Here is a 270,901-nt window from a genome sequence, read left to right on the forward strand (position 1 = left end):
ACAATATATTCTTGCATGATGAGTTGAATTGATGACATCCGAGTTCCCAACAGATGGGAATGCTGCAACCAACGGTTTCTCGTCTTTCCCCAACACAACGCCATCCATACCTGTAAGTGTCATTACAGACCGTAACATACTGCAACCGGGACACCAGTGCGGCCAATCCCGGGTAACCCTGTCACTCCTCGGATCATGGAGACGGGGATCTCTCCTGCCAGTCGAGACGAGCCTCAACAAAACGCCGGCCGGGCCTGACGTGCTCCGTGGGCTGCGCTACTCTGCGCTGTTGCAGGATACCTAAGGGTCCAATGGCTCAAATTGCTCCGAGCCCTTGCACAGAGCGCGAGATCCATGTCCTGGTCCGGCTCTTGAGGTGGTCTTCGGATTGTGGGGAGAAGAGCCACCTGCATCAAAGAGCGAACGAGAGCACGAAAACGGAGGGCATGCTTGACGCGTGGAAAATTCCGAGCGCCCCGAGGATGGCTGTGAGACAATAACACAGCACACCTCAATACTCACTCATTCACAACCAAAGCTTCCGTGTCTGTTCCTTCGCGACGCCGAGCGCGGAGTCACCAACGGAGCTCGGCTTGACATGTAACGATCGAAAACACCGGGGCCCTCCATATTCCATCTTGCTTAGTCTAGCTGTCACAATCCCGCCGTTCCCGTTGAATCATCAAACATGTGAATGCTTTCTCGGTACGACAGAAGCCTTTTTTTTAAGTTCTTAACCCTCGGGAAAACTCCCCTTCTCAACTCCCTTCCAGGATTCCGCCCCCGTGGGCGTAGGCGCGATGGAGGCGCAACTGCCACGATGCCAGCTCCCTTTAAGAATCCACCTTCCCCATGGGCTGGCCTGGATTGGAAGCCACCACCATCTACATGCTATCTGCCAGTCATCGATGGCCACACCAACCCCAGATGCACCCACCGCCCCTGGAAAAGGAAGGCGTCCGATGACAAGCAGCCACTGAGAGACTATGAGACCTCCAGGTTTTCCCCCGCGACTCCCCGCGATTGGCGGGCTCCCCAAGGTCCCGCCGCCCCTCCCCCCCCTTTCTCACAAACAGAACGGAAGGGTCGATGCTGCAGCCAGACGGCATGGCAAGCATGGTAGATGGCAGTCATGTTCTCCCTTCTACTCCTTCTACTCATGTCCCAACCCGGTTTTGATATTGTTAAGCTCCCTTCAAGAGAGCGAGTCTTGGCCGCCCTCATTGCATTACTGCCAGCGGGGAACGACTGGGGAGAACGCAGCAGGACGAGATTGGGAATGAGATGTGTGTGTGTGTGTGCAATACCCTGCCATGGAGGGAGTGGGGGATGAGGGCACACGAATGCCCCGCATGATGAGCCAGACCCAAGCAAAACCAGGCCATGACAGATCTAGCAGTGAGCGGTGCGGGTGCTCACCGTAACGGTGAAACACGCAGGCTTATGCGATCGAAAGGTGAGAACGTCGGTGTAAGCATCCTCTAACCTTTGGGAGCGAGGTGTGACGTCCATCCCACCAAGTTTAGTCCGCACTGTCACACAACCTCCAAGCACGTGCTCCAACTTTTATCAGCTGGTTCGCGAAATGCTTGGCGATGATGGATGACACCTCTGACCGCGGGGCCCGAACCCCTCCATGGACGACTGTCCACACACGACATCGCCCTCGCATTCCTGGATAATATGCCTTGAATACGGTACCGTACTTATAGTAGGGAACTACGGATTACCAGCGTCCATCAAAGCTCAGGTCAATCGTGATGGCCGGCCAAAGCAGATGGACACCGGGCTCGCATCGGAGCCATCCAATAACCGTGATGGCCTCCCCACGCCGTTCAGACGACCCCTGGGCTCTTCGTTCGGTCCTCGGTCGGGCCAAGACATCCTTCTCTCCAACTTGATGGATCCCCCAGAAGGTTGACCCCATCCTCCTTCTCCAAAGCGGCTCCAAGGCTGGAGCTAATAAAATGTGGGGTCTCTGCATCGCAATCTTCAACGCCAAACTGAAAAGAAAAGGTCTGGTCCGGGAAGAACTTTCTAAAAGTTTTGCTTGTTCGAGCAGTTCGGTTGAAAGTGATAGTACATTAAAAAGAACAGATGAATGTGATCTGCGGTGCCCGTCCATCGTGTCGGCTGCCGCAGGACCGAAGAGACGGTCATCCTTGCAGGACAGATTAGCCGGACGTCCATTATTCCTTACCCGCCTCCAGACCACAGAGCGATGGAGGGACATTGATCGCTGATTATTGATTGATCCCCGGATTGTGGGATGGATAGATGGATAAACGGATTTTCTGGGGCTCCAGGCAATCTGGGGAAGTGAAGCACAATTTGACACCCAAAAGTTTGTCACGTGTAGAGGTCATGTTCACGGATAGACTTGGAAGTGATTAATTACCTGGCATTTGCCTGCTCTCTCCAAGACTCAAGGAGACGACACCTTGGGGAAAGGAGCATTAAATTCGACTGAGCGACAGATTAGTGTTGTAGAAAGGCTGATGTCCTGTCATAGATAGTTTTCTCAGCCGAAACATTCAGAAAACAATGACCGACGTGACTGATCTTTTCATAGACTCATGCACATGAATACATACATTCATTTAAGCCTAGTAAATATCTAGGTACATATACACAAGGGTATAGTTTCAGTAAACTAGCTAGCTAGGCAGGTAGCCATCCTGTTGCTTTTCTTCGCTGCGGGTGTGTCTCTGGATCTCAATGCTAGGTATGAAGAATATTAGAGTGTCGTTGGCTAGGGAGCTAACGATAAGGTAAATACGGGATATAAAAGGGGGGAAAAGGATAAATATATAAAAAAAAATCTCTAAGGTGCAATAACATCAGGGATATCGAAAATTAACTTTACTAAAAAAAAATCAGGTACCAGTCAGAATGAGGAATCAAAAACGCTTCCCAGATATCTCGTCAAAAAACGATAGGGGGAATCAAAAGACAAAAATATCAAAACAAAATCAGACAACCCGTCCATCCTTTCATTCTTCCATCAAACAATTCCACCCATCCATTCATTCCGTCCATCCATCAGTCCATCGCATCAGTCAACGTCAAGTGCATGTGCAAGCTTTGTTCACCACCACCGAGAAAAGAACAGGAAAAGGAAATCCCCGAGAAAAACTGCTTGAACCACGACAACCACCCAGCAGCTGACCCTTCTACTTCCTTTACCAGCCTTTGTCGGTCTTCTTCTTCACTATTCCGGTCCTGTCCCCTTTTCGCGAATCTCACCAATCCATCAAACCAAGGAGGAGGGAATGACTGAGAAGAGGAGGCTTGACTCCAAACCCACCAGGCAACCAACCCCACCAAAACCAGACCCCACACCAAAATGAGCCCCAAAACCGCCAACCCCACTTTTCCACTGCGTAAACCCCTTTTCGAAGAACTGCCCTCCTAAAAGCAGTTCAAGCTTCCCTTCTTCTTCTTCTTTCCAATCGCCTGCATCCTCTCCTCCAGATGCTGCCGGGCGATCTCGGCATCGCGCCTCTTGCGCCGTTCTTCCTCGACCTGCTGCATGCTCCAGCGGTTGCTCTCCTGTTGGCGTTCCCACTGCGTCGCCTTCTCGCGCAGCTCCTTGCACTCCGTCTCGAGCGCCTCGGCGCGCCGCTTCCACATGTCTGTTTCCTGCCGGAGAGCGGCCTGCTGCCGCTCCAGGTCGGTGAGGGCCTCTTCGAGGGTCGCTGTGAGCTGTTTTTCGGCCTTGAGGTGCTTTTCGATGAGGCGGATGCGGGCTTCCTGATCTTCTTGGATCTGGGAGGCGAGAGTAGCGGCTGAGGAGGCCGGGCCGATGTCTTTGCTGGGTGGACGTGGCGTGGGCGAGGTGGTGCCTAAGCCGGAGGCCGTCGCGCCGTTGGGGAGCGGTGGCAGTGGGATAGCTGGCGGCGGGGACGGCAGCGAGGTAACCGACGAGGACTTGCGGACCTTGTTGGGGGAGTCGGCACGGCCGGTTAGAAGAGATTCGTATTTGGCCTGGTTTGCTGTTAGTGTCTGTGATGATTGACTTAGAACTGGTCGAAAACTCACCTGCAGGGCGTTGTAATCCTCCTTGATAGCTTCCAACTCCCTCTCCAGGCGCTGCTTGGCCGCGGTAGCCTCCTGAAGCTGAGCATTCTTCTCCATCTGCAGGGTTGACAGCCGGTTATTCTGGTCAAAATTATTCTGCAACTGCTGCTCGAGCTCTTCAACCACGCGCGAGTTCTTCTCGTTCTTGGCTTCGAGCTCGGCAACCCGCTGCTTGACCATGGCCACCTGGTCAACGAGCTGGTATGGACTCTTCGCCCGTGTCGGCTTGCCCGTGCTGTCGCTCTCAATAATTTCGGCCAGACCCATCCTCACGGTCTCTAGATCCCGCAGAATGGTATCGTTGATATTGCTGAGCTCAACAAACTGCTGTTCCAACTCGGCCCTCTTCTCCTGTTCAGCCACTAGCGCCCGTTGGTCGGCAGCCAACTCCTCAATGCGCTCTGACAACTTCTCAACACTGACCTCAAGGCCCATTGTCCAAGCAACCTGAGTGGCCACCTTCATCAGGTCCTCCCGGGCCTCCGTCAGATCGCTCTCAAGCTGGCGCACGCGGATGGCATGCTCAGCCTTGATCTTGGCGATCTCAGCCTCGTGTTCCTGCTTCGAGGTAGCCATGATCTGCTCGATCTCCTGCTCATGCTTGCTCTGCAACTCATGCAAGCTTTCCTGATGGGCCTTGATGGTCAGCTCGTAGTCAGCAACCTGGGCTTCGAGCTTGGCCACCAGATCCCTGCTGGCCTGGGCCTCGCTTGCGGCGGCATCACGATCAGCAGCCGCAATCTCGAGCAGCTTCTTGGTGGCGGCGTGCTGGGCCTCGGCCTCAGCGACCTTGCCCTGGTTGGTATTGATGAGCTCCTTGTACTCATCAATCTCGTTGCGCAGGAACTCGACCAGCTTCTTGTGCTTCTCTTCGGCTTCCTGGAGTGCCTTCTGGACCAACTCCTCGGGATCCACCTGGGGCGTCTGTTCGACAGCCTTCTGGTTGATTTCAGCCTCGGCCAGCTGCGCCGAGATGGACGCAATCTTGGCCTCGAGGTCGCTGATTGTATCCTTAAGCCGGCCTTCGGCCTCTGTAGCGCTCTGTAGCGCCGCCTTATGGCGCTCCTCCCACTGGACAAGCTCGGTCTCGAGCTCAGCAATACGCTGCTCACGCTTCTCAACCAGAGCGGCCGAGTCAGCAGCAGCAGCCTTAGCGCTAGCCTCAGACTCCTCAGCCTTCTTGAGCGACTCGCGCAGAGAGGCAACCTCAGCCGCCACAGCGGTAGCATCGTCCTTGTCAAAGACATCCTCCTTGGAGGATCCATCCGCGACCTTCTCTTCAGGAGCCTGCTTAGGAGGATCCTCAGCCGCAGGCTCCTTGGCAACATTCTCCTCTGCGACCTCTCTGGCAGCAGCAGCCTCCTCCTTGACCTTCTCCAGCTCATTTCTCATCTGCTCAACCTTCTTCTCCGCCTCCTCAGCAGCCTTCTTCGCCTCACTCTCCTGCTTCTCCGCGGCCTCCTTCATCAGCCTCAAGCTCTCATTCAACTCGGCTACCTTCTCCTCAAGCTCCTTCTCCCTCTTGGCGTGGCTCTCCTGAAGCTCACGGATCCTCTCCTCGCTCTTCTCGAGTTGTTCCCTCAAACCCGAGACCATAGCGTGGTCCAGGTTGAGGCTAGACCGTTCGCGCGTCAGGCCCGAAATGATGGTCATCTTGGTCTCCATCTCCCTCTTCGCCGTCGCGACATCGGCCTCAAGCTCCTGTATGCGCTCCGCCTTGGAGTGCAACTCGTGCATGGCCGCGTTGAGGTTGAGCTCGAAGTTCTGCATGACTTCGGGCTGGTTCTCAAAGTTTTCGGCGGCAATATTGCGCAGTGAGGCGAAGGAGCGGTGTGCACGGTCAATACCAACGATATTCTGGCTCGACTTGCGGCGGATGACAGGGGAGGGCGAGGTCGGGCCACTACTAGCGGCTGCTGCCTGGGCCTGGGCCTTGGCAACCTCAGTCTTGAGCTCTTCGACCATATCCAGCGTCTGCTGGTGCTGCGCCTCGAGCTGCGCATAGCGCTCAGCAAGCTCCTTCTCGGCTGCCTCACGCTCAGCAGCGATGGCCTTGAGACGCTCGAGTTCGGTAGCCAGGATCTCGGCCTGAGTAGCCTCATGTACTGGCAGCGGCGGCGAGGACTTGGGAGGGAGGACAGCAGTCTCGGCATCCGAAGCCGACGTATCGACCGGCGTAGCGGGGGTCTCCATGGCCGAGGAGAGCTCCGACGACAAAGACCTCGACGAGGGCTGGGCACCCTCGCGGGTCTCGTGCGTCCTGGAATCCGACAGGAGCGACGGCGGGCGAGTGTTCTCAGCAACCGACAGGATCGAGTCTCTCGGGCGGGGGGCAGGATGACGAGTCTCGTCAACAACATCCTGCAGCTCAGCAAGCGCACGCAGGGCTTCCTCGTACTTAGCCTGCAGCAGGTCCATCTCGTTGAGCGTGTTCTCGTGTTCGGCACGCAGGTCAAGCAGCTCCTGGGTGACGGACTCGAGCTTGTCAGCCATGAACTTGTTCTGGGCGGCGTTGGCTGAGTAGTCGACGGAGTGACCAGTACGAGACCCGATCGAGGCAGCCTTCTTCCGCCCATGGCCACGGACGGTCGTCGCAGGCGGCGGCGGCGGCGCGACAGCGCCATCCTCCATGTCTTCCTGCTCGCTCTCCGGAATGGTATCTTCGAGCTGGCTGTGGCGGCTGACGTGACTCTGGCTGCGCGAGTGGTGCTCGATGCTTCGGCTGGCAGTACGACGATGGCCGGCGCCGTTGCTCAGACCGGGAGCAGCTGGATCCTCGACGCCATCCTGTTGCTGAATATTGTCGAGTTCGTACAACAACGAGTCGAGCTTTCCAAGGCTACGTTGGCGCTCAACGATCTGCTCAAGACGGTCAATCTCACGCTGCATCAGTTCGGCGTCCTGGTCGGCCTCAGCCAGACGTTCCTCAAGGGTCGAGATGTAGTCCTCGCAGTTGGCCTCGGCCTCACGGGCGCGGGCAACCTCCTTACGAAGCTCGGCAATGATGGCGGCATTGCGTTCGTCAATATCGGTGTAGCCGTCGAGCTTGGCCTCGAGATCGTGCAGGTAGTGCTCGGTACTGGCCTCGCGGTCCATAAGCTTCTGCAGGCGGGCCTGCAGCTGGCTGTTGATCGTCTCAGTATAGGCACAGCGCGTCTCCTTCTCCAGCAGGTTACCCTCGGTGATAGCAAGAGTAGCACGGGTGCTGGCAAGGGAGTGCTCCAACGCCTGGATGGTCTTCTCATACTCGAGGACGACCTGTTCGACAGCCTGGGCGAAGCTGTTGGAGCGGTTGATGCGCTCGTCGGCAGTCTCGGCGCTCTCAGCAAGCTCGCGCTCGGCGACCTCAGCTTCGCGGGCCTTAGCCATCTCGGCGATGAGCTTCGCGTGGCGAGTGCTGAGGGCACGGTAATTTTCCTCGGCGTCCAGCAGGCGGTTCTGCAGCTCGATCTCGCGCTCAGATCTCTCCCCTGGGGCCAGGGTCCCACCCTTGCGCTCTGCGCTTCGGATCTGTTCCCGCAGGAATTCTACCTCAGCCTTGAGCCGGTCGATTATAGCTTGCTTGTCACCACCCTCATCCACTTGCTGGATGCGGGGTTTGCTCTGGATGGCCCGGGCGCGTTGTGCATATTGAACCGTGTTCAGCGTCTCACTCAGATGGAACTCAACTGGGTTCACGCATGCGATCATGTATGTGATAGCGTTGCCGCCCAGTGAATCCTGAAGCAAGCGTGTGAGCTTGGAATCACGGTATGATACGTGGGCACCGGGCTGTCTCGATGACAGCTGCGAGATGACCTTGCCCAAGGCAGCCAGACCGCCGTTGATGGAGATACCCTCCTTGGCGCGTTCACCCTGGGCACCAGTGTTCTTGAGACGCTCGCTACCAGCCAGATCAACAAAGTGCATCTTGCTGTCAATAGTTACTGTTAAATCACCGCCAGTCAGGGCCTCAAGTGGCATAGAATACCGCTTCTCCTGGCCTTCAGTTGACTGGAGCCGATTCTTCTTCTGCATAAGGTTCAAACTAAAGACGGCATGCGAACGTGAGGAGCGGGCGTTGACAGCAGTCGCGTCAGTCTGGCGCAAGGTCGAGCCCTGGGCCAGCACAGCCATCAGTTCCTCAACCGAGTTAACCTCGACGTGACGCAAGCCAGTCAGAATAATATTGCCCTTGGTATCCTGGCGGATGCCGACCTGTTCGCGCTCATGCATCGGGATATGCTCGGGGACTAGCAGGTCCCGCAGCTGCTCGTTGTAGATTTCGACATACGAGGCGCGCAGGGTCCAGTTCTTTTCTCGGTTGAGCGTGCCGGGAGGAGTAGAATACCGCGTTGGCGCACGCAACCCCGACATTGAATTTCTGTTGGGATTCCTCTCTTTGGGACCCCATAGTTTCTCGAACAGAACATGCGCAGCACGCGGGATCACGCCTAATGCCCAGTTAGAACCGCATTCTCACTCTTTCTCACTCTTTTTTTTTTTTTCAAGGAGGTCTCACTTACCCATGGAGTCGGGGTTCTCCTGTTCAGCGGGCCCTGCGGTGCCCATAGTATAAGACTTGCCAGCGCCAGACTGGCCATAGGCAAGGATGGATACATTGTAGCCCTCGGTGAAGGCGTTGATCGCGTCTTCGAGATACTCCCATATCCCGGCCTGGTCAACCTCGGGCCCAAAGACACGGTCAAAGACAAAAAGCTTGCGGCCTTGGGGCGACTCGATAGACAGGCTGGTGTTTGAGTGGACCTGAACAACAGGTCGCTGGAAGCGCTGAGGAATAAGTTCATAGCCTGGGTCGGTCGGCTTGAGCGGCGGCCGGACGCGGATAGCTATGCGATGCGAGGCGTGGCAGAGGTCAAGTCAAAGTCACGATGCAGACAAGGTATGCGGCTGTCCGAGACTGGAACAGGTGACACGGAAGAGTGCCGAGAAGTCGACAGCAAGTACTCACCAACTTTGACGGCGGTGCGAGAGTCCTCGTCGGACGCCTTGCTCCCGCCGGGTTCTGCTGCCCAGGCTCATGCGGCTGCTGCTTCGCGGAGCGGAAGTGGGAGCTGGAGCTGGAGCTGGACGGACCATAGCACTCAGTGGGCGTGTGGGCAGACTACTCCCTGGAGAAGCTGGCGGTGAGCTCGCCATGATGGCGGCTTGGGGGAGTGGGCGCTGTGTGCCTTGTTATCGGGGAATCAGGGCGTAGGGACGTCGGGTTTCGTCTCGTTTGAGGCCTGCGGCTTGTGATTGTCGGCGCCTCGTCTCAAGTCTGTCAACCTGACTCGTATGCAGTGTGCCAGAGTGCTGGGAGGGTAATTTCCCGGCGGCAGCGCAGCAACCCGTCCTTGTGGCAATGCGTTGATGCACACACACACACACACACACACACACAAAACACGGCGAACGAACGGTAGTGGGTAGCAACAAGGCTGATCGTGGTAGAGAGGACGACAGCTGGTATGCTGGTATGCTGGTATGCTGGTAGGGACCGTATGGCAGTATGGATGCTGGATGCTGGAAGCTGGGCGCGATGCTGGGCTGATCAGGCGGCACGAACCGAGAGCAGCCGAGCGAACGAGCGAGTGTGGGCGCGAAGCACGAACCACGAGCCAGCAATAACTGACTGCTACCTCACGCTACGAGAAATCGTGCGTTCGTTCTCCCCTATTTTTTCCTAACCCGTACGGTTATCCGACGTCGAACCTTCGATGCGATTTGTGCTCAGGAGCGATTGGATGTGTGTCTGTGATGTACGATGTACGCTGGAATGATTGTATGCTAGCACAGACAGTATACGGAATTCCGGGCGAAAGTCTTGCTTGTCTCCGTATCCGGGCTGTACCTTTTTTCCCTGAATCTCACCCCGCCGGTGTCACGTCTCTACGATCGCCGTCATATGCCTCGAATCGGCCTGCCGTCCACGTAGCAACAGCAGGCGACGATGACCGATCGATCTGGGGCGATGGCGATGGCGATGCGATGGGCAGTCGGCAGCTGCAGTTGCAGATGTTGCAGACGTGCAGTGCTCGTGCTTCTGGAGATTGGCGATGGTCGGTCGGACGGGGTGCAGTGGGAAATGGTCGGTCGCTTTCCTTTCGGGGGGCTGGTCTGGGGAGCTGCCCCTTGTTTATTTGGTCGAGCTAGAGACTTTGCCGACAGGGGTCTGCGCGATGACAAACGTGTCCCTGGACGTTCTTGGGCGATGGGTGAAGAGACCAAGTAGCCAAGCAGCCCGACAGTCCGGAGCAACGAGAGTTGTGATTCGACGCTTGCGATGGGTTGCGATGCTGATTGGGGCGTGATGAGGGGAGAGTGGGTGCCGGAGTCCAGGGGCCGCTACGGGGAGCCCACCAGTCCCTGGACAGTGGGTGCGGTGGACTCTTGGTGGGTGCTACGCTGTGGGTTTGGTGCCAGGCACACGCAGAAACCAACCTTGAAGTTACCTGCACTCAAGGAGGCAGTTCGATCCTTCGTCAACTTTACTTCGATGCAACCATGCTGTCGAGACTGGCATCTTTTTTTTTTTGCCTGCTATAATATACAGGCGGACTACAAGTAGAATGAATGTTTGGTTGAGAGCTTGGAGAAAAGCCTTTTCAGGTAGGTAGTGCAACTGACTGGTAGCACCACTTCAGGTGCGCCATATCTAAGTCACTGGGATTCTGAAGTAATTCTGAGGTCGATGCAAGTGAATCGGCTGCAGTGCAACCAAAGCTAGCGAGTCGAAGAAGCAACACCGACGCTGTGGATGAATGGGGATTGCAATCACTAAAAAGGAATCTGGATGCCTTGGATGGACTGGATGACCCTGTGCTGGATGGCCTGAGGATGTTTGTTTCATCGATCGATGTTTATAGATTTGATGGATTTGCCCCCTCGTTATCATCCAGAATCGAGCAGCTGAGTTGAAACAGGCCCCCCGGTCTCCTGTGGCCAGAAACGCTGGCCGCAGATAGGCGGCATGTCGCCAGGAAACGAAAAAAAAAAAAGGGAAATGCAGCTGAAGAGGAGAGACATTACTGCAAGGTGGAAGCCGTCACAATTGCAGGGTTTGCAGGGCAACGGGCGCAACTTCCATCATGCAACAGCACCCACGGAACCACCCACAGAACCCATCCCGTGCAGCAAACGAGAAGGGTTATGGCCGCACATTGGCCCGAGCGCTGGCCCTCCCCCCATCGTCCCCCCTCTCCCGATGCAGATGTGTGTGTCCAGATGCGGTTAGGCGCCCGGCCCATATGCCTGTGCTTGCCGCTTTTAGGGTATTTCCAAGTTGGGCGCCGGGGGCCAGCCGATTGGTCTTGCGAAGAAAAAAAAAATGAAAATCTGATCAACTCTTTGAAGTCGATCTGAGGTAGAGTCTCGGGGATTTTCATCTGAAGATCTGGAAGAGCGTTTTCGACTCATATCCAACTCTACGGATGCGCCCATCTTTTCCATCCAATCCGGCATAAGTTACGTATTTCATCCAATCTGCGGCATTCGAGACTCGTCGAGTTCCCCTCCCCCGCATGAGACATACCTGTGCTTCCATACCCACGAAGATGTTAACCCAATGGGCATCGAGTTCCTGGCCGAGTGCTCAGTTGTGTTCCATGTTGTGGCGGCCCAAGTTGACACATGCCAGCGTGCAAACGTGCAATGACAGCCAAACCACCAGCTATGTACCCCGCCCTGGGCATGACGACACTGCACTAAACCGCGACCTGGCCATTGAGGTTAAGGTTGATCGGAGGCCGAAACGGCTGAGCGCAACGTTCCAGGCGAAGAGAGCCAGCAAACGTTTGAACCAGCGGAGACTGAGAGTTCCTTCAATTTCCAAAGTCTGGTACGCTATCAGTGCGATATGCGCAGCCAGCACCGTGATGGAGGCCGATGACAATGGCAAGGCCAGTCGACGATGCGCCCTTCTACTGCCAGAGTCCCCACGTCATTAAACTTGGTCTCGGCCGCTGCAGCGACGAGTGCCCCTAGTAGTAGTAGTAGTAGTAGTAGTAGTAGTAGTAGTAGTAGTAGTAGTAGTAGAAGAAGAAGAAGAAGAAGAAGAAGAAGAAGAAGAAGAAGAAGAATCTGTATCTCACGCAGTAGCATGATGTGCAGGATTCATGATCACAGGACCGAACACGGCAAGCAAGCACAGAGTTTCGGTCTGGGTCCTCGTCCGTTAGCAAAGGGCTTCGACGAGCATGCGCCATGACCTCCTCTATGCGGGACATCCTCGGAGGACAGAGTCCGGCAGGATGCTCAGCGTCCACAGCAGCAAGCTGTCCCGACCTCCATCACCACTACTAGCTGGCAGCAATTTCGAGATGTGGCACATGTCCCGTCCTGCAGCGGCTTGACAAAAAGCGACAGTGCTCTCGAGTATGCGCACGAGACATAACATGCTGTAGATGTGCTGTTGGTTTGTCGATTTGTCCACTTTGCCAGTCAGTCAGTCATCCACGATTCCCCTCATCCAGCTTCTCAAAAAAGTTCTCTGCTGCTGCTCCGTACTCCATACTTCCCAAAGGGGATGACGGCCCGCCCTGCAGCAGCAGCAACCCGCCCGACCGTGCGCAACGCTGGCGTCGCTAGCAGCGGCTGAGGAAAAGCGCAGAGACACATCAACAGGACCATTCTGGTCTTTCTCGGCCCCTCTCTGACCCAGACAAGCAGATGAGCGACGAAGCCATCCAGCGCTGATCTTTCGTGATTTTAGGGCAGGCCAGCGAGTGGGAGCTCGGAAGAGGCCTAGGAGCCCCACGTGGCGATGGGGAAGGCTTGAAACATGAAGTGCAGATTGACGCTTGATCCGCCCTTCCGGGGTGTGTTTCGCGGCTAGTCAGCCAGGCAGAACGCTGGAGCCCTCGCTGGAATGTTGGAGGAGCCGGCGCAGTTGGCGATCCGGTTGGAAACAAGCAACGATCGTGCCGTGATGTGACGCTCATTGATGATTGGAGGAAAAGCAACGGTAGTAGCCCACTTTTCGCATGACATCGGTTGCGGATGTGAGCCCCACTCGTGTTGATCACGTGAGTAGGCGAAGCAGTCGCGCTGGGCGTCGCGTCTGTTCGCGTTTGCTGTAGTGTACTGTGTAGCGATCCCCGGTACCCCTCTGAGACTGCCTTCCTGTTGCGTTCGGCTTGTGGGGTGGAAATCCATCTGTGTCACCATCATCAATTGACTCGCAAGAGTCGAGACCAAGACCATCGATGACAATTGACGACGCCATTCCGACTCGTTTCTCGGGATAACAGACACCGAGAAGGAATCTCTCCTGCCGATACAGATTACAGATCACCAGTTACAGCCACAATGCCTGAAGTGATCTCCCTCCTTTCTGACTCCGAGTCTGAATCAAGACCGCCGCCTCGCGCAAGAGCACGGCAACGTTCACGACCCACATCGCCCACGCGCAACACCAGCAGCCGATCGGTAGCCGTTGACCATGATGACTTCTTTAAATGGGATGAAGCTATCATCCCCCAGTCAAGCTTCGCAGCCCCCCTGCGCACCACGACCGAGGAACCTGCCAGAAAGAGACGCCGCCTCAGTCCTATCGAGCCAAGTAGCCCCCTAAGCCCGATCCTCCCGCCTGCGCCAGAATCGAGGGCTTCATCACTTTCTCCGCCTCGAAAACAGAGGGGGCAAAAATTGAAGGAAGTCGACTGGGGAAAGAGTTCGGTTCAGGTTAGCGGATGGAAGACGTCCAATGGACCCGACTCGCAATTTAGTAATTTCAGCTACGACGACTTGGGCTTATTGGATAGCGATGAGATTATTCCGAGTTCGGTCCCCTTGGCCAAGGAGAAGGGGAAGGGAAAAGAAAAAGAAGTTGTGCCGGCGGAGGGACCGGCTAAAAAGCGAGATCCGATTGTGATCGATGAGATCGATGACATTGACTTTTTTGACGACATGCCCGGGCCTTCACGTCGACGAGAGTTGCCTAAGCCGACGGTAGCAGCATGGGATCCGATTTCGAGCTCTGCCCCTCCTTCTACATTTCACTCTCGTCCAGGCAGTCCGTCCCGCGGGCCTAGTAAGGTGCGATCTGTGGTCATTACCATCGATGATGATTCGGACGATTGTCAAGCTTCCAAGAATTCAAGGCCTATCGATGTTGATGATATCGATGATGTCGATATCGACGACGACGGAGACGACGACAACAGCGACGATGATTTCCCCGACCTCATAGATTTGGCTTCCAGACCGCTCCCCATATTCGCATCCTCCACTAAACCCGACTCGTACAGCTGCAGCTCTTCCTCAAAACCCCTCCCCCAGTCCAAACCTAAGTCCAAGTCCGGTAGCGAGCCCAAAAAGACTGCCCAGGAGAGGGCCCGGGAGCGTGAGGAGAAGGCCAGAGAGAGGGAAGAAAGGACCAAAGAACGTGAAGCCAAACGTAAGCACAAGCTCCAGGAGAAGGAGCGCGCGAAAGAACAAAAGGCCCGTGAGAAAGCCCTCGCCGAAGCCAACAAGATGCGCACCGACAAGAAGCTGTCCACGCCAGAGATGATTGTCGATCTACCGTTATCGCTCGACGAAGCCGTTCGGGTGCAAGCCGAAACCTTACTGCGCGATCTGGGGGTTTTCTGCACGACATGGAACAGCCCCGTTGAGAACGTCGTGCGCTGGCGGAGGAAAGTCAAGGCGAATTACAACGAAGAATTAGGGTTGTGGGAGCCGGTCCCAGAGAGGATCGAAAAAGAGGGTTTCGCGATGGTGATAATGACGGCGCAGAGGTATGTCGACATCGTCCTTGGCGATAGCGACGACCCAACCGTATTCGACTCAACTGGCATCGACGCCCACGTCACGCGCATGCGCTCCGCCTTCCCAGGCGACACCCTCATCTACATGATCGAGGGCCTCAACCTCTGGCTCCGCAAGAACCGCACCGCGCGCAACAGACAGTTCGTTTCAGCTGTCCGCTCTGGCCTCGATAATAACCTCGATAACAACCCATCCGAACCCCCTCCTTCAACCCAATCCCGCCGCCGCAAACAAAACCCTTCCCCCCAAAGCTACATAGACGAAAATGTCATCTCTTACTCCCTCCTGCACCTCCAAATCCACCACAGCCCCAACCTACAAATCCACCACACCACCCTCCCACTCGATACCGCTCGCTGGATCGCCATATTCACCCAGCACATCAGCACCGTGCCCTACCGCCGACAGCGCGACGCCTACCTCGACTCAGCTGCTTCCTTCTGCATGGACAGCGGGCAGGTCCGGACGGCGGACAGCCCGCGCGAGATCTATGTGCGCATGCTGCAGGAGATTGGGAGGGTTACCGCGCCGATTGCGTACGGCATTGCCGAGGAGTATCCGAGCGTGAGGAAGTTGGTTAAGGGACTGGAAGAGAAGGGGCCGTTGGCATTGGAGAAAGTGAGGAGGTGTGTAGGCCGGATGGGGGGCAGGGGGGATCGGGTGGTTGGGCCGGCGGTTAGTCGGAGGATGTGGAAGATCTTTTTGGGAAGGGATGAGACTAGTATGGATATTTAAAGGGACTGTTGTCGTGATGGTTGATTTGGTTCTATTGATGTGAGGATGCGCAGTTGTGGTGATTGCTGGATGTAAGGGCTGTCGGATACATAGACACACAGTATTCTACTATAGACTTTATGGAATTAGGCGAATGTATCTGCTCCCATCTAGCTCGCCAAACCCTTGCCCATCAGAGAAGCAGGTTCATGAGCCAAAAAAAAAAAAAACAAAAATAATCATAATCATAGCCATTACCATTACCCTATCTACTTCCCCTACCCATCATCCTCATTCTCTCCTCGATACGTTTTAGGTATCAGGGAGATTACTCCCCTTTCCCCATAAGCACCTCTAACCCCCCAACACAGGCCTGCACGACTTCGGCAGTCCTACTCCGTTTCGCACAATCCACAAGCACCTGTACCGCTCCCCCCTTTACCATGGCATCCCTCGCAGCCTTGCCCACATCCCCCTCAGCAGTGACCATATTCCCCACAATCACCGCTCCGCGATGCCGCAATCCCTCATCATCCTGCTCACGGCACAGGCCCAATATAATGTCGACTCCCCTGGGATGGGCGATGACAGTCTTGACCACAAATTCGAATTGCGTCAGCGCAGCCATCGCTCCTCCCGCCGCAGAGCGGGCCTTGGGATCCTCTGCGTCGCAGAGAGCAAGCATCACCTTCACCCTATTCGCGCATTTCACGGCGTTTTTCTCCTCGTCTGCAAACAGTTCATGAGCTTGCTCTGGCGCTTGCACAATGTTACACACGAGCTCGGCGGCTGCAGTCGAGACGCGGGAATTGCTGTTAAAGAGCAGTTCCTCGATCTTGTCCCATGCCGCACGGACGATAGTGCGGCGCGTATCGTGGTCGGTTGAGGCGAGGTTCGTCAGGGCCAGGAGGGACTCGAAGGTTGGGAGCAGGTCGCGTGTGTCCGAGCTGTCGTCAGGAGTAAGTAGGGTCGTGAGGGGGCGTACGGCAGATGTCTGGGAGACGGGCCGCGAGCCGCCGAAGACGAGGGCCGGGTTGATAGAGATGAGGATGCGCGCTAGGGCTTGAGCAGCTGTGCGGCGGGCGAGGGCTTCCTTCTCAGGGAGGGCAGACCAGGAGGACAGAAGCACGCGCACGGCTCCCTGCTGGGCGAGTTGGCCGCGCAGGGACTGAGTTACGGAGATGGAATGGAGAATGGAGATAATAAGGGTCAGTGAGGCAACAGAGGACTCTTTGCTGTGGATAGCCAGCACGGGGGTGATGCCAGCTTCGAAAACACGCTTGCAACGTGCCGCAACGTGGGCGTCATCCATGAGGGAATCCGGCTGCAACTTGCCGGCTGCATCGGCGTAGGCCTTGAGCTGGCGCAGCTTCTCCTGCTCTTCAGTCTCGCGGGGGAGGTATCGAGTCAGGTTGACGAAAATGCTGAGCGCGCCATAGGCAAGAGGGGATTTGGGAGGGGCCTTCTCGAGCGTCCTGACCAGTCTTTTCAGGGTCTCTTTGTCCTGGGAGAGCTCTTCCTTGACCTTAGACTGCAGAGAGGCGTATGCCAGGCCCTCGACCGACACTTGGGCATGATCCGGATCGTCGACGAGCATCTTGCTGAACCTCTTGGACAAGTCCTCGATGCTGGTTTCGGCTTGCTGGACCCTAGGTTCATCGTTTTCGTCACTGCCCTTGTCGCCAGGTTTCTTAGGAGCAGGTTGCTTGGGAACGGCCTTGAAAGCACAGAGGAACACCATCAGCATCAGCAATCAGGCTTCGTGCCGGACGAAGAAGGCTGATCGTGGCTCACCCTGAGCTTGGCCAAGACCACGGCGGCCAGGTTCTGGACGTGTTGCGAATGGCGGCGCATGTACAACGAACCCTCGTGGTTATTAACGTCAGGGTCTCCGGTGTGCTGCGCCGAGCACACGACTTCGTCGGGATCTTGGTCGACGATCTCTTCGAGCCAGTCGATGCAGTACCTCTCAACAGCCTCACGGCAGGCGGCATGCATGCAGGCGGCGTTGAGCATCTCGAGACAGGCGGTCTCGACCTTGCGGCTCTTGAACTTACGCCGCATCAGCGGGCCTAAGCTAGGCAGAAAGCCCTCGGTCAGGAAGAGCTCGGACGTCAGGTCGGGGACGACGGGGAACATGGCGGTAGCCACGCAAAATGCCACGATGTAGTCATCGTAGGTGCTGCGGCGGATGCGGGCAAGAAAGAATTCGGAGAGCATCTTGCGGCCGTGGTCTCCGGCGGCGTTGAGGAAGGCTGACGTGCAGAGCGTGGCATGGGCACGCACCGTCTCGGCCTGGCGCATGTCCAGGTAACCCAGGATGGTGTCAAGACAGTCGGCGTCGATGACGGCCACGATGCTCTGCTCGCCTTTCTTGACAGCGTCGGGGTCATCGTTGAGCAGGCCCGTCAGCGTGTCCAGGCTAGCTACCGTCTCCTCATCCTCCTTGCCGCCCTCCATCAGGCGGGCGAACAACAGGAGTGTCTTGTCCTGCCGGCTGAGATCGTCGAAGGGGGGCTGGTCTGTGGACGACATCTTGGAGGGAAGCAGAATCGAGTTTCCTGGATATGAGTATGGAAGAGTTGAGCAGGAGCTAAGTCGACTACACAATCAACGCTCTCATGGCCGACCAACCCATGAGCTAAGCTGGGGAAGGAAAAAAAATGGGTCGACAGTTGACAGTTGACCAGAGCGACCGACCCAGACAAATATTAATTCGCTGACAACGCAGGCGTGGTCCTACCCTACTACCTCGCCTTATTGCCTCGCTTGTTTGATCAACTCCCAAGTCTTGAAGTTGTGTGGATAAGAGAACCGTAGCGTAACAGTAACAGGAGAGCGATAAGGTGACCTCTGCCCAGTCAGGCGGCAGTGCCCCGCCATCACATGGATGGAACCTTCGATACTTGCTCCCCCCCCCCCCCACTTGTGTCATCTGGCAGCCTGTCAAGGACGTGATTCTGTCTGGAGGCCGTAATTACAGGCAATACGATGTTACGTACAAGAACCCAAATAGGCGACGAAGCTGCCCACGTATGAGGGCGGCTCCACGCAAACTTGTCTGATAGAACTTGAAAAACTGCCATTCTATTGTCATTCAAAACTTATTTCAGTGTCAACTTCGCTCTTGTTTTGGAAACATCATACATTGTTATGAGGATTGGTGCTTCTCTTTTTCCCAAGATCCTTGTATTGTTACTCTGTACACAAAAATACAAAACTCACAAAGAGCATGCGGAGGACAGCCGAGTTCAAGTGGGGCTTTGTCCGGCTGCAGGGCTGGGTGGGGCGACTCGACATTGACAGGGGCCTTGGCTTTCGCGACAACGCGTTCGACCTTTGACCCTCTCAACCGCGAAGCATCCGGTCCGCCATCCATTGAGATTGCCATCCAGGTTCATGACAAGCGACAGTGCTTCCGAGCCTGCTGATGCGCATCCTCCTCGAAGCGGCGGCTGAAGCGGCATTGCATTGGGCCTGATTGACTGACTGCAGCCAATGCTCTCGGGTTGAGAGACGCCCGTCGACTTTTTTGTCTTTTTTTTTTTTTCAAGTCCCTGCCGACGTCAATCGTCCATCACCCCACCCTCCTCCACCCAGCGCTATTGACCGTATGAAGTGAGCGCCAAAGTACACTGCCACCATGAGCGCCCAGGACGCCGTCGACGCCTCGGAGCACTACGAGGTGTGGAACACGGACGACATCCCGTCGCTGCGCACCATCATCATCGACACGAACCCCCGCGCCTGGGCCGCCCTCGCCGACGTGCTGCCACTGTCCAAGGCTATTGCCAACATTCTCATTTTTGTCAACGCCCACTTAGCCTTCAGTAATTCAAATCAGGTCGCCATCATCGCGTCACATACCAACCGCGCCGTCTGGCTGTACCCTCAGCCCCCCGAGCCGCTGCCGTCCGGTTCGTCGTCCCACGATGCCGCTGCTCGCAAGAGCGCCACCATCGGCAAGTACCCCCAGTTCGCCCAGATCGAGAAGTCCCTGCTGTCATCCATCCGCGCTCTCATGGACGACACAACCCCCTCCGACCTCGATACCACCACGACCCAGATCTCCGGGGCCTTGACTCTCGCCCTCGCTCACATTAACAAGACTGCCCTCTCCCTGACCGCCTCCAACACCGCTGCTGCGGCTGTCGCAACGGGGCATTCTCTCACAGCTGGCAGTGCAGCCAGCGTAGCCGCCAAAGCAGCCAGCACCTCGACCAGCGCCGGCCTGGCCGGCCTACACGCGCGCATCCTCATCATTTCAGTCAGCGACAGCTCCGCAGCGCAGTACATCCCCACGATGAACGCCGTCTTCGCCGCAGCTCACGCCCGCATCGCCATTGACACGCTCGCACTCCGCGGAAGCGCTACGTTTCTCGAGCAGGCAAGTTTCATCACGCGCGGCACCTTCATCCGCGCCGCTGAGCCTCGTGGCTTGCTGCAGTACCTCATGTTCGGCTTTGGCAGCGGTAGTGCGCCATCGAACCCTGCTGCAGCGGCCGCTGCCGCGGAGAAGTCGACAATTGGGGGTCCCAAGCCATCAGGTGCCGCTGCTGCCCAGCCTGCTGCTGGCACAACGAAGCCTGGTGCAGCTGGCAAGCTACCCCCCGGGGCGGCAGTCACGGATCTGTTGATGACTCCCAGCGCCGAGGCAGTCGACTTCCGGGCAGCCTGCTTCTGTCACCGGAATGTGGTTGATACAGGGTTTGTGTGTTCTGTGTGTCTCAGCATTTTTTGTGAGGTGCCTCCGGGGGGCGAATGCATGACATGCGGGACGAAACTGGCGTTGGGGGATTACGGAAAGATGCCGGCTGCTGCAGTGGAGGCTGTTGCTAAGCTGATTCAAGCTAAGGCTGGGGCAGAAAACGGGGCGACGTCGCCTTCGGCGAGGAAGGAGAAACGGAAGGCTGGGACTAATGGGGAGATCTAGGGTATGTAGATGCCTGTGTGTTTGTTGTTGTTTTGGTTGTTGTTGGGGGGGAAGGGAAGGGGGGGAAGGGTTGGGTCATGCACATATGCTAATGTGTTAATTGGTTTGAGTTGGGATTTCCATCCTCACGGCGTTGTGGAAGGGGGGTTCGAGTTTGGGTGTCGGCGTTTCGGAAAGGGAAAATACAGGATTGTATTCTGTCCCTACGTTGAAAGAGGCCTCAAATCATTAGAAGGCTGTAACCTATCTAGGTTGATTAGAATTTTTGCACGGATCTAGCAACCCAGGGCTTGGTCTAGAGGCTTGAAGGGGCCATGAGAACATATTCTTCTGATATCAAACCTGAGCAGTTACATTGAGTCCTGTCAATATCGCGAGACCTTGCCTTTTGCGCTTTATTCTCTCTACCCTGAGCCAACCGATACCTTTCGTCATTATTTCTGAATCAACTATGTCCATCCATACCAAGTCTCAAAATCCCTTATTTTGCCAAGATTGATCCAAAAATTACGCTCTTCCATCAAACCCAAACCTCCGGTCAAGTTTTAACAAGAAACAATCTCTACTACCACTCTGGCTCCCCTCGGCCTAGCTCAGCTGCCTCGAACTCACAGCTCCCGATGCCTATGACTCAGGCTGCTTATCCTTCCCTTCCTGTTGCTTTTCCTTGGCCTTGTCCTCACTCTCTCCCTGACCAATGGCCTTTGGTAGCTGATGGAGCTGGTGCATCAGATTATGCCTGGCTTCTGCAACGGTCTGTTTTGTTGGGGAGCGAATCTATTAGCAAGTATGTTTTGAAATGATAGCTTGGCAGGTTGTGAAGACCCGGGGGAGGGGGCATTACAATTCCTATGTCAGTTGCGTACTGCAGCAACTTTTCACTGTCGACAAGGGTCTTGCCTGCTTGATCCTTTTTCGACTTTTCGCGGTAGTCTATGGCAGCTCTGAGGCCAAACCTGGGAGTTGCAATCGTCAGATCAATAGATTCTCTTAAGAAGAGGGACGCGTATCCCATGACAAGAAATAAAACGGCAAACCATATATTCACAGATAGGCCTGCTTCTTCCATATGATCCAATCACTTGGAACTGTACTTGAACATGAACAGAAAGAACCGATAAGAACTTACTTTCCACATCTGCCCCTAGTCGGCTCCTTATTCCCGTCTCTCTCAGCCCCAGCCATTTCGCCCTCGCGGTATGGGTCGCGGCCACGGGATTGGATCTCACGATCCTCCTCTGTGAAGCCCACATTATCATTGTGCATGCCCGCGGGCGTGTTGAGAAACATCGACATGGCTGCTGGCTTGCTTGGTCTCTCGAGTTAAAGCACACCTTGTCTTGGTTGTCAATGCTCACGGTTGTGGTGGAGCGTGAGTGTAGGCCGTTTATTCAAGGGGTTGTCGCAGAAGCAGATAGTCGATTCAAATTACGTGGATAAAGGTTGAGTGTTTGAGTGATTATGTTGGTCAAGAAGGCGTGGCAGAATCTTAACTTATATGCCTTTTCTGAGACTGGACAAGATGTTTGTGTCTTGATATGGCGAGGTGAGAGTCGAAGTCAGGTGGACCCTTTTTTTACTCCGACCAATTGAAGGTGACAGGCACCTGTGAGAAATGGACTAAGGAATTCCAAATCACATCGGATCGATCAGCTGGGATTAAATAGCAAAATCCATCACTCAGCTGGGAATGGCAGCTGATGTGCCCTTCATGTGCTTCTCGAGTTCGAGAACCCTTTCCTTTATGTCCCACAACTTCCCCGGCAGGCAACACAAGGCTTCACACAAGACAAGTCGCTGGCCGACTTGGGAAGGTGGGGCACCTGACCCAAACGTGTTCCCTGAAGGCAGGAAGGCACCTCCACCGAAGTATTAAGGGGCTGAAGAAAGATGCAAAGAAGCTACAGCGCCAGCGCCGTAGTGGTGCCGCAGCCCATGAGAGACACAGCCTGGCTGTTTCTGCGAGCTTCTTTCGCAGGTTTTGCTGCGTGCCCAGCAAAGCTACCTAACAGCGATCGGTCCGGGGTTAAGTAAGCTGCGGGCCGATGCAGAAAGAGCAGGCCCCATTGCTGCGCAGTGGCGTTTAGAGGGGGGCGCCATCACTGATTTACTCGTATGGAAACAGGAAAGCTTGCGAGTAAGCGTCAGAACACCCCGTTCCATGGCTGCGAACTCTTCCGTGGAGTCTATGAAACGGGCAGATCTATCATATTCCTGCTTGAAGGCTGTGAGGGTCGAGGCTGCTTGGCGCGCATGTATTTCAGCTCGTCTCAGTCACTGACCTACCTGGGAATCACCAGCTTGGACGACGGCTTACAAACTAGTAGGCCATTTCACGAAGCCCAGGGACAAAGAGCACTCGGACCCATCTTGCCCCGACGCCAATTTTCGTGCGTAGAGATCTTCCCTTAGGGTCCAGACCCCCAACGGGCCACCGCATGCGCTTAGCTCTAGCGAACCACAGACCAGTGACGGAGCCACCAACGTGCAGAAACGCACTAATACGTCCACTGGAAACCACAGGTTTTCTTTTCCTTTTTTTTTTCCACAGAATGGCAAATAGATAGTACACTATCGCGATAGGGCAATATCCAGCCCGGCATTCGGCCGGAGACCAGTCAGCCGGATCTAAAATCCGAACCTCCCCGACTAACACGCTCTTCTTGATCATCATCACCAACCAGAGGGGTGAAACCATCCATTCCCTATCACACCTTGATCAGTCCCATCTCCAACCAGAAAAAACGCCATCCACCCTCCCTCCTGAATCACAACCATATCCCCCGTTCCCGTTGCTCGTTCATCCCACCATCCCCTCAAATTCCCACGCTTGGCCTCTTCATCCCCATGAATCTCTCCCTTCTTACAACAGTCTCATTTCTCAACTTTCCACGCTCAAAGCCTTAACCCCCACCAGCCTCTTCCCCTTCGCAACCGTCACAACCCAATAGTAAACCCTGACATGGTCCTTCACGACTCGATATACCCGCACGTCGCTGCCCTCACCAGCTTCACGCACAGCATCGACAATCTCGGTGTACTGCCCAGTACTGTCCCATTCGACCGGGTCAAGGATCTGAATCTCTGCTTCGGTAGGTGCCGGGTGTCCGATCAGTCGGGCAAAAGTCTCTGTTAATGTATCAGCGCTGTCAGCGAAATGACTGTATTTCTCTTCCTTTCCCAACCAGCCAGCTCTCTTATCGCCCCCCTTCAATCGAAGGGCAGCCCCACGAAAAAAAAATCCCCGCCAGATACTTAGCTAGGTAGGCGAGCAGAAAAACAGGGAAAAAAGGGTAAAAAACTTACCCTCATCCGGCAACACCTCCTCCTCCCCCTCCAACGCCAACCCAACAAGCTCAAACGGCTCATCCGTCTCACTCACATAGCACAATCCCTTCTCCTCTGCTTGCTGACAGGCGCTCACCAAACACTCGGGCACCTCCACCCCCTCCTGCGTAGCATGAAACACTTCCTCACGTGTCGCATCCGTCTTCTGCGGGGGCTTAGCAGCCAAAGGCTCGTTCGCCTTGTTGAGGAAGGCAAGGTAGTCCTCGTCGGAGGCCATCTTTGTAGATGTAGTGAACTGCGCTCTGCTGCTGTTGAGTTGTGTCTGTGTTATGGAGGTCGTAATAGTGAGAGGTGTGAGGGAAGAGAAGCCGCGCCGTTGGGTTGATGTTGTTCGCGCACTGCTCGGGAAGCTGGTAGAGCTGGACAGAACCAGGCCGAACGTCGCAGGCGACTGTAGGTTTTGCAAGCGAGAGACGGTATTAACCCTGAAAATTGAGCCGTTGAGGGTGTCTGTGAAAACCCCACGCGGACTCGCTTCGACCGAGCGCTGAAGGCAACTGCGTAGACTCGCGGCCATGGTGAAAGGCTGAATCAAAAGGCTGCATGCAGGTTGGCTGACCGATGATGTAACACACAAGGTCTGACTGGACGGTTGCCAAGTTCTTTGGAAGCCCCCACCTCAACCCCACAACAACCAGACCCCACAAAACGGGTTCCAGAAAGAAAAAAGAGGTCAACTACACAGAATACTTGTATTAGAAACTTACCTACAAAAACACCGACGCCTCAGGGACAACAGTACGTATAATCACGGCATAAGAGCAGTCAATGGCAATTGGTTCTTCATTTTCCCATTCCTCTCACGGATCTCAACTACCTGGAAATGCTAAGAAGAATTCCGAAATACCCCGACCTAAGAGCGAGAAAACCCAGACACCAATGCCATTGCAAAACCGAGAAAAAGCACAAAGGAACTGACAGCAGCTTAAGCGCTGGTCTGCAGGTCCTTCTTGAGGGTACCCATGAACTGCTTCTTCTCGGCCGCGGTCTGGAAGGCACCGTGGCCGAACTCGGACGAAGTATCGATCCACTTGAGCTCGACCTTTTCGAGGGCCTTGCGAGAGGTGTGGGTGAAAAGAGACTTGCGGAGAGTCATGATCCTCTTCTTAACACCAGGGACAGAACCCTTGATCATGACGTAGTCGTTGTTGACCTCGCCGTAGCGAACGAAGCCACCCATGCTGTTGGACGTCAGTATGTACTAGCCTCTCTTGAGGGGGAGATGAGAACATACGGGGTAATCTTCTTCTTGGTGAGATCGGTCTCGGTCGAGGCGTTGGCCTCGTCGTCGCCCTTGCCGATGCGGTAGATCTTGTGGTTGACCGAGGTACGGTGGTGGTAACCCATCTGACCAGCACGGGCAACAGTCCATTGGACGTGGGACGGGTGCCAGGCACCAATGCAAGCAACCTTGCGGAGACCCTTGTGAGTCTTGCGGGGCAGCTTCTTGGTACCCCAGCGAGCGGTGACACCAACGAAGCCGTGACCCTTGGTGACGGCAATGACGTCGATCATCTCGTCCTTCTCGAAGATGGTATCGATCGTGACAGGCTTCTCGAACAGGCTGCGGCCAAACTCGACCTTGTCGGCGACAGAGCCACCGTTGATTTGGATCTCCATGAGGTGGGCCTTCTTCTGCTTGAGAGGAGTCTTGCGGATCTGGGTGTGCGCCAGGACGCGGACAACGGTGCAGTACTTCTTGATACGCTCCAGCTCGCGGGTGATGGAGGCACCGTTGTTCTCGGCGTACTTCTTGGCGTACTTGGTAAATGCCTTCTTCTTGCTCTTGTACCAGTTCTTGTAGAAGCGGCGCTTGACCTCGTCCGACAGATGCTCAGCCCAGACAGTGGTCAGGGAGCGGAGGCCACGAGGGGTCTCGATATACTATTTCGCAAGTGCGTTAGACGGTATGTTCTTGGCCATCGGCGGCTAGAGAGCAATCACTTACCCCGACCAGACCCACAACCACCATCTATTTGCAAAATAGATGTTAGCCATTGACACAATAAGAGCCAAGCGGGCTGAGTTGTGCGTACAGGTGGGCAGTCAATGATTGTCACAGCCTCAACGACCTCCTTCTTGTGGGCCTTGGCGCCAGGGCGGTCGAGATCGCGGACGATCGTGGTCATGCCGGCCTTGTAGCCCATGGCGGCGGTCAGGTGGACGGGCTTCTTGGGGTCATCCTTAGGGAAGCTGTCATGATACTCGCCGTCAGCTCTGGAACTGCCGTCTTCCAAGTAGATAGAATACTGGTGCAAATGAGGATTTCACTTACGACTTGACCCGGCCACGGTGGCGGGCAGCGCGCTTCCGCGGCAGGAAAGCCAGAGAGCCATGGCGAGGGGCCTCGTACTCTGGTGTTGTCAGTTCCCGTTCGATCTGTGCGAATTCCAGATTTTGTCCTCCGTCGGTCCCAAACGTCCCGCAATCGCTCGAATCTCTTGCTCGAACTCTAAACTCGATTGCATAGAAATGCGATGCGCTGCGTGTGAAGAACCGACGTCGACATGATGGGAGATACTCACTGCGGTGCGACATGGTTGCTGATGTCCGCGGTTGGGCGTGGTTGTATGATGGAAAAAAATCCCCCTGGTCCGGCCACGAAGTTCAGAAAAGAAACTACAAAGAAATTTGGTGGTGTTGAATTTTGTGTGGACTGGAGCCTGTCCAGGGACCAATCGCAGCAGAGCCCTAAACGGCTGGTGGGATTTTCACGTGACACACCCACCCGTAATGCATACCTTCGTTACAGGCCCGTTACGTGAAATATTACCAATGCGTCAGGATTCGGTGCTCGCTTTTTCCAACTCAACGCAGACGGTCCAGGGTCAATCAACGGCACATGAGAGATGATGGTCTCGAAGCCTTCAGGTAACCATTCTGGGTATGCAAATTAGATTAAATTATAATTGGACCCAGTATCGAAGCACTACCTAGCCATTAACACCATAAGGAAAGTGCTAGAGGGAGAGGCTTCGAGCTTTCAAAACATCACAGCATCGCCCAGATAGTTTGTGAACATCTTTGGAGGTATACCTTGGTTTTCATTTTCCCCATGACCACTACCAAAAACCAGATGCCGATATAGCAGACGCCATGAGACGAGCAGGAAGGTCAGAACCCCGGTACCCCCCCCCCCAAACAAAACCCAGAAGGCTTACAGATGCACCAACCGGCAGAGCAAAGTGTAGTAGTAGAAAGGTCTAGGACACAAGACAAAAGGGGAAAATTGTCATCCATTTGTGCGAGCAAAAAGCCAGTGTAAAGCCATTCCATATCGAAATCACATAAAAGCTAAACTTCAGCTTTGTAAGAAGAAGATACGCCGAAACAACCTACAACACAAGAAAACTATCCCATTTGAACCACCAAGCCCCGCTCCATCTCTTTCTGTCCACTTAGTTGCCGTCCGGCTTGTGGGCCATGATGCCATTGATGCTGGTGCTAGCCGAAGACGCACCATTCTTCAACTCGCCCGCTGTAGACGGGCCCGACGACGACGCAGGCGCCGGCCCGGTCTTCTTGTCCTCCTCACCGCTATCATCATAGTCCTCATCGACATCCATCTTGCGCGCGGCCCTCTCAGGCTCATTGGTCATTGGAGGGAGCGAAGCAGGCGGGTGCTCAATCCGTCTCTCCTCGGGGCCGCTAGTTGGGTACTCCTTCTTGACAGGGCCAGGGCCGGCTTGGGCACTCGGGCCGTCATGTATGAGACCCTGCATCTGGGACGGGCCCTGCTGCATGGGAGGGAGGTGAGCAGGTACGGAGTGGGACTGCGGGTGATGGGCAGCATCAGAAGGGTGGTAGCCCTCGTTCGCATGACGCTGCTCATCGGCACGACGCATCTCATCAGCGCGGCGCTGCTCCTCGACCCGGCGAGGGTCCTCGAGACGCCGTTCATCGAAGCGGCGCGCCTCGGACGAATTACGGCGATAAGGCTCCATGCGAGGAGGGGTCGAAGGGCGGCGGTGACGCAGGTCCTCCATACGGGCACGCGATTCCTCCGTCATGGGCTTCTTAACATCCCGCTCATCTTCCCACTCACGCATCCGCTTCGGGCCAACGGAAGGAGGGCGTTGGTCGTGCTCGCGATGGGGAGTTGTATCCGGCGGCGGCATAGCCGACTGCGAAGCGTGAGGAGCGCCTGGCTCAGCACCGTTAGGGCCATTCTGCTCGGGATGCGATTGGTACTGAGGGTACGCCGACTTAGGAGATGGCATACGGTTATCATGAATCGCTTGCCTCTCCTGACGAGGGCTGCCAGTGCGGTACGGCATCAGAGGGTTTGGAGCGGAGCCAGCCTGGCTGGACGGTGTGCTTGCCGGGAGGACCGGCGCAGGGGTGTGTCCGCTGTAGTTAGGGTTTCTGACCCGGGATGGGGGCTGCGACGGTGGGGCCTGAGCCTGGGACTGAGCCGGAGTCTGCGCCTGTGCCGGGGGTTGCTGCTGAGCCTGTTGCGGCGGGGGCGGAGGAGGAGCCGCATAGTGAGCCGGTGGAGGAGGGGAAGGGCCCCGCCGAGGCTGCTGCTGCTCCTGCACTCTGTTGGTCTCCGGATATGGCCTCATGTGCTGTTCCGGCTGCGGGCTGGGTTGGCGCTGGCTGGGAGGTTGTTGGCCACGAAAGGAGTCGCGCTCGTAGGGGTTGCGAGGCTGTGGAGGGGGATTCAGGCTCGATACTCTGCTGCTTCCCCAGGTGCTACCCGGGCCTGAGGAGCCGTTAATGGGCGGTTGCTGCGGCTGCGGAGGAGGGGCCGCAGGACCGGAGCCAGTCCACTGCGGAGCCGGGGGGCCAACCGTGCCCGGAGCCTGGTACGCTTGTGGGTGAACATCGGCAGGCACAGGCTGCGGCGGCGGAGCGCCGTTGGCCTGTCCACTACGCAGGAGCTGGAGACGGGTTTTGATGTGCGGATTATTCGGATCGAGCTCGAGCGCACGCTGATACGCGTCGAGCGCATCGGCGATCTGGTTGTTGCAGGACTCGTACAAAGTACCCAGGTCATACCACACCTCCGAGATATCGGGATTGAGCCGGATGGCGCGTGAGTACGCATCCAGGGCATCACGGTACTGGTTGATCTGGTAGTAGAGGACGCCAATAGAGCACCAGAAGGTCGGGTTGCGGCCATCACGGTACACGGCTTGCTGGTAAGCCTCATAGGCCTTAGGGTACTTCTGCAGTTGCATGTAGCACCGGCCCAAGAGATACCAGCTTTGCGCATCAGCCTGGTCTAAGCAAAGTCAGTATCAATACGCTTTGGGGGAGTTGAGAGGGTTAGGAGGAGACATACTGGCTGCGACAGACTTCTCCAGGTACTCAATGGCCCGCTCCTGGGCCTCATACGACGGGCTGGAGTTGTGATACAACCAACCAAGCTGCTGGAGCACCTTAGCATGGTTGGGATTGGTCTCCAGCACACGATGGTACGCGGCCTTGGCGTTTTCGAACTGCGCAACTGTTAGAGCGAGAGCTTAGAGACAGAGCCCAAGTTGACCGGCTACTTACGTCTTTCTGCTGCTCATAGACATGGCCAATCTGGAACCAGATATCCTCCTCAGTAAGCGGCGGCGGAGGGGAATTGACAATGTATTTGAAGCACTGGTCACCGTTAGTAAACAGCTTTGAACATGCGTTGACACCTGTTACTTACGTCAAGCGACTGCTGGTACTTCTGCTGAGTCTTGTAGATGATGCCAAGACGGAAGTAGATTTCGTGGGCCTTGTCAAAATCGGGGGCCATGGCCATGACGTTGGCGAACGCCTCCTCGGCATGGTCCAGAGAACCATACCGATCGTAAAGGATACCGATGCCATACCACAGGCGAGGATCCTAAACAATAGGTGTAAGCATCTTGAAGTGCCAAGTAACATTTACAAGAACTTACCTTTGGGCTTGGTAGATGGACCAACGCGTTCTGGTACGCGTTATAGGCCTGCTGGAGATCGTCCATCATCAAGAAGCAGTGACCTGCGCGAAGGGTTAATACTAGATCCAAACTTAGTCGCTTGATTGTCAACATACCAAGGTTGCCCCAAGCTTCACCGTTCGTCTCGTCCAGCCTAAGAATGGCCTGCAGATACTCAGCTGCCTTTTGGAACTCTTCGCGCGTTCGCAGAACACAGCTGATCGCAGTCATGGCGGGGATAGACTGGGGGTTGTGCCGGAGCGCGCGCTCATAAGCCCCCATGGCATCATCGAGATTGCCCATCAGCTCGGCGAGTTGACCTGGATCAAAGTGTTAACGACCGACGCCATCTGTTCCAAGTAACTGCCAAATCCTACCGATTTGGATCCAGACGCTCTCGTTCAATTGAGCAAGTGTCTGGCGCGCAGCCGAGAAGGACTGCGCCGGCGGAGGACGCGCCGGGCCCAGAGCACCGTGATGCATCGGCATCGGCATTGGCGGAGAAGGATGGTGGTTGGCCATGATGCTCGACATGTACCGATTTTGCAACTAATTGAAAACTCTATCACAAAACCGATGTCTGCAGAAAATCGTCGTTTCGTCGGGAAGTGCTGCCACAGATATGACAGATATGGCTGAAAGTCGCGACGAATGCAGGTGCTGCTCTTAGCGCTGCGACGATGTCTCTTGTTACTTCGCGACGAAACGAGTATGTTTTGAGCGTTTTTCGTCGCGGGTTGCTACGCCCTTTTTTTTGTTGATCGGTGCAGACTTCGTCAAAAAGTGAGCACACTCTTTCGTCGGATGCAAGAGTCGTGATGAATGAATGCCCAACGACCAACGTCAGCTCGCCCGTGCCAACAGGGTTAGGCCACGAACAAGCAGCGACACGCAGGCTCGTGCTGCGCGACAGTGCGGTGATGAAAGAGGGATGGATAGCAAAGGGAGAAAAGGGAGGAAAGAATCGAACAGCTCTGGTTGCTTCGTTGGGCAGGTGAAATGCAGGTGCAGTTGCCCCGAGGTCACCAGAGGGCAAGAGGGAGAGAAGGGAAGAAAGGAGAGAGAAACGGGAGGCAGCAAGAATCCCGGGGAAGAAATCTCGGAATGGGGAGGAGTCGGGCTTTGGGTCGATTGAGAGCGGCTGGCCGTCTGAGGCATGCAAAATACCTTACCCACAAGATGACAGGGATCTGACAATTGTCTTCCCGTTCATGTCTCGCAGAGCTGCCAAGCATTGGCACGAGAGGTCGTCAAAAAGTCCTGGTACATTGTAGCCGCATGGCGAGGACTGCCGAATTGGGATAAGCTCGCTAAAGAGACCGTGCTTAAGCCACATGAGGCAAGAGCTTAATAGGCATGCTCTAAGCCACAGGAGCCTGTAAACAAACGACAAAAGCAAAACTCTCCCAAGCCCTCTACGGATTAAATTTTGGCAGAGTCCAAGCGAAAGTCACAATTACATCTGACAAGATGAGTCGAGCTCAAAGCATTTCTTCATGTTGTCCATGATCGGCCACTTGTCATGGCGTCGAAGATGCACATCCCTCACGTGCCCCTTCTCTGTTATCCATGCAGGCGACGCGAGCCTAGAAAATTGGGGCTGTGGGTTGTGTGAGGATGGACCCATAGTGAGGTCATGCCAGGGGCGGCATGTACCAAGTACCTGATACGGTCCGGTACGCCGTACGGGCCCAGCCTTTTCCAAGGGGAGGGTGTTTCCGGAGCGAGCGGCTACGCCATTTCGTTTTAGCGTGTGGAGGCTGTTGTCCTGTGGGCCTGTGGCGACGCCCGCCCACGGCTTGGTTCCACGGCGCGCCGATGGTCTCCAACCATGCACTCCTTCCCCCCCCCCTCCACATAAGCGCCAAGACTCCAAGACACGCCGGTCCCATCCCACCCTTTCCCGTGGTGGAGCTGTGTGTGGGTGTGTATGTGGGTCCTCACGCCCCCCTGGGCCGGACTAACGCCTGCATCCTGCGGATACCCACTTTTTTCCTGTCCATCACACACCCTGGTGTCTCCACCCCCCAAAATGAGATGGAAATGGGAGAGGTGTGTGGTTCTGTCGACGATGGGGTGTCGGTGTCGGTGTGTTATGATGCGGGGTGGGTCACCGTGGCCTCGTTCGCTCGGAAAATAACGAGATGGGCCCCGAGAGGACAGTCGACCCAAGCTGCGTCCAGTGTTCCCCAAATGGCTCATACCAACGCGGGCACTGCATTGCGCACAGCTACGACGTTAGGTAACAGGCTACATCTGTGCCTTGTTGCAACGATCCGGATTGGATGCGGTATGCAGTGGTTGCGCTGTGTGTTTTTTTTTGTGGTGGTTTGTGGGTGAGGGATGGTGTGGGTGACGACACCGGACCTACTGCTTCTTATTGCTTGCTTCCGACAGCGGGAACGGGCTGGATAGTGGTTTGGTCTGTTGGCACCCGGATCGAAACTGGACGCATGCATCTGCGGGCAGACTGGCTGATTGACTTGGAATTTCCTCACTCATGTGGAATGGAAACGGCAACTTCGGGGCTGTCTACGTAGGTAATCTGCTTCCTGCATTGCCCATCCTTGATTGCCAACCGGCCATCAGAGAAACTCTTTCATCAGATGCTATGGAGACATCAATCCCAGATGCATGGATAAGCTCTGAAGAGACCCCTGATTGAGCTTTGCGTTGGCCCGCTGCTGGCCTAGACCCATCACCCTAGTAATTTAACAGCGGATGGAGGGGTTGCCCGAAACCGAAGGTTACACAGTTTTCTCGACTCCTGTGACGCACTTCGGTTGAGCAAAACTGGATGCCTAACAGGTCCCTTTAAGGAGATAATGTCGTTGTCCGTTGAATAGGCCGCGGTACAGCAGGAGACGTGTCCGGGGCGAAGCGTCATCTTCAGCATAGCGTTCAAGCATACCCCCTCCAGCAGCCAATTTGACGATTGGAGCAGGGAGCATGGGGAGGTAGGGCTGGGATAGAGATTGCACGTTGGGGAGTCTCAGTGAGACGACGCAGCTCAACAGATAAAGAGATATTCCTTCTCACACAATATAAAGTGTGTGTTCTGAAGAACCTGACACTCCACGACAGAAGTTCAGCCCCATAATATATCCAAGCTGATGCACCCGATCGGGTGCACCGCCTGGTCGGTGCGACCAGATCCGTCCGGGTGATCGATCATACAAAGCCCGACAACACAGAGCGAAACACAACGCTGTTTGCCACTCTAAGATGATGCTAGCACAGCACCGCGTAGGCACACAGAGCACGGAAACACCAAGAGGCCGTAACGACTGGTGGAAGCAAGGACAAGAGTGACGCCGTTTTCTCCGGCAATTCAATCTCCTCAGGGTCTCTCAGGCGTACACAACTCAACCTCCTCCACTGTATGTCGTGCGAGCTCGGCCCGTGTGACGGGATAAGACAGACGTCGGGGACAGCGAGGGCTTGGGTGCCAAGGCACTTGCAACATTCGGCACCAATCTATTACCCGCATATTATTCCATCTGGGCTTGTTTTACCACAGCATATAACCCGGCGGTATATATAGTGAGGGTTCGGTATATAAATGAACATACCAGTCTGTCGTACTTACATATATACATATTCCTCGCCTTCTTTCCGAGGGTGCACTCGCTATCGGTGTTGTAAAACCTCTCCTGACCCTGCTGCTGTTTGGATCTGGCCAAGTGCGACGTCAGACAGCTCAGCAGACTGCTGCTGAAATTTAAGATGAGAGAGGCGACAGAAACCAAGCGGTCCGAAAAGATTCAACCTGTGCCCTGAAAAAAAGGTTCCCTGCGCAAGCCATCGCATGGGAAAGGTAAGCACCACGCATATGGCCTATGAGAAAACGCATGTTTACCGTCCTTTTCCCACATCAGGCATCCAGCGCCGCTTATTAAAGAGAAAAAAAACATTCCTCTCCACGCGATTCGTCCACTCAAGGTGATGGTGGCGCTCGATAAGAAATTTCCAAAGTCTAACCAATCACTGGCAATGACCTAGTCCTGGGAACAGTCGGTAACACACAGCCAAGTGGACGGGCGAGCACCTCACTCCCAAGAGAGCACCGGACAATATCATTCATGATCGATCTGAGTCACATGAAATCATGCAATCAGCGAGATACCACGGACACAGTGGCATTGCACATTATCGGCGGAGATGGCTGAGCTAGGGTAGGTTTCGGGTCGGGTGGTGATCTACCGGCGATCTCCCCTTTGCCCTGACTGTCCTGCTCGAGCTTGGCTCGGCTGAAGCGAGAGGCCAAGGAAAAAGGTCCTTGTTTGTCGACAGGGAGGGGAAAGCAACCAGCGGCGATGAGGCTTCTGCAAGCGACGCAGCTCTGCAGGATGGCTTGTCTTTTTTGTTTGGTTGTGTGGCAGCCAGTAGAATGCATGACGCTGCGCTCACTGCTGCCATTTTCCAATTTTTGTTCGCCTGCACCTGCAAGTGGCCTTTGCTCGAGGGGCTCGATGCAACGCTGTTGGTCTGGCTCCAAAACTGGTGGGTAAGACGGGAGAGAGCTGGGGCAACCGACTGGGAAAACTGTCTGCTGGGGCTGGTAGGTTTCGAGCCGTGAGTGGGTCCCCTGGCTGGGTTCCATTTCCAGACGTACCCGTCTGCTGTTGGTAAGATCTGGAAGATGCCCCGGCATCATCTGGCGGACAAGGGTTCTGCGACGGGTCCCTATAGTCACGTGAATTATCACGTGAATGTGAAATACCGGAGATCGGCCGTCCGCACCCACAGACCGCTGGAATCACCGTGCATCATTTCTTCGCAACTGCAGGCCGCACAAGCGACAACCGTGGTTGCATGATGGCACATTGCCGCAGCATGCCAGCAGCTTGTCTGGCTCTTGGCTGCTTGGCGCTTGGCGGACCGTTCGCTCACTGTTCCCTGCACCGGCCTGCGCGGTTTCTTTTCTTCTCTGGGGCCCCTGTGGAACCCTGCATCCTTGAGAGGACCTTCCACTTCTCCGCCAACCGACTGTCCACCCAGCAAATCACCAGCATCCATCAGGCTCAGCCAATAATCAGCGGGACCGGCCCAGTTTTTGATCTCCACGTGTGTCGTCGTCTGGTGCAGAGAGGACGACGCCCACCCATTCTTCCTGAGCATATGGTGAACGATGAGCAAACGATAAGTATCAGTTGGCTCGTCGCCCACACTTCTCCGTGCTGTGGCCCCCAGTTCTTGTCCTTTACTCCGATCGACCGTCGGACAGGCAAAGATCGTCCTTCTAACGTGACCCGATCCTTGGCGGCGGCACAGCAAGATTGTCAACGAGTGCCAAGGTTCTCTCAGCCGCCGTTGGAAATGAACTGTTTGTTGCCAACTCAAAACAGAACACTCCTCCATCTCACGGGCCATTTTGGCCAGTTCATCCCCCCCATTTTCAGTCCATCCATCTTTAGCCATCTTAGCGGCATCCCGTCTTGGTAATCCGAGCCAATTTCTTGTCATGTTGTTCTGCTAATGATCACACACGCCCGCATTGTGGGTATAGTGGACGTCGATAGGGTTTGGCTGCAGGCATGCGCAGCCCAGTGCCCCCAACGGCAGCCATCTCAGAACGGGAGGGCGCGCTTGCGTGTTGACGGTTGGTTGGCGTGGAACGCCCGCCGAGCCCGGCCTTGTCCAGCAGGGCAGTACGTTAAGGGTTAGGCTTTGTGTCTTGCTTGGAGTTCGCATGGGAATGCCAAGAAATTGCCCAGAAGGCTTAATCAGCCCCCTGCCGGCCCGCGGCGTGCGGCAGGCCTGGCAACAGATTGGCACAGGAACCAAACAAGTGAAGACAGTGAAAGTCTCCGGACCCCAGCACAAACCTACGCAAAACGCTCAGGCGTTCCAGACGATCCAGCCGAGTGCCCTCACATCCTGTTGGCTTCCAATGCCACCTCGTTGGTCCCCACCCCGAGATGCGACTGCCCACGGCATCCCTTGCGCATCGTCGCAGACAAAGTCTGGATGATTCTGCGACCACCGCGTCGATTTTGTTCATGATGAATGCCATAACAATCTTTATATAACAGCCACGCACATCAAACACCCCCAAACCACGGGAGCGCTTCGTTTCATAGCCTGACTGCCGCTTCGCTTGTATGCAGCTGGCCCATGATGCTTCTACGAGCATATCTCTCTCCTTCATCCCACAGAATGTTTGGTCAGCATGGAAGCTTGGGCCCTACAAAAGGGACGATTTGCGATCCGCAGCGCTTCGTAAGAGCACTGATATTGGTATTCTGAGGGTAAGCAAGTGTGTAGGTCGTGATCGAATAGTTTTAGCAGTTGTTGGTGGTGGGCAGCAGCAGCAGCATCGGCATACGTAGAAGCAGCCAATCTCAGACAAGCTGCAACGGACCTTTTCCCGGCTACATGGGCCCGACGGAAATGGCTGGTGAAACGGAGGATTTGGAGCACTAGATCGTCTGCCATCCCAGGTCCTTTGATTTTGTTGCGGGCCATTGCCTATTTTTGATTTACCTTCCTTGCTACACCTCGGCTAAGCTCGGTGAGTTTGGAGATAAATCAGTTTTTTGTGCTTTATAGCTCGAAGGGATTGGCCTATTGTAGACGACATTTGCCCTTCTTCCTCTATAACGGAGAGCCTGAGCAGCTTAAGATATGTCTTAGTTACGAGAGCACAAACCGAAGTTCTTGAGAACAAGGGGAGAGTAAGGATGGCTGTGTCAATTTCAGCTCGGATGCCGTGTGACTCGATCATACTTCAAGACAGAGTCCACGTATTCGAACATTCGGCTTCTTTGAGCTTTCTTCTGCCGGCAAGCGTAACCGGCATATATGTGTTCATATATGACACTGTGGGCTTATTATCAGCCATAGGCCGAAAGCCACATTACTCTCCGAAACTTCCTTCACAGCTGATGTTGTACATAGGTCCTATAACTACAATTGCTCACCCTATTGGTCTATCAAAGATTGACTGACCTCGAAGGCAGCTCAGAGCGAAACTTCGACTCAAACGATAACTTCCAAGTGCATCTCAAGGCCTCGTGACTATGTGTGTCCTTGTGGGAAACAAGATTTAACCTTGTCATTCTCTAATATATTTTGGTTTTGTTAATTGCCCGAAGATCAGCAAAAACAAGTATATGTACCGCTAGTGCTCTCCTGGATATATAGGGTCTATTAGTTCCCACAATCGAACTAAGATTTTAGCGTGTTGAACTCCACACAGAGGTTAAGAGGCGCATCACCGCTTGCTTGTGCATCGTTCTATCGCAACTCGACTTCTCTACTTCTAAAATGAAAGTGGTCCTATACCACTTGCTCATCCCCAGACACATACCTCGTCTGTCCCGGAGGTTTAAATGTCAGAGTATTGATATCACATTTTCAACCCAGCGTCGCAGAAAGTCTTGTCATCTTCGCGCATCCGATACTGACCTCGAAGTTTCTATCGGTAGCCACAAATATCAACGTTTCCATGTTAAATCAATACACAATCACTCCTTCATCCATTACTACCTAGCAGGGCATCTATCATCCCATTACCATTCCACAACGATCTCTCTTCTATCCTCACCCCTGGTTAAATTAAATCTCCGACGGTTATGTGTGCTAACAACCACATATCGTTCACCGATGGCGATGTCGATACCCCTCTTTGCGAGGGCTTATACGAGAACCGCAGAGACTCCGAAGCAAGATCACTGCATCGCAGTCCCAACTTCCCCTCGTCAATCCATTTTCCAACTTAGCTTGCGCGCTCACATGCCTAAAGGGTTGACCCTCAGAAGTGAAGGTGTCGTCACCTTGCGTGACTCTAGGACAGCGGACCCAGAGTGCCATATCTGCCTTGACTTTCTGAGTACCACCTACTTCAGCTAGTGAGATCAAAGGACAGGGTGAGGCAAGTTGTCACCAAATGACAGTCCCCAACCTAATCAGTCAGTAGAATAGTTCTGGTTAGATTTGATTGCTTGCGCATACGACGCTAATAGTTGTGCCATAAATAATTTTTTTTTCGAAGAACGCCAAAAAGATCCCGTGCATGCGTCTCTAAAGGCCTATCCTGCTCTTGATCTTCCTCGACAAATTCTATTTCCCTTTACGAGCGGTCGTCAGGGTTATAATTCGTCTGACCCAGCAGGGTCGCATTCCCAGCCGCCTGCGTAGTCATGGGTTGCGTAACCGGCTGTGGTTGGCTGTGGACGGTCGGTCCGGCGGCGGTCGGCACAGGAGGGGAAACGGCATGGGGCACGGGAGCGCTCTGAGCACGAGCGGCGGCGTTGGCAGTGGCGGCATGCAGGCGTTGGTCGAGGGCGCGCAAAGCAAGGGCACGACGGCGCTCAGCCTCGGCGCGGACACTACCGGGAGTGGCTCGGTGGCCGAAACGGTGGTCGCCGCGGGCGGCAGCAATGTCAGCGGCGCTGAAGGGCACGCAGATGCGCATAGCGACCAAGAGGTTGAAGACGTGGGTCGAGATGGTCGCGACGATGGGACGCACCGGGCCCGGAAAGAACTCGGCGATGGCAAAGGTTTCGCTGGCGTCGCCGCGGAGAGAGCTTGGCTGGGAAGTGTCCAGGTCTGGGAAGGCGACCTTGTAGAAGCGCAGGTAGGTCCAGCTCACGAAGAAACCGTAGATGGCGAGGAAGAAGGAAGCAATTGAGAGCATGGGGGTCATGCAAAGTAGCGTTACAACGCCGATGTAGAGCAGCGGGAAACGTGGCACGCGCAGGGAGAGCAGGCCCCGGAAGAGCGTCACGGTGTGAGCTGGGAGGAGCTGGCTAAAGGCGACGAGGAAAGAGATTTGAAGAGGGATGGTGCCAGCAATGACCAGGAGACTGTAGAGAAGCACAAGTTAGACCGAAATAAAACCGTAGGAGCGAATATCAAGACATCTGGACACGTGTGAGTACGTACGTCCATTGCTCGTTGCGGGTCAGGGCAAAGAAGAAGATGGAGGTAGCGAAGCACAGGGCGTTGGGGATCAGCGAAGCGATGACGAGGAACTTGGCGAACTCGCGAGATGACCAGGCGCGTTCCAGGTAACGGCCGCCATGGTAGAGGGTGAGGCAGGCGATAGATAGGGTGAAGATGTTGCTCTCGACGAAGGTCGTTGTCAGGAAGGTCCAGGGGTAGCTGAGCGAGAGCTGGGGGATCAGGTTGAGATAGGGGATGACGATATCGGAGTGAGCGGTCCACTGGCGATAGCGGATGGCGGCGCTCAGTACTGACTGCAGGCCGAGCACAATCAGCACGATGCGCGTCACCGGCGGGAGGTTTATTCGCGGGGGCATGGCGACGGCGGCTCGGGCTGGCAGCAGCAGGGGGCGAGCTGGCGTTGGTTGGGTCCGCAGTTAGGAGTCGAAAGTCGGCCTGGATTTTGGTGTGAGTTTTCTTGTCTGTTCTGCGAGAGAGGGCGACCGCGACGGTCCTGTCCTGTCTCCCCTATCGTCGAGTCGGCTGCAGTGCAGGGTTGTGCAGTTGCAGTTGCGATGGCTGCCAGACGGTCAGGTTTGGCAGTGGCACTGGACCGACAGATCGCTGATGGATCACTGATCATGTATCACGGGTCGCGGTTACCCTGCCGTCCCGTTTTTTTTTGCGCTCGGGCCAGCTGCCAGGTGCCAAGGGCAGGACACAGGGTTCGCAGGGCTCTATGCTGGGGTTTGTCTGGGCCGAGGCCAGCACAGATCTTGGTGGGCCCCGTTGCTGCCTCACAAGCACGGCGCAAAACTCAGAATTCAAGTGCCCAATCCGTGGCGCTGGTTGCCGCAGGCGGGACTCGCAGAAGCCCATGGACCACATGGCATTACTGGAGCACAGGCCGGCGTCCGAGTTCCATACAGTTTCCCGAGCTGCCAGCAGATCCCGATTTTCGATCGCCGGCTAAGATTCTTCGATTGGAATCGAAAGAAAAAGGAACACATCCTTCCTTCCAACCAAAAAAAATTGAGAATTGGAGTATTCAAATACAGCAAACACATAAGTCATCCCAGAGTCACAATTCACTGGACCCCATTGGTCGGCTCTCAGTGAAATTATTTGATGGTTGTGCACGATTCCCGTGAATAGCAGCCGGCATCGAGCCCCAATAGATCACCTCAAGGCTCGGCCCGACTTGTACTGTTTCCGTTGCACTTGTGAATGCTCCCAGATTTTCCCGAAGGCGTCAGACCATATATCCCCAACAAGTCTCTGGCCTGGTAGCAATCGATATGCGGTCGTAGCCGAAGTCCAAATGGGCGGATGTCTGGTCGATGGCTTCCTCTTGGTGTTTGGTTCCTAATGAAAAACAAAGAGGCTCCTCCAAGTGCAGGCTAGATCAGAAGTGGCTTGGCAGCTCAACATTCTTGGGTGTTCTGCAGCCGCGTCCTTGACCCTTGATAAAACAATGCACCTCAGCTCGATGAAGACAAAGGCCTATGTATGGACATTTGATGCAACAGCGGCAGAAGACCTGCTGCGGTATCGTTGATAATAAGGTATTTACAGTTACCTAACTGTGTTTTCAAGTAACCTTTTTCCCGGCACAGGGCTGCTCTCCCATTACTGGATGGTTGCACGAGACACAGTACCACGGTGGTCAGCATCCCCCGATGTTTGAGATGGAAAGAATGACACCTGTGTTCCACAACAGATCGGCTTTTTGCCCCTCCACTTGCCCACAGCAGTTGCGCGTTGCGCGTTGCGCTAACCCAGAACGCTAATGTGTGCACCACACCCATCCAAGCATAGCTCTTGCTCTCGGCCCATCTCAAAGCTCAGCACCAAACCATCGCACTCTTGCAGGACTATGGATAACTCGGCAGCTTTCTACCAGCAGCCATGAGAAGCTGTCAACCCAGAGCGGATAACGTCTGTCCCAGCACAAGCCTTGCCCGCCGGATCGGAGCATCGTGGATGATGGATGCGAAGCTGCAAGTTCTCTGCCGGAGTGTCGCGTGGAGGATCAGCCACACACTGTTGGACTTTGGCGTACTGAACATGGAGCCAAGAATGCGGGCCCCCCATCAGCCCCGGATGTGTCCGCATCGGTTATGTCACAGTAACATACAGCCAAAACGGCTGCGCTACGGGACACGCTGCCAGTTTGCTGAGATGCAAGCCCGCTATTTGTTTCAACGCCAATTGTTTGTTTGCAAGCCAATGGCTCAACGTGTTTTGATGTGCTAATGAGCTCTTGATCACAACAAGCCGACCTTGTCTGCTGCGGGATTGGTTGGGTTGCGTCACCGCGACGGTGTAATTACCGTAATTTACTTCCAAATGGCGTGCAGGACTGGGCTTGCCTGCACAAACGAGGGCTGGCAATCTGGGACCGGTGACCCACCAGGGTCAATAGATGGATCTCCTGGGCTGAACGTGACACAAGCACAATTTCGCGCAGTGCCCAACGACAGCTGTCAATTTCGGCCAGCAGCAAGCCGTTGCAAGCGTGGCAATCGAGACACTTGCGATGAGAGATGCCCAGGATGGGAGGCTGTGGATGCAAATGCGGACATCTCGGGATGGAAGTGGGCAGCGAAAGAGCAGTAGTGTTTGTGTTGTGCTGGACAGTGGTTGTGAAAGAGTCGGCTTGGCTGTGAGGGTGTTGCTCTGATAGGCTTAGCGTCCGAGCTTCTGTTTTAGTTGCCCGCCTAAACAAGCCGCAGGCCCCAGGGACAATGGCAACAGCGCCAAACCCACACTGGGCCCGTGGCCCGTGGGTGTGGCCCGTGGGCCGAACTCTGCATCTCGAACTCTGGCGCCTTTTCATCTCTGCAACACCGACCGACCAACAAACTTCCCCAGACAGCCCAGAATCCAGATCGCCGGTCCCGAACGTCAACGAAACGCCAAAGCATTTAATCTGCAATCTTCCACCATCCCATTTGACGGCGCGCCTGTCATTGTCGACATCGCCGCACCAACCACACTGCCGGATTCCATCACCACCCTCACCTCTCACTCTCACCTTCGCTGCTCAGCTGCTACGCTTCGTTTCCCGCAACTGCCGGCGTCGGCGCCACAAACCCCGCCAGCAACCATGAAGGAATTGCTCGACACCGATCGGGTGAATTTTCTCGTCTGGAGGTGTGTGCCTCGTGATTCTCTCCTGCCGTCTCTACGCCCGGCCTTCGTGTCTGCGGTGCGCCGGGATGACGCGCCGTTGAAGTGCTAACATTTGAGCCTGCTGCTCGCTTTCTAGGTATCTCCTCGAGTCAAGTATGTGTATCTAGTTTGCGGCTCGCAACTTTGGGCACGTGCAGCCTCAGTGCTGTGTTTTTGCTGCCCCTACCAAGGCTTGGGGAGCAAGGTGAGACGGGCTGACTGACCATCACAGATTACCGCGAGACGGCCGCCAAGCTGCAGAAGGAATGGAGGGTCCACCAGCCTCACAGGCAGTTTGACTTTGCGCCACATGTCAATACCTATGCTCTGGTGTCGCTGTTGAACAAAGGCCTGATCTATGAGGACTACCAAAGGCAATTTGCCGCGGAACAGGTACGATAATGGTCCCTTTTCTCGTTTTCCCCAATTTTTTCCAAGACTCCACGCGCACAGCTCCGACGAGCCGCCCTCGCTTTTTCTCCGCATGGAGCTGGTGATCTTCCATTGCTGCCGGGATAGCACCCGGCGTGAAGTAGATGGGAAGGCGGATGTGCGTCTGAGGGGCCGATGAGCTGGCAGGATGGGGGGCCTGAGAGCCTTGGGGGCAGTCCTCGTGGCGCTAATTGCCGGGGTAAGTCCGCTAACATTTTGCTCACAGGCTCGTCTTGCGGCACCAGGAACCGAAATACCAGAGCCACGGGGCGTGTTTGGGCCGTTAAAATATCACACCGACCAGCCTGTGGACGAGGATGAGGAGGACGATGAAGAATCAGAGCCCGAACCGGAACCCGAAGAGATTGAGAACCCACGGAAGCGCCTGGTTGACCGGCCGCATCACGATTTGTCGCAAGGGTCCCCCGCCAAGAGGAAGCGGCTTAGTAACGGCTACGACAATGGGGCAGCAGCCGATTCGGCCACGACGCCCATGGATGTCGACCATCCGGCAGAAAGCAATGGCCACGCATATCCATCGCCGCTCGAGGGAGAGCAACCTGAATCACCACTTGCGCGCACTGAAGGCCCGTCACGGGGCACGCAGGTCGAAAAGGTGCGCGATCTGACGCATGGGACCGTGTTTTTGCGCCTGTCCAGCGATGAATCGACAGAGCCCAGCGACAACCCTATCGTGCTTCTCAGCGAGTGGAACCCTCGGGATCCATCCGTCTTGGCGACTGCCGGCACAGATGCGCTAGCCCGCATTTGGACCTTGCCTAAGACCTCCATAAGTGGGTCTGCCCCAGATACCATTTCCGATGAGATAGCCAACAATCACGTGACCACACCTACCCGCACATCGGCAGCATCCATCAACATTGTCGAGGAGGACCTGCCCAAGAATGCGACTATCTCGGCCATGGCCTGGAGCGCTAGTGGCGAGTTTCTGGCCACTGGCGCAGAGCTCGGCAGCAAGTCGCGCGTGAGCATCTGGACAGCAAGCGGTACCCGTGTTCAGGGATTCGACGGCCTGGACTCGCCTATCACTAACCTATGCTGGAGCCCGAATAACAACTATTTGCTCGCCATCAGTCCGGATGTTAGCAACGGCCCTGAGAACACGGGCACGCTAATCCACGTGTCGTCGCCCTCCACTCCCAACTCTATGTCTCATGTTCTGGAGCACGACCTGCGTGCCGACAGCCTCGATGCTGCTTGGATCAGCGAGACCGAGTTTATCCTCTGCGGCGGTAACCTCCTGGTTTCGTTCCGCTGCACGGAGCAGGGGATTGTCCCAATGAAGGAGTTTGCTACGGGCAAGGACGAACGCTTCAGCCTGGTCCAATTTGACTGCCGTTCCAAATTGGTTGCTACTGCTAGCGACAAGGGCACTGTCGATGTAAGTTGAATTCACGAAAGAGCAGGTGACAGTTTGTGTGGTACTGACACTTCTCAGATCTGGGACGAGAGCGGAAAGCGCCGCACATTTCCTGCCCACGATGGCCCCATCACCAGCCTCAAGTGGCAGCCTTTGCAGTCTGAGCCGACTGAAGACGAGAGGCTGTTGGTCACCGGCGGCGAAGACGGCTCTATTATGGTCTGGAACGTGCGCGGAACAGACACCAAACCCAAGTTCGCCATCACTATGCCGCCCCCTCTGGCTGTCAACAATTTGTCGTTGAGCCCGGATGGGCAGTTCATTGCCGTTGCGACGCACGACAGGGTCCTTGTTTGGCAGATAGATGACCATGTGTTGCCGAAGGCTACGTGGGAGCCTCAGCCGGGCTGGCAGAGCCCGAATGCCAATGGAGATACCGAGGATGGTATCCCGTGCTTGGATTGGGATATGGAGGGGAACAGGCTGGTTTATGGGCTGGACAACCGCGTAAGTGATATCAGCATGACTTCAAGTGTGACGGGTAGTTGCTAACTGAATCATTTAGCTTGCCATCATTAACTTTCGGTAAAGATCTACTGATTCATGAATCCAATCGTGGTGCACTCCGGTCCGGACTACCCCCGAGAATACCAACACAAGTATCCCTTTGACATCTTCATTCCTTTCCGGAATGGATGAGTTATTGGAGGTTGCTCCCACGGTTACGAGCGATTGCGATCAAGAAGGGCTCCTCTTAGAGTCCCGAATCGGTCATCGCCCTGTTCGTTCTGATTGGGCTCTGTCACCCATCGAACGCTACCCAGTTGCTTTGAAAGTGGGCCTCAGGGCCATTCATACCGTTATTTGAGTATCAGTATATCAATAGGAGAACTCGAGGATTGACTACGACAACAGAATGAACGGTGCGATGAGCTGGGAATGCTTGTCGCAAGGTCTCTCTCTGCTGCTGTTCTGGATAAAGAGGAACAAGGGAGAGCTGTCATGTCGCACAGGCGGGTCCTAAACGAAAGCGACAACTTTGAGATATCACAAAAATGGTGAACAAATCTGGCTTCCTCGGCCTGAAGCTGGATGATTGGAGGTTGATAAACAACGGAACATGGAATGGATGGATGGATGGACGGATGGTTGAATTCGGTGGGGAACTACTGTGGGGCGGCGATTTGTGTTCTAACATCTCGTCTTGTTTTCTTTGGAATGAAACAATAAATGGATGGGTTATTTACCTTCCAGAATATAACGAGTGGCTCAGGGGTCTTAGATTCTGGAATGGAATGGACTTGGACTTTTGGGAGAGACGGCGATGGCGGCGGCGACAGGAGATTCTTATATGACTGGGGACAAGGTGAAATAAAAGGGTTGATATCAATCTTTGATCTGGCCGTTACGTACGGAGTACCTACCTCGTTTGACTTTCGGTTATTTACAGTAGCATGCTTCAACATGGAGTCTCGTTTGATACCATTCGCAAGCTTAAGACATTATTTGATTGAGATTCCCTTCCCTCATAACCCTTACATACATGTCTCAATGATCATGTATCCAACAAAGTATTGCTCGTATCATATCTCTCCCCTGGGTATGGTATTAATGAAGCAGAACATGAAGCAAAACTCTATCCGTGGTATCGAGTTCTTTCACCCACCCATACATTCTTGATTCACTTGTCCTTTTTTTTTTTTTTTTGCTTTCCCAAACCAGAGCGCCGTATCGTCGATGAAATGAATGATATAAGAAAATCAGACCAATTTCAGCAAATGGTGCTTAAAAAAACTCCCCTTCTTCGCCTGAAAATACCAGACTCTTAATTGTCCAGTTTAAACACTGCTGAACTGTTCCTTAAACGGCCCTCTCCGCCCGATTGCCATCAATATTTGGTACCGAGGCATCCACTGCCCTCTCGATCACATCCTTCTCATTCGTCACTTCATCATGTGTTTCAGTCGCAGTGCTAGACTCGCTGCTGGCCGTCCCGGGCGGCATCTCTCCTTGTGGAGGCCTGGGAGGAAAAGTCGGGGCATACGAGCTTTTCGCACGAATCTTATGCCCATAGTAATAAAACACAATTGGAATTGGCACCAGGGCAGCCGCCACACAACCCAGTAGTGTTGATGCCCACTGAATGCCCATGCCCTCGAACATGAAGCGCGAAAAGAGCGGAAACCCGGCGCCGGCCAGCGAGCGCAGAAATGTGTTGCCCGCGATGGCGGACGCCGCGAACATGAGGTAGGAATCGACCAGGTAATTGAGGGCCTGCAGGAAGATGGAGGCGAGGCCAAAGCCAGACAGCAGACCCGACAGCGCGGGCACAATCCAGTGGATATCCTTGCGGTAACCGGACCAGCCAAACCAAAAGAGACCGCCCGCGAAAGCGACGCCGCCGGCGATGACGGAGGGGAGGCGCCACTCGGGAACGGGCACACCGTTATTGGCGGCCAGCTTGCGCTGGTACCAGGGCTGTTGGAGGAGGACAGAGAAACCGGCGAGAATCTGGCCGGTGACCATGCCGAAGAAGGTCAGACCGGATTCACCGGCGTTGAAGCCGTGCACGCCCTGGAAGACGAAGGGGTAGGCGGTCAGGAAGAGATAGAGCAGGCCGTAGATGAAAGCCATGTAGATGGAGAGGAGGGTGACGATGGGCTCGCAGAAGAGGAGGCGCATGGGACGCGAGAAGTTCTTCGTGATGAGCTCGCGCACGTCGATCTCAATTTCTTCTTGCTTGGCGTGGATGCCCCAGTTGAGGGTGCGCCGGCGGAGCTCTGCAGCCTTTTGAACGAGGATCTGGGGTGGGTAGGTTTCGCGCAGGAAGAGCAGGTCGAGCACGAAGGCCAGGAAGCCCATGAAGGAGACGATGTACGAGGTCCAGCGCCAGCCAAGGTAGGACTCAACGATGAAGCCACCGACGAAGGGTGCTAGCATGGGGCCTGTGAACACGGTCATGGAGAAGACAGTAATGGCGATGCCGCGCGTGCGGTTGTCGAACATGTCAGAGAAGACGGCGGCGACGACGGCCAGAGGGCAGGCGCCGAAGAAGCCGCTGAAGAAGCGGGTGATGAGGACGGTCTGTAGGTCCTTGGCGACGGCATTGGAAATGTTGAAGATGGAGAAGCCAAACATGGAGATGATGAGGGGCAGACGTCGGCCCTTCAGCTCGGAGAGGGGAGCCCAGAAGGTCGGGCCTGTGGCGAAGCCCAGGACGTAGAAGGAGACGCCGAGAAGGGAGACGTCGGACGAGACATGGAACTCCTTGCCGACAGCACGGGTTGCGGAAGAGAAGATACTGGAGCCGAAGGCGGCAGTCATGGTGGTGAAACCGAGGATGGCAGCGGTGAACATCCTGATGAACAAAGAGCCCAGTCAGCATTCTGTCTGTCTACCCCCGAGTTCAGGGCCTAGCTTCGCAGAAGGGCAGTCACGTACTTCTTTCTCAAGGGCCAATTCTGTGCATGGAGCGGGTCATCAGGCCCATCAAACTCTACAACATAGTCCTCCTGGTTCGGCAGTGGTGGCGGGTATGGCTTGCCAGCGCCGAAGGCGGGAAGCGGAGTGTCCCACTTCTTCGGCCGGGAGCCGTCGCGGCCGACAGTGGCACTGTGCTGGCTCCGGGCGGTCTGGATGCGGCTCAGCTCGGTTTGGTGGCGCTCCAGGTCTCTCTGAGTCGGGACGCGGCTCATACGAGACCCGATGGCGGAGGCGGCGTGATGATGGGAGCATTCGGACGACGAGGAGGACACGGACGACGCTGTGGCCACCCGTTCGATCTCCTCGCTCCGGCGCTCTGGGTATGTATTGCTGGCGCGCCCGTGGCGTTCGGCCCCGAGGGCGGGGTCGACAATGTCGTGGACCATTGGTTTGTTCTCTCCTCCTTGCTTGGTATGTGCTAGTGAAGTCTTGGGTTACGATTCTTGTATCTACCCACTGGTTTGTTCAGGGGCGAGTGAGCAACAGGGCACACGGCACAGCTGGCAATTATGGGAGCGAGCGAGCGGTGCAACACGTCTTGACAAGCAGGCAGATAGACAGTTAAAAGAAGTCTCCGGGGATGGAGATCGGTTATAGAGAAAGGATCCCGGCCAGTCCCGTGCACAGATGGTCGGCGATGGTGTAGGTGGTGATGATGATGGGGATAGTTATGGGAGATGGAGATCAAACCCAAACTTTGCCTCTCTTCAGGAAAGGGCCCCTCTATTATAAACCAACGATGGATTTACATAACCTACCACAGTTGTCCCGTTTCCCTATCGGACAGGTTCTGTCGCCGCGATGGATGCCGGATTCCCAGCTGGCCCCAGCAAGAACAAGCGAGTGAACCCCAACGACTCCTCGGCCCGGCCTCGGCCTTCGCGCTTCGATGGTGGGAACTGTGGGCTTTGAAGTGGGAACTGGCTCGTGTCCCTGCTGACCAATGCACTTCCCCGTGTCGTATCAGTTGACGGTGGCGACGGTATCCCTTCCAGCCAGCAGTCCAGTCAGAGCAAAAGACTCCAGCAGACCCAACAGCACTGCAACGGGCTGCAACGGGCTCCAGCCGGGTCGGCATTGATTCTCCCGGCAGCCGTTCTAGCATCGATCAGTGTCACTCTTCCTCCTTATCGATCGCCGAAGCGAGATGCCGCAGCAGGAAGGCCAGTGATGCTGGCGTCGGCGATAACGCTGATCTTCCCTATCTCATCCCATCTTTTCCCCAAATTTTCCCTCCTGTCTCCAATAGTTCATCTGGTGTTCTCCCGTCTCGTCCCCTTTCCCCTCCATAAAATGAGATCTGCCTTAAATCCCGGCCTGCTGGTTCTGGGCCGTACATCAGCGTGGCTCTGCTGCAAAATTACGTCAAATTCCTCAATTCCACAGCAAGGTTTCATCCAATCAGAGCCTAAAAACGCCACCTCATGGCCGGCAGCGGCTGGTCCCGCAGGACATGAAGCCCCATCGGCCACATGCGGCGGCGCCATCTGCCCTTGCCGCTTGGGCCTTGCTGACTCCTTTAGGCTCCCGCTGGCCCTGGCTGGCCCTGTTCCAGCTTGCGCCGTCATTGCGGTGGGACTTGCTAAGCTGCTGTCATGGGAAATTTTTTTTTTTCAAAAAAATTTTTTTGCTCCGTGTCAAGAGGGTCTCTAAGGGCGGAAAGAAAAAACAAAACCTGGCGGCCTGCTGCTGTCACTGTCTTAAGGCAAATAAGCCGAGAGTTGCCGCTGCTGGCCGACGGTAACCTTCAAGGTCCTCATCAGCCCTACAGAGGACATGGAAGCACCGTCGAAGCTATCGAAGCTATCAAAGCTATCGAACCATGTTGCCTTTTTTTGCACCCGACCTCAGTTCCCACTCGCCATGTGTGCAGAATTATTATCCAATTAGGTGCCTAGAAGATCTGTGGAACACAAGAGATACAAACCTAAAGAAGCTTAACCTCACCCGGTGTATCCGCTCCTTCATCGATGAATCATGAACCTTCTGGACTCGGCCCACAAGACAAAACCTAAACCGCAAACCGATGACTGACAGACCACATCGACCTCTACACGGTCCATTCGTGGGGGCAAGGCTCACCTCACGCCCCAGTTGTCGTCCTCCAGCAGCGCGGCCGCCTCTTCCAGACTGAGCCCAGCTGTCTCGGGATACAGCCTGTAGATCAGCCAGTACCCGCCGGCACAGATAGCCGCGTAGAGCACGAAGGTCCACGACGGCGTCAGCGCCTCCATTAGTAGCAAGAAGGTCAGGCCGATGACAAAGTTGGCGCCCCAGTTTGTGGCCGTGGCAATGCCGCTGCCCAGAGACCGCACGTTGAGCGCAAACAGCTCGCTCTGCATCCACGGCACGTTTCCCAAGCCCATGGCGTACCCGGCCACATACATCATGATGGCGAAGACGATGGTCACGGCCGCCGTCTGGTTGCTCGGCCCGTCGCTGGTGCTGGGTTCTGTCAGGAAGACTTGTGAGATGTCGATGAAGGCGAAGCCCCATGCGGCGAGCAGCAGCCCGACTACCATCAGGGGCACCGTCCATAGCAGGATTCTTCTCCGTCCGACCCGGTCGATCAGGAACAGCGCAGCCACAGTGAAGATGAAGTTGGTGACAGCCACAACCAACGAGGTGAGTGTTGGGACCGGGAATCCGAGCATCGCGAAGATGGTTGCAGAAAAGTACATGAGTGAGTTCTATAGAGCAAGATATTAGCAGTCTCGGGCCTGCATGTCGGGGTCACATGCAGTGTGTAGAGGGGAAGAGGGTTACTTACGAAGCCGCAAAGCTGCTGCAGGCCCTGCAGCAAGCAAGCGATGGCCAACGCTCTGCGATTTCTTTTCACTCTCAGCAGCTCTCCGAGTAGCTCAACCCATCCGGCAGTATCGTCCCCTCTGCCAGGACCGCCTCGTATTGTCCGCAGCCTCCTTGCTTCCCGCTCTTCCCTAACTTCAATCTCGATCGCCTTCACAATCGCATCCACTTCTTTCCCATCATCTCCACCAAGCACTTTGGCCACCACCCTCCTAGCCTGCTCAGCCTTCCCAACCATCACCAGCCAGCGCGGCGTCTCCGGCATCCAGACCATAATCACAGCCTGGAACACCGCCGGCACGGCGCCCAGTCCAACCATCCAGCGCCAAGCAGTGTCCTCCCCACCATACTCGCCTAGGAGCCAACCAATGACATACGCCGCGACCTGGCCCAGCGTGACGAAAATTACGTTCATCGTCACCAATTGGCCGCGGATCGCTGCCGGAGCCAGCTCGGCCAGGTACAGCGGGGTGACGGCGCTGGCAGCACCGACGCCCATGCCAACCACGGACCGGCCGAAGGTCATGGCAAACACGGAGTGACTGGCGGCCTGGATCAAAGCGCCCAGGATGAAGACGGCATCGGCGAGGAGGATGACCTGGCGCCGGCCCATGCGGTCAGCCATCACTGAGGTGAAGGGTGTGATGAGCAGGGCGAAGAGGGACGTCGATGACGTGATGATCGACTTGTCGAGGGGTGTGAGCGGCTCGGGCGAGAGAGAGGTGCCGAGGGAGACGAGGGTCGAGGAGATGACGCCTGTGTCGTCTGTATGGTTGGAAGGAATAGATTAGAGTTTGGAGTGTGCGAGGGGAAGGAGATAAGAGACCTACACCCAAAGAGCAAGCCTGAAATCCCAGCTGAGAAGGTCAGGAGCCAGATGTAGAGTGACGACGAGAAAGTGACGGGCTTGCTCGGGACATGGCTATCGTCATAGTCTGGATCGTGATGATGACTGCTGCTGCTGCGGTTGTTCGAGCTAATATTAAGCTCGTCGTCTTGGAAACGGCCGTCCGCAAGCGGGGAGCGTGATCGCCGGATCAGTGGCTCTTCTGCACTGCTCATCTTCGTATTCCTGTTATTCCTCGTCGTCGACTCGCTGCTGAAGCCTTTGATAATGCTGTTGTCGCTGGTGCTGCCAGAGTCATCACAGAAGCTGTCGTCGTTTCCACTCTCTCATGTTCCCAGCGCTGCTCTGGGCAGGTAGACTTTGGCGGTCAGTCGGGCCCGGCAGCTTGGGACGATTCGAAGCTGAAGGGATGCTTGTTGACCTGGATGCTGGAAAGCTGGAAGTGAGTAGAACCTCGACGGCGGGCGCCCGCTGGAAGCTGGGAAATGAATCGAAGCCCCTGTTCGGATCGGAGCCGCTGGTCCCGCTTCTGACTGGCCGTTGAGGTGTCCGTGTGACCCTGGACCCCTGACCGCCAAGACTAGAGGTGCCAAGCCTCAACGCACCAAGACCCGAGGTACTGACAGTCTACAGGGTTAGGGTTATGGGGCCAGGACCGGGGCAGGTTGGCCTTGGCGCCCACATGCTGCCAAGAGGATCACCGCGGCAGCAGAATCTGCAGGGGTCCAGGCCAACAGCCTCAATTGGGTGTGGTGCTCAGACCAGGAGATGTTTCATCAAAGCCCCCGCCGTCATCACTTCACAAGCACTTGGGGACAGCTTTTAAGGTCGTCTCGCTGTCACCTCCGAAGCTTTCGAGTTCAATGAACACGACCAGCTGATGAACAGCTGACTTCTGCTGTCTTCCCATCTGCGATGCGGTAGACAAACCGTGGTCGATCTTGTCTACAGACTTCATCAATCTTTCTCCAATTTCTATCTTCCTAGGAGCCTGCTTTCAATCTTAAACTTAATCTAATACTGCGTCTCACGCTTGACGTCGTCGGTCGAGTCCTCGAACCCCTCTCACACAATGGACCCTCGTCCGATTCCTCCCCAGCGCGACTCGTGGTTTGCGCCGCTCTCGATTGACCTTCTCGTCAAGGTCCTCAAGACTACTTTCTTCCATCCCTTCGTGGCATGGATTATCCCGTTATGCTTCCGCGCCCAAAACCTGCCATGGGACGCGCCCAAAACGCTGGCCGCGATTGTCTGGGCTTCTTTCATTAGCCTGTGCTGGGTGGCCAATGTCGTCAACCAGCGGATCGCCTATGGACTGCCGCGTGAGGTTGACCTGAGTGAAGAAGTCATCGTCATCACCGGCGGGGCCAGCGGGCTGGGCCTGCTGATTGCTGAAGTGTATGGCATGCGCGGAGCTACTGTCGCCGTGCTGGACGTCGAGGAGATGGAGAATGGTGAGGCTAGGGGCGTCACTTACTATAAGTGTGATGTGACAGACAAGGAGCAAGTCGCCAAGGTCGCTGCGCAGATTGAGCGTGATGTAGGTTTCATAGAGCATTTACTCTCTTGGGCAAATCACTAACACATTATTCAGCTCGGCACTCCCACAGTCCTGATCAACAACGCCGCCATCGTGATTGGCAAGTCCCTGCTGTCTATGAGCTTCGACGAGGTCGAGAAGTCACTCTTCACCAACCTCATCAGCCACTTCTACACGCTCAAGACCTTCCTCCCCGCGCTGGCACGCAACGAGAACGGCGGCACGATCGTAACCATCTCCTCAGTCATTGGCCACCTGGGCGCCGCGCGCTTGACCGACTACGCCGCTGCCAAGGCCGGCATCACTGCGCTGCACAAATCTTTGACCGCCGAGCTGGCACAGACGCATCCCAACATCCGCACCGTGCTGGTGACCCCTGGCCAGCTGAGCACGCCACTTTTCTACGGAGTGCAGACTCCCAATGCGTTCCTGGCTCCTGTCGTCGAGCCGGTCGATGTGGCCAAGGAGATCATTGCTGCCATCGATGGTGGGCGCAGCGCCAGCGTTAGTATGCCGCTGTACGCGCGGTGGGTTGATTGGTATAATGTGCTGCCAGCGAGCCTGCAGAGGATTGCAAGAAGGTTGTCGGGTATTGATACGGCTATGAAGACATTTGTGGGGAGGAATGGATTTAAGTTGCAAAAGGAGAAGAAGGAGGTGGCTATCCAGGCATTTTGAGCTGCGCTGGCGTGGCGCTTGAACATGTGTTCATATGGTTTGAACCTAAACTTGAAATACATCGTTAGCTAAGAATATCCTTCAACATGGCACGCTCTGTCTGTTTCCGTTTTGTATAAATTGTAACTGATAACACATCAAGGCGTCCTTTACCCTATCCTCCAAATTTTCATCAACTGCCCTTTTAAACCCTAACCCTACTATAGGTGTCCGCTGCCTTCTTCCTGCATAGGTATGGATTCCTTACAGCTAATGTACTTATCGCAGTACGGATATATTGATGTACAATGCTAAGGAGATGGTTTGGTGCATATTGTGTTATTTCAAAGTAGCAAGGAATTCCTGCTTGCTTTTCTGGAAGACTATGTTCCGCTCGCAGACTGTTATGCACTCGTGTCACGTCCCATTAGACGGACCAAGGTTTTGGGCCAGTCACTCGGGGTATAGCTGATGCTTACCACCAAAACAACGGGATTTTGCTAAGAAAAATCGAACCCGTACTTCAGAAAACGTTGAATGCATTCGGAAAATCTCGACGTAAATCTCGCGCTTTTGGAAGTATACGCAAAAGGCACAAGTTGGGAGTATATCCTCTTGTTGATAGACAACCATAGCTCTTATTATGCCAAGGAATTCCTGTAAATTTGCTACAATAATTATATTGTTTCTTGGGATCTTTTATTAAACTCAAGGTTCTTTTTTCAGATGCTTAAGCATTATCATATGAAAACGCTTGACTTCTCGAGTCGCAACGCTATCACCAATATTACAAAGCTCGAGTTCCTAGGTATATTGAGGAGGTACTCCGCGATTCATTCAAGGAGTCGAATGATCATCTTGGCCTTTGAAAAATCAGCGTTTTATCCTTGCGATCCTCTTGTTGTGTTTCAGCCCTTTCATGAAACAACAAACTCAACACACAGCCTCCCCTGCACCAGAGGTACCTACCACTCTACCATTGCCAATCCCGGTTACTCTCAGGAAGATGAAAAAAGCTACCCAAAGTAATCTATGAGCAACTTATAGATGATACTCTAGATAATCAGTTCGCGTATAACATTAACCGGGTTGTCAGGGGGTTACTAGCTATTGCCACCGAATTAAAACGACAAAATGTGATTAAGCCGTACCAAACTTGCCAAGGAACAACATCGCAAACGGAGGGCTGCAAATAACTACCCTCTTCAGACCAGTGGGCTTCTTGAAGTCTGGCAAGCCGTTCTATGATACAGAGAGGATGAGAATACCTTGGAAAAGGCAAGGCGTGGGGTGGGGCGGGCTGAAAAGGAGAAAAAAAACAAGGTCAGGAAGGGTTGGGAGGACTCTGCAAGGCTTACCAGGCGATTGTGAATAGAAGGAAGATCAGGTCCAGCCGAGGTTGTGTATCGAGACTGTTAAAACTATTGCGTAAAAGGATTTAAAAGTAGGGAAGTCAAAACGTTTAAGTAGTTGCTTTGGTAGCATAGTTGTTTTGGCAGTCAGCGCCAGCTATAACCCGGGCAGCTGGTCACGACCCCGGTCGGTATAATGGAGCGTGGCACGGATATCCAGCAGTCTTTAACTGGATATCAAAAATGACACAAACTCTCAAATCTTCAGCCGTCACAGCCAACGCAGCCGACAACTGCAAAATATACAGCTTCACAAAAAGATATGAAGCTTTCCCACATGTTCAGCACAGCGACTAAGCCAGATATGCCTTAGACACAGCGGCAGTATAGATTCGAGGGCGGCGGCCTAAAGGCAGAGCGCATGGGCGGAAAGACAGCCAGGCGGAAGGTGACAACGTCAATCGAGCAAGCAGGGACTGTCAGCTAGAGTTAATCTGCAAGGTTTGCTGGTGGCCCGCGCCAAAGTACCATGCAGCCATTAACAAAGTATACCGTGGCACGTATATGCTTAGTTGTCCACCTGGTTAAGGTACGGATCGTTTGTCGGTCTGCTCGCCGGTTCAAACGGCGGCATTGGCGGCAGTCGCGGAAGGAGTGGCAAGGGGACGGCATACCTAAGGTAAATAGGACCTCGCTTAAATCAAAGGATGTGTGCGACAAAGCCCGCTGCAAGCCGGATTAGCACTTGTTTAGAGGTTCTCTGGTTTTGCTGAGACAGGACCGGTCTTCTGCAAAATCTTCTGGACAAGCTGTGGGCCAGATCGTAGTGCAGAGAGAAGAATCTTTGCATCTGGTGATCGTGCTTTGTGTTTCGTTTTCTGATTTCTTAATACGATGGCTGCCCCGGCTTAGGAGTTAAATATATCCGCCATGCCAACAATTGCTTACCTGTTTTCACCTCCAGACCATATAACTTCACCACCTCGCTTGTCGTCCATCGATCTCCATTATCGTAGTTGTGTTTGTGTGTGCCTGCCGTCTCGAGAGCCTCCATGGATGAGTCAAACGACCAGCCGCTCATCGTTCCGGGACTTCTCCCGGCCTCCAACTGGTCTCTGGTATGTTTTTTGATGCAGCTGTTTGTCAAAGTTCTCTTTTCAGAGGACAATCATGTTTCTCTTGTAGATGCCAGTGGAGGGCGATGATGAGTCGGACACCCAATTGGTGTCAAGCATAAGCAATGCCAGCAGCACAACCTCAGTAAGAGCATCTGGAATATCGGAAACTGTTCGGCCGGACGTACCATCACGAGCTGGGAGGTGCTGAGGCTTGGACGTCAATAGAGGACAAACACAAGGAGAGCATGGAGCTGACGTAAGTAAGCCCCTTGGCTGACAACTTTGCAAGTTGTACAGAGACGTTTGCTATGTCTTCTCCCCTCCTGCGGGAGGTCACAAGTCCTAGTAATGATTAGTGATAACCAACATCCTTCGAAAGCCATTGTCATCTCCTCCTGGCCATGGACAGTAAACTTTTTCTTCGTTGAATACGGATAAGCCCAAGAAGGCTGTCGACATTGGCACGGGGACAGATTATTGGGCTATGTAAATTCCCCTGAATGAACCAAGATCGTAAGCTTGTCTTGATATCAGACTGAACAAGATTGCCACGATAACAGCGACTTTCACCGACCAGTTCCCGCACATCAATGTTGCAGAAACGGACGTTACCCCTGTCCAGTCAAGCTAGACACCTCCGAGCCTGACCTCAAGATCGACGATGCACACCAGGACTTCGCCTGCCTTAATAGCTCGTTTGACTGTCTACATCCGGGATTTTTACGGGCCCAACCGCGACTGGAAAAAGCTATGTCAAAACGTCTACCGCATCCTGAAATTCGGCGGCTGGTTCGAACACCATGAATACTCAGGCTCGTGGTATAGAGGTACGGGTGGTATCCCGATAATTCGCCGATCGCCCAGGTACTGAAGGTCTTCCATGCCGCGGACAGAGAAGTCTGGCAGGACCATCTTGGTGCATGTGCGCGATATTCAGAGAAATATGATGCAGGAAACGGGCTTTGTTGACATGTTCCACAGAGATATTGGGATCCCTCTAGGCACTTGGTCTAAGGGTAAACGGTAAAACAAATGGTCATCCTCTATGTCAAAGCTAGTTCTTGTAACCTTGAAGGTAAGCCATATTTTTATCGCGCAGAAGACAGCCAATGGGAAGCATCAATCCTCATGTGTCAATACGTGGTCCTTGGCAGGATGAGTGGCGCAGATGAACCGTTATGAGTGGCGTCACTTGGACTGTAGGCTGGCTACGGGTTACCATTCTAGGTTATACCATATGTTCCCTCGTTAATATGAAGTGGTTAGAGGAAGAGGCCAGGGCATTGATTGCCCATGCCCGTGCACATTTCCGGAAACCTGGCGTCAACCCTTACTACATCCGCCGCATTGTCTGCGGCAGAAAGCTTGTGCTTGAGAAGTCAAGTTCCTAGGCATGGAGTACTTGGAATGTATGTGACTACTCCTCGCTAGATGGAGTCTGATGGCTTCAATGTACCCTACCTGCTTATAGTAGATACCTCACCGTATACATAACTTCGCGTCTTTCTCATGTTTTACCGGTGAAGTGTATGGAGGGTAATTGTAGACACGCCCAGCTCTAGCATCATGCAATTAGGGGCTTGCGGTAGGGCGCAACGCGGGGTTAGCCTAGGACTGTAACTCCAGTCCCGCCAGGGCGGATGAGTGGGGTTGAGATTCTGCAGCGGTGCAGCCACCATCATCTCTTCAACCATAGCTTGGGATCAGATGCCATCGACCGGGACGGGAACCCGCGATAAGCCCTGTAAGTGCCGGACGCGGGGGTTCCGAGGAGGAAGGGGGGGCGATCGCCAAAAATTCGGAGATTCACCGGAGAGATTTGTCTGGAGGCGAGGTCAGCATCGATGACGATCACAGTAATGAGGGAGTGCCAGCTGCATAAACAACCCACTCGTCTCCCGAGATGGGCAGAATCATGATGCCGAGCAGCAGGAACAAGAGCAGAACGTTTGGTGGGTGTGATATTCATGTGAATATTATGTTGGATGGGTGTTGACGCCTCGACGTCGCCGCCTCCCATGGCCAACAAACACTCTCATCGTTAGCGGCTGCTAGTGTCGATGTCTGGCATGTTTTCCTTGATGACAGTCAGTGTCCGTCGCGAGGAGCAAGCTTGCGATAGGCAAGCCGTCCCGACAACCCTTCTGCATCTCGCTCGCAGTTTTGGTCGCAGCCGCGGCGTGGGGTTGCCCTCCCAGGTCCCTGGCAATCCATCCTCGTAGCCAAGTTGCCAAGAAGTTCTTTATCGCCGCAGCCGTCCCGGTGCGCCGTTCAGTGTGGGGTTCCCACACTTTTCCCCAACGTCTACCCCCACGTTTTTTACCGCTTTGGCTGCCCGCGGCTCGCTGGAGCCCCTGCTGATTCCCTCTTTGACCGAACCACTATGGCCTCTCCCAGTCTCCAGGCTGACTGACCGGCTTTAAAACGAGCCCGCTGGTCGGTCCCAAGCCACGCATTTCGTGCATGCACGGCGTTGATTGACACGCCCTGATAGCGGACTGTTCGGCTCTCTTATCTCTGCACGTCCCTGGGCCAATCAGACTCGGATCCATCATCACTCGTCAGTATGAAATGCCTCTGATATCAGCTCATCAAACAGGCATGCAAGATCCTGCTCGCTTCTGTTGGGAGAAAGAAATCAATATGAGATAATCGCACTGCCCGCGTCTTGATGATCACTTCCCATTTCTTTCACTTCAACTGCTCGTAGACTTTGGCCATGGTGCTAGTATGTCACTGTTGAGACTGCAAGCTTGGTACCGAGCCGCAGATCTCGTCGAAGCCATTGTTGATTCAGGATATTGAAAGTGGTGATATCTTTGGGAGAATTGGCATTCTCTAAGTCAAATTTTATATCAGAAATTACTTTTTCTTCTCGAAATTGTTCGGCAGGACCAGTATTGACCAGCACCTTCCACGACAGTCATTACTTGATATCTCGCGTCTGCATTCCTCCATCCGAACTTTCATCCGAACCACATTTGCTCTTTCCTAACGCCAGGCGCGACATTTCCGCTCTACGCGGTACCCGTGAAAACGCGAGCTCGAATTTTGTGAGATTGCTCAAATAAATCAGAAGCACGCCCTGTGGTTTCAAAGGCAGTCTCTTCGCAACCGCCACGTTTCTCACCTTCCTCCTGCCATCTACACATGTACGAGAACCATCATCTCTTGGGGTCCTTCGGCTTGAACTGCTGACATCTAAAAAGCTACAATATAGCGACAGCATTGATCATAATGCCACCCGCAACGCCTGCTCCCACATTCTGGGACAGTGACACCATCGAGCGGACGGTGACCCGCGAGTTCGTCTGCAGTCACCTCATACCAGAGGAAATTGCAAAGCTCGACCAGACGCCCAGTTTCGGCGACGGCCTGACTGACCTCACCTACTGGGAGTGGATCAATCAGAAGGCCAAGCGTTTCTTCCTTATCCTGGTGGACCTCGACCTGCCAGATCAGATTTTTGGTCTTATAGACGATTCATGGGAGGACGAGGACCTGCCTATCCCGCGCGATCAGGTTGAACGTCTGGCACTAAAGGCCTCGAAAGATGAGGCGACCGAATGGAAATTTTATCTTCGCCAGTATCGCTATCTCATGAGACCCCTGAATGAGGGCGAGCACCTCAACTACGATGACGACGAGATCGTCCCAGTCTACTTCGCCGACAAGAAGCACATGGGTGTTCAGTCACAGCCTCTGACCAAGGTCGTGCTCCCGAACCATCCAGGTGCTATCTTTTCCCGCGCGAAGGTGACCCTTGGCCCCGGAAGGATGAGCGAAGAAGAGTTCATGTGCGAAGTCGAGAACCTCAAGGCCCTTCAGCACGACCATCTTCTGTCGTACTGGGCGTCTTACATCCACAGAGGATGCGGCTATGTGATCTTCCGACAAGCCGCTGAGTACAGCTTAAAGTCGCTTTTCACCGCGACACCAAGCTGCTTCAAGAAACTGGAAAAGAAGGACCGCCGGCAGACTGTCATGAACTGGATTTTCTGTCTAGTCGACACAATCTGCTTCTTGCACAATCGTGGACTCGTCCATGGCAATATCAAGCCGTCTACCGTCATGTTCACCGAGGATAATCAAGTCTTCCTCTGCGACTACAACCATTTCCTGACTCAGTTACTCAGCGGCCAGCTAGAAAGCGATGCCAACTCTTTTGACAAGGAAGTGTATGACTATTCTGCGCCAGAAATGTGGCTCAGTTCCCTCCCATCTTCCCCGATGTCCTTCCGTTCTGCCAAGGGCCGCCCAACCCCACAAGCTGCCGACATCTTTTCTCTGGGCTGCATCATCCTTGAGCTGCTGAGCTTTCTGGCCAAGAAGCACGGCAAGCCGTTCGCCACTCATCGTGCGGCCAAGAATAAAATGGGCAGCCGCGGTGCTGCCGTACCGGACTCGTCATTCCACAAGAATCTTGGCCAGGTTGAGAGCTGGATGAACCAGCTAGCCCATGACCTCGCTAAGAAAGATGACCCAACTTTTAAGGGTGTTCCGATGATGCTACATGTCGTCGAGGACATGCTTTCCTACTACCCTGCCGAACGGCCGCTCGCCAACGAGGTCCAGACCAGGACATATCAGATTGTGACCAACTGGTGTGGTATCACTGAGCCGCACTGCGTCCATAAGTATGGCGAGTGGGAGCATACTTTCAGCAGTCTCAGCCTGGGCTCATCATACACGGGCAGCAAAAGTACAATCTCGACCGCTCGGAGCAGCCGGCCCTCCTCCGGGGGCAACCTGAGTAGTGGGGCTAGTAGCTTAAGCAGCAGCTACATTCAACCTGGTGATGAGTATATGCGTGGCGCAGTCAGGGATATTCCTGAAGGCAAGGCTGTGCCGCGCAAGTTTGCGGACGAGAAACAGAACCATTGGAAGGCTCAGGGGCATTCTTTCTGGGATCTGTCTTATGTCCAGCCTGTTTGAAGGCTATCCGTCGTGATGGACAACGCAACTTAGCTTTCTCAAGGCAAGAGATGGACGGCCTATTCTGCGCCAGTAACCAGACGTCGATACGGCATAGGAATTGCGCGAGTGCCAGTCTCTGCCAGTGTGTTATTGATGTATCTGGGTTACACCTTGTAGGGTTCAGGATGCTGGACTCGGGGACATACCATGGATGGGCAGATCTCCGTTTTACGATCCACATTCTCTGACGACCAATACGATACATCACTCACTCCAGCACGTCGGCCACTCCGGCCACTACACTCTTTCTTTCTTCGACGACCACTATGACATCATTACTTCAGGCTCCCGCCGTTTGAGGTATCGTTAACTAAGGACGTCGAAAAACTCTTGAAGCGAGCCCGGAATACGATTCCCGGCAGGCCTATGTCTATAACGATTGATTCGCTCGACTGAGATTTAGCCTCAAGACTGAGGCATGTCACTCACTCCCGTCTGAATTGAACCGGGTCAATTTTCCTTTGTGTTATTAAGGTTATATCAATGGCTCTTACCTCGGGTTGTGACCAACCTACACAATATGTTGTCTCTTTTTCTGGCAAGACATCCATATCCGAAACGCGGCATTGCCACAAGGTTTCCAGCGGAAATATTCTTCTGGATATGTATTATTCTCATGTTCTATAGGCAGACAAAGAACCTCTAGGTCATGAATGAAGGCCAAACCCCCTGGTACTCTCTTGAGACAGAAAAGAAGGCCAACGCATCTCGTAGACAACGTGGGGTTGTACATAGATTACCAAAAATGGAAATCACCAATATACCAAACAGCCATGTGGTCAGATCTTGGCAACTGTGCTCTTCTGATTTAATCAACATTCTTTACTGTCAAGCCATCTTGAACTTGTTACGCAAAGCTTCCACACTCATAGTGCACAATAAGTATGTACCCCCTGTTTCTCTTTCCCCTCACTGCGTTGTTCCAGTTTGCGTAAGATGTCTGGTACTTGCCCACACTCACTCTTCCTGTGATGAGCAGTGACCCTTCCCCTCTTGGCGAAGAGTCCCAGTGGGCATATAGCTCAAATTCCGGATCCAGCAACTATAGCTCCAGCTCTGGTTCAGGCTATAGGCCTAGCTCAAGTTCAAATTCCAGCTCTAGCACTGGCTCAAGTGCTGTTTCTGCCTCTGGCTTTTCCTCAGGCTCATTCACCCCTTTCACTAAAAGCGGTTACTCTTCCCTAGTCTAGTGGCAGCACGAAGTGATGCAAAAAAGTGGCAAATATGATATTGGTGTGATGAATGTGTGCTGAAGTGCAAGTGAGATGGTGGGTTGATGTTTAGAGAGACTCGAGAAAGACTTCAGGTGAAGCTTCCACAAGCCTTGAGGGAGCGAAACCTTGTTGGCTGACTTTGGGAATACGTCGTCAAATGTTTAATAGTAAGTATTTTGGTAAATGGAAGATCAGTATGTCTTGAGTTTGACCTCTATCACCCAGAACTCAGCTCATGTTCCAGGTTTCAAGCAAAGAAAAGCGCAAATCAACTCTCCTCGTGTCAACCAAGCATTGCGGACTTGGTTATATATTTAACCCTAACCCTATGTTTGGCAAACAATGCGCAGCCAACAGTGATCTCTTATCCACGCACTCCATCAGCTGTTTGTGCATTGGATGCCAGTGCGCTGTATAGCGCACTCGATTATGGTGAGATGAAACACGTCGCTAGCTTGCTTCTAACAGGGCATGCATCAGCACTCATCGGGCACACCAGACTCAGGCATCATGCATGCTGCATCGAATGTGTCTACAGCACTCAGCAAAAGCAGGGAATCTTCTCTTGAATCCTCGCAGAGTTCCATGGCTTTCTGTCATCGCTGCAGAGGGAATGGTGCCATTTCCTGATCTTGCCCATCCATCGTCCATCGGCATCCAGTTCCGCTGTGCCCACTTCATTGGTTCCGCAGCCCTTGATGAACGTGCCCAGATGGATCGTGGTATGGAAGGTGGTGAAGTGAGGGGGAGGGGTGGTGAACACGAGGGCGGCTCAAACAGCCTCCAGCAGTTTCCCCCGCTGCTGGGTTTACATGGCTAACAGCCGGTTGGGGGGCCAGACAGACCTATTTTTCATCACAACAATGCTACAACCGTTTGCATGTCCACGGGCTGGCCCGTCCATCCATCTGGGTGTCTTGTCAAACCAAGATCTTCGATGTAGGCGGCCGTTCTGCTTGTGGGTGGGTTCCTCGGCGGTGGCATTGGTGCCCTCGCAGCAGCAGAACTGGAACCGCAGGAGCAGTGGGGTTTTTTCCGAAGAGCTCCACCGCTATGTCGCAGCCTGCTTAGTACCTACGTACATACAATGCAGGAAAGTGGGTCTGGAGCGGGCTGCCGACAGACCGGCAGGGGTTCGATAAGGTTGGGGGTTGGGGCTTATCGCGCCAGAGAAAAAGCGAAAATCAGGGAATGGAATGCCGTCAGCGGAAGATCGCGATGTTGCGGAAGCTGTTCGCTTGAATCCTGTGGTTCGACTCGGGCAGTTGCTTTCTCATTTCTACCATCGTAGCATCGTGCGGATTACTTTGGATAGAAAAAACTTCCTCTGCTCTACCTATTTACCCTGCCTACACCATACTCCTAATATCTAATTGTCCTTTTGTTTCTCGCGCTGCATGACGCCATTGTATTCAGTCGTCGACACAGCCTGACCGCTTGCAAACTGTCGCGTCCCGCTCGTCTTTTCACAGCCGCAAAGGAAGAGACTTGTGCGAATACACCCGTGCCGTTGACCATTGGTCGTTGATAAGGCAATTCGCATTTGCTGCAAGCGATAACAGATCAAGAGACAGCAGCAGTGCGCGCATCGGTCATCGGGTCGCATCACGTCACTTGCAAAAAAGGATCTGGGGTCCTTATCGTCGTTTTTGCTGCGATTCCTTTAGATTTACAACAAGACTCGCCAGCATACGTGCATCAATCTTGGCGTTAAGCGCGTGCGTGCAGCCCCCGACAGCAACAGCAACAGCGGTAGTAACGACTGCAGCAACTGCTCGGCCAGCCTTGTAGCTGTCCGTCCTCGACCTATTTGCGGCCGGCAATTTTCAAAAAGCCTAAAGCGGTTCCTAAAGGCGCTCAATTGAGGCGCTGCAGCACGGCTCTGCGGCACGTCTGACGCGTGCCAGTTACACCGCACGCCTGCCTCGCTGCGCTTCAAGCAGTCCTCGGTGCTATTTCCGCCTCTCACAGAAATATTCCGTTGCGGTCGCACACACACATAACCTCCACACTCTTATCTCGCCTTGTGCTTTCACTTTCATCTTCACTCAGTTACCCGCGGCTTCATACATTGCTCTCATACATAATACCTACTGTTCTCGGCCTTGTATTCGACAACCTTAAAATTCATCAGCTGTCGGGTTACAAATCGGCTAAGAGCCTTTAACTACCTGCTTAACATAGCACCTCTTTAACCTCACTGCTCTCTTGGCTCATGAGGGAGTAACATATCTGAGATTCGATCCAGATTTCAAATTTCAAGATGAGGCTTTCTTGGCTTTTACCTATCTTGCTCAACGTTGGGCCAAGCCGGATCACTCCGGCCGATGGCAAGGATGTCCATCGTGGTTATGGTTAGTATCCTCACCCAGTATCCAGCGATTCACTTTGTTGCTCGGATTCTAACAGTACAGTTACAGATTGGCTTCCGCCCATTACCGCCTACAGACCCGAGCCCATTGCGATTCAGGTTGCTATTCCCCTAACTGCAAACCCCATCATCGTCGAGTCCATCCTCGACTCATTCGACTCAAAAGTCAGCATTACTGACCCCATTGCATGACCCCACTCACGAAAGCAGACCAACTGACTGATGTACATGCAGGCTCGACTATCATTGGTTACGCCAGATGTGATAGCGTCACCCCCCGAGGCAGTGCCGGTGCCCAAGACTCGCGTCCTTGGGAAAGAAGCGCTGGACCAGTTGAGTCCCGACACCTTACTGGTACCCCAGCATCATCACCATCACCAAGATGAAGAGCAGGCACAGGCGCCGACGCCCAGCCAAGACCCCTCAAGCAGCGCCAATGAGCCGAAAGCCCCCATGCCGGCGAGCAAAGCCCTCATGAACATGAGTGCCGGACTCGCCTGCGTCTTGGTGGTGTTTTCTTTCTTATGATACTGCCCTTAGTTGACTTGTTCAGATCACTTATCTTGCTTGGCTTCTTGTTTTTGTTCCTGTCATTCCCTCATGTCGGTTACGAAGTGATACCCTTCTTTTTGTGCTTTTATGACGATCCCGCTTGAGTCGGGGATGGCAATGACGGCGATGATGACAGGCTACATATAATATTTTGAGTATTCGTCTTCATACGCTCTTTTAAGAATCAGCATCGGCCGGCACGGCATATGGTTTGGGCACAACATGCGACGCTACGATACAGGCTTGCAGCAATGGAGGTGTCAGGGTCATGAAACTTGGTGCTACTTTTTGTGTTGTTGATTGCTTTATGGTTTTACGGCATACCCACGATCGTTCGACACGACACTCGCTACCAGACTGGATTCGCAGGGCGACCGACTGCCGGCTGACGAACCGATTTGACGACGTCCTACCACCATAACATGCCTGGGCTTCGGTCCCAGTAACATTACGGCACCTTGTTGGTATATATCTGGACGCTCTCGACAGGGAGAGGCTGTCTGTCTGTTCGGAAAACGTGGAGCAGGTGTTCCACAAGTGTCTTTAACACGGGCCCGCTAGCCTTCAGCGGGACAGTCGGGGGGTAATGATCGGATATGGGAGAAGCATGTGTACGGATTACGTGTAATTGATAATGTGCATTGCATTCATCCGCATAATGGGATGAGCAGGCCCCCGGATCGGACTACTTACATGCTTCGCTGTACATAGATAATTGAGGGGGAACTGCACAAGGTGTAAGGCATTTATTTACCTTAGTGTACTGAGTACATATATAATAATCCTTTCGGGAAAACATCCCTTGATTTCACACCTTCGCAATGGTGTGTCGAGCCTGAGTAAGTAAGGGCGCCATAACATCTACCCGTTTCGCAACTCATCAAACCAAGTCCCATCTCCCTATCTCTCATCACGGCACCGGTATATATGACGACACAACCGTTAAGACCATTGCAATCGCCCCTTCTCACACCACAGCAAGAAAAGACTACCTTGTCTTGCATCGCCGCACCCGCCCGGTCTTGCGCCGGCTCTGTCTTGTCCCATATCTGTCGAAACCAACCTTTTTGCCGATGTACTTGCTTCCATTCCACCCTGAAACAATTATTTGCTGGGTCAAACGAGTCAAAAGCTCCTGTTTTCAGGATGGCTCTTACCCCGTTAGTGCTGCTGGTGCTGGAGGTTCTGCTCTCGGTAGCAGTTCTCTTGTGCTATTCCTCTCTTCCAGCTCCAGCAGCAGCTTCAATGTCCTCTTACGAAAACTCCATGCCCCTTCCCATGTCCAAACCTTCCTCCTTCCCCTCGTCCACAACCCAGCACGCACACCCTTCCATGCAGCCCCCACCAAAACCATCCCCATCCACCAAATAGGCAGACACACACCCTCCAATACGAACTCCACACTCTTTGACTCCCTCCAAGCCCCGCAGAACCCGCAGAACATGAAAGATAAACCAACACCAGATCCAACCCCCACCCCATCAACACCAGCCCCATCCCAACACTCCGTTCAACACCAACCTGGGCGTGTTACAATTCCATATTGCGAAGTCTACCACAAAGGATGGGTGCGCTTTGCCACGCAGGTAGGTCTCGCAGATCAGGAATGCAGTAACAAGGCGGTGGGATGGGTCGTGTGCTGAAAGGCGAGGAGACAGGTTTGAATGTCGCGAGGGGGGAGAAAACGGATGCGACGGGATGGGGATGAGGATGAGAGAGATTGGGGATGGGAGTGGTCGGTGCTGATGTAGTGAGATACGATGTAGGTGAGTTAAGCGCGGAAGGGGGGGGGATGCGGATGGATGCTTTTGGCCCCCGGGGGTAGAGGGGGTTAGTATATTGTGTGGTTTTATGAGAAGGGGCGGCTTGGGAAGAGAAGTTGAGACATACATGCATTTTTGGTCTCGGGAGCGTTTTGAGTCCTCTGAAGAGGAGGGCGTAGCGACCGGGGGTGCTGACATCGTTGTCGTCAATGATGATGCCGATGGAGAAAAGGACGAGATCGGCCCCTTGGTACCAAAGCCCCCCTTCGTCACAATCCGCTTTCTCTCCTTCTCACCAGATCCCATCTCCATAATATAGCAATGACCTTACTCGTCCTCGAGCTGCGTGACATCTTCTGGCTATACCAGATAACCTCTACAGCTGCTGCTCTTGGAGCTGACTTTCCCTCCGTACGCGCTGATACTGATTCTTCTCTTGCACTTACTGGCCTAGATTATCCGGATCTCAGGGCGGCAACAAAACCTTTCACCTCAACAACAAGTTGCTCCAGCGCTGAAATATAGTCTTAGTACCAGAGGAAGAATTGCAGGGACTCTGCTTTGAACTTGATGTGTAAGAGGTAGGACATGAAGTCCTCTAAGGAGCATGGCTTTGGGAGGGAAAGTTAGTATAATGTCGAGAGAGCGAATTAGGTATGTCGGGAATTACTGAACCTGCGTAATTCTTGATGACGCGCTCGAAGGACAACTCGGGAGGGATGCACGGATGCTCTTGATTGTAGTCGGGGGTGAGGAGGCTGGGGGTTTAAAAGTCCACCCTTTTGGGAGTGTGAGTTGTGATCTCCCGCAAATGCTTCTCAAAGATGAGTTTTGGGGTTATTCTAATGATCATAGAAGCAAGTTAGCACAGAAATTGGAGAAGTGACATTGAGGGGACGGGTATGATAAAACGAGATGATAGTCACAAAGTGAAAAAGGTGGGCGACAGATATGACCAATTCAAGACCTATGGTCTCCTCTACCTGTACCAGCATGAGATGTTACAATTAAGCGAATTACTATTCCAAACAGACATCATAACTTGGGGGTTGTAAGATTATGGGCTACTATATCAGGCAACTGGTCCTTGAACCACATCTGTATCGGAATCTCTTCACCTACTCGCATGCCCAAAAACAGCTATGACATCTCCCCTCAATCGTGAGTCGATCAAGAGGCTACCGAGATCTCGTAACTATTATTTCTAGCGTAGGCAAGCGATCTAGTGACATCCGCATAGCCCGACGAGCTGATCATGTATGCCGCCACGACTCACAGCTTATTCAAAGGCGGGGGCGAGTTCTTCATCTCTTTATCCAACTCTATGGCTCTCTCCTTTTGTGTCGGGCGGTATGCGGGCTTGGGCCGATACTCTAGGCCAGAGGATGTAAGAGCAAGCAACGGCAAGTAGCGGGTTCTATGGTTGGCAATGTGTTTCAGATCTTGCCACATCATATAGTTCGCAGATATGGGCATTGTATTCTAGGATTGGGATCTGACGCAGACAGCAGTAGTAGAATGTGGCAGGAGTTCATGTGAACCGGAGTAGACAAGAATAGAAGAAACGTAATCGGCTGCTAGATCTTAGCCGGAGGGAGTGACTAGCTTGTAGTGTTTCCATGAGGTAAAGGCTATTGATAGCTTGAGGGTAATCAGTCAGTGAGTCAACAAATAGATCTTCACAACCTAGCTGTTATCCCATCAACACTGTCATCGTCACCTCCGATATGATCCAATGCGAGACGATAGCTCCAGCTCGACCGGGGGGCTTGATATGAGGCTCTCCGCAACTGCAACCTCATCTGAACCTCCCAAGGATCCAAGCATTCTGAGAAGAAGCGAACCGCGGCCGTCCCCCTAAAATTTTGTGTTCATCACGCACATTTAGCCTGTGAATCACTGAGCCTCAGACAAGGCAGATCACAGACAGTTTGCGTACTCCATAAGCATGGCATTCCCGGATTGTTCACAATTGCATGATCAGACCGAAAACAATGTTTCCATGAAAGATGTCCAAGGCCTTGAAAACTACCTAAGCACACTATGACAGACTCAGATATCGATAAACCAAGCATCCCAAATATCTCAGATTCTCATCTTGACAGCCAAAGAAGCCTGAGATTTATTTGTGAACTAGTATGCTCCATTTCGGTGTCCCATCTCGCAAGCAGCTTTCATTGTAGCTCAAACTTCAGGTTTCCTGCCCCAAACAACCCGCCGAGGGATATAGGGATTCAGTCCAGGCTTGCGGAAGTGGGCACGCAAGTGGGCGATCATGGCTCTTGCCTCCTCTTCTTTCCAACCCATAATTGCCGTGTAGACATAGATGGTATAACCTGAAAAGACTTAGTGTTAGAGTCCCCATGAACACGACAGCTACATGAACATACCTTCAAGGTCCCCAAGGAGAGCCTCGTTCATCAGCAGGCCAACCTGTTTTTGTTGCGGGTCCGTAGGCCAGTCACCCAAGGGACACTTCAGATACTTTTCTTGGAGGTCGACAAATCCAGCTGCCTCCATAGCTGGCTTTTGGAGACAGTCATCAACTGTCCGGAAGGTTCGACCAATTTTCTCTCCCGCACTCGTGAAGAGCTGGATTAGCTGACCGATTGGGCTGTGGGGGGGGATTTCCTGGGTATCACTCTTCCATTCAAGAGCGACCTCATGGTGCTCAAGCCATCCACCGGGCTTAAGGCAGCGATATGCCTGACGATAGAACTTCTCCCAGTCGCGGATACAACCATTCAAGAACCGGACATAAACAAAGTCGAATGTATTATCAGGCCAGGTCCATTCTTGATTTGCGTCATCAAGCTCGAACGTTAGATTCGGGGGGGTCCATGTGGGCTGGATCGGTGTGATATCTGTCCCTGTAACTTCAACGTGGGGGTATTGATCCGCAAAATCCCTGAATAGCACAATGGATTAGCTTTGAACCTCCGATAGCTATCGCTGATGAAGCTCATCTTACATTGCCCAAATGCCTGTGCCGGTGCCAATGTCGACCACTCGCTTGATCTTATCTGTGTCTAAAGGGCTGTAAAATAATTTGTTGTCTTGGAGTAAGAGGACGATATAATGGCTGACGTTGAAATTAGCATGTTCTGTTCCAGATCCTACATAATATTACATATTTTCTGATCTTCTTAAGTGCTGCTTACCCAAGCTCCATACATTCCCTGTGTTTTTCATCATTCGGAATCCAAGACTCAGCATCGCCGTACTCGTGATGATAGGTTCGACCGAAGAGCTTTCGGTACTGTAGGATACTTTCACGGAGAGATGTGGTACTGCTGACCATGCTCTGGCTCCGCAGTGACTTGTCATCATCATCAGGGTTGTCGACTGGGAGCTGATGTTGGGGACATTGTTAGCATCCAGCCATAATTCAACCGTATCTGGTGCAGCGACCTCGGATAGCACGTATCGGAATTCCTACCGATTGCCAGTGGGAAGCTGGAAGAATACCAGCTCCCATCACCTTTGTGTCCTCTGTGGTATTTTGTGCGCCTGACATGTCGAAGGAAGCAGAATGGCTGGAAGTGCCTAAGGAGTAATAGAGTGGTGAAGGACTGTTAAGATCAACCCCAGTGCCGATTGAAAGAAAGAAGAAGCAAAGGCTAGCAAATGAAGGGGGATTTGGATCTAAATAGCTTTAAAGCATCAGTCAACCCGGGCATGACCATATACATATGTGGGTCAGTGATCCAGGATGCAGTCTGCATGAAGCCCAAAACAGTACCATTGCGGGACGATAGAACAGCGAGCTGCAGCATACTGATACGGTGGTGAGTTGGTCATGAAATGGCAGCTGGTAGCACTCAGCGGGGAAGTCCCCTGCAATGCAAAATCTCAAACAAGATTATAAGTGGTGCAACCAAACAGAGGGCTGTCCACTAGCCGCATTATCTATGCCTATGTACTAACCTAACCTGGTTGCCACATGAGATGTGAATGGAAACAGCTCAGAACTTAGACAGTGCCATCTGTCGCTCTGTGTAGCATCCCTTAACGAGTGCACATCGAAGAATTCTCTGCGTTGGCGGGGACTACCGAATTCTCTTCATCCTACTCATTACCTCTCAACAAACGTTCTTATTGCCGCCTTGGTTTCACACCAACCTATCAACTATGTATCACTTACTCTCTTTCAACTCGATACCTGCTTCATGTCCTTACTCTCCTATACCACCTCCTTGATCTCCCACAGTTAGCTGGCATAGTCCCTTGATTATTCGGTGTCTTCGCCAACAACTTAGCGTAAATCCCGGCGAATGGTCTTGCACCCCATGGTAACCTGGTTGCCATACCAGGACATGAGTGCCCACGCATTTTTGAAAGTCAAAGACTTCTTTTGTCACTACCTGTTTTTATGCGGCTCTTAAAATCCGACACCGTTAGGTATGTTTGCCCTATCTGCTACTGGTTTCATCCTTTGACAATGAGCTTGAAACATTGAATGTCCTTTGCAGTGGCTTGCATGATGCTTGCGAGGCTGTCTCGTTTCCTTTTCCTCAAGCTCCCTCCCGCTAGAAATTGCTTTGAGCTTCATTCAGGTTTCTTGGCCCAGACAACCTTGCGGGGGACCCAAGCCTGCAGGCCAGGCCTCTTAAAATGTGAGCGGATATGCGCTGTTAAGGCCCGAGCTCCCTCCTCTGCCCAGCCATTAATAGCCGTGAAGACGTACATTGTGTATCCTGGGAGCAACAAGGTTAGTATCCCATACGATATCACCAAGTATAGGCCCAACCACTAGGTCCGGTACTCACCTTCCAAATCCTCAAGCAATGCCTCCCCCAGAATAATACCCACTTGCTTCATTGTCGCATCCTCCATCCATGCACCATGCGGCACGTGTATATCCCTCTCCCCCAGCTCCACAAAGCCTGTCTCTTTCATGTACTTCGTCTGCAGCCCATCATCTACGATTCTGAAGGTCCTCCCTGTCTTCTCCCCCGCCTCTGTAAACAACTGCACCATCTGGCCAATCGGGCTCTCCGGTGTGATCCCGCCGGGGTTCTCGCTTTGCCAACTGATGCCAATTTCGAAATGCTCAAGCCACCCGCCGGGCTTAAGGCAACGGAAGGCCTCGCGGTAAAAGTGTCCCCAGTCGAGGATGCACCCGGTCAAGAAACGCACGTAGATGAAATCGAAGGTGTTGTCGGGCCAGGACCAGTCCTGGTTAGCATCCTCTATTTCGAAGCGGACATTCGGAGGAGATCAAGAGGGCTGGATAGGTGTGATGTCTGTGCCAACTACATCAGCGGAGGGGTATTGGTCAGCAAAGTCACTTAAGAAAGGGGTTAGCTTTTGGAGAAACAACTATGAAGTTTTGTTGAGACTAGAAAAGAGGCTTACATTGCCCAGTGACCTGTGCCGGTACCAAGATCAAGGACTTTGAGAGACTTGTTCGTGTCTAACGGCGCTAAGAAGAGCTTGCTATCGGTCATTAAGATAGCAGCATAGTGACTGAGCAAGCGAAACAGGTTAGGTACCGTATGAGACGCTTTCTCGATATCTCGTGGCAACCAGTCGACATACGCTAGTTCCATGCTTGCAGCATGTTTCTCATCATTTGGGAGCCAAGACTCGGCTTGGCCAAGTTCATGGTGATATGTTCGGCCGAAGAGTTTGCGGTATTCAAGGAGACTCTCACGAAGTGATGTGGTGCTGCTGGCATTGCTTCCGCTTTCGCTCAGGTGGGAATCGGCATCATTGTTGTCATCTACCGGAATCTAATGTATCACAAGATCTTGGTTAGAACCAAATCAAATACGTTTTATGGTTTCGAACCCAGAATGTTTGCGTTTGTAGGACATACCGATCTCCAGTGGGACGCCGGAAGGATGGCGGGACGGTTGGTTGTGCTATTGGGTTGGTTGTTGGAGCCTGACGTTTGTGGAAGTCGAGGATGGCAAACTATGGCGGCTAAGTGTGCTCCCTCTGGAAGTAGATCGACACCGTCTGAGATGTCTGCTAGATGGCTTGCAGCTGGAAATCTAGCCTTGTAACGTGAGGTTGACTGCACAGAGGAAGGAAACGGGACGGCTCTGAGGACATGGTGGAAGAAACGTGAGCCTATAGTCAATACACCTAACCGACCTCATAAAGGGGCAAAACGGTAGAGTTTGGGTCCAGAGCAACGAACTAATCAGGTCCGCTACAGCCCATGCATTGCACTATGTAGTTAGTATTCCCATTGCACATTCAGTCACGATGCAAAAAGCCGAAAACAGTAGCATACCTACAAGTAGTGTAGCATCCAGGTTGCAATAAGCCACAGTGGAGATAAGTTGTCCTAGTAGCCGCCGCAGATCGAACACTGCACTTGGTTCATGTTGGCCATAGGAAAATCTGACGCTGGTAAGCTTTTGCAACATTGTAACTAATTTACATGTACCTAGGCATGACGTGGGTTCTGCATGGCCCTGCAAATCGTAAGATCCCGATCTTGAACTGAGATCAACGACTGGCTGGTTACGAGCCCGGAAAAGAAGCCGGATGCAGTGTGACATGCGGCAGCACAAGTAGCTAAATAGATCCTCTCATCTACACTAGCGATAGAACGCTCTGTTGTTGACTGAGTTCTGTCGAAGACAAATGACGCACGGACACCACACAAAAACCTTTCAGATCAGAGCCTCAATATGCTCCTGAGATGACTCTAACTTTTAGAAATCTCACCTATTGAACACCATGAAGCATTTGGTTGATACGATCGACAACTCACAGTTGGCTGGTACAAACAAAGCTAAGAAGACGATCTCCAAAGAAACATAGATTGTATTTAAATATCATACACAGTACCGACTACTTCTGCACACGGACTGTGACAGACGCCCAGACGCCACCCAATGCGTTCCCCGACTCTGGTGGGACGGCCCGGACCGACCCCGGGATGCTAAGAAATGCTTGGCAGAATATCGTTGAGGCCACGTGCATGACAAGCAGCAACGACAAGGCTTACCGCATAGCCCGTGCTGGGAGCCTTTAATGATTAACTTCTGTTTCAATTTATGTGATATTGTATGTACCCACTAAGACATTTTTTCCCCCGTAATCTACCTCTTAAGACTGAGTGAGTTAAGCATATGAGGTTGAATTATTCATCAGGTTTTGCAGTGCGGCAAGGGACGTGGCGGCTCTGGCAAGGGTCTGCTCACCAGCTACCCCTCGGGGAAAGAACCGGAACGACCCCGGAATTTAGGTATCTCGAGGTAAAACGCAGAGAATTCCTTTGAGAACAATAGGCATCGTCTTTCAGGACATCTGCACACGAGCAATAAACATGCATTAGGTCAGCTTGAAGGGTAGTGCTCCATTATGCCCCCAACCTTACCACTCCATTTTGACCCTCCTCCCACCCTGTGCGACTTTTAACCCAGCCGCCGACCCGATCCCCCCTCCCAGCCTAGACATCACACACAGCGGCTCCTTCTCCAGACTCGACATGCTCGCGAGCGCAAATGACTCTGTATTATGAGCGAAATAGAACCAGCATCCATCGCGGTCCTTTTTGACAGCCATCACACCAATCGCTCCTGCACTCGGTTGGGTACTCACGCCTGGGTGGCCCATGAAGTCATCAATGATGAATGCCTCGAGGATGGCGTGTTCATCCTCCTCCGGAACATCCTTGCCCCCGGGACCGCGACGTGTGCCTTTGTACAGGCGCTCCGCGCAGCGTGACGAGGCGAGCGTCGTTGCTATGTGCTCACCAGTGCCGCTGGTCACGGCCGCGACAGTGGTCCCGAGGGGGTCGCCTGGGTCGGACGGGATGACGGCACTGCCCACACCGACTAGGGCCGCAGGACCGAGACGGCCCCGGTGCTTCATGCCGATGCCACCAGAGGAGGAGCCAGCTGCGATGCGGCCTTGTAGGTCGACTGCGATAGCGCCGACAGTGTCTGTAATGTCGTCCACGTCTGGGGGATGGATAGGGTCATTATCGTCAAAAGCATCGTCTAGCATACCGTCCCAGCCATCGTCGCCTAGGACGGAGCCATCGTGAGCAGAGGGCTGGGAGCGCATGTGCCTGAGAGTGCTTCGGCTAGAGTATGGGAACTGGCCACAGGAGGTAGAATGCGAACCTGTTGGCGTGGCTGGGCTGGGGGCAGCGCTGCCTTCTGGAGAGCTTCGGTAGGGTGAGTCGGGTTGTCCTTCATTCCAAGTACTGGTCAAAACAGCAGCTGCGTGGTTTCGGCGTGGTGTTTGAGCTAGAGAGTCGGCGGCCTTGTCGTAATCATCTGGTGTTGATGCCCGGTAGTCGCCGCTGCGATATCGCCCAGCGTGCGCGGAAAGTCGGGCGTTTCTCTTGGCTTCTGCCCGCCGCAAGTCCTCGCTCCAACGAAGGTAACGGTCCTGCGCGTTCCTCGAGACCAAGAACTCGTTGCGGATAGTGGTTAGACCATGCTCTTCGGCGAACTCCTTGGCTCCCTGGCCGACGAGGATGTTGGGCGGGACTCGTCGAAGTGTTAAAGGTTGGCTGCTCTTCTCCAGGATCAATTTGGCCAAAGAGATTGGATTTTTGACGCCTCCGAAACCAGTTAGATGGAAATCTATCTGACTTTAATGATCAAACATACCGGGAACAGCACCGCACGCGCCGCTTCTGCCCAAGTGGTCGACCACGGTTGCGTCGCATTCGACAATACCATCAATGTTGAGGTTGCTGCCATAACCTGCGTTTGTGATTTCTGTGTCTTCAAGATATCTGATAGCTGCCTCGACGGCTTGCGTAGCGCTGGCACCAGCCCTGAGGAAATTCATGCCCACACGGGCGGCCCTGGAGGTGTCAGCGGTGGTATATGTGCGACTTGACCCCGATACTCACTCGCTGCAGGCCTGGAGGTGCAGTCGTTCGTTTGCGACGCTATGGTAGCCGGCGCCAGCATGAATGAAGATGGCCGCTACGGGCTTCTTCGGTCTGAAAGCTCTGTCGATAGGGCCATCCTCTGAGGGGATGGGGGAAAGCTCTGGGCTAGAGGGCGCGGAAGACATTGCTGCGGACGACGTTAAAAAGCTCGACTGCGTTCGACCAGTACTTTTGATCAAGGCAACGAAGCGAATGACTGGAACTCAGCGTTCGCGAGCATAGGTCTCCACGAGAAGCATGGACAAAAGGCTCTCTCGTTGTGATTGTAACACCAATTGGTTGGGACTTGCTGACTCCAAGAGCAAAGGAGATGCAAGATGCCGCAACAGGACTGCAGAAATGGAGAACAAAATATACAACAAACAATACTCAGCGCCACTTAGGCTCGTTAAGGAATGACTGTAGGTCAAAATGATTATAAATGGTGTTTGCCGAACAGGATACTGGGAAAAAGGACGGCGTGGAGAAAATATTCCAGAAAGTCGGCCAAAAAGCCCAAGGTTCCATCCAAAAGTTGAAGATGCCACAAGCTGAACCAAACCAACGGAGGGCTGTCTTTCTTCACCTAGGAGTCATGGGAGCCCCTGTTTGCCTTTCAAATCTGCGCAAATATCGATACTCATGTCAAGAGCGACAGGTGCGCTCCTCCTGCAGTTCTGACGTTGAGCACTCCGGAAGAGGCGAAGAAAGCTGTTCGGTGGTCAAAGTCTATCTCATCCCAAAGCTTCCCTAACAAAACAGAAACTCAACCCGATTCAGCTCAGCTCAACTTCTGAGAAAGATGCCACACGTCATCAGAAGTTTCGGCAAGATTAGGGGCCCTTTTTCAAGAACTGGTATAGTGGCATTTGCTGCTGCCTGGCGGCTCCTAAACATTAGGCGTCGTCATCAGCAGCCGGAGGAAAGTGTTAGCAGTTGGTGGAGCGCAGAGCTTGTAAGAGAAGTCTTGGCCCAGGTCCCACTCTTGGCACCTCCCGTTTGGGCGTTCACAACGCCAGCTTCCAGCCGCCGTAAAAGTCGGACCCACCGTTCTTGGCACACCGCCGCAGCGTGGCAGCGTGGAGCCGGCGTTGGGGCGCTTGGGGAGCTTCGCGAGCGTGGACGTAATCCCTGGGCTCCAGACCGGACCTCATCAGCTCTCCGCCTGCTTGACGCCAGACAACTTCACCGCGTCGCCCCCTTTGATTCTTCTTCGTTTGCGCCAAAACGACAAGCAGGAGCTGCGCCTAGCAGCACACAACCGCAAACATGGCCCACCAAACCCCCACCGTTGTCATGGACAAGTTCGTGATGCCTTCCCCCCTCCTGTCCCCTGAGCCCCGCTCCCTATTCCCCGAGCCGCCGTTCAGGTGGCCGTGATATCAACCTGTACTGACTGTTTCTAGCGGTACGGGGTATTCCAAGTTAGGTCCGTTTGAACGCGATATCACCTTCCTAACCGTGTCCGACTCCGTCTGACTCCCGCCAGGTTTCGCCGGTAACGATTCTCCGTCGTTCGTCTTCCCGACCGCCATTGCGACCAAGGGTCCGGCCGGCGGCAGTACCACTGGCTCGGGCCGTCCCCCGGTTGCTCAGAAGCCCTCCTTCCTGACCGGCGGTGCCGGCCCTTCGGGCCATCTGTCGGCAAAGCGTGGCACTGAGGATCTCGACTTCTTTATCGGCGACGAGGCCATCGCAGCCGCCTCCGGGCCAGGTATGTGGCCAGCAAGGGACCCGGTACAGTAACAAGCCTGGGAGGAGGGAAATGCTAATGATATCAGGATATGGGTTACACTACCCCATTCGTCATGGTCAAATCGAGAACTGGGTGCGTGATCTGGCTAGATGCTCTGCCCGGCACTTCACCGCTAACTGGCGGACAACAGGACCACATGGAGAGGTTCTGGTCCCACTCCATCTTCAAGTATCTCAGAGTCGAGCCCGAAGACCACTACTTCCTCCTTACTGAGCCGGTTAGATTCCCCCACGACAACACCATGATTCATTTCCCGACACTAACACGTACATAGCCCCTGAATCCTCCGGAGAACCGCGAGAATACCGCCGAGATCTTCTTCGAGTCCTTTAACTGCGCCGGTCTCTATATCGCCGTTCAGGCCGTGCTGGCACTCGCCGCGTCCTGGACATCGCCTAAGGTGACCGACCGCTCGCTGACTGGCACGGTCATCGACTCCGGCGACGGTGTGACGCACGTCATCCCCGTTGCCGAAGGCTACGTGATCGGATCCTCAATTAAGTCGATCCCGATCGCAGGCCGTGACATCACCTACTTCGTGCAGTCTCTGCTGCGCGACCGCGGCGAGCCGGACTCGTCCCTCAAGACGGCCCAAGAAATCAAGGAGAACTACTGCTACGTCTCGCCCAACATCGTCAAGGAGTTCTCCAAGTACGACCGCGACCGCAGCTACTTCCTTAAGCACCCCGTGATCCAGCCGGGAGGGCGCCAGGTTACGGTGGATGTCGGTTACGAGCGCTTCTTGGCTCCGGAGATCTTCTTCAACCCGGAGATCTACTCGTCCGACTTCCTGACCCCGCTCCCCGTTGTCGTCGACCAGGTCATCCAGTCGTCGCCCATCGACGTGCGCCGCGGCCTGTACAAGAACATCGTCCTGTCCGGCGGCAGCACGCTGTACAAAGACTTTGGTCGCCGCCTGCAGCGCGACATCAAGCAGCTGGTAGACGAGCGCATCCGCCAGAGCGAGCTGCGCAGCGGCGGTGCCAAGAGCGGGGGTTTGGAGGTCCAGGTCATCACGCACAAGCGCCAGCGTCATGGTCCATGGTTTGGTGGCAGCTTGCTTGGGCAGACGCCGGAGTTTAGGTCGTATTGTCATACTAAGGCGGAGGTATGTCTCTTGTTATGCTGTTTCCCTCCTGATGCTACGTTGTTTGGATTCTTGCTGACTAGGTGGTACAGTACCAAGAATACGGTCCTGGAATTGTCCGGAGATTTGCCCTGCTGGGTGGTCCCGGTGGTTCTTAAGGGAGGGGTTTCACATGAATTTGGAAGCTTTGCGGGACAGCAGTGGTGGTGTGAGTGTGAACGGCGCGCCTGGTGTTTATGTGGGTATATTTGTGGTAGACAAACGAATGCAGGCAGGGAAAGAAAGCAAGCAGAGTCATCTTTGTTCCATCCATCAAGGGAGAGATGCAGAGTAGTGTGACTGTTGGTCGGGGGTTATCTATGCAGGGGAACTGGACTGTCTACATGCTCCCGGAGTTGTTATGCGTTTTCCCTGGGTCATCTGATGCTATGATTAGGTATGCATCATCTCTGACTGCCCTCCCTGGATATGATGTTGCAGAGGAATGACTACGGCCAAGCACGGGCTTTCCCCGAGCTCTGCCCATGTCTGATGATGTAGACGTAAGCTGCTATGGTAAAGTGAGAAGCCGGTTTGACACTGATCGTTGCAAGCATTAAGTACGTCTTAGGTTGGCATGCACAAGTGTAAGTGGTGCATCAACATACAGGTGAGAATACAGCGGTGTAAGTGACCAAAAGGTTAGCCGATGGCAGTTAAGGGAGTAGTTGTTGCTTCATACCTGGGAGAATTCGTAACCCTTTTACTTATCCATCTCACGGTCTTATTGCTCACGTCCTCATGAGAAAGTTGAAAAGGCAAATCTTAACTTTGTGGGACCACAGAGTTCCTCCATTTACTGTTTGGTATCGAATAGTCGACTTGAAACAGCCGTGAACTGCTCAGCTTGCCTTACGCTTATCCGTGAGGGGCAGGCACTATGCTTTTCAGTCGTTTCTCTGGACGCGAGAGGAATCAATCAACAGCTATCATCATGATAAACCCCATAAACAACAAGACCTTGCCGAGCTACCCCGGATATTCCTCGGATATCTTCGTCCACGGTCGCGGTAGGCATGGTTGCAAAGTGGAAGCCATAGGTATGCTGAGATAAACACGTCCACTTCACGAATCACATTCAGCTGCCACTGGGGCACCTGTCTAGACGATTGGACAGCATTCTCCCTCTCCCCAACTCCACCTCGCTGTAACAGTCACCCATCTGTAAGTAGGAAATTGGACACGTGCTCATGCCTGCTGCTGCAAGTGATGATCTTGCGGACGTGGAGGAGGTAGAAGCGATGTTGTAAGGTTGTAGCCTGTAGGTAACACTGCTTCCTTCGCTCAAGCGGAACTTGAATCTCCAGGTTGGATTCTTAAAGGTCATTGGTGCTGAAGAGCTAAATATTTCGATCATCCAGGGGGCGAGAGTTCCATCTCAAGCTGTACCCCTCACTTCTCGGGTTGGGTATGTTTAATAGACGATATGGAGAACATCTACTTGCATCCCGTCAACTCCTCATGTTGACTGTGCTCGATGAGTTGTTGTTGGGGAATGTTGCCTGACTTTTTCCCCTCTCTTCTCACGGAGCAGCGGATGTCCTGGATTATGCGGCGCAGGCATGTTGAAGCGGATATCCTGGGTACTGGTCTTGTTTGGAACGTTCTCTTCAAGCATGCACGTTGGATCGTAGGTGACGGAGGCCGGGAAAGCCAGATTCCAATCAACTCCCCCCCCCTTTTCGGGAGTCCAGCCCAAACAGGATTCGATTTTGCCCAAGACCCTGGATATTGCTGACAGCTCAATTCCAGATGCCTCGACATAAATTCGACTCAAACATTAACCAATTGATATTACTTGTCCTTCAGAGAGATGCACAACCAACATCACCGAAAGCATCAAATCAACGATCTAACAGTCTAGCACGGGTTTTCTTTGAGGTCGGTCCGAAGACTTTCACAGCTCAGGTGGTTGACAGTTGCCGAGACGCCAAACCCAACCGGGAAGGGTTGTGGAACCCACCATTGGTTGTATGGCGCGTCAAGACTGCAAACCCCTGAGCGCGGGGCTTGACAGTGCCCCACAGGGCGCCAGCTCCACTCTCCGCTGTCCCGGGGGCTACTTCCGAGGAAAGCCATCTTAATGCAGCGTCATCGGTGGTTGATCTGTTTGGGTGTGGACAATGTCAATTTTCGATTTGATCGAGGTTGACTACTTAGGCTAGTTGAAAATCGGTAATTGATAGTGCTTCGAGGGTACTATTACTTCGGGTTTACGAAGTTCTCATGATCAATAACCTCTCCATCCCGTCAGCGCAAGCTGGGGCCGAGCTCAGTCCGCCTGCACCGACGTTACACAGAGCTCCCATCTCAGCCAAACGCAGCTCGTCATCCGGACTCATGGAGACATGATTTCTGTGGAGGAGGATCTCCTCTCGAAGCAACAATTCCAGCATCAAGATCTCCCGCTCCGGAGATGACTCGGGCTTTGGGCTGACATCCCAACATAACCGAGCCCGCTGTCACCCTTTCACACCTCAACAGGGCAAGCCAACATGAGACGTGACAACTTACTCCTCTGTGCAGTAGCCGGAATTTATCCCTGTGCCGCAAGTCTGCGTCTCACCCTCAGGCGTGAGGGTCTTGGCTCAGCCGACGTCTGTCATCTGGTGCTTCTATGCCGATCCACCTTCCGCATGCCAGGACTTGTAGATCTCTTGTGCCTCGCCTTGCCTTGTCTACCCGCTCTCTGGCCCCGTCCAGAGCTCTCGGGCTGTCACCTTCCCCGCATAGGTTGCGTGGTTTCCCCGCGGGGTTCGTGCAGGATGTTGAGAGGGAGGTTGGAGACGGGGAGGGAGGTCGGTTCGGAACGTCCGTTTCTTGAGATTCTGGAGTGAACCACCATGCTTGCGGAAACCCAGGTTTCGTAATCCTGACGCTGAGGAGGAGACCATGAGGGGACGATCAATGGGTATAAAAAGGACGCGAGGCGCCTAGGCAGAGCGCTTGGATGTTGTTTATCAGTCCAGGTACCGCAGCGTTCCTTGTCCTGGTGACGTCTTGCGCACGAAAGACATCTTTGCTATCAGTGATATCATCTCTTCCATACCCACTAACCACCTTAAGCCATCTACACCGTTAACCCCGACATATCTGCGCTAAAATGACCACCTTCGAGATCCCCTCAGAGCAATGGGCTGCAGTAGTTGAGAAGACCGGAGGACGTACGTGTCCCTCATTCTTTTCCTTCCCCATTCTTGCTTAACTAACACCCATCCGATACAGCGGTCGTCTACAAAAAGATCCCCGTCCAAAAGCCCGGCCCTGATGAGGTGCTCATCAACGTAAAATACTCCGGCGTCTGCCACACTGACCTCCACGCTATGAAAGGCGACTGGCCGCTGCCGACTAAAATGCCCCTCGTCGGCGGACACGAGGGCGCCGGCGTCGTCGTCGCCAAGGGCTCGCTGGTTGAGGACATCGAAATCGGCGATTATGCCGGCATCAAGTGGCTGAATGGTAGCTGCCTGCACTGCACTTTCTGCCGGCAGGCGGACGAGCCGCTGTGCCCGCATGCTCTGTTGTCCGGGTACACAGTTGATGGCAGTTTCCAGCAGTATGCCATCGCCAAGGCGAACCATGTCGCCCGCATTCCAAAGGACGTTGACCTCGAAGCTGTTGCGCCCGTCCTCTGCGCTGGTATCACGGTGTATAAGGGACTGAAGGAGTCTGGTGCCCGTCCAGGACAGTATGTCGCCATTGTCGGTGCCGGCGGCGGCTTGGGTAGCATGGCGATCCAGTATGCTCGTGCTATGGGCCTGCATGTGATTGGCATTGATGGCGGTGATGAGAAGGGGCAGAGTGTGCGCAGTCTGGGCGCATGCGCATACGTGGACTTTACCAAGAGCCCGGATCTGGTGAAGGAGGTGAAGGAGGCAACGCCGGACGGGTTGGGCCCGCACGCGGTGCTGTTGCTGGCTGTGTCGGAGAAACCGTTCCAGCAGGCGACGGAGTATGTGCGCAGTCGTGGTACTGTTGTATGCATTGGCTTGCCAGCGAACGCGTATCTCAAAGCGCCGGTGTTTGATACGGTGATTAGGATGATCAACATTAAGGGAAGCTATGTCGGTAATCGGCAGGATACGCAGGAGGCGATTGATTTCTTCCAGAGGGGGCTGATCAAGGTGCCGTTTAAGACGGTTGGCCTGAGCCAATTGCAGGAGGTGTATGAACTGATGGAGGCTGGTAAGATTGTCGGGCGGTATGTAGTTGATACCAGCCGGTAAGAGGTTGACTGAAAAGGGGACGTTGGATGGGATCTCTTGGATTGTTTCACGGGAAATGTGGTTTGGGTACGTTTATGATTGGATATGATATACAGTATACGTCAGGACTTCTATTTGGATGCGTTGAATTGATGACCTCCTGGTTTGCTCAATGCTTCTTCTAATCATGCTGTGCATGCAATATCGTCTATCCATTTGGCCACCCCCCTTCCCCTAACACTTGTGTTGTTATCAGACCGAATAACCGCCACTATTTATCTGTCTCGTCTCTCCTACGGCATCAAACGTCCCATCCCATAACCGCATGATACCCTGCACTGCACTCAACCCAGGTTCCATCCTAGAGTTTGTCAGTTGAGGAGTCACCGCAGGTAATATAAAGAAAGAAAAGGCTTACCACTCAACTACATGCCCTTTCTCCTTCAGCGCTTCGGCAACCCCCTTGTCAAACCCCGTCTCGACCTTCAACACATCAGGCATGAGCTGATGATGCACCCTCGGGGCAGCAATCGCATCATGCATGGACATGCTAAAGGACAACAGACGCCAGGCGACCTGCACAGTCGCGCTGATGATCCTGGAGCCGCCAGCTGCTCCCGTGGCAAAGAAGACGGTTCCGTTATTCGCGTGCTCAGCAATGATGGGGCTGATGGACGAGAGGGGGCGTTTCCTAGGTGCGATGAAGTTGGCCTGAGAAGGCGCGAAGCCGAAGGAGTTATTGCGGTTGGGCTGGGAGAAGTCGTCCATCTCGTTGTTTCTGTTCAGGGATAAGCGGCGCTTCTCATCACAAGAAGAGGAAAGGGTTCTTACAAGATGATGCCTGTGTCAGGGGTCATGATTTGTGCGCCAAACAAAAGATTGATAGTCGTTGTAGAGGTGACAGTTAGCCCCGATGCGTCGGCCGTGACGATGTGCGAGGTGCCGTGACCGTCAGTTGTGTAAGTGTTGTTAGGGTTGTACACATCAACCGGTTGGGTTTCATTATCACGGATCCGGCCACGTGTGTCCTTAGCTGTTTTGTCGCTTAGCATGTACTTTTGATAGTCCGACATGTTCTTAAGGAAGTCGGGATCGCCTAGCTCCAGGCGTGCTCCATAGGCAAACTTCATGGCCTCGACGAACCGATGCGTTGTCAGGTTGATATTGGTAAGGTCTTCGGGCGGATATTGATCCATGGTCTTGAGAATGTTGAACATTACAGCACCGCTGCTGGGGGCTTCTGTGGTATAGAGTCGATAGGGGCCGTAGGTGATGTTCAGAGGTTCCCGGATTTCGAGAGAGTAGTCTTTCAGGTCTTGTAGCGTCATAATCCCGTTTCTCTCTTGGATGAACTTGATCATTGATTCGGCTGGAACTGCAATCAGCTATGTTATCTGAATTTTACGGAGACTGACCTACCGATATCGCCCTCGTAAAACACGTCAGGTCCTTCGTTGGCAATTTTCTCGAGAGTGCTATCACAATTAGTTGATGAATACACTTGACAGACGGCCCACCTACTCGGCATAGCGTTTCCTCGTGATGGTATCCCCGAGCTGAAGTAAGGTTCCTGAGAAAACTTTTTAGAACCGAGTTCAAGACATGGTCTCATAGGACTTACCATTAGGAGCAAAATCCTCAGCCCAAATTGGGTCATCAACCAGGAACGTATTATTATTTTGGCTAGCCACCTTCATGTAGCGGACTAGATCCTCGGTGACTGACAGCTGTTAGTCATATCGGACTCAAACGATTTTCGAGATCACTCACCCGGAAACCCGTCCCTCGCAACTCGCACAGCAGGCATCACCAGCGTCCTCCAGGGCAAGACCTGTCACCATAAACAACCATCAATAGGGGTCAATAAACACTCGTCTCATGGATGGGCAACCATACACCATATTTCTGATGCAAATAAGCTAGTCCTTTCAACTCTCCCGGGACGGCGACGGCCAGCCCACCAAACACACTGGCATTGGCATCGTGCGCGTACATGTCCTGGCTGGCCGCGGCAGGGGCAGTTTCGCGGTAGTCGATGGACTCATACCGGCCGTGGGCGTCGCGAACCAGCATGAAGCCGCCGCCCCCGATACCCGAATGGTACATGCCGATGACGCCGACACACAGGGTGGTGGCCACCATGGCGTCGGCGGCGGTACCCTGGATGGCCGGTCAGCGCTAAGAGGTCTTAGGTTAGGCATTTCAAAGGCGTACCCCTATGGCTATGGTATCGACGCCAATCTTAGAGCATATCGCGCTCTCGCTGGCCACGGCGCCCCGACTGCCATTGCAAACGGCCCCGGTTGAGATGGTCCGCTGCTCCTGATAAGAGCCAGTTGGCAGGGCAGGGATGGCGGTAAGCTGGGAAAGGCTCCAGAGCCACCAAGCCAGCGACGGCGGACGATCTAGCATGAGGAGTCAGAACAGGTCATATATATTCATCGTTATTTCGGCGACGAAGTCTACGTGGGCGGCAGATGTTATCCGTTATCACATAATCAAAGGCGGACTTACACATGGCGGTCGGACAAAGACGGTTGGTGACACAAGGGCGGCTGGTGCCAGTCTACGAGTCGCAATGCCGGGTTCTCAACGCAAACCAAATGCAAGACTACGAAGACATCGGCCCTTCAAAATGCAGTCACACAAACATCAGAATGCCCGCAATCAACGGGCAGTAGCGACTTGTGAGCTGGCAACGGCCTGAAGTCATTCATCGTGGTCATGCGGTCACGGAGTGGGGACCGATACGGTGATACCAGCCATATGTCGCTAATAACCCTAACCCTTGACTTGTGTGTTTGCCATCGCAGATAAGAACGGGTGGTTGACAAAGCAGATCCGGGCGGGGAGAGGACTCGGAGTGCAGGCGGCGATAACAACTTGGCAAAGTCTGTGAGAGACTCCGACATGCTGCTCACCATCGTTGGGCCATTATTTGTAAATTCGAGCAGAGTTGGGATGAAACAATGGTTCCGACGTTCACGATGTTGTCAAGCTTGTCGGTGAGTTTCGACCAATATTAGATTTCGTACGGAAGTCGGCAGAAGCCTTAAACGCAACAATGCATTGTTCCATCGACTTTCGATGCTCAAGTTAGAAGTCCGTTGACTCGTCGGGCCTACGAATACAGTCACTCGACCGGCCCCGGCTAGGCTAGGCTCGACGAGCACAATTGATGACAGTTACAATTGTTTTCGATCCGCCCTTTAGGTCACTCAATCGAGAGGTAAGCTGAATGGTCAACTTGCAGACTGCAGAGGGATGGGTAAGGTGTAAGAGAGGGTCAACTATCCGTCCATGACACGTAGAATAGACGCATGACAAACACAGCCCATGTTGCACGAAAATCATGTCCGTGCTCACAAAAATAGAGTGTGCGATCCAGATTCTCTTTGCAGGCGATGCTCCCGTTCCCAGTTTTGCACCAATGTGGTTCAGGTCCAGCGCTCATAAGGTGAGATCGGATATGGTTGAGGGACTTGCTGCTTCCAGCCCTGCCAAGTCCCCGTCTTGGTTTCGCATTGAGGACCCTTGCCCCGCAGCGGGGCTTCCCCTGGGCTTGGACCCGCCATGCCAGGGAAGCAGCCAATCACAGGAGGTGCCGACAAAGAAGGTGCGATTTCAGGTTGTGGTGGGTGAAACGGTCAGAACCCCACAGGATCCTGGCAAATTTCCGAAAACTTCGTTATGTGACTGCCCTTCCTGGTTTTTTTTCGATATACCACAACAAAAAAAAAAAAACCAGCCCTGAGGGCTCCCGCCCGCGCATAGAGGGATGGAAGACGAATCCACGGCCAGAATCTGTGAAATGGCAAGGAAGCCAGCATTGCCGTGGCTGGTTTCAAGATCGACAGCATTGGATGAGCGGACGGTTCGGACCATATTTGAAAGCCTGACTCGCCGTGGACGCCTGAGATGCCCATCCGTGGAATGAAATGCGATTCCATCAGTTTCTCAAGAGTTGACCAACTGCCTTGGTCTGGCCATCTACATCACCCGACATGGTTGCTAACACTGCTGCGGCTCGATGCAAAGGTGCCATTGTTTACTGTTACATAGGTTGCTGGACCTGCTGTTGTTAATGTAAAGAAAAGTGCAACATGTTTCCGCAGCCCCTCTCACAGCGAAACCAAACGATGCTTGGCTGTTCGCACGACCCTCAGTTGAGTTTCGTCTGTTATTCGAACATGGCATCTTAAACAGTTAACCAGCTGGTTCTCGGGGTGCTTCCTCCCACTGCCTGCAAAGGTAGCCTTCCCGGATCCCTCGGACGATCATTCGTCTCAACATGACCAGGACTCAGGTTCCTGGATTTTCTGGCCCACAGCGGCAGAGGTTTGCGGCATCGTCCATCAGCGAGGAAACAGACGGGCTGTGCAGCGATCTTTCATGTTTGATGCATGTTGTCGATGCGAGCTTCTTCTCGAGGCTCGAACTTCGTGCTCAAGAACAACCACCAGAAAAGCACTGATGAGCAGCAGTCGACCACTTGATCTATTTGGCGTTGACAGCTCGTCGAGATGTCTCAGCGTCTGCAGCACCCTGAATCTCCAGCAGGCCACTTTGGCGTGGATTGACGTTTGTTAACTCGCGAGGACGGGGTGCTTGGCAACCCCCCCCCTTTTCCTCTTCCGTCACCCCTCCACGCCGGCGATTGGCTGAGCACTTTGTCTCAGAAACACGCGTTACGCCGATGCCCCTGGCCCGACAGCCCCTGGCAACCGTGGGATTCCATGACACTTGATCGGGAAAAAAAAAACCATCCAGGGTTGCTTTCTGGACGTGTCCCTGTCATCAGCAAGCGCACCAAACACACCACCGAGCAATGCGGTGTGGCGCTGGGTGGAGGCCCCGGTTGATTAAGGGCCTTGTCCACTGCGGCAGGTTTTGGTGATGCTGCCGTCGATGATGGGGCCTGGACGGGGCTCGGTACGCGGCCGTGGAACATGCAAAGCGGCTATGCAATGTTTCTTGTCCATGTATGGTGGTGTGAATGCGACATCCTGGCCGGGCAGACGAGTAACATAGCGTGCCATCATCTCCATAAAGACCAAGGCGTGGTCTCTCGACCGCTGTGATGGCTCCTCTCCTCTCTCTTTTATCTTTGCCTTTCTAAAGGTTCCTTTCCTTCATCGAAAGCCCAGTGCTGCTGTTTGTTTCTTTTGCTTCAGTCAAGCTCATTCCTTTGCTTGCCTGAACTATACTTTCGCTTCTTGTGTCTTGTTGACCAGGTTTACCTACGTTCCTTTCTCGTTCGCGAGCAACTGTGTTTGCACGCACCTTTGTTGCAGAGTTGATCCTCGCTTTCTTCGCCAGCTTTGCCTTTGATCACATTCCCTACGCCAGGCGCATTTTGAAGGATTTGAATCTGTTGAGAATCACATCACTAGAGCTCGAAACCGGCGACAGCTTTTAAAATGAAGACCACCAGCCTCCTGACATTCGGCCTCTTTGCCGGCCTTTCCACGGCCTACTCTCACCCCAGGCAGATGATGCGTTGGCGCCGTGGCTTCTTCAACAATCCTGCCTCCTCTAATGTCCTTCTGGGCACCGGCGTCGCTGCCACTACCAGCACTGCTACCGAGGACATTGTCACCGACACTGCCGTTGCCACTGACATCCTTTCCAGCACTTCTACCGAGAGCACCGCTGTTCCTCTGGAGACTGGGGTTTCGACCAGCAGCAGTGAGACTACTAGCAGCAGCAGCAGCAGCAGCAGCAGCAGCAGCATTGACAGCATTCTTCTGTCCACTGGTATCGCGACTGAAGTTCCTCTTTCTACTGGCGTCGAGACGACCACCAGCGTGCTGCTATCGACTGGCGTCTCGTCTGCTACCGAGTCCGTGATTACCAACGCTCCTTTCTTCCCCATCACCAATGCGACGACGACTGCTGCTGCTGGCACTGGCACCGGCACCATTGGTGCTGGCATCACCACTCTGACTGTCTCGACTACCGAGATTCGCACGATCACCTCGTGCAAGGAGGAGGTTATTGCTTGCCCGACCAGGACTGAGGATCTAGCCACTCTCCCAACTGAGGCCCTCTCGACTGTCATCGTCACTGACACCGTCATTCTGACCGAGGTCGTCTGCCCTGTGACTGCTGTTCCTTCTATCTCGTCCAGCGTCATTGAGGATGCTTCCAAGGGCCTGATCACTCCTAGCACGACCATCACTGGCCCAACTACCACCACTGCCACCGAGACCCCTAGCGAGACTGCCACTGAGTCCGTCTCTCAAACCTCGACAGCGGTGCCAATCGCGATCACCTCGTCTGCCGTGGCTTCTACTGGCATCACCACTCTGACTGTTTCTACTACCGAGGTTCGCACCGTCACCTCGTGCCGCTCGGAGGTCATCGACTGCCCGACCCGGACCGAGGACTTCGCCAGCTTCCCCACGGAGGCTCTGGAGACAGTTATCGTTACCGACACTGTCATCCTCACCGAGGTCGTCTGCCCTGTCACCGAGGTCTCGTCGATCTCGTCCAGCATTATTGAGGAGGCTTCCAAGGGCAACATCACTCCCAGCGTCACTCTCACCGGTCCTGCTGAGGTCTCGGCTACTTCCACTGCGGTGCCCATTGCTACCAGCGTCGATCAGGACACTACCATCACCCGGACCCTGACCTCGACGGGCACTCGGACTGTGACTGTCAAGAAGCCAACCGCCACCGTCACCCCTGGCACCGGCTCCGGCTCCGGCAGCGGCAATGGCAATGGCAACGGCAATGGCAACGGTTCTGGCTCTGACACCTGCGTGTGCGATCCTACTACCGTCACCATCACCCAGGCTGCCGCCACCGTCACTGTCACTCAGGCTGCTGTCACCGTTACCGAGGCTTCCACTGTTTATGTCACACTGACCAACCACATCAACATCCCTTCTACCACTATCACCAGCGCCGTTGTTACCACCACTGCCGTCCCTGGCGCCGGTGAGGGTGAGGGTGAGGTCGACGACGAGTGCCCCACTGATATCGAGGAGGTCGTCACGGTCACCTCGACTGCCACTGCCGACATCGCCACGGAGACTGCTGTTCCCGAGGAGGAGACCGTGACCGTCACCCAGACTGATGCTCCCAGCGCCGAGGTCACCGAGAGCCCTTCTGCGGAGACGACTGAGACTCCTGCTGTTACGGAGGCCACGGAGACTGCCACTGCTACGGAGACGGCCACGGAGACTGCTACCGAAACCTCTACGGAGACGGCTACTGCCACCCCGATTGTCTTTCCTGGGAAGCACAAGAAGTTCCGCAACAAGTTCCGTCCGTTCCACGACGCCGAGTAAATGAACGGGCACGAAGGTGATGAGATTGCGGAGTGAGACAGTGGGTGTCTGACCCCCGATCCGTCTCTTGAGATGGAGAAGCTACCTGCGTCATCAACCTAGCCAGCAGAGACCCAATGATCAGCCGCTTTTGTGAGCCAAAGTTGCTGGGTCAGGATTGGGTCAGACGTGGCGGTATTGTGTCAGGTTAAGGACAAAGGTCTGTGGCATACATAGAGAGGAGTTTCGGAGTAAGGTATATGATTTAATCATCATCATTCATTTTCGGATCGGCCCGACATATGAGGTCTCGAACTCTTAGGAGGCAAATGTACATTCATTCATTTATTCGTGGTGAGGAGAGTAAACAAAGATCTTTTCCCTTTTCCTTTGTGAAAAACAAAAGGGAAAGAGAATGCGGGTACATTCTCGGGGGGATGTCCTTGTACATTAGATCTTTCGTTTCTAACTCGTTTCTAACCTCTCCTCAAAGGGTTGGGTGCCCGATTGAGGGGGGAAGGTCAACGTTGGAGTAGTTTTTGAAATGTCATAGTGTCTTGTTTCTTGAACCTCTCTCTTTTGTGCACCAACCAACCTCTAACCCCTAAGCTGACCTACTCTACAAGTTCTACACCAGAACTCATACATACCTCTACCACACCACAGCAACCCAACACATATAACATCATTGGAAATGTATTCATGCCTCCCGGCGCAAGAAAAATTCCTAAACTAACAAAGGAAAAAAAAAAAAAAGACAGTCCTAAAAAAAAAAACAACCCCTCCCTCAATAACATCATAATTAACAACAACACACACACACACACACACACACACACACACACACCACCTCTCATCATGCAAAGTCAAAACAGCGATACATCCCAAACGGTACGCATACCCCTCACGCCCTCACCTTCTCCCCCGTTAACTCTTCCAACCTCCTCTCCAACTCGGGCACCTGCCTCAGCTTTACCTCCAACTCCTCTTTCTCATCCTCCAGCCTCATCCTCCGCTCGGCATCCAACCGCGTAAACACATACTTCCCCTGCCCATCAAACTGCAAAATATGCGTGTGATACTTCCACAAGCTCCGCCGATGACTCACCGTCATGAGAGTCACGCCCAGCTTCTTGGCGGTATCGTACATGATCTTTTCAGTCTCGAGGGTTACAGACGAAGTACACTCGTCCAGGATGGCGTAGCGTGGACGGTGGTAGAACAGACGGGCCATGGCGACGCGCTGCTGGAGGCCGGAAGATAAGAGGTCGCGCCACTCGGCTTCGTATTCCCACCCGTCCGGGTGCATCTCGACCAGATGCTCCAGGTTAAGGATCTGCAGGATGGCGAGGAGATCCGCGTCGGTGTAGCCGCGCGAGTGCATGGTGGCTTGGGTGTCGGGGTAGATGATTTGATGACGCAGCGTGCCACGAGGAATATACGGGCGCTGGGGGAGGTAGAAGATCTTGTCCGCCGACGGCTTCTTGACCGTGCCGCCGTACACGGGCCAGAGGCCGCCGAGAATGCGGAAGAGCGAGGACTTGCCGCATCCGTTGGGGCCGACGATCAAGAGGTGGTCGCCCTCGGCGATGCGGAAGGAGAGGGCCGGGACCAGGACGTCGCCGTTGGGCGAGATGATGGGCACGTTGATGAACTCGATGTAGTCAGATTCGATGACCTGGCCGCGGCCTTTGAGGACGGCGGCGTTATTGGCTGTGCCGGAGGAGGAGACGAGCTTTTTCTCGTAGTGGCCTGCCTTGATGTCGTCCATGACGTCGAGGAGGGTTGAGACGCGGGAGGTGTAGCCGGCGAGTTGCATGACTTCTTTGTAGGAGAACATGAGCCGGCCGAAGGCGTCCGAGGCGGACATCAGCAGACGCCGATTTGTGATGAAGCTCTCGGAGCGGTCGGCCATGGTGGCCAGGGTCTGGCCGGGGAGCTTGATGAAGACGGGCACGCTGCACAGGGCGAAGCCCAGAGCGCCCCAGAAGTATTTCACTACGAAGTCCTCCATAAAGCCGTGGTAGAAGCGGCGGCGCAGGACGAAGTTGATGTGCTTGATTAAGGTGAAGTAGCCCTTGTCGAGGGTGTTCTTTTCAGCCTCGTGCCCGGCGTACAGGGCAACTTCCTCGGCGTGGTCGATCAAGCGTGAGTGGGCGAAGCGGAACTCGCCTTCGAGACGGGTCTCGTCCGCGACGTACTTCCCGAAGGGGGGAGTCAGGGCGCGCATGACCTGGGAGGAGAGCTGGACGAGGAAGGCCATGAAGAGGACGCCCTCGCCACCGACGTTGCGAGAGAGCGAGTATGTGTAGATGACCATGTCCAGGATGGGCTTGGCCAGGTTGCCGTACAGCTCCGAGAGACAGGTTGCAAAGGCCGACACGTCGACGCCGATCAGCTGGTCGGGGTTCTTGATCCTGTCGTCGAGGGCCAGCAGCGCGTAGAAGGTCAGATGCGACAGGTACTTGTCGTGGAGGTGCTCTGTCAAGCGGGCGCGGTAGCGCAGGGCCAACTCGGCCTGGTGGTAGGACAGCATCGCGTTGGTGAAGGTAGCAGGCACGGCGATGACCATCCACCAACCCAGCTTGGTCAGGAACTCGCGCCCGTGGCCGCTAACCAGCGACTTGACGATGGACCCATCCATGGCGGCAACCTTGACGCTGAGCAAGGTACGGGCCACGAGGAATAGGCTGTGGGTGAGCAGCATGCGGGCCTCGGGACTGCGCCAGCTCGGGATGATGATGCGGATCAGCTTGAGCAGGGAGCGCACAAACTCCCAGTTCAGCTCGGCCTTTTTATCGGCGCTCGAGCTAGTGCTCTTGGACTCGTTGGCACGCTTCGCGGCGGCCTTCTGGCGGATTACGACGTTGCGTATGCGGTTGAGGAAGGAGATGAAGAGGGCGATGTAGATGGCCTTAGAGATGCGCGAGCGGTTGCGCAGGTATACTTGCAGCAGGCGCTGGACGAGGTCGCGGATGGCGCGTGTGCTGACCGTCATGGATCGGCCCAGGACGGCGGGCTTCGACATCGACGGCGCCATGGTTGCGGCTGGTGATGTCGAAGAGGAAGATTAGGTATGTATTTAGGGTTGTGTAAGAGAAGGAAGGGCTGGGTATCACGGCGACGAGGGTATCATGGAGGGGCGATGGCGGCACGACGGCGACACGACGGCAGCTGGGAGAGCTGTATGTGGGAGAGAGCAAGGCCCGACGAGATGGGCAAATGAAAGGTGAAGCTAGAGAAAGCTAGTCGCAAGCCGGCTGCAGACCAATTCGATCAAATGCCAACTGTCAATGGTCAACGGCACGGGTGTAATTTGCTGAGGTGTGACGTTGTGGTGTTGTGCAGACCAAAAAAAAAAAAAGGTAGTCAGACTTGGACCAGATGCGACGGCCAGGCTGGGTATGGGTATGGGTATGTATTCCCGATGTTAGCTCAGTATATAGCTTGCTCAGTCGATATCGACGCGCTCGGCAGACGCGCTTCACGCCATGGAGCGTGGAATACTTTTTTGGTGTCAGCAAGAGTGAACTGTGGTAGTCAGCGTAATCCAGATTTCAGTGTGTGTCGTCGGCAGCAGCAGTCGTAGGCTTTTTTTTGGGGGGGGGGGGAGGGGGAGGTTTGTGGTCAGCGCGGGTGTTGCTGCCGGACGTTGGCAGGAGCATGCGACAGCAACGGCCGCGTTCCCCATTTCCTCGGTCCTTGCGTCACCCACTTGCTGGAACGGGCAGCCATGTTCGGGGAATCCAGCGCACCCACAGTGTGCTAGCGGCCAGGGCCCCAGCATGTGATCTCAGCGGCCCATAGCAGAACGGCGTCGGCCGCTAACTAAGACCCTGGCTTACCCCCGGTCCTCCGGGGAATGTTGGGTCGGAATCGGAGGGCTATTTGATCCGATACGTTTTCTGATGATTAAGCAGCATCAGCCCGCTTACTTAATCACGACCCCCCCCCAACCCCAAGCCTTCTACTCTTGGCAGGCGGCGTTGTGCCCCGCTTCTCCGGAAAGAACGTGGGTACCCCGCCAAGACCAGGGACCGAATTTCCGGGAGCCTTCGCAAGCGCAGGCTGAGCTCGCTTCGCTTTTGTTGGCGGTGTTTGGCGCGAGCAAGTGACAACGTCGTTTCAATCGATGTGACGGTGGTGGCCGGGTGTGAGTGAGAATGAGACGGGATTCTGATGGAGGTACGCGTCCTTGGATTAACTCAGCCTCCAATTTTTTCGATTTCTGCTACTCTCTCGGGTCTCTTTCATGAGCCGCAGAGATTAAAGTTAAACTGGCTGTCGCTCACTTTTTCATCTGACTTTGATCTTCCCGCGCGTGTCCGGGACCCGAGACTCTCGGTCGACGGCCCACTCATTTCGCTCTGCGGACACGCCAACATCAGCATATCGCGCGATTCATACTGATACGGAGGTCTCATCACCCACAGCACCAACACTCCTGGCCATCCCATCGTGCATAAACCCGATCTGCTCTGCTGGGGCTGGTCTCGTCCACCGGCTTACCGATCGTTGATCCACTCATCCTGTTTGTATTCACTACCTATTCACCGCATCAGGCATCTCTGCCCGGTATAAATTATAGAAGCTCGAGCTCTCAATTGTATGGTGGCCAACGCGTTGGCCTCGCGTCAACATGGCCAAGAAGGCTCGCCAAAGGATAAGCTATGGTTCGTTGCTCTGCCCTATACTGCATCCTGAGCTGTTGCTGCTGCTGTGTCTTGGCTTCACTTAAGCTTGTTGCCCCGCATTCTCAGCTGTATCTTGTGTGTCAATGGGATCGTGAGCCCCTAAAAGGGCCTTGCCCTTCATGTAGCGCCGCTACGGACATAGAGCACATGGTTGACCTTCTTTGATTATGAGTTTTAGTTCTTGAACATCCCAACTCCTCGCCTGGCGGCCATCGCTTGGGTGTCAATGGCCTTGCCATCGACCGCGAAAATGCTATCCTGTATGTGTCCACTGTCTCTCCTGACTAACCCCCCCCCTCCCCTGATCATAGCGCACCTTACTCACCTAGCCCTATAGCTACTCCGGCGGCCGCGATGGCGTTATCTGCGCCTGGGACCTAAAGCGTTCCCTTCAGAACACTCACGCAGCCGTCACAGACCCCTCCTCTCATCCCAACCCCAAATCCATCGCCAGCTTCCGCACCCAAACCCATGCTCACACCCACTGGATCAACGACATCACCCTCGTCCAGCACCATAACGCCCTTGTCTCCGCCTCCTCCGACCTCCAAGTCAAGCTCTGGCGTCCCTTAGCCTCCGACGCCCAAGAGCCCGTCCCGATCGGCCACCACCGCGACTACGCCAAATGCGTCGCCACCCCTAACCAGTCAACCAACTGGGTCGCCTCAGGCGGCCTGGACCGCCGCATCTACCTCTGGGATCTCTCTGGTAAGGGGCAGGTCCTGGAGATCGACGTCAGCGGGGAAGAAGTTGTGGAAAAAGGGAGCGTCTACGCCCTGGGCGTGACGCATTCCGTTCTGGCGAACGGCGGGCCGGAGAGTATTGTTCGCCTGTGGGACCCCAAGTCTGGGAAGAGGATTACCAAGTTCGTGGGGCACACTGACATGATTCGGGCGATTCTGGTCAGCGAGGAAGGAGATATGGTGCTGTCGGCTAGTGCCGACCAGACGGTGAAAGTGTGGAGCGTCACGGCGGGGAGGTGCATGCATACGCTCACTATGCATGACCATAGCGTGTGGGCGCTGTTTTCGGATGATCCAGGGTTGAATGTGTTTTATAGTAGTGATCGGTCTGGCTTGGTGGTAAAGACGGATGTGAGGGATACCATGGGAGATCTGGATAAGGGTTTGTGTCTGGCCGTGGCGAAGGAGCATGAAGGGGTGAGCAAGATTGTTGCCTGGGATGGGAGTATTTGGACTGCGACGGCCAGGGCGTCGATTAATCGCTGGCAGGATGTCGATCTGACTGGTGAGTTAAGGCTGCCCGAGGCGTATAAGCAGCATCGAGCGTCCATGATGAGCGTCAGGAGTAAGGAGAGTACTGGGCCGACGGCAGGTGCCGAGGGGGCGAGGACGACGATCCCAGCGAAGTCTGTCCTGCGCATCTCGAACACGGCGTCCTTCCCCTTGGTCATTGATCGCAATGCGGACGATCCGTTCCAGGGTCAGGCACGGAAGACGGACCCGTCTGAAGTCGAAGTCGAACCGATCTATCATTCTCCTGTTGAGACGATTGAAGGGCAGTTTGGCTTGGTCAAGCACAAGCTGTTAAATGATCGGAGAAGAGTCTTGACTTTGGACACAGCTGGAGATGTTTTGATGTGGGATCTCATCCAGGTGAGTTGGTTCTCGTCAGCGGACCCAAAGTCCGCATGCTAACTTCAAATAGTGCCGTCCGATCCGAAGCTTTGGTAAACGTCATCTCGAGGATGTCGAGCCCGAGGTCAACACTAAAGAAGCTGTGGCGCCGTGGTGTTCCATTGACATCAGTTCTGGCAACCTGACCGTCGTGTTGGAGCCGTACAATTGCTTCGACGCCGAAATGTACGCTGACGAGCTGACCCTGGACGAGCCAATTGAGTTTAGGGAAGACCAGAGAAGTACGATCCTTACCCCCGATAGCTGGCTGTGGCATGTGTGGCATGTGCATTGGCTGACATGGTCAAGTCAACCTCGGAAAATGGGTCCTCCGCTACCTCTTCGCGAACCTCATTGACGAAGAGATCCGTCGCGATGAGGAATTCCGCCAGAGCCTCACCAAGTCGCCACCGACGAAGAAGTCCAGAGGAGGAAGAGAAGCACCCCCTCTGTCCATTGACATCCCGCCACTGCCTAAGTTTGACCCGACCACACAGCGAGCTAATAACAATGGCTCTCACCCCCCCGTGACGCCAGGGCTCGTGATCGGATTAGCGACGCCAGGATCCCCGATGATCCAAATGGGTGAGGGCACATTCAGTCCCCTGGAAAAGATGCCTTCCCATCTGGCGGGTCGTCCATCGGTTGAACAGGAAGACTACTTCTCAGATACCATAGGGACGCCAGAACCGCCTCTTACAACTAGATTAACCCAGGGACAGATCCCAGGTCAGGAACCACCGTCGACAGAGGAGTCATCAGCTAAGAACTCCACCGAGGTCGCCAAGGAGAAAGAGAAAGACAAGGACAAAGAGAATGGCACTAAAGGAAGCACAACCTTCAACATGAAGAAATTCCGCATGAACATGTCCTTCGGCACGAAGAAGCTCAGCCGGTCCACCTCAACCGCCGCAGCCGAGAAGCCTGCCCTCGGCACGACCGCTGCAGCCGGCGGCGTCGACGACAAAGCCGACGAATCCGAAACCTCCTCAACCCACGAAAAAGAATTCGACGACTCCTTCCTCGGAGTCATCCAGCGCCTGCGCAGCGAATACGAAAAACTGATCTCCGACCATCCCGACAAACCCCTCGACTCCAAGATCACGCCCGCCCCGCCCAACGACACACCCCCGCTCAACATCCCCCCGGGGACGAAAGTCATCATCCAAGAAGAAACGACCGGCGGCTCGGCCGAGGTCTACAGGGGTACTGTGGCGTCGGTCGGCGCCGACGCCGACATAATCGAGGAGAAGGCGCCGCTGTGGCTGGGCGAGGCACTCCTGCTGAACGTGCTGCCAGCGAAAGAGCCGGTGAAGGTGTCGTTTGTGCTGTACCCGTGGAAGGATAGTTTGCCGCCGATTGCCTCGGCGGATGGAAATAATAGACTGAATGCGAATCGCATGCTGAGGGTCAAAAAGATTTTGGCGTATGTTGCCGAGAGGATTGATCCGGCGTATGAGAACGAGGGAGATGTGGAAGGGGAGCAACAGGGGGGAGAAGGAGGGGGAAAAGAAGCTGAAGCCGGAGGATTGGTTGGAGTTGTATTGTAATGAGCAGGTGAGTTGTCTTGTTTGGAGGTTCAAACATCTGTGTGTTTGTGTGTGTGTGTGTGTGTGTGTGTGTGTGTGTGTGTGTGTGTGTGTGTGTGTGTGTGTGTGTGTGTGTGTGGATGGGTGGTTAGGCTAACAATTTTTTTTTTCATGCAGTTATTACCTGTTAAGATGACGCTTGCGACATTGAGAACGCATGTCTGGAGGGGAGGAACGGATGTTGTTTTGCATTATAAGTCAAATGGAAGGAAGGTAATTCCTTGGCCGCCGCAGGCGGAGACTGTTGAGGAGGAGGGTAAGGAGGAGGAGACGCCGGCGTAGGGGAGTTTATGACTGTTTGGAGCGAATTGTTCCTGAAGATGATGGAACTTTGATGGTGTAAGTAAGTTAGTACGCATTCTTATTTACTTGACATCAAATGTAATCCTGTTGCTGTCTTCCCCTGCTATCACTTGTCGGAAAGCCCAACACCATGTTAGGGTCGGAACCAGGGTAACCAAGCATGTTGTGTAGCACACACCGTGTGAGCCTTAGTATTAGGTAGTCTCAGCAAGACTTTAACGCAAAATAGAAGCTGTACATGAACTAATATAGCTTCTCGATACTAGAGGTCCCTGGCATCTTGAAGAAGTCTAAGAAAGTGTGGGTCCAAGGGGGAATGGGTAAACCTCGAATATATAACCTCTGTGAGAAATATGACCGTCTCCACAGCGAGCTAGCGTAGCCGGAAGATACCACCTGCTTGCATGCTCGTGTAAGATGTTTTTTTTTTTTTTTTTTGGTTCACGGCAAGTATGCATCGTGATCCCAAGGGCTGACTGGGGCTAGAAAAAAGCAGTTTGCTCTTTAGAAAAAGAAAGTGCCTTTACACATCAGCAACAAACTGGGGGATTTGACTGTTTCTATAGCCCGAAGATAAGGCCTCTCTGTAGCTGCATTGCTCCTCGCGGTGGTTGTGTGTGGCTTTTCATCGAAACTTCAGAAAGGCAAGTAGGGTAGCCGATAGAATAACCTCTTGAGCTGACGCGACAAGTCACAGTCATATGCTCCTTTGAGGCTAAATCGGTGGTGCCCTGCCATGCTTTCTCTTCTCCAACCTTTAGTTCTGGAGCCGAACCTCCATCCTGCACGCCATTAGCTACTTGACACTTCTGCTTTCCGTCTGACAAGCCAAGTAGATAGCTCTGACTTTTGGTAGCTTGAGTGACATTATTGCACTATGCCAGCTGGCCATTCGGTTCCAAAGCATCCTCCAAAATCATGAAAAGCTCCTTTATAGGATTCAAAAGTCGTAGCGTCATGGCAGACGTAATGAACATCTGTAGGCTTGTGATAGCGCCGGAGACACAGGCAATGGCGTTTTTGATGTCTCTAATGACGGACAGCGACTGCTTGATGGAGCCTGTAATTTTTTAAATTCCTTACTGTTAAAGAGCAACTTGGTCATTGACAGCCTGTAAGCCGTCTGCTTGTTATTTTAGACTCCGGCTTTGCTTTGACAGAGCCCGCGGAGTATTTTGGTTGGCACTGACTGCGGCATCTGTTGAACGCTCAACTTCCTCAATCCTTGCCAGCATGGTTGCATCGTCCGTCCTGGCCGGTTTGCTGGGTGATAACAAAGGGTATGAGATAGAGATTGGGGCAAAGAAAAGCGATCTACTTTTGTCATTGGATGTTACTTACCGAAAAGTGAGAGCAGTCAGCAAATTGGGACACTCAGTATCGCGTCGTAATTGCTCTTGTAGTTTCCTAGTCTTCTCATTTTCGTTCGTGAATGACCATTATACTTTCTTGCAGAACGTCTTCCACCCTTTGGTGATGTTCTCGCTCCCAAGGTATAACTGATACTTGGCGCTGAAGTATTGGACAGCTTCTCTAATCGCGTCAGCACATCCGTCCGCAATGGATTTGGTCACACTGCATAATTCGGCTAGGTCGATGGTGTGTTCACATTGCTTATAGGTTGCGACAACCTGGGCAATTACAGCTAAGTATTGCTAATTAGTTCCGATTTTGTACATAAACAGACAGTGTTCCCAAGTTTTGAGGACAAACTAGTGATGGGTTCTGAAGCAGAAAGGCAGACGCGAGCAGACCTGCTTCAGCACCTTGACGAAAAGCTTCAAGTCATACCACGACGCCTGATATTCCTTTGCACTTTCTCCTATATCCTTGCCAGTATAAATGGCACGGCCCAACAAAAAATATGCCTATACCACTTGAAGGGGTGAATATCTTGGATTGGAATGTACGTTGGCTTCTTTGCTAACGCAGGCTCTTTCTGCTGACAATGTGTTGATTCAGCTCAAGCCTTCCATATGCTACTTGAGAACTATTTTAGAGGACAGAAGGGGCATGTTATGGCTCTAAGCAATGTTTGCATGATCGAACGCGATACCACGCTGGAAGTTCTCACAACCCGTCATCCACTTAAATCGTATCTTGGACTGGGAACAAACTCAACATGATCACGAAATCTGGTATTGTAGAAACCCCGAAATCTTCCCTTTGATGTGGAAGTAAGCTTCCTAAGTGACACTAACTGATGACAACTGAACGGCAAGATAAAGATGGTTACAAATTAACAAAGCTCATCATATATCATTCAGCATCAAGAAAAACACTGAAAAAGTTTGAGATACAATCGCTAACAACTACCCGTACAAGATAGCGAAAGAGGGTGCTACGGCATGCAACTGCACTTTGGATACCATTGCTTCATTCTGCCACGCCCACCGAGGCGCCGATGCCCATTCAAATGTTAATGGCGAACGTTAGGGTGCCTATCCATCGTTCGTGCGATCAATTAGTCAACATTATTCTTGGAATTAACCAGGTTGGCGATCAGAAAAGGCCGGCGGGCTTGGCATCTTCAACATATGCGGCGGCCAAAAATTTCTCCATTGGGTCTTCGAGCCCTCTTTGGGCATTGTCAACTTATTTCTCGATCCTCCGGTGGCAGCTGACTTCCAACTAGTTTTTGATTCTGGGATCACTACCTTCTTTCCAAGATATCTCGGTTTCTCGGTTATGGCCTATCTCATGTCTCCTCCCATGAACGTCGGCATCTGTGAGGCGCTTCTTCGTTGACGTCAAGGCCTTGAAAGGTGTCTCAGAGCTACACTTAACCTGGACATACACTATCCAGCCAACTTCATCTCAACGAACGTACTTAGTGAGCTAGGCTACTGCGAGAAAGATGACCATCAGTGGCTCATCCATGTTTCATCACCCTTTCAAAATGTTCCAACACCGGCAGGAGACGTCATAGTTGAAGGCATGCGACCGATACGCCTAGTGGTATTTTGCTGGAACCCTGACATCGAAGCGGTTTCCAAGGATTCAGGGATAGGATTTGCTTGTAGACAAGATTAAGGGGACTACCTTAAACACTCAAGGATATCTCAACACAGAACAGTCCTGTTGCCATGCAACTTGGTGTCTGAAGATTGTGAGCGACCGAACTACTATAGGATCCAATTTGAAAATAAATCTATTCGTGCGAATGCAAACAGGTAGACTCAAACCCTGGAGAGTTAGACCACACCCTTTGTTCATGCGAACCACTCACATCCCAACAAATTGACAAGTGCATCCCCAGGCTGTGATTCAGAAGAAGTTAGCATAATTGTTTGGTCCCGCCGAAATAACATACTGGCAAAAGCCAGGCTAGGGTGGTGATGGATTGAGGAAGTAGAAAGAGGTAGTTGGCTGAACGAAGGGGTGTCAGAAGCCTCGAGTTTACGGCAGATTCCTCAGTTCTTTCCGGGTTTCCCTGTTAGACCTGCAAGGCTGCAGCAAGATCGCAAAACCTCACTTATCATCTGTTCTGAGGCACTTAGCCACCCAGACCCCGGGCAGTTACCAAGACGCATCACGTTATATCAGGCATTTCTCGATTGCCGTCCTTAGCTCAGCATTCTCTTCCCATCACAACCAGATATCTCGACTATCCGCACGACTCAGTAGTACCATCGTGACGGCCTCTTTCTTGTGAAGTCCTGCCATCTCGTTTCCATCCTTAGCATCATGGAAGTTGCTCTCACATTTGGGAGCTTAGGCGATATCATAGCGATATGCCAGCTTGCTCTCCAGTTGAAACGAGCCCTCGGGAACAGCGTGACCATAGGAGAAAGCGCGAAAGAGTACCAAGAACTCCGTAAGGATCTTACACACTTTGTCAACATCCTGATGCAGGTAAGTTAAGGTTCCTGTTATGCTTCTGTGATAGAGACATGAGAACGAGCGTTGTGTGCTTAACTTATACGTTGATAAGCAGTGGGTGAACTGGACTGACTTTATCAGGTTGTTGCAACATATCAACACCGTGAATATTCCCTCCACCTGTCTGAACTCGACCGTATCACAAAGTCTGTCGTTGATGAATGTTATGACTCCATAATGGAGGCCCTTCAATATTTCGATGCAAGATACCATCCTTCGTTAGGGGAGGAGAGCCCGAGTAAAGGATGTAAAGCTGCTTATAAGAAGGTGAAATGGACGCTCAGTAACGAAAAAACAAAGGTTCAAGAATTGCAAGGAAAACTGCAACGTAATACAGATCGCCTCAACCTACTTACTGCATTGGCGTTGCGGTATGTCTCCTCCCCTGCTGCAGATATTGGAGGTTTTTCTTTTCTTTTTGTTTGAACAGGGTCATGTTCACCAACGTCATAAAACAGAAAATCAGCACGACTGGACAGAGCAACCATGGACGCAAAGCTGGAAAGGATTCATGAAGAGATAGAGGCTATATCTTCCTCTCGACAAGAGCTTCTTCACATTCTCAAGGAACAGAGTGTCCAGCTCAAGCAGCATGTTAGCGACATGGATATTGTAAACAACAAACTGAATCTTCAGCTTCGAAATATCTTGGTTATGAGAGCGTTTCTGCGAGAGTCATTGTCAGTACTCTGGGACGTTAAGGAAATGATCACCTCGATCGCCCGAGTTACGACACGGGCTTATGAAACCCTGTCTGCCTTCAATCGTCTATGCTTTCTTGATCCAACCAGAGAACTTCCGGTCATACTGGAGGACTCCTTAGGGAGAAAACTACTGATTAATCCTCAGTTGGTGGACGTTATGGAATGGAAGGCGAGTTAACTAGAAGAGGGCACTTGGATACTGAATTTGTTCTAGGAACAACTATATTGACTTTTTCAATCTTCTGCCAGACCTTCTACTCGTTGCTAGAGGATTGGTTTAAAGAAAAAAGAGGATACGATATGGTCCGAAGACGTGAATACACAATCGAGGAGGAAATTACGCAGAGGATCTTTGAGACAGATAAACCACTCAAGGCCTATCTGCGAAGGGGCATGCGTATCACCATGAGCATGCTCTATTTGATCCGTGGAAGGGTGGAACGTGTGTGTCCACGGTGCCGGACCAGGTTCCCTGGCTCAACGCAGCGTACTCAATGGTAAGGACATTCGCTGCCATATCACGTCTTGATAGTTTAATAACCGTTTGTAATGAAACAGTGAAACGGAAGGCTGCGGAATGTATCTGTGTTTCGATTCGCAACCTCTCATACAGACACCTCAATCTTGTGAGGCACCGGTAACAAGTTCAGCTGATCCCAACGATCCATCGGTGTCCCGGTTGTTACCAGCTGCGCCCGATGAGGCAACATCTTTCCAGAGAGTTCGGTTCTCACAGCTTGCGCCGGTAGTATTGACTACTCCAGAGAGCAGTGGAGACGTCAAGCCAATGTTGGGCGAACGAGTAGAAGAAAGCGGGAAGACGTCTGCTGCAATGGCATCCTACGAACCCGCAATCCCCTGGTTCAAGTTTTATAGTCGCGATTGTTTGGACCTCGACCCTTTGAAGTATTTTACAACCAACCCCTTGAACCGTTTTCCTATCCAGCTGAAGTTTTTTCTGAATGCCTTCGGTTTCGGTTGCATACGGTAACTGAAGCAACTCCAGATCATCAATAATCGGAAGAATGGAACAAAACAGATGAGGTATATAACGCTCTGAGTGTCCGGGCTCCAGAAAACTTCTCGTGAATTACTTTTGTTTGTTTGGCACTTTGGAAACTCCGAGATTGAGCAAGAACGGAGGAAAGTACTTTAGCGATATCTTAACAAAAGAAAACAAGAAACTCGAACTGTTTATAGAGAGTTGATGTACTTTACTTTCGGCTGGCCTTCCTTCGAAATCCGCTGATTATCTCATCCGTATCTTATCAGACAATAAAGATAAGATTAGATAAGGCAGCCCTGCATCATCAGCTCGTGGGGTATCATTCACCAGCAGCACCGATCCAAGCACCGTCACCAGCAACATCATTTGATCGCCGCAATCACTTCCGAACGACATGGCCAATGTAAGCAACCCTCTCCTTACACCTATGCACGCCTATCGATCGCCACAGAGATAAATAAAAAAGTCGAAGTAAAATTGACTGAGACTGAGACTGATCCCCAAGCCTTACGCGCGCTAGCAAGGAGGCTCGCAGCACGGCATCGCCCGCACGAGCCGCGTCCGCACCGAAGCCCAGCGCCAGCGCGACCTAGAGCGCATTGCATCGTACCGCGTCCTCGAAGACGACCTACGCGCGCGTGTCAAGAACCCGCGGACTGCCTACGCCGACCGCGCATCCGCCCAGCACGTGTTTGACTTGACGACGCGGCTGTTGCGACTTAACCCGGAGTACTACACAGTATGGAACATCCGGCGGCGGGCGCTGCTGGTGTTGCTGCCGGCGGGGCCCAAGGCCCGCCGTGGTGGTTTGTGTTGTTGCGGAATGCCTGGCTCATCGTTAAGACACTCGTCTGGATCGTCATGCTTGATGGAGTCCTCGAGTACCTGTCCATGCGGCACTACAACAGATTGCTGCGACAGATCGTCGTGCTCTTGCTTGGGAGAGACCCAGCCCAGCCACGGCTGCCCGAAAGCTGGGAGGAGTGGTACTACAGCTGATGATGCGGGTGATCATACCAGTGAGGAGAATGACGAGGAAAAGAAGCAGGACGACGAGGAAACCGAGAAACAAACCCGCACCATGCTCCAGACTGAACTAGAATTCACCATCCCTCTCCTCATCGAATCCCCAAAATGTTACTGGATCTGGAGCTACCGCCTTTGGATCCTGCGGCAGTCCATCTCTCGGCTGCCGGTGCCCGTCGCGCGCGGGATCTGGCAGGCCGAGCTGGCACTCGCCTCAAAAATGCTGACCAAAGACCGGCGCAACTTCCACGCATGGGGTTACCGCCGGCACGTGGTTGCGCAGCTAGAGAGTGACGCGCTCGGCGGCGGCAGCATGGTCGAGGCGGAATTCCAGTACACGGAGGACAAGATCCGGGCGGATCTGTCTAACTTCTCGGCGTGGCACTCGCGAAGTAAGCTGATTCCTCGGCTGCTGGAGGAGAGGGGCGCGGATGAGAAGGCGAGGAGGGAGTTCTTTGAGGCCGGTATGTTTTTTTTACACGCTTCCCCTTTGTCATTCATGAAAGAGACGAACTGACTTGCCCCACAGAACTCGACAAAATCCACAACGCCCTCAACGTCGGTCCCGAAGACCAATCCCTCTGGTACTACCACCAGTACCTCATGCTCAACCTGACCACGCTACCTCCCAACAACGAGCATACCATCACCCCTACCTTACCCATAGAAGACCGCATCGCATTCCTACGCAACGAGCTGGCCGAGATTCGCGACCTGCTTGAAGACTACGACAACGTGAAGCTTATCTACGAGGCTTTGATTGATTTGACGCTGGACCTCTGCCGACTGGAGGGGAAGCGCAAGCCGGATGAGGAGGAGAAGGAGAATCTGAGGGAGTGGTTGGGCAAGATGAAGGAGTTGGATCCGATGCGGATGGGGCGATGGAGGGATTTTGAAGAGGGATTGAGACGCGAGTGGGGGGTTGAGGCTTGAGGGCAAGGGATGATTGGGGTTGGACATGAAGATCATGAAATCTACCCCTTGAAGGAAGAGGTGGGGGGGTGGTTGTAGCCAACAGATCTATATGATAAAGGAAAATGCGAGAACCGTTGTAACCTCATTGACAACCTTTTTAATGTATTCATATCACGACACATCGCAAGTCATGTATACAAATGTCCATCCCTCTTATATGGGGCATCTATCACCCATAGAGCGTCATTCCCCAAAACTTAGGCACCAAGCCCCCGTCTAACTCGTCTTTCTTGGTCTCTTTCTCTTTCTTCATCATCGCCGTCTCCTTCGGTCGCCTCTTCATAATTCGAGCTCTATTTCTATACCTGTTGATCATTTCCCTCCTAACCGCCCTCCGTGTCTTCCAATCATCCCTTTCTCCTTCTTCACTTAACCTCAGCAAATCATCGTCAACCTTCTTGTACATGACCTCCCACTCAAGCCACTTCTCGACTCCTGGGATCGCGATGCTGAGTGTGGGCAGAGCCAAGAGTTTCGGGGTCGATGTGGCAAGAAGCTCTTGTTCCCAGTCGGAGAGGCGGCGTGGGCGGGTCGGGACTATGTGAAGGACTGGTTTTGCAAAGGGGTCGATGGGGACAAGAGGTGTGGGTTCGTTGTAGGGGGTTATAGCTGTTGGTGATGCTGTTGAAGTGGATGAGGTCTCCTTTGGTTCAGCGGTAGAAATTTGCTTGCTGTTGGTAGGTGTTGGCGAATCTATTGGTTGTGATGGCGATGTTGCAGGAGTCAATTGTCCTGTTTGATTGGTGATAGGGATAGCTGTTTTCGATACCTTGGCTGCGGGTTCTGAAAGAAGGCCGAATCGTTGGCCAGCCTCAGGTATCGCGGATTCTGTGACTATGATCTTGTCCACTGGTGCTTGAGCGCCATCAGCGGCAGGGTTAGAAGAAGTCGGCTCTCGCTTTTCATACTGGTTCTGTTGCTGCATCTGCACACTCGATCTCTCTACTTCCAATTTCCTCGCCTCCATCTGCGCTTTATACTTCAGCTGCGCCTGAACATTATCCCATTCCGGCCACCAGCCACCCCCGTTTATCAGCTCGGTTACATCAATCGCCGCATAAATCGCAGGCAATGTATACCTGATTTTTCCTGGAGCATGCTTCTTCAGCTTGGAAGCTAGTTCTTTCTTTTGCTCCTCACCAAGAGCCTCCCGAAACGGCTTTTGATGCTCCATCTCGAAGGGCGCTACCCGCACAGGGCAGGGGAATCGATGCCGGATGCGCACCCAGTAGCGTCCATCAAAGAGCTGGGCTTGTGTCCATACACTCCAACCCCACTCGCTCGGGTGCTTACCAACGCGTTGGCGCAGGGGACGCTTCTTGAACTCGATTTGTGGGCGAGGAGCGTGCGAGACATATGGTGCTCTTGTGAGCTGCCAGCGGATAGGGCCGCGCCCTTCTAATGGGACAAAGTGCACACCGCAGATGACGTATGGCTTCGGATCTGGCGGGCGTATGCCTTCTTCGACGAGATCCGGGAAGATCATGTTGATTAAATGGTCCAACTGTGCGACCTGGCTGAGTTCTCGTTCAGGGGTTACCATGGAGAGCAGCTTGCGCAACATGAGACCTGCGATGAGACGGTAGTGCGCCACACGCCGCTGGCGGGCCGCAGGAGACGATGCTGATCTCCGGGGTACGCTCGGGAAGGAAAACTTAGGAAATGTTATCACAAGCGTGCCTGTATTTGGCTCAAATAAGTGGATGTGAGCATTACGCAGCGTCCTGGCAGCCTCCGCTTCCTCGCGAATGACCCTATCCCGACATCGCTTGGCAAGGGAGAGAATGGACGGCTTTTGCAGAGCCACAGGCAAGGTGTAATTTTTGTACATGTGCCGCACCGCGTTGCGCATGGTCAGCGTCGGGTCGGCGTTGGTATGATCTTCGAACCAAGGGATATCGTTTTCCAGACACGTAGCGATCAAGCGGTCTTTGGAGAAGCCCAGCAGGGGCCGGTAGACCATGACCCCCCCGTTCTCGAATTCCATGGGGGTCAAAGGCGGAACGCGCTCCACATCCTTAACAACAGGATCCTGCTCGTCAAGGTAGGCGTCTATGCCGGCCATGTCTGCTCTCAGCCCTTCTTCCAGTTCCTGAGCGAACACCTCAGGGTCAATCATATCTTTCATCTCTTTCCGCATCTTCTTCCGTTCCTTACCGGTTGGACGCAGGACGTAAAAGGGATGGCGCCGGCGCTGGTCGTCGACAAGGCCACTGCGGTAGACGCCATGCAAGTCATAGCATTCGGGGATATCGGTCGACGGCCGCATACCCTGCAGGCCGCGGTACCCGTGGCCCGACAGGACCCGCATCAACACAGTCTCGTACTGGTCATCTTGGTGATGAGCTGTAAAGAGGGAGGAAATGTGCTGCGTTCGGCACATATTCCCAATAGCCCGGTAACGCAGATACCGCGCCAGAGTCTCGATGTTGGGCAGCTCGTTCGGGTTAGCGCCCTTATAGGGCAGAAACGGGTCCCAACGTAACTTGATCACGCTGGACTTAATCTTTAGCTTTTCCATAAGCAGTCTGGAGACGTTGGAAGCCTCAACATCGCTCCCCTCACGCAGCCCGTGGTCAATGATGATGGCGTAAGGACTGCTAACCGGGTGATCTGCCACCTTGAACCAGCAGTCCGTCGGCCGAATTTTAGAACAGAGGTAGGCTAAGGCCATAGAGTCCACGCCGCCACTGACAGCCAGAGCTAATTGAGGGCGTCAGCGAGCTAGATCGGTAAGTCAGGGCAGCACAGAAGCAGATATAGTGAGGATAAGCCTACCAATGGGCCGATGAATGCGCGCCCGGTTGGCTGGGAAGCGCGGCGGGCATGTTGCCCGCAAAGCCTCGAGGAATTCACTCGGGCTGATTGCCCGCGCACTGCGGTGCAGAACGGGTGGCGTAGTCATTCCATCACAATCACCAATGTGTGTGCGAGTGAAGTTGGGGGAGGTTAAGACACAAATGCGAGGGGCAGCATATTCTATGACATGCCGCGACGCTCTTATCGATAAGGAATCCTGGACCAGGTGCCCGCAGCGCAAGGGGCAGCCGGGGTCTTTCGGGTCATTGCCTGCCGGTGCCGGACCTGATCGCCGCGACATGGAGGAGGGAAAAACAGAAAAAAAAAAAGGAATTTGTTGACTTCTTATCACCATGTCCACTTAACGACACAACCACGACATAAAACACCCTCCAATCAGTGACCTGCGCCGCCAATGCTCATATCAAGCATCGCATAGTTCTCGCGACCCGACTTCTTTCCCATCTCACGCCGCCGCTGCCATCCCCGCAAGCCCAACTCGCCGCCGATGAACGGGACAGGCGCCCCCAATCGCATCGATAACGTCACTCTCACACGATCTACACCTTCACACGCAAACGAAACCATGGCCCCCTCCGAGTTACCCCCACCTCCCTTCCAAACCGCTCTCTTAGCCGGCGCCGTCGCCGGCACAACGGTCGACCTCTCCCTCTTTCCTCTCGACACCCTGAAAACCCGTCTGCAATCTGCCGAAGGCTTCTTCGCTTCCGGCGGCTTCCGTGGCATCTACCGTGGGATCGGCTCGGTCGTAGTCGGCAGCGCACCGGGCGCAGCCTTCTTCTTCTGCACATACGAAACAACTAAGGGGCTCATGCTCTCCTACTCGACCTCAGGAGAGGACGAATACACCCGGAAAAAGCATGCCGCCATCACGCACATGGTCGCAGCCTCAGCAGGCGAGATCGCAGCGTGTGCGGTGCGCGTGCCGACGGAGGTGGTCAAGCAGCGGGCACAGGCCGGGCAGCATGGGGGACGGTCGTGGGACGCACTGTCACACATTCTGCGGGGCAATGGGGATAGAAAGAGTGTTGGAGTCGTCAAGAGGGCGTGTACCATCTGGCGGGAGCTGTACCGCGGGTGGGGGATCACGGTGATGCGGGAGGTGCCGTTCACGGTGCTGCAGTTCCCACTGTGGGAGGCGCTGAAGGCCTGGGGGCGGGAGCGCAAGGCGCGCACGGGGAGAGGGCTGCTTGGGGAGGGGGCAGGTTCTTCGCAGAAGCGTGACGTCGATGGGAGGATGATCGAAGAGGAGGTCAGCGCGCCGGAGTCGGCGCTTTATGGCAGCTTAGCGGGTGGGTTTGCGGCGGCGGCGACGACACCGCTGGATGTGCTTAAGACTCGGGTCATGCTGAGTAAGGAGCGAGAGAGTATCACCAGCATCGTGAGGAGCATCTGGCGGGAGGGTGGGGTGAGGTCTTTCTTTGCGGGTATTGGACCCCGTGTGATGTGGATTAGCGCTGGCGGCGCCATCTTCTTGGGGAGCTACCAGTGGGCAGTTAATATGTTGGATCGGAGGGACAAGGGAACAGTCTAAATGGTTACTTGACCGAAGACGTCTAGATAGAGGGCAGCAATGGGCATGGGCAGGCGCACTTCAGGCTTCAATCGGGAACTTTTTGTGTAAAAGACAACGACGACATATGCTGTACAACAGTAGGACGATATATACCCGATAGACACACTATAGACGGCTAATGGGATAGGGGTTCCGGATACAAAGCCTCTTTTGCTGCGAACCATCACTCGAATCTCTAATACCAAATACGCTCTACCATCCCAGCCTTTTTACCCTTCTATTTGATCGACTTGGCCATTGGTAGCTAAGAAATGCTTTTCATACTCTCCCTTATCCTGTTGCGCTTCTCGAGAGTATAGCCCATCCTAATTTACTGTCGTCCTTTTAGCTCCTGGTACCCCTTGGTACTTTGACCTGGAGTTTCGCTGTTCCCCAGGGCTTGGATTAAACGGCGCGCGAGCTGGCAGATGGCAATGTTGTCACCTAAGCTGCCGAATGTAAGCCCAACCTCCATAGCTGGCTAGATCATATCAATGGTGAAGAAAAGGGAGCTTAAAACAAGAGGCCTTGTTGGAAACCAACGTGGATGAGCAGCTTAAAAACTTGGGTGATGTAATACAGAACTGTTCGGGGAGTCAGGTAAAGCCATAGGGTTATTATGTCAATGTCAGAGAAATGACGGCTCTAGATGATTACCAAAGCGCACTTTAAGTTGACTTAGGTAAACCCATACGGCACTGACCTTGGATGTTCAACATTCAGGCTTTTTGTGGTTGTGATTGAAATACACATACTTTGATTTGGTCACACCAGTACCTTCCTGCAGGATACATTCATACCCTCGCCCAGATAAATCTTTTACCGCCTCTTCTCTGATTATTCACAGTAGTAGATACGTGAGGTAGTTGTAGTATTCACACCCCTTGATCTCATTCGTTCGAGCCTTATATAGGCACTTACATCATTGTTGGCAAAGTCTAAAAGTACAGGAATGTATGTTCTGGGATTTGCTTCTTTCATATGGATAATGGTAGAAGGGATCCCCAGGCAACAACCGAAAGTCGGCCAATGTTCTCTGACTTCGAGGTATATTAACTTACTCGATACTACTTCATACAAACGAGAGATCAGTAAACAAACGACCGATCGGCACCATCAACAAGACGACATGTGTGGGGCAATAAGCACTACCATTGGAAATAGAACCAGTAGGGATATCAATAAATCACACCCCCTTGGTCTCTCACTACAAAAAAGTGGTATAATAAAAAAGGAGACTTGTCTCTCGATATACAAAGGAAACGAGGGAAGAAAAAAAAAGGGAAAACCGTTTCCAAAATTTCGAGACTCACAGACATCAGTCTTACGTCGTCGTGACCAAGAAAAGGAAAGAAAAGAAACGAAGAAAAAAAAAATTTCCCGCCCGCCTTGCTTGAACTCGCTTTCAAGCCGTTTAAAGGTCAAGAAGAAAAATGAACAGAAAGTTCCAGAGATATCGCCCATCACCATAGATTTGTTGTATCCGTCCGTTAAAACATCTCCACCTCCGACTCCTCTTCCTCTTGCTTCTCTTCATCTTCCTTATTATTTCCCTCCGCCGCCGAACCCCATGGTAGTTTCGTCCTGAATCTTGTTGGTATTAGTCTTGTCATTATCGGGCTTCTTCTTGTCGCCCTCCTTGTCATTACTACGACTCTCGCCTTGCTCTTCTTCCTCCGTCTTCTCCGCCAACTTGGGCGAGATGGGGCTCTCCGAGCGCAGCAGCAACAGCTCCCGCGGCACCGTGAGCGAGCTCACATAGGACCCGCGACCCCGGCGATGTGAGCGATAATAAGGAGAGGGGGATGCCCTGTCGGGGACAGAAACGCCCCCCTCCTCAATAGGAGCACGCAACCCACCTTCCAGGCGGGCCAACGCCAGCTCCCGAGGGCCGAGCGTGGCTGCCCGTGGGGTGCTGATCCATGAAGCCCGGTTCGGGCGCACGACAGGACCGGGCGAGGGAGACGGGGTCTCCCGCGTAGCAGTATTAAAAGCTGCATTAGCTGCCGCATCATCGGCAGAGGCGCCCTCAGCGGGAGGTTCCAAGAGCGCTGATTCTCGCGCCCGAGGGGCGGTGAAGGAGGCCCTCGGGGTGTTTACCCATGACCCCCGGTTCCTGCGAGAGAGGGGCGGGGATGGGGTTGCCCTCGGACTCGCTAACGCGATCGTCAGCGGCGAGGTCAGCGACGTCCTCGTCGTCCTCGACGATCTTGGTGGGGAGATCGTGGCTGTTGTGGTGGTGGTGGTGGTGGTGGTGTTGTCCTCCGAGCATGTACTGCTGGGAGCTCCGCTCAGGGGTCGTGATGGCAGTACTCGCGAATGACATGCTAGTGCTGCTGCGGTTGGGAACGAGATCCGGTGTGGGTGGGATGCTAGAGAGCCGGCCACTGTTGGGTCGAAGGAGGGTGCTGCTATCGTCCCCGACATCGGACGTAGCCGCCGAGGCTCCATCGTCACTGGGTACTGTTGAGAGAGAACTCCCCCGGCGACTTTTCGATTCCCGAGCCCGAGAGGTCGGAGTATCCGACCTCCCAAGCTCGGTGGCTTCGGAGATTTGTAGGCTATCAACAGCTGCCTGGCACTGTTCCGCGATGTTGCGGATGATGTGGGCGATGGCGTCCGTCTTGTCCTTGAGATGACGGTCGGCCACGTCGATGAACTTCTGGGCCGAGATGCGCCGGCTGGCAATCGCCAGGTTCTTGATGAAGCGCGCATCACTCTGGTCCAGACCTTCCTCTGCGATCCTGTTAGTACCATCGGGCCAATGGTTGTCAGCTCGGGGGGTCTCACTTTCAGCGGCGGCCTTGGCGACGGCCTCAGCCTCAGCTTCGTCCTCAGCGGCAAAGCCAGCCTCGATCTCAGCGGCCAACTCCTCGGGCGAGGTCAGCGACTTGACAAGGTGCTCCATGTGGTGATGCTGGCCAGCAATCAAACTGCGCAGGTGCAGCACAACACGGCGAGCCTCGTCGCGTTGCCGGACGATCGTCACGTTGGTCTGCTGGAGCGCGCTGAGCTCCTTCTTGTTCCTCTTGCGCTCGCGCTCGAGCTCCTCGGCGATCTCCTGCTGCAGGACAAGAGCCTCAAGGGCATCGTCACGCTGCTTCTCGGTACCAGCGAGACGGACTGACAGGCGAGCAGACTCATCCTTCTGCTGCTCAATGAGAGCAGCCAGACGACGGTTCTCGCGCTTGTGGTTCTCGATCTTGACCTTGAGATCTTGGGTCTCCTTGGTGAGGGTATCAGCGTAGGCCTGAAACTTGACGAACTGCTGCTTCCAGCTCTCAAGCTCCTCAATGAGGTAGTTGTTCCTCTTGGTGACCTTGCTGAGCTCCATATCCATGCGACCCTTGAGGTTGATGAAGTCCTGCCAGGCCTCCATAGCGTCTCTCGAGTACTGGTTCCGCTCGCGCACAATCTCATTCAGATGCCTCATAGAAACCTTGGTCATGAGTGGCTTCTTGACAGAGCCGCCAAAGACGGCCTTGAGGCCGGTGTTCCGCAGCACCTTCTCGCAGTAGTGATCCATGACAGTCATGACGGCGTCCTGGTTCCACCACTCAGGATCCTGGATGCGCTCGACCTCACCGCGCATGACGATGATCTGGCCGGCAGGAACCAGCTTGCCGCCACCGTAAGCAGAGCGCAGATGCAGAGGAACGCCCGAAGGCGTGACATCACCGTTTAAGGCCTGAGTCAACCTTTGGATGAACTTCTGGCGCTGGCTGGGCGTGAGAACATTCGGCGGGTTCGAAGTGAGCACGAAATTGCGGTCGAGATCAACGACTAGAGCATCAGCCGGCGCCGTGAAGAGAGACCTGCACTCAGCCGTGATGCCCAAAATGTACGGGCCGGGCTCTTCAACAAGTTCCTTGGCGTGACGAGCGTGAACAATCGGGACGTAAAGACCGCTCCACTCGTAGACGCGGACACAGAAGCGAACCGTCTCAGCAGCCATGGTCAACATGGCAGGGTAGTGGCTAACGAAGATGATACGCCGGGTAGGCGAAATGGCGGCTTCAATGACGCCGACGATGTTGGGAATCGAAAGGCAGCAGAAAAGAGGCCACAAAGCGAAGTTTTGAAACCCAGTCGGAGAAGAAGGGAACTGGTAGACGAGGGCGTAGTCCTTCATGTCGATGCGAACCAGGTCGTTCAAGCGAGGGGCAGGGAAGCTCAGGATGCGTGAGACCTCTTCGGCATGGAAAAGATTGGTTGCCTTGTTCCAGTGGATCCACATGCCACGCAGGTAATCGCCGAGCAGGTTATAGAGCGGGTAGCGCGAGAGGAAGGAGAGGCAGTAGGGAATCCAGTATGTCTCATCCGGGTTGTCATAGAAATCGGGCTCTGTCCTCCTGCGCAGCTCCCGGATGGTCTCGGCGCGCTTCTCATCAGCACGGGACCACACGCGCAAACAAATGCCATATAGCGTGTGGGATGAGTCCTGCTGGAGGACGAAGGCATGATGAGTGCAATGTGGCTGGGTCCGGCCAGTGCAAATTTCCACGTCATGAGGGAAGCATGCCTAGAGACTGGTTAGCTGAAAACGCAGATACACATGACAAATGCATGTCCTTCAAAAACAACATACCCTCATAGCGGCGTGGAGAGCACGGGCAATCTCGTTGTCATGCTCTAACCTCGGACTGCTCCCCAAGATCTCGGGAAGCCAGAACTGAGGAACAGCACCCTTCATGTGGCTGATCTTACCCTGCGGCGGAGGAGGCGCCCTGACCCATTGGGACGGCTCACGACCAACACCACACACCATGTAGGCGTGGGTGAGGGTCTTGGGCGTCCGCTGAGGCTTGACATTCAGGGTATTGGGCAACGGCTGGGTGATGCGCGAGTGAAGGGACGAGGTCCGGCTGGGGATGACGACATTGCCGTCGGCCTGGTCACGCGTGACGGGACGATCGCGGTCGCTCGTCCGCGGACGGGTAAACGAAGAGTGTGTGTTCAGTGAGGGTGGCATTGTTAGGCGATTGACAAATGTGATGCCAGCACCTTCGAAAGAAAATGCCAGAGGCGGCAACCTGCTGAGAGAGGCTCAGCAAGCTAACGGGCCGCAGCGGCGACGCGGTGATCGGCCGGCTTCCTGGTGTTCGGCAGTCGAAACAAGGGCCAGCGTGTTTCGATGGCTTGATAGGTCAATCGTTCAACAATTCTTGCAGAAAGGTGAAGCAAAACGACGCGGAAAAGCTGGTATCATGAAGACAGCGACGCGTTCGTGTGGATGGAGGCTGGTATTGATGATGGCGGTCAGGCAGAACGAGCAACGCTCTCGAGAGATCCACGAGCCTGTCGCCTGTACCGTGGAGAGAAGTAGATGGAAGTCGAAGTAAGACAATGGAAAAAGAAACAGAGGTGGGGAGGATGGAGGTCAAGCAGAGCACCAAGCACGCGACAGACAGACAACAGGCTGGCCGCTGGACTGGCTGTGTCTGGAACTCTTGATGCCGTGGTCTCACTCTCTTCACTCTTCCACACGTTCACTGGCCGCCCACCCTCGGTCAGGACTCAGGCTTTCTGATGGGAATATCCCTGACAGCAGCAGGCCAGTGCCGTCTATTGCAATGGGGATGGGGGGATGGAAGAAGTGGGTGAGAGAGGCAAAACGGGGCGTTTGAAGCTGGAGCCTGGAAAGAGAGGAAATGACAAAAAGGAGAAAAAAAAAGAGATTGGGCAATTGAGATGAGGTTGAAAGACAAGGAAGGGACCGAGCGCTGTGCCGTGGAGACCAGCGAAGCTGAACAGTGAAAAACGACTGGGGACTGGAGCGAGGGAAGCAGCAGGAAGCAGCTGCAGCTGCAGGAAAGAAAGCAAGGGAAGGCGGGCTGCAGGTAGGTGCGGGCAGATGCAGCAATGCAGAGCGCAGGCCCACGCTGGGAAACACCAGGAAGGAGGAAGCACAGAAAGTGTGATGAAGGAAGGAATGGAGCAATCGGGGCAGTTGAGGAGCGCCGCTTTCAGCCAGCCAGAGACGACCGAAGGAGCCCCGGCCCGGGGCCTGGGAAATAAGGTGGGGCCACTAGCCCCTGCTGCGCACGCAGCTTCAGGGGTTGAGGAGCCAGGGGAAGCCTCTCAAACCCGAGCGCCAAGAGAGCAGCCAATTCTCTCCAAGCTCGACCTATCTGCACGACTGCAGACACGCAGAGACTGGCTGCACTGTATGCTCTGCCCCAGCCAGAGCTCTGGGTAAGGTATTTTGGGACTAGCAATGTTTGAGAAAACGGCTGTCCGCAGAGCCTCTGCCATGTTTTAAATCTGCCAAATCGCGACTTTTGTGGCGGCTCCAGATGGCAGCACAGCATGGGCGATGGTCGGTAAGAGCTTTTCTCCTGGTTCCTGGCGTTCGTTGTGCCCACGTCCATCGCTTGCTTCTTTGCACAAATGATCTGCTTCTCCAACCCCCAGGAGGGTCTCCCGTAATCATACACAGTAAGAAATCTCTTGTTGGATACTGTGGTCAGGGCCCAGGGCCAACCAGCCTTGGCTTCTGCTGCTCTGTTTTCTTTGTTCCCGGCAATGGAGCTACCTGGTTCTGGGCTCGGTGGAGGAACGTTTGCAGAATGCACGATCTAATCAATAAGACAATTTCTCTGCATGCCATGATGACGTCTGCTTCAACGGATGGCTGGGTGATTCTCAAAGCGCATACTTCCGATCAAAGTACAAGATCGTTAAGCAAACCTGCAACTATAAGACATGGAAGACTGGACACCAGTCGGTGATCTGCTGTGTCGATCGGCTGCGGGGTGACCAAAAAAAAGGGGCTCCTCCCACCGGTGCAACACACAACTCCAATGCCACACTGCACTGTCGGTTGTCGTGGCTCGCACAAAACCAAATCAAATCCGATGTTCCTGTGTCCCTGTCGGCGAACTAACCAATGCCAAGGCTTTTCGAATCTTTCATCGACTGTCACTACTTGTGGCATCAAGACGTCGAGAGAAGGTCCGAGAAGTCCTGGGATCTTGTTGCCATCGCGATCCCAAGATTTCTTCCCGAGCTTTCGATCACATCAACAACCGTCTCACTCCCGCGAGCAAACGGCGCACGGTTGCCCCCAACTTTTAGCAAAGGTGGAGATCTCTATTTGCCTAAAGACCGGCGCAATGCAACCCATACAGCGTCGAAAAGCGTGATGTATATGCATTGTGACGCTACCACCTACCAGCGCTCAACGCCCTGCTGCAAAACCACTCTGCTATCCGGGCTCTTCGAAGCTCCCGAAGAGCAAAGATACCGGGTATCGCCATAGTATTAAGTGGGGTTCTTAAGCTCACCTCTTTACTTGAGACAAGGCGAGGGAAGTTCCAGAGAAACACCGTTATAGAGCTATCTGAGCTCTACAGTTTGTGTCCGTATCAACACCTTCATGCGTTTGTGTGTGTTCAGTTGTTTTGCAGCAACGAAGCCACAGCTTTGAACGGCTTGCCGATCTGTGCGCCAAAGACTGACAAAACGTTGGACAAGATATCGCATTACCAACACGTAAGCAAGACTGTTGCCCTCATAGTGGTAGACCAACAGTGTCTTCATGCACGTTACCGTCAAAAAAAGAAAGGCAAAAATCGATCTCGATCAGTCCAAAACTGGATCGATTATGGCTCTTTGCAGCACTTGCCCCGACTCAATGCTGCGCTCATTGGATTACCAAAGCTGTTCTCAGCGTCATCTCTTTTTTTGTCCTTCTTCGTGCTTTGTCAGCATGAGACGCGTTGCGTGAGCGGGTGGTTCGAGAGAACCAGACGAAGAGGGCTTAAAAACATTTAACGGCATTACCTCCGCGGAAACAGAACAATTGATTTTGACCGCTTTGTTATTGCCCTCGCAAACGTCATTGGCTGAGGCAAAGGAACCTCAGATGGTCTGAAGTAAAATCAACCCCAACGAAGTTCCTCGACCGAAGCTTATTACGCGGATCATGGGGGAAGACCTCGGGATCATCCCACGAGAACAAAGACCCTTGTGGAGATTTTCATTGTAGCACGAACTCGTGGGGTGGTGGGCCCAGTAGATTCAGATAAAATGCGATTATCTTATCGATAAGAAAATGAAGGCCGAGAAGTGATCCATCTCGAGATATGTTTTTTACGACCAACCACTCTTCCTGCCTTCTCTTCCAATTGCAAGCGACGTTCGTTTGCTTATCCTTTGCCTTCGTTTCAGCTCAGCTGTTGAGATCGTTTCATTGATCTCTGATCCCGTTAAGCCAGTCAGAATGTCAGAGACCACGCCTCTCAGCGCTCTTTGCAGCATCTGCCACAGTCAGGCGCCTAAGTATAAGTGCCCTGGCTGCGGCGCGCGAACTTGTTCGCTCGACTGCGTGAAGAAGCACAAAGTTCGCGCCGACTGCAGTGGCAAGCGCAATCCGGCCGCCTACATCCCCCTCGAGAAGTTGCGGACAGAAGCCGGCATCGACCACGACTACAATTTCCTCCATTCCATCGAGCGTGCCATCGAGAGAGCAGAGAAGGACATTATCGAGGAACGTCGAATCCTGAACGAGAAAGAGCTGCGCCCCGTTGACGAAGACCGCGCGTTTCGAAAGATCTGGATTGGCGAGGAGCTACGACATATTCCCGTCGAGGAATTGCGAAAGAAGCGGAGTGCGCAGAACTCCATCCAAAAAATCATTCCCGGTTTCGACAAACAAGTGCGCCGGCGCCTGCGCGAACTCGACATCGACGTCATTGTCGCGCCCAGTGGCTTATCGCGCCACAAAGAGAACAAGACCTGCTTCTATAACAAGGACCGACTCATCAACTGGCAAGTCGAGTGGTTGATCTATGGAACCCTGCCGGTTCGCTTGACCTTCCAACCACAGCAGCAGCCACATCGCATCCTCTATCGGACCCTTGAGTCCAACTCTCTGGCCAATGGTCTTGCAGGCGCCCTTCAGTGGTGGCATCGTGGCCAGACCGCTGAATACCGGAAGAAACTCGAGATCAGCTCTGATTACTACCGCGACGACGATGCCCACCCCAACAAGCGTCGCAAAATCCGTCAAGACGACATCCCCTTTTTCACCACCAATGCTCTCCCCTTCCCTGCCGAATACCAGCACCAAGACTTCGACAAGAGCACGTGGTCCCCGGCGCCATACACGACCCAGGACGTTAGCGGCGCCTGGAGTAACGATATCCCCGCCCCGTACGAGCCGCCCACACTGGAATCCGCGCTCACGACCTGCCGCTTCTTCCTAGCTTTCGTCGAGCGCAGCAAGCCCAACCAGAAGCTGCTGCTCCCCGTCGCTGCAAACGACAACTTCACCAATATCCTTGCTGGACGGACGGTGATCGAATTCCCGACCATCCACGCCGTGGCGCCGGGCGTGACCGGTCTGCCGGCGGGATGGTCGGTGGTCGACGGTCCCCGGGGCCAGAAGCGGGCTCCCGAGAACGGTAACAGTAGCGGCCCGAGCAAGAAACCCAAGGCCGACGCCGATTCATCGTCGGAGGCTGAGGAGGGAGAAGTTGACGACGACTTTGAGATGCCGGACGCTAATGCAGGGGGTGGCGCCGCGAGCGACGAGGACGATGACAGCGACAACGACAGCACCAGCAGCACCAGCAACAGCAGCGAGTCGTCGTCCGACGAAGAGGGTGAGGTTTGGGAAGGGGATCCCAACCTCACGGCCAGCACTAGCTCCCCCGCTCACGCGGAAACGCCTACTGCCCCGGCCGTCACTGCCGCCGACACCCACCAGCCCGAGGGGGCTCAGCGGAAATCTCCTTCCTTGACTCCCAAGCGGCTGGTGGACTACAGATCTTCAGATGAGGACTACATCAGCTGGTGAGTAACGGTTCAGTGTTGTTGTGGGATTTTCGTTGTTTTTATTATTGTTCCTGTTTCGATCTTCTATATTTTCCATCACTTCAGCGGGCACGACACGAGGACAGCATGACTGGGCTGGAGCAGTTGGCTCTGGCTGGAGGAGGCTAGCCTTTAACGTGGGCAAGCCCTCGACTCCGACTCCAATCCCGACACCAGCACCGGGAGTGCGCGCGAGTTACCGCACGCGGCCGACCTGTCTGCCCGCCCGCTGCTGGCCCACAAGTGTGTGCAGGCTATTTGTGCTCTGCTGCCCGCTGCGGCCACCAGAGGAGCCTGCCTGCGTCCAAGCCCGGGGTCAACGGCAAGCAGAAACTGGCTGGCGATAGTGCCGCCAGTGAGTAATGCATCACTCCTTCATCCTCTCCTTCCCCTTTTGTCCTCTCTCATCCGCTTACCCGTCCCTCGCTCTGAGAAACAGCTTCAAGGCATCACCTATCTATACTACAAACATCTATTCCTCTTATCTCGTTGAGTGATACTGACAGGATTCACAACAGATTACGATAGATATGGCCTCACGTCGTTCGCTTCGCACGTCTCCCGATGAAGGGGAGACGCATGTGTGATGTTATGCATATTTTGTACGACCTACGAAGCACAGCATGTTTTTGAGACGGACGGTTTTGATACCCCCTTGTAATTTCTAATTCGGCTACAACCATCTCGACACGATATACGGCCTAAATACCGACCTACATATCTATCGACTCTCCCTAACCATATAACGATTGATGAATCCAGGTGGCAACCAAGCGATTTGTACCCCCACGTAGAAGTACGTAGATGTGGGTATCCCTCCCTCCTGTTGTTGTGCCCGGTTACCTACTTGCCTAGGGTACCCCACCACTTGTCCCATAGCTTCGCTTCGGTTGCTCCCGCCGACAGGAGAGGCTCAGGATGGAGCGTGGTGTGATGCATGCAGCAGCAACAGGGTTTGTAGCGTACAGGGTACTAGGGTTAGGGCAAGGAGGGAGCAGAAAGGTAGCAATGTCAACACCAAAAGCGCTATCACAGTTTCACAACATCCGGGAAAGTGATCCTGTCTTGAGAGGGAGGGCATGGAAGAAGATGAAGAAGGGAAGTGTACTTGATCATTTGGTTGGTCGATTGGCAGGTTAGGAAGGTGAGCAAGCGGGACGGGAAAGTTCCGGGATCGAGGAATCGAATGACGTTGAAGGGAAAGCAGGTTTTGGATGCGAGCCTGAGACTTTTATGGCTGTTTGCCTTCTTTGAGATTTCCGTTAAACAGGGTTATGAGAAAGACCGTTAGGAGATCGGCATGACTGCTGACCCTGGGTCTTCTTCGTGGGATGTGTTGGGGCGTATTGTCGGCTCGACTGTAGGATCTAAACAACGTCGCTCGTGACGAAGTTCGAGTGAACACCAGTTGTGTTTTGGATCCCCTTCATCTTGTGATGTTGTGTGCGAGCATATGATTAACCCAAGGTATTTGGGGTTCTGTTTGGCTTCAGTCTCTCTCTCTCTCTCCGCGAAAGGCCAACCCCTCTTTCACTGTGGCATTTCACGTCATCGAAGGAGTTGAATACAGACGCACACCTGCGCTTTTTTTTGTTTGTTTCTTTGGGCATAAAGACTGGAGATGTAGGGACTTGCACACGCTTGTCGCCCGGGTATACGGAATGCTACTGGTTGTTGCAGCTTAGCAGACCAAAACAGTCATTGATTTTATGTATCATGTTTGAGAGTTAGTTCTCTGAGCCTTTCACGAGTAAAAAAAATAGAGAAACGGAACAAACGTTAACCCAAGGACATAAGGAATAGACGTGGCATTTCAACATCACAGAACATCTTATGCCAGCTCACAAATCATGGTGCCTGAAAGAGGGTCCCCTCATGGCCCATGCATCTGTTAGCGCCGCAGCGCATCCTACGTGTCTCTCACACTAATGTAGGTAGCCCGACTCGGGCTGCCCTCAAAAAAACGAAGAGTCGAGAACAACGGCTTTGTTTCTGCATCTCGCAAAGTTAACCGAACAAAAATCAATCCAAGACATCAATAGCTTCGAGCTAGTGCAATTGTATTACCAACCACAATGCTTCAAGAGCCGTACGAATCTATGTACAAGTAGGGTTCCTCATCAGTGCAGCTGCCCAAGCCGATGACAGATCGGGTTAGAGGTTTGGTGGGGCTTTCGTCTTTTCGGTAACTTCTGCCAGGCTTTGTTTCGCTCGGCCCGAGCGTGGGCCAAGCGGCGGTTATTGCTGGGTGGACGGACATTTTCAGATGTCATTTGCACCTTTTGATCATTTTCACAAGAGAGAAGCGGAGTGAGTTAAGAGTATGGTTTTCAAAGCAGTTGATAGCAAAGCGACAGTGCCATCCCTCGGCTCGCCAATGTTGGGATGACGGTCATCCTCGGAGAGAGTGTGGCGAATGATAAACACTCGCAGCATTCGAGGGACGATGTCATCGACTCGGCTGTTGCTTTTTGGAAGCTTGTCTGGAAAAAAACTTTTCGGCGGCTTTTTTGGTCTTGGCTCAAGACCCTTGTGGCTTGTGGCAGTCGATGACAATCATCAGCCGGCCTTGGTCGGCCGTCTCTCCTGACATGCTGAGAAAGTCCTGACATGTGAAAGTTGCGGCCCCTGTCATGGGCTTGTCGATCACGGATCAGGTCCGTGAGGTTACAATGGCGGCCAGGTGGGGCCAGGCTACATAGGCTGCGGAAGGCGAATCTGTGCCTGGTTTGCTAAGACTTTTGTTTCTCTTGTCTCCGATCTGCCTCACACACAAGACAGGCACCACTTCTGGGAAGGCCAAGCAGCCTTACACCTGAGGCATAACGCATATCACTTCGACACAAAGAGGGGTAATGCAGTGAAGAGCGGTTGGGCGTGGCAGTTTTGCGACAATCGCGTCAATTCTGGAGTCGCTGACCGCAGCGCTCGGGGCACACTCATCCCATGTCGTTATCTCCAAGGCGTACACGTGTAAACAATGATCCTGATGATTGCGTGGGAGAATGAGGGGATGTTTATGCTACGGGCGCTTCAGGGACAGACACAACAGGTGAGATTGTTGCTAATACTCAAGCTTGGTTGGGGGTTGGGGGACCGTAAGTCTTGAGATGCCTTTGTGGCTCAGATCGTCATCCGGAGGCACACAACATTGTCGATACGCTCTCAAAAGGCGTCTTACCGGCGATTGTGGACCAGTAGATCTCGCCCCTTGGGCAAAACCCCGAGGTGTGTGTGCTCATGATGCCATGGAGGTCGATAGATGGTACGAAGAGTTGCGAGCGAGATGATACAATCTGGGCCGGTGAACAAGCTTCCCAGACGAAACAGAAACGATCTTTCCCGTGTCTTGTGAGCTTCCCTTGCAAGAATCCCCCCCCCCTCTCAAGTTTACAGGGTCACGGCGTCCCAGCTTGATGGGAAGCTACGCGGTGGCTTGGCAAGCGGTTTGGCATTGGGAGCTCAGATCAAGTCCACCAGCTCTGGGCCCTGACCACTTTCACATGTCAGCCAGCAGCGCCAAGACAACATGGGGTCGGTTTCTTATCTTGCAGGCCGTTATGAGTGGCTGACCGGCTTGGTTAGCACGACCATGAGACCTTCTCAATGTCCCATTGCATCGTATTGTGCACCCCCCACTGTTATTTTTTTTTTAATTTTTGGGATTCTTGATGTGAAATGAACTATGCTGTCTGTGCCGTCTCGGTGAGCTGTCGGTGCTACAGCTGGTTGCATGGGCGATAGTCCTGCTGCAAGCGTACTGACGGGAAAGAGCAAAGCCTTGTCTACGAGCTTTGGTTGGCTCCCCCGGCTACTTCCCCTGGTCTGGCAGAAACACATGAAGCACTGAGCACCCGGGATGAATGGATCAATCATAATAGAGCTGAATCGACGGACTGGGTCCGTGGATGCACATACGGCGGGGTCGCCGTGACGGGGTGTGGCGTAGGGTTGCCAAGTTGGGCAGGGGCATCCCATTGGGTACTTGACCTGACGTTTACAGTACGTATCCTCACCTGCCTACATATCTTGCCGTCTCCTCCCGTCTTCTCCCGTTGCCTGTTCCCTCAGATCTCCTCTATCGTCAGACTTTGGTCACAGCCCGCGAAAAAATCACCTTTGCGCAAAACCCTCGTGGCACAGGCCAAGGCTGTCAAGCGCTATATATCAACACCGACCCGTGAGTCTTCCCTCCCAAGCCCCTCACCAATTCATCGTTCAACCTGAAAGTGCACTGAAGCTTCTACCTAAGCTTCTCGATACTCTCTCTTGGTCAACCATCCCTGCTGACATTGGCCAACGACACAAGATACCTATCCCATATATACACCATGGCTTCTCAGAACAGGGCTGTTGTTGTTAACGGCGAGTCGCCCGAGTCCGCCACTCTTCGGGTAAGTCCTATGTCGCCTGGGTCCACCATGATGTGCCCGACAAAACATATAGCTAACACATGGCAGCGTCTTTTGACCTACCCCGTTGTCCAGGAGGGCATCCGTCGGTTCCAGGATCATCGCTTCGGTCAACTCGCTATCCAAGTGACGAGCACGATTTACAAAATCGGGTCTCCGGTTCTGTCTGTCCTTCAGGGACCGTACAACAGGTTGCTGGCGGGCTATATTGAGAAGGTGGACAGCTTCGGCGAGCAGACCCTGAGCAAGGCCGAGGAGCGCTTCCCGGTTATGAAGAAGTCGACACCTGAGATCATCGAGGAGGCCAAGCAGGCCGCCAACATCGTCGTCGTCCCCGTCAAGCACGTCACCGAGGTCTACGAGAGTGCCTACAAGGAGACAGGTGGTCAGCCCCTCAAGACTGTGGCACGTGGCCGGGCCGCCCTTAAGACCGCGGCGGTTATCACCGAGGAAAGCGTCCACCTGGGTTTCGAGACGTTCAGTAAGGTCAAGGAGTTCCTTGCTAGCCGTGCTGAAGCCGCTACTGCTTCTGCTCCCCAAGGCGAGGCTGGTGCTAAGAGCTCTTCCTGAACAGGGGAGGGTCTGCACGAGTTGGCTTTTATGGCCACGGCCTACTGTTGCTGGCTCTCGTTTGCCGTTGTTATCGTTCTCTCCGCCGTCTGGGAAGATCCCCAGACCGCAACGACTCGGTTCAAGACCAACAAGCGATGGGCGAACAGACTGAACTAGTCTTCGCCTTGTGAAAGCTCGAGAGATGATTTCCTCCCCTCCTTGGCTGCCGGAAGTGTGCAGATACCTTGAACAGACGGGCCTCGGGATAGAAGAGGAGGTTCAGGGTTGGCGGTTTCTTTTGTCTTTTTTTATACTTGGGAAAAGGGTTGGGATTGAATTTTTGTTATCGGATACTCATCAAGGGAGAATTAAGACGGGTTCGGTTGGACTTCGGCATGTTGGTCAAAGACTTAGTTGTAATAAAAAAGAAAAGGGGGTTTACGATGACGATCGACTTCGTAGAATGTGAGGCTGTGTTACGGATTACTTCATGAGAATTATCGTCTCCAACGATGCTGGATTTCAAGACTCATATTCCAATCCTAGCTGCGTTTCAAATGATTATGCAGCAGCCCAACTCACTGAGCATCAGATTAGCAGCCCATGACGTAAGCAAGTAAGAATGTCAGATTGGGGATGGTCCATGCTTGGCACCCCACTTTTACAGCTGGGCGGGGACGTTGCGTCGCTTCGCGCAGGAGGGGCAACCACCAGCTTACCAGCGTCTTATAAAGCTTTGACAACCACGTTTGTCAGAGAGGCATGAAGAAGATTTTGGAAGATGTGCATGCGCGCTTCTAGTATATAATACCTCGATCGAGTCTACTCTCTCCATGACGGCTTTTTCTCGAATCACCATCATTGCGTCTGCCGTCGTGGGAGTTCTCTCGGTTGTCATTCTTCTCTTGGCAAGAACCGATCTGCCCTCCTTATCGATAGCATCACTATCACTCGCACTGTCACTACCCTCAGCAAAGAGAGCAACAACTCAAGTTCAAAACATTGTTTCGGAGCCTCAAGAGAGCAATGTTAGAACTTCTGTACTAGAGCCAAGCATCCAAGTCGTAACCACAACAGTAACCACAGTACCATCAGCATCAACATTACCCTCGACCAACATGACCGCCCAAACAACCTCCAAGCTCCTCCCTCGCCTCATCCGCCTGGCCTTCACGGCCCGTGAAACCGCCGAAGGCGCCGGCGCCCGCGTCCGTCGCGCCATCGGTGTCCCCCAGCTCCGCAACTTCACCCCCTTCCTCATGCTCGACCACTTCTTCGTCTCCCCCGGCGCCGGCTTCCCCGACCACCCGCACCGCGGCCAAGAGACCATCACATACCTCCTGGGCGGCGGCATGGAGCACGAGGATTTTGCAGGGAATAGGGGTCTGCTTAGGCCAGGTGACCTGCAGTTCATGACAGCGGGGAGAGGCATTGTGCATGCGGAGATGCCAGCTCCTGACCTCAAGGATGGGGAGAAGAGTGTGGGATTACAGCTTTGGGTAGATTTGCCAGAGAAGTTGAAGGGGTGTGAGCCGAGGTATAGGGATTTGAGGAGGGAGGAGGTGCCAGTTGTGCAGGCGGATGGAGGCAAGGTCACGGTCAAGGTTATTTCGGGGGTGTCGGAGGGGGTCGAGAGTGTGAAGGATTTGGCGTATACGCCGGTGTGGTTGTTGGATTTGGAGGTCAAACCGGGCGGAAAGATCGCCCAGCGGGTACCGGAGGGCTGGAATGCGTTTGTGTATGTGTTGGAGGGAGGCGTTGTGTTGGGGGATCCAGAAGGTGATAAGAAGAAGGTCGGGCAGTATAACATGGTAGTGTTTGAGAAGGAGGGAGATGCGGTGTATGTGAGTGTTGAGGAAGGGGCTGAGAAGAATGCGCGGTTGGTGATTGTGGCCGGGACGCCGCTCGACCAGAAGATTGTGCAATACGGCCCGTTTGTGGTCACCAACCAGGAGGCGGTATATCAGGCGTTTATGGATTATCAAACACATTCAAATGGATTTGAAAGGGCCAAGGACTGGGAGAGTGAGATTGGGAAGAGGATGAGGCATTAGAGGGCTCGAAGGCTTGGGTTTGCAGTTTTGGTAAGATTGCGTCAATCCAGTAGCTCAAAGTTCGAGTAAAATAGATTGTCAGTTCCGTTTTTAGAATGTTTAAGAACGGTGAAGATACCCATGAGAAACTCTTCCTTTGGTAAGGTAGTTTTTCACTCTTAGTTGTAGACGATGAGTGATAGTGACAATTACCATACATCCAAGTTTGATAATACTGGCTGATTTTTGGTTTAAAGCTTAAAGAGTCCCTTTTCCATCATCCTCTGCGAAGTAGCAGCGAACTCCCCGAATACCCAGACATCCATAAATTTGGGGGCTCATCAACAGCGCAACTTGGCATTTGAGACTTAATGAATAATCAAGGGGCGTCAACGCCAGTTTGCCCTACATCCCTCTCAGCTCGAAAGAGCGAGGCGCAAGCTGCGAATAAGCTGCATACAATGCCTTGACCTCGTGGCTAGGTATGCCAGTCACGGATCTGATATTTCGGCTCCAATAACCAATCCTAAAGGATGCTATAATTCTGTCTTTCGGGCAGATACCGAAAACAGTTAGTGACCATTTGAGCTCGTCGCTTCCTGGCAGAAAGCTTGACTGAGCATCGATGGAGCTGCCGATAGGAATAAATCTTGGTGTTGAGTGTTTTCAGTGTACGTACTATTTTTCCTTTGACCATTCCTCAGTCAAATACAAGTTGTCCCCGAATAGTAACATACTGAAGGGTTCAATCACCCTAGTATTAGTGGGTAGACTCGATATCTGGTACCAGACCAAGGGGCGACAACTCCCTGCCTTATGCTTACACTAGAGGCGAGCAAAGTATTGCATGTGGCTGTCATCAATGAGTACCTAATACTAATAACAGTTAAACGTTACATCGACAAATTCGGTTTATCTTCGCAAGCCAATCTACTGATTATTCAACTTTCTAGAATTGGTTCAAGATCGATTCGTCATATTCTTGTTATATAAATCTTGTCGCAGTCGACAGCAATGACCAAGCCCTAGACCTGATCATTACCACCAACCCATAAGCTGTATCCGACAAAACAAGTTAATCATCCTTGTGCTTCTCTCAGCAAGTAGGTGAGGTACGTGTTGTAACCATTCGATGGCTAGAGAAAGTACCGATATATTGATCCTCATGATCTACTGGCATTCGTATCGGCAACCACCTTGCAATATAGAGCGTACAATGGCATATAGGCTGACTACACCCGGGTTGGAATAGGCTTTTCAACTCAGTGGTGGTGGATGGTTTGTTCGGCAAACAACAAAGAAGGAGCTCGCATCTCTCCTATTAGGCCCTCCAATACCATATATATCTCTATATACGCGCTGTAACCCCTGAAGCAAGACCTGATATTATAGGAATCTTGGACCTTGTTGACTGCGCCTGCTTGAGCTATCAAGTCTAACCAGTACCAGCCGGCGTACCCTGGAATGGACAGCCCAATCAATCTACGCGTCGAGCAGGCAGTACTAGTAGTCGGGTTCGGCTCCATGATTGATTAACAAGCTGTATTCGGCAGCCCATAGACTAATCATGCCTAAGATATTAATCGCCTCTCTATGTAGACGGTTCCTCCAAGCAGCGCTCAACAATGATTCCATTCGTCTTTGTTCGTTTAAATCTGCCTACAAGTGCCTTCACTTCGACTGGCTTTGCTCTGGGCCGCTTTGCTCAGCCGCTATGCTTTTTTAAACAATAATATCTCCTTAAGCTCCTCAATCGAGCTCCGGTCGCTCCCAGGATCAATTCCTACAATTTCGCAGTGTCCTGAGGGTGACTGCCATGTTTGAAACCCCTGATGTTGAGTCCTCCAACTTTCGGAAGGCCAGCGGCTCAAAATAGTGCTCAACTTTGTAGTTTTCGTCTCCAGATTCGATAGTTTCGGCCCCAGAAGGCCGATGACCATCATTTGTCACCATCAACCGCAGATGGCATCTGTATAATATGCACATTTTGTCGTAAAAAACAAAATAGTCGGTCTTGTCTTAAAGAGTCCAAGTGATCAAGGAAGTTGTGCCAATCAAGTGCTATCTCCATGTTTGAGTTTGCCTCTGAAAAGGCAACTTTGCAAAAAGAACCAGTGAAACCATCTCCGAAGCTTAACCCGAGGATCGCCTTGGTTACATATGCTGTGGCAAGGAGCGGGACCAGTCTAATCATAGTTCACATGCCTACTTTTTCTTCACAAGCTTTCTTTCTGGCTCCGTCCCACCGAGCTTCAATCTCTCGACTCAAAAAGGCCCAGATGTGATCGAGAAGCCAAACCATGAACATTGCGACCAACGTGTCCGCTTCCGGCCTAGTAGGTGCCATAAGGTTCGTTCTATCAGAACTCGAAAGGAAAAGCTGCAACAGCGCACGGAGGAGAGGCAGTGTTCCAATATGGACATTTTGCCTGTGTTTTCCCTTCATTTTCTTGCTGGCATTCTTGGACAAGTAGCAAGAAGTTCAAACAGAAGCTGACAATGGTTTCATGACGGCCAGGATACGCCCATTCCAGGAACCCCTTTTGCGGAGGAAGCTGAGCAATATCCTCTATCGTTGCCCTACGGCATGCCCAAACCTTTAGTGTGCCCGTTGGGGTGACATCGATAGATAAGAGGACCGTGCCCGAGCTGGTCTCAGATGTAGCCATGTTTGAAGGTCTCAGGTAAAAAGCCCAAGCAGGGTTTTCGGTCTGGGCGTCGTCTTGAGTCTTGTAGAGTATCACTGGGTTATTGAAAAATCTCTGAGAGATTTGGAACCCAGAATATAAGATCGAGATTTGTCATCCCCTCGTATGCTGTACCTGCATTGATGAGCAGATCCAGGTTGCCGCATTCCCTCATCGCGCCGATAGCTCAGTTTATGTATACATCACGAACAGACTTGAGATAGTCTGGTTCGATACCATGGCTAGGCGGTATGATATTTATCAACCCGTAAACAAGGTCTTGGGGATCTGTTGCCCTGCGACAAAGGCTAGCAGCTTGCAACGCAGACATGAGGCTCAAAGCTTTTCCCCTGTTGAACAACACTTGACAAATGCCACCACGAGAAAATTCGCCTGAGAGAGCGGCGCATGGAAAGCCACACTACACTGTCTATGCTAGACCCCTCTGATAAGAAGCCTTCTCGAGAGGAATTCCGAGATAGCAGCAGATCTGCGTCTGCCGAAATCAAGTGCCAAAAGAAGTCAGCTACTTGATCCATGACCTGCACAGGGACCATCATCGGCCCACACATAAAGATGTGTCCTGCCGGATTTGCCAGAATCTGCTCTTGTAGAGTCCACACCCACTTGAAGTAGTTTGCAGCAAAGGTGCCTTGGAGAGCGATGAGCTCGCCCATCCTATGCCACATAGGCCGCGTCTGTCTCATCGTTTCAATAGCCAGCAGCGACAACTTGGTGCTATCGTGCTGCTCGGGGGCGCCAGAAGAATATGAAGAAGAATCTGGCCACCCTGTTGGTGTCTATGGTGTTAGTCTTGTTCGCTTCTTGCATTAGGACCGTTACACCTGCCGGTATATTGCTCACACTCATGCATTTCTTTCATATTTAATCTTTGCAAAGTATTCTGCTCTTGAAACTGGGTGAGAACGCGCATATTTGCTTTCCATTTCTCAGAGAGAGCGTAAGCGAGCTATATTCCACGAACGAGGGACCAATCTGCGCTCAGCCACGACGTGACGGAAGATGCACGGCGATAGACTTCTCCTATTAGCATCACCTGTTAACTACGCCCGAGTACGTTCTCTTGGTTTATGCACACAGCATCAATCCGTAATGCGGTCTCAGCTACTATGCCGGACCTGCCGTGGATTTGCCAGCACACTTCCCACGGCCAGTCGGCTGCTAAAACAAATTTGATGAGATTTTGCTTCCCTGAGCAATGACTAGCTTGGAGCTCTTATCATTTATCCAGAAACTCTTCTGAAATGGCAGAGGAAGTTGTATAGGCTTAGGCGAACGCCAAAACGACTTCAACGAAGGAGGATATATCGATCTTCTTTGCCCATTTGCTGGGCGCGGAACTTAACCAGTGCCTGGGCCCGGGGGTCAAGAAACCTAAGTAGCTGCTCCGCTTCTCCGTGACTTTCAAACTGAGGTCCATTCTTCTTCGATGGTGTCACGCCAAGTGTAAGACAGAGCTGCATACTCTGGATGATCGAGCAGTGAGACAATCGCCAGTGGGAAAGTGTAAAAGTCTCATCGTGATCAGCTTCATAGCTTAAGAGGGGAGGAAGTTTGACAGTGATGTTTCCAGAGGAGCAACCACAGCGACGATAATTACCGTGACTGAGATTTTTCAAGGTATCAGCATCGTTGGTTGCACTTTGGGTACTGTCTGATGCTTCCTCCGGGACACGAAAATGAAACTTGAGCAGGCGAATCTTTTTGAGGGACTTTAGGCACTGGTCAAAGAGGCATCGAAAGGATTGTGTAATTTCTAGATATCATTTCAGGCATCATGCTATTCTCTAGGTAGGTATTTATATTACTCTGTCTGTAGCTTGCCATCAGGCCCTCCGTTAGGCAACCGAAGTTTCACAGACCGGACAGCATTTTTTCTTTATTTTGTTTTATCATAATTTGAGGATGAAACTTTGTCTGGATGTGGGGACCCATAATGGTGTTGTGCGAGCCCGCCTTCCAACCAGTTGACAGTCGTGCATCTTCCCAGCCTTGCTCTGCTGCAGTTGCAGGAGGCTGAGCGGATTTTGGGCTTCACTTGAGATACTTAGATCACGAAGGCCAATAACGACTCCATGATATCATATAACTAAGCTCCTGTCTTGTGAAATCTTGGCGCTCAGTTGTCATGGGATTATGTAAGCCGCTGTATCTAGCAACCTGCACCGTTCGTCCAGCCAAAAAAGAGCCCAAGCTTCTAGAACGCTCCCGGGAACCGGGCTTGCCGTGATGGGCGGTTCCGAGGGTCGACCCAGGCCCCATGGCGCCAAGAACCCTGGGCAGTCTCTTTGTCGTCCCCTCCAAGCTCCCAACAAGCAGAACGGCCTGGAATCAGTCGAGAGGGAAGGAGAATGCGGTTGTGAGTGACCACAACAGAGCGGCTCCGAAACCAAACTGGATGGACTGATGAATAAATGGTTCGAGAGTGGCGTCGCATGGCATTGCATCGCAGTGAGTGAGAGTCCACCACGTGGCTGGGGAAGAAAGATGAGAGATTCCGGCCTAGGTCTGTGGGTGTTGAACATGGGGAACCACAAAGACACAATAAAGCCCGTCGATCGGACAACGCAACTACTCTATCAACGTTTCTTATCAAGTTTTTTTTTCTCTCGCCAACTATCCCACGTGTACAGTACTCAGCCATCTATCGGCCATTAGAACCTGATGTCAACCTGTCACGGATGACCCTAAAATGAACAAGATCTGCCTAAGTACGCAGCACGTAGATAGGTAGTAGGTATTCTCTTCACAACAAGGTCCCGTGAAACTCGCACATAAATGGCAGCAAAATGCATGACAAACAACAAGACTTGTAGCTGTCAGCTACGAAACGTAAACTGGGCGTCCCTACGGAGTTAAGCATGGCAACCCCCAATAGCGTCCCACTGTTGAGCAGATGGGTAAGTAAGCGGCTTGATCTTTGATATAAACAACACCCACCGAGAACAAGTCCTTGGAACAGCTTACGCTCTCTGCCTGTCTACCCAAACGGCCCCATGATATTATTCCCCCCCCCCTTTCCTTCTCTCACCTTGTTGAAGGAGAGAGTGTGGGAACTGGAGAGGGGTAACCCAACAGCGAGAGCGGAATCGAAGCAAAAAGGGAATGCAAATACCCAAACGCCCTAGGTTCAAAATCAGCTCTGTCTCTTCACCCCTCCCACTCCATAGTTATAGAGGGCGAAAGTGAGTAGACAGACCGAAACATCAATCCAGGTAACCACCCAATGCAATTGTCTTTTCTGTATACTGCATGTGTCCATCCAAGACAGAGAGAAAAAAAAAAGCGAAAAGGAAACGAGAACAACCCACTCCAATAGTAGATAGAGAGCTAAGAGAGGAAGAGAAAAACGCCAGATATATAATGATTCCCTTTCGCATGCTTTACTTTTTTTTAGATACCCCCTTTTCCACCCAGATGCTTAGTTGTTTGTTTGGTTGATGTCGATGTGGTTTGGTGATGCTGATTGATAATCATGTCGATGATATTTGCTCATGGATAGTACATGTTCGCTCCGAGCCGGTTCCTGGTCTAATCATGGTTAAACAGCACGCTGATACTCTCGCCATGGTGGACACGGCGGATCGCCTCGGCAAAAATGTGTGAGATATCAAGCACGTCCAGCTTATTACCCAGCAGATCCTTGTGCTCGTCTTGAGGAACCGAATTGGTGACGACAATCTTGTCGATGGCAGAAGCTTTGATACGGTTGATGGCATCGCCGCTAAACACGCCGTGCGTGATGAGCGCATAAATGGTGGTCGCGCCCTCCTTCTTGAGCAGCTTGGCCGCACGCGTGATAGTGTTGCCCGTGTCGACCAGGTCGTCGATCAGGATGCACACGCGGCCCGTGACGTTGCCGACCAGCATCATGCTGGCATTCTGCCGGTCTGTGATCTTGGTCGGGCGGCGCTCCTGTGTGAAGAACAATGGGTGTTGGTAAGCCTGTATGGGGGCCAGAGGGGGAGAGCGCACCTTGTGGATCAGAGCAAAGTCGATGCCCATGCTGTCGGCGATGGCCGTCGCGCGCTTGGCGCCGCCCGCGTCGGGGCTGATGATGACGGCATCCTTGTAGTTGGGGATGTGTGTCTGAATGTACCGCTTAAGCAGCGGCCGGCCGTACAGGTTGTCGACGGGGACGTCGAAGAAGCCCTGGACTAAGGGGAGAGTCAATACTTGCTTCAACAGGATGGTGGTGTGCAAAGACGGCAGAGCCTCCTTGGCGTGCACCACACGATAAGACAGCGCTTATCAAAAGCCGTTACACATACCTTGAGGATCATGCAAGTCCATGGTGATTACTGTAACCGGGTGACGTGTTAGTTACATGTCTTAGCATGTGGGATATCAAAATTTCCCGAGTCCCACGACATGTCAGTGCCGATACCACAGCAGCACAACTCTCAAGACCCGGGTAAATCTAATTCTCGGATCGGGTACAAAAAACATACCATGATCAGCACCGGCGCAGGTTAGCAGGTTGGCAACCAACGTGCCGGCCTGGGCAACCCATTGCTTGTAACCGGGCTTGGCCTGGAAGGCGCCCACATGAGAGGCATTCTCGTAGTCGTGTGTTGTGTAAATGCTCTGGCCACCAAAGTAGGCATCGCCGTTGGCATGGCCGTTGCCGTTGGTCAAGGCTGATTTGAGCAGATCAGCTCCGTTGCTGAGGCCGGTACTCTGGGCCGTGCCCGGGCCGGGGGTCACCGGCACGCTGTCAAAGGTGTAGTTTTTCTTGTCGGACTCGGACTGAGCCTTGTAGAGCGGGGCACCGGTCTTCTTGTAGGGGAGGTCGGGCTGGCGCGAGTAGGGGAAGAGAGGAAGCACGGCAGTGACGCGGCGGGCCGAGCCGGTCTTACAGGCCGAGATCATGATGCACAGGTCCATGAAATGATCGTTGAGACGGCTGCCGTTGCCGCCGAAGCCGGTCTGGATAATGTAGACATCCTTGCCACGGACCGAGTCTTGGATCTCGCAGCGACTTTCGCCTGAAGAGAATTTGGTCAAGATGCGGTTGCACGGCGGGATGCCGAGGATCTCGCAGACGCTCTTGGTCAGCTCCGGGTGCGAGTTGCCACCAAGCACGACGATGTTGCGGACCATATTGATGGCAATGGTGCAGAGTCAATTCAACTGGTTTGATCGGCCACTCAGCGACGGGATGAGATCAAAGAGATGAACGGTTTGCCGCCAACTGCTTTTTCTCCCCAGGCTAGAGATCTGGCCGTTGTGGTTGCTGTGGCTTTGTGTGGGTACGGGACGAAGCAGGCCCAGGACGGCAAGGGAGGAGCCGGGACTGAAGACTGCTGATGGATGGACCAACGGCCAAGGTGTGTAAAGTACCAGAAAACCACGCGTTTTTTGGGAAGAAGCGGAGCGCTTTTGTTCTCGCAGAGACGGGCCAACGGCTGGCTGCGGGTCGGCGACAGCAGAGATGAAGTTCGTGACGACGGGCGACGTTGCGCAGCCGTCGACCGGCCGGAGGGACTGGGAAACTGGGGCACTAGAAAAAATTATAAAGTGCCGAGGGTAGCCCTGGATCCTGTATGCGAATGCGCAGCGGGTGCGGATGGTAGCAGAGAGGGGCCTGACCTGCGCCGATCGGATTGATCTATGGATTAAAGATGTCTTTTGTGTCTTGTGCCCCGAGACAGAGCAAGCCGATGCAGCTGCTAGGTATTGACGCTGATGAGGACAGAAAGGCAGCCACTGGATTGGGACGAGACGATGGAAAAAAAAAAAAAAAGATCTGGCAAGCCCTGAGTCTGGGAGGAAACAGACGAAAACAAGACGGCAACGGTCTCAGTGAGGAACCTAGAGCATCTTGCGGCTACAAGGGTGGAAACTGTGGGTGTGGAAGAGGACCGTTCCGAGTCAAGGGACAGGGAGTGGCAGACTTGTGAGAGAAATCAGAAAAGCCAGAGCCCAGAGCCCAGATCGGAACAATGCTCTGTCGGCGTGCTTGGATGCTGAGCGTGGACTGTGGAGGATGGATGGCCTCTGCGTCCAGTTTCTTGTGTCTTGCTTGCAGACTCGGTCCCTGCACGCTGGACAAGGTTGAGAGCGAAGATGGGGAGGTGAGTGGATAAAGCCTGGTCACAGGGCACAGAACGGCACCCGGGCAGCCGGTGAAGAATCAAGACACTGATGAGCACGGCAACTAGGGAAAACAGTAGGACTGGGCAGATTGCACATCGATCACAGGCATGGGGCCCGAGCTGAATCAAGACGCATCAAGCAATCGAGCAAATCCGGGGACCGGCGCATTTGCGACAAAAAAATTCTTCGCCAGTCCAATTGCGACTTGCGTCTCGCCCACTTCGCGCCTACCGGTCTGCGCCTGGCTTGCTGCAACATGCAACAGCGCAGCAACGGCGGCGGGCGACGGGGTTACGGGCGGAGTTGCAACCATCAAACTTTTTGTTGCCGAGTGCTTTTGACGTCGGCTAGCGACCACCCACACTGCCTTTTTGCCTGCTGGGTACGTACCGCTCTCTGCCCCGCAGAGGTTGCAGATGTGTGGGGGTTTTCGGGGCTTTTGTCCAATAAGAGTCGAACTTTGCAATAGAGGGGCAAAGTTACGCGCTCCCTGATTGGCCAGTCGCCTGCTTCCGTGGGCGATCCATGAGCCGTGCAGCCGGACCGCGGGGTCCAGTGCCTGGGCCAGGCCCCTCTCTTGGCTCGCGTGCAGTGTCTTTTCGCTGTAGCTGGTCGCTGTTTCTTCAATGCGCCTCTTCCAGCACGAGCTTCTCCGGCTTCCGGCTTTTCCTCGAGCAGGGACACAAGGTTTTGCCTCCAGCGCTTCTAGCCTGCAAGCCTCTGCCACGTGAAACAAACCACAAGAAAGTCTCGTGGAGTCGACCCAAACAAACACAGGGTCTTGGAGGGATAACGGCGCTCGAAGACGAGCCAGGCCAGGATTATCAATAACAAAAAAATCTTGCAATATCAGGCGTTCCAGGAGTCGTCTCGTCCCACCATCGTCCAATCCCCAGAACAGCTGCTATCCAGATCCAAGTAACACAATCGGTGGCCCAAAATGAAGATCCTCGAGTCACAGAATGCCCTTCTCTCCAACTATGAGGTCTATCAGCACATAGTCGACCTGCGCAAGCGTAACAAGACCCAGAACCGTCGGGTCCCAGGCAATGCCCACCACATCATGACCGAGGTTGGTCTACCATCCATTCCCCTCCTCCCGCCCTAGTCAGCCACGCGAAGCTCTGAGCTACCCCTCCCCCACAGTTCCTGATCGAGCCAAGACTCTGCCCCTCCATACCTCCAGCTACTAACACCTCGACTCGACAAATAGGTCATCAGTTACCTCCGCACGCAGCCCAGCCCGCTGGCGAAGCAGGACGAGACGCAGGCGTACTCGGCCGAGGCCATCTCGCGGCTGCTAGAGCGGCTGCGCGAGGCCAACCTGCCGAGCGAGCTGACCAAGGGCGAGGTGCTGTCGATATTGAACCTGCGTCCGACCAACAGCGCCGTGTTGAGCACTGCTATCGAGGACATGGAGGAGCGTTTCACCGAGGACGAGCAAAACCGCATCGTCGATATCATCGTTGAGGTGCTGGGCCGTGATGATCCCGAGGGCCAGGAGGAGGGAGCAGACGGCGAGGGCGAGGCTATGGAGGAGGATGTTGTGCCATCGATTGAGAACGGCCATTGAGTTGGTTTGACGTTGAGCAGGCCGCTTGCTGAGGCGGCCGCCGAAACTTATGCGCTCATGGCAGGCTACCGCTACCTAGAGGATGACGCATCCTCCTTCGGATTGACCGCCCCCCTCTGTCGTCTTGACGGCGGTCAGGCAGATGTCGTCGAATACCTCGGTCAACAGCTCGCCCGTTACGGCAGAGCACTCCATATATCTGTCAGCGCGCATCTCTTGCGCTACGCAGAGTCCTTCTTGCGGTAAGAGCACGCCGTTGGGGTCATCTTCTCGACGGAGGTCTCTCTTGAGCCCCAAAACCAACACTGGGAGCGTGTCGCTGGTGGAGAAAGTCAACTTCACCTCTTTAACCCACTATTATTGTCAGCCAGAGCTTCGGAGGAAAGAAGGTTATGGGCAAAACATACCACCCTCTGGAGGTTGACGAGGGTTGACCGCTGGCTGATGTCGTAGCAGAGGATGACCACGTCGGGGTGGAGGAGCCGCCAGCTTTCCGGACTAGCGGTGTCATAAAACTCGAAGCGGTACCGGCCTTTCTTGGAGCGGACTTCGAAGATGAATGGCTGGTCCATGTCACGGAGCATCTGGATGGGAACGGGGCCGCGGAGGGTGTGTCGCCCCTGGCTAATTCTTCTGCAATGGGTCAGCAGGATGGCGTAGGATATCAAGTGAATAGAGCACCCACGATAAAAATGTAGACTTGCCACATTGCTCATCCCCCAGAAGCAGAATTTTGATCGCGTGTTCTGGCCCCTCCATGGTGTGATTGCTAGGACATAGCAACCGATTCAGTGAAATGGCCAAACATGAACTTGATCATGTTGCTGTGGGCTTCATGTCTCCCTTATCAATCCCCCAACGCTAGACCCCCAACTTCTTATCGCGACCGTTAGAAAAGGCTATCGATAACGCTGAGTGATGCCAAGCCAGATGTAGACCCACATTTTTTCTGTCCGTACGATTTCATCTGGCAGCCAAGTGACGGGAGTTTGCACAGAAGTCACAAGTTGGGACGGGACGCAGGGCCATCAATCAGGGGATGGAAACGATGCTGATGAATTTTTGAAGGGTTGTATCCGGGCAATGAGCACCATCACCAACAGCACACGGAGGACACTCTTACGCCACCACGGCTCTGCGCTGTCATTGCGGCCGCATTCAACGACTTCAGCCCCACACAGTCCCCTCATTGGTTTTCTCGTCGACCCTCATCGCCATTTTCATTTTCATTGTCGCGTGAAGATTCACTCTCATTCTCACTCTTACCCTCACCTTCAGTCTCACTATTCACGCCTGTGTCCGTGCCGTCGCGGCCTGAGCACAACTCCTACTAGGATGGCTGAAGCAGGATCGACGACTCCTAATTACGAGGACTGGTCGAAAGATCAGCTTGTCCAGCGCCTCAAAGATCTTGAGGAGCAGCTCAAACGTCAACAACAATCACATGAGACACAGCCCGCCGCCAAACAATCCCAACACCCTCAATACCAGCAGCAACAAGCCGCCGCCCCCCCAAAAAAGAAGCAAAAGAAGAACCGCAAGCTCGACCCTTCTAAGTACTCCACACGTGTGATTGCCCTCAAGCTGGCCTACCTGGGCAAGAACTACGGCGGCTTCGAGTACCAAGGCAGCGCCAATGTGCCGACGATCGAGGAAGAGCTCTGGAAGGCCCTGTGCAGAGCATGCCTGATTTGGCCAGAGAACCCCGACAAGGTTGACTTCACGCCATGGGAATACTCAAAGTGTGGGCGCACGGACAAGGGTGTCAGCGCCTTTGGGCAGGTTATTACGATTAAGGTTAGGAGTAATAGGCCAGTTTCGAAGAAAGAAGAGGAGGTTAAGGAGGATGTTGAGATGACGGATGTGCCTGCGGAAGGAGAGCAGACGAAGGGGAAGAAAAAAGGGGACGACAAGAAACAAAAGGTCATCAAGTCCGAATGGGACCCCATCGCCGACGAGATCAACTACCCGCGTGTCCTGAACCGTCTCCTGCCCCCCGACATTCGCATCCTTGCCTGGGCACCGACCCTCCCGCCGAACTTCTCTGCGCGCTACTCCTGCTACGAGCGCCAATACCGTTACTTCTTCACCAACCCGGCCTTCTCCCCACTCCCGCCCTCTCTCGACCCCGGCCTTGCCAGCAGCGACGGCAATGACCCCAACAAACCGCGCGAAGGTTGGCTCGACATCGACGCGATGCGTATGGCAGCCAAACTCTTCGAAGGCGTCCACGACTTCCGCAATTTCTGCAAGGTCGACGGCGCCAAACAGATCAGCAACTTCACGCGGCGCGTCTTTGAAGCTGACATCGTCGAGGTTGACGACGCCACATCTTCCTTGCCCTTCTTGACCCAACGTCCTGACCTTCTCCCATCAGGATTTGACCGTTCTGACCGTTACCCCAAGGTCTACTACTTCCACGTCCGCGGCTCCGCTTTCCTCTGGCACCAAATCCGGCACATGGTCTCCGTACTGTTCGCCATCGGCCAGGGCCTAGAAAAGCCCTCTCTCGTCACAGAACTGCTCGATGCAGACTCGCACCCGCGCAGACCGAACTATGCCATGGCGGATGAGGTGCCCCTCGTGTTGTGGGATTGCATCTTCCCCAAGCTAGATGAGGATATGTCGCGCAAGATGGCCAATGTGCATGACCCTTCCGCACAAGGGTATGACAAGCCTGTGCAAGATGGGATTGACTGGGTGTGGGTTGGCGAAGACGGCCCGGGGAGCTTGCACGGCGCGGGCGGGTTGGTGGATCAACTGTGGGAGACTTGGAGAGAAAGGAAGATGGATGAATTGTTGGCAGGGAGATTGCTAGATGCAGTGGCGAAGAGGCCGAATTTGGAGAGGAAGCTGATTGGAGGGGAGTTGGGACCGAGACCGGGGCAGAGGGTGTTTGAGGGGGGCAATACGGGACGGCCGTCGGGGAGCTATGTGCCGGTGTTGAAGAGGCCGTTGTTGGCTTCGCCGGAGGAGATTAATGATAAGTGGGCGCAAAGTAAAGGGTTTAAGAATTCGGCGGAGCTGGCGCAGACGAAGAATTGGCGGGCGGCGATTAAGGCTAGGAAGACAGGCGATAACAGTGCGATGGATAGCGGCGAGGAGTAAACTGTGCATAGAGAAAAGGGGGGGAAAGATACATAATCATGACAACGATAGAATAACACCATGCCAACACCGTGTACATCCCCTCCGATAACGAACTATCTCTCCTTCAGACTCCCCGTCCCCGTCATCCTCCGTCCCTCCTCTCCCTCCCACAAACACTCCCTAATACCCCTCCAAACCCTCTCAACAATCTTCCTCCTCGGCAACAGCCCCGGAAACAGCACTGTAACATCCTCTTCTCCCTCCACAACAACAATCAAACAATACCTAACCTCAAATCCCCGAAACGCCTCATTAATCAGCACATCTCGGATCTGTTCCGTCGGAATGAACCTCTGCTCCGTCCGCCACGGCCAAGGCCCAAAAAGCCGGAACCCAAAAAAGCCTACGGTGCCGCCCCCGCTGCTGCTACCGAGGTATGGGCTGCGGGCGGCACCGGGGGAAGAGGAGATTTGCATGCCCAGGCCGCGGAGGACGAGGACGGATTCGGTTGTGTGCAGGCGGGTGAAGAGGGAGATGTGCAGGACGAGGAGGCAGACCGATGCTACGGCCCAGCTGGGGAAGGGGGCGGCGATCTTGCCTAGCAAGCTAGCCACTTGCGATAGAGATGTTGTTACCAGTTGAACTAGGTACCCAATCCCGCTTCCATCTGTCCCTCCTCCGGCAGCCTGTTGAGCCCCCCTCGTGACATTCCTAGGCCCGAACCCGAAGGGCAAAGAGAAAGGGAATATAAACGGGCTGTCTTCGAGGAACCGTTTGTAGAAAAGTGCTGCGGCGGCTAAGGCGATGATGCCGCGCAGGAGGTTGAGTGCTGCGAGGAGGAGACGAAGGGGTAGAGTTAATGGCGGGCAGGTGGTGACGGTGAATTCGGCTGTTGTTGGCGAAGGGCGGCGGATATAGAGTGTTGGAGGTGTTGTTAGCATTTTTTTGTTGGCTGGTTGTTGTGCTAAAGTCAATAATTTGTTTGATAGTAAGGTTGTGAGGAGTGTGCTGGTGATGTTGAGTGGTGGTTGAGTGAGCGATCGCCTCGGTTGGGCGGGTTGATTGATATTTTATGATTTTTGTCCCAGTATCCCAAAGTTGGTACTTAGGTTTAAAAATGAGCGAAGTATTATCAACGGTATCATTTGGAGGTATCCATCTTTTGCTCCGCCGACGCCGCCGACAGCCTGTTGTTGAGTTCAAATGCGTGATTGAACGGTCAACCAGTTTGCTGGATGTTACGGCTCCTAAGTCAGAACCGCTGCAGGCTTATCGATAAAACCCCTAACCCTAGAAATGGTGATGATGGGGTCTTATCGGCCTTTCGGAGAAACAACAGAGCAGGATCGGCGACGGTACGGGTGCTTGTTCACGTGCGGCCCGGAGCAACTGGATGTTCAGAGTCCGTCATCAGGGTTGTTTCGGGGACGGAATGTTTGGTGACAGCTCTACAATGATTAAAAAACCCCGATCTCCCTGGGATTCACTGGTGAAACTTCATATTGACCTCAAATCAGACCATCGCCAACAAAGACTCGATGCCCAATTCTCATCGCCGTCTAACCTTTTGCCAACTTGCCTCTCTAAGTTCGTTACTTCAATCCACCTCTGAGGCAATCCCCAGTGTCTCCCCTCTGAAACTGCCACGAAAGCCGTCCAAAACAAGCTTTTCCATCCTGGACCATCCGTGACAAGCAAGACGTCTAAAAGACCTTCCATTACAGGCCATTCCCCGCGACCAGCTAGACGCCGTTATACATTTCCACGTGGCTTCGGCGGTTGGCTGTTGGTCGCCCCCACGTCGACCAGCTTCCTTGACAGGCAACCCGCGCCATGAAGTGTGTGCGGTTTCAAGTTTGTCTCCTGTGTGCCCGTGTGGGGTGGTTTGTTGTCTTTAGCTGGCCAGTCAAGAGTGATCAACTTCGTGGCTTGTGTTCTTCACCAAAGTCGGATCTTCCATCTCGCAGCGGCGGCTGTTAATGGCCAGCGAGCAGCGGCCTTGCCGTTTGCTTGCATGCTATGGAGATAAGAAGTTGGGGGTGTAACATATCAAGGCCGGCTTTCTTCAACGACAACAAAACAGCAGATGAAGGTCTCCGTTTAGTCAGTAACTTGGCCACAAAGTATCTCCCACACGCAGATGGCTTGTGGCTTGTTTGTATATTGATTGCGCTGTGGGTGACTGGAGTCATTTCATTTCTTTTTCACAGCTTACCGAGACAACGTCGGTGCTTGTTTTTGCTTTCTTTCCACCGGCACAAAACAGAAAGCCATCTTTGCTTTCGCAGAGTTCCCCGGATGTGACAAGTATATTGGTTGATCTTATTGACGCCATGGCTGGTGGCTTGCGGGCGCCCGCATGACCAAGAGAAGCCAGTCGGCGATAGTTCCATGCGCTCGGGCACTGCTGCACAGTCCACGGTCCACGCCGGCGAACCTGTCAACCTGAGCTGAACTGGCAGACATTTTACCAACGTTACGCACAGTAAGGACCGGATTACAATACTGTATTGAGGTACTTCGAAACCATGTTATGAGCCATTTCATCGTACTTCGTATGAGAGGTTGAAGCTGAACCTCTTTCTCGTTTATCAAAAAAAAACACGAAAGAAAAAATTGCCGAAAAAGCGCGCGCTTGTTCTCGTCCAAGTGGACTACTCAATTTTCTGGGCGAAGCCAAACGCGCAGAAAAGGATCGGCCAAATTCCATCTAATCATCCTTCAAATCAGAAATCCTCCTATTGTTGCGCTTCCGGGGAAGAACGGAAAGGCTCCAAACGCCGATATAGAAAGGCCGAGATCAAACGCTGATCGCCATCGTTAACCGCCCCGCCAGTACTCCAACGAACGGTATCGTCACCATCACCATTTGTCTATTCGCCATCCTCTCTTCCAAACAAACGGACCATCTCTCGAATTAAGACAAGGAACATCCAAGCGTTTCGACCCTCCCAACAAGCAGGTCATGTGCAATACCAATTCATCAATGGGAGATCAACAAGCGCGCTGGGCCAGCCAGCTCAGCAGTCCAGAGCGGTTTTTATGCTAAGCGAACCAACCCACCGGGAACGCTCCCCGGTTCACTGGAGCTGGGGCCCTGTGCCTAGTGGTAGCGCTAACAATGTCCCAGGTTAGTGAATGTGGAGTATCCTGCCTGGGCCCTTCATTCTGCTGGCGATCTGGTTCCGATGGAGGCCCGGCAATTTAACCTCTGGATTCTCCTCGCTATGGCAAGGGAGGGAGATCACGATGCTTCCTTTGTGCTTCTTCTCGCTTTCTTTCTTTGGAAACAGAGATCACCATATTGAACGGTCGATCTTGATGGGGACTGATGGGGCTAGTGGCTGTGATAGTGGTTTTCCTGGACTTAACGGTTGCGACCAGGGCTGGTGCGTGTGATGGTGGCCGTTAAGGTACTTTAAGACTCCGTTTTGGTTGAAAAACGGAAGGATGGACCACAACGGTAATTTCCGTAATTGCACCCCCACGCCGTCACACACTGGCAAAACGGAACGGAACGCAATTGGGGTTTCTATCATCTTTTCGCGATGCCCGCGATGAAGACGATGTGGGAGATTTCATTGCGATAGTCTCTACTGTGGCAAATGCTATCATGAACCCGATGGCTGCTGTGTCCGTGGCGGTGCTTGGGCTCTGAGGTGAGATGAGCTGTGCTACACTCAGAGATCTTTGCGACACCAAACGCATTGATGACTGATCATGTCCGTCCAATGATCTAGCACGCATTCCAGGCTCTCTGATCTTGGATTTTGAACAGCCATCATCGATTTGTATCAACATCGTCTGCACAGATCTGCCGCTGTCCCGACATCAAGGTCTCAGTTCACAACTCTGACACTGCTGGTACTGTAGTGTATGCTACAGATCAGATACTGTGCAATTATTAACACGCCCTCTCAAACCCCGTACGGCTGTATGGGGCGCTCCTTAGAGAAAGGAAAAAAAGAAAAAAAAAGAAAATGAATCCAACCTCATGGCTCAGCTTTCTTTTTCCCCCTCCACCTTCATCGGCCCGGCCCCTGCCCGGAATTCCCTCCGCCCAATGATCCTAATGGCTTCCCAAACATTTCCTCCCCTGCTCAACTACAGAGAGCACCAAAATTGGTGACAATGAGCCTTAAAATGGCAACTTCCAGAAGCCCCGGCCGAATGTGTCCCAAGGCTGCGCAACCAGGCCAGGCCTTTCCATCCAGCCGGTTCACGGGCGGGTCCCACTAACTCCTGGCACGGTTCACCTTCCCCGGTGGGTCCAATGGAATTTCTGGGATTGGGGATTCTCTGGGAACCGCAGCACGCCCTGCAAGCTTGCTGCAAAGACAGGGGTTTGACCCCCGCTCCGGCGATGCGTCCCGGTGCAGACGCGAGGACCCGGAGCTGCGGTCCTGGGACTTTTGATGCAGCTTATGAGGAAGAAGCACTAGGCCCTGGTCTCGCCCATGCCGGAGGGCGTTCTAGGCTGCGCTGTCTGGGCAAGGCCAGCAGCCTGGTCGGGTTCGGTCAAGTCTGCGCGACGGGCCTGGCCCGGGCAGACCAGGTCGCGTCGGCAAGCCAGGCGAAACGGAATGATGAGAATGTGAATGCGAATATAGGACGGCAAATACAAGCGCCATGGTTTGGATGACTCGATGAGGCGCTGCGCTATTCTGTCCCACCGTACCTTCTCCCGGGTCTCTTGGATGGGTCTCGCCTCGTCTTTTGACTTTGCCTTATCCTTTTTTACTCCCTTGCTTTTGCGGTAGGGAAAGGCAATAAGCTTGCATTAGTGAGCCGGCCAGAGTCTAGGTCGGCTTTGTCTTGCAGGTTGATGGTGCCAGTGCCATGGCATTGGGAATATTGATGTCTCTGTGTGGAATAGTAGTGCTGCGAATAAGACAGGGAGGGCAATGGGAATTGTGATAGTTGTGTTGTGCATATGGACAGGATAGGACGCGAGTTCGACTACGCTATGATTCTGCCGGCTCCCTTCCACAAGCTATATCATTTTCAAGATGACAGATTGTACGGCCAGTCGTGTTGAGTTTTTAAGTGCTGACTTGCAGGCTTTTACTGACGTGCAGATGAAAAGTAGGATACTATCTATTGGTGACAATACAGAGAAATGACTTTGGTTGGATAAGCTATGATAGTGATTGGGAACATCCCCTTAGTCCAGATTGCAACCTTCATCCAAACCCTAACTACCCCTCACTTTCCCCTCTCCTCAAGATGTCCACCAGTTCATCTGAACTGCAAACTCCACCCCAGCCAGGCAACTCAGCGGCTCAACAACAACGGCAGCACTCCGGTCGATCCCCCATCCGAACATGCATCCTCTATATATGCATCATATATGCATGTAAAGCTCCTTCCGTGATCGCTCGGGAGAAAACCTGCTGCTGCCGACGCCGGCCGCAGGCGCAGGCACACCTATCTGATCCCCAATGCATGATGTGATCGATCGCGCATGGTGATCTTCTCCTGTCCCGAAGCCTCTCGGTGTCGGGAGCCCGAGTAACATCGGTGTATCCTACCGTCCTCCTTATATACTAGGGAAATTGGGACTTAAACTCCCAAACATGGCCTGCAGTAACCAGCAACTTTTATAAACCTATCAACTCAACGTTTTTTCTCTCTCGCGTTGTGGCCACATATTAGTCACCGGGATGGACCTCATGTATGATCACCCGTCCATCCCTCCCGCGCGCTTGCGTGATGCGTCCCGTCCTACGTTACAACTACTTCCCATCCAACAACCACCTTACCAGGGATCAAGTAATACCTGCCTAATAAGCAGCCATCATGTAAGCCATATCCGTTGTGGCAGCTGACAGTGCAGTCGGGATATGTAGGAACAACGCAGACAACGTAACCCTAAACGACCATCCATCCATCCACAAAAAGTTGCTAAAAAGGGACCGACCACAATCACGTGCTCCCGTCATCATACAAAGGTAGTACAGCCGTCTTGGGGTGACGTAGACCATAGAGCGAAGCTCGCCGGTCCTGGTCGAGTAAGTAGTAGTGTAGCATGGAAATGACTAGATAACACTTCTTTGGTGTGCCTAGTTTGCTGGATCAATGCAAGGCCGGTGAATGAGTTATCACCTGGCTGCGTTGCACTTACAGTACGAAAAATTTCCCCGATAGTTGTTGGGAGCGGGAAAAACCTGGATGGATTATGCATTACCTCATCACATCCTTATCGCCAACCAATCTTGAGGTTGATCGGAATTTTCTCTCGCACTCTTGAAAATCGCTTAGAGGTAAGAAAACAGATGATGATCTCTCTAATCTGTCTCTATTGAGAAGACACTAAGATACCCGCGATACAGCTGTGAAGCCGCGAAGCTACCGCGCGTCTTTGCTATCTAGTATTGTATAGTACAGCGCTTCTGTAACATCAGGGGTATCTATTCTGTTGCGTTGTTGGACCTGGATCCAGCCCAGCACCCTTCGCCTGTTAAAAAAACAAAACTCCTCCTCCCAGAATAAAAATAACAAAGGAAATTCGTTCCGTACTGTGTCTTGTGTGGTGAGGTGGTGTCGACGTTTGATGGTCCATCCCCGCGAGGTAGATGGCAACCATCGAGAAAAGAAGTGTACTGCAGGAGTTAAAGAGATAGGGAAAAAAAAGTCTATATGCCAAAAATTCAGTTTTCCGACTCCCAATCTTTTCCCCTTTTTGTTTCCCAAATTCCATCATTTATGTGCAGATGCACGAATTCATCCGAAGAGAAGCAATCTGCCGTCCCAAAAATTAAAATAATCGAGAACAGTTGAGGGACCCGAGAGGTGCCAAACTAGTCCGGTTTGTCGAGTTTCCAGGTTGGAATCACGATAAGCCGTCCAAGTCCAGCGATTAGGCGGTGTCCCGAAATGGCGGAAGGGTGTGTTGTGTTGGTGCGAGTATCGAATATGCCAATGAAAAGGACGAAAACAAAGGCCGAAGAGCGCCGCCAAAAATCCCAAAAGCCGATCCCGTCTATCGATCAAACGCCGTGCAAAGGTCCGAAGAAAGCGAAAAACCCGGAAACCTTCCCGTCTTCCCTGTATTGCTGCTGGGAAGCAAACTCTGGCACTGAGCCAGCCAAGATGTATCGTTGCAAGGAATGGCGATTACAATGATGTATCGGAATGCGATTAGGGCTCGGTAACCGTCGAATGAGCCGTGGTCGAATGATGGAAAAAAATAGTGTACAGAGGGCGATTACAAAGGTTGTAACGTTAAGACAACTGGATCGCTGCGGCAGGGGGCGCGAGAAGGCTGTTTGGCAACGGTCGGACCACCTGCAGGGCATGCAAGCCCGCAAACACGCCGGTCTGATGGCGGTGGTGTTGTGGTGATGCTTCCTCGCACTTGGATTGGCCGAGCTGTGGTCATTATCCGGCCGAGTGCAACTAAAGCCATGCTCGCGTGCTTGCGCATCGACGCATGTTGGTCGCGAACCCATTTATTGCGAGGGCTTGGGAGGCTGGGGCTTGGGAATGCCGGTCGTGTCATAAGCTCCCCGGCCGAAGTTGGCGAATTGCTCGGTGCTGCTGCTGAAGGCGGCCATTATGACTGGTGTGTGCTGAACCGAAGGCTAGAACACAACAAGCGCCATGTTAGCAACATTGATCATCTAGGCTCATCAACTTTCAGGATCCAACGGGGTACGAAAAAAAACGATACGTTCTGGAACCAGAAACAATACCGACAATGCCGCCAAAATGGGATCTCAGGCAAGCGGGTAAGAGTCCCGCCATGGCAGTGACTCACCAGTTAAGAAATCTCGTTGGAGGAAATCAAAGCAATTGGGGCGACAAAGCAAGGGGCAGTCGAAATGCGGCCGAATCGAATGTGGCACCGGAGTGGTGCAATTCCACTGCGTGTCGGGAGCGTTCTCGGCAAGCTGTGGATGGGCGATTTCAACAAGACAATGGCACGACAAAAATCGGACTGTCTTGGGCGGACGGGAATGCCGTAGAGTTCAGAGGCGCAGTCAATGCGACAAGGACAATGAAGTCGTAGTAGCTCGTAAGCGTCTGGAAGTGCGGTCTATTGCTGATGCCTTTTCTCCAAGCTATCGAAAATCGATGCTTGGTATCGTCGGTGTTTAAGTATTAGCTGGCGTGGATAAGATGAAGCGTTGGAGTTGTCACAGAGGACAGGTCGAGTCCAATAAAAGTGATAATTATAAGGCTATGGAGGAAAACCTTAAAGCAAGAAGCCGTAGAAGAAGGCGATGTTTGATCTGATGGTTGGATCCGAGGGAAAGGAACGAGATGGACCTGGGGAGAGTGCCATCATATTTAAAAGCATGGGATGCCATGGGACATCAAAGGCCGACAAGGGAGTGAAATGGCAAAGACTAGGCAGGAGTTCTTTTTCTGCCCCTTGTTTTCACACCCCTGCTCCCCAGACCCTGCCAGATGGATGTCCATGGGTGTCGAACTCGAGGGCTCCCAGGCCTGTGGTACATGGGAGCAAGGTACTTCGTTCCGTTACGAACATCACTCGTGTACTGTTGCCAGAGAGCCGCCGAGCAAACCATTTCCTTTCTCGGCGGTACAGCTTTGTTCGGTCCCACTGGCGGCTGGGGTGCTGCCATTCCGAGGCCCAGTAGTTGCCAGCGTTCGGCGGATTTGGCAAGCCAGGCCCTTGTCGCAGGCCAACGGAACGTCGACGGCGGTACCGTGTGGCGCAGCACGTAAGGTACACAGTACCTGTGTACCAGGTCATCGTTTTGGCTGGGAGTGAAATTGATGAGCCGGGATGATGATGTGACAGGACCCAGCACATGGTGCCGGCGAGACGGTACGGGACAGAGTCAGAGCTAGTCCTGACGGAGGCGACCTGGGTCCATGATCGCCCAGCAGAGCATGTTGGCGTGTCTCTTCGACTTGTTGCTGTGCTGTTTTTGGCAGCGTGATGAAGCCAGATGGATGCGCTCCAAAAGTGCAACCATCAATCAACACGCAGTGTCAACATTGAGCCCACTGCTGTTTCTTTTCTGCGTGTTTCCACTTATTGTTCAAGATATGCCGCTTCCAAGGCGGCGGGCGGATTGCAGGTGTGTGAATGTTAAGTGAATGTGTGCACTGTGCACGACGGAAATGCAATTTTATGGTACCTTGGAAGTGCAATGATTGTGATGGATGGACAGTGGGCCACAGTGTCAATCAAGGTGAAGACAGATGTCCCCTTCTGCTGACGGGAAGCCGTTGGGTTTCCCTTCTGGGAACGGACGCAAACCACCCAGCCTTACGTCTCGGTGAGAACAAGAGAAAAATTTTTGTAAGATCATCTTATCATCTCCGTTGAGACACTTTTTGAGAGCAAAATCTAGGTAGAAATTCGAAAGCGCATAAACATTGCATACTTTGATACCCTCATGTCATGTGCTTCTTGCTGGGCCCCAGAGGCCAAGCGGCTTCCTGCTTGCCTGCTCGGTGTTGGTGGCAGTCGCTGAACGCTAGGTGCAGGTTCAAGCGGACAATGGAGCAAGCTTCACAAGGGATCTGCTGCCCGTTGGAACCTCATCTCAGGCTGGAGAACGGCAAGAGCTCTCAGCCTGCAACGAGATTGGAGGAATCAGGACCGAAGGCCCCATCTGCCTTCTGCATCTCTCTCCAACCTGGCAGCCGCGCAGCGTTGTCGTCGACTGAGAGCGGCCCATAGCGGCTTCGATGCTTGAAACTCTAGAGTCAAAACAAAGCAACTCAGCCAATTGCCCCGTCAACAGCCTGCCCTCCAGCCTCCCAGTCCTCCAGCCATGATAAATACAGCATCTAGCGTCATCCATGCAGATTCTAGCGCGTGAATGTATCGCCAGCTATACGACGCTACTGCCGCTTTGTGTCCGCTGCAGCTGCCGGGCTGTCAAGCTCGCAGCTGGCGGGGCCTCGCCCTCGTGAGTCGTGCAGCAGCAGTTGCAGACGGGCAGGTGAGCTGGCTCAACGTCGGCTGCAACTTCCGATCCAGCGTCGCAGAAAATGGCTTGACACTTTTGCCCTTACAATTTAGCTTTCCTTGCGTCTTTCCACGTGTTTGGTCTCCAGTTAGCCTGCTGCGTTTGCACTCCTGGCCTGCAGCAAACTTATCTGTTCTTGTCCATATCGTCCATGCTCGCCGCCAGACCACCGCAAACTCCGGGTCTTCGAGCAACTTCGGCGCGACCATCGGCGATCATGCCTGAACCATCGGCCATTGATACCATGTCTGGTCTGTTTTCTGCAGTTTTGCGTCCGTCGCCGGGTCAGGTGCGCTGTCAGCCTGCGAGCGGTCCTCAAGGCATCGCCAGCTCCAGCCGCTGAAAGCCTAAGACTCCATAGGTTCTGGACTCCAATCACCGAGGCCTGGCGTCACTTTGGAATGAGTTTCGACCATCGAGACACTTCCCGGCCACACATCTCCACAAACCCGACACATCCCCCAGAAGATCCGCCATGCATCTGTGCACTGCATCCGCCTGCCGTCTGGCGATGTACCCGGTCAAGTAATTGTTGTGGCACTGCGTCACCCAATCGCCCTATTCCTGGCCTTTTTTCCGAGGGATCTCAGAAGGATCTCAAAACCTCTCATCTTCGTGCTTCTTCGATCTCCTGATCCAAGACAGTAGCAGCACATACCTTGCTCATTGATGCTTGGCCCGAACACCGATCGGCGCTCTCCGCAGCATACTTCGGCCGGCCGGTGACGGCTGCTCAGGGACCAAGCCCCGAGCCTTTCCGGGTCCGTTTTCCGAAACCGCCACACATCGCACAACACGGGGCCGTGCGTTGGGTTGCTTGAGAGGCTTTTCAGCCTTTCAACTTTTTGACGTGCCAGGTCCAACACGAGCTCGTCCCCGTATGCCTTGCATTGGGAGACGATCTCTGTGCGACGGCGACGAATTCTATCTACAAGGCACATCACATGCTAAGCTGGCTTCCGCCGCTCGGCTCAAGCCTTTGTCCTCCCTTGCACAGACTACGATTCAAAGGGATGTCGTCATGATACTAATAGTCGTCGTCGTCATCGTCATCAGAGTCCCTACGAAAGTTCCGTCGGCCGAATGTGAAGCCTCGGCTTCGGACAAAGACCAATGGGAAGGATCCCGAGCTGGATGCACGAAGGCAGCTTGCAGAAGTTTATGTGTCGAGCGGCAAGGCAACGGATCACCAGTTCGCCCGCTTGCAGCTGATGACCCGACGAGTCAAGCTCTCAGCTGTGGTATAGACATTTAGTTTACACCCTCAGGCTTCACCGCAGGCACCATGTGTGGACTTTCAGCCATGCTATGTGCCTTACGTTGACAGGTTCAGGTAGCTATGATGCAACAGTTGGCGACGATTGTGTTGCTCCGTGTAATTGACCTGGCGGGATAGTCAACTATACTGCCAATTGAGTTTATGTGTGTAAATTGGCAAAGATAACAGTCTCGGGAAGGCACTGTGCCGTCTCTAACGCACAAAATCAACCTTAGAGAAAGCCGGACACGGGACGTACAATTGATACTTGATAACGGCCGAGTCTGCGAATAGAGCAATGAGAGCCAGTCACCTGATGCCGAATCAGATACCAAGATAATCCAGAGTTTGAGAAAACAATAGCAAAGCAGAATTAATGAAAGACGGCATTTGCCCACGCCATATAGGAGAGTTCAGGCCAAAGCGGAGAAGCATGCATTTCTGGAATTATGGTGCAAGTGTGGCTCCAAACCTCTCAGACCAACCTCTGCTCCATAGCCACCGCGTCAACACCAATCCCAACGGTCTTACGATACGATTTGGATCGGCCAGTATCACGAGCTTCCGCTAAAGATCGCCAAAAGCCGCCAGTTCTCGACTGAATTACTCGTTAAGGTCATCGTAACCCTTTTTTCTTTCCCGGGCAGCACAGGGTTTTGTCACTCCTGGCAGAGGAGCTGAGAAGAGCTGAGAGCTCTTGTGTTGCTCCAAGTGCTGCAGTGATGCTGCTTTGGTGAAAGTTACCTCTAACTCAGGTTCACTAAGTGCTCCCAACCTCAAAGTTCAGGCACCTAAATGCATTTGAGATGCTCGGAAAAGACAAGTTGCACAACATCAGCTACGTCCGTGTGCAAGGCTATGTGCGTCACATCGATCTATGTCCGCATCATTCACGGTTACCACATTAAGGAATCGGCTACATGCTCTGCACTATTGAACATATTGAAGAGGTCGACTCAGACGCCCGAGACACCCAAACCGCTGGGCACGGGCAGCCCTTTTCAGGAAAAGCCACCTGGCGCCCTCGCAGCAAAGGGCGGGGGTTGCCCCCGAGCATCCAGACGGTCGGTACCCATGACAGCAGAAGAGAGTCAAAATACCATACCGGCTTTCATCCCAGGCGGAAATCACGACAACCCGATCAAGAAGTTTTAGCAGGGCTAGCCAGAACCACATTATGCATAGCCACAGCTTTGGAAGGATGGGACTTGCAAGATGAAGTTGCTAAGCCCTGGACGGCCAAGAAACGGAAAGGCCCCAGTTTGAGTCCGCGTTCCGTCCAGCCAATCCACTCCCGCAGTGCAGCAGAAGACTTCTAGAAGCCTGCTAATCTCAGTCTTAATCTCGCCTGGGTATGCCCAAGTGGATTTGCGTCCTAGCGCTCCCCACCTGCGATTGATGATCCAGGGGAGCAATCGTGACGACTCCAGCTGTGAACTGTTCGCATCATGGATGCGAACCAGTACGACGGATCCGAGATCCGGAATTAACTTGCAGTAGCTTCACTGCGCCGTGCAGGTAAGTGCCGAGACGAAGATGATCGATTTTCTATTTTGTCTAGGAGCAGTTTCAACATCTCGAAATGTTTAGCTGGGAAGATGGCAACCAGAATCTAGACTCCCAGCAACACAAAGCCTCACGGTGATACCTTTTGTCCCTCCCCAAGTCCCAATGTCGATACCTTGCCCCAACCTGACAAATGCAGTTCTTCATCTATTATCTGGAGAATCGTACTTAGGGGCAGGCACCATGAACCACAAAAAGGATGACACGGCTGCTTCTGGATGCTAGTTGGTAAGCTGTTCCCAGCCGTGAGCCTTTACAGGTCACAACTTCACATGTGGATGGCTATGGATGCATGACCCGCGTGTGGAGCCCTGGGTATCTTCGCCGATGGGTCCTGGTTTCAGTTATCTAGCAAATTATTTCGAGGGAAGTAGCCGCTTGAACTCCGAACGGTGAACAGAACTGTTTCTGAGCCGTCCAGTCCCAGCCCCGCATGTTGCGAGACCAGTTCGCCCGTGTTGGCCGTTGTCTGGCCTATGGTTATAGGAGAGCGGCTTGGTGAAGAGTGAGGTGAGCTAAAACGGGGCAGCTGAATTGGATTTATTGCCTGGTTTTTCCGGACGGTGTATGTCTGTGTGTTGCTGTCAACCAATCGATGGTTGGTGACAGTGACTTTTTTGGGTCCTTATATTACGGAACGGCCTTCAGCCTACCGCAGTCGGCTAGTGATGTACCGGTACCTTGGGCGTCAAGGCGTCAAAGTCACTTACACACTGCACCACCACCACCAGCAGCCTTGGCATGAAGGGGGTTTCTGGCTTTGGGGTTTGGGTGCGGCGGCAGACGGGTGGGTGGGCAGGCTATGCGTCCTGCAGCCTGCAAGCTGACGGAATTCTGCTCTTTGACATGCTCTCGTCTGCATTCGTTCCTGCATTAGCACCCGGCTGTGCATCCCGGACGGAGATCACCAACCATCCCTGACTGGTCAAGAGCTTTCCCTTTACCTTGCCATATGTCCGTCCGGCCGGGCTTGCGTCTACAAGGAAATGATACGGTTTCAAGTCGGACATGGCGATGACGAGGCTAAAGTGAATGACTGGCGCTTGTAACAGTTGCCGATACCGTCCTCATCATCAACGCCTTTTCACATGAGATAGATACCTGGATTAAGAAATTTTTTGCGGTTTGCCCCTGCCCCCCACGCCAGGTCGCATCAGACAACTGTGCCTCATCATCTTATTCCATCGGAGAGGAAACCGAGAGACAGAAGGTGCTTACGCCACAGGTCTGTTGGCTGGAACCGTCTCGTCCCCTTTGTTGGGCACAAAGGCAAAGCAAACAGTGCGGGAACGAAACTAGTAACCATTCCCAATAGTAATAAGCGCAAGAAAGTTTTTTTGGGCTTCTCATCATCAAATTTCCCGTCTTGCCCTTCATGCATCAAGCATCCCCATCCGCCCATATTATGGAGGAGTGGGAAGCCACGGGCGGATCCAGAAAAGTCGAAATCTGGCTGGTTGCCTGGGCGTTGCGATGCATCGGAAACCTGTCATGTGACCTGGTGATGTGCTCTCACATACCCATGCTGGTGAGTTTTGAGGTATATTTGGGTGTGTGGTACCTGACATGATTTTGATGGGCTGATAATTCTTCTTGTAGTAAAACGCCGCTATTTCTTGGCTGAAAGAAAACTTTTTGGTTGTTGAAGCGCAGTTCACGCACCGCGTGGTTATTTGAGCATTTTAAGAGCAAATGGAAAGACTGCATATATCCATAACTGTGGTTGTTGAGCTTTATATTTTTACGTAGTGGTTAATTGCTGCAAGTCAGATGTATGATTCAGCCCTAGTAAGCCATATCTCTAACATGTCTTCTTGTTACTGTAGCAGTAAGATGTGACAAGAGAGCATGTGCAATGCTATGCAAAAAACGTAAAGGAATAAAGGTGGTCGATTGGGGTGTTGGTAACCTAACTTGCCAATCTCAGATCTCAGCAGGAACAAGAAGCCTGGTTTGCAATGTCAGGTCGTCAAGAAGGAACAAAGGAAGTGACGTTCGCCGTTCTGGGTGCCAACGGAGGCAGCCAGAAAAAAAAAGCCAAAATATTCCGTTACAGAGGAGTGGAGATACTGTATCAATGTACTGTCAACCGTTAAATTTCACAGTGTACAGTTACCAGACGGAGCTTTGACGTGAGTCATAGAAACGGAGAGTATTATCATGAGACCACACTGCTCGCTTCGCCGCAGAAGTTGAGATCCAAGTTTCCAACAGGCCCAGTAGTTACATCTCCAATTCTTAAACACGATACGTCTAAGCCTGATAGGGTGCCAGCGTGATCTAGATTGTGCTATGACAAGTTTTTCATTCATAAACTCCAAACTGCCGAAATGGAGGGGAGTGTTTGGAGGTTTTGTTGCAGCCATCAGGGCAGCGGGTATCTGATGTTGACGCTAATGGGAGAACAATGAATACTCGGCACTAAAACAATTCCAAACCCTCTCTATTCAGTGCCACATAAGCTAGAAAGGTTTGGCTGACTACCTCTTGCATGTTCTTCCAGTTAACACATATGGTTGTGCCCCTCCATCTTCTAGCTGAAGTTGGTGTTAGTCTTTCATCTCATCTCCCATTTTACAGTCTTGATCAATGTCGCTTACTGTGCTTGTGAAATCAAGTGACAGCGTGTGAGCGATAAATGAATCCATAATATCTGCACTGTGTGGATTCAGTGAGCACTTCTCGAAGCTCAGGACAGTGGGGCTCCCATTTCTAGGGATCCACTGTGCTGCTACAAGTGTATTAGGGTAGCCCCTCACCATTTTTGACAGTGACAAAGTGACAGCTTCATCTTTTGATGGTAGACAGGGCAAACAGGAAGTGTGAACCATGCCCACACACCAAGCACGTCCCGACACATTGTAAGGTTGCATTCTGGGCTTCTTCAAACGCCTGCCGTTGCACGCCCTTTCTCCTCTCGTGGTGGTTCCTCGGAGAAGGATCCCGCTGTTGCAGGAGCAATGCTACGCTACTCTACAATGCTTCCGCACTGGGGGTACCATTTGTGCGCTTCATCTGGTTCTCATTAAGACGCACTCAGAAATTCTTTACATGCAAAGTTTTAATGTTGATGAGACTTCTGGTACCTTCGAGATGTTCTCGAGAGGATGTTTACTATCAAGCAGTCAAGCAGGGAGGAGTGCAACTAGCCTGGGGAGGTAGATGGATGCATAGTCAGCCTCTCACTGCGAGATTGACATTGTCCCCAACTCATAGTTGCAGAACCCAGCCGCCACACAGACATCCCAAACCATCCAAAAGACCGACCAGCAGAAACAAGACTTGCGTTTCGCCCAAGAACACTTGTTAAAAGCACCGGCGAATCCAAGCTCACACCGGCACACTCACAACGCTTGTTCAAAACCTGTGGAGTGCTCCTCAACCCGTGCAATGACCCAGTTGCTCGGGATTCACGTCCTGCATGTCGGCTGATCATCAGAGCACCCCCTGGGCTGCCGTTGCCAAGATCGGTTCAGATCATCATGACTCACATTGTCTGGGTCCAACTTTCAGTGATATACGCAGCATTACGGATTTCGGATCTGTACAGGCACTGTTCTCCGTTCGTTATTGATGCTGTAGTTCGTTAAACAGCTGTGGCTGGGTGTTTAAATAGACGGTTTGTCGGTGATGGTTTTGTTTGCTTTTTCCGTCTCTCCATGGCACCCTTTTCTCGGCTCTGCTGGGTACACAGTGTTGTGCTGACTAACCCTAACCAAAACCATAGAAGGTATCGAGATGTCTTCTACCTTGCTGGGCGAAAGCCCAACGAACAGAGCATGAAGCTTTGTGAGCAGACTCTCTCAAAGCCAACGGAGCCAACCAACTGCTTGAGCAGCCAAGCGTGTGTGATCCCAGCGTTTCTGCGCCGGCACGGTACCAAAAAAAACCGCAGCAACCTTCACCTACCATAACAGAACAAAGAGCCTTGGCTTTTTCGTTTCTCTTACTCGTCTCACCACCTGTGGGTGACAAGGCCATATACTCCTTTATGAGACGATAATTTATCCTGTTTTGGCACACAGTGAGCGCAACTGCACAATGAAGATGTCAAGGTTTCTGTTCCTTCAATTCCTCCACAAAGTTTTGCTCTACCCCTTCAGTATGCCACGCGCATGCCATGGTAGTTTATTTGCACCAACTGTTCAGCGCACGCGTGACGCGTGTTCTTTCCAACATTGACAAGGACCAGCTTACTTTACTTGCACTCGTGGCCTGACTTACTGTGTGATTGCGATCCTCCTTTGCCCTTGCCCCCGTCTCTCTCAATTGCCGAAAGTCCAAGGGCTCAAGGAAACAAAGTTCTGACACTGTGGCCCAAGAAAATTTTTCACCTTTCTCTGCCCTCTGGTTCGTCAATGAGATAAGAGGGACGGCATGGAATGGGATGGGCAATGGCTCTGATCTTTGTTTTCTCTTGACCCTGAACCCCACGTCTGCATCTCGGCACTACACTTCCTGGCCTGGTAACTTGGCCGACTGGTTGTGGGCTCTGTGTGTGTGTGTGGGTATGTGTGTGTACATGTGGTCTTGTTTGGCGAGAAGAAGGCGGTGCCGGTACGGATTATGGCAGGGAGAGTTGAGTGACCGAAAGCCAGGGACATTCGTGTATGTGTGCATAAGCGTCGGTATTGGGTAAAGGTGAACAGATTGAGTGCTCTCTTCTCGCTGTCTGACTACTCGACCCTCCTTTGGAGGTTGTCAATTCATCCATGCGTGCTCTCTAACCTCAGCCACGCGGTATGGTTTACGTAGGAGTTGGGCAGTGGCAACTCTGCATCCAGAAGATCACCAGAAATTTTGACCATGTGCTTACATGCATCTACAACAGAATGCGCGATGGGATTTCTGCATGCTGACATTATCATTCACACATCGACACCTCTCAGCAGACTCCTCTCTCGGGTAGCCAATCCGAACGAGTTCGTGGTAAAATACACGGTCAATGAAAACTCCCAATGGCTGATCCTCCAACCCAAGAACTCGGCCTCTCCGCCTACCCGTCTGGGCAACAGAAACATATTCCCAACTATGTACAAATTGCTCCGGCATTTGAATGCACAGCCCCAACTGGTAAGGACTAATAGCCACCATCCCCTTCGGCGAAGGGCGGAAAGAATCTGGGGATAAGCCTCTGGTCGCTAAATGCTTGGGAAGCCCGAGGCTGAGATGGGCCATCGCATGGGGATTTCGGCTGCCCTATGGGACGCTTCCCTACCCTTGGAGTTTGCCACAGCTTTGGGTCTGGCCGGCGAAGTGGTCGAGACCGTCGTCTATGGGTGCCGGCTGTTAACACCACCAGGGGCAAGCAAAGGCTTGGCTCGGGGCTACTCCGTGTATTCAGGATCCTCCATCTTTTTCACCGATTGACGCAGACGACTATTTGCGTAGATAGGCCCACAAACTGCCTACTGCGCTTGCCCCTTTGTACGGAAAACACCGGAATGAAGGGTATTCAGGGTCATCTCGTGTCTACCTCTAGGATGAGAAACAAGTCTCCGTTTGCTCCGTTGGAAGAATGAGCGACACGAATATGGCAAAACCGTCCCGTCCCTCGCAAAAAAGCGCTTTCAGCGCCGAGGGAAATCGGGCTTCCCGGAGTCGTCTCGGAGTTGTTTCAGAGGGTGCAAACTCTTCTCTCTCCTGAGAGTTGTCGGGATGCTAAACAAAGAAACATGTCAGGGGAGTTGTTGTACCTGTGATACGGCTACGTTAGTGCCATCTCGTAGTTCCTGGTTCTGTCAGACAGTAGGCAGGTATGGAATAGAACAGTACATGTCCGTAGGGCTTGAGGAACTGGATGAAGTGACACCAGAGGTAAGTTGGGCTGAGGGTTCAGCTCTGTGGAAGCTCTGAGCCCGTGATGAGTGTCCTACATACGGGTGTTCGTATCCTGAGGAGTCCTTGAAGGGTTACCTACACTTCGTCTCCAGGAAGACTCGGAGTCCAACAAGACTGTACGCGTTTTTTGCGAGATGTTTACAGCTGCTCTTGAATCTCAAGCACTGCTTTCAATAAGTTTTTGTGCGCAAGGGCCGTGTATAGTCACCTTCTCTCCAGTTTTACCATCGTCGTTCCTCCACTTCCATCGATCCAATTAGAACAGACGTATTGAACCGTACTCCGTATGATGACTCTACCCCAGCAACAAGTCTCACTAAACAAAGCAAACCGAAACACTCCCACAAAATAAACCACAAAATAGCACCCCAGGTCCAGAAGAACTCAAGTCCTGTTGACTACGGAAGTCAAAAAACTATGCGCCAGCCGCGAATCGAACGCGGGGCTCATCGAGCGTTGTATCCCACATCTTGGGATGAGGGCGGGATGGCAACGATGAATTTTACCACTAAACCACTGGCGCTTGCAGGAGCGAATTTCGGATTAGGGAAACAGTCGGATCGAAAAGATTTTGAGTGGAGCTGGGACGCGTCAGGGTCAGTAGGACGACTGCCAAGCAGTTTGGGTGATGTGGCAGTGAAGAGTTCAGATGTGTTGTGGGGCTCGAATTTGAGAGAGTTTACACAGCTCATTTGCAAGAGATAGGGATGTATTCATCATAGCTTTAGCTGTTTCGACCAAAGTTCGCCCTGCCCAGTCATGTCGATGGGTTACATCACCTTCGGAGAAAACTAGGGCATAGGTGGACGCAGCATGATGAAAAGTAAGACTAAAACCAGGTAATTCTTCCTGGACTAGAGGAAAAGTGCTTAGAGTGCAATGTTGAAAGAGGTCTGGCAATTAAAGACCCAGAGCATCATTGAGTTGGGACAAGTCCGCTTGTCAGTAGGTTGAAGCTGCTTGGAAAGAAATCCAGTAAGATTATAAGACAGCCGCATAGAGATTGCGAATGCTATGGATAGAGCGGATATGGCTTCATGATAGGCAATGTAAAGATTGGTTAAACTCTTTTTATATAACCCGTTACTACTCGGTTTAGGCTGCCCAAATACTTATGCTAGTAATTAGTTCCTCAAGTCTTGACGACCATTTCTTCCACATACTCACCGTGCAGTGCTTGTGTGTTTAGGTGTCCAGTGTTCTGAGCCTGCGTCATTTGATAGCCCGACTCGCCCACAGGAGAACGTACCAACATCCTTATCATCAAGATAGGAGGTGAACTTTTTGAGAACTTAATACAAAGGCTCATGACCCTTCAACACTGGCGTGAGACAAAGGGCTTCACACACGATGTTGAGCTTTCCATTTACCCGAACATGCATTGATAATCTCTCCGTGTAGAATATCATTTACAGAGACAGGCTTTTGTTGATAGAAATTATATTATGATACCTATGTAGAACTACTAAGCATCTCAGGCAGGCAAGCCCAACAACTGCTATTACCTACTGCACATGAACAGTGTTTACATAGTCACTTTTTCTGTCATCTGTCGTCAACCAATCACAGTCATCCTCTCAGTGTCCAAGTTGCCATCAGTAATGAACTTAATGTAGAAGTCCAGACACTCCGACTGACATGCCATCCTACTTCAGTAAATGACGAATCCAAAAGCCAACACGAGCTTGAACTCGCTCATTAAGTCTGACATAGGTTTACCAACAAGGTCGTAGTCGTACATAATACCGTCAACATAACAACTACCACACTCCCTACAGAATTTCGTCCTGATATGAAGTCCAGTCTTCACAGCTACTCCTGTCAGAATTTACCAAATAACCACTCTTCCTCTATTATTCACATAGCCTGCACCAACTCTTCATGCTCTTGATCCCTGTGCCTGGTCATCACGCCTGCTCGTTGTCTCCCCTCCCCCCCCCCCCCTTCAAAAAAAAGGTTGGGATCATTTTTATTCCTTAACTGCTCTACTCCCCGCAGCATTTCCCGGCACAGTTCCAGCAACAGACCCAGCACTAACACCCCCAGCCGTCAACGTCGCTCCAGATTCCAATCCCGAACTGATCTTTAACAGCGGAAAAATCCTCTCCCACTCATCCACATTCAGATGCTTAAAATCCCTCCCTTCCTCCTGCCAATCCTTGTACCATTCAAGAGTCGGCAAGAATGAGTACAGCATCTTCCCATCATCATCTTCTTCATGCCTACCCTCGCGTAAGCGAGCCTTCCGCTGGAGTCTCGCCAGACGAGCCTCCTCATAGAGACGATTACGGCATTTCGAGCGGAGGTAGAGTGATGCCGACGTTGGCGCCGTGGCTGTTTCAGTGCAAGAGGAAGATTGCCCAGTGGCAGGGGGGTTAAAAGACCTAGTTGCCCGCGGCGGGTGGAAGATAATACGCGTGTTTTCGGGGTCGTCATCAGCGTCCTCATCGTCAGAATCTTCCGACGGCACAAAAGTTGCCGAGCGGCTATTACCATTATCATCGCTGCTATCAATGTCGATTGCCGCGCTCGCATCACCGTTAAGACGGTCCGGACGGTCAAGGGGCAGGCGGTTGGCGGACGAAAGGCTGGCGGCAGTGGTATCCTGAATGTTATCGAAGTTTATAGGCCTGTAGCCTCTAGAGATCATGGCGTGCTCTGGCGCGGGGAGGAAAGTTTTGAGGTCGACCAGCATGCGCTCGAGGAAACGCAGGGTCACGTCGAAGAGGTAAGGGCTGTCACAGTCGGCAGGCCACTCAAACCCCCCAAGCCAGCCGCGGTCGAGATAAGTCCCGTGATTAGTCTGGTCGCCATATTCACGGATATGCTGAATCATGGCGCGCTGCATCCAGACGAGCTCCTTCTCAGGTATTCTCTCTTTACCCCTAAATTTGGTTTTGGCGCGGGCATCCCAGATGATCACCTCAGTCCGTTGAAAAGGCTTGATGTGAGGGTTAACAGGCCGGTAGATCGCGAGCCAGGGATACCGCTTCACCGGTTTGGGGGCCTTTCCGTCGGGAGGGTTATCCGGATCCCAGTCGTCGTCGGTGGTGTAGAAGAAGCCGACATATGTGTTGTAAGGGGACTTCTTAGAAGGTCCACCGAAGGGCCATGCGAAGTTGAACCATTCGTTGATCCTGTTGTACAGGAGCTGCGTGTCGTCATAATAGTCGGCCATTTGGATGTCGTACCAGGACACCGGAAACTTGTAGAGAACCCAACGACGCCGTTCCTTGGGCAGGTCAAGGCTGTATTCAAGGTGATCCAGATAGTCCGAGATCCTTGCAAAATTTTCTATCGGAATGAGATCACTTTGGAATGACCATCCTCTCTGGTGCTGTTGCACCAGCTCGAGCTGCCGTTGCTGCTGGCTCCTCTCCATCTTCCCGTCTTCCTCATCATCTGCCTGGTTATTCATCTCCTGGATAATGTCCATAACGGCATCCGGATCGTTCAGCGTCACCTTGGAATACTTGGGGATTCGTATGCGCAGCTCCGCTCTGCGGTCTCCTTTCTTATGGCTTGATCCGACAACATAGAACTTGCGGAACTGGTCAGCGCGCAAGATAGACCACCAGCCCAGCCAATTGACTAGGCTTTGCTCGTCATTTGGGTCGATCGACTGGTCGGCATAGATAACGGTGCATTCGTTCTCTCTATGCGCATGTAGTCCCCCGCAAGCTCCCCGAACAAAGTTCAGCTCTGAAGCAATGTTGGCCACAGCCATCCGGTATTTGCTGTCCTCTTCGGTATCAATCGCGGCTTCGATATCGGGAGGTATACATCCGCGATACCTCTTAAGCGCAAACTCGCGTTGCCCCTTTTTGTCTTCGGCCACCTCGAACAAGTACTCGTGGAAGTTGTAAGGTACGATAAGTCGGTAGTAGAATCCCCAAGCAAAGGCCGTGAACCAACTCAAGAGTTCAAAGGTTTGCCGGGGAGCTGTGACCATGAAGCTGGGCGTTAACATGATGACTGTGCGATAGGGAAAGAGCCGAATAAGCCGCATCTCCCCGGGGCGAGCATTCTCTGACGGCGCGATAGATGGATACATGGGAAGCCGATGCATGGGCTCCGTCAAGCACCAGTATTCATCTTTTTTCCCCCGAAGAAACTTTGACAGATCTGGAAACCGGCGAAGAGACCACGCCAGTGATTCATGGATAATGATCACTCCAGCGTTAGCCTCAACACGAGCCCGAAAAGCCTGCCAGCTACCCGGGCTCAGGCTGTTGTAGACCTGGCACTCTGGATTACAGTCCCGTAGCCAATGGTAGATCATCTTCATGGGCTCCTGTCTTGACCTAGGGACTGCTAAGAAGAAGGTATCAGGCTTGAGTCGAAATTTGTCTGCGGGGAACAATTTTTCGTACTCCAAGCCGAAGAATCGCTTCATAAGGAGGGTTCGAGCTGTAGGCACAACTCCCTGCTCGGACTTTGTGCGGTCATTCTTTTCTGGCTTCTTCTTCTCTTGTGTATCCTCTGCCTGTTCTGTTTCAGCAGCTGGCGTGCTAGGGACTGGTAGCTCATCAGGCAAAGGAGGAAGCATAAGCCGGCAGTCCTGGGTCGCGACGAAGATGAAGAATCTTAGAACGGCTGTGTCGTTGGTGTTTTCCGGCTCTTGGCCCAAGGGAAGCGTCTTCCAGTCGTCGCACTTGGCCGGGTACACAATGATATTGTATTCGGTCTTTCCGCAGTATAGCCCCAATAACCCGGCTGTCAGGTATTCTGCCACCTGGTCAAGGATCTGATGGTCCGAAGACACAATAGTGCCACATGCCAGAGGCTCTCGAAGAAGCCAGCTCAGCTGAGTTGCTACCGCGTTGACGAAACATGAATGCGTAAACTCGATGGTCTCCTTAGAGAGAAAGTCGTTCAGCCATTCATGCTGGGGAAGCTCCTCCTTCGGCAGGTTGTTGAATGTCGCTTGCAGGGATATCTTGCCGGCTATGAGGCGCTTCTGGGTAGATTGAGTTTCTGGAGGACGCTTCCAACTATCAAAGTCCAAGCAAGGTCTGGCCGGCTGGACGCCTGGCTCAGGGGGGTCAACGATGCTGTTTTGACGGTTCCCAGGGCTGTCAATGTCCATGGGTTCGGGCTCCTGTGCTGGAGGGACGTCGTCGTCCAGAAACCGGACGGATTTGCGCTTCTTCTTTGCCGGCTCATCTGTGGTGAAAGTCCGTAGGGCAGGCGGCGCCGCGCTTGGAACAGTTGTCGTTAGTGATGGGTTGACAGGCGTTACTGGGCTGGCGCTATCGGACTGGGAAACAAACAGACCGGGTCTATCGGGTTTGCCATTCGATGCAGATGATCTTCTAATCGCATCTGGCCCCTTAGAGAGATTGAACAGAGGGACTGGGAGCTTCGATGGATCTGCTGGCGCAATGTCCTCGGTATCTCGGCTGCGCTTCTCCGCCAATCTGCGGTAGTGATGTTTATGAAATAACTTGGGCTCTTTTGTCGGGTCGGACATAGCATTTGTGAGATTTGGTCGAGGATTTATGATCTTTCCACTGACGAAGATATTTCCCGCTGGCTGAACGGCGCTCCTTTTGGCTTTTAGTTTCGACTTGGCCCCAGTAATATCAGGCTGTTTTGGTACTGATGTCGATGAGATGGCAGCTTTTATCGTTGATTCGCCTGGTGTCTTGCTGGGCTTTCGAGATACGCCAGGAGGGGGCACAGCTTGATCGCGCTTCGTTGATGAGGAGCTGCGTGAGCTCGACTTATCATCTCCAATACTTGACCTCCTACTTTCATTTCGTTGGGCTTTGGACAGTCCAGATAGCGAAGAGGCAGATGATCTCCGGACCGTTTCTGAACCGGAAGATGCCTTTGTCCTCTTTGCTGGGATAGGTGGTCGTGTTTTATGGAGTGGTACAGACTTAGGGCTTAAATCCTCGATCTCACTAATTTCTTGAGCCTCATTGTCGGTAATGTCCTCATCGTCAAATGGAGGAGTTAAGGGCAGTCCCAGTCGTTTCCGCTTAGCATTGCGACGGCGGTGCCGCTCTTGGTGTTCTCTCTTAACTCTGGCTTGAGCTTCGTGGAAGTCACTGAGCTCGAAAGGCTTGCTTAGGCCGGCACGCTGCCTGGCCTTCTCTTCTTCCCACATCGGCAAGAGTTCATTACCTTTTATGTTATCTTCAGGTTCCCAAGTGCTTTCATGCAGCGGGAAGCCTGCCCACTTTATTAAGTAGTACATCTTGCCGTTTGGGCTTTTATCCTCAGCCAAGATTTCCTCAACTTCGAACTCTTCATCCGGGTCATGTTCCTCAGGAATTGTTGATGTTAACGAAATATCGTCATCATCAACATCCGGCTGGTCGGGAGGGACCTCGAAAGAGGTCCTTGGTTCGAGCTTGAACATGTCGGGTTTTTGGGGTTCCCCAACAACTCTCGAATAGCTTAATATCACCACATTGGTGAATACTCTTTGCCTATTCACCTTTGTTCAAGAGTCCTCCTAGCCAAACCGTTCAATGAGTGGAAAGAGACTGTGTAAAATAGGTCTAGATGTTGAACAAATGCAGTGACGTCAACTGATGCTAGGGAGTCATTCACGCTTTGATTTTCCTCGAACGAGCTGTTAAAAATCATTCCGAGGCGTGACCAGTGAGGTCTGTGGTCAAACTTCCGACGCTCAATTTGAGTTTGATTTTCGATGCGAGGCGACCTGGTCAGGGTGGGCTCGAATATTAACTCTCAAAACAATTGAGCTCCTTAAGTACCACAAACCAGCGGGCAGGAATTAGGCGAAGGTCTGGCGGCACAAGAGTTCTATAATCACACTTTTCTTGGAGTGCGTATATTTTTCATCGAATATAGAGAGCCGAGGCTCTACCGTTGAGCTCCAGGTGAGCTTGCTGTTGGACTTCAGATGAAGGTCAACCCTTGACCAAGAACGAAAAGTCTTGGTGTGAAACTCACAAGAAAGGCTGCCAATTGTTTCGGAAGTAATATCAATTTGATCCTTTGTAGAACATCCTGCGATACTTTATGAATGAAAGCGGCAATTTTATAGAAAATATTGGAAATTCATAGAGGATGATAAAAATAATCTTGTTCAGTCGAGTCGGTTGCTGATTCTTCGTGATGATTAATGGCGTTCTTGGAAGGCGCAAGGTGCTGTCCGTTTCGATGGAGTCACCGTCCAGCAAATCAGACGCGAGGCAGAGACCCACAATGCCAGCATCCAGGCCGCTCTTCCAAACCGTTTTGGAGATCTTACATCCGTTGGCACCGCTATGCCAAAATAGAGTGGTAACGCGTATGTTACCGCCGTTACAGGTACACTGCACCAGCCGGCCGGATCTGATGCGGCTTCCTTTCCGTCATCTTTGATGAGAGATGCCAACATGTCAATAGTCATGCAGGACACATGAGCTGTGGCCTCCATGCTGTGTTTGCATCTATAAGGATTAGTAGAGATCAGCATTTCCGAAAGGAGGGCCCTGGTCCTTGCGTTATAGTATATGGATACCATTTTCCAAGCAAGACAGGCTTTCAACCGTGTCTGATCGTCTTGAATCAGAGATATCGAAGGCAACAGCAAAATCCCAAGTCTTTGAACGAACGCTTTTACACCTTATGGGCCCCAAACAGCTAATTACGCGGCTCTTTATGCGTGGACGTAAGTTGGCATGATGCCTGGTCCGTCAGACTGGTAAGCGTAATCTCGGCGTATTGCTCCGTAATCCGTCATACAGATCAGGCACCGCCACTGGCCGTCAGTAACGCTTGAACCAACCTGGATCAAAACGACCCACCTTCCCGAGCCGCACCGGCCAACCCTCCTTACTCCCCTTAGACAGTCACCCTGCAGACTTGCATTTTGCACAAAGCAACCCATCACGCATCGCCAGTTCGTCGATCCATTCCGAGTCAGTTGATTCCTCTTGCGCGCATAACTTCCTACCGCAGCCATGGCCAACGACGAGTACGATGTAAGGCCCCTACTCACCGTTCCGCCTGTCCCAAGCGTGTGCGCGCCTTTGCGCTAACCCAGTCCTCCCCCCCTTGACAGTTCCTCTTCAAAGGTGCGCCATCTACTTCTGTTCAGTAGATCCTTCGATATCCCTCTTTCTACCCCTCAGCTTCCGTCGCGAAAAATAGCTCTCGCTGACTCCTGGGCGATTCCGTCACGTGCAGTCGTGTTGATCGGTGATTCGGGTGTCGGCAAGTCCAACCTGCTCAGTCGATTCACGCGCAATGAGTTCAACCTAGATTCCAAATCGACTATCGGCGTCGAGTTCGCCACACGGTCGATCCAGATTGACGGAAAGACAATCAAGGCTCAGATCTGGGATACGGCAGGGCAGGAACGGTACCGCGCCATCACCTCTGCCTACTACCGGGGAGCTGTCGGCGCGCTGCTCGTCTACGACATCGGCAAGAGCTCGTCTTTCGAGAACGTATCCCGGTGGCTAAAGGAGCTACGCGACCATGCCGACAGCAACATTGTTATTATGCTTGTCGGCAATAAGACTGATAAGCGGCATCTGAGAGCTGTGTCGACCGAGGACGGCAAGGCCTTTGCCGGTATGTGCTTAGGTCCATCGATGTGTGCCCGGGGTAGCAGCTAACATATAACACCGCAGCCGAGCACGGGCTGTCGTTTATCGAGACCTCGGCCCTTGAGGCCACTAACGTAGACCTGGCCTTTCAAGAGATTCTTACCTGTACGTGAACCCGCTCTCTTCCCTTGTCTCTCACATGTCGCGTTATTGGTTGTTGTTTTCTCGAACACGCCCAGCTGACTAGTTCTCCAGCCATCTACCAGATTGTCTCCAGCAAGAGCCTGGCGGAGGAGGGTGACGTGAGCAAGAAGTTCGACCCAAGCCAAGGCAACAACATCTCCCTGAGCCAGGAGAAATCACAGGAGGAGCAGAAGGGCTGCTGTTAATAGGCACGACAGATACGATCTTATGGCGTCACTTATGTCTGATACGAAACCAAACACACCACCGGAGGCAACTATTTTACGGGCCATGGGGATAACGGATCTGCTAACCTTGGGACGTTGGGGATGATCTCTTTTCTTCTCTTTTGTTTGTTCTTAATTGCTGCCTTTATACTTGGCCCATGCTGGTTTTTTTGGGACTTCTTGTCACGGTTACTACGCCGACCTCGATTACTCCCGATCACGCATGGATTACGACCGCAGCTAGTTGAATGGACCCCAATGATACCTATGTCATCTATACGTCATGGCTTTTCTGGCCATTTGTTCAGAAGATGCGAGATCTTGAGGGCCATGAACAACGTAGGGTCCTGTATTTGATTCCCTTAAACTTTACAATATGGAGAAATGGGGATTTGCATCGTTATCGCGATACAAGTTCTCCGCTTCATTTCCTTCAGCAATCAAAAATCACCAAAAAATCATAACAAGTCCTTTGACGCGGGCTATCTGGGCCACCTGTCTACCCAACAAATAAGCTCTGGCAAATTTCCGCGCATTTGTTTCATGTTTTGAAGTTTCGGGGGCACGAGCCTGTCGGTCATTTCGTCGATTGACCCCTGACCGCCCTGGCTCTCAGACGACCGATAAGGCTTATCAGTGGGTGGGGGCCAACACTTATCGCAGCGACCGCCGAACTTTTTTTGTCGAAGAGCATCCTCGTCGCGACGGCTGCAATTGAAGGCCCCGCCAAGAATTAATTCACATTCAACACTAGTCAACTACCAAATAATAGTCACAAAATGGCTGCGGTGTACAAGACGATAGCGAAGGTGACGGGGTCGAAGGAGGATAAGGACAAGGAGGATCGATCGAACATCATTGCCGAGAGGAAGAACAAGCAGAGAGTGCTGGTTCTGTCATCAAGAGGTGTCACTTACAGGTATGGGACTTCGAACTCATCGACTGTCGATATGGGAGCGCAGGACTGACAGGGGGTTTCGCAGACACCGGCACCTTCTCAACGACCTCGCGTCGATGCTCCCACATGGCCGGAAAGATGCCAAGTTTGACACCAAGTCCCGACTGTACGAGCTGTGCGAGCTTGCCGAGCTCTACAACTGCAATAATGTCCTGTTCTTCGAGGCGAGGAAAGGGAAGGATCTCTACATGTGGTTCAGCAAGGTTCCGAACGGGCCAACGGTGAAGTTTTATGCGCAGAACTGTGAGTGGGAGACCTGCGACTGGCGAGCTTAGGAAGGATCGCGCTAACACGTGTCTGTAGTGCACACAATGGAGGAGCTGCATTTCCAAGGCAACTGCCTCAAGGGCTCCCGCCCCATCCTCTCCTTCGATGCCGCCTTCGAGCAAGAACCATACCTCAAGGTAATCAAGGAGCTTTTCCTACACACGTTTGGTGTGCCGCAGGGACACAAGAAGTCGAAGCCGTTCATCGACCATGTTCTCTCGTTTAGCGTCGCGGACGGCAAGATCTGGGTGCGCAACTACGAGATCCGTGAGGTTGAAAAGGTTAAGGGCGAGGCCGACAAGAGGGAGGAGGGTGAGACCGAAAAGCCGAAGGCGGCTAAGCCCGGTAGCAAGGACACCGACATCAACCTGATTGAGATCGGCCCGCGATTTGTCCTGACGCCTATCATCATCCAAGAGGGCTCGTTCGGCGGGCCGATTCTATACGAGAATAAGCGCTTCATCTCGCCCAACAAGATTCGTGCTGAGCTGCGCAAGGCTAAGGCGGCGCGCCATCATGCTCGTATGGAGCAGCAGCGCGATTTATTGGCGCGTAAGAGGCAGCTGGGTCTGGATGAGAGCACCCCAAAGAAGAAGGATGATCTTGATACCCGGGAGCTGTTTGCTTGAGCTGGGGTAGGGGACACATTGTCTGGGATTTCTTATTTACTATCATTAATTCATGGCGTTCTGCGTGGTTTTGGGACAGCACACATGGATTTTGTTCTATCTACGGCGACGTTGTGAGTGGGACTCCTTGTGATCTATGCTATTGTAGATGCATATATGTCGGTTTGACGCTTTCAGATCTAGTTCCAGTGTCTTGAGAAGCAATTTCAATGTCTTGAGCACTTGACTGTGACAATATCTTGAGAAGTTTGCCTGGTCGTCTTTCTCCGATGGCTCACAGTTTTGCCAAGACACGGATCGTCGGCCCCTCGAAACCCGATGCCGACAGCGCCAGGGCCGCGGCTCAGACAACCACAAGGTATCGCGCCGCGCGTCTTCCGTCCCGCTATCAACATCGTGCTGCAAATACCCCTATCAATATGTCCTGATCTTCTTCCATCTTTTTAGTATCCTGCCCCAACCGGCCTCTACTTCCCCAACTGGTCCCATTTGACCGACCCCTTGCCAGCCCATGCATCTGTTACTCTTCTACATCTTCTAGAAACCCTTATCTTGGCAGATGACATCAACTTGGCGCCGCCCGGCGGCAGCCTTAGTGCCACTCCAATGCTCGTCATGCCATACAAACCTGAAGGCTGCTGACGCCTTCACTTCTTACTCCTCCTCTGTTCTCTGTGAAGGCCCCACTGACGGGGTGGCCGCGACATAGGAGGTTGTGGGTTGTAAAACATAGGGTTGTCGCTTTTCTCCAACATCGTTCGCAAGCCCCAAGGCACTGTGTAGGACACAAAACGGGAAGTTGGAGAACATTGGGTGATTGATTACTTTCCTATTGCCTTCACCTGTCTAGGAAGTCCGTCTGTTTCGGTGAGGACAAAACGCTGGTCCTTATAATAGCAAGCGTGCGTCTGAGTGGATGGTTAGGTGCGTGGCTCTTGCGAGTGCTGTTGATCGCGGCAACGGCACGGGTCTGGCTGACAGGGTATAACAGGCTTCTTTTCCTCAGTGCGAGCAAGTTTATTCTTCCTTTCTTCGACAAAGTCCATTATCATTATTGTGACTAGTTCACATTCACGGCTTCGAACCGACCTGATTCAAGAAGATGGCGTCCTTTTCCAAGACATCCGAGCCACAGCCGTCCGCTGTCGAGGCCGAGGAGGCATGCTCCCTGGGGCTTTCTGACATGCCTGTCGAGATCATCATTGAGATCATCTCCTACCTCGACTTCCCCTCATTCGACATCCTCTTCTGCTCCTCCCGCTGGCTGCGAAACATCATCACCGCCCACTGGGCCCACATCTTCCCAGCCATTGTGGCTCGGGATTTCTCTCCTGTTGTACTATTTAATGAAGCCTTTGAGGAGGCTGTGCTCCCAAAATACGAGGAGGATGAGGGGCATCATCATCACCATCACCATCACCACCACCACCACCACCACCACCATCACCACCAGCAGATCATCAATCACGAGGATGAACAGGAGAACCTGGACAATGAGAACAAGAAGGATGACGAGGATATTGAGACCGAAACCACCTATCTTGCCTCCCTCTCCCCTCTTCACCTCCGACCCCTCCTCAACTTTTGCCGCGCCATCTTCCGCTGGCAATCCACCTTCCAATACCTACGCTTCGCCGACTGTCCCGAGCATGGCCGTGCCCTACGGCCACATGAACTCCGCCGCCTGCGACGCGCGCTTTACATCTGGTGGCTGTATGCAAGCCACTTCCACACGCCAACAATACTAGGGGTATGCAGCCTTAGCACTGAGATTCTGGAAGCAGGCGGATGGTACATGCTGGAGGAGGAGTGGCAGAATATGAGGATGGACTTTTTAAGGAGGTTTACCACGTCAACAGTGAGAGAGCTGTGTGATTTGTGGCGGACGGTGCGTGCTGCTGTGGGGAGGGAGGTTTGTCCTAGTGAGGGTGTTGTTAAGAAGGTTACAGTAAGTTTTTCATTGGATATGGATCTGGTTAAAGTAGCTGTCACTGACTTTGGATGATAGGGAGATGAGTTTACCGGTGCTGAGGCCGCGAGAATTGGGTGGGGGGATGATTTTGAGAGTGAGCAGATGCTGGGAACGATTATGAAGCTTCGTCCCGAGGAGGTTTTGCATTTGCTGGTTTTCAGACACCGGTATGCGACGAAAAGTAGTGTGATGCAGTTTATTGAGTTGCATCGGCAGTGGTGTGTGCTGAACAGCCCCCTTCTTCCTACTGCCCATACCATATCACTAATACTTTCTTATCTAACACAGCTCCGAAAACCACTTCTGTACCGAATCCCTAACCCAGGCAATCTCCGACCTCTTAACCGAGCGCCAAGGTCTCGGCATCTTCTTCCCTGGCGAGCAGAACTGGGCCTTGCCGGCTGTTGGATTCCCTGATCACCAGGGAGGAATCCTGGACCTGGATCGGAACTCGGGGTCTTCCTCCTCACAAAGCAGCTCAGGCTCCCAGAGCCTATCACAGCCGCGACTGCAGTCGCAGCCTTTGCCGCACATGCCACAAACAGCTGCGGAAATGGAACTCTTAGTGCAGGAACTTGTTGGTAGGATAGAGGAGATGTTTGTGAATTAGTGTAGGTTTAGTATTGGGGTAAATGGATTGTCTTTGGGGATTACAACGGAGGTTGAATGTGTCGCTTGTGTTCTCCCAAAGCATGTGTGGTGACGATAAGGGCAGTGAGGCTGGGCACTAGCACGGGACGGTATGCAGCAGGGGTTTCAGAGAGTGTTATGACTTCCCTCCCTCTGCGCTCAACATGCTCAACGCAGCTGTGGGTGATCACATCGAGCTGGGAACATCTCTACTTTCACTTTAACGAAACTCTAGCAATATCTGTTATTACCCCAGCAAACTTCTGTCACTAGCCCATTCTTCATCCATCGATCACAAAGCGATCTGGAACCGAATTCAACTCTTGATATCCAATAAGAATACTATGGAGATCGAATGGGCTCCATGGTGGGCAAAGCCAGAGGATTGCGGTAAGACAATAGCGGGCAGAGAACGAGGAGCAAGGTCATGACTAGTGTGCTCGGCAGCAACAAGCGCGAGTTCTTTTCATGGGCCCTCTCAGGAGACAATATGTTGGAAGACAATACTAGGGAGAACAAATAGGGATGGAGAATGCTACTCACCAAGACTGTCAAAGCTCAAAAGTGGGAGGTGGCTTCGCCGTGGTGAAGAGGGCACTTTGCAGTAATGGGAGAGGTCCAATGGCCGGCCGCAACAGCCATTATGGCCAGCATTGTGTAAGCCCTGCAGGCCTTGACTAAGAGGAGTTCAGCAATCGCAGATGCAACCTGAGTGCTGCGGTCATGCGAGCAGATGCTCACGCGCTCCCAAAAGTGATGGGTCATGTGGGAATCATCGGAGAATAACATGCATGGCCTAAAAAGATACTACTAGCCTTTAGGAGCCTACCCAGCGTGATGAAATTAAAGGGGGCCAACAGCTGGCAGAGGAATGGTGAATTACTGCTTAAGAACGGCTTGCCTTTGGGGAATTCCCACAAGACGACTAGGAAGTTCTTTCAGAGTGGCGAGGCTGGAGAATCCTGGATACGAGGATCCGTCAAGTTCGGCTTCTCTGGAGCTATCTTTACCCATGTGTTTAGCTGGGCTCAGACATAGGAAACATGTATCCGGTTCTGATAGCTCTGTAATTTGTGATGGACAACAGTGACGGCAGAGGGGATGTAGAATAACGGATGACTTCGTGTAGAGTGATATGACGCTACCCGCCAATATACAAAGCATGCTGGGAAGACCATCTTCCTTCATGATAAGTATGGCACTTGCTTGACGCAGTCTCATCAGTTTCACTCTACAATGGTTGTGAAATGTTTATGCAGGAGAAAGAGAACTTGAGATGTAACAGGAAAGAAGAGATAGAAGACTAGTCTTGGTCGCCTGCTTGTTGACGCTGGTGCTTGACTACCATTATGGCTAGAAACTCCCCATGTCCTTTCTTATGGCGAAGTATAGAACGGGAAATAGACAGGAGCAAAAATAATGGGAATCTGGCTAAACCTTTTTGTCCTATGCTAATCCCATACACGTCCAAAGTTGGCACAGGTATGTTCATGACTGGCGGTCTCTCATTAGAGGCCCAATGGTAATGTTTTCAGGGAGGAATCTTGACATCACCTGCAAACTGCAAGTAGACCTTCTCTATTGAAAATTCGAACATCTAAGCATTTCACGACTTAGAGCTTGTAGTTGTCCAAAGTTGAACTTGATCTTCGTGTTTGGACTGGTGCAAGTCCTATGAGACCCAGACCAAATTGCTGCTGGCTGTAGCGCCCCACTACACGCTACAAGATGGGACCTGATACAGAATATCCCAAGTGCCACGCCAGCATGAAGCTTTAGCGACATGGCTTCCCAAGAACATCAGTAATTAAAGCTTTATTACTACTTGGAACATTTTAATTACAAATTGCCTTCTGGTACTGCCATTCTGCAAAGTGATTTGTCTCTACTTGCACTACTTCAATCCTGAACTCCCCAAAACCGCTTAGCCAACCGAATATTCTGTAACAGGGGGCAACTTGGCACTCGGGCCAGTGGGCGCTGGTCACCCAGCCACTCATGCTGGAGAATATCAACACTCCAAGCCAAGACAAAACTCAACTGACAAGCTCACAAGGAGTGTGTCTTAAGTGAAACGAATCGATTCATCGCTGCGCGCGCAACACTGTCACTCCAGAGCTTGATCGCGCAGGCATAAACTTGCACTCTTGGTATGTGAGAGATGATATTTTGTTGTCTTTATTCGTATATGGGCCTTCCTGTTGGAAGCAGTCTCTTCGTTTGGGCTGATCACTTCTCACTTCAGCTGCGGCTCGAAGCCAGTGAGAGTTGGGATGAAGTTCCATGTTTAGTCGGCCCTGTCTTCTCTCTTCGCCCGACGCATCGTCACTGAGCCCCTATCGTTCTATCCGATTGTATTTTTATTCCCATCTAACATATTCGTCTCATTCGGTTTGCTAACCCCAATAGCGCCTGCCTGCTTCTGGTCTTGGGCACTCCTCCTCCTCCCCTGCACTTCTCGCTTCAGCTCTTACACTTGATTCTTGATTCTCATCTCCCTCACGTGTCATCCCGCCCTGTCCTGATCATCACGCTATCATTCTGAGGCAGCAGACTTGTTTATTGGTTTCAATAAAAGAAAGCCGGTAAGTAGTCTTGCCTGCTTCAGTCAAGGTGGACAAGCATCTTGTTCGCGGTCCTCTCATTGAGGTTCCTTTTTCTTTAACTAATCCTCTTTGCTGATTCACTTCACTTCTATCGTCTGCTCATGCTTTTCACATCTTGGCGACCGGTTGCTGACTGCTCGAAGCTGAGACTCTCCACTACCCCTTCCGGCACCCGTCCTGCGGCTAACAGCCCAGGATGGATGCCCACGACGACGTCATCATGGACGGCGAGGACCATCGCATGACCGATGGGCCCTTGGCCTCCAATGGCTTCAGGGACGCGACGACGGGCGAGAGCTCGCTGGAGACGACCAACGTCCAGAGCACAGCGGGCACGTCCAAGGGCGAGGAGGAGGAGGAGGAGGAGGGCGGCAGTTCTAGCCAGCTCGTGTACCCAGAGCACTTCCGTCGTCGCGGGCTACTCCCCACAGGGTGCTGCTATGATGATCGCATGAAGCTGCATGCCAACGCCGACTTTGGGCCTAATCCGCACCATCCGGAAGATCCTTCGCGCATCGAGCACATCATGCAGACCTTTAAGAAGGCCGGGCTTGTCTTTACCGGGTCGGATGCCGAGCTGGCACGTATTATCAAAACTGAGCCGACGAAGTACATGTGGAGGATTCCTGCACGACCGGCTACCAAGGAGGAGATCTGCATGGTTCACCACCCGAGACACTATCTCTGGGTCGAGGAGCTGTCGCGCAAGTCTACCCAAGAGCTGCGCCATCTCTCTGCCATCATGGACCAAGGTCGCGATTCGCTTTACGTCGGGAGCATGACCTACGAAGCATCCCTCATCTCAGCTGGCGGCGCGATCGAGACGTGCAAGAGCGTGGTCACTGGCGTAGTGAAGAACGCCTTCGCCATTATCCGGCCCCCAGGTCACCACGCCGAGTATGACCAGCCCATGGGCTTCTGCCTCTTCAACAACGTCCCAATTGCCGCCAAAATTTGCCAGGCCGACTATCCGGACCTCTGCCGCAAGATTCTTATCCTGGACTGGGACGTCCACCACGGCAACGGCATCCAAAACCTCTTCTACGACGACCCCAACATCCTCTACATCTCGCTTCACGTCTACCGCAACGGCGAGTTCTATCCCGGTAAGCCCGACAACCCGATGACGCCAGACGGAGGGATCGAGCATTGCGGTGCGGGGCCCGGCCTGGGCAAGAACGTCAACATCGGCTGGCATGACCAGGGTATGGGTGACGGCGAGTACATGGCGGCTTTCCAGAAGATCGTCATGCCCATCGCGCACGAGTTCAACCCCGACTTGGTGATCATCTCGGCCGGTTTTGATGCCGCCGCGGGCGATGAGCTCGGCGCCTGCTTTGTGACTCCTGCATGCTACGCCCACATGACGCATATGTTGATGTCCCTTGCGGGAGGAAAGGTTGCGGTGTGCCTAGAGGGCGGGTACGATCTTGAAGCAATCTCGAAATCAGCGCTGGCCGTTGCCCAGACGCTCATGGGCGAACCGCCGCCGAAGATGGAGATCCCCAAGATCAGTCGCGAGGCGGCCAAGGTGTTGGCCAAGGTGCAGGCGTATCATGCGCCATATTGGGAGTGCATGCGGCCCGGCGTGGTGGATGTCCAGGAGCTGCAGCTACAGGATTCGTCGAGGCTGCATGATGTAGTCAGGCGTGCGCAGCGGCAGGTGCTGAGTGAGAAGCATGGGATGCTGCCGTTGTATATCCAGCGGGATGTGCTGTATAAGTCGTTTGAGAACCAGGTGCTGGTGACGAGAGGCATTTCGGAGGCGAGGAGATTGTTGGTTATTGTGCATGATCCGTGGGTTCACCTTGGAGATGGCTTATAGGTAAGAAGGGATGCTGACATCGGCCTCTAGTCCGGAACTTCATGCGCAGCCTGATCCACTTGATAACCGTGTTGAGCCGCACAATGCTTGGGTGGTAAGTCGATTATAGCTTCCCCAAAAGAAAGAATGGGCAGTTGACTGATAGTATACAGACCGATGGCGTCCTCCGCTACATCGACTGGGCCATCAGCAAGGACTTTGCCGTCATGGACATCAATGTACCGCACTACATCACGCATCCTGAGGACACCGATGCCTACACCCCGCGCGCTGACGAGCGCACGCTGCAAGCCCAGATCCAGGACCTCATGTGCTACATCTGGGACAACTACCTCCAGCTGTATGACTGCGTCGAAGACATCTTCCTCATGGGCGTGGGCAACGCCTATCTCGGTATTAAGATGCTCCTGATTTATAGGCGTATGTGTTCCTCTCTTCCCCTGCCCCCTAACCATCGTAAGCGTTACTAACAATGTATACAGCGGACGTCAAACGCCGCGTCTCCGGCGTAGTCAACTTCGTGAACGGCGCCCTCCGCCCCGTCAAGTCGGACGTCGACACGGAGCTGTCCCAATGGTATAAGAACAACTCGCAGGTCTATGTCACGAACGACCATGCCTGCTGGGCCGACGCCGACCTGGCACGCAAAGTCCTCAAGCGTCGTTTCGGCAACGTCATTCGTAGCGAGGCTAAGGGCCTCTCAGCGATGATGGCGACACACTTCCAGGACGTACAGCAGTTTATTCTGGAGAGGATGACGCCGCCTGAGGAGGTGGGTGAGACCACTGAGGAGGAGAAGGCTTGATTGAGAAAAAAAAGGGGGAGAGTAAGGAATGATTGCTGGGTTTTGAAGGGGTAAATAGTTTGATAGTTTGCTTCTTGGGGAATATAGGGGCTTGAGAGGGGGTTTACTTCTGGAGTTTGATACGGGTGGGTGATGGGGTAGTGAGGAACTGAAGAGGTTTGGGAGTTTTTGGAGTGAGTCAACCAAAGGGGCAGGTGAGTTTAGATACTTCGCAGGGGCTGTACGATAATGCAATCATAGTACCTAAACTGGCACATAAAGATCGTTTCATACACATTTACTTTCTACACACCTTCACCTGCTCAACTCAAACTTTTGTGATCCAACCCTCTCCTCATCGGCAAAGACCCTGAAAGCATGTCCATCTCACGTGACGTCATCCTGCAGTATCGCCACTCGTCTCCCGATAACCCTTTAGCGGCATAATCCGTATCGATATGAATTATCGATAAGGATAACAATATCTGGGCAAGGGGCCAAAAACCAAGAAGCCAAGAAGCACCCTTCCCCTGCAAGGAAGAGGCGCTGTCGCGAGCCGCGTCTGTGGAGCCGGCATTTTTGGCGCTTGTCCCTTTGTGCCTTTTTTTGACTTGTTTTTCTGCGAACCTCAACGACGTCTCGTGTCAACGACATCCTTCTGCCAAACTCGCCCCTTGATGCCAACTCGACCTCGACGGAGGAACTGCAAGAGAAGCTGGGTCAGTGAACACCAAAGCGCGCAGTCGAGAGAGATAGAAGCAGGCTCGGTTGCCTCGTTACCTTAGAGAGCGAGAGTCTTGAAATTTACCTGTTGCAACGGCAGGCCAGCGAACAGATTTGGTCCAAGATGGAGCGGAGTAGGAGGTGAGTTGAGAGTTTTCTTCAGCGTTCGTTGATGATCATGTTTTTGTACACGGCTTTTATTACGCATTGTTTTTCTATTGTCATTCTGTTCTGCCTTTTTGTCTTAACTCTCAAGTGAGCTGAGTTAGCGCCAGTTCCATCGCTTCCAGGCAATGCCATCTCAAGTGAGTCGCCTATGAGTGCCTACTTGTTCGTTAGCAGATTGATCCGATGCCCACGAGATTCAAGTGATGGGTATCGGATTGATGCTAGCGTTTGCTTTGTATTACTTTGTCATCGAGCGCCTTACCGCCATGTTGCCTATGGTGGTTGTCAGGGAGAGGAGATAATGGCCTCGAGGATAAGAGAGAGATGGGATGAAGGGTCCTGTGGGGTTTATTGGTTTTGTCGGCATGATTGTCATCGACCCTCACACTCCATGGTATCTGAGGGAAGAAAAGATGACGTTATAAATACGACACGCCATGCTCCGACATCGTCATGAGGAGTACACCAGATTAGAGGACGATGATGGTATATATATATATATATATATGACAACTGTTTACAATCGGGCGGTGTACGCTGCGATGCGCGCAGTCTCGCGACCAGATACAGCCAATTACCATCTCAACGCTGTCTGAACCTCCACTCCACCATCCCATTTGGTACACACCCCCGTTTGCGCCCTCACCATTACCCGATTCGGTCAATGCATACCCAAGGCTGCCCTCATCAACAAACAATAATGCTTCCATCACATCAACGCTCGACACAGAACACCCAGCAAGTCCAAGATGGATATATACAAAACCTTTCCTAAGCTCACCAGCACAAAGAAGACCACCCGGCCATTGGGACGGCACCGTTTTGCAGCAGTTGTCGACAGCTGGCCATAGACGTTGGCAGGTCAACGGGTGGTTTGCCGGAGTGGATCCGCTCCTGGGGAATGGGAGCAAAGGGTCCCAGCGAGGGTTAGGACGGGAGATTTCCTCCCTAAATTTCGTCATAAACAAGTCAAGATTCAATCAAGATGGCTTCCCCCCCTCGCCCTGGGAAGACCTTGCGCCTTTCGCCTTTGTTGCACGATTCTGCTGCCTCGTGCTCCCGTGCGAAGCTCATCTGGTTTTACGATGCCATCATGACCATCATCGCTTGGACCGCTGGGACTCGAGTTTTTGCCCGCTTCAACCCAATCATGCAGCCACTGAAGCTTAAGCAGCCGCATTACTCCCCATATTGGCTGAATCTACCAGAGACACCGGAATTCTCAAAGTCCGCTCAGCAGGAATTTCATCCACCACCATGTCGTCCACGTACAAGAAGAGCTGGATTAAGCGCTCTTCTGTCCGCGAGCAGCTGCTGAAGCTATATAAGGACGAGGAGAATCGTTGGCAACTTTGAAGTCCTTTTGAATGAGTGGCTCGAGAAGGTCAATAACCTGGCAGCCCTGGCTACCCTGACCCCCGAAGACGGCAAACTTGCCCATCTTCATTCTAAAATGCATCATGACAGTCTCCGGCATCGATCCAACACATCACGAGACTTGAGAAGGAGAAGAAAAAAGTCTCTTATCTTAGGTCTTGTTGACGAAAATCAGCAAGATTACCCCCCCCCCTGGCCCCCCGAGGCCCCAGACTGGCCAATTGACCCCTTCGCCATCCAAGAGCCAGTCGCCCCAGCCACGGTTTCCCTGGCGGCCGCGTTGATGAAGGTGCAAGAGATCCGCGGATCCTCGCCTATTAGCGCCAGCTACCTAGAAATATAGGACGGCATTTAACATGCCACTCCTGTTGCCATGGGAGAGGGCCCATTTGCCTTCGCCACCAGTGAGTTCCCCGAGTTGGTCACCACAGAGAGCGCCGCCCCAACCGATATTCGCCCCCTCTCTGGAGTGTCAGTTCGGCGCTGGCACCTTTCCCAGATCGGTGCCCCGCAGCCCAGCGAGACAATGATGCCGCACGCCGCCCGCAAGGAGACGGTCATACTCTGGCGGTCGTACATCGCCCAGCGGGAGCGGGAAGTGCCTGACTGGCTGAAGAAGTGGCTGGCCTTCTACGGCCCGTACGGTCTTCGCTTGTTGACTGAGACCCAGTTCGAGGCCGTCACCAGTCTCAGTCTCGAGCGCCTGCATGAAGTCTTCAGAGCTGCAATGCATGGGCAGTGTTCTGGAGGAGCTGGTCTGGGTACACATCAGCAGCGGCAGGGCGCTTCTGGATTTTTGGGACCAGACAGTCGCCGGGAGGATCAGTAAGGCTGACAAGGTGGCTGAGTGTACGCACCTGCTTGTTGATCCTATGTCATGGCCCATGGTTCCAAGCCGATTGCGTCAGGGTTGAGCTCCAGATGTCCTTAAAGAGGGGGTCTTGGATGGAGACTCTGTTGATGAAAATACGCCCGAGCTGATGGATACCGAGAGCTCCTCAGCAGATGAAGAGGAGTTGGAAAAAACATTTCTAAAAGCTCTGGGCTAGGATCGCCGCGGGGAGGTAAAACAAAGTTAGCTCAGGCAAGGAAAGTACTCCGGACTAGACGCTGGGCACTAGCTCGAATGAAGAGGCCGAGAAAACCCACCTTGGAGAAGAGTCAACCCGGTGAAGATAGGGTCGAATTTAAGGCCTATTTTGCTGGCATCACTCTGGGGTTGTTAGAAGTGGGTATGGGCGTCGACAATAGCAATAATAACGACAAAGATCACGTCCATTGGTGAAGTCAACATGGACATCATCCAGGATTCATCTGCTCTGAGAACTTCGGATGAGAATATCCATAAGAATCGGGATGAACATGTTTTGGTGAGTTGCCTGATTGAAAAAGGACGATGTAATCCTAGCTAATATTTAAGTCCAGGGACCTGAGTCCCCTAATCATCTTGACTATCCAAGCGATGACTAGGAAAATGTTTTGGTAAGTTACTTCACAGAAAAACTAATGACATGTTCAAAGCTAACACTGATATGAGAACTGTGAGCCTCATAAGCTCTTGTCTTATCCAGACAGACAATGATCAAACCAACAATGCCGCCTTCCCAAACCCAGTCGTCTCTTCTGGTCTTGCCCAAACACATGCTTCTTCACAAGAAGTTCAGGCCAACCAGCTGCTCCTTGCAGAGTGATTTGCAGAGGACAGCTTGTTCGCGCCTGTTGAGCCCATGGCACCAGGCAATAGCACGCTTAAAGTTTCGCAGATGGTCACTGTACCAAGCACAAACGAGATAGGGATGATGATGATTAGCAGCCGATCAAATGCGCGCGCAGAATCCTGTGGTGGTCCTGCTCTTTTTCAGAGCAGAGCTTAGCTGTTCCAGAAACAGTAACATCTGATGCAAAACCTGAAGCAACCAGCCTAGAAGGTGCCTGGGAAGTACAGAGCATGATGAAGGCACACGACTGAGCAAAAGAGCCTGCCGACGGGACGACATGCAGGAGAACCAGCTCTAAGTTATCCTCTTAAACACCTTTGACAGTCACTGCCCATACATAACATGTCGGGCTTTTTCCCGAGCTGATAAGCTGGCTTGAACACAAAAAGGTTCAGCCAAAATCTTCATGCGCAGTTATCACCTAATAAATGAGCTCAGCCTACGACCTTGCTCGTGATGACTGCCTCTTCAAGGTCAGCTCATTTTATGAACACTGACAGCTATTCCCTTCAACAGTGGCTTAACACGTTGACTTGATGTCTGCTTATCATCTAAACACATTCGACTTGATCTTCATGTCTATGCGAACTCAGCTACTGTCCTGCTGTCGTCCCTGACGATGACCACCTGCCGATGATATCAATCCAGCTCCTTTCTTCTGACTGTGATGGCATCCCGGCAATGGTATGCTCGACTTGAAGTCACCTCCGATGGGGAGTCCATAAGGACAGCTAGAGGCAAAGAAAAAAAAGATTTTTCAAGCCAACGAGTCAACGATCAAAACGCTCCCCTCCCCCCCAAGGCATGAGAGGGATTCATTGGCTACGAAAACCCTGGTTCCTCGGAAACCCCCCCCCACAGCTGGCCAACACTCTCACTTGGTAGCGATTCATGCTACCCTTTGCCGATGTATAGCGAAGACGAGGGCAAGCTGATCTCGGAGTCTGGAGAGGACGAACCGATGGACAATAGCCAACGATCCGACAGAGGGAACCAAGACGAACTGATGGATAACAGTTAACCATATGACAACAAGCGCCAAAACGAATACCATGATCTTGTCTATTGAAGACGCCAAATATCTCAGAAACCGGTATGGCTTGGCTGCGTTGCGTCCTGTTGACTGCTTCCGGTAGCTCGCCGTGAACTCGGCTTTCTTCCATTGTCAACTGTTAGAGCCTGGTGATGGCGAGCTCGACTGGGTTCTAAGGTCAAGTACAGTGCTTGGTGACGGCAAGTTTCACTAGTCCTATGGCTTGTTGCTGATGTCCGAGGCCGGTGATTTTCGCAGTTTGCCCCAATCTCACGCAAGTGAGATCAGCACAGGAGAACGTCATGCGACTGGAAGCCAACCAGCACTAGACTCTTGAGTCGCGACATCGACATCCCTGATGACAGCTCCGCGCCGGGGCGGCTGCCCTCGGCGAGGGTTTATCTCTCACAAACAAGTGCTCGTTGCAAACTTCTTTTTCCTCTTTTCTCACAATGTTGTCACAAACTTTGCAAGAAGTCACCTCGCCATCACCAGGACTGCTGCCGCTGCTGACCGGCAGTCTTCTTCCCCGCCCCCGCTCATCAGGGCTAACGCAGATCCCTTGGGGTCAGTCCAATCGGTTTCTTCGTCATTCCTAGTCCGTCTGCTTTTCCCGCGATGCCAACACCAATGGCAACAGCAACAGCATCTTGGATTTGTGGCCCCTCTGTGTTCATCAGAGGTAATGCCGTGCCAGTTGTTAGCAGCAGGACTGGTTCTTTTCACCCTTCTAGCTCGGAGTCACCTCACCCCCGACTCAATGGGGTGAATGGGATTCGCCCTGCGTACTTGTTAAGGTGTTCAGAAATGGGGCACAGCTCAATTCCTCTTCCTAGTTTTCTTACTGGCGCTAACTCTCTTGCTCTTTGTTTCGCACTCTTGTTTTCTTGCTCTTTGTACTGACACACATTCAATCTTTCTTTTTCTGGCCGTCTGTCTTTTCGTGGCAGAAACAGCTTCATTAACCATCCAGCGGCTGAGCTTGTCAACGACTATTTTGCTAACCTTCTTCCTACCGCGATCATCAGATACGAGGACGGCGAGGTTAGGCGTTACGGAGCCGGAGAGTCCTACCGCCCTTATAATCGCGATCGGTCTCCGCCGAGAATGCGCAGCCCTCTAAGAGATAGGGCTCGCAGCCCTCCCCCCGCGACAAGCGATAGCTACGTGCCGAGTCGGTCCCCGCGTCGCCGTTCCCGCAGCCCAGATCGCTTCAGAGGCAGGCCCAGGTCCCGAGACCGTGTTGTTGGCGGTGGTGAGCGCTGGCGCCGCAGTCGTAGCCGACCGCGCAGTCCCCTTCGTCGACCGTCCCCCCCTCGCCGCGACCGCAGCCCTCCCAGAAGATCTCCTCCTCGATATGGCTCGCCCCGTCGCGACGATAGATGGGATGACAGGAGAGATGATCGCCGAGACGATCGCAGGGACTTTGATCCCCGAGATTCCAGGTAAGCTTGGACCGCTGACCGACTTGCAGTTTCCAACTTTTCCCCCAACCCTTCACCACTTGTGCACACTTCCCTCGCTATCTCGCAAGTTTTCCGCACCACATACCTTGCGCTCAGCTCTGACCCCCAACTCCCTACACTTCTGTTTTCTTAATCAGTGCTTACTCATGGCCAGACGCAGGTCTCGCTCTCCCCTGCCGGACCGCTTCCGCCGCTCTCCCTTGAGACGATCTCCGCCGCCTGGTTCAAATTCTTACCGCCCTCGCTCAAGGAGCGGTGACCGTCGCGACCGTGATGATCGCTACCCCCCTCGTCGCCCTTCTCTGCCGCCTCAACGCGAGCCTATCAACACTGGACCCATGCATTCTCGTTCTGCTTCGGGTCGTTCTTCTCCCCGCGCTGCTTCAATCCGTCGAGACGACCGCTCTGCGCCGCAGTCGCCAGCCAGATCTCACGCATCCAACGCGCCTACTCCGACTACCGCATCGCTTCCGACTAGAGAGGCCCGCGACATTCGAGATTTCAAGGACAACAGGGACGCCCCTCGCGAGACGCGTGAGATTCGAGAGCCTCGTCAGGATCGGGACCTTCGTGAGACACGCGACATCCGTGAGCCCCGCGAAACTAGAGATGATCGTGACCGGCGTGACATCCGTGACGACCGCGAGAAGCGTGAAGAGCGCGACTTGCGCGATGGTCGCGAGCCCCCCAAGCCGGCCTCCCAACCTGAGCCTGTCCAAGTCGCTCAGCCCGCTCCTAAGCCCCTGGCAACCGAAGCCAACGCTACCCCGGTGAGGTCTCCGCCGAGAGGGCCTGCAGCGCTTCGTGCTCCTCCCTCCGGCCCAGCTGCGGCTCGCAATCTGCCTGCTCCTACAGCGCCCCAAGGTCCGTCTCCACGTCACCCGCCCCAGGCACCCAGCGGCCCTGCTCGTACCGGCACCACCAGCCCTGTGCCCCCTGCCGGCCCTCGCGGTTATGTGCCCCCGAGAGGCGGCAGCTTCTCTGCACGCGGCGGCCGAGGCGGTTGGCCCGCCGGTCCCAGCCGCCACAGCATCTCCAGTGCCAGCAGCCAGTCCGTCTCGCCCACTATGCCTCCTGCAGGCCCCATCTCCACCACAGGAGCCAACACCGCGCCCATCGGCATCCCGACCGGGCCGCGCGCATCACAACCCTCATCCGTCTCTTCCACTGGCTCATCCCAGCCCGCCCCAGTTGTCCCCAGCACTACCCCCCCAGCCGGCCCTAAGTCCTTCAACCCGCCTACGGGTCCGTCCCACGGTCTGCACCACCACCCTCGTCCAACCCTCGCGCAAAACCTCATCAACACCATGCCACCCATCATTCCCGGTGGGAAAGTCGACCCGTCGCAGTTGCCTCCGTATGAAACGGACCCGAAGCAGCGCGCAGCGAGGGATGAGGAGGAGAGGATCCGGCAGGAGTTGATGGCGAAGCAGGAGAAATTGAGGCGCACGCTCAGACAGTGGGATAAACTGGAGAGGGAGGCACGCGCGTGCGAGATGAGGACGGAGGCGACGGAGAGGAGCTTGAAGAAGATCGTGGGGGAGGAGGTTGGGGGGGTGGGGTTCTAGTAGAGCTCCGAGCCCAACGTCAACGTTTACCTACCTACCTACCGCCACCACACCATGACAACTGGTGCATTCTCATCAACTTGGGAATGATCAATACCGTCCTCTCATTGTCATTAAGTTGGGGATGAGAATTTCATCAAGGATCGACACTTCCATTATTATCACGGTCCCATCCTCATTAGGTTTGGGATAGATAAAGGCCGGCTCGTTCTCATTAATCTGGGGATGGGGTATTTTTTTTTTTTCGTTTTATAACCAAGGGTGTCGATTCTTACTATGTTGTGGTGCAGGAATAGGGTGATTATAGATTGACGAGAGTGGGACTTGGGTGCGCTACGGCATGAGGATTTACTTACCTGGAGACAAGGAGTTACCTGGAGAAGGGTTGACTGAAAGGTTGAAAGAAAGTGTGCATCGTCATTCGTGTAAAGATTATTTAGGTACTGCCTGCATGGATTTGCTTTTGATGGAAGAATGGGGTTCCTATGGGCATACTATCGATAAGTTTACCTTTTTGCTTTGCTAAGTATCTCTTCTCTGTGGAAAATAGGGATGCAAGATAGGGAACGCAGGCAACCTTTGGAACCTTCCCTCTTAGTAATAATGGTGCTATGGAAGATGCCCGTAGATGGACCTCATAGAGGATACGTTCTTTGGGGATGGCAACGATGAGCTTGTACAGAACGTTAAGGAGTAAAAAGCCAGGAATCAGGAATAAACAGAGCAGATAAGCTAGCTGATAATAATGGAGGAGATTCATACAAACTACCTAATTGACGTGCTCAAAAGTTGCCGACGTGTTGGAAGGAGCATACCAGCCTAGTTAAAACACCTAAAAGTGCTTTAGATATGGCTTTCAACGGGAATTTTTGATATTTTCTCAGGTTTATTTCCCTCTTGAGAAACAATATCGTGTTTATGATGCATGTGTGATCGTAACAATAACAAAAAAATCAACTGGCTAGCTACCTGCCTAACTTTTTGCCTACTCTCCTTATCAAACAAATGGGCACACAATCGTTGTGCGGATGACGAGCTCCTCCTCCTCTAATGCAAGTACAGAAAAGGAATGAAAGGAAGAGGGGGAAATAATCTATACTATTCTAGTCAAACCCCACTGTGCATAAAAAGAAGGAAAGAAAGGAAGAACGCAATGCGATGAAGTGAGCGATGAGCGCGGCCATCTTGATCGTGGTGGTCACGTGATATGACCCACTATATGCAGACAGGGCGTGCAGGATACTGTAAGATGACGGTAAAAAACAGTCTAGAAAATTTCAATCGTTGTCGAGCGGGTGGGTCATGACAAGACGTCTGAAGCTATAGATGTTTATAGAAACTAACATTTGCACGGCAGGCGAACCCTACGGATGTTTTACCAATGACTAAACGTCTATAGAGCTACTATCATTTCTTAGGTACCCTATCATATAAAAAGAGGTTAAATACAACGTTCAGTATGTCAAGTGTTTCTACGATCAAGACGATTCTATGATAGTTTGTCGACTGGATGTTTCTACCTTTTGGCACTGAGCTTAACAAAATGCTTCTAGGTAGGGCAAGTGTCCTCCTATAACCCATCAGAAGAATTTCAAGACCCAGAGTTCGATTAGCTCTGTCATCTTCCTAACCGCCCCCCCCCCGGGGCGGCCCAACTTCCTTCATCCCATCCATCCTCCGTCATTAACCCGATTCTTCGTCTAATATACCTTCAGCCCGTTCGTCCTACGCTCGATTCCCTTCCATAAAGCTAGACTTAGGTACGTAGTTTCTATCCTGATAAGTGTAATTATGGATATTCGGTACAAGTCAACTAACTATACTCCTCAGATTCCAGTGACTACTATACTCCTTAAACAGGTTTGCTTACACTTTGCCGAACCATTTCAAGGTTTGCCCCTCTACTAGGTATATTTCTCACGTCAGCTGGAACATTGGCCTTGGCTTTATGTGGTGCGCGCTGAGTAAAAAGCATAAAGCATATTGGATACCATTGAGGAGGTGATAGTGGTATCTGTCAACAGAGTAGCAGCAGAAGGGAGTAAGTAGGAGAGATGAAGCAAGAGCCGGGAGGAGGACCCGATCCGTCCGGGCCGACAACAATAGGTAGATCCAGCCAATCAAGCCGTCGTAACCCAGCAGTGCAGAGCCTATAGGTGAGGTGCCCTTACTCCGTCCCGAACGATCCAACACTGTCCGAATGGCTTCAAACCCCAGCCGAACTCGTCAACGCCTGGTCAGCTAAATGTCTCGAGGCGTCAATGCTTGGCCCAACCAAACGTTTGGCCATTGAAACGTCTATAGGACAAACGTTGAAGTCCTACAGTGTCCTTATATCCAGGACCGTTCGTAAAACACGCACCGTTGCTCAGAGCGACCGAAAATTTTAAACGTTTCCGAACTTACGAACCGTAACAGTTTCTCACCCTCCTCTCCTTGGCGGTACGGTCATCCATCTACGAGAGCGACGAGTAGTTCTCTACAAGATCCTAACCCTGGCTGCCCCATCCGCCTGCTCTGTTGGATTTCAAGGCTCAAAGATGATCCCTTCCAAAAGCCATGCTTCTAGGTTTAATTCAGAACATTTCTGACAGCTGCCGTTTGATCCGGCTTACGGGATGACTCCCCCAAATTTCCAGCTTTCTCCATTTTTCTTGACTTAAGCCTAAAGGCTTGCCTCCGGTAGCAGCAGAGAATGTCATTGGGAAGCAAACAAAGTGTTCAACAAAGAGGATGGCTGTGTACAGCACGAAACAATGACGGCATCTCGCTGCTAGAACTTATCTTTGAGAGCGTTGAAATAGGCATGACTTGGAGGAACCAAGCTTCCCAGAAACAGTCTCACCGCAGCAGATGTCAGGCTATGTAAGAGACACTCTGAGGAATCAACACAAGCACGCATTGCACACATAACAGGACCAGTTTGTTCATTTTTTTTTCCATTAAACCCGGCTACCTATTCGATGCCGTAAGCTGTCGCGTGTTGCTACAAAAGGAAGAAAGTCTTCAACTACAAACGGGGGGCGCAACCGAGCTACTGCTTGCTGGCATCAACCTTGGCAACGTGGGCAATGAGGTCGAGGACACGACGGCTGTAGCCCCACTCGTTGTCGTACCAGCTGACGAGCTTGACGAAGTTCTTGTTGAGGGAGATGCCAGCCTTGGCGTCGAAGATGGAGGAGTTGGGGTTGCCGAGGAGGTCGGCAGAGACGACATCGTCCTCGGTATAGGCGAGGATGCCTAGACAATGTTAGCTGGGATTCAGACAAGGCTTTGAAGGTTAGAAACCTACCCTTGAGCGGGCCCTCAGCGGCCTCCTTGATGGCCTGCTTGATCTCGTCGTAAGTGGCCTCCTTCTCCAGACGGCAGGTGAGGTCGACGACGGAAACGTTGGCGGTGGGGACACGGAAGGCCATGCCAGTCAGCTTGCCGTTGAGCGAGGGAATGACCTTGCCGACGGCTTTAGCGGCACCGGTGCTGCTGGGGATGATGTTCTGGGCAGCACCACGGCCACCACGCCAGTCCTTGGCGGAGGGACCGTCGACGGTCTTCTGGGTGGCAGTATAGGAGTGGACAGTGGTCATCAGACCCTCGACAATGCCGAACTTGTCGTGGACGACCTTGGCGAGGGGAGCCAGGCAGTTGGTGGTGCACGAGGCGTTGGAGATGACGGCGGCGCTGCCGTCGTAGGTGTCTTCATTGACACCCATGACGTACATGGGGGCGTCGGCCGAGGGGGCCGAGATGATGACGCGCTTGGCGCCGCCCTTCAGGTGGGCCGAGGCCTTCTCGGTGGTGGTGAAGACACCGGTGGACTCGACGATGTACTCAGCGCCAGTCTCGCTCCAGGGGATGTTGGAGGGGTCGCGCTCCTGGTAGAACTTGATGCGCTTGCCGTTGACAATCAGGTCGGTGCCATCGACCTCGATAGTGCCCTTGAACTGGCCATGGGTCGAGTCATAGCGGAGCATGTACTCCTGTGGGGGACATTAGCGGCGATCCAGGGCTTGATGCATTTTGCCGGAGCACTTACAGCGTACTTGGTCTCGATGAAGGGATCGTTGACAGCGACGACCTCGACCTCAGGGTGTTCCTGGGCATTGCGGAAGACAATGCGGCCAATGCGGCCGAAACCGTTGATGCCGACCTTGATCACCATTTTGACTGTGGAGAGAGTAAGTATGGAGTTCGTGGATGAAAGTGTGATGAGGGGTTGAGAGCGAGACGGGTTATGAGACGGGCTCTGAGACGGAGAAAGCAAAGAGACCGAATGGAAGCCCCAGGAGGATGGAGCAAGATTTTATAATGAGTTGCTGGCACGGTGGGAGAAGGGGCCGGAACCGGTCAGGAAATGGCAGCAATTTGGAGTTCTGCTCGTTTCTGAGGTCCGATTCAGGCGGGGCGCGACAAGACCGACAAGGACTGCAAGGAACCTCGTCGCCCTGGGCGGCCACACGTTGCCATGGGCAGTGCGGGGTGCGTGGGGGGGTCCCTGGGTGAACTCATAGGTAGGTAGGTAATATCATAGGTCATGGATACTCACCTGCTGGGACTGTGTTGATGAAGCGAGCTGTTGAGTTCGATGGGCAACGAGCCTGGGCGGGCGTGGGCAGGACTGATCGAAAAGGAAAGGTCCTAAAGAGCTGAAAGACGGCTGAAGAGCTTATGGGACGAAAGAGAGAGAGGGAGAAAGGCAGACAGCGTGCTGGTGGCATGAGCGTGCGATAAAAAAGGTTGAGAGCTCCTCGATGACGGGAGGTGGGGGGTGGGGTGTGTCTGGGTTGCCCCTTCTTCTGATTGCACTTGCATCACACAGCATTTGCTCGATTTGCTCCATTGCGCTCCATTTGCGTTGGGTGGTGGGGCAACGCCGCCGAGCTGCGATCCAGGTCCGTTAGTGCGCGACTTTGTCGCTTGTCCACCTTGTGCACCGGCCGAGTCCGCTTGGCCCTCCGACGGCACGAAGGGCGATGCATCATCGGTCCTTTCCTGGAGACCTGGGACCGCTGATGACAGCCTGTCATACCGGTGCCGGTATCCCCTTGCTACAGTGAGAACAGCCTCGTCGCCACGATCGGCCAGCGTCCAGACAAGGCCAGTCCCTGTCGCGTGTGACTTTTAAGGAGTGTAGCAGGCTATTTGGCAGCTAGCTTGCTAGGCGTATGCTGTGGAATGAGCCCGCTCCAGTAATAAGCGAGCCGCCGCGCTGGGCAGAAGAGAGGCGCTCCATCCAGTGTGGTTGCTGTCCTGTTTCGGAGGAGACCAAAAGAACTTGATTTGAAATCCCGCACGCCGCGCTGATGGTGCTCCCAGAGCCCACATTGCCACTCTAACAATTTTGGTTTACAAGTTTGCAAAAGGCTCTGCGAGGCTATCACCAGAGTTGTCGTCTAGACCATCTATCAGCTACAGGTAGCAGCTTAACGTTCGGGACTGGGGTCTCGGAAGCTTCCAGCGGCCACGAAAATCCAGGGCCGGTAGGAAACGGACGAAGACGGCTAAAAATGGGCCTCTGGGCATCCAATTCCACGGCAAACTCGGCCTAGACCCAAAATCATCGTCCACGGGATCTGCCATGCTTATCCGCATCCCCGCCGAGTCCCGGGTGAGAACCGTGATGGAAATCTGGGGACGAGAATGGGCAATTTGCACGCCGGGTTTCTCGTGAGGCGGGTGTTGATGTGGTAGCTGTGGACGGCTCCTCCAACCTCAGGCCAGACCGGAGTCCGTCAGACTCCAGTCTCCCACAACAGTCCGTCTGGACGTCCGTACATCTATTTTACTTTACATATTAACCTTCCAGTCCAATCGGCCCGCTTCAGCCTTCTACACCTTGCCGTCACGCCACAGGGCGTATGTCGAACCAAGAACTTGTTTCTCTGCACGTGTTGGACGGGCAACCTGATTGGCCTTGCTGGCGATTCATGACCCGAGACCGAGCAGGACAAACTGCGGAACTGACGAGAAGCCCCTCAGGGACCCCTCAAATTCCCAACTCCGCCTGCCAAGCCTCAACTTTCCGCTGCCCCTCCCCCGCCAAGCAGCAGAGCCAGGGCACAGTTCGCGAAGCTCCAAGGGCCAATTGAGCTCCCGGCCAGCGAACAGTCGCAAAATACTGATGAGTCAGTTCCATCGTAGCCAAATTGCCCTGTAGAGCATGGCATTTTTCATGATACCATCGCCGCACCGGATGCCATTTGATGCTCTTCCTGCTCTGGTCGCTGTCCCTCCTCCATGTCCGACGTCATCTCCGCCCCACTGCAGCTGCTCCCCCCTGTCCAATGCCAGGCTGCTGCTGGGCTGCTGTTGTCCCAACCAAAAAAATCCTTGGTGGGGCTCTGGAGCTGTCACTCTCCCAGCCTCTCAGGCTCCAACATCAACCCGCCCTAACCCCTGAATCATGCAAATGCCAAAACACCTGATGGTCATCAACAACAGTCAAACCTCAGGCCACTGCGCATGGCTCGAGATAATGCCTGCTTTTTGCTTGTTTGAATGTGTTTCCGTCGCTTCAGATCAAAGGAGCACCAGTTGTGGGGTGTCTCACCTGAAACAGCAACCTAGCAGGCAGACGAGCTCGCTCAGGCCGTGCTTGCCCAGTGATGTGATGAAGCTCGTCCAAAATAGTCAGGTAGGTAGCTTGGATTGCTGCTTCCATAACGAAATGAGAATAGCAAGCTGTTGGGGTTTTGCTTTTGCACATTTTCTGACTAAAGTTTTTGTTGGGATCTGTTATTATTGAGCTGCTCTCACAAGCCTTAAGCCCATCACTATGGTTGTTGTATGCTTTCCGGATTCACGAGTTCACATTTGTAGGATCACATTGCAAAGCCCAGCTGGAAGAGTTATGTGAACAATGAACTCAATAATGTTTCCTATGCCCTCTCAATGACAGAGTATTCGATATACTTTCTCCATGCTAATGTCAAATCCTATTCCTGCTATTCTCCATCTTCTCAATCCATAGCGCCCCCTCCTAACATCTCAATCAATTTCTCAGAAGCTCATTTCCTTACAGAACATTTCAACCTTAGACCAATTTCAAAGTAACTCCTTCAACCATCTCAGACCCGATAACTCCATCAACCATGTCAACGACAAACGTATCCTCCCTTTCTGAAGACCTCGAGGACTCAACTCAACTGGCGATCCTTTAGAAAGCAGAAACAAACACCGAAGACTCTCTGCCGACCCCTCATTGGTGGAACATATCCCCCCCAGAGCACGTCGTAAACAGATTCGCCAAATTTTGTTCCAGCGTGAGCCACTGCCGCCACTCGAAGTTCTCCGGAATCTGGTCGGCTTGAATCTTCCAGTTATACTCAACCGTGTTCAAAAACTGCCGGAACTCGTCCCCCATGGCCTCAGTGCCCTCATTCCCCAAATTATACAACTTCCTCTCCGCCCCATCTGGACCACCATTGCCGGTGACCATATAAAAGGTGTAATCCTTGAACGAGAACAGTGCCTTGGGCACGCAGAAGGGCTCGCTGTTGCAGCCACTCGGGGATGAAGAGCCGGAGCCAGAGTTTTTGCCCTTGCTCTTCCTCGCGGTACCGCGGTGGGGCTTGGGGATTTCAGCGCCTTCTTCTTCGGGTTCCATCACGATGACGACTTCTTCGCGCGGCGGGATGTCAGCGTACGAGGGGAGGTTTGGGATGTCTTGGTGGAGGTTGAGGTCCCGAATGAGGTCCTTGACTTGTTCGCGGGTAAGCTTGCCGCCGTTTTCTTGACCGTCCTTCTTGGGGCTGGCTTTGCGGCGGGACTTCTTGGGGGTGTTGTTGTCAACTTCTTCGTCAGCTCTATCACTGACTGAAGACTTGCGAACCCTCTTGCGAGGAGGCTGGGACTCGCTGGACTTGTGGTTATCAGCCTTGCGGGCGCGCATGCGCGAGTTGGAGGGGCTGCTACCGCCACCATTGCTGCGCTGGTTGTTGCTGCCACGAGGACTGGCGCCGTTGGCTCCTTCGTTGTTGTTGTCGTTGTCATCATTGTCGCTGTCAGAGTCATCGGAGCGGTCATCGTTAGAGGACTTAGAGTCGTCAGAGTCATCGTCAGAATCTGCTTCCGATAAATCTTCCCGAGCAGCTTTCTCAACAGCAAGCATCTCATCAGAGTTAGAAGGAAGCTTCCTCTTCACCCGACGCTCGGCGACCGGAGCGCTGGGTACAGCCCGTTCTTGAACAGCACCAGAGGTCGGGGTAGTAAGAGAACTGCTGCTCGGCGTGCCCTCCGGAGCGCGATATCCCTTAATCAACTCCTGCCACGCCCGCCCAAAAGCCTGCTTCATCCCCTTCTCCCTCACCCCATCAACCGGCCCTTCCATAAGCAACTGCCCAAAGACAGTGCCAAAATCCTTCATCTCCTCCATGACCATCTGGAACACCCTGAACGCGCCCTTCGAGTAGGCCTGCCGGTCGTTTTCTGGGTTGGTATACAGAATCTCAGCAACGAGTGGCTTGGTCGTAACCATGACGGTGTGCCTGGTTTCAGCAGAGGCAAAGTCGGTTTGTGTGCCTTCGAGCAAGGCCTGGTCGAAGATGGTGCCGCGGTTGGAGGCTTCAGAGACGAGGGATTGGACGGCGGCGCAGAGGCCGCGTTTGATAGATTGGGGGATGTCGACGGGTTGTTGACCGGCCTGCGGAGGGGAAGGTGTTTGGGGGACTGGGAATTGTTGGTGCTGGTTCATAGGAGTGTTGGTGGAGAGGGGAGTACGGAGGTATCGGGTCGGAGTGGGTTGAGAAGGTGTCGTGCCAGAGAGATCAGGCTGGATGGTGTTGGTATGGGCGAGAGGCAAACAAGGGGTGTTGAATACGGCTGTACCCTGAGTAGGAGCGCGCTGGAAAGGCATGTTGCCTCGAGCAGGGCGGAAGGGAGACGCGAGGAGCATGCTTCGAGGGGAAGCGAACGCGGGGGATGCTTTTGAAGTTGAGGTAGTTGAAGGAGAGCTTCCGGTAGGAATCGCTTTCCCGTTGCCACGCTGACGGCGCTTCGAAGGTGTTTCATCGTCGTTGGAGTCAGTGGAAGCCTTGCGCTTGTGGCTACGGCCGGAGAAGGACTGTTTTTTGGTCGAAAAGTTCTTGGACGCAGAGGCAGGAGGCTCCTCGGCAGGAGTTCTCTGAGCATTGGACTTGGACCTCTTGCGGGTCTTGGGCTCCTTAGTCTGACGGGACTTTGAGTCCTCGAAAGAGGATATCTCCGGGGCAGGCACCGGAGTTGGAGTCTGGACCATGGGCTGCGGGTTCGTGGTACTGAGTTGCATCGCGTTCTGAGCAGCGGCCAGGGAAGGAGGCTGGGGGATGGCGGGAGGAAGAGGAATTTTTTCCAGCTGCTTCTCAAGCTGGGTGACGAGCTCAGGGCTGATAACCACGTCCTTGCTGAGGTCGGCTTGGCTCAGCATTTCGTTGAGCTGAGCGGGGGTGATATTGTCCTCGGGAGGGGGAGGAGGGTTCTGGTTGACGGCCGGCTGGTTCAAAAGCGCGTTGACCTCAGCCGGGTTGACCTCGGGGAGAGGAGGAGCGTTCTCATAGGGGTTTAATTGGTTGATGAGCTCGTTGAGCTGGGCCGGGGTAATGTTGGAGGGAGCACCATTGTTGGTGTTCACCGGGTTGAGGGTCTGGTTGATGTTGACCTGGTTGGCGTCGGCCATCGAGACATCGGCGAAGTCCTGCGCGTCCTGTTGAGGCCCCCACTGGAATAACTGGTCTGGAAGCTCGCCGTCGAACATCGAGATCTCATTTAGATCGAAGTTGACGTTAGCGCGAAATTGGCTCATCGAGTCGTTCTGGTTGTTCTAGAACCCGAGGTCCTCGAAGTCGCCATTGAGATCGTCGAACGCGGCTGCACGGGTATCGTTGGCGAGGGCTTCAGCTTGAGCAGCCCTCTGCTGCTCCTCGAGTCGGGCATGCTCTCTGGCGGCAGCATCTTCTTCCTCGGCTTTCTTGCGCGCCTCTTCTTTAGCGTGTCCACGAGCTTCCTCTTCAGCCTTCTTGCAGGCTTCTTGCGCCCGATGGCGTTCCTCCTCCTCGGCCTTCCGGCGAGCTTCTTCCTCAGCATGGCGACAGGCCTCCTCCTCCTCCTCCTCTTCTTTCTTGCGAGCCTCCTCTTCGGCCCGTTGATTTTCCTTCTCGGTCTTATGGCACTCCTTAACGGCGCGATTCTCGGCCTCGACAAGCATTGTTTCAGCTCCCATCATCGCCTCGACACGACGACGCCATAAGTCGTGCTCCCGCGACTCCCTCATCAGGGCGGCCATCTGATCGAACTGGGCGAGGCTGGCTTGCCGCTCCTTTTCGTCCTTGACCTCCTCGACAATCGCTTTACGCTGTTTGTTTTCGAACCGCGCACCAGATTGGACCAACTCCATCTCTCGTTGGATGCCGTCATAAATGACGGCCACTGCGGGGCAGCTGGCCTTCCAAGCCTCGAAGGCTTGGTGGTTGCGGAGATAGGCCATCTGGGCGTCGATAGCCTCGCGCTTGAGCTTCTGACCCTCCTCGTCGAGAGGAGGGGTCGTGGTGGAGGGGGAGGGAACCGGGACTGAGCCATCGGGCGAGAACAGACCATCCACAGGAATTGAATTGCTCTTTTTGAGCCGAGCAATATGCTCGGCCCACGATTTGTAGGCCTCCTGATAGCGGCACAGCAGCCGAACATCCTCCTCGTGCCGGAGGAAGAGCTCTCTGCGCACCGCATCGGCGCGCGGCGTCTGCCCCAACTCGGGGCACTTATTGGGCCCCAACGGGCCGCCGGTCCCGGCTGGTCGGGTGATCTTAACGTCGACCAGGCGCGGGGGTAGGGACGGAGGACAGGTCGGCTCGGCAGGCTCCACGAGCGCGGCCACCACGGGCGCAGCAGCAGGAGCCGAGGAAGGGACGGGCGCGCGGGCGGGGGTATCGGCTTCGGCCGCTGCACCGGGCAACTGAATGTCGCCCGCCTCAGCAGCGTCAACAAACAGCGCCTTGTGCAGCGTCGACCCGAACATGGCGATGCCGACGATGTCGCCGCCGCCCAGTTCCAGTACGTCCTTGTGCTCGAGGCTGCCCTCGAGCTTGCGCTCGGCAGCCTCGGACCGCCGCACCTCTTCTTCATCGATGACTGCAAGGAAGTATCATGTCAGCAAAATGGATAGTTAATGTCGGGAATTGTTTTGGGAGGGGTTTGGGATAGATGGAAAAGGTCGGATACAAACGTACCGATTGTCGCGGGAGCTGCTGGAGTGGCTGAGGAGGCGGCAGCGCGCATTGGCTGGGACTGGGCTGTTGGGCAGGAGGTTAACATTTGCCTGGCAAAGTGAGCGGAGAGAGATAGCAGTGGGCTAAGGGTCGGACTGGCTCAGCAGGATCGACCATCGGGCTCCGGGTAGTGCACCTGGCTGTCCGCGCTGGATGGCTTGGGGAATCATCGAGATGATTGCCCGCCTAGCTCATGCAGCTGGGCCGTCGGTAGTCCGAGGACAGCGGGTCTCACCTGTGGCTGACCATATGGATTGGCCACTTGGCTGTGCCTTTGGGCTGTCCTATCCGGCTGTCCCTTCGGTTGGCTCATTGGGCAGTGTCTTTGGGCTCGACCAGCTCGACCAGCTGACAAGCGTCATCGGCTGCACCATGGGGTTGACCCAATGGGCCGACCTTAACTTTGCCCTCACCGAAAAGACCACATTAAGTTTTCGTCGGGTGTTGGGGGAAAGGGGGAAAGTAAGAGATGAGTGATTTACCCTTGACAGTCTTGATGCCGCTGGAGTGCGGTGTGACAGTGGTGGAAGAGTTGGTGACTGAAAGAAGATATTAGTATTAAACGATCGAAGTTTGGGTTGATGAAAAGGGGGTGATGAGGACATCATCACTGTGGAGGAGATGAAGTGTCATCGATCTCGACGCAACATCATGAAGAGGTGATCAATTTTGACTCGAGTGAGTTGAACTTACTATCAATAGTAGCAGCAGTGGGCAGGTTGCCAGAAGACGAAGAGGCGGTGCCATTGTTGACAGTGCTGTCTGGGGGAGAGTTAGCAGACTGGGGATTGAATAGGGTGTTGATAAAGGCTCGAAGATGGAAAGGAAGTTAAGAAGTTTGAAGATGAAGGTGAGAATGGAAAACTCGAGAAGGGATGAGAGAATCTAAGTCAGGGGCAGGTATAATTTGGATGAAATCTTGACAAGTGACAAGAGATGCACCAACTGGGGGAAGAAATCACGTAGTAAAGACTAGAAGACAAAAATTGAAGTCAAAGGAGACAGTGACGACACAGCCTTGGATGAGTCAAGAGATTAGAGATGTCAAGAGGAAAGCCGACGAAACCTCGCCATGTGACGAGATTCATGAAGTGAGAGACAGGGGACAAAGGCTCAACGATAAGCTTAGAAGATTGAGAACAATGACGATGAAATTTCGGACAGGACAAGAGGAGAGGAAAGTTAGTGGGAGAGTTGACCAAACCTCGCCAAGTGATGAGAGGCACAACAACTGTAAAAGGTTCGAAGAAATTTGGCATGACAAGGACTCAACAACTGAGACAAAAATAAAATCAAACTTACTTCTCTTCTGGGCCTGCTGCTGCGCAGCAACATATGCCTCATGCGAGGCAGCAATGTGATTCCAGGTGAACGGTGTGGCAGCAAAAACATTGTCATCCTCATCTTCATTATCGTTGTCATCGCGGCTGCCAGCTTGACCATTGGCACTAATGGCTCGCTTGTCGTCGTGTTCAGAAATTACCTTGTCAAAGAGAGGATCGATCTCTTCCTTATTGTTGGGCTCTGTGGCACCCTGCTTAGAAGTCTCGGTGATGGTAGCAGGGGAGACAGAGTCAAGAGTGGTAGGGTGAATAGCCTCGTTCTTAGCAATGGGGAAGGACATGGCGCCGAACATGATAGAGGCCTTCTAGGGGTTAGCACATGTTCAATTGGATGAACGAGTTGACTTTTTTTCCCCTTTTTCTTTTCTTTTCTCAATAACAAAAACGGGATGAGAGTATCAGGAAAGTACATACAGGGATGGCGCTAAACTCGCCTCCAGCGAGAGGGGGTATCCGAAAGCCGGGAAAGTTAATCGAGCCATCGTTATTGACATTGTTTCCAGTGCCAGTAGCGGCAGCAGTGTTGTTGATGACAGTAGTCTTGTTGACGCCATTGCCAAAGGTAGCAGTGTTCTCGTAAATGTTGGCAGACATTATGACTGGGATGATTGAGATTGGTACAAAGTTCTTGATGAGAGTTGATTGTTTCTTAAAGGGGGATGAAGAAAAGCTGAATTTTTGTGTCCTTTTTTTTTCTTAAGAAAAGTCTTGAAGTCGGATGACTTTTTCGAAGTCAAAGTCTTTTGACTGAAGAGCTTGAGGAAGGAGAGAAAAAGTGGTAGTAACAGTGAGGCGAGGTATCAAAGTGAGTTCTTGGGAAGAACAAAACTTAAAAGTCGCGAATCTTTGCTTGGTTGGCACAAGAGCAACTCAAGAAGGCTGTTGTTGAAAGGTTAGAACAATCTTCTCACTCGACTAGTGAGTAGACGAAGGCAGGGAGGATGACGATGAAAGCCGCTATGATCACTGTGAGCGGTATAGTTATTCGTTAGGAGAAAGTGCTTATGAAAATTGACAGAGTTATGATAATCGCTCTAGTTGTTGATTGCGAGAATTGAGTACTTGTAAGCGTTGCCAATTTGGTTCTAGGAATTCGAGGGAAAGCAAAAGAATTGTGAAGATGGTTGAGAGAGAAAGACTGGGTGCAGAATTGGGTGAGTGAGTTAGTTAACTAGTCGGTTGATCTGTTTGATCAGTTGATGGCCTGGTGAGCGTTGAAGTTGCTGGATAGCTTGAATTGATTGAAAGTCAGTGAGTTCGTCGTCGAAGGCGAGGAAGTTCGCGAACGTGCTGTCGTAACTATTGAATTTCCATGAAGAAAAGGAAGAAAGGAAGAAAAAGCAAAAGGTCAGAAGGGAAGATTTGTGGGAGAGGGCGAGGGCTGCGGGGCTCGCAAGGTGGTCAAGGCACGCCTGCGAAGTGCAGCAGCAGCATGGGTTGTGAGGATTTGTTGGTGGTTGTTTGGGTTTGGCAAGAAGGTGGTCTATGCTTTAGGGTTTGTGGAAGCTTGAGCTGGAGAGGGACAGGAGGGATGGTGATGGTATACGTGGGTGTAGTGAAGGAGAGAGTGAGGGCTGCGAATGGGGAAGACATTCGCATTTCTCACGACATACAGTTGATTATGGCTTGGGAGATGTTTTATGCTTTGAGAAGATATTTGGGTAGGTGTTATGGGATTAAAGGCAATATAGTTGGGTATAGACCCTTGGTGGCGAGGTTGTCATATCCAGTGCGAAAGGGGGTGACCATCAACACCAATGAGGTTGTCATGACGGCCACGCGCAGGTTGGCAATTTTCACACTTAGGCATGCAAGTTGGTGAAAAAGTCTCAATGAAGTATATTAGTGCTAAATGGAATGTTTTCTGTCATTTCCTTGGAGATGTACAGGCTTAGATGGATGCATTAGGTAAAGGGGGAATAAAGGGTTGGTGAGAGTAAACATTGTGTTAGTGAGGGGACAGACACATCCGCAGGACACTTGGCTATAACAGAGCACACATTCACAGCACGGGTAAAAGATCTAGTAAACAAATAAATATGAGCTCATTTTGTATGCATCCTCTGGCTCCAAGTGATCTCTCATTGCGAACCGCATGTGTTTGATGGTCTTACTCTCCCTACAAACTATAGCAATCACTTCACCGCTCCCACGAGGACATTATGCAACTCAGACTTAAGCGAATCCCCCCCCCCCAAAAAAAACCGCATACTTTCTGATCAAGGAACAACATAGAAGACATACATGAACAGAATTCAAGCAGTCACAAATTGATACAAGGTTGTGTAGCTAATGCTTCAAAATGGCCTTCAACGCCGGGTTTTAGGTTAGATAACATGAACAATGGCAGCGGCCTAATTTCTGCATTCTCTGACATACTCTATCCCATGAGAAACAAACTACAAAGCACTAGTGTCAGTTCAAGGACGTGGATATCCAAGAGCAGCTACAACTTTATGTCATGCTCTGGTAGAATAAGTGGAAGATAAGAGCTTCTGTCAATATTGCAACATCACACTTCGCTCAAAGTACAACCGAAAGCGTGAACAACTCCACAGAACCATAGACTACAGCAAATTTGTAGTTGTATTTTTCCATAATATATAACCAGATCTACTGGAACATTTCTCAAAGAAAGACCGAGGAATCTAATTTTGGTTTCCTAAGAAGAAAGGGACAAGACATCATACAAACAAGTGAAAGCAGTCAATCTCCCTGTCTTTACCTTACACTTCCCAATCCATCAAACACCGATCTGTAGTGTATACCATATGGAAGTATCTTCAAATCAAACCCTCACCCAACACCTTCTTTTCTCCCTTCTCCTCGAAGGCTTATGAAACCTCCTCGACCATCTTCCCCGCAGGCAGTCCCTTCCCCGGGCCCGCCCCAAACACAACCCCCGCATGGGTCCCCAACAACTCCTCTGGCACCGCCACGACACTCCCCATCTTATTATTCACCCACCTAATCATCATGGGATCCGGCCGTTTAGGCTGCTTAGCCGCCTCCTCGGCTTCCTCAGCGGCAGCTGCCGCCTGCGCAGCACGCCTGGTCGTGCGCGGCGCCTGCTTCTTGAGCAGCTTGTTGACAGTCTCCATCTTAATTTCCTCGTTTCGCTTCTCGGACAGGTTGCGGCGGCGACGGGCCATTTCCGCGCGGCGCATGGACAGCTCTTCGGCGGTGAAGTGTTTTTTGGATTGGACTTCTGTGACATAGCTAGTATCATATTGTCGCAATAGGGAGAGAAGAATAAACAGGAAGAGAACGTACCATCGGAGAGCTTGAGGTATTCACCCGACGCCTCACCAAGCCTAGCCCTTTGTCTTGCGGTAAGACGCGACATATCGGGTGTCTGAGCTCGGGAGATCATCTCGTCGTCGTCATCCTCCTCTTCCTCGTCCTCATCCTCGTCCTGCTCAACATCTTCACCCTCGGCGTCTTCATCAGCGACTTCAATCTCTTCCTCCTCCTCCTCCTCTTCGCCTTCGGCATCAACCTCGCCCTCCGCATCATCATCCTCGCCCTCTGCGTCCTCGCCGCCCGCAACATTGACTTCCTCTTCGGGCTCGCTTTCCAATGAAGAGAGGGACTCATCGTCCGAATCGGGGGCAGGGCGTTTCACCGGAACGGCGTTGTCGTTAGCTTTAGAGGCAGTAGCAGCCTTCCCGTTCGAAGGACTCTCCTTCGGCGGCTTAGTAACCTTGATCGCCGGCGGGACAGCACGCACGGTCGTAGCCCTCGCGCCCACAACCCCAGCATCCATATTCACATCCCCATCGGCATCTTCCTCTCCCTCAGCATCAACATCCATCTCATCATCCTCCCCGTCGGCATCCTCCTCCCCCAAATCCTGCATCTCTTCGTCTTCATCCTCAACATCTTCCTCATCCTCATCATACCCCTCCCCCTCCCTAACCTCGATTTCATCCTCCTCCTCTTCCTCTTCTTCGTCCTCATCCCCCAGAACTTCAACTTCGTTCTCTTCCTCCTCCTCCTCACTACTCTCCAAAACCCGACTCCTCTTTCCCCCTCTCGCCCTCTTCACCGCAGCTTTACCTCCCCCACTGCTCGAACTACTACTCCCCACACTTCCCGCCTTTTTTATCCCAGAGCTAGAAGTCGCCTGCCGCAGCTTGCTCGAAGGTAGCTTAACCGTCAGGTGGATGTGTTCTGGGTCAGAAGCGCCACCGGCTTCTGACCGAGAAACGGAGGCGATGCCCTTACCGGGCAGGCGGGAGCGGGACGAGGAGTTGAATGAAGACATTCTGGAGGAGATAGGGCCGTGGCTGTGGTCGGACTCGCGGTCTCTGTCAGCTAGGTCAGTGATAGCTTGGCTTGCGCGCTGGGCGGCGTGGCGACGGGGGCGGGTTGACATCGTGGTTGTGCTATGGAGGTGTGTGTAGCTGGTGAGAGTGGATGTTGACAGAATGAGGTTAAGTGAGATTGGAGATGTGGTAAGAGGTCAGAGTTCGGAGTGACAAGTGCGTGAGAGGGGCAGGCCAAGCGGCAGAAGAATGGCGTTTGCTGTGTGCCCTCGGGCGGGGGATGCAGTCTCAACGGCACTTCTGGGCAGGATAGAGCCAATCCGTGCAGCCTGGCCGAGAGTCGCAACGCTTAAAGTAGCAGGGTGTCGATGGTAAGATGCAAGCGTCGCGCCAATGCAGATTGGCCAGGCTAAAGACGGGATGACTGCGATGACCCTCGATGGCCCTGGATGGCCACGGCGAGATAGGATTCTTGGGATTTTCGATGTATTTGGTGTTTGATGCTGATGGCGGCAATGTCGATGGCTTTGCAGAGAATGAATAGAGGCTGTCTGGCAGTTGTTTTCAAGGCACAGCCCAGTGCAGAGCCCAGAGCCCAACAAGACAAAACACGCAAGTTGTAAGTTACGAAGCACTCGGACGTCACTTGGACCCAATCTGCTTGAGTCTTCTTGGTCATGCCTTGTGCCTTGTGCCTTGTGCCTGGTGCTTTCTCTGTGCCTTGATTGAGGCTTGTGGTTTCACAGCAGAGCATGCAATCGCGACGCGCCCAGTCCACTCAATCTAGTCCGACTCCCCTCGCGTTGCCCTCGCTTGCTCCCCCAACACGGATGGTTCCATGCCGAAGCACGTTGCTGCCATTCTGCCTGCCTGCCGCTTGTCTTGTCGTTTGTAGCTTTGTCATTCTGTCACACAATCCCTCCGCATTTGCATCACATCCAAGCCCTTGGGACGGACGGATGAATGCAATGTGTCGCCACACTCACCAGCCACAGAAAATCACGGCAACATATTTCACGATGACATTGGTTGATGATGGTGATGGTAGTTGCACTCACATTAGAGATCTGACTCTAGTAGATGTTCCAGCAGCGATGCAGCGCTACAGTGATGTGGACTCCAGGTGCTAAGTGGTTCGTCCTGTGCAGTGCTGGCACGGCGATTGGTGAGGATGTCTGCTGTCGGCGCTGGTGTCCTACACGAGTCTGAGGCATGAGTGGTCAACCACGGATCCGGTGTTCGCTGAATTGCTATGTGAAGTGCCACTGTTTTGGAGATAGAACGTACTTCGAGACTTTGGTTTGGGGCTGAGCGTCAGTGTTTCCTTCAGAATAATCAATCTTTGTGCTGATCAAGCGATAAAGAATGATCCTGGTATATAAGAGCCGGACAGGAAATGATGAGAATACAATTGTAGAAGTCGTTGCAAGAATCCAGTTTCATCTCCAATCCAGGGACCGGCCCATCCCACGTCGCGACTGTGACCGCGCGGATCGATCCAGCTGAGCCAAGAATGCCAAGACCACTTGTGGGCCTTAAGCCTTGGCATCGTGGCAGTCTTGGGCTCCACTCCAGCCGCGCTGCCGCTGCTTGCTGCTCGGGTCAGCACTGGCGAGCCTCGGCTCAAGTCAAACTCCAAGCAAACCATCACTTTCACCTGCTTCAGCCTTCTTTTTTCAAGGGTTTCATAACAAAACACTCCAATTCTTCCCCGCTTCTTTCTAAACTGCAATTTCCGTGCATTTGGTCAATATAACCCGCGAACCTCTCAACCATGACCGACAAAGACGGCAAAGCCCAGCCTGACGCCCCTTTCGCGGCAACAACATCAACACCAGCCTCCGAGTCTCAGTCCCCATCGCCCGAGACAGAGCAACAGCAGCAGCAGCAGCAGCAGCAGCAGCAGCAGCAGGCTCAACAAGATGATGCGCCTAAGGAGGGAGCATTCCAATCTCGCGACGCTATCCTCGAGCAAGCGCGCAAGTTCTTGCAGGATGCCCAGGTCCAGAACACTCCGCACGAGCGGAAAGTCGAGTTCTTGAAGAGCAAGGGGCTGTCTGAGGGGGATGTTGATGCTCTGCTAAAGGAGTTTCGGTCCGCTTCACAAGAGCAGCAGGCTGGGAAGAGTCTGGTATGTTGATTTCATCTCACGTCGCGTTATGAAGCGTTCTGTTGCGTTGCCTGGCTCACGACTAACATTCATCAGGTCACTACCACCTCCAGCGCTCCCTCCACGACTGCTGCTACGCCTTCCAACTCTGCCTTGACCACCACGACAACAACGCAACAACCAACCCCCATCCTCCCCCCAACCCTCAAATCAGACCGCCCCCCGATCATCACCTACCCCGAATTCCTACTCAAACCCAACCGACCCCCGCCCCTCATGACCGTCAGCCGCTTCATCAACACGCTCTCCGCCTTCGCCGGCGTCTCGACCTTGGTCTACGGCGCAAGCCGCTTCCTCCTCAAACCAATGGTCGACCAGCTGACATCTGCGCGCCACGATCTCGCCGAAACAGCTAACTCCAACCTCGGAAAGTTCGTCGACAAACTAGAGGGTGCCGTGTCCGAGATCCCGGTATATACTTCGAAACCACGCAGGCCAGGTACGCCGGCTTCGGAACGGGCCCCGACCGAGGCGGAGGCAGGCGCGGACAAGAACGAGGATAGCGAAGCAACATCCTGCTTTCACCGCGACGTAGGCATCCAAACCTCCGCCTCCTTCTACCGCACTACGGGCATCGCCCCGACCCCGGCAACTCGCACTGTGAACCAGCAAGCTTCCTCCCTCCACAGTCTCATCACCCAGCTTCAGTCTCTGAATGAGGACCTGGCCGAGGACGGCGAGTTCATTGGGGACGTGGAAACAGTCATGCACGCGCTGAGGGATGATATGGATAAGTTGGCAGCAGAGTCGACTAGCTTGCCGCCGTATTACGGGGTCAGCGGGTACTTGTATGGAGGGGTGAACGGGGGACGGTCGGAGCCCGAGGACGAGATTAAGAAGGTGAAGGAGAGTATTCGGCGCGTGAAGGGGGTGCTGTTAAGCGCGAGGACGTTTCCTACTGCGGCGGGGGTGGGAGTTGGGCGATAGGCAATTACCTAGCTACCTACCTACCTGCCTACCCACCTGCCTGCCTGCTGTGTGGGGAAGTTTGTATGGGTGTTGTCATTTCTTTAATGAGTCGTGATATTGCTGGTTGACCATGCGAGGAGTCTAATGGGTTAGGACTGGAACAGTAATGATGTGACTATGTGCCCTAATGAATCATAGGTCTATATATGGATGCTGTAGTGTACACATTATAGGGAATATCAAAGAGATTAGAGCTTTCTCTTCTGTATTAACACATCCCCCGCGATCTACTCTCCTTCCTTTTATTCTGGCTCTTTAATGCAGCCAGGTAATGAGGCTCTTCCTTTTCAAGTAGCTTTGTGCTTGATTGCTGGATATCCCTCTAGCCATCCAGTTTCGGAATGTTTTTCTTCAACAAGTTGATGGCTGCGGTCGGTGAGTCTTCGACTTGAGTCTCATTCAATAACCCTAGAAAACTTCACATAGTTGGCGTGTTATCTCCTCACTGACCGTTGTCGACGACGGCATCCTTTAAATGAAACTCCGTCTTCGTTTACCAGTAATCAATCTGCCGGTTAAAGTGGTTTTTTCCCCCCCCCCTCGAGAGCATAATTAAAGGCATTCTGGGTTAGGTTGATATATATATTATTCTCCGATTGAGTGAACGAACTATGTGATGACAACTCATCTTCACACTCCACGTAACTATGCACATCATCTGAATCAGAGCAGCATTACTCCTAGTTCTCACAAGTCTCAACTTGATACAAGCAGCTGAGTTGAATGAATTATGTCTAGTATGACATACATAAGTCAATACCCGTTGGGGAGCATGCAAATCAGGACACAGCTCTCCTATAGTAAGTAACCTCATCGTTCTAACAGGAGACTGCTTTACGATCCCCTGCCCATGCCCAGCCAACCACTTCTTTTCTTCATCAGTTTTTTACCTGACTTCCGGTCTGATCCAGTTCCGTGGAACCAACTACCGTAAGCTACAGATGACGTGTAAGTGCCCTGACATCAAGCACCTCGGGTCTTCTCGGGTACCGTTTCCACCCTGATGCCACCACCGGAAGTTTGGGTTCTACCTAAATTTTCAGACATCCCAAAAAGCAAAGCCGATGCGGTCTTACTCCAGGCTGTCGGGAATAGCTCGGGTTGAGCTGGCCCGAGTCTGCCGGCACGGGTTGACGGGATGTACATTCCCGCTACTGTCATTTATGTTCTGCCGGAGGGCGCGGGATGACGACATCGTTGGCGATGAGGATCATGGGGTTTGCTCGGAACCAGGAAAAGTTTGGCATCCATCAATAAAGATACCTAGGTACCTTTTCATGTAGCCCAAGTGATGAGGTTCCCAGATGTGAGGAGACAAGCTTAACTAGGTATTTAAAGCTAGGTCCAGCAGTGTTGCTCCTCATTTGCCAACCTTTCCGTCTCCATCGTTGCCGAACATCCTTACCCGTTTGCTAACCGAGCAGATCACACAATGTAGTGTGCGTACTGATCAGAGATGGTACGGTAGCTACCATCCCCATCTCCAGCGAAACTCCAACCCGTCTGCCGTGTCAACTTCCAGCAAGGACGTAGGTCATCTTGCCCGCATACCACTCTTGATCCTTAAGCCCCTCTCTTCACTTGCATAGGATCTGGCGTGATCCCTTCATCCCCTCCTCTCAGAATCCTCCATCTTCTTCTTGGATCTCAAGCCAATCCTCCTTTCCTTTCCCTCCACCCACACGGCCCGAGTTGGTCCCCTCAGTAAATCGGGCAAACCGTGCCCAGCCAAGTCTGTCGACTGCAGTCTGTTCCCCAGCCCAGCCAAGAAGCAGGATTCCAAGCTCTCTGATTGGGCCAGCCTGCAGATGCAGATTCATGTGGAGGTTCCGCAGCAGATGCATGTATGTACTACTTAAATAGCGGGGCACCGAACTGTAATCACAAAAGCATCACAAATGCGGATGGAGAGGCAGGGTGGGGGGGGGGAGGGGGGGAGCAATATCAGCAAGTCCTACGACTGGATTTGCATTATGGTGTGGTGGTGGTTAATCCCCTGTGAGATAAAGGAATATGTAGAGGGAGGAAGAGGAGTCATCCGGTTCTGTTCGCTTGACGTGATATCGATTTGCCTGCTTGCTGGGTCCCGATACCATTATGGGGTGATGCATATGGAGCACATGTTCGACCAAGCAGGTAGTGGATGGAGACATCCATATGGTTGGATGGGGGAACTCCTCCGCTGCACGGGTCTGTAGGGATTCAGTGATGTCGTCGTATCCAACGTCCTCATAAGCACTTTTAAAACTAACACAGTATAGACAATCTTGAGCCCGTGTAGATGAAAGGGCTAACGCTGCTGCAAGACTCACATTGACCTTACCTAATGGCAGCTCAGTCTCATGAAGTTGATGGCTTAGGTTCGGTTCATCGGAGACCCTTTTGAGATCTCCCCTTTGAGGCCGTTACACACCGCTGATTCCATAATTGGGCACTGTACCCCACATAGAGCGGGAGGTATCGGGGGTTCTGCAAAGCCTGGAAATCGCCCAATCGAAGGGTTGGCCGATGAGCGGGCTGGCGGCTGGAGGCTGGGCACTTGAGGTTTTGGGTTGCCCGCTTGCCGTGCCAGCTCGGTCTGCATGCCGACAGGCAGTGTGGATCCCATCGTGCAGAATTGCAGCGATGCAGCGGTGCAGGAGATGCCGATTGACGCTTGAACCTCCCTTGTGCTGTGGAGGTTGATCGAGTGACCGCCTGGTCTGGCAAGCGGCGTAACCGTCAGCAGGGAGAACGAGGATAGGTGGCAATGGGAGTGAACATCTCCGTGGCTCAACATCAAAGCCAATCCTGCTTGTGCACATTACACTATACAGAACACGGCAGGAACATTGGGATCGCGTCACACAGTTCCATAGCGGCACTCGTCATCAGTACAACTGCAGCGCTCACGAAGTGATTGGGAATACGTGAAGAGACGGGGATCGATTGGCGACAGCGTGGTTGACGATGGAGATGCCTTCAAGTGCAGTTACACTTGAAGTTGCTGGGTTACTGGGAATGTTGGGCTGGCGAAAGCTCGATCCCGGTCACACGATCTCAGTAAAAGGCTCTGCGGCCCCACTTGGCGCCACTGTCCCATCGCACCCCAACCCACAGTCTCCACCACCAGCAGTGGGCACACTGCGGATGTTGGAATTTTTTTTCCCTTTTTTTTTTTTTTTGCGATCCAATTGTGTTTTTTCTATGTGACAGCAAGTGTCGTGCCGTGTGCGCAATCTTCCGGTTCTCCAATCTCATCGTGGGATAGCATCCATTCCCATCGGACGGAGCCGTATTGTACTTACTGCCCGTCCCTGGATGGATGCAACTTAGCTCAGGTGAGTGCCTGTGGTCAGAGTTGCGCAACAGCTACATCAGCGACGGAGAAACACGGGGGGGGGGGCGCCAGAAGACACTCTAGCAGAACAGGGCTGCATTGACGGAAGCGGGCGGCGCCAGGCGAGCCAACGGCTGATTGACTTAGACTGATGAGCGTGGCGCTGGACCCTGGAAGGGACTCTCAGAGTCTCGAACACAAGGCAAGAATGGCCGGCGAGCACAAGCACACCCACATCCTTGACAGGCCCAGCAGCACACCGGCCTCGTCCCAAGATGGGCACGAGCGGCTGGCGACTGCCGCCGAAGCTGGAGACGCTGTGGCCAGGCATGACGTGAAGTACGAGCAACCGCAGCAGCTGTCTGGTGCGCCTGCCAGAGCTGGCAGCATGTCGTCAGAGCAGGCAGGACTGGCAGGAGAGGAAAGAGCACTAGGAGCGGCAGGAGCCCAGCACCAACCTTCCCAATCCGTGGCCTTGCACGCTGTTGAACGAGCCACAAGGCGGGCAGGGCAAGCGCTGCCCTTGGCTAATGAATCCACAGCCGGTGAGTTTACCTAAGGTTTACTTCATCTTCTCTTTCTTTGTTTCTCCTTTATTTCACTTCACTTGCTTCTGGTTTGTTTTGCCTTCAATACCAGTTATACCACTGGATCCTCCAGGCTACTGTGTCACCTACACAATAGTGGGTTCTTGGCCCCGAACTCACACCCCTCCTTCTGAGTGCCACGCTTAAAGCATCCATCCATCGTTCCAATCCCTTCATCGCTTCGCTCTCGCCTGCAGCCTGCGCCTGCTCCTGCTAGCGTAGAGTACTGCTGTGAGGCTGCAGAGGTTGCAGACGTTCTGGTTCACTGGATCATTGGATTCACTGGTGGTCGCCCAGTCAAAGCACCCAACGTCGCTGACGCTTGCTCCCCCCTAACCCAGGCCTAGACGAGCCAGGCCTGCTTGGCAAGGACATCATACCACTTTCAGCCTGGGTCACCCCGCACCAAGACCATCAGGAGGACACCGGGTGCGGCCAGGAGACCCTACCCCAGCACCAGGGCATCCAGGACAGCCGCCTGCAGCCCATACTAGGCCCTCCGCTCGATATAAAGCCGCCGTGCGCAGCAGCTACTCTGGCCGCTGCCGCTGCCGGTGGCGATAAGCATTCTGCGTCGTCCACCGTCGCATCTTCATCGAATATTAATACGCACCAAGCCATGATCTTTTCCGACCTCTACAAGTCGCCGAGGTCGCCCCTCAGCAAGCTGCGCCATTCCTTCCACGAGCCGTCCCCGGTCCCCGCAGACATCGACCCCGACCTGCTGAGTCGGGATAAGACGCGCCAGAAGGAGGCCGTCAAGCGCTACCTGGCCGACAAGATTCGCAATGACTGGGAGTTTGTGTGGCCGCCGGTCACGGCCGCTTCAACATCTATCACGGATGGTCTCGTGGTAGAGGAGGCTCCAGCTGCAGACTCGGACGCCAAGGATCCCGGTGAGGAAGCCGATTCCGAGTCCGATGCCGAATCGGTCTACAGCACCATGTCGGAAGATCCCGAGCACTGGCGCCCCCGGGCCGAGTGGACCTCGGATCTATCCGACGACGAGGGCATATCCCCCACCTCCGTGTCGCCCACCCGACGCGATGCTGATGCCGTTGCCGTGCGCGAGACCATTGAGGAGAAGCGCGCCCGCAGGCGACGCGCCGTCCGCGAGGAGATGAAGTGGAACCCTGGTCTGGCCTGCTTCGAGGCCCGTCGCGCCGCCTGGACTGGCGCGAAGACGGTGCGCCTCAAGCCGAAACCGCCAATCCCGGCTTCGTCTACTTCTACACGCCGCCTCTCGTGGTGGCGACACAGTCGGTCGCTGTCGTCAGCCTCTCAGAGCGGGTCGCCGCCCGGTCTGACGTCCCCTCTGCAGCCCACGAGCACGCACAGCTCGCAACAGACGGACGGTGCCGTCTCGTCCGAGGCCGAGTCGGCCAAAAGCGAAACCGCCGCCCCTCCCGTGCGCTACCCCGTCGAGACCATGCTCCCCATCCCACCCCCGCTACTCCCCCCGCAGAACCCCATGCGCGCATCGATCCAGCCGTCTATGTACATCTCTCTCTATGATAAGGTCGTCCTGCAGAACCTGCAGCCCTCATGTCCAGTTAACCTGTCCGACATGATCCGCGCGTGCGTCGTCGGCTGGAAGCGCGACGGCGAGTGGCCTCCTAAGTCGAGCTATCCGCCGACTACTCTAGCCGCCCAGGCGACTACTGCTGAACTTCTAGCGCTGCGCCAACGTAAGGCGGAGGAACAGCGCAGGAAGGAACAGGAGAAGAAGGCCCAAGCTGCTGCGCGCAAAAATTCCGTCGGCGCTGCGTCGACTGGCGGACACACGAGGCGATTGAGCCTCGTCGGGATCTTTGGCGGTGGGCATAAAGATAAGAACGAAGGGGGGTCGGCTGAGATCAAAGAGAACAAGGAGGCGAAGGAGGGTAACAGTAACAACAACGGACAGACCCGCGGCCGGACATCATCGCACTCGGATGAGGCGGGCTCCAGCAAGACGCTCTTCCGGCGTAGTCTGCAGAAGATGCTCTCGTTGGGGCAGCACGTCCATCACGCCGAGTCGACCGGCGCCAATGGGTCGGGTGCTCCGCTGTCACCTACGTCGCCTTCAACCAAGGAAGTTGCTGCTGCTGGTTAGTGGCCACTGCGCAGGAAGTGGTTTAAAAGGAAGCGGGGGGTTTAAATATGTTCTTCGGTCGGAGCTCTCTCTTTTTTTTTTTCCCTTTTCCCCCCCCTTTTTTTTTTTTTTACTCGGTTAGGTTTTGGGTTTCGGTGGTCAATTTCTTTCCTGGATGTCTTTTTCTCATGATTGATATCGACGGATGACGGATTGATTGGTGTAAAGGGACGGACGGGATGGCTTCCATGCCGCGTGATACCCTGGTCTTTGTTTTTACATGCTCTCTGTCGTCGATTGTACTTACGCACACACTATGTGTTGGCTTTTTTTTTCTTGTAATGGGATCCATACATGGAGGGATGGGTAGGCATGATGGATTGTTCTTCGAGTCTTTTGAGTTATCGAGCAATCAGTTCATGAATTCATAAAAGGTTGTTATCATCATCATCATCATCATCATCATCATCATCAAGGCAGCGTTCTACTTGACTTGAGGTCTTGGGAACGGAGCAGTAATATATCGATGTGATTTTTGGCATGTGATTTATTTGTCATGGCCGAGGCCTTGGAAATTGTGAAGATATTTTGCCGATATATCAGCTCGGGATCAGGTATTTTGTCCCTGGGGTTGGTCACCAAGATCAAATGTGCATTTGTATATCTTGCTGGGAAACGCAGGAGGCTTGACTTCCATATCTAGATGCCTGATACTAAGAGGAGAGATGGATGCTACCATTGACTTCGATATCTCTCATGTCCAGAACTCAACAGGCAATCCCTATCTGTGGAAGCTCTGTTATGCTGAATGGACCAAGAACCTGCCGGTGACAAATCTCAATTGACGAATGAACAATGTGACGTACTCGACGCGACCGGCCAACTCTCAAACGCAAGAATAATTCCAAAATCCACACCGCACAACTCCTCGGGATATTCCTCATCCCATGCAAACCTCTTAAGTAAAATAGGTAACTGTGATCATCTATGCCTTCCTCGGTGACCGTTTTCCTGTTCTCCCCAACGTCTTGACTGCTGCCCGCGTATTTCTTATCCGAACGCAAATCCAATGACCGAAGAAACGCACTCTCTTTATCCGTATCTTGGAACAACCAACCACCCAACCAACCAACCGACCCACCGACCGCCTCTTCCGTGTACCTTTTTTTTTTTTGGCAGTCTACACTCATACCACGTGTATATATCCCATCCCATCCCATACTACCTGAATTAAAACAACCCTCTAGTATTAAGCTTGACAGAACTTGACAAGGCATTTGAGCAGGGTGTTCACCAACTGATTCCATCACAGAATAGTAGCATTGGCGGGGAAGAGACGGGCTCACATCCCAGTAATCCGCATAAACCCGTACCCAACTGTAACCACCACGACCAACGTAATCAAACTACTCGGTACACCGACCCGAATGAAGTGCTTCACCTCCAGGTACCTCTGGCCGGCGGGGTCTTCTTTCATGATAGCCGCTACCATTCCACTCCGTCAGCATTCCCATCCACACCAGTCAAGGTAAACGAAGAAGAAGAAAAAGGAAGGACAGGGAAGCACTCACTCATATTAGGAAACCCACTCGTCGGCAGCGCCATAGCTGCACTACACATTAACACGCCCGCCATAACCAATAAGTTCGGATGCGGCTCGTCCAGGCCCTTGCCCACATCATACACCAGCGGCAAAATTATCAGCGCCGCGACTGTATGACTTATAAACGTCGCGATACCCAAAATCAAGCTCGAGAACACCACCAACACGGCATACAAACTCATGCCCTGTACCTTTTGCGTAATCGCCTCCGTGAGGGTATGCAACAATCCCGAAGAGTTCACCGCCTTGCCCAGGGAAAGGCCTCCGGCAGCGAGGATGATGATCGTCCAGGGGAAGTTATTAAAGTCCTCTTTAGTAAGCACGCCGATGCCGAAGAAGAGGATGATGGGCAACAGGGCGATGACGCCCATGTCGCCAAAGACATCTTCCAGCGCGTGCGAGGCACACCACAGGGCGATGGTAGCCAACGTCACAAGCGACACGAACCACTGCAACCCGGTGAACGGATCGCGCACGGGACGAATCGGCACAATTGTTGTCCCGCCGCGGGCGGGACGGAAGGTGATGAGTAGCAAAAGCCAGATGAGCGTGATAGAGAGTATCCCGACGGGCAGGACGATGAAGAACCATTGGCCCCAGGTCGGAGGTGGTTCCATGATGCCGAGGGCGACGACATTTTGAGGCGAGGCGATGGGGCTGAGCATGCCGCCGATGTTGGAGGCGAGGGCGATGCCGATGATGACGGCCTTGGACATGGGGGAGCCGGCGGGCAGGTTGCGCAGCATGGGCTCGATGATGCCGAAGCAGAGGACGGGGGCCGCGACGTTAGAGATGAGCATGGAGGCGACGGCGGCGACGGCCATGTTGGCGATGAGCACGGTCTTGGGCTTTGTGCCGGCTTTAGAGAGGACGAAGGTCGCGATGCGCTTGTCGATGCTACACTTGGAGAGTGCAGCGGCCAAAGTAAACCCGCCGAGGAGGAGCATGATCACCGGCGTCCACATCGCCGCAAACACGGCGGCGGTCGCGTCCTTGGAGCCCAGGCGGGCATGCTCTGGGCCGGGGGAGCGGAAGACGCGCAGGATGACGCAGAGGAAGGGGATGATGAGGGAGGTGACGAACAGGGGTAAGGCCTCGGTCGCCCAGAGGAGGGAGACGAAGACCAACATGGCCAGGCAGTTCTGTTGCTCGGGTTGCGACAAGATGGGGAGGGAGAGGAGGGCGAAGAAGATGATGAGGATGATGAGCAGACTGAGGGTTGTGGAGGTGACGAGCCAGGTCGGGCAGACGAGCCGGCCCAGGGGCGTCGTGATCTCCTTCGTTGGCGAGACGTACTCCTCATCCCCCAAAAGCAGAGGGCGCTGGTCCGTCTCGCGAGCGAGGAGTTGGTGACCCAGCGTTGCCGCTTCGGCACGTCGCTCCATGCCGATGAGTTCCCTCCAGACGGTGTTGCGCTCCCAGACGACGTGCTCCCTCAGGTGAGAGCGCAGGTCGCGGAGGGCGGTTTCTGCGTCTCCGTGAGTGACGATGGCCGTGTACGCATCGACGATCTGTGCGATGCGATGCTCCAACCCCTTCATGGTCTCGGGCAGGAAGGGATACGCCGTGTCCACAAAACTATCCATATACCTCGGCCGCATGTTCCGATCAATGATCTTGTCAAACTTCTTGAGCACCTTGCTGAATCCCGTGCGATTCAGCTGGATGTATGACTTGAGCTCACACAGCTGCACATAGAGGTTGACCATGCGCTTCTTGAGCATGATGCCCGCCGAAAACAGCACGGCCTGCTCGGCATAGTCGTCATAGGTACCGCTGTAGCGGCGCGAGAAGTCTGTGGTAATAGAGGCTGTCAGGTCTGTGGATGTCACCAGGGAACTGGCCCGCCGCGCCCGGTAATGGCTGGTAGCAGAGTGTGGATGCCTACCGCGACTGACTCGCCGCAGCCTGCTTGTCAGGCCCGTCGTCTCCTCGCCGCCTTCGTCGTCGCTGTCGTCGACGGCATGCTCGGTCGTCGAGTCGCGGCTGCGCAGGCTCTGGCTGCGCATGTGAGGGCGGCCCCGGGAAGAGGCCGTCGTGCCGCGGGTCGACGGACGCTGGGTGTCCTCGACCGCGTCTTCCTCGTACTTCTCGACATCGCGGAGGAGGACTTCGACCTCGTCGAAGAGCTCTTTCTCCTTGAGTGCGTAGAAGGAGCTTATCTTTTCGAGCTCGACGTCCAGGGCGCGGGCGAAGACGGCCTCGGGGTCTTCATTTTGGAGAAGGGGGCGCGACTCGGCGTCGCCGGGAGGAAGATGGATGGCCTTTTCGAGGGAGTAGATTCTACCAGGGGTTAGGTGACACTGTAGGGGGGACTGTAGCACAGGCAGGAAGATATTGGGGGACTCACAGCTTCTTGAGGTTGCTGTAGGCAATGTAGTGGCTGCTCCAGTCCGGGACGGCGTTGAACTGGAGGGAGTGCGAGAAGCGCATCTCGTCCTGCTCCTCGAGCCAGCGGCGCTTCTGGGCTTTCTTTTCTTCGTACTTGCGCTGGCGTTCGTCAATCGCCGCGCGGTCTGGTCTCGTGAACTCTGTGAGCTCGATAGCGTTGTCTCTCAACTGCGTCCCTCCTCTCTCAGTGTCTTGAAAGAGCTGGCCTCTGCTAGTCGATGCCGACGCTCGATGGCCAGAGGAGGGGCTCGGGAAATTCGCTGGGGGCGTTATTTTCGTAAGGGGTGCCGAAACGGCAGGACATTGAGGGGAAGATCAGTCTGGATTTCAATACATTGGATCAGTGCTGTCACGGGTACTGCCGCTGCGTTGTCCGTTGTCCGTTCGTTGTCAGTCAGGTGGGTGTCATTTTCCCCGGACTCTCTGATGGCTTTTGTGTCCAATGCATCGAGCACGAGCTTGCAGGGATGTGAAATGTCCACTCGGAGCTCCAGCTCAGCGGCTTGGCACCACTGGCTTTAGCGGGATGTAGGGCCACAGACCCACTCTGAGCCACTACCCAGCCCACTAATTATCACTGGGGCTTCGCAGTCGAAACCGCCTCGTTTAGAAGGCGTAGGGTCGTTGTGCAGTTTACACAGAAATTGGGTCTTTGTTGAGGCGTCAAGCTACTCGTACTTCCTTGCCCTTCGCCGTGGTGCTACGGACTATGACTATCAGATGAGAGATTGTAGAATTTTACGACGAAAAATATTACCTGTCTTCACATCGTCTCTGTCCCAGAGCGAGGAACCCCACAGTAGATGTGGTTGGTGCTGCAGCCGGGATAGAGCAAACAGGATATGTCATGGCGTGCTTCGGCGCTATCGTGATGCAAGCGGCGGCGGGGCCCATTGGAAGCTGATCGCGAATTGGGCAGGGAATAACGGGAAGAGAACATCTGGGAAAGGCAGCATGTCACGAGAAAATGCGAAAGCGAGGTCGTCAGAGGCGAACATCCAATAGACGGCACGGTGTGTAATGTCTCGGTCTGTCGGTGACGGCGATGGTGATGAGTTGACGAGGGCTGCAAGTGGGAACCTTGACGGCCACGGACCCGACGCCAAGCTGACCTCGAGATGTTGGCCGACAGAACCCTCATGCTGTTCCAAATCAAGAGATACTCAGGTCAACCTTGATCGAAGTAAACTTCAACTTAGGTCATTCTCACTCAGATGCTATACCAATGCCTTGTTCAACTGAAGCTTCAGCTTCGACCATGTGAACCGCAAGCCTAAGACAACCCTAACCCTGATACGACCCATCCAACCCGCCAAACATCAATGCTCTCTCCCGCCGAGGAACAGTTCAACCACAGCCAGCCAAGCTAACTAACTATTCTGAACTGGTATCAACGACGCAGCCACGGCGCAGTCCTGACACTGGGCTCATACCGCAGCGCCGTATAATCCCCTAATGTTTCAATAACCGGAGACTCACCGCGACCAGCTTACCAGGGCTGGCGAAGACGTCGCCATGCTCTCCGCATTCACAGCCCGACCCATCATCGAGCTCAAGCCGCGGGACAAGTCGCGGATCGAGTGCATCCTCGCTTATGGTGCCTACCCTCACAAAGATTCATTTAGTGTTGACTGAAACTAACTGAGGTGTTCAGGCGACCGCGTCCTAGTCGGCCTCAACACCGGCTCTCTCCGCGTCTACCGCGTCAACGACCTCTCCCCGTCCCCCTCTCCGGCCAACCCATCTGACTCGCAATCCCCCGAAGCAAGCCAGTCCTCTGTCAACCCCGACCCCTCCTCCTCTACTCAAGACCCCTCCTCCCAACCCGACTCTCAGCCAGTAGTCCCCCAACAGAAACCAACCGACCTCCTCCGCGAGATCGAGCGCTTCTCCCCCCGCGCAATCGAACAACTCGCCATCATCAAAGAAGCCAACACCCTCGTCTCACTCTCCAACTATTGTGTGTCTCTCCACGACCTACACACCTTCGAGCCCATCGCTTCTCCCCTTCCGAGGACCAAAAATGCCTCCGGCTTCGCAGTTACGAGTAACATCGTCAAGGATCCGGCGACGGGTATCCCCGAGATTATTTCAAGATTGGCGGTCAGCGTCAAGAGGAGGTTGTTGCTCTGGTCGTGGCATGAGAGTGAGCTGGAGGAGGAGGTGAAGGAGGTGGTGTTGACTGAGTCGATACGAAGCATGACGTGGGCATGTGCAACGAGGCTGGTGTGTGGGATGAATAGCGGCTTTGTGGTTGTTGATGTTGAGACGGGCACCGTCGAGGATATCCTCGGCCCCCCTGGGGGGGCCGCCGGAGGGAACCAAGGCCGCTGGGGGGCTGTGAGTGCAGGCGGGATGGGGTACATGGGACTAGGGGGCTACATGCCCAAGCCGTTGTGCACGAAGCTGGCGGATGGGCAGTTGCTGTTGGCGAAGGACGTGAACACGCTGTTTATTGATGATACCGGAAAAGCGTTGGAGAAGCGGCAGATACCTTGGCAGGCGGCGCCGGATGGGATTGGGTATAGTTATCCGTATATTCTGGCGCTACAGCCGCCGGCGAAGGGGTGTCTGGAAGTAAGGAATCCGGATACGTTGAGCTTGCTGCAGACGTTGAGTTTGCCGGGGGCAGCGGCGCTGCATTTCCCGCCGCCGACGGTGAGTCTTGCGCACGCGGGGAAGGGGTTTCATGTGCTGAGCGATCGGGTCGTGTGGAAGATGGATGCGACGGATTATGATTCGCAAGTGGAGGAGCTGGTGAGGGGCGGGAAGCTGGATGAGGCTATCTCCGTGCTGACGATGCTGGAGGATGCGTTGCTGAAGAACAAGACGGAGACGCTGAGGGAGGTCAAGATGCAGAAGGCGGAGGTGCTGTTTCGGCAGAAGAAGTATCGCGAGTCGATGGACCTGTTTAATGAGGATGAGGTGAACGCGCCGCCGGAGAGGGTGCTCAGATTGTTTCCGAAGAGTATTGCGGGGGAGCTGTCGGGAGTCGAGGAGGAGAAGCAGGGTCAGAGTCAACAGTCTGATTCGGAGCAGGAGGGCAGCTCTAATGGGACTGCCACTGCCGATCAACAGCAACAAGAGCGCCCGAAGACTCCCGACGTCGCTGAAGTCTCTTCTACTCCCAAAACAGGCGGTTTCGCGCGCTACCTGATGCGCACACGCACCCTCAACCCCGAGACCGCCTCCATCGCCTCCTCGAAGAAAGGCTCCGACGACGACGCGACCAGCATCAAGGGCAAACCCATAGACGAGCAAGCCCAATCCGAAAAAGACCTCATGTCCGCCGTCCTCGAACTAAACAGCTACCTCGCCGGCGCGCGCGCCCGCCTCCAACGCGTGCTGGACCCCGTCACAGGCAAGCTCAAGCCGCGTGGCACCAACACCCAGACAGACGAGGCCTTCAAGGCTCTCTTGCTCTCGAACCCCCACTTACAGGGAGCCGACGACGCGCAGCTCGAGGCTCACTTACAGCACACCTTCCGCGTCATCGACACCAGCCTCTTCCGCGCCTACATGTTCTCCCGCCCGACCCTCGCCAGCTCCCTCTTCCGGATCCCCAACTTCTGCGACCCGGCGGTCGTGAATGAACGATTGATAGAACAGAACCGGTTCCACGAGCTGGTAGATTTCTTCTACGGCAAGAAGCTCCATCGCGAGGCGTTGAATCTGCTGAAACGCTTCGGCGCGTGTGAGGAGCCAGATCCCTTATGTCCTACTCTACACGGACCGCAGAGGACGGTGCTGTACCTCCAGGGCCTGCCGGCGAGCATGGTGGATGTGATATTAGAGTTTAGCGAATGGACACTACGCAAAGATCCGGACCTCGGGATGGAGGTGTTTTTGGCTGACTCAGAAAATGCGGAAACCTTGCCGAGGGAGAGGGTGATGCGGTTTTTGGGGGGGATTGATATTGGGCTGGAGGTTAGGTATCTTGAGCATGTAATTGGGGAGCTGGGGGATGCGAACCCGGAGTTTCATAATCGGTTAGTGGAGTTGTTCATCAAGCAGCTGAGCACGATGGAAAAGGGGGAAAAGTGGGAGGGGACGATGGAGAGGTTGGTGAGGTTTTTGAGGGAGAGTAAGCAGTATAGTTTGGGGAGGGCGAGGGGGCTGATTCCGAAGGATGGTGAGTGCCCTGACAGGAAAAGATGCGGGGAGAGGTTGATTTGATATTGACGTTGATACTGACGAGAGCAGATCCCGCCTTTTACGAAGCCCAGGCCGTTGTGCTCAGCAACATGGGACAGCACCGACAGGCGCTGATGATCTACGTTTTCAAGATGAAGAACTATGGCAAGGCAGAGGAGTACGCCCTCTTTCCCCCCCCCCCTCTCCTCCCTCCCTCCTACTTTTTTTTTCATTCCCATCTCTATTTATATACTAACTATAACCCCCCCTTTTTTTTTTCTCTTTAGATACTGCAACCGCATCCACAAAACCCTCGAATCCCCTCCTCAACCCAGCGGCATGCCCATTTCCAATCACTCCATCTCCTCCCCCTCCCCATCAGCGCCCTCCTCTCCCCCTGCTTCAACCCTCAACCAACCCATTTCCCCCTCCTCCGAAAACCGAAGAAGAGAAACCCACAATCTACCACACCCTCCTCTCCCTCTACCTTTCCCCTCCAGGCCCCGATCACTCCCCCCTTTTGTCTCCAGCCCTGTCCCTCCTCTCCAAACATGGCTCCCGCCTGCCCGCAACCCCCTCCCTCTTCTCTCTCATCCCAGACACACTACCTGTGTCTGAGCTAGCCGGGTACTTCCGCGGCAGGATGCGTGCGGCAAATTCGGCGGTAAATGAGGCAAGGGTGGTGGCTGGGCTCAGGAGGGCAGGGTTGTTTAGCGTGCAGGCAGCGGTGCAGCTTGATGGAAAGACGAAGAAGGTTGTTGTCGGGGAGGAGAGGGTTTGTGGGGGGTGTCACAAGCGGTTGGGGGGAAGTGTTGTGGCGGTTGTGCCGGAGGGGGCGGGGGGCGGGGTGGTGCATTATGGGTGTTTGGGGAAGGTATCGAAAGGGGTAACGTCGGGGGTTTCGAGTTCAGTTGGGTCCGTTGGGACGTGGAGATGAGGTATTGAGTCTGGTTGAGTTGAATGAATGGTTTGTATAGGTTTATCGAGGTCCTGCCCTTTTTTTTTTTTTTTTTGACGGATTGTTTTCCTCTCACGTCAAATGTCGAGTCATCGAATGGTCCATACAACACTTTCTGTAGTCGGTACGGTAGCAGGCCCCATGAACGTAAATGCCAACTCTTTCTCCATTATCTGAAATTTCTCTCCCAATCCTTAATCCTCCTCCTCCTGCATCTCCTCGCCATAATTCTCTTCCTCTTTCGCATCATCAACCCCCTTCTTCCCCTTGTTTTCCCCCTCCTGGGCAGTCTTCGCGTTATCCTCCTCCATACGGGCCGTCAGCTCGCGGTTGACGCGGTCTTGTACGCTCAGCACGGCCTGGTGCAGCTCGCGGAGGTAAGCTGTCTTGTTCGCGACTGTTGTGCTGTCTGCGGGGGAGGTGATGGTTTGCAACGCCGTGAAGGAGGCGTTTGTCGAGGAGATGTAGGTTGCGGTCAGGGCTGGTTGGTCCATTTTGGTTTTAAGTGGTCTCTGAGTCGAAATAAATAATTAAGGGAGTAAAATAATTTTTCGTGGGAATTCTGAGAACGGTATGGAAGATCTGCTGCGATGTTTGAACTAGTGATGTGTTTCCGATGTTGAGCTCGAGGCTGGACATGCCCCGCAAAACTTCACGCTGCCCCAGGTCAAGATTGCGGGGCTAGCGATGTCTTGGCAGCCCCTCACCCCCTGTCAGCACCCGCCAAACCCCCCCCAAGCTCCTCCACTGTTCATCCACTATGGCAGCCATTTGAAGACGGCATGGCGCCGATGCAACCTCACTTCAGCCAAGGGCCAAGCAACAAACAGCTGGGCGAGGTAGACACATTCTGCGACGACACACATTCTTCCGTTTCTTCCAGCCGCACAAACGCAACAGTGATCGACGGCTGCAGAGCTCCTGTTCTGCTCCTGTTGCATCCATCTGACGCCATCGTTACGAAGAGAGACGAAAGACGAAAAGCCATTTGGATCCGTGACCGTTGTCGATCCCATACACTTGGTGTATTGTTAGCGAAACAATCGATATTCTTACCGCATAACTGACGACATTTGAACACAAGAGCCTTGGGCAGGACGACCGCAGCAGCCAGCATCTCGTCGGGCTGACGTGCGGGTCGTCTCTCTCTGACGGCTTCTCGGGCTATTCGCGACGATTTCTCCATGTCCTCGTCGTCCCTGTGAACCGGAAGATGTGACGTCGACGTCGCCCTCCTAAAGCTCTACGCCGTCACCGCTTTCTCCTTGTGATCCTACCCGCCTACAATCCTCCGCACAAGCACCCAACAATGCAGTCCTCCAGGCCAGCGCAACCTAGGGCTCCCGGGAGCTTCTCACCCTTCCCAGCGTCCACAACAACCTCGTCGCCTACTCCGTCCTCGACCACAGACCCCACCGTTGACGCCCGCCAGACCCGCCAGGGCTCTCTCTCCAGCGACATCACCGACCCCTCGACACCGCCCGCGCCGTTGAACGTTTCCAAGACGCGCGCCTCGCCGACGCCAATATATATCCCTTCGAGTAGCACGGGGAGCGGCAGTCCTAGTTTGCAGCCGCAAACAGCACAAACACAGCAAACCCAAGGGAGCTATCCCCGCCCAACGCTCTCTACCACAGCAGTGACCGCCGCGCGATCTGTGTCTGGCGCTGTTTCGCCGAGCAACATGACGCTGGGTGAGTCGCTTTCTCGGTCTGCGACCAGCACTGTGCCGCCGGCAGGTCCGTCGCCTATTACCCCGACGTTTTCTTCGACAAGAGGTACGACGACGTCGGGCAACCACGCGCGCAAACACTCTGCCGGCCTCTTCGAGCCGACATTACCCTCAACAAGCACATCCAACCTGTCACAGGTCTCTGCGGGAGGAGGACTGTCGCCGCGCAGGGATATTTCCCTTTCCGCAAGCCAGATCGCTGCCCAAACGGCCGTGATGCAACACCAGAGTCAGCAGCAACAGCAGCATGCACAGCATACGAGACGGAGGTCGTTGGAGACGGATACCAGGCCGCCGGCGTTAATGACACCCATCTCGGCGAAGAGAGGAAGCGCGGGCTCGCTGAACCCGCCGTTGCTGAATATCACTGAGGCGAGTGTCTCGTCGGATAGTCCGCTTGGTACTACGAATGCGACAGCAGGGGGGTATCATAACGGGTTGCCGGGGAATCACACGCTGGCAGCGACCACGGCAGCGAATATGGTGTTTACAAGGTCACAACAAAGTTCATCAACGTCGGCGAGTCAGCCTTCGTCAGCGGCCCCGCCTCCTCCACCTCCCCCGCCGCCACCTGCTCCGCAGATCAGCGAGAAGCCTGCCAAGGAGAAGTCGTCTAAGGTCAAGCTGTTTTCGCGACCGGTCAAGATTGTAACGGGGAAGAGCGATTCGAAGGATAAGGATAAGGACAAAGAGAAGGAGAAGGAGAAGCCGCTGCCTAGCCCGGGCAAGGCGGTTAGTCATGCGCTGTCGAACTTGCAGCGGATGAACTTCAGCACCACGAGTTTGGACTCGAGCAGTCATTTCTTGTACAGCCTGCCCAACAGCTCGGCGGTGACTATCAGACCGGGGGATATCATGGGCAGCGGGGAGAAGGAAGGGAAAGAAAAGGAGGGAAAGGAGAAGAAGCACCATTTCCTGTCGCGTCAGAAGCACAAGCTCAAGGAGGATTACCATCTGCCGTTGTCCTCCGCAAACAGCAACTCCCGACCCGCAGACCCAAATGCTCCGAGCAGCTTGTACAGCTTCAGTCTGCCATCCAGCCCAGGTCCAACAGCCACGAGCTTCAAATCCGCTCTGGACTTGCGTCACGGGCCCGCGGCACGTGTCCTACGGGACAAAAAGAAAGATTCGGAAAAAGAAAAGCTCGAAGATTCCTCAGCCGCCGGCGCAGCAAGCGAATGGCCTGGCTCCAGCTCCCTCCCCTCGACCGGCATGATGATGCCCGCGGCAGCCGTGTACATCCCCGAGCCCTTCGACGGACACAAGTACGGTCTGCACAATATGACGTACGACGACGCCTGGCCGTTTCTTAAGGCGAAGCTGCTGGTGGTGTTTGAGGCGGAGGATTTGCGGCTGCCGATCGAGGATTTGAATCGTGTCGTGACCATGCACTTGCAGTACTGTTTGGCGAGGAGGAGCCCCAGGTTGGTGGTGGATGATTTAAGGGAGTTGTTGACGACGGGTTTCTCGAGCTTGGATCAAACGCTGAGAAAAACGGCCGAGGAAAGGTTGATTCCCGCGTTGGTCGAGCTGTGGATTTTTACGTTTACGAGTATCCTTCCCTTCTTACAAGCGGTCTTCTTACCCCTCGACTTGGAGTTCGCGGGGAACGGTCCTTTAATGGGGCCTGATCAGGCAAGGGACTTCTGGGCGGGCATACTTCCCTCCTCCTCCTCCTCCTCCTCCTCCTCCTCCTCCTCTTCCTCCTCCTCCTCCTCTTCCTCCTCCAAATCCAGCGACAAGAAGGCTCCCGACGCCCAACCAACCCGACCAATCCCCCAATCGACCCCCGTCCTCGAAGTCCGCCGCTTCGTCCTCCTCGCCTTCCGCGATATCGTCATCCTCCCGCGCTATGAGATCCTCAAGGCCATGTTCTCGCGTCTTTCACTCGAGTTCTTGCCTCAGGCGCTGGCAAGTAATGCACTCGCCTCCCCGCCATTGCCTATACCCGGGCAGGGGTTCCACAATACCTACCACCACGGCGCTTACGGCCAGGGCGTCCTCTCTTCTTCGGATCCCCACTATAATTACGCAGGCTACACGTCGACGAGTTTGCCTACAGTTCTGGGAGGAGGATACCGCCCCCCCACAGCAGCCTCCTCCTCCCTCGACCCCTCCGTGGCAAGCTACAATTCCACAGGGACAACGCTCCTAGGCGACAGCGGCCCCAACGACTCGTCGCTCTCTCGTTCCCGCGGTCTAAGCAACGTCTCTTTCGGCTCGGACTCTGCCTCCCATACACATACCCAATATCGTTCCCGCGGGGGGACGACAACATCCAACCCTGGCATCGGTTTGGGTATGGGGTTGGGCTTGGGTATGGTTAGGGATAGGGACAGAGAGCAGCAGAATGTCGAGGACTCCAAACAAGTCACGGAAATGGTGGGGCGGATGCTGCAGTGCATGAGTGTGCTGGCGAGTGTGGGGGGTGGGCTACCTGTGCCGGCGACCAACCCCGTTACTGCGGCAAGGCTCGGGTCCAGCGCAGGGAAGAGATCTCTTGATCTCGTCCGCACGAGCTTAGACAACACTTCCTCGCCAGGGTCTGCAGCGGGTAAGGAGCCGGAGAAGACCGCCACCGCTGCCGGGGGTAGTTCCGGTGAAGGAGGGGAGACTGCGGGAGAGGAATTGGATGAGGATGTCAAGATGAGAAGGATTGAAGAGTTGAATAGGCTGTTGAAGCTGAATTGGCTGGGGAGGGGCAGGACGGGGAGAAACAGACGGGGGATAGTTGGGGGGAAGGTGAAGAGGAATGCTGTGATGGGGGGTGTGGGGATTGGCTTGGGGGTTGGGGTTGATGATTGAACAAACGTATGGATATATCTTGGGGAAAGGTTGGATGGATGGATGAACGGAAACTAAATGTGTGTTTAGTTTGTTTGGGTCGTGTCTCTTGTTGGGTTATCACTGTTGGGTTCTTTAGGTCACTGGTATGGAGGGATATGTAGGATGACGGCTGGATGATGAAACGTTGGCTACCTATCATTATCATGAAAATGACGCTGGTTGGTGTTGTTGGATGGGCTGGTTGGCTGGACGGACGGACAGATCAGAGAGGAACGACATGTGAAGGGGTTCAAAGACAGACGGAGTGAGAGAGGAAGGTGTGTCGGCGTTTGTTATGAATGATGATCTGTTATGGGATTGTACCATACCATGATACCGATGCTGATGCTGCGGGTACAAACGAGGCTGTTTGTTGATAGACATCTCGCCGTTGACTCGTGCCAATCTAAATTTGCTCCCTACAGCTTGATGTGATGCTTACGTCTACAAGTGCTACCAGGGACTGCTCCCAGAAACCGTTTTGAGCTGTTAGCAAATGGTAATACTCATGTTCTTCGCAAGGAGGTACACACTATTATCTACGACTTGACATTTTTTTTTGGGGGGGGGGTTTGAATACAGGGCAGTATCAAAAGCTAGCATTTCTATACAACGCTGGAAGCACAATTCACCAACATCACAATAATCAAGGTCCAACACATTTGAAATTCAAAAACAATTGCATTGTTCGTCTATGTGAATCAATATATATATATATATATATATAGTACTAAGCTGCTATGAGCTCTTGAAAATGATTTGATGCCTAGAACCAGACTGTTAGCCGCTGGTCACGCAATTGATACATGACCCAAAAATCTGTGCTGTCGTAACATGCGTTCATACATCCAAGGAAGATTTGACCCTCATATGTCCCTAGATAGGCTCTGGCGGGACTCGAGTGGAAACTGCGAATATGGAAAAAGTTGAATCATTACGCAGGGAAGGGGGTGCAAGAAAATTATGAACCAACCTTTGTTGCAGCATACGCAAATAGTTCCTGCGTGGTTAGTAGAAAGGTGTAAAAAGGTCGATGGGCAATGCGTTGACGGCAGCCGGGTATTTGTACTCGTCGTCGGGATCTGGAAGATTCTGCGTTGCCTGGTCAGCGCCCATCCCAAGAAAATTTTTGGTGATAGTGGAACCAAGCAGAAAATTGAGAAATCCACCGAAAATCGATGGAATCCCATCCGCGCAGTCAGACAAAAATACTGGCAAGTAACAGGCTACTCCCGAAGGAGGGAAGCCCGAAACAGACTGACTTTCGTTCATGGTCGAATCAGGTGGGAAAAGAAGACATTTCGAGAGTTGTCATCATTCGAGCGGAGGGGAGGGTAAAAGCGAAAAGGGATGTCAACTTACTCATCCAGACCGAGACGCACCTTAGAGAAGCACGAGAAGTACCACCAAGTGCTCTCTCCAAGGTGCGATCAACTCAAGCAGCTGATTTCGCGCGTAACGACAACTGAGAAAGCTCAATGAGTGCTCAAGTAGGTAGTTCGAAAACCACACTCGGTCCTCGCTGCCGTTGCTCGAAACAGCTGCTTGAAGTTGCTGAAGTTGTCGATGGAAAAAGAGAATTGAGGTGAAGTCGGCCAGCCCGCGGCAAATATATCTGCAAGCCGATAACGATAAGAAAAATCTGGCCGCTCAGTCACGTGACTGTTCACGCGAGCAGCGAGGCTTGTCCAAAATTTGGCGCGCGATCCGCGCGATGGCGCGACAGGTCCCGTGGCTCTGGTCCGAGCGCGCCCGATATCGGCACGGAACAACGTTTGAGCGTGCATATGCGGAGCAAACTGGCCAATCGGACGCGTCAAAGGCTAGAGAGACGGCAAGCCAGCCTCTTCGCCCGAGAGTGGGAAGCATCCCCAGGTTCCCCCAAGCCCCCGGCAGCCAGAAGCCAAGCTCGACTCTGGCACTCTGCGACCCTTCCATACCTCGCGGCCAGCCTGCGACTCTCTCTCTTCAGTCCAGGGACCGGCTCTCCACGTTCCTGCAGCGCTGAACGGGTCGCGTGTGCTCGAGAAAAAGTCCCCCCCCTCCTCCCCAAAAAAAAAAAATCACAAGCTTGAAGTATCTGATCTCTAGCTTTTGGGATCAGGCAGCACGTCGCATCCAGTCCTCCAGTCTCGCCTTGCCTGTGCCGTTTTCCTTGCCAGGAGCAGAGCCAGGCTGCAGCGAGGCTCGCTCGTCGTTGATGAGCGAAGTCCACTCGCACTCACCTGTTGTCCGGTCCTCATCTCGTCCTCTGCCGTTGGCCTGGGGCGCTGCCCACTTTGCATTTTCCCTTTTTCAACCTCCAAGCCTCTCCTCCAAAGCAATCAGGCAAACCAGCCCAACTGCTTGCAATTTTTTTTCCTCCAAAACCGCAGAACAAGCCAGCCTCCTCATCAAACGGGTCGCTGCTCTCCGGCTTTTAACTTTTATCTCAATCGGCCCACGCCGTTCAAGCGACAGCTTCGGTAATCTGGTCCCAACTTGCCAGCTTCCCATTAGCCATCCATCCATTCTGCCAATCAATCCCAACCCCCCGTTTCGCTGGTCTCGTCTGTGGTCTGCGCTGCAGCAGTCTGCACACTCCACAATTCATCGACCACGACACGTCGATTCCTCAGTCTTCGCTGCCCACGACGCCCTTTTGCCCTCGCCTACGTCCTTTGCACGCCCAAACGATCGCCCAACGTCCTCATATTAACGTCTGTACCGCGGTGCTCTTCGCCTGCGTCGCCGCAGTCGCATCGCTGCTACGCATTGTCCATTTCCTGCATTCGCTGACGCCGCCGCCTGAGCCCGGCCGCCAGCTACAATTTTTAGTGCCCGTCTCTCCTGTTTGCACCATTTCCTTGGGCTGCTTGTTTGACGCTGTCGCACCACCCACGGCGACACCCGACCTCCCCTTCCACCCTTCCACACTTTCACACTTCCTCACCTTCATACACACAACATCCTCCATCAGCATCGCCCGACAGCACCACACACGCCAGCCTCCGCAATCGCTCGCTGCCCCATCGCCATCGACGCTAAATAGCCCCCCTCCCCCTCGGGTCCTTCCTTTTTCGCGCCATCGCGAACCGCATCATCTCCGAACACGCGTGTGTTTGAGCCTGCTCACCTGCCCTTGACCATCCGATCACGATCACGCATCGTCCATAACGCGCGCGCTCCCCCGTTTCGCCGATCCGACGGCAGCCATTCCCCATCTCCTAGTCCAGTATCGCATGCGATAACGCGGAGGCGCCATTGTCGATATCCACTCTGTGGATAATCGACACCCTTCGAGATGATGACCAGCATTGGACCGTCGTTTTCGCCGCACCCCGGCGGGATGCAGCAACATCCAGGTGCGCCTCCGGGCCATCCCATGGCTCCCGGAATGGCTCACGCTCCTAGCCAGCCCGGCGCGACGCCGGGGGCAATGCCACATCCTCTCGCCGGGCCCATGGGTGTCTCTGGGCCCGGCCCTCAAATCAACCCCGCCGCCCTCATGGGAGGTATGGCACCCGGAGCAGGCGCTCCCAACGCCCATGTCATGCAGCACTTGAATCCGGCCGCTCAGCAGATGTTTCACCAGCAGCAGATGAACCAAATGTGTATGTCCGCACTCAGATTTAACTTGCCGAGGGTGTACTAACAGTTCCCAGACGCGAATAACCCGGCTCTCCAGCAACAGGTGCAGCAACAACTGCAGCAGCAACGCCTGCAGCAGCTACAGCAACAGCAGCATGCCCGGCAGGCCCTGATGGCTCAGGCCGCCCAGCATCCGGCGTATCAGAACATGGGAGTGCCGGTTGGCCTCCCGCTTGCCCAGATGCCTCAAGGTGCACAGGCTGCGCACCTTGCTGCGCTCCAGCGTAGCAGAATGCCCATGGTACCCTTTCAGCAGGCCCAGTTGCCCCAACAACAAGGGCATCCTATGAACGTAAGCTTGGTCGTCTGGCCGGTGCGTTTCGGTACTCTCAGACTAACATGCCCAGTCCCTTATGGCCCAGCAGATCGCTCTCCAGCAACAACAGATTCAAATGAGCCAACAAGGCGCCACCCCAGGTCAACATCCGCTGACCCCACAACATAATCTCATCCAAGCACAGCAGCTGGCTGCGATCCAGGCCCATCAACAGCAAGCCGCCGCCGCTCAGCAAGCGCAACAACAGGCGCAACAACAAGCAGCTGCTCAACAGCAGGCTGTTCAGGCTGCGCAAGCCGCCCAGGCCACACAGGCCGCTCAGGTCGCCCAGGCACCGCAAGGCCCAGGGCAACCCCAGCAACCTCCTGTCTCGCAAGCCCAGCCGCCACCTGGTCCTCCACAGCAGCCGGCTCCCCCCCCAGGCACGACAGCTCCGGTCACCACTGCTCCCATCACGGCCTCGACGCCGGTTACCCAGGTCCAAACACCACAGCCGAATCCTCAGCAGCAACCGCCAGCGCCACCACAGCCGCCTCAAGCTACCCAGGCTCAACAGCTGCAATTGGCTGCTGCTCAAGCTGCTGCTGCTCAACAGCATGCTGCGCAGGTTCAGCAACAGGTCCAGCAGCAACAGCAACAGCAACAACAACAACAACAGCAGCAGCAGCAGCAGCAGCAGCAACAGCAGCAGCAGCAGCAGCAACAGCAGCAACAGCAACAACAGCAGCAACAGCAGCAACAGCAACAGCAACAACAACAACAACACCAACCGCAACCACAACAGCAGCAACAGCAGCCGCAGTCGCAAGTCCACGCGCAGCCGCAGCAAGCTGTTGGTGCTGTGATGATGCGACCTCAGCGGCCAGACCCTCTCTTGCATCGGTTCAAACTGTTCCAGTTTGCGGAGTATCTGAGCGGCTTTCAGGTACGTTTTGTCTCTAGCTCTTGTGGTAGCAGTCTGCTAACACTATCCAGCCGGTTAAGGGCAAAGATGACCTAGAGTATTGGACCCGCTGTGTTAATGTCTTCTTCTCCCAGAAGGGCATCTTCAGGCACGTGGTCCTTATGCGGGAGAATGATGACCAGGCTCAGGAGAAGCAGTATGAGATTGCCTTTCCTGCCCTTCCGCGCTATTTCCAGACGCACTTCGACAGCGGTGTTAGGAAGATCCAGCTCGTCATGGACAAGGGCTATTCAGAACGCTCCCTGCCCAATGACTGCTACGTCCTGGAAAACAGGAATTCGAGCCTGGTCTACTGGTTTGATGGCGACTCTCACGTAAGTTCACTGGGTATCTCGAGGTGCTTCTCCTGCTAACCATCACAGCTCGTGGCGACTGGCATCATTCGCGTCCAGTTTGACAGCGATCACAAGTTCGACTTGATGGAGTTCATCACGACTGGTCATGAGGAGTACATCTCACGACGCCTCGTCATCCAGGCCGCCAGACCGGCTCACAACTGGGTCAAGGAGTGGCACCAGCTCAACAGTCAGCCCGACGGCAAGCAGTCTCCCGAGATGAGCAAGAAGGGCAAGACCAGGCCGACCAAAGCGCCTGCGGGCCCTCCGCCTGATCTCGAGCTGCCACACTCATATGTCAAGAGCAATATGGGCCTGACGGAAGCTGTGTATCAGTTCTTGGAGGTTGGTGTCCACCTCCCTTCACAATTTCTGACAGTCACTAAGTTTGACCACCCTAGATGGTAGAGATCATGGGCCAGATGAACCCCCTCTTCAACTACTACCACAACAACCCCGGCCTGTCCCCGTACACCGCCCTTGACCAATACGTCAACCTGATCAACCAGCAACAAGGCATGAACGGCGGCCAGCCGATGCCGCAGGCCGGTGCCCCCCGCACCCCAAGCTTCGGCCAGTTCCAGATGACCCACAGCCCAGCCATGGCCAACTCGATGCTGCCCGGCTCCCCGCACATCGCCAACTCCCCAGCGCCCGGCTCGATGGCCGCGCCCGTCATGCAGATGCAGGCCAGCCAGCAGGGCACAAACAGCAGCGGCCCTAGCGCCAACACGTCCCCTGCCCAGGGCAACAAGCGTAGGAGACCCTCCACCGTCAAGGCCGAGGAGGATGCCAACAACGCGGCAGCTCAGCACGCACAGAACGGTCCCGTCTCGGCCCCGACCCCGGTTCCCGTCCCCGTTGGCACGCCGCAGCTTAATGGCGTACAGCTTAAGAAGCAGCCGCCTACGCCGAGGCTGCCGAATAAGAGACAGAAGACAGGGAATACGTGAACCCCTGATTAATTGGCTTGCATGGTTTCTTTGCTTCCTCTATGCCTACCTGCTTGCCTATCAGGATAAACGAGACGAAGAAAATGAGAGCGAAATGAACGGACGGATCTTGCCTTGTTACTTCAAACGTATACACGAACCACTCTGGTCGGTCAATTGGTCGGTCGGTCGCGAACGAACAAACATATGGCCCAGTGGGTTCCGGTTTTCTCGGGTCCGGGTTTCACAGGGTTTTTTTTGGGGGGGGAGGGTCATACCACTACTACACGTCTCATCACATCACACGTCTCATCACATCACACGTCTCATCACATCACACGCGTTTGGCTTAGACTTTACACACCTACATACCTTACACCAATGGAAGGTGGTGATCTGGTTTTACTTTTTGGCGTCCCTGGCTGCTCAAAGGTTTCTTCTACTCTCTTCCCATCCTCTATATCATTGCTGGCTGGAAGGAGGGGTTTCATAATGATCTCTGCCTGCCTACTCGCTCCGCGCTCACACATTAGCACAAGACAAACACAAACACAAGGCCTTAATGGCTTCCACAAAGCAGAGCATAGTGTCTCCTGGCTCTCAAACCTACCTAGGTACCTCTCCTCTTCTAATTGACTGGCTGGCTTTACGATGTCTTGGTCGTCATTGTTTGGGTACAAACAAACAAACGACGGGACAAGACAAGAAGAATAGGCAGGGGTTGTTTGTGAAGAATATCTGGTTTGGTGCTCTCTGTTTTATGTTTCATGCTTCTATTGTTTTTCTTTTTTTTTTGGAATTGCTTGCCCTACTCTTCACTGACTGCGTACTACTACTGCTACTACTACCATGGGATCTGGCGGGATTATTAAGCAATGCGATGCCAATCAATGCAAAGGGGAATTGATTTGAAGCTTAAGTTACCAAACTTAATGGGGCCACATGTTTTAAGTGAGGAAACAAGGGGAAGATGGAATTGGAGAAGGGTGAGGAGGACAAAAACGTTGAGTTGGGAGAGGTGAGGAGGAGGAAATAAATGTTTGATGGTAGTTTTGTTCACGCACGTAAAAATAGCATGTTTTCCCTGATACCATGGGCCTGCCCTACTTACGTTAACCTGGTGTTATCTTCTCTCGCATTGTACTCCCTCACGTCTATCCTCTCTGTCCATGCCGTCTTCTTTGAGACTGCCTCGAAGTTTGCCCTGAGCTCTGTCCATATCCCTCCTCCCTTTCAATCCCGTGATGGTGATTTTGTGCTTTTGCATATACCCAGTTGTTTTCAACATTTCAGTCTTTTCCCGGCCCTGTTATCATTCTCTGTTCACTTATTCAGGCTGAGTAGTAAAAGCAAGCGGGGGAAAGAGAGTTGTCTTTATATATGTGTTTATAATTCCTAACGGATTTTTTTCTACTCTACCTGAACCCTTTTGTTGTCGCTTGTTTTGCTTGCACTGCCGTATATCTGCTGTAGATGTATCAACCTGCGTCGCTTTGCTCATTTCACAAATATAGGGTGGGAGGATGGAAGCAGGAGTGAGGATGAAGGAGAGCTAAGGTTAGGATGTTTCATTTGGAAGAGGGGAGGAGAAACAGACAAGACATGGCAATAGGAGCCAAAGAAGAGGCCAGCCAACATTATACTCGCCATAGTCGACGGCAACCATAGAGTACACACAAATCCTCATCCATACCATATGGGGGCCCCGACGACCCTCAGTTATGCCCACCCATACACGTCCACACTGGTCAGATTTGAATGATCTTCTCAAAGCAGATAGAACAAGGAGCAGAACGATCATAACATTGCTCGTCATATTCTGGTATCAAGTGGTCAGAAGGGGAGAAGAGGCTCGTTGGTTGCCAGTTCAGCTGGCTTGGAGAATAGTGAACAGGATAGTTGTGTATGTGTGCATACATAGCCTGTCACTACAGTTGATGCGGATTGCCGAATACAGCTGTTCGTTCAAGCTATGTCCATTTTTGGGTCATTGTCTAGGTATTCAGGAATCCATGTGACATTGCTCATTTCACTATATCAGACTGCTCCTTGGTAGCTGGCTATCGTGGGACGTCAACTGATGCACTGTTTCATCCTGTAACCGTTGGAGGTCAGCTGACTGGAGCCTGTCTTTATCGCGAGTCTTTATCCTTCTTTATCCTTAAAAGGTTTGTTTGCTCGGCTTGAAGTCGCGTCCCCTTTGTTCAACTGGTCAAGGGAACTTGAGGTGCCAGTTGGGATGCCGTTTAGAGGCTGTCTTGGAAGTGGCTTCGATATTTGAACCTCTATTGGAGGTGTTTTTATCGGCTGCTTATCATCATTAACCGGTTACTGCCCCAAGGACCTGTCCATAACGTTCCGATTTTAGTCTCCAATCCTTTCCTGGCCCCTGGTAGCATAATCTCGATTTACTGATCTTGCTTGGACGGGGCCGAGAGTAAGTTGTGATAGTTAGAATCACTCAATCTCATCCCATCGCAGTGCGAGCGAACTTAATGGGGCCTAGTACACGCCAACTGGGACCATGATGAAAGGGGTTTAAAGACCTTTCCAAGTCTTGTTGAGATAAATCACGCTGGATGACAACATGACTTCGAAAGGGACTGGGCTGTATTAATCGACTATCCACGTGATTCGACTCAACACGGTCTGTCCTCAACAACACTATTCCCTCAGCCTTCTGCCCCTAACGCCCCTTGGCTCTTGAGCTTCTGAGGACATCCAGGGCCCCAACCAGGAAGTCACCGGCTCCACACCCGACACCGCCGGTCCACGGAGCCCGGGATCGACCAGCTTAAACGGGGCAGGGGATAGAGCCATGACGTGCGAGAACCTGGGGCTGCTTATCAACTGGCCTAGAGAACCCCGAGATATGATCCGTGTGTAATTGATGCCTGAGCCAGCGAAGAAAGGGGTAGAAAGAAAAGGAGAGATGGAGTGAGAGTGGATATGTTCTCTGACAAATTCAGGAAAGGAAGCGTGAATTGTTGTCCATAGTATCCCAGCATAATGCTCAGAACGAGCACTTGGAAGCGTGGACCCTACCGTGCGGCTATAAGGGTCATCAAGATACGACACCAGCCGTCACGTTTCCTTCCCCGCCATTATGTCGACGGTAATGTCCATGTCTTGACCTCTACCATCTTCTCCAGGATGTACCAAGGCACGTGAGCAAATCACCGCAAAAACCATCAACAACGTGCCGACAAGCAAAGTCAAGCCAAACCACAGCGTAAGATTACTTCACACACCGACGCACCGACACGCACAGCCCAATACGCTTCCTCTCCATCCATCCATCCATCCATCCGTCCAGCCACCCACCCATCCGTCCATCCATGAAGTGCAGTAGTAGGTACGTAGTACGTAGTAGTAGTGTAGTTCCCTGCAAAAGCCAACCTCAATCCCTTCCGAAAATCACAACACAAAACCGAAAACGCCGGATAAGTAAAACTAGGTTAGGTAGGTAGATAGGAAGAAGAGCAGTGGTAAGGAGTCAAGGTATGAGAGATGGCTCGTCAAGCATCAATCACTACTGTTCAAGCAGACTCGAACCCGCCAAAGGTATTCTCGCCTGAGTAGGTGATGTAGAGGAAGCTGTATTGGGAAGGCCACATGGTCAGCCTTGAGCTTGGTCACCTGACCACTCTGCCGCGACAGGCAGCAGCGTGCTAGAGGAAAGAAAAAAACTTACCCATCCTCATCCTTGTGTTCCTCATAGATGCTGCTCATGAGCGCAGCGGTCGGCGGCAGGGTCTCGTCGACAAAGATGAAGATAGCCTTCTCGGGCGACAGCTTGATGCGCTTGCGGATGACGTAGACGAACTGGCCGACGGTCAGGTCCGCGGGCACCAAGTACTTCTTCTTGTCGATGGTCGCGATGTCGCTCTTCTCAACTTTCTCGCAGATGACCTGTTTTGTGTGTGGTGGTTGGTTAGTCCAAAGTTCGCACGTGGCACAGAGCGGAGGTGTGTGCGACGGCAAGAAGGAACGGGGGAAGGGAGGATGGCAGGCAGGCAGACAGCGTAGGGGTTGCGATAACGAGGTGAATGAAATAGCTGATTTCTCTTCACATCATACTCGCGCAAACTGCCTGCGATGGATGGACTCGAAGAGGAAAAAGTGTGACGGGCGGACTTACGGGAATGCGATCGGAATACTTCTGGCGGATGCGCTCGGCCTCGGCCTTGCGCTTCTCGAAGGGGTGCTCGTCCTTGAACTTGCTGCGCATTTTGGCGGGTATTTTGAGACTTGAAGGTGAAGAATTGCCTTCGAGTGTGTGGTGTTAGTAGGAAGTTGGTTGTTGTCAGAAGTTTTAAGAGTTTCGAAGCAGGTAGAGGCGGTGACTAGAAGCAAGAGCGGTGATGATGTCAGCGGTCTGATGGAGCAGCGATAGCGATAAAGAGGAGACAGCCAAAGAAACGCGGGTGTTGCGAGCGCGCGCGATGGGAAATGGGGATTCGAAATACCTTGTTTGCGGGAGACGGGAAAGTGACGACGAGGGAAGAGGTGTTCTTGATGATGGAGGGAAGAAAGAGAAGGAGAAAAGAGATCAAGTTGGGTCGGGAAGCCTTGCAAAATGCAAGTAGAAGCCGCCTTGATAAACGGGGGGAGGGGGTTCGGGTTGAACGTGCTAGTGCAGAGGACTGCTGAAGGCAGCAAAGGCGGGCAGGGCGGGGCACTGAAACCCCCCGGCTCGCAGGCGGGCTGAGCAGATGACTAACAACGGAACGCTAACTATCCTGACCGCCCGTGCTGTGGTCGCCTTGACGGTGTCAATTTTGATCGTTTTTGGCTTGGCCGATATTTGTGCACATGGACGCTGTGATGCATAAATAGGAAAAAAAAAGGTCCTACGCACGTACATCATCGTTGTGCTCGTTGTTCATGAATATCCCAGGCACCTTAATGGGCTGCTTATGTAAGCTACGATCGCATTGCAACAGCGACCATTCCACCGTTATCGATATGGAGACCGTGAGGGTCCGTAAAGGGACCGTTTCGCTCTTTTGTTTTAATGATGATTGCCGTTTTGTTGGGGCCGCGTGACCGTTGTTGAGGACAGCACTTTGACGCAATCCCTGGACTTGTGCAGGTGACATAGACACACTGTTCAGAACAGTGACACTCGCTTTTAGAAGCACGCATCGTGGTCATCCCGTGCTCTGCGTCCTCCAGTGCCTGCTATCAATGGACTTCGCTTCCGTTCCAGCAGCCTTGCCCGGCGATACGATAACCCCTCCTCCGTTCCATCATCTAACAGAAGACAGCCCCACGTCGCGGGGTCAAGGTTGCAAACACTGGACAAAGCCCATTCACTCACTGTGACGAACCCACAGCAGCACATGCTTGCAAGTTGCGCTGCGGCATCGCTACGCTCGGGACGGAAGCGCGGCCCTCCCATCAAGACCTCCAGGCACTCTATGGGCCTTAAGTACCCCTCTGCAGTGCGCCCCTCCCCCCTCATTAGAAGTAATCTTCGTGCAGCTCCCATCCCAACAGTATATAGAACTCGGGTTCCTGGCACCGGCATGGCTCGCGATTCCTGTCGATTCCGCCGCTTCGGGGCCAACACCTGATTGTGGCAGCGACATCATCCTATCGCAGGGCAGCCGTCAACCAGTCGGGTACTTAGAAGTGTTCTGGGACCCTGTCGTTCGTCGGTCGCGAACGGCGGATCCCTCGGTGGACGACAACCTTCTCCGCGGTGCGCCCGGTCCCCTGGGGCACCTGCGGCCCTGCTTCGGGAAAGTGGTCTTAGGATCGCCTGATTTCCACCTCCGGCTTGGTGTTTTGCCGCGACCTGGACCGCGATGCGTCTTGCGTAGTGTCGTAGAGTAATTTATAGAATTGTGAATACCCTCGTGCTGGGGAGTTGCTCGTCTCTCTGTCTTCTGTTTCTGCCAATCCAAGTCCCAGTCTTAAAGATTACTTAGCACCAATTGAGCCCCGTGGACCCGTCCTCAGTGCTTCACCTTCCCCCTCCACTTGTTCTTGTGTCTGAACTCCGGAGAGCGCCGTCCCGCATCTGCTTCCACAACCACCTCTATTCTCTCTGAGCAGGGCCAATTGGCTTATAAGCAGCCTGTAACCAATTCCCTTGGGGTCATTATCACATAATTCTAATATGGTACGCCCAGCGCATGCCCAGGACATTTGCGTTGTGCTCGCAGCTGGTGGCTGACAGTGACCCCGCCCCCGCAGACCGCAGACGACAAGATGGCCACATCGTCCCTCGCCCAAGCCGACTCGAAGCTCAGGGAACAGGAAGTTTCCGAGTCCTCTCCCATGCGCCTGCGCATGGAAAAGTTCGTCAAGGAGCAGCAGCGGGAGATCGTGAAGGCGCTCGAGGAAGTGGACGGCAAGCCGTTCCGGGTAGACGAATGGTCCCGTAAAGAAGGCGGCGGCGGCATCTCGTGCGTACTGCAAGACGGCAACGTCTTCGAAAAGGCCGGCGTCGGCGTCAGCGTTGTCTACGGCACCCTTCCCAAGCCCGCCATCATCAAGATGCGCGCCAACCACAAGAACATCGCCGAAGAAGGCAACATCCCCGACTCGCTCGACTTCTTCGCTGCCGGTCTCAGCATGATCGTGCACCCCAAGAACCCCATGGCTCCGACCGTGCATCTCAACTACCGCTACTTTGAGACCGCAAAGCCCGGTGATTCCTCCGGTAACTCCGGCGCGTGGTGGTTCGGCGGCGGCGCGGACCTGACGCCGTGCTACCTCTTCGAGGAAGACGCTATCTTCTTCCACCAGCAGCTCAAGGACGTGTGCGACAAGCACGACCCCGCCTACTATCCGCGCTTCAAGAAGTGGTGCGATGAGTACTTCTACAACAAGCACCGCGAGGAGGCCCGCGGCATCGGCGGCATCTTCTTCGACGACTTGGACGAGCAGACCGCGCCGCGCGAGAAGCTGTTTGCTTTCGTGCAAGACGCGCTTAAGTCCTTCGTGCCGACCTACGTGCCGATTGTCAACAGGCGCAAGGATATGGAGTTTACCGATCGCGAGAAGCACTGGCAGCAGATTCGGCGTGGCAAGTATGTCGAGTTTAATCTCGTACATGATCGTGGTACCGCGTTTGGTCTGAATACCCCCGGTTCGAGGGTCGAGAGCATTCTCATGAGTATGCCCCTGACGGCGAGGTGGGAGTACATGTATTCGCCGGAGCCTGGAAGCCGGGAGGCTGAGATGGAGGAGGTGCTGAGGAATCCGAGGGAGTGGGTGTAAAGGGTTTAGGACAGAAAAAAAAAAAAACAAATAAAGTCCTGTATCATATGGATTGTTATTAGACTTGTATCTTGCACATACCGGATGGGGAATCAACGGGTTTTTGGAAGTCATGTTTGGCCTTACTTGATATGTGTTGTGGTGCATGCTCCCCACCTAACCTCAACTTTCACCTTTCAACTTCAGATTACATCACCCCAACACCGTGCAAGCCACAACTACACACCACCTTACCCTTCCAACAAAATGAAGACATTCACCGAACAGCCACGAACAGAACCAAGCAGCCAGGGCCCAAATGACGAAAGCCTGCCAACCTCTCGCAAACTCCTAACTTCCCTCTTCAACGCCATAGCCACCATCCCCCTTGAGCCAGATTCTGATACCTCCTTCAGCGACTCTGAAGGCGCAGATACAGACAGCAGGTCCACAAAAGCGAGGAAGTCGAGGTTAAAAAGCCTCGATGATACCAAGACACAGACAAACCCCCTCCGTAAGGTGCCCCAATCACACCGGTCTTTGCTCGTGACGCTGCATGCCCTGTTCCCGGGGATGGTGCTGCCTGCGTTGGATCTGCTTGAACGAGGGTTGATTGGGAGGGTGGTGCTTGATCTTAATGAGGGGGGGAATGGAAAGAAAGCTACAGTGAAGAGGGAGACAGCTACGGAGAGGGATCATCGTGATTGTGAGCTCGGGCACGGCCACGAGAGCCAGTCCAAAGACCATACACATGACGCCGGACAAGATACTGCCTCGGCTGCTACTGCCCAAGGGAATGAAAAGGGCAAGAAGCACCAAGAAAATGCCTTCTACCTAGTCACGTCTGCCTCTGCCCTAGAAGAGCTGGAGCGGCGAAGGCGCCAGCGCAAGTGGCATGGTCGACGGGCTGATGTTGATGATGACGACGATGAGGACGGCGACGGGATGGCAGTCAGGAGGTACATTGTTCGACTTGAAGCATGGCACTGTACTTGTGCCGCGTTTGCCTTCGCTTCTTATGGACAGGGGAACGCGGTGAGTTGGACGTTCAATGAAGTAGAACAGGTCACTGGTAGGCAAGGGGAGCAGGGAGGGGATGCTGAGGGTGATGGACTGAAGGAAGTAGAATGGTCCTTTGGAGGGCTAAGTCTAGATGGTCTGGAGGGCGAATCGGCTGCTGGAGAAAGCGTACCGATGTGTAAGCACCTGCTGGCTTGTCTGCTAGCTGAAAGATGGAGTACTGCTCTAGGGAGATACGTTGTCGACAAGAAGGTTGGCAGGGAGGAGATGGCGGGGATTGTGGCCGACGCGTAGGCCGGCAGCAAGGACACCAAGGCATGTCACCAGGAAGAGAACCTAATGATCCCAACCATGTCATCATAATATTAACATCTATCGCTCGCCCTTCCGGGCAATCGTCGTGTTTATTCCCAACCCATATGACCTCTCCCCTCTTCGTCTAATTCATTTCTTCTTATCCTTCTCCTTCTCCTTTTCCTTCTCTGTACCACCCTCCTTACCACCTTTCCCGTTCGCCTCCTTCTTATCCCCCTCCTTCCCAGCAGCAACCCCATTCTCCTTTGCATCACTCTCCTCCTGCTGTTGTCTATTCTGGATTTTATTCTCAATCAAGTCATGGAACGCCGTGATCGCCCGGATCAAGCTGCTCAAGTAGATCGCCATCAGCTGATCATTGGTCTTGACGCTCATGGCGTAGTCGAGCTCGCTCTGGTGGCCCTTGACGCCCGCACCAGCGCCGCTGCCGGCCTTGGGCGTCGACAGGTTGGGCAGCAGATTGAACACGTCCTGCAGGTGGCCCAGGATAGTGTGGTTGACGGGCAACTGGCCGTCGAGGACTTTCTGCAAGTACGCTTGGATATCGCGTAGACGTGTGTGCAGGCCCTGGAGGGACTGGAGTTGGTTGGTGATGCGGGTCGAGAGCGTGCCGACGGCTACGTCGCGGATGTCGCGGAGGAGGTGCTCAACGCCGATTTCTTCGGCCTCTTCAGCTTCGATGATAGAGGGTGTGTGGACGAAAGTCTTGGCTGTGGTTGTGCCGTCCTGGAAGAAGCTACGTTAGCGGGGGATTGGTCATAGAATGCGTACAATCTTGTAATCTTTGTCTCACGTACATCCTTGATCTCCTCAACCGCAAAGTAAGCGTCTGTCGGCACGCCAGTCTCTTTCGGTTGTACATCAATGATGACGAGCAGCGGGTTCGGGGTGTAGCGCTTGAAGAGTTCGTTGATCTCGAGATCGGACGCCCGCAGCTTGGGGCCGGAATGATACCACCCTATTAACTTCTCGCGGGCATTGACCTTCTTGAACATGTCCCGCATGGACTCAACGTAGTTGTGGTCAAGGAACCAGACCGACGGGTCCTTCTCGTCCTCCTCGAACGGCACTGCAAAGCTGTTGGACACGCGCACGTTCTTGCCGTCATTCTGCCCTAATAGCACGCCCACCACCCGCTTGTTCTTGCTCTTGTACGCCTCTACACGGTTGTAGTGGTCGACCACGGACAGCAACACCAGCGGGGCGACCGAGACGGTGCGCGTCACCAGCGACAGCGTCTCTGCGGTGGTGGTCCGCACCATGGTGACGACTGACAAGTGGGATCAGAGAGTGGAAGGACTGGAGGAGGTCGATTCGGGACGGGCCGAGGCTGGGGCAGGGACGCGGGCCAACTGTGCGGGCTGGTCGGCGGGGTGATAGGAAAGTGGGAGTGGTGGTGAGCTTGTTTGCGGGGTGCAGATGGCGGGTTGCTGGGCTGGTTGGATGTTTGCAGCTTGTGTGTCGTCCGTCGTCGTCACAACTTCGCTGCCTCGTCCCCCAAGGTCAGTACCCGATCGGGCTAGTTCCACTGCTGGCCTGGTGGGCTTGACCAGAGCCCCACGCAACAGGCGGGCTGGGCGGCGAGGCTGCCAGGCGCTTGGGCCAGCGACCCTGCGCGATAGCTTCTCGATCCGGTAGGTTTACTTGCTGGCTTACGTAAGCCATTAGCGCCAGGAGCTGCCTGTTTCAGGTCTTGGTTGCTTCGCCTACTGCGGCCCGCCAGTGATCTGGTGGGGAGACTGGTTAGTGAGCAGCCAGCGGGTGGCATTCATCAAACAAGGGGGGCATGATCCCGTCATAAGCCACCGTCCTCCCAGCCCGCCATCAGAACTCTAAAAACACCTTCAAACCAACTGCACAACGCAAGAATATCGTTGTTCTCGTCGACAACCACTTTGCAAAGGCACACAACGCGAAGCTATAACTCGAAGCGACCATCATCACACGCTCACGCTCACCGCCGCCATGAAGCCGATCACCGCTATTACTGCAGCCCTGGCGTTGCTCTCGGGCGCCGCTGCCCTCGACATCCAGAAATCCGTCATCATCAGTTACCCGCCCGAGACTCCCGACTCGGTTATGACCCAAGCCAAGAAGGCCGTCATCGACGCCGGCGGCATCATCACTCACGAGTATAAGATGATCAAGTAGGTGCTCGTCGAATCGTTTGTTAGGGAATAGTTCTGATTGTATTCTAGGGGCTTTGCGGCCAAGGTCGGCGAGAAGGTCCTCGAGACGGTCTCGGCCATGGGTGCGAAGTATCAGGTGCTCGTTGAGGAGGATGTTGAGGTTCACGCGGTTGGTGGTCTTTGAGCGACGTCCCTGCAGGGTGGGAGTGTGGTCAAAGATCAGTGACTGGGCACGAAATGGCCGTTGTCAAAGTCGACCATAAAACAGCCGTCAAGCAGCAAGTTAGGTTCGCTCCGTTTTATGAATGGAGGATGATGATGTAACGCAACGATGAGCATGGCTCTTTTTTTTTGGCGTTTTGGATGATTCATGAGCAGGCAGAGATGCCAAAACTACATGATGATACCTCTTCTTCTATGATTTGCTCGTTACCTTGATTTAGCGAATACACTACAGAATCATACAATACGTAGCCGAGCCTGCTTGATCAGCTTATGTCCGGGCCCAGGTGATGCTGGGCTTCACATGCAAAAGGTGTTGGTGACGACGGGTCCTGATCTCCTGGATCTGCCCGTGGAGATGCGGGGTACAGGCCACCTGGCTTCGCAGGCCTGCTGAAAAGACAAAAATGTTTCTAATAAGCAGAGGAGAGATTAAGAGCCAAAACTCGGGGACAGGTTGGACATTTTGTCCAACCACATTGTGCATCTGGAACATCGACGCTCAAATGGATGGATTGAAAACGCGGCTCAGCATCATGCATGAGCGTTGGGCCTGCACCAGGGTCCAATGCCGAACCAAAGCAGGCCCCTGCACGGGTTTTGATAAGGCCCCACGGGCGCCTGCAGCAGCAGCAGGGCAGCGCCCAGAGTCAAGTGTGGGGCATCATTATTATGGGGAAGACGGCCCCAAACAGGCGTGGGTCGCACCCCCAGCTGACTGAACAATGTCTTCTTCGACGACAGCATCAGACGGGTCCGGCAGCACGACCATGAAACGCGAACAACCTGACTGAAGCTGCAGATCCTAGGACGATTCATCCTCGACTCAATAATCCTCTGTACCGTCATTCTTGCACCATGCGTCATAGTCTGTTCCTAGTAAATCCCGCGTGCCTGTGAACTTCGAAGTTCGATTGGGACCTATTGGGACCCGCAACTGGACCTGGACGCCCTGCGAGCCCTGGGAGTGTACCTTACCTTACACCGACGATCCATCACCTATCGAGGTGTCCCTGCGATTGCGTGTTTAGGCGGCGCAGGCCGAAGACAGTCCGACACAATAGAATTACCTTTCAGACGCCAACCTTAAGTTCATAGACCGAAGAAGAATATATACAACACTTCCTTTCACCGACCAGAAGTGGTGTCGCCCTGAGAAGCACCCCCTTTCTCCTCCCTACCAACCATGCCCACGACGCGCCATTCGACCATGACACAATACAGCCCCTCCACACAAGCCGCCCTCCTGAAATGGGTTGGCACATTCGATACGGTCCGCAGGGCTCAATCCCTCCAGGACCTGCGCGACGGCGTCATCCTCGGCCAGATGCTCGAGCAGATGCTGGGCACCGAGTTCCACAGCGACAGCCTGATCCAGAGCCCCCGGTCCGATGATGAGATACGGCAGAACCTCGAGGCCGTTTACCGTGGTCTGGCCGGTTTTCTGCGTGTAGATAACCCTTCGCTTGCACCTTCACCTTCCGAGTTCCGTTCCATTGCAGAGAGCCTCGATGACAATGCCCTGTGCGAGTTCCTATCCTACTTCCTGTCAGCCGCCTGCCTGGGCTCCCTGTCGACGACATATGTTCCCAAGGTTATGAAGCTGGACCAGCAGACCCAGGCTGAGATTGCCAAGATCATCACGGAGAAGAACCAATTGAAGACGGAGACTGAAGAGCAGGAGGAGGAACCGCAGTCGGAGTCCGTGGATGACTTTGAGAATGTCTACCCGGTCAGGGATCCGGAGCTAATGGCTGAGGAGCTGGAGCAGATGCGGGACAAGATCGAGATTCTGAAGCGGCAGAATGCCGACCTCCAGACACGGATCGAGAAGCTCATGGACACGCGGGAGGCCCTGCTGGGCGACCTGCGCATGGCCCAGGATGAACTCTCGACACTGAAGCGGGCCAGGGGCTCCGACGTCTCGTCTACCATCCGGGACCTGCGTAACGAGATCCGCGAGAAGATGGTCGAGATCGACCGCCTGGAGGACCTGCTTGAGAAGGAGACGGCTCGGGCTAATAAGCTTGAGAAGGAGAACGAGAACTTGCGGGCCAAGGCTGCGCGCGTCAAGGATCTGGAGGACAAGGTGACGGTGCTGGAGCACGAAACTAAACAGCAGCAGCAGATGATAAAGGGGCTGGAGAACTACAAGAAGAAGGCTCAGGACCTGACCGCCATCCAGCAGCGGAACCGCTTGCTCGACGAGCAGATCCTGCAGCTGGAGCAGGAGCTTAAGATGTTTGAGGAGGTCAAGGCGCAGAACCGGCGGCTGCAGCGCGAGATCGATGAGAAGATGAAGGTGTTGTCCAACAACGAGCAGGAGATCATCTACACGCTGCAGTCCAAGAACCACCTCCAGGAGGCCAACGAGGAGCTCAAGAGGCGCATCGAGTACCTCGAGTCGAAGCGCCAGCTGGATGAGGAGACCATTGAAAAGCTCCAGGAGCAGCTGCACTATTACGAGTCCTCGGGCGCTGCCGCCGCCGGCCCGCTTAGCCTCGAGGAAGAGCTGGAGGGTGGTGGCGGCGGCGACCCGTCCGTTGCCCTGCGCCTCGAGATCCAGCGTCTCAAAGCCGAGAACAACCTCCTCCGGAATAACATGACCGTTGCGTCGGAGAATGAGCGGCTGCGCGGGGAGCTGGATACGGCAACGCAGAAGATCGACCACTACCGCCTCAAATGCACCGAGGCTATGCAGCAGCATGCTGTCATTGAGGAGCAGCTTACTGCTTTGATGAACCATGCTACAACCGAGAGGTTAGATATGCCAGATATGCCTGCTTGGAATGTTCTTAACTCGTTCTGGTGCTGACGCCAGAGTGCTTTTTTTTTCCCAGCGACGTCGCCTTCGTCAATATGCGCAAAGAGCTCACAGCTGCTACGCGCGAGCTGGAGAAGGCCCGCAAGCACATGCAGGATCTGGAGCGCGAAGCCGCCGACCGCGAGCGTGAGCTGTTGCGCCTGAAGGCAGACCGTATGTACCCCTGAGCATCCCCTTTCCTTGCTTCCGCATCGCTTACTAACACATTTCCACAGTCGAAGCCGTCGGGAAGGACGAGACAGCCGCTCTCGCTGCGCTCAAGGCATCGGATGAGCTCATCTCAGAGTCTCTGCGCACAGAGCTGGAGGCGACGCGCAAGCAGCTGCAGCACCGCGTCTTCGAGTACGACCAGATGAAGGAGCAGTTTATGGAGACTCTGGTCAGTAAGGACCGCGTGCAGAAGAAGCTGGAAGAGGCCCTCGCCAACACTGGCGAAGGGCCTAAGGGGGAGATGGCCCAAAAGGGCAGAAAGGAGGATGCGGAGAAGATTGAGAAGTTGAAGGCGGCATTGAGGCAGAAGATTGAGGTATGGCCCTGTTTAGAGGGCGTTAATAATTTTTAAGGAGGATGGATGCTGACGCTTGCTTGCAGCAACTGGAGAAGGCTGAACAGGAGAAGTACGATCTACAACGACGGCTCAAGCTGGCCGAGACCAAGGTACGTCGGTCCTCGAGGGGTCATCCTCTTTCCAAACCCCTGTTCTGCATTCCCATGTTTACTCTTTGATATCTGGGGATGTCTCATCCCTGACTACCCTTAACCTGGGCCTACCGTTAACCGTCTTCCCTGCTTCACACCGTCTTCTCGATCTGTGCTAACGTTCCACAGGCGGCATCCGACCAGATGATCCGCAACCTCCAGCGCGAGAACGCCATGATCGCGACAGCGTGGTACGATCTGACGAGCCGTCTGCAGAGCAACCATGTCGTGTTGCAACGCCGCCACGACGCGCCCCGCAGCTGGGTCAACAAGCAGCGGCAGATGGTATACGGTATGTCGTCGTCTCCATCCTACCACCCTGCTTCCTTCAATGAACCGGGATATGGTTAGACCGTATTGCTGACGCGGGGGTGTGTTTTTTTCTGGAGGTAAAGCTACGCCGAGGAGATAGTGGCTCGCGGATCTATAGCGAAGCCTGCTCGCCATAGTGTTCCACTTCCTGAACGTGGCGCTCGAAGCCGCTGCCGGTAGGGTTGAGGTCTGGAAGCGGTTTGCGGCTGCTGTTGCGGAGGCGCTGGGCTCTAACGCTGCCGCCGTGGATCGCCCAGAAGATGAAGAGTATGAGCTGGAAGGCGTCATCACTGCGGATGATTGTGATGAGGATGATGCTGCTTTCCTTAGGGAAGGAGATAGCGGCATTGACTTGTGATGTATCTCCATGAGCTGTTGGGTTCGTGTTATGATGTCTTCCTTCCCCATTTCTTGTCTTTCCCTTCTGTTCTTCCCCCGTTCTCTGCTGGCCGGCTTGGGCGGGTTGGCTTCTCTGGTGCGATAAACAAACAAAATCTCCTCTTTGGTTCGGTTGGATGTTGATGGCCACTATCCGCACACACTGCACAACAACAAAGCATGGACGAAGGACATAGGTACAGTTGGCATTGGAGTGCATACCTAGCATAGCATGTACATGGGGATTTGTCATCTTTGGCTTTTGCACGGGCTCGAGCTGGGCGTTCTCACGGCCTGTTTAGCACGGCTTTGCACTACCCCTTTTTAATTGGTAGCCTTTTGCTTACTCTTCCCTGGTTACGGTTTCAGGCTTTTGACATTTTAAAATTCGTGGATTTCCTCCTTCTCTTGTACGCGTCAACAAAAGAGGGGATTGGCGACATAAACGCAAGTGCCTGTTGCTAGGGTCTTCGCCAAATGTATAGAGATAGATGGTTATCAGATACAAAACTCATCGAGCCCTTCGAGATGTAAGAGCCCGTCTACTTGCCGTGAGTGGCACCCATATCAAAGAAAGCCATTGAACTAGACCTTGATAATCGTCCACACAATTGCTCTTGTCTACAGTAAATAAGTACAGAATCCTCTCTATCCGCACACAACCAACCCAGCCAGCCAGACAGAATTTGTCCTGGCTGTGGGTATACCCTACCGGTAAAAACGTCCGTAACGCCTCGCAGTCATGCACTATTACCCTCGGTTGCTATGCATGCACGGTTGTTGGGCAGCTTGGATGGATTGTCCGGGTATGTTGATCTCCGCCCCTCCCCCCACCATCATCTCTTTCCTCATTCCATTTGTATTTCCGTTATCCGTATTTTTTTCCCCATGCTTGATCAAAGAACACAGTTATGATGACCAAGACCCTTATTTTATGCCCCTTTTCCCCTTCACCCCATCAACAAGCTATTTTGATTGTTGAGTTTTTTTTTTTGTCATGTGAACTCCCACAACCGCTGCCTGCTCTTACACAACCTCTTCTATTTCACCAAGCGCGGCTGAACTACAGCAGCAGCTCGAGGTCGCGCAGTTTCCGCGATTCGTCCGTTTTTCTGTCTTCCTTTGTCCCCTGATCACTACCGCTATTGTTACGATTCTTAGGGTCGTTGACAGAACCAGCACTACTGCTAGCATTAACAGTACTACCAGAACGACCCCAGCCAGCAGCCCCTTCCGAGCCCATCATCAAACCAGAACCGAAACGGGGGAAAGAGCCGGCAGCGCCGCCGCGGACAAAGCCCATCTAGGAGCTGGCCGCGAGCTTGCCCGAAGCAGAGGCGGACTTGGCCTTCTCGCCGTCAAAGATGGCCAGCAGGCTCTTCCAAACCTGGTTGGGTTCCTGGGCGGCGTCGACAGCCTTCCAGATGCCCGTCTTCTTGTAGTACTCGACGACGGGGGTGGTCTGCTTGTGGTAGGTGGCCAGGCGCTTCTTGAGGGCCTCGGCATTGTCGTCGCTGCGCTGGACCAGCGGCTCGCCCGTGATGTCGTCCTTGCCGGGAACTTTGGGCGGGTTGAAGGTGACATGGTAGCTGCGCCCGCTGCCCGGGTGAATTAGACGGCCCGTAATGCGCGATACCAGCAGCTCGTCGTCGATCTTGAGTTCGATCGCGTGCTGCAGCGCCTGGTTGCGCTCGCGCAGCATCTTGTCCAGGCCCTCGGCCTGCGGAACCGTGCGCGGGAAGCCGTCCAGGATGAAGCTGGCAGGAATTATTGTTATTAGTCTGGTCTAGCCGACGCCTTGATTTTGGAAGGGCTATCGCGCCAAGAGCACAAAACTTACCCGCCCTTGCACGAGGGGTTGTTGTTGAGCTCCTCCTTGATCATATTGATGACAATCTCATCGCTGACCAGGCCACCGGCGTCCATGATCTTCTTGGCTTCCAGGCCGAGGGGAGTCTTCTTAGCGACCTGGGAGCGCAGCATGTCACCAGTAGCCTAGATGTCGCGATTAGCGATCCATTCATCTTCTCTTGAACTCTCATAGTGTTTGAGCTTACCAAGTGGCAGCAGTTGAACTTCTCCTTGATCTTGGGGGCCTGAGTGCCCTTGCCTGTATGCCGGGTGAGCGCAACGTCCGGAGATGTCCATAGTCTTTGCCAATGCCCACATACCAGCGCCAGGAGGGCCGATGAGGATCATGCGGACAGTGTTGTCCTCAACGGGCTTTTTCTGGGCCTGCTGGCCAAATTGCCTCTCCTCCAGGGCCTTGACCCGGCTCTCAATGTTGGCGATGATGCCCTGCAGGCGCTTGACTTCGTCCTCGAGGTATCCCATCTTGTCTGGTATCCGGTATCGGCTGGGCGAGGTTCTTCGGAGGGGTTGGGCTTAGGACGAAAAGAAGGCGGGGTCGCGAAGTGCCTGGGAGGTCTCGGGAGACGGATGCGAAGCGAATTGACCGCGCGAGAGGAAGGTCAGAGCGGGAGGAGCAAGAGTTGTTCCAGCAAAAGGACGAGAAGTTCGGGAACCTGAAAGGTACAGGTTGCTGGCTGGCCCGAAATTTTGATGGGGACTGGGGCCCTCTACCACGGCGGCCACTGAGCAGCCACTCTGGGGATTGGGGACGTGGATCTCTGTAATTTACACGCTGAGATGCAGGGTTACGCAGACGTTACACGTAGAAAATGCAGAATCCGTCCGCCACACGGTAACGATAATCTTGGCTGCGGCAGGCAGGAGCCTTTTTTTGGCCGAAACGGTCCAGGGTTGCCCGCTGGCGTTCAGGGTCCTTCCTCTGCTGTGTTGTGCCGAGTGCTCGCCTTCACACACCTGCACTTACAGCAACGGCCCGGAACCTGCTTTGGATCTAGCATGCTGTCAATGATGACTATGTGGTGCCTGGATGAGCTCTATGTTCTCTCGGAAAAATCTACAATAATTTGCTCCATATTCCAGCCAGAGCCTGCTCCTCGCCGAGCGCATTTCAGATCTTTTCCACGATCTCCGTCCCACGTCGCAGTCGCTGGCCATCCGAGGCACAGCTGAAGAGGCCTCTTTTTTGCAGGTTGCGCCCTGCGACCTACGGCAATCAGGAGCACCAATGGCCATGGCAGCCGATCGGCAATCCGGATGAATGGCCGTGCAAGCGGGGACGGTGCAGCAATCCCGAGGGCCACCGACCTCCACAGCATGTGGGCTCAGCATGGATTTGTCGGCTTGTCTCGTACGGTCGACATGTGTAAAGCTGTGTAAGGCAACCGATGTGAGCGTCCTCTATGGCGACATATTCCGGTGGTGAGGCCCCCACGCTCTTGTGTGAGTGAATTGTTGTTCCGACGGCTCATAGTTTGCATGTGTTGAGATCAAACTCACTCACAACGGTCTTCCAGTGAATGAAGACAAAGGGATCTCACCTGAGCCCGAATTCCTTTTACACCGTCCAGACAACGAGCTTGTAGCTCCAGTTAAGATATGCCAAGCTCTTCAGGCCCACAAAACTTGCAGCTAGTTGACATCATCCAAGCAGTCGGGAGAGCCAGAAGATGGGATTTATCATAAAATTACTTTCGGTGCCTCAAATCCATAGCAGTGGTATCTCACACCTAGGTATATCCCAAAGCCAAGCCGCATCCAGTGCTTGAGCAGAAAAGAAAAGGAACTGGCAACCCAAGCGTCAATAAAAGTCATTATGTAGTAACCCAATACCATACCATAACGCCATGCCCGACCCAGAAATTAGCTCTTCGAGCTGTCAGGGACACTCTCCTGATCTTGTTCTTGTTGTTCATCTCCCCAAAGCTGCTTGCTCTCCTGCTCGACAGCTCTCATGGAAATGGCCACCTGGTCCAGCTTGGCAACCACATCCAACACACCTTGATTGACCCTCTGGAAGTACCGATCATTCGCCTCTCTGCGCTTCCTGGCCAGCAAGATATCCACCTCCGTCTCTACCTCCTCCTCCTTGCCCTGTTGCTCAGCCCCAGCAACAAACCCACTACTCCCCGGCCTTGCTGCCGCTGCACTCATTGTGCCCGCTGTGCTCTTGGTCCCGTCACCAGCACCATCAACGCTTTTCGCCCCAGCACCGGTAGCAGTGACGGCAGCAGCCGCTTCTGACGTAGCCCCTCCCCCATCACCTCCAGCCCCAGCCCCTTCCGCATTCCCAGTCTCAATCGCCTCATCAGCTTCACTCCTCGCCCACGCTTGCGCAAGCGCGATCTGTGCCTTGCGTAGCTCGTCGAGCATGCGTTCGTGCTCAGGGCTGAAGATACGACGCCCGCGTACCCCTCCAGTAGCACCTCCTTGAGAGTCAGATCCTCCGATTGCTGCCCCAGCTGATAACTCAACTGCCTCCAGCGTAGCTTGCATCTCAGCCCATAGTGCATCAACCCGGTCGCTAGCTGGGCCTCGGCGTGAAGACGAAGCACGAGAGTCGCGGGATGGTGGACGGGGTATGGAGAGAGAAATAGAACTTGAGCGAGGGTGAGTCGTAGGTTGCCCTGCTGCTATCCCAGTTGGAGGAACCGTGAGAGAGGGGCCTGTACCGAGACCTGCGGTAAATGGGTTTTGGAGAGTTGTAGAGGCTGTTCCTGATGTGCCAGGACGTAGCGAATTGTTGGTTCCTGAAAAGGCAGTCGGGGGATTTAGGGTTGATGTGAATCCCGATGTTCCCCCTGAGGGGGGGCCTGGCTGAGAACCATGAGGAGTGGTGGACTGAGATGGTGGTTGAAAGAGAGAGGGGAATGGGCTGCGGGTGCTGGCTGTGCCTTTTGTGAGCTCTTTCTGGGACATTGTTACATTTTGGTCAAGCATTTGTTGTTTTTCAATGCAAAATTATTAAATTTTGGGAGTGGGTTGCTAGGCTCTCCAGCCCGTGTTCATCTCATGAACCCAACAGTGAGAGGTTGCCAATGACATGCATTTATCGCGGCATGCACATTAGCGATGATTGCCATGAAATTGTGTGCACGGGCCATGTCCACAGACCCCTCAGTTTTTGCCCCGGTGGGGTATTGTGGCCTGAGGCGGAATATTTTTGTCCAATCGTGGCTTGCATAGGGTTTTCACACCCTACTGGCAAACTCGGCGCCCAGCACCCAAAAAATATCAGCGACTGCTTGTGTGAACCTTTCCATCACGATCGCACCCAGTCCGTGACCGTCAACAAGTCGGTACGTTTCCTCCGCACCCGCCCGCCATAGCTTTCAGCCTTTTTGCTATTGACAGCCTCCCCCTCGACAATTCCTTTGAGGCTGACATCATCGTGATACAGCAAAAATGTCTGGTGGAAAGCCCCGTGGCCTGAACGCCGCGCGCAAGCTGCGCAACAACCGCCGTGAGCAGCGGTGGGCCGATCTTCAGTACAAGAAGCGTGCCCTCGGCACTGCCTACAAGTCCAGGTGTGCATCGATCGAGTCGTTCGGATCCAAAATGGCGGTTGGCTAATGTGTTGGTTGATAGCCCTTTCGGTGGTTCCTCTCACGCCAAGGGCATTGTCCTCGAGAAGGTCGGCGTCGAGGCCAAGCAGCCCAACTCTGTATGTTTTCTCCGATCTGATGGGATATTCGACCTCCCATGATGAAATAGAGTGCTTCGATGGCTTCGACTAACCCGGGTGATCAGGCCATTCGGAAGTGCGTTCGTGTCCAGCTTATCAAGAACGGCAAGAAGGTCACGGCTTTCGGTATGACTACCCCGACTACGAGATGAATTTGATATGGTCTGGATTTGGCGCTCACGAATGTATCTAGTCCCCAACGACGGTTGCCTGAACTTCGTTGATGAGAACGACGAGGTCCTCCTCGCTGGTTTCGGTCGTAAGGGCAAGGCCAAGGGTGATATTCCTGGTGTCCGCTTCAAGGGTCAGTTCTCCCGGTTTCCTGCCGCTATATTGCCTCTTTCACTAATCCCGTATAGTCGTCAAGGTCTCTGGTGTCGGTCTCCTTGCCCTGTGGAAGGAGAAGAAGGAGAAGCCTCGTTCTTAAATGCGGGGTTCGCAATACAAATTGGTTCGGGTCGGTATCATGGGGAGTCTGCTTGGCGTTTTTCACTTTGGCATTCCGTTTCCCGGTTCGGGCATCTGGGGATTCACGGTAGACGCGGTCTAAAAATAAGACATCATCACGCCGATGTAGCAGACGATGCATGTTTGGGAATGGCGCCATGTAATGATTGCATTGACTCTAAGGCTGGCTTTCTGGCTTTCTATGTAACAGGAGAAGTCTATGCTACAGAGTACATGATGGTATATTACACAGGCGCCTTCCACATACAAGTCGCCAAGCAGCACTCAATAACATCACGCCGATTCCGTTCGAGCCACCTCTTTCTCTGCCTGCGCCAAGTCCTTCTTGCCTTGTGTGTATTGCAGGAGGTAGTCTGCGCCCAGCCCAAAGCAAATGGCGCCGCCCGTGAACCAGCAGCCATTGATGAACCACCACCAGCAGTCCTTGACACTTTTAAGGTTGACCTTGTAGATCATGTAGCCCAATGTCGCCAGAGCACCACCACAGCTGCCAACGAAGAAAGCCGGACCAGCACCCGCTGCAATACCGGCCCCAGCAAGTAATGCCACCTGGGTAATAGCCAGCCCGGTAAGCACTTGCTTAGTCTCCTTCTCGTGCTTCAGCGCAATGCTCTTAATGCCCGCCTTAGCGTCATCCTTGATATCCATATGCGCGTAGATCATGTCGTACAACACCGTCCATGCCACATTCGAGCTGTACAACAGCCCCGCCGCAGCTGCCGCCGTCCCGTTGCTCAACAAGTCCACCCCGAGCGCGGGGAACCCCATAATCGCGCCCCACGAGAAGGTCAACCCGAGAACAAACTGCGGGTAGTATGTCACGCGCTTTGCAAGAGGGTATGTTGCCACCAACAGCAAGCTCGGCGTCGCGTACCAGAAGCAGGCTGGTGGGAATTGCAACAAGACTACTAGCCCGGCGAGTAACTGCCCACCGGTGAAAACCAGCGCCTGAAAAGGAGTCACCGCGCCGCGCGCGATAGGCCTTAGCCTTGTGCGCGCGACGTGAGGATCGAGGTTGCGGTCCCATAGGTCGTTGATTGTGCAGCCTGCGCCGCGCATGATAATTGCTCCGGCCAGGAAGAGGAGGGACGTGCTGATTACGGTGGTGGGTACGGCGATGGGATTGGCCAGGGGGGCCGCCAGCAGCGTGCTGAAGATGCACGGGAAGTAGAGGTAGTAGGAGCCGGCAGGCTTGTCGAGGCGGGCGAGTTCTGCGTAGGGAACCCAGGAGGGGGGCAGGTAGGAGAGGAGGCCTGTGGTCGGGGGGCGATATTCGGCCGGGGGAATTGGGTTTTCACGGGTGTCATTGGGGGTTGTGGATGCTGAAAGAGAGGAGGTGGTATGATACGTCACGAGGGCCTTAGGGGCATTCTGATAGGAGGCGAGGGCTAGTCGGCGACGGATGAAGAGGTTCCGGCATGGAGAAGAGATGTGGTTGAGAGAGTATGATGAGAAGGTCCTGGAGGAGGGAATGAGCCCTCGCCGAAGGGGCAGCCGGGCGAGGAGCCGGCTGGTGGACATGGTGGTTGTATGGTCAGGAAGATGACTCAGTTGGTCAAGTCTGAAGCTTGCGTCAATGAATTGATCATCTCTATCGTTTCATTCTTCGCGTTCTGCAGGCTCCTAAACTACTACTTACACGAAGCCAGGGCTGAACCCTTCCCTGTCAGAAACCAAAATGAGAAATATCTTACGCTGCCACCGAAGATTAAGGGAAATAAAACAAGAAGACAAGAATGAAGTTTTGAACGCCTCAGATTAATGCATTAATATTTGAAGTTCAAGGAGAGAAGAATGAAATGAAGCAAAGGAACCCCCTCAGTGGGTTTTTGCGAATTTCCACATGAGACCTCGGTTTTTCAGCCTTGCCATTTGGTGTCGTTCCTCGAATGCCAATTCTTCCGCATTATTGGTCACAGAGACTTGCATGTTCCCACAGCATCTCTCCACTTTTTTCAAGGCTGAGCTTCGATCAGCGGCCAATCCCTCCGGAATTTCATCCAAACTCGGTCATCGCGCCTTCCATTCATCGCACCGCATTTCCACCCTTCTTTGCGCCCATTGAGCTGGGCCACTTTCAGCGCAAGAATCCCCGACATGTCCCAGCGAGCGCATTCGGGTGCCATGCAGTTCGCACATCAACATCGATAATTGGCGCCCATATCCTCAACACTTCGCGACTCTCGATTTCCACACACGTCCAGCGCCCAGACAGCAATCGTTGACGACGAACTGACCATGCGACCCGTCACTTGAAGCCGTCGCAATGCCGACCGCGCTGCATCCTCAGGCAAAATTCGATCCCATCCCTCCAGATCTCGATCTTCACGGCCTCGTCGAGAGGACGCCGAATTTTCATTGGGTCTTGCGCGTCCCTGCTGCCCAGATCAGAAAGCTGGGTCCGCAGGAGTTTGAGAGACTCGTATATTTGCACGTTGTTCGCGGTGGAAAACCGCTCGTAATTGAGAAATGGAATGACTGGCTTCCCAAGTCTCTCTTCAGCGCGCGGTGGCTGGAGGCGACATACAATAAGAAACGTGCGCAGGCTAATACACTTCCTCGGGCTTCGACCCTGGAGTGACTGCCAGTTTTAGCTGACTACTTGCAGCCGAAATTGTTCGCGACATCGTCGCACAAGCAGACATCCCCATGACTATGGGTCACTATCTCCGATCGATGAAACAGCTTGCGAACCAGTGGACTCCGCATAACTTTCGCGATGAGCGCCGTCAACGACTGTACCTCAAGGACATCGACTGTCCTCCCGAGTGGGCAGCTCACCTCGCGACAATCATCCCGCCCAACCTTTGGTACCTCAATGAGAATGTGGACGAGCGACCGGGGAAAGCGCGCAACGATGACTTGAATCTGTTCCCTTCCGGCCTATCTCCCGCACCGGCGGGTGACTTGATGAGCAGCCTGCCAGAAGAGATGCGCGCCCAGAACTTGATGTGTTACATCGGTCACGAGGGTACATACACTCCGGCGCACCGTGAAATGTGTGGCAGCTTAGGTCATAATATTATGGTTGATGCATCTGGCGATGAGAACGGCGAGAAGCCCGGCAGCTCCATCTGGTTCATGACGGAAACGAAGGATCGCGAAGTTGTGCGCGAGTATTTTCTGTCCATGCTTGGCCACGACATCGAGATCGAAAAGCACTTTGCGCAGATAAACGCCTGGAAGAAGGCGACGTTCCCGGTTTACATCGTCGAGCAGAAAGTTGGCGACTTCATTTTGATCCCTCCTCTTGCGGCCCACCAGGTCTGGAACCGCGGTACCAGGACAATGAAGGTAGCATGGAACCGGACGACCGTCGAGACCCTGCAGAACGCTCTCCATGAAGCGCTACCCAAGGCCCGACTTGTTTGCCGTGACGAACAATACAAGAACAAGGCCATTATTTACTACACTTTGGACAAGTACTACAAGATCATGACAGAGGCGGAGAAGACCGCCGACATTGGCTTCCTTGGGTTTGCACAAGACTTGATTAAGAGCTCGACACGTATGAAGCAGCTTGCGTCCGACTTCAAAGCGCTTTTCAAGCTCTACACTGAGATCCTCGTCGACGAAATGTTCGCGACCCGGGAGAAGGAGGTTGAGTACATCCCATACGACTCTAACATCACTTGCTCTTACTGCCGAGCCAACATTTTCAACCGCTTCCTGACCTGCAAGAACTGCATACGGACGCTGGTCACTGGAGACGAGGATACCTACGATATTTGCATGGAGTGTTATATCATGGGTCGGTCGTGCTTCTGCGTCTCCAACCTGACCTGGTGCGAGCAGTGGCGCTGGTCCGAGCTTGTGGACAAGTACGAAACCTGGCGTGCGCTCATCATCAAGAACGATGGCTACATCAGCTTCGACAGCTCTCCTCTCCCCTTGGAGTTGGAGAGGAAGCGGACTGGCAAGAAGTCTGCTGCTCAGATTTGCCAGGAACAACTTCGCAAGCGGCCTTTCAACGACATCACCAAGGTCAAGCAGATGCCCGATCACGAAGGATCAGAGATTGAGGTCGACGAGAATGGTCGGCGCATCAAGAAGAAGGGCAGAAAGAAGAAAAAGGGAAATGTCTATCGCTGCCACGTTTGCGCTCACAAGGACTACACCTACAAGCTTGCTTTCTGCACCAACGAGGGCTGTACCGATGCCTATTGCTATGGCGTGCTCTACAGAGCATTTGACCTGATGCCCCAAGACGTGATGCAAAACGAGAGGTGGCAGTGTCCCAAGTGCCTCGAGATCTGCAATTGTGGTTCTTGCCGGAGGGCAGGCAACGGCACTCCTTACATTCCCAAGTCAACGTTCATCGGCCACGACACTCGTCGCATCGCAGATGACCGCAGTGTCGAATCGCTCGTTGACTTTCGTGTCCACAATCTCTCTTGGCTGAAGATCGGCGGTGATGAGGGCCGAAGTGTGTCCAGCAAGCGCATGCAGCGACTGCTACAGGCTGCCGAAGCTGAAAAGGCCAAGCACGTCGAGCTGGTTGGCGATGGATTAACCAACGGCGTGATCGCTCAGACTTTAACTGCCGCCTTGCAACAATCCGCTGCTAATGGCTGCAGCGCCCAGGGCAAGAATGCTGAGCCTGACGTTGCGCCTATGGGAGTATATCCTGCTCCTGGTGTTGAAAGCATCAGAGAGCATGCCCGTCCTGTGGTAGTCGCGGGCGCGTCTATCCGCGGCGATGAGTCATCGTACCCTGATCCAACAATTCTCGGCCGTAAGCGCATGCTTGGTATGGGCTACTACGAGCAAGATGACAGCCCAGACAAGATTCTCTTTGATCCTTACCAGGCACCAACAACCGAGAGTCTGGTTATCAACGACGAACCCAAGATGTCAGAGTACCTCAAAAAGCAGCTGCGTCTTGCAAAGCGCAGGGCTCATCAAGAGGAAGATGGTGATCCTGATTTCCGGGCGTCTCGTTCTCATTACAGGAAGAAGCCCAAGCTCGATGATAATCAGCCGGTTCAGCGTGATCACCAAGAAATTGCGCTGAGCAACATGGACCCAGCTTTGTTCAATGCTTACACTACCATAACTGAGGCTCCCACTAACGGAGAGCAGCGAGCCCTTCCTCCAGAAACGGCACCCCAACGGACAGCAGAGCCCTCTATCGAGCCGCTAGCGTCGGCAGCACCTCGTGAAGAGTCTCTGCATAGGCCGGTTCTTCGACATGCACGGTCGAAGATGTCGTACGCGGAGCAAAACAACGCCGAGGACGACATCGACGAGGTCATCAATCCGCGCTTGCAGAAGCCGCCAGAAAGTATCACGTACTTTAATGGGGACGATGCTGAGAAAGATCCTCTTGATGTGGCAGCCGCTGCTGTCCGGTCTATGGCCGCGCCTACAGCTGCTGCTGCACCTGTTGTACCTCCGACTCCCAACATTCCAACGACAACAGGCACGGGCAGGAAGAGAGGTCGGCCGCGCAAGTCGGAGGCTGCACCGCCGCAGCTTGAGCCTCAGCGAGAGCCTACTCCTCAGCCAGAGCCAGGGAGAGAGCAGAAGAGGGAAGGGTCGCAACCAGAGCAGCCGAGGCGCCGTCGTGGAAGGCCACCTAAGGCTCGGCCATCGACTAGCGCCCCTCCGGAAAGTGAGAAAGAACCCGAGGATGACATCGACGCCCAACTGGCGAGGCCACTCGATGCCTTCAACGACAACGGGGAGGCCATCGCCCAAGAAGCAGAACAGGCCCTGACGGAGGAAGTTCGTGTCGCACCCGAACCCCCCAGGAGACGCGGCCGTCCTCCGCGCAACCCTCAACCAAAACCCCAGCCTCAGCCCTCACCACCGCCAGCGAGACGAACGGAGTTTATGATCGAACTCCCCTCGCAACCGCTCATGTCCATAACCGAACGGATGCGCATGAGGGGCAAGAAGGTCAAGATTGTCGGGCGTAAGAGCACCAGCCAGGGCTCTGCAGCTCCCGTATCATCGAAATCGGCTACCCCCGCAAGGGAAAGCATCCACCGTGAAACTGGGTCCGCCCGGTCTTCCGTAGCACGTGAGACCCCTCCTCGTCGGCGTACCACTGAGGAGATAGATAAGGACTTTGATCCGACCGCCGAAGAGGAGGCCGCCTCAACCGACCGGCGTGCCTTCACACGGGCGACGGCTCCCCGCTCTACCAGCATATCGGCATCCCTTTCCCGCTCATGCTCCCACAGCCTCCCGGCATTGGCAGCAATTGAACCTTCGGCTTCTGCCTCCGAAGAATCCCAATCCGAATCCCGCTCCCGTTCCCCGCACCCACTCCCTCGCGTTCCCTTCGGTCTGACCATAATAAGGCTCGGCGACGACTCGGATGACGAGGAAGATGGCAGCTACCAGGCTTGTGACAGCCGTGACCAGGAGAGCGGGTCGGAGTATGGCGCAGGCAGAGGCAGACTTGATGCCGCTGCAGCAACACAGGAGCCAGTGTCGGAGTACGAGTCGTCGGACGATGAGGATGAGGATATCCCGGCGAGAAAGTTGACTGCATCTGTTAATGGCAGAGGCAGTGGACACAGAGGTTGGGGTGGTGCTAGAGGTGGGGGGAGAGGGAGAGGAAGACGGGACAGGGGACGGGGGAGGAAGAGCAATTAAGAATTGACAGGAATGTTTGGGGGAGTCAGGACAGTTGCATATTCTGAGCTGAGTGCTTGCTTCGTTGCTATGGTTATTACTACCCAGTGACAGAAAAGCTTTTATCAAAGTAAACGTGTCAACTGGTTGGGTTTTTATTTGAGTATCGCTGTTCTCTAAGGATGCCAATGGCTTGGGGGGTAGGCGTAGGATGGTTTCAGAGTTCGATACCACGTCGGTAGCGCAAAACCATTCAACCGGACATAGGAAGATCAACAAAAGTCTTACTATGCATCTGTTATCCTTAGCCAGTTTATACGAGCTGCCCATGCGTGACAGTAAAATGGTTGTGCCCGTTTTGCTCAATGTAACAATCCCAAACCTTCATTTTTTTATTCCCCAGACGTCCTCAATCAAACTTAGTGATGCCCCAGCTCTCTATCCATCTTTGACCTTCCATAGCCGCTAATAACCTCTTCCTTTACCCAATCTCTTGTAGCCCCATAAACGACGTCCCCTCATCAAAATCAAAATCAAGCCTTCTCCTCCAACCCATCCGACACACTAGTCCCCTTCTTGGCCCTCTCCTCAGCCGAATACTTGGTCTGCTCCTGCAAAAGTCGAATCGACTCCGGGTCTGTCTTGCGCGGACCCGATCGATCTGCCTTCACACTCTCCTCGCTCACGCTCGCCAACTCCGGCTTCCAGTGGCCCTTGCCTTGCTTCTGCTTCTCCAGAGAGTCGCGCTTGTGGATCTCCGTCGATTCAGAACTTAAATCTGCTTGTATCCCCCGTATTTATGGGGGAAGGCGTTAGAGGTGGTGTTTGGCAGGGATTTCGGGGGAGACATTGAGGAACAGGGAAAGGGGGGAACAAATACCTATTGCGTCTTCTTTTAGACCGCCGGGGGCATCCCGGCGAAGGGAAGTTTGTGTAAGGGCCCGCCGGGCGGTTAGGGACGTGAAAGCTAGACGCTGGGCATGGACGCGGGAGGATGCGGTGAGAGTTAGGAATGCTGAGGACATCTTGGTGGTGTTATATCTGCTCAGATCGATAAACGGAGAGATTTAGTGGGATGCTGATTGTTCCTTCGAGTTGGCCTGATGTTTTAAGTCTCTGTTTTTTGTGTTGGTGCTAGAACGCAGGGACGGATAATCTAACTGGCCTTGGGAACTAATTTGAAAATTGTGACACTCGGTAAGCTTGTGATAATCAGCAAGATGAAAGTAACAGGCTATAGATGATAATAACCGGTTCTATAAGATTCAATATGGGAAATTTTAAGGCAGCCTTGTCCTCGTCAACAGGGCAAGAGCAGCTCAGTAGGATAACCTCCCAGGCCTCGAGCTGCCGACACTCAGCGTGTAATCGACGATGACGTCATTACTGAGTGGACCTCTGTTCTACTTCTTGGCGGGATTTTGCCATCCGTTTCTCATCAAGAGATCGAGATTTCGGGGCCCAACTCAAGGTCATGTTGGCTCGTTTAGTCGATGTGTATCAATGCCATTAGCTGCTCAACTATTCTCTTATCTGAAGCGTTTATTCTCTTCAGTGTCAAAAGTGAAGCTCTGAAACTCGATTGGTAATAGAATGCGGGGCGCGGCGATGGACTGAGCAACGCCGCGCTGCTGCGAAGCTTTCAGGCTTGATGAAGTGACACAACAGCCTGGAAGAGGGTGATCATAGCAATTAGATGCCATTTATTTGGAAAGCCCCAACATATTCGCGAACTGATATTGTTATGACATGTGCCAGACATTAAGTTTGTGCGAGATATGCCCCTATTTTTGAATCACGAAACAACACCCGCGTTCCAGAACTTGCGACTACTACTTGAATTTACCACAATCAACGCTGACCTTTCCGAGGAAAATTTAACGCACAAGACATAGCGCCAAGACGTATTCTATGCTACAGGAAATGAGTGGCTTTGGGAATATCGTTCTGAGTTTTATTTCCTCTAGCACAGCCAAAGCTAAGACAAGGCCATGGACAAGCTCAACACATTGAAGTCGTAACACAACACGAGGAAAGTAAACAAGCCCCAGCCAGGAACAAGCAAAGGGCATTACAAACATCTACGCATGGGTCTTGTCTCTGCCTCAGACGGCGGCAACACAAGGCCGAATAAGCTCAAACCTGGCCCGATCGGGGTCGCCCGGCCCTCGGCCCGGCAGTCTCACACTAAGCCCAATCTCCAATACAATGAATTGCTATCATCATCAGCGCCTGTGCACTAATGCCCGACACAAGGGCCCAGTCAAATGGCGATAATTCGTTGGCCATGACATGAAGCACGCGACCAAAATTCCGTGGCAGTCAAAAGCGCTCGCATGTTCTGTGGGGCAACCGCGCAGGAGATCATCGCTTGTTCAAGTCAACAGTACCCAGCATAGCGTCAATTGGATACGTGGTTCAATCCGGGAAGGATTCCGATTTTCTCTGCTGCTCTGGGTGCTAGAAAATATCCCTTCCGAAGCCCCGAGAAGAAAGGGGCTGGATAGATAGGGCCAAAGACACCGCTCAACCCGAAAAGCCAAGAAAGTTGTGGATATTCTCGCGACTCCACTGCCGGAGGAAGACGGAGTCCGACGGATTGTTTAATGTGTACTCAGTCTGCCAGGCGGCGAGACCGCCCGTGTGGACGGTGAGATGTGGGCAGACCGAGGTGATCGCGGAGGTCACACCATTCCTTTTGAATGGAGGTAGTCTATCTAAGTCAGTAGTAACAAGTTTGCCCGTAATGTTAACAGCACAGCTGTTGCCTGGCAAACTCGATCCGGTAGGGCTCGGATCAACTTAGAAGACGATAAGACTATCAACAAGCGAGTGGCCGCTTGACTTGCTGCTTGGTGCCGCACGGATGGCATGCAGCTTGCCCATGAAGAGAGCGGGCAATCTGCAGACTGCAAACTGGCCACATGTCGTCCTCATCTGAGCCTTTTCAAACTACCCCGCTGTTGGTGAACGACGAAGAGGCGAGCCCGCTGCAGACGGGAAGCACACCCGAATTCGCAAGCAACAGCTGAGAGCGCATGGTGTAAGGAGGCGTGGAGACAAGATGCGATTGGACAGCGGTAGCTTGACCGCCTTACAGGACCATTCCTCTCTCACCAGCTCCTTTATAGATGCACACAGACAGGGCAATATAAGAAGACATGGCGATATCATGGTGCGCCCTCTCAGAAGAACTCAGCAGATGAGCGGCACGCACTCACACCCACGAACAACCATAACAACTGTGATGTCGTTTGCATTGTCTCTTTTTGTCCGTACCATGCTTTCCCATTCCCCTCCATTCATCCATCCAACAGCAACACCGAATGGATCTTGGAAGCAAAAAGCGGTGTGTGATGGTTTCCATCTCACACTCATTGCAGCAGTTGTTTTCCCAGTTTTCCCCCCGGCCCAGCAGTTGTGTGTTTGTCCGCCAGTCGGCTTCTGTGGACGAAGAAGCCGCTTCCATCGCCTGCTCCATGATTGGGCCGCGACCTGCTCTGTCAAGCAGCAGAACAGCAGGACAGGCCAGGCACGAGAGTTTCGGCCATCCCGTGGCCCGTGCTGCGCCCTGGCCAGAGGGGTACTTCTGCTTGGCACAGTGTCAACTGACACTGGGAGATCTGACATAGCACTGTTTCCAGTCCAGACAGGAACCTGCAGCATTGCGAGTATCTTTGTTTCAAAGTCCCATGACATCCCTTGGGACTGGTGCTCGAGTCATTCCAAATCTAATCTCGCTCTCGCTTTGGCCCGTCTGAACTACCCGGCTCAACTCAGCTACTGAGAGCCCAGGGCGATATTTGCAAATCGTTCTTTTGGTGAAAATTGTGATCTTGTTGCCTGCATACGCACTAGGTTTTCACTTGAGGACAACCAAGACATCACGATGCCGTGAAGTCTGGTGAAGTCTCGTGTTGTGTCACCACACTGTACAGTGGATTAGGGTCTCGTGGAAGACTGTGTTGGGCTGAGCCACACCAAGGGTGTGCTGGATGGGGAGGGTTCGTCCAACCCTCCCGCTCTCGCTGGGCTTCTCTCTTCTAGGCTGGGCATTCTGCCCGCATGCAACCCCACTGGCAAGCTATCGGGAGCGGCGGGCGGCGAATAGCAAGTCGTGGGACAGAAGCGCAGGTTCACATAGCTCTGCACTGGTGGTGCAGGTGATGCGAAAGCTTTTTCTCGATCGCAAGATGATCGCTCCATTCCCTCTTGTCGAGGTCAACCACATTAACAACTGGTAACACGTGTTTTGGATACCGAATGTATCTGGCCAGATGGGCAATGTCCCCCAACGTGCATCTAACTCCATTGATGACCCCCTCCCGCTAAAACACTTCGATGGGGTGCGCACGGCGGTGCCAGGCATTTGGGTTTCAAGGGGAAGGAACACCCCTCGATCGAGCTGCCTCCTCCACCTTTTCTCACTTGATCTCGCTTGCGGCCCTGCCGGATCACTGGTCAACATTCATCGTTACATGCTCTGTCCTCGAATCAACAGAACAATTAATATCTGGGGGGGGGCTGCCCAGTCCCGGCTGTTGATGAGCTAAAATGGCCCGCCCCGCTTCAGGCACAAAAGACATTTGAGGTCGTTATGTAACCGTTACCTCTACTGATTGCTCGTCGACAACGTTGATGAGCAGGAAGCCTCAGCGAAATGAGAACATCAAGAGCTCGTTTCTCGCCTGTGATCACTGTGATGAGGTCGCCATTCGCTATTGATGAGCCATGGAGCCAGCACACACAAGAATGCAACCCCCAGAAAACGGAGCCCGTCAAAAGCCCGGCCCAGAGTGCCCCTTTTGTTAACCCCACCCATAGAACAGTCTCGGAAGGGTGGGGGGTTGTTCTGCAGTCAAGCCCCGAATTCAGATGGGAAGACCGGCTGCCAGCAACCGCGTCCAAAGTCAGGCCCAATATCATGGTTGTGATGACCTTGCTAGTTATGGCTACGACTTACTCAGATCCTGCAGTCGATCTCTCGCTGTTCCCATAGGAAGTCGTAGGTAAAAAGGCAGCGTCAGTCATCCGGCGAATACAGGCAGCTGGTGAGAGTCAAGCATTTTTTCAAGACATCCACAAGGTGGGGTTGTGAGTTGCCTCCGTCGTCATGCAGCTCTGACAGGCGCACATGCCGGCTGATAGGGCATGTCAATGATACCTTATGGTCGCTTGCCGGGCATCGAAATAATCGCGAAGGCTTGTAAGCGGTTTGCTGTGCCCAGACTGTACATCGATAATATTGGAATGCCGACAATGGAGCGATGGTGAGAAGCGAAGATTGCCCAAGAATGCTATTGTTCGGGTCACTCAACGCCCGAAATCAAACGCCTGAGAGCAGCAGAGCGTCACAACCGCCAATCGGTGTTGAGCCTGGCCAGCATGTTCAACCTTCAGCTGTTGTGGCTGCCGAGCCTAGGCTTACATAGACCACGGGATCGGCATCCTATCGATTGCCAGATCCGGTTCTGTGTTCCTGCCTGCTGACCAACACTCAAATTGATGCCAAGTGAACAACCCCAGATGTTCCCCGGATCGATCTTATCGGGGACCATGCGTTTGTCGACACACCATGACATACGAGTGGCTCAGCTCGAGGGAGAGAGGGAGGGAGGGAGGGTGATATTAACGTCGAGACCGACCGGTCTCCCCCTGGCCGCCCAGAAGCCTGGAGCTTCGTCGCAGTCAGGAACCATCTGTCAGGAGCATGGAACGTAGCGATGATGGAAGCTTGCCGCCACAAGGCTGGCCCTAACCGATTGTGCTTGCTTGCTCCCAGGTGGCCAATGGCCGCTTGCTCGGCGGCAGTTTTGGATCATGCACCGCAAGCCGCCCGCCGCGGGCATGGTTGCTGCAATGTGCACAAGACCCGGGCCAATTGGACAGCAGACACCCGCTCGAGAGTCAACAGGCGCCTGTGTGCATTGTTGCCGCTTTTACAAGACTATTAAGCTTCTGGGGAACCTGAGTGACGTTAATCAAAATAATGTATGGTTTTGCGTTTGTTCACTTGCCAGAAATGCAAGCTGGCCGTTGGTGTTGAGCTGACGGATGCTTTCACAGGTCTACAGAGCTCCGCAGCAAGGCGAAATGGCAGGCGAAAAGCCGCGCGCTGATCACAGTGAGAAGTCAGCGGCCAGTGGACCGCAACACAACAAAGCATATGGATTCCGGGAACCCTCGTCTGGGCCACCAATATTGACCGGAACCGCGACTTGGGACTCGATGCTTACAGCACCACACTAATGACGATGACCTTGTCCCAATGTTGTTGTCTCTTCGTCTCCAGTTTTTCTTGTCTTGGTCTTCGAGAACGCTTCACTAACATCGGGCCACGTCGGGTGACGCTTATGGCCCGGTCGACAAAGACGCCAACCTGGAAGAGCTGGGTGGAGCTCGAAGCATCGTTCTACTTCCAGCTCCAACCACAGCAGGCCAGCACGGCCGGTGCTCAGCGCCCAGCCGTTTTCGGCACTGGTCTGCTGCCCGCTGAGTCGCTGCTGTCCCTGCTGCGGGCTGCTCCTGCGCTGCTGCTGGCTGTGTCGAAACGCCTGTCCAGGACCAAAAATTGCACGACAACAGCAGCACATTGAGCTAAGCCACTTACGGACTAGTACAACACCTTTGGCCAATTGAATGTGAGAAGTCCCCACCTCTCGCTGCTGGTCTTGCCACCCTGCCCGCAAGCAGAGTGGTCAGTGCATGGCAAGTGAGTGGTGGGCGTCCGGGGTCCTACCTCTCTCGTGCATTAGCGCACGCCCCTGTCGATGTCCCCACCACTCTGAGCCGTTGTCCAACCCTTCCGCCGCTCCGGCTGGGACCCTCTTGCCTTCGCCTCTTTTTCTTACTTTACCCTCACCTTCCCCATCCCCACGTCCCACCAAAAAAACACATCCTCTCAAAATTGCTGTTCCTCCATTTTGCTTTCTCCTCTTCCACTTCCACTTCTGCTCCCGCTCCCACATCTCCATCTCTCGTCACCTCACCTTAGCCTCCTGACAACATTCCTCTTCTACGTCCACTTCCACACCCTTCCCTATTCCATCCCGACAGTTTTGCATACGCCGAACCGACGCACGTCCCCTACGACGCTCGGTTCCTTAGTGCTTCTCGTAACAACAAAAAAGGCATTCTGTCGGCTCGGTCCACATTTTGTCAGGCAAATTGTCGGCTTAGATTTGCGTGCTTTGCCTTTACCCCTTAGCTGCTGTTGCTACCACCTACCAATCATAATGTCTTCGTACTACTTCGGCGCGCACCCTCAGCCTACTCCTGCGACGGCTGCTCCCGTCTCCCACAGCCACCATGGCGGACGCAATCGCAGAGCGCCGAGGCTATCCGTCTCGCAGAACCCCCAAAAGCAGTTCCGCGGCGTCCGAAGCATGAAGGACTTGACCGAATCCCTCAACATCACCAACTTCCGCATGAAGTTCGAAGCGCACCGGTCCTTCGACCTCGAAGATGACATGGAGTTTTGCCCGGGGCTGTTGACAGAGAGTGATGTACGTCTACCGCCGGCAGTGGTATTATAGTATTGATGGTGCTTGGACCCCTCCCCTGAACCATAGGCTGACTCTTGTCTTCCCCCGCAACAGCTCATCTCCATCCACAGCTCGGCTTCTGAGCGCTCCTCGCTGGCCAGTAACTCCCCTCAAGGCTCGCCTACTCAGCAGCCTACCCAGATTGCCACGGCATTCACCCTCCACTCGGCCTCTCCTGCCTTCATCCCTCCGGCCTTCCAGCCTCAGCAGTCTCCCTTGAAGCTCCACCAGCCCTCTGCCTCTCGTCCCCGGAACCCGATTCCGATCGTCAACCCGGTGACTGGCATGAGCATGTCGAGCCCGCCGCCCTCGGTCTCCCCTGCGCGGGTGCAGCAGACCGTCGGCAGACGGTGGTAAGATGCTGGCCGTGATGTCTCGCTTCTGTGAATGCCCAGACGAGACTGAGCCGACCTGAGGCCGTTTGTCGTCGTTGCAAACAGGACCTGTAAAATTATCTGTGTGTATTCGCTCATTTTCAGCTGTTCATCATCTTGGCGGCGGGCACCACCGACATTCTCGACAACTCAGCAGGCATCGATTATTTCTTTTTCTCCACCTCTGGCAGGCAAGGGATACGACAACAAGTACCTGGAGTTTTCAAGGTCGACTGGATCCTCGACTTCCTTGGCAACTTTCATCTTGGCGATACCCAACCCTGTACAACTTCTTGTCTTTCATCGGCTTAAAAAAGCTTCTCTTGCTTGGAAGCGGCAAAAAAGTTCTTCTTTACGTTTCTCCGGATGGCGCGACTAAAGATTTAATCGATACCTGGGACGGCGGTTTCTACGGATACAACGTTCAAAATGACGTCGGCGCGGTGTTTCCCGATTCCCTAGGGTGATGGGGAGCTCTTTTTGTTGTTTCCAAAAAAAATGGGCGTTTCCACGGCGGTTTTGCATCATCCTCAGCAAGCCAACGTTTTGCATCGGTGTCTAACGGAGTTTCCGGGTTTGGTTTTGTTTTCAGCGATACCATACAATACGGTGTTTGGGCGCGGTTTTTCTCTCTCGGGTCATCACGGAAGCGGGCGGCGGTTTTCGAATCCCCATACGATAAAAAAAGCGTTGACGGTTCCTCTTTCTCACGGGTTTACGACAAAGAAAAAGACGTGTTTCGATTTATAGAACGACGGCTTTTCTTTCTCCGGACGGACGGTCGGACGGGGTGGGTGTAAGGAAAGGAAAGGGGTTTTCCGGTGTTTGTGTTATTTTGCAAACCTTTGGGTGTTCTCGATCTCAGCTTTGGGGGCTACTACATGGGCAAATATCTTTGGCGGGAGGTGTGTGGGCATCGGCGAAAGAAATCATTGTGCGGTTTTCTGTTCTTTGGAGAATTTTCCATCCAAAGTGATTTGGTATTTTCCGGATCATTCACGGTTCATCATCAGGGGCGGCAAAGGCAAGGCAAGGCAGGCATGCTAGTGGGGTGTGGAGTTGGTTCATAATTCCTTATTTGTGTGATTTTTTGTTGTTTCACTGTATCATGGGTTTGATGGCGGGCACATAGCATAGGCATGGCTACGGCTATTGCTTTAACATCCGCTTTTTATATCCATTTTATTGTTCGTATTTGTTCTTTTATGGGTCTGCATCATCATCTCATGGATTACGGTATCATGGCGGATTTTAGGTGGGCTGGCGGAGTGTCGGTGGGTGTGATTTTGATGCTGTGGCATTGCTTTGCTTTTAGCAAGGTTCCCCTGATGGATTGAACTGTTGTTCAAACATGAAAGCTGTTATCCCACCCTTTCTTCGGAGACTTTCCCTTTTTGCTTTTGGTGTGTTGTGTCGTCAGATGATTTTTGCTTGCCTGTAAACCTTACGTGTCCTGTAATGTTTACCTACTTTATAGCCGGTGTTCCATGGTGTTTGTAACAGTAGTTTGTCCCCATCTGAGCTGGATTGAATGGCATGAGATAGGATTTTTGGGTAGGAAAGGGGTTTGGCATGACAGCAGCGATGATCTGCATGTTTGACGAGTATTGGATACACTAAAATAATGAATCAAGCATATTGCTTTTCTCCTGACAACTGGATGGATGGTAAAACTTGAAGTGATATTAGGGAAGTTGGGAGTTGAAAGTGGTGAAATGTGGTTGACTTTTAAAGTCTGGATAAGCCATGTGGTTCAGCCTAGTGAATTTTACTAATTTTTTCCCCTTTTTTCTTCGACCTTGATATTATTGTGGTGTAGATACTTCTGACTCAACACGACAAATCCAATATTAGTCTTGAAACATACAATACATTGCTGTTGATGAGCGGTCCATGCTGCGGTCCAGCCCGCAGTTCAAGCTTTGAGCTTAATATGAGGTTTCAACAAAGCTTCAACAAGATGTGAGTTGTTCACAAGTTCTTGGTCCACAAGTAGTGAGAAATGGCACCATGCTGTTCTGGCAAGCATAACATTGCGATGTTTTCAGAATAAAGAAAAATGTCAAGGGTTCAGAAGGTGAAAAGCTGGAAGTAAGCACCTCTGTCTCCACATATCTGTAGAGTCTTCATGACTTCAATCGCCATGTTCTGAGCGTGAAACTTGTAAATGAATAAGTCCTACTCACTGTTAGCTTCATCCGCCCTCAGTTCGACAATCGCATTGTTAGCTGGGAGATGGTTAGTTGTTATTGCGATTCCATCTGGCGCTTCCACGCATAGTATGATGCTGGCCACTCTGAAGCTGCATATGGACACTCACTGGTCTCAGTGTGCTAGTCTTTGGGATACACGGATCTGTCCATCTTTTGGGCATGGGCTAGTATAGTGGCTTTCTTCAAACTTATATACCTGATGTGATTGTCTCTTACATTATCAGACAGTAGAGAATTGTCCTGAGGCAGGAAAGGGAGCAGACATGAGATTGTATCGATCTTGAATAGCTGAAGTGTTAGGGCACAAGAATTCTTATCATGCTTTCATCACAGATAGTCCCTATATTCGATCTATGTAGCTCACACGTATGTTCAGAACTCTTAGTCAACATATGACTCCTGGACAAAGCCCAAACTATTGGGGGGAGTTAGCTGAACTTGATAAATCGGTCTTGTCGGGTAAATGGGTTTATATGATTCGCATAGCCCCAAACTGCTCTGACAGTCATGGCGTTTGCTTCTCGAATTAACAGCGGATGTTCACTCGGCGTTCTCATCCAGATGTTGTTGGAGATCGCTGATGACACATCCTCGGATTGTATTTCATAAAGATTCCTACAAAGTACTAATCTGGACTAAGCGAAATATTACTACCTGTTAAAAAACCTTGGGAGACATCATGTTTTTCCATGCCATCATCATCTTGAACGCGATCTCAACTGTACAGCAGGTACCCAAATCTCTTTGTATGTTCGCCATTCTATATGATATCACCGCAATCCCATGTCCTACAAACTTTCGCCCTATAAAGATTTGTTTGTCTTCGGTTCACATGGCCCATGATAGCCGCTTTTGCCATGGACACGGCGAGTGCAAGGCGCGATGATGTTTCCCTTCACTTTCCCCGGGTCAGCCCCGCTCTCCAGAGGCTTGCTTCCTGGTTGTTAATAAAGTTCCTCGCTTTCTACTCAGATCCACGATTCTTTTCTCGATTTTTTCATTATTCTTCACTTCTTTAAGGTGGGTTGACGTTGGCAGCGCTCTTCATCTCCAACAGCACATTATAAAGGCAGACTCTACAAAAAGAAAGCTTTGGGAAGAGCTGTTGATGCTGTTCAGCTTACCATCATTTCAAAGTAGCCATTAAGTACAGAAATCGAGTTCCTCCTTCAATATATCCATCATGGCGAGTCCGAGTCGTTCCATGCCAACTCCCACTCTGGGGTCGGCGAGTGTTCCTCCCCCTGCTTCACAGACTGCTACGCAAGTAAGCATCACATCACCGGCCGGGTCTGACCCGACTGATCGGTAAGTAGAAAGTTCCATAACAAGCGTACTGGGTCTCGCAAGTCTCGGAACGCTTGCTTTCTCTTTCCCGCCCATTCTCTCCAAGATACCAGGGCATCGAAACAATCGAACAGTGAAACACCGAACATGGCTAACCCAATTCGACTTCACCAACAGCTGGCTCACTGACCGCATCGTCACGGTGACGGTTGGAAAAGAGGAGAAGAAATGGGCCGTCCACGAGAAGCTCCTCTCGAGCAAGTCGCAGTTCTTCAACCAGTACTTCAACAGCGCCGACTCCAACGTTAACCGCGATGAAATGAAGTTGCCTGATGAAGACCCTAAGTTGTTTGGCCTCTTCATCCGCTGGCTCTACGGCAATGCCTTCGCCACCTCGGGCGGCACCCGTCCGTTCCGTTTTCAGCCGCCTGATGGAAAGGACGTTACCGTTCGCGACTAGTAAGCATACACGTTACTTCTAAAAGTGAACTGATGCTGACGACTCCAAGCCTCGCTCTCTACGTTCTAGGTGGCAAATTCGGCATGGTCGGCTTGCGCAACGCAGCCATCGATGCACTTTACACGCACTTCGGCGAGGTGACGGATTTCCACGAGTCGCCCAACTTCGAGGATATCGACTACATCTTCACCCACACGACGCCTGATGCACCGATCCGCCGCTTCCTCATCGTCCACGCGCTCTTCTACCTCTTCAGCAAGGGCCGTCGCAACGCCCCTCTGCCCGCCGATTGGGGCAAGGTGCTCTGCAAGAAT

The 270,901-nt window shown here is 53.5% G+C and overlaps 69 protein-coding genes, 1 non-coding gene and 1 pseudogene across 71 annotated transcripts in view; 37 read left to right on the top strand and 34 right to left on the bottom strand.

Annotated features, from left to right (window-relative positions):
* Positions 1 to 17, bottom strand: part of CTHT_0004420 (acetyl-coenzyme A synthetase-like protein) — a gene marked incomplete at both ends in the record, with an annotated part of 4,262 nt that extends 4,245 nt beyond the window's left edge. Inside the window, one exon of the mRNA XM_006690919.1 lies at positions 1 to 17. This exon is cut by the window's left edge and continues 2 nt beyond it. Coding sequence (XP_006690982.1) covers positions 1 to 17 — 17 coding nt within the window.
* A 3,394-nt stretch (positions 18 to 3,411) lies between these two features.
* On the bottom strand, positions 3,412 to 9,219 carry CTHT_0004430 (putative kinesin family protein; the record flags this gene model as incomplete). The annotated part of the gene is made up of 4 exons (XM_006690920.1): positions 3,412 to 3,987; positions 4,042 to 8,513; positions 8,586 to 8,909; positions 9,036 to 9,219. 4 exons carry the CDS (start codon positions 9,217 to 9,219, stop codon positions 3,412 to 3,414), a joined length of 5,556 nt encoding a protein of 1,851 aa, XP_006690983.1.
* Positions 9,220 to 13,368: 4,149 nt separating this feature from the next.
* Positions 13,369 to 15,564, top strand: CTHT_0004440 (nuclease-like protein; the record flags this gene model as incomplete). Its single annotated transcript, XM_006690921.1, has 1 exon — positions 13,369 to 15,564. The coding sequence occupies one exon, from the start codon at positions 13,369 to 13,371 to the stop codon at positions 15,562 to 15,564; it is 2,196 nt and encodes a 731-aa protein (XP_006690984.1).
* A 307-nt stretch (positions 15,565 to 15,871) lies between these two features.
* On the bottom strand, positions 15,872 to 18,078 carry CTHT_0004450 (uncharacterized protein; the record flags this gene model as incomplete). Its single annotated transcript, XM_006690922.1, has 2 exons — positions 15,872 to 17,260; positions 17,338 to 18,078. 2 exons carry the CDS (start codon positions 18,076 to 18,078, stop codon positions 15,872 to 15,874), a joined length of 2,130 nt encoding a protein of 709 aa, XP_006690985.1.
* A 1,108-nt stretch (positions 18,079 to 19,186) lies between these two features.
* CTHT_0004460 (putative transcription factor) lies at positions 19,187 to 20,476 on the top strand (the record flags this gene model as incomplete). The annotated part of the gene is made up of 1 exon (XM_006690923.1): positions 19,187 to 20,476. The coding sequence occupies one exon, from the start codon at positions 19,187 to 19,189 to the stop codon at positions 20,474 to 20,476; it is 1,290 nt and encodes a 429-aa protein (XP_006690986.1).
* A 624-nt stretch (positions 20,477 to 21,100) lies between these two features.
* On the bottom strand, positions 21,101 to 21,772 carry CTHT_0004470 (uncharacterized protein; the record flags this gene model as incomplete). Its single annotated transcript, XM_006690924.1, has 3 exons — positions 21,101 to 21,232; positions 21,321 to 21,432; positions 21,606 to 21,772. The coding sequence occupies 3 exons, from the start codon at positions 21,770 to 21,772 to the stop codon at positions 21,101 to 21,103; spliced, it is 411 nt and encodes a 136-aa protein (XP_006690987.1).
* A 1,585-nt stretch (positions 21,773 to 23,357) lies between these two features.
* On the bottom strand, positions 23,358 to 24,341 carry CTHT_0004480 (uncharacterized protein; the record flags this gene model as incomplete). The annotated part of the gene is made up of 2 exons (XM_006690925.1): positions 23,358 to 23,605; positions 23,783 to 24,341. The coding sequence occupies 2 exons, from the start codon at positions 24,339 to 24,341 to the stop codon at positions 23,358 to 23,360; spliced, it is 807 nt and encodes a 268-aa protein (XP_006690988.1).
* A 408-nt stretch (positions 24,342 to 24,749) lies between these two features.
* CTHT_0004490 (60S ribosomal protein uL3) lies at positions 24,750 to 26,362 on the bottom strand (the record flags this gene model as incomplete). Its single annotated transcript, XM_006690926.1, has 6 exons — positions 24,750 to 25,005; positions 25,059 to 25,708; positions 25,773 to 25,796; positions 25,861 to 26,017; positions 26,100 to 26,178; positions 26,350 to 26,362. 6 exons carry the CDS (start codon positions 26,360 to 26,362, stop codon positions 24,750 to 24,752), a joined length of 1,179 nt encoding a protein of 392 aa, XP_006690989.1.
* Positions 26,363 to 27,222: 860 nt separating this feature from the next.
* On the bottom strand, positions 27,223 to 30,249 carry CTHT_0004500 (uncharacterized protein; the record flags this gene model as incomplete). Its single annotated transcript, XM_006690927.1, has 7 exons — positions 27,223 to 29,051; positions 29,112 to 29,268; positions 29,327 to 29,419; positions 29,472 to 29,651; positions 29,707 to 29,789; positions 29,844 to 30,047; positions 30,105 to 30,249. 7 exons carry the CDS (start codon positions 30,247 to 30,249, stop codon positions 27,223 to 27,225), a joined length of 2,691 nt encoding a protein of 896 aa, XP_006690990.1.
* A 7,552-nt stretch (positions 30,250 to 37,801) lies between these two features.
* On the bottom strand, positions 37,802 to 38,993 carry CTHT_0004510 (uncharacterized protein; the record flags this gene model as incomplete). The annotated part of the gene is made up of 2 exons (XM_006690928.1): positions 37,802 to 38,537; positions 38,617 to 38,993. 2 exons carry the CDS (start codon positions 38,991 to 38,993, stop codon positions 37,802 to 37,804), a joined length of 1,113 nt encoding a protein of 370 aa, XP_006690991.1.
* A 2,370-nt stretch (positions 38,994 to 41,363) lies between these two features.
* CTHT_0004520 (WD40 repeat-containing protein) lies at positions 41,364 to 44,192 on the top strand (the record flags this gene model as incomplete). The annotated part of the gene is made up of 7 exons (XM_006690929.1): positions 41,364 to 41,401; positions 41,491 to 41,772; positions 41,888 to 41,904; positions 42,023 to 42,183; positions 42,449 to 43,624; positions 43,682 to 44,110; positions 44,169 to 44,192. 7 exons carry the CDS (start codon positions 41,364 to 41,366, stop codon positions 44,190 to 44,192), a joined length of 2,127 nt encoding a protein of 708 aa, XP_006690992.1.
* A 1,271-nt stretch (positions 44,193 to 45,463) lies between these two features.
* CTHT_0004530 (putative transporter protein) lies at positions 45,464 to 47,472 on the bottom strand (the record flags this gene model as incomplete). Its single annotated transcript, XM_006690930.1, has 2 exons — positions 45,464 to 46,961; positions 47,045 to 47,472. 2 exons carry the CDS (start codon positions 47,470 to 47,472, stop codon positions 45,464 to 45,466), a joined length of 1,926 nt encoding a protein of 641 aa, XP_006690993.1.
* Positions 47,473 to 49,164: 1,692 nt separating this feature from the next.
* Positions 49,165 to 50,956, bottom strand: CTHT_0004540 (putative transporter protein; the record flags this gene model as incomplete). Its single annotated transcript, XM_006690931.1, has 3 exons — positions 49,165 to 49,776; positions 49,857 to 50,659; positions 50,725 to 50,956. 3 exons carry the CDS (start codon positions 50,954 to 50,956, stop codon positions 49,165 to 49,167), a joined length of 1,647 nt encoding a protein of 548 aa, XP_006690994.1.
* Positions 50,957 to 51,813: 857 nt separating this feature from the next.
* On the top strand, positions 51,814 to 52,959 carry CTHT_0004550 (short-chain dehydrogenase/reductase-like protein; the record flags this gene model as incomplete). The annotated part of the gene is made up of 2 exons (XM_006690932.1): positions 51,814 to 52,281; positions 52,336 to 52,959. The coding sequence occupies 2 exons, from the start codon at positions 51,814 to 51,816 to the stop codon at positions 52,957 to 52,959; spliced, it is 1,092 nt and encodes a 363-aa protein (XP_006690995.1).
* Positions 52,960 to 58,645: 5,686 nt separating this feature from the next.
* On the top strand, positions 58,646 to 60,343 carry CTHT_0004560 (uncharacterized protein; the record flags this gene model as incomplete). The annotated part of the gene is made up of 1 exon (XM_006690933.1): positions 58,646 to 60,343. One exon carries the CDS (start codon positions 58,646 to 58,648, stop codon positions 60,341 to 60,343), a length of 1,698 nt encoding a protein of 565 aa, XP_006690996.1.
* A 3,519-nt stretch (positions 60,344 to 63,862) lies between these two features.
* CTHT_0004570 (uncharacterized protein) lies at positions 63,863 to 64,498 on the top strand (the record flags this gene model as incomplete). The annotated part of the gene is made up of 3 exons (XM_006690934.1): positions 63,863 to 63,953; positions 64,020 to 64,135; positions 64,205 to 64,498. 3 exons carry the CDS (start codon positions 63,863 to 63,865, stop codon positions 64,496 to 64,498), a joined length of 501 nt encoding a protein of 166 aa, XP_006690997.1.
* A 3,971-nt stretch (positions 64,499 to 68,469) lies between these two features.
* On the bottom strand, positions 68,470 to 69,802 carry CTHT_0004580 (uncharacterized protein; the record flags this gene model as incomplete). The annotated part of the gene is made up of 5 exons (XM_006690935.1): positions 68,470 to 68,621; positions 68,676 to 69,193; positions 69,257 to 69,367; positions 69,447 to 69,637; positions 69,725 to 69,802. The coding sequence occupies 5 exons, from the start codon at positions 69,800 to 69,802 to the stop codon at positions 68,470 to 68,472; spliced, it is 1,050 nt and encodes a 349-aa protein (XP_006690998.1).
* A 1,031-nt stretch (positions 69,803 to 70,833) lies between these two features.
* On the bottom strand, positions 70,834 to 72,665 carry CTHT_0004590 (uncharacterized protein; the record flags this gene model as incomplete). Its single annotated transcript, XM_006690936.1, has 7 exons — positions 70,834 to 70,982; positions 71,055 to 71,463; positions 71,545 to 71,575; positions 71,644 to 71,754; positions 71,827 to 72,020; positions 72,107 to 72,174; positions 72,530 to 72,665. 7 exons carry the CDS (start codon positions 72,663 to 72,665, stop codon positions 70,834 to 70,836), a joined length of 1,098 nt encoding a protein of 365 aa, XP_006690999.1.
* A 955-nt stretch (positions 72,666 to 73,620) lies between these two features.
* On the bottom strand, positions 73,621 to 75,285 carry CTHT_0004600 (asparaginase-like protein; the record flags this gene model as incomplete). Its single annotated transcript, XM_006690937.1, has 3 exons — positions 73,621 to 74,747; positions 74,871 to 75,070; positions 75,119 to 75,285. 3 exons carry the CDS (start codon positions 75,283 to 75,285, stop codon positions 73,621 to 73,623), a joined length of 1,494 nt encoding a protein of 497 aa, XP_006691000.1.
* A 1,123-nt stretch (positions 75,286 to 76,408) lies between these two features.
* On the top strand, positions 76,409 to 78,140 carry CTHT_0004610 (uncharacterized protein; the record flags this gene model as incomplete). The annotated part of the gene is made up of 7 exons (XM_006690938.1): positions 76,409 to 76,443; positions 76,546 to 76,568; positions 76,629 to 76,853; positions 76,921 to 76,967; positions 77,026 to 77,112; positions 77,170 to 78,003; positions 78,075 to 78,140. The coding sequence occupies 7 exons, from the start codon at positions 76,409 to 76,411 to the stop codon at positions 78,138 to 78,140; spliced, it is 1,317 nt and encodes a 438-aa protein (XP_006691001.1).
* A 2,984-nt stretch (positions 78,141 to 81,124) lies between these two features.
* CTHT_0004620 (dehydrogenase-like protein) lies at positions 81,125 to 82,247 on the top strand (the record flags this gene model as incomplete). Its single annotated transcript, XM_006690939.1, has 2 exons — positions 81,125 to 81,185; positions 81,247 to 82,247. 2 exons carry the CDS (start codon positions 81,125 to 81,127, stop codon positions 82,245 to 82,247), a joined length of 1,062 nt encoding a protein of 353 aa, XP_006691002.1.
* Positions 82,248 to 82,478: 231 nt separating this feature from the next.
* CTHT_0004630 (gamma-glutamyltranspeptidase-like protein) lies at positions 82,479 to 84,744 on the bottom strand (the record flags this gene model as incomplete). Its single annotated transcript, XM_006690940.1, has 8 exons — positions 82,479 to 82,587; positions 82,645 to 83,004; positions 83,058 to 83,595; positions 83,848 to 83,946; positions 83,997 to 84,057; positions 84,123 to 84,386; positions 84,441 to 84,631; positions 84,741 to 84,744. 8 exons carry the CDS (start codon positions 84,742 to 84,744, stop codon positions 82,479 to 82,481), a joined length of 1,626 nt encoding a protein of 541 aa, XP_006691003.1.
* A 2,902-nt stretch (positions 84,745 to 87,646) lies between these two features.
* CTHT_0004640 (uncharacterized protein) lies at positions 87,647 to 89,521 on the top strand (the record flags this gene model as incomplete). Its single annotated transcript, XM_006690941.1, has 1 exon — positions 87,647 to 89,521. One exon carries the CDS (start codon positions 87,647 to 87,649, stop codon positions 89,519 to 89,521), a length of 1,875 nt encoding a protein of 624 aa, XP_006691004.1.
* An 883-nt stretch (positions 89,522 to 90,404) lies between these two features.
* CTHT_0004650 (putative adrenoleukodystrophy protein) lies at positions 90,405 to 92,540 on the bottom strand (the record flags this gene model as incomplete). The annotated part of the gene is made up of 1 exon (XM_006690942.1): positions 90,405 to 92,540. The coding sequence occupies one exon, from the start codon at positions 92,538 to 92,540 to the stop codon at positions 90,405 to 90,407; it is 2,136 nt and encodes a 711-aa protein (XP_006691005.1).
* A 1,599-nt stretch (positions 92,541 to 94,139) lies between these two features.
* Positions 94,140 to 97,381, top strand: CTHT_0004660 (WD40 repeat-containing protein; the record flags this gene model as incomplete). Its single annotated transcript, XM_006690943.1, has 5 exons — positions 94,140 to 94,173; positions 94,373 to 94,454; positions 94,532 to 95,810; positions 95,863 to 96,073; positions 96,141 to 97,381. 5 exons carry the CDS (start codon positions 94,140 to 94,142, stop codon positions 97,379 to 97,381), a joined length of 2,847 nt encoding a protein of 948 aa, XP_006691006.1.
* A 6,328-nt stretch (positions 97,382 to 103,709) lies between these two features.
* CTHT_0004670 (uncharacterized protein) lies at positions 103,710 to 105,274 on the top strand (the record flags this gene model as incomplete). Its single annotated transcript, XM_006690944.1, has 4 exons — positions 103,710 to 103,718; positions 103,836 to 104,121; positions 104,224 to 104,805; positions 104,871 to 105,274. The coding sequence occupies 4 exons, from the start codon at positions 103,710 to 103,712 to the stop codon at positions 105,272 to 105,274; spliced, it is 1,281 nt and encodes a 426-aa protein (XP_006691007.1).
* Positions 105,275 to 105,485: 211 nt separating this feature from the next.
* CTHT_0004680 (uncharacterized protein) lies at positions 105,486 to 108,221 on the bottom strand (the record flags this gene model as incomplete). The annotated part of the gene is made up of 2 exons (XM_006690945.1): positions 105,486 to 108,019; positions 108,095 to 108,221. The coding sequence occupies 2 exons, from the start codon at positions 108,219 to 108,221 to the stop codon at positions 105,486 to 105,488; spliced, it is 2,661 nt and encodes an 886-aa protein (XP_006691008.1).
* Positions 108,222 to 108,701: 480 nt separating this feature from the next.
* CTHT_0004690 (mitochondrial carrier protein (pet8)-like protein) lies at positions 108,702 to 109,670 on the top strand (the record flags this gene model as incomplete). Its single annotated transcript, XM_006690946.1, has 1 exon — positions 108,702 to 109,670. One exon carries the CDS (start codon positions 108,702 to 108,704, stop codon positions 109,668 to 109,670), a length of 969 nt encoding a protein of 322 aa, XP_006691009.1.
* Positions 109,671 to 111,236: 1,566 nt separating this feature from the next.
* On the bottom strand, positions 111,237 to 114,663 carry CTHT_0004700 (uncharacterized protein; the record flags this gene model as incomplete). Its single annotated transcript, XM_006690947.1, has 3 exons — positions 111,237 to 111,742; positions 111,792 to 114,213; positions 114,280 to 114,663. The coding sequence occupies 3 exons, from the start codon at positions 114,661 to 114,663 to the stop codon at positions 111,237 to 111,239; spliced, it is 3,312 nt and encodes a 1,103-aa protein (XP_006691010.1).
* A 3,252-nt stretch (positions 114,664 to 117,915) lies between these two features.
* Positions 117,916 to 119,493, top strand: CTHT_0004710 (uncharacterized protein; the record flags this gene model as incomplete). Its single annotated transcript, XM_006690948.1, has 1 exon — positions 117,916 to 119,493. One exon carries the CDS (start codon positions 117,916 to 117,918, stop codon positions 119,491 to 119,493), a length of 1,578 nt encoding a protein of 525 aa, XP_006691011.1.
* A 4,348-nt stretch (positions 119,494 to 123,841) lies between these two features.
* CTHT_0004720 (uncharacterized protein) lies at positions 123,842 to 124,492 on the top strand (the record flags this gene model as incomplete). The annotated part of the gene is made up of 2 exons (XM_006690949.1): positions 123,842 to 123,904; positions 123,971 to 124,492. The coding sequence occupies 2 exons, from the start codon at positions 123,842 to 123,844 to the stop codon at positions 124,490 to 124,492; spliced, it is 585 nt and encodes a 194-aa protein (XP_006691012.1).
* A 1,100-nt stretch (positions 124,493 to 125,592) lies between these two features.
* CTHT_0004730 (uncharacterized protein) lies at positions 125,593 to 126,528 on the top strand (the record flags this gene model as incomplete). The annotated part of the gene is made up of 1 exon (XM_006690950.1): positions 125,593 to 126,528. The coding sequence occupies one exon, from the start codon at positions 125,593 to 125,595 to the stop codon at positions 126,526 to 126,528; it is 936 nt and encodes a 311-aa protein (XP_006691013.1).
* Positions 126,529 to 132,746: 6,218 nt separating this feature from the next.
* CTHT_0004740 (ribose-phosphate pyrophosphokinase-like protein) lies at positions 132,747 to 134,318 on the bottom strand (the record flags this gene model as incomplete). The annotated part of the gene is made up of 3 exons (XM_006690951.1): positions 132,747 to 133,372; positions 133,487 to 133,516; positions 133,667 to 134,318. 3 exons carry the CDS (start codon positions 134,316 to 134,318, stop codon positions 132,747 to 132,749), a joined length of 1,308 nt encoding a protein of 435 aa, XP_006691014.1.
* A 1,936-nt stretch (positions 134,319 to 136,254) lies between these two features.
* CTHT_0004750 (uncharacterized protein) lies at positions 136,255 to 136,887 on the top strand (the record flags this gene model as incomplete). The annotated part of the gene is made up of 2 exons (XM_006690952.1): positions 136,255 to 136,386; positions 136,528 to 136,887. 2 exons carry the CDS (start codon positions 136,255 to 136,257, stop codon positions 136,885 to 136,887), a joined length of 492 nt encoding a protein of 163 aa, XP_006691015.1.
* A 75-nt stretch (positions 136,888 to 136,962) lies between these two features.
* On the bottom strand, positions 136,963 to 137,646 carry CTHT_0004760 (uncharacterized protein; the record flags this gene model as incomplete). The annotated part of the gene is made up of 3 exons (XM_006690953.1): positions 136,963 to 137,241; positions 137,295 to 137,511; positions 137,573 to 137,646. The coding sequence occupies 3 exons, from the start codon at positions 137,644 to 137,646 to the stop codon at positions 136,963 to 136,965; spliced, it is 570 nt and encodes a 189-aa protein (XP_006691016.1).
* Positions 137,647 to 138,222: 576 nt separating this feature from the next.
* On the top strand, positions 138,223 to 139,995 carry CTHT_0004770 (pseudouridylate synthase-like protein; the record flags this gene model as incomplete). The annotated part of the gene is made up of 1 exon (XM_006690954.1): positions 138,223 to 139,995. The coding sequence occupies one exon, from the start codon at positions 138,223 to 138,225 to the stop codon at positions 139,993 to 139,995; it is 1,773 nt and encodes a 590-aa protein (XP_006691017.1).
* A 95-nt stretch (positions 139,996 to 140,090) lies between these two features.
* Positions 140,091 to 140,918, bottom strand: CTHT_0004780 (uncharacterized protein; the record flags this gene model as incomplete). The annotated part of the gene is made up of 1 exon (XM_006690955.1): positions 140,091 to 140,918. One exon carries the CDS (start codon positions 140,916 to 140,918, stop codon positions 140,091 to 140,093), a length of 828 nt encoding a protein of 275 aa, XP_006691018.1.
* Positions 140,919 to 159,013: 18,095 nt separating this feature from the next.
* CTHT_0004790 lies at positions 159,014 to 159,118 on the bottom strand. Its single transcript has 2 exons — positions 159,081 to 159,118; positions 159,014 to 159,050 (listed from the first exon to the last, which is right to left on the bottom strand). It is a non-coding gene; the product is annotated as a tRNA-Gly (tRNA).
* Positions 159,119 to 160,564: 1,446 nt separating this feature from the next.
* On the bottom strand, positions 160,565 to 164,965 carry CTHT_0004800 (putative chromatin binding protein; the record flags this gene model as incomplete). Its single annotated transcript, XM_006690956.1, has 1 exon — positions 160,565 to 164,965. One exon carries the CDS (start codon positions 164,963 to 164,965, stop codon positions 160,565 to 160,567), a length of 4,401 nt encoding a protein of 1,466 aa, XP_006691019.1.
* Positions 164,966 to 166,520: 1,555 nt separating this feature from the next.
* CTHT_0004810 (putative GTP-binding protein) lies at positions 166,521 to 167,500 on the top strand (the record flags this gene model as incomplete). Its single annotated transcript, XM_006690957.1, has 5 exons — positions 166,521 to 166,541; positions 166,622 to 166,634; positions 166,711 to 167,136; positions 167,196 to 167,276; positions 167,367 to 167,500. The coding sequence occupies 5 exons, from the start codon at positions 166,521 to 166,523 to the stop codon at positions 167,498 to 167,500; spliced, it is 675 nt and encodes a 224-aa protein (XP_006691020.1).
* An 800-nt stretch (positions 167,501 to 168,300) lies between these two features.
* Positions 168,301 to 169,375, top strand: CTHT_0004820 (uncharacterized protein; the record flags this gene model as incomplete). The annotated part of the gene is made up of 3 exons (XM_006690958.1): positions 168,301 to 168,440; positions 168,505 to 168,722; positions 168,783 to 169,375. 3 exons carry the CDS (start codon positions 168,301 to 168,303, stop codon positions 169,373 to 169,375), a joined length of 951 nt encoding a protein of 316 aa, XP_006691021.1.
* A 1,102-nt stretch (positions 169,376 to 170,477) lies between these two features.
* On the top strand, positions 170,478 to 171,957 carry CTHT_0004830 (uncharacterized protein; the record flags this gene model as incomplete). The annotated part of the gene is made up of 3 exons (XM_006690959.1): positions 170,478 to 171,323; positions 171,384 to 171,514; positions 171,636 to 171,957. The coding sequence occupies 3 exons, from the start codon at positions 170,478 to 170,480 to the stop codon at positions 171,955 to 171,957; spliced, it is 1,299 nt and encodes a 432-aa protein (XP_006691022.1).
* Positions 171,958 to 174,779: 2,822 nt separating this feature from the next.
* CTHT_0004840 (uncharacterized protein) lies at positions 174,780 to 177,213 on the top strand (the record flags this gene model as incomplete). Its single annotated transcript, XM_006690960.1, has 4 exons — positions 174,780 to 176,380; positions 176,439 to 176,502; positions 176,561 to 176,828; positions 176,891 to 177,213. The coding sequence occupies 4 exons, from the start codon at positions 174,780 to 174,782 to the stop codon at positions 177,211 to 177,213; spliced, it is 2,256 nt and encodes a 751-aa protein (XP_006691023.1).
* A 2,620-nt stretch (positions 177,214 to 179,833) lies between these two features.
* Positions 179,834 to 180,289, top strand: CTHT_0004850 (uncharacterized protein; the record flags this gene model as incomplete). The annotated part of the gene is made up of 1 exon (XM_006690961.1): positions 179,834 to 180,289. The coding sequence occupies one exon, from the start codon at positions 179,834 to 179,836 to the stop codon at positions 180,287 to 180,289; it is 456 nt and encodes a 151-aa protein (XP_006691024.1).
* A 463-nt stretch (positions 180,290 to 180,752) lies between these two features.
* CTHT_0004860 lies at positions 180,753 to 181,151 on the top strand (annotated as a pseudogene; the record flags this gene model as incomplete). The annotated part of the gene is made up of 3 exons: positions 180,753 to 180,830; positions 180,881 to 180,942; positions 180,998 to 181,151. Coding segments are annotated over 3 exons (294 nt in total).
* Positions 181,152 to 182,230: 1,079 nt separating this feature from the next.
* CTHT_0004870 (uncharacterized protein) lies at positions 182,231 to 185,245 on the top strand (the record flags this gene model as incomplete). Its single annotated transcript, XM_006690962.1, has 4 exons — positions 182,231 to 182,271; positions 182,707 to 182,778; positions 183,240 to 183,656; positions 183,838 to 185,245. 4 exons carry the CDS (start codon positions 182,231 to 182,233, stop codon positions 185,243 to 185,245), a joined length of 1,938 nt encoding a protein of 645 aa, XP_006691025.1.
* Positions 185,246 to 188,279: 3,034 nt separating this feature from the next.
* CTHT_0004880 (glyceraldehyde-3-phosphate dehydrogenase-like protein) lies at positions 188,280 to 189,404 on the bottom strand (the record flags this gene model as incomplete). Its single annotated transcript, XM_006690963.1, has 3 exons — positions 188,280 to 188,485; positions 188,538 to 189,222; positions 189,279 to 189,404. 3 exons carry the CDS (start codon positions 189,402 to 189,404, stop codon positions 188,280 to 188,282), a joined length of 1,017 nt encoding a protein of 338 aa, XP_006691026.1.
* Positions 189,405 to 192,440: 3,036 nt separating this feature from the next.
* On the bottom strand, positions 192,441 to 195,020 carry CTHT_0004890 (uncharacterized protein; the record flags this gene model as incomplete). The annotated part of the gene is made up of 1 exon (XM_006690964.1): positions 192,441 to 195,020. One exon carries the CDS (start codon positions 195,018 to 195,020, stop codon positions 192,441 to 192,443), a length of 2,580 nt encoding a protein of 859 aa, XP_006691027.1.
* Positions 195,021 to 195,038: 18 nt separating this feature from the next.
* CTHT_0004900 (uncharacterized protein) lies at positions 195,039 to 198,416 on the bottom strand (the record flags this gene model as incomplete). The annotated part of the gene is made up of 6 exons (XM_006690965.1): positions 195,039 to 196,342; positions 196,441 to 196,503; positions 196,962 to 197,018; positions 197,173 to 197,241; positions 197,782 to 198,127; positions 198,237 to 198,416. 6 exons carry the CDS (start codon positions 198,414 to 198,416, stop codon positions 195,039 to 195,041), a joined length of 2,019 nt encoding a protein of 672 aa, XP_006691028.1.
* Positions 198,417 to 200,656: 2,240 nt separating this feature from the next.
* Positions 200,657 to 202,200, bottom strand: CTHT_0004910 (uncharacterized protein; the record flags this gene model as incomplete). Its single annotated transcript, XM_006690966.1, has 2 exons — positions 200,657 to 201,030; positions 201,096 to 202,200. 2 exons carry the CDS (start codon positions 202,198 to 202,200, stop codon positions 200,657 to 200,659), a joined length of 1,479 nt encoding a protein of 492 aa, XP_006691029.1.
* Positions 202,201 to 203,864: 1,664 nt separating this feature from the next.
* CTHT_0004920 (uncharacterized protein) lies at positions 203,865 to 205,187 on the top strand (the record flags this gene model as incomplete). The annotated part of the gene is made up of 2 exons (XM_006690967.1): positions 203,865 to 204,221; positions 204,297 to 205,187. 2 exons carry the CDS (start codon positions 203,865 to 203,867, stop codon positions 205,185 to 205,187), a joined length of 1,248 nt encoding a protein of 415 aa, XP_006691030.1.
* Positions 205,188 to 208,756: 3,569 nt separating this feature from the next.
* CTHT_0004930 (uncharacterized protein) lies at positions 208,757 to 211,230 on the top strand (the record flags this gene model as incomplete). Its single annotated transcript, XM_006690968.1, has 2 exons — positions 208,757 to 209,093; positions 209,477 to 211,230. The coding sequence occupies 2 exons, from the start codon at positions 208,757 to 208,759 to the stop codon at positions 211,228 to 211,230; spliced, it is 2,091 nt and encodes a 696-aa protein (XP_006691031.1).
* A 1,321-nt stretch (positions 211,231 to 212,551) lies between these two features.
* CTHT_0004940 (uncharacterized protein) lies at positions 212,552 to 216,097 on the bottom strand (the record flags this gene model as incomplete). The annotated part of the gene is made up of 5 exons (XM_006690969.1): positions 212,552 to 212,694; positions 212,781 to 214,607; positions 214,701 to 215,095; positions 215,163 to 215,450; positions 215,961 to 216,097. The coding sequence occupies 5 exons, from the start codon at positions 216,095 to 216,097 to the stop codon at positions 212,552 to 212,554; spliced, it is 2,790 nt and encodes a 929-aa protein (XP_006691032.1).
* A 621-nt stretch (positions 216,098 to 216,718) lies between these two features.
* On the top strand, positions 216,719 to 219,955 carry CTHT_0004950 (uncharacterized protein; the record flags this gene model as incomplete). Its single annotated transcript, XM_006690970.1, has 4 exons — positions 216,719 to 216,800; positions 216,858 to 219,335; positions 219,407 to 219,515; positions 219,625 to 219,955. 4 exons carry the CDS (start codon positions 216,719 to 216,721, stop codon positions 219,953 to 219,955), a joined length of 3,000 nt encoding a protein of 999 aa, XP_006691033.1.
* Positions 219,956 to 220,489: 534 nt separating this feature from the next.
* CTHT_0004960 (uncharacterized protein) lies at positions 220,490 to 220,789 on the bottom strand (the record flags this gene model as incomplete). The annotated part of the gene is made up of 1 exon (XM_006690971.1): positions 220,490 to 220,789. The coding sequence occupies one exon, from the start codon at positions 220,787 to 220,789 to the stop codon at positions 220,490 to 220,492; it is 300 nt and encodes a 99-aa protein (XP_006691034.1).
* Positions 220,790 to 221,604: 815 nt separating this feature from the next.
* Positions 221,605 to 224,832, top strand: CTHT_0004970 (uncharacterized protein; the record flags this gene model as incomplete). The annotated part of the gene is made up of 1 exon (XM_006690972.1): positions 221,605 to 224,832. The coding sequence occupies one exon, from the start codon at positions 221,605 to 221,607 to the stop codon at positions 224,830 to 224,832; it is 3,228 nt and encodes a 1,075-aa protein (XP_006691035.1).
* A 3,304-nt stretch (positions 224,833 to 228,136) lies between these two features.
* Positions 228,137 to 231,012, top strand: CTHT_0004980 (uncharacterized protein; the record flags this gene model as incomplete). The annotated part of the gene is made up of 6 exons (XM_006690973.1): positions 228,137 to 228,446; positions 228,498 to 228,775; positions 228,831 to 229,685; positions 229,736 to 230,038; positions 230,087 to 230,404; positions 230,461 to 231,012. 6 exons carry the CDS (start codon positions 228,137 to 228,139, stop codon positions 231,010 to 231,012), a joined length of 2,616 nt encoding a protein of 871 aa, XP_006691036.1.
* Positions 231,013 to 234,530: 3,518 nt separating this feature from the next.
* CTHT_0004990 (uncharacterized protein) lies at positions 234,531 to 235,222 on the bottom strand (the record flags this gene model as incomplete). The annotated part of the gene is made up of 3 exons (XM_006690974.1): positions 234,531 to 234,588; positions 234,686 to 234,903; positions 235,133 to 235,222. The coding sequence occupies 3 exons, from the start codon at positions 235,220 to 235,222 to the stop codon at positions 234,531 to 234,533; spliced, it is 366 nt and encodes a 121-aa protein (XP_006691037.1).
* Positions 235,223 to 237,210: 1,988 nt separating this feature from the next.
* CTHT_0005000 (coproporphyrinogen III oxidase-like protein) lies at positions 237,211 to 238,224 on the top strand (the record flags this gene model as incomplete). Its single annotated transcript, XM_006690975.1, has 1 exon — positions 237,211 to 238,224. One exon carries the CDS (start codon positions 237,211 to 237,213, stop codon positions 238,222 to 238,224), a length of 1,014 nt encoding a protein of 337 aa, XP_006691038.1.
* Positions 238,225 to 238,470: 246 nt separating this feature from the next.
* CTHT_0005010 (uncharacterized protein) lies at positions 238,471 to 239,517 on the top strand (the record flags this gene model as incomplete). The annotated part of the gene is made up of 1 exon (XM_006690976.1): positions 238,471 to 239,517. The coding sequence occupies one exon, from the start codon at positions 238,471 to 238,473 to the stop codon at positions 239,515 to 239,517; it is 1,047 nt and encodes a 348-aa protein (XP_006691039.1).
* Positions 239,518 to 239,667: 150 nt separating this feature from the next.
* CTHT_0005020 (26S proteasome regulatory subunit-like protein) lies at positions 239,668 to 240,800 on the bottom strand (the record flags this gene model as incomplete). Its single annotated transcript, XM_006690977.1, has 2 exons — positions 239,668 to 240,264; positions 240,336 to 240,800. 2 exons carry the CDS (start codon positions 240,798 to 240,800, stop codon positions 239,668 to 239,670), a joined length of 1,062 nt encoding a protein of 353 aa, XP_006691040.1.
* Positions 240,801 to 241,503: 703 nt separating this feature from the next.
* Positions 241,504 to 241,851, top strand: CTHT_0005030 (endopeptidase inhibitor-like protein; the record flags this gene model as incomplete). Its single annotated transcript, XM_006690978.1, has 2 exons — positions 241,504 to 241,685; positions 241,737 to 241,851. The coding sequence occupies 2 exons, from the start codon at positions 241,504 to 241,506 to the stop codon at positions 241,849 to 241,851; spliced, it is 297 nt and encodes a 98-aa protein (XP_006691041.1).
* A 1,248-nt stretch (positions 241,852 to 243,099) lies between these two features.
* On the top strand, positions 243,100 to 246,082 carry CTHT_0005040 (uncharacterized protein; the record flags this gene model as incomplete). The annotated part of the gene is made up of 6 exons (XM_006690979.1): positions 243,100 to 244,649; positions 244,730 to 244,866; positions 244,929 to 245,239; positions 245,305 to 245,370; positions 245,542 to 245,704; positions 245,862 to 246,082. The coding sequence occupies 6 exons, from the start codon at positions 243,100 to 243,102 to the stop codon at positions 246,080 to 246,082; spliced, it is 2,448 nt and encodes an 815-aa protein (XP_006691042.1).
* A 1,323-nt stretch (positions 246,083 to 247,405) lies between these two features.
* Positions 247,406 to 248,436, bottom strand: CTHT_0005050 (adenylate kinase-like protein; the record flags this gene model as incomplete). Its single annotated transcript, XM_006690980.1, has 4 exons — positions 247,406 to 247,859; positions 247,943 to 248,097; positions 248,160 to 248,212; positions 248,274 to 248,436. 4 exons carry the CDS (start codon positions 248,434 to 248,436, stop codon positions 247,406 to 247,408), a joined length of 825 nt encoding a protein of 274 aa, XP_006691043.1.
* A 1,398-nt stretch (positions 248,437 to 249,834) lies between these two features.
* CTHT_0005060 (uncharacterized protein) lies at positions 249,835 to 250,890 on the bottom strand (the record flags this gene model as incomplete). Its single annotated transcript, XM_006690981.1, has 1 exon — positions 249,835 to 250,890. One exon carries the CDS (start codon positions 250,888 to 250,890, stop codon positions 249,835 to 249,837), a length of 1,056 nt encoding a protein of 351 aa, XP_006691044.1.
* Positions 250,891 to 251,376: 486 nt separating this feature from the next.
* Positions 251,377 to 252,083, top strand: CTHT_0005070 (40S ribosomal protein uS12; the record flags this gene model as incomplete). The annotated part of the gene is made up of 5 exons (XM_006690982.1): positions 251,377 to 251,498; positions 251,560 to 251,635; positions 251,722 to 251,782; positions 251,850 to 251,960; positions 252,016 to 252,083. The coding sequence occupies 5 exons, from the start codon at positions 251,377 to 251,379 to the stop codon at positions 252,081 to 252,083; spliced, it is 438 nt and encodes a 145-aa protein (XP_006691045.1).
* Positions 252,084 to 252,397: 314 nt separating this feature from the next.
* Positions 252,398 to 253,645, bottom strand: CTHT_0005080 (para-hydroxybenzoate-polyprenyltransferase-like protein; the record flags this gene model as incomplete). Its single annotated transcript, XM_006690983.1, has 1 exon — positions 252,398 to 253,645. The coding sequence occupies one exon, from the start codon at positions 253,643 to 253,645 to the stop codon at positions 252,398 to 252,400; it is 1,248 nt and encodes a 415-aa protein (XP_006691046.1).
* Positions 253,646 to 254,390: 745 nt separating this feature from the next.
* Positions 254,391 to 258,730, top strand: CTHT_0005090 (uncharacterized protein; the record flags this gene model as incomplete). Its single annotated transcript, XM_006690984.1, has 2 exons — positions 254,391 to 254,661; positions 254,733 to 258,730. The coding sequence occupies 2 exons, from the start codon at positions 254,391 to 254,393 to the stop codon at positions 258,728 to 258,730; spliced, it is 4,269 nt and encodes a 1,422-aa protein (XP_006691047.1).
* A 512-nt stretch (positions 258,731 to 259,242) lies between these two features.
* Positions 259,243 to 259,734, bottom strand: CTHT_0005100 (uncharacterized protein; the record flags this gene model as incomplete). The annotated part of the gene is made up of 2 exons (XM_006690985.1): positions 259,243 to 259,487; positions 259,590 to 259,734. The coding sequence occupies 2 exons, from the start codon at positions 259,732 to 259,734 to the stop codon at positions 259,243 to 259,245; spliced, it is 390 nt and encodes a 129-aa protein (XP_006691048.1).
* Positions 259,735 to 265,944: 6,210 nt separating this feature from the next.
* CTHT_0005110 (uncharacterized protein) lies at positions 265,945 to 266,610 on the top strand (the record flags this gene model as incomplete). The annotated part of the gene is made up of 2 exons (XM_006690986.1): positions 265,945 to 266,214; positions 266,308 to 266,610. The coding sequence occupies 2 exons, from the start codon at positions 265,945 to 265,947 to the stop codon at positions 266,608 to 266,610; spliced, it is 573 nt and encodes a 190-aa protein (XP_006691049.1).
* A 3,413-nt stretch (positions 266,611 to 270,023) lies between these two features.
* The window catches only part of CTHT_0005120 (uncharacterized protein), a gene marked incomplete at both ends in the record, with an annotated part of 1,067 nt that continues 189 nt past the window's right edge, over positions 270,024 to 270,901 (top strand). The window contains 3 exons of the mRNA XM_006690987.1: positions 270,024 to 270,148; positions 270,305 to 270,586; positions 270,637 to 270,901. The exon at positions 270,637 to 270,901 is cut by the window's right edge and continues 189 nt beyond it. Coding sequence (XP_006691050.1) covers positions 270,024 to 270,148; positions 270,305 to 270,586; positions 270,637 to 270,901 — 672 coding nt within the window. The remainder of the gene's footprint in view (positions 270,149 to 270,304; positions 270,587 to 270,636) is intronic.

The sequence above is a fragment of the Thermochaetoides thermophila genome (genome assembly GCF_000221225.1).
Source record: "Thermochaetoides thermophila DSM 1495 unplaced genomic scaffold scf7180000011806, whole genome shotgun sequence".
Taxonomy (NCBI): Eukaryota; Fungi; Ascomycota; class Sordariomycetes; order Sordariales; family Chaetomiaceae; genus Thermochaetoides; species Thermochaetoides thermophila.